Source organism: Amblyomma mixtum, chromosome 2 (genome assembly GCF_055824585.1).
Source record: "Amblyomma mixtum isolate Tamu chromosome 2, ASM5582458v1, whole genome shotgun sequence".
Taxonomy (NCBI): domain Eukaryota; kingdom Metazoa; phylum Arthropoda; class Arachnida; order Ixodida; family Ixodidae; genus Amblyomma; species Amblyomma mixtum.
Genome location: NC_143013.1, coordinates 148,729,299 through 149,017,656, shown reverse-complemented (window position 1 = coordinate 149,017,656; position 288,358 = coordinate 148,729,299). Strand labels below are relative to the sequence as shown.

At 50.1% G+C, this 288,358-nt stretch overlaps 3 protein-coding genes and 1 non-coding gene across 7 annotated transcripts; 1 reads left to right on the top strand and 3 right to left on the bottom strand.

The window, feature by feature from the left end:
- Nucleotides 1-51,581: 51,581 nt before the first annotated feature.
- LOC149361229 (neprilysin-2-like) lies at nt 51,582-53,972 on the bottom strand. The gene has a single exon (XM_089568025.1). It carries the CDS (start codon nt 53,970-53,972, stop codon nt 51,582-51,584), a length of 2,391 nt encoding a protein of 796 aa, XP_089424151.1.
- Nucleotides 53,973-65,757: 11,785 nt separating this feature from the next.
- On the bottom strand, nt 65,758-262,263 carry LOC149361226 (uncharacterized). 4 transcript variants are annotated; one of them, XM_089572636.1, is made up of 15 exons: nt 261,760-262,263; nt 182,075-182,172; nt 138,084-138,227; nt 129,710-129,950; nt 128,847-128,995; nt 125,344-125,577; nt 119,354-119,432; nt 110,061-110,224; nt 105,242-105,429; nt 102,897-103,059; nt 96,130-96,725; nt 83,698-84,042; nt 76,190-76,664; nt 73,542-73,734; nt 65,758-68,790 (listed from the first exon to the last, which is right to left on the bottom strand). In XM_089572636.1, exons 3-14 carry the CDS (start codon nt 138,180-138,182, stop codon nt 73,567-73,569), a joined length of 2,901 nt encoding a protein of 966 aa, XP_089428762.1. In that variant the 5' UTR covers nt 138,183-138,227; nt 182,075-182,172; nt 261,760-262,263; the 3' UTR covers nt 65,758-68,790; nt 73,542-73,566. The 4 variants fall into 4 exon arrangements, with proteins under 4 accessions (XP_089428762.1, XP_089428761.1, XP_089428764.1 ...); XM_089572635.1 differs by having other exon boundaries at nt 73,546-73,734; XM_089572638.1 differs by lacking the exon at nt 125,344-125,577 and having other exon boundaries at nt 73,546-73,734.
- LOC149361228 (uncharacterized) lies at nt 164,727-166,765 on the bottom strand. The gene has a single exon (XM_089569472.1). It carries the CDS (start codon nt 166,405-166,407, stop codon nt 165,496-165,498), a length of 912 nt encoding a protein of 303 aa, XP_089425598.1. The 5' UTR covers nt 166,408-166,765; the 3' UTR covers nt 164,727-165,495.
- TRNAT-GGU (transfer RNA threonine (anticodon GGU)) lies at nt 216,347-216,420 on the top strand. Its single transcript has one exon. It is a non-coding gene; the product is annotated as a tRNA-Thr (tRNA).
- Nucleotides 262,264-288,358: the final 26,095 nt, after the last annotated feature.

Genomic DNA, 288,358 nt, shown 5'->3' with positions numbered 1-288,358 from the left:
TAAAATTTAGCACCTGGCAACCCTGGCGGCGGCTCAGACCCATCGAGCAGCAGACAATGGAGCTTCGTGGGGGCTGTTTTGTGCGCGTGAAAGCGTGCGGCGTATTTGTTCGTGCGGGCAGACCGAAATTTTTTTCGTCTCTCTTGCCCTTCGACGCAGAACTCATCCTGTTTATGACGGCGGCAAGGTGAGAAATGTTTATTTGTGGAAGTACGCTGTATTGCATGCAATTTAGGCGGCCGCGCCGGCCGCCGTTGCCTGTCTGCAGTTCGTGAAGCGGCGCGCTCGCTCTGTGGCCAGCCGGCTGTTGTTCACGGCATTCTTGCAGTTTGTGACAACGTCAAGGAAGGAATGTTTTGTTTTTGCAAAAGTACGCTACATTTCAAGCACTTTATGCAAAATTACGCTGCATTTCGAGCACTCTAGCTTAGTACGCCGGCGCAGTTGTGAAGGGCGCGCGCACGCTGTGTCATGCTACGCCATGGCGGGAGCGGCGGGAGGAATGATGCTGCATGAGGCAGCCTCGCCGGTCGGTGCATAGAAACAAAAAAAAAACCTGCCCACTGCCTGTGGCCCCACGCGCTGTGCCTAGCGGTTAGTTTTGCTTGGTTTCGCGCTTTCTCGGGACGTCACGTTTTTGTAAGGCCCCCGACAATATGTAACTTCTTATGGGTGACATTTGTCGGTGTAAGGTTAAAATGAACTTTTTTGAAAGTGGGCGAACGGCGAAGACGACCGTTCCCGCGCAGCAAGTACGGGACCGTAGTTTTCAAGACTGGTGGAAAAAAAAGATGACGCACGAAAAGCTCAAAAACCTTACTCTTGTAGTACGTATGTATGTATGTACGTGTGAAAGAGTCCGTTATCTGCGCTCGTGGAAACGCACATTTCGCCCGTGCATTGACAACACAGGGATGCGCTTTTGAAAACCGGCAAAAAAAGGCAACGCGTCGGACTTTCTAAACTCTAAAGAACTTGAAAACCAAGAACTGTTGCGCCGATAGTTTAATTTTCTATGCTTCTATACGTTGCACCCGTGTATTTCTCAGTGCTCCTAACGCATTGTGTACTTCTGGTTCGTAGTCCGTGTTGTGGCCGTCTTTGTACGAAATATTCTCGAACAAACCGCGTACTCTGCTGTCCACCTAGGTTTTAGAAGGTAGACAATAACGTCGGGGAATGTAGAAATGCTTGCAAAAAGCTGATTGGTATCTGCCGTGTAGTAGGGTATGTGTATTGTACTTTGCGCAACGACGTTCAGCACGCGAGTTTCGCAAAAACATTTGACTCCGCTCGTAATTTCGTTCCCTCGCCGCTTTCGCACCTTTTCACTGTTTACAGAGTTACAATATAAGGAGACTGAGAATGACCATACTTGCGAATTTTTCAGGTGATGCCGCCCGTCGGCAACACCTGCTGTGTGCCGTGGTGCCGCAACAGGATCACCTTGAGCAGGAGGCCAGGAACCATCTTCCGCATCCAACGGCTTTGTTTATGTTGCACAAAATAAATGTTCTCATTTCACACAAAACCTGGTGTCTTTTGTGGAGTGCCAATATTTGGCAAAGGCTATGATGCAGCTGCATTCATGGCTGGTCAAAAGCACTCGAAATCTATTTAATTATACGCTGCCAACGGCGCAGCGGGGCGCGGCGTATGCTAGCATTCAAACCGCGCGCCCCTGAAACCGGAACCGGAAGTCGTCCCAGGCAGCGAGGCGCAGCGCATGCAGCCATTCAAACTGCGCGCGCCTGAAACCGAAACCGGATGTTATGAGACTCCGCCCGCTTGGTGCGCTGCAGTCAAATGGGCCGCTGGGCCCTATGGGAGTGTCCGCTCTTTACCAATATCTTTCTCTATGAGGAAACTTCGAGATAACAGGTTAAGATCATCTAGAGTAATCTGGAAACACGTAGATGCCGCTCTTCATGGCTGTGATCAATCGAGATTATTCCGGTCGCTTCTCGTGTCACAAACAAAAATGATAACACCCCTTTCCTGCGGCCTTGCGCGAACGAACGGGCACCAAAATGATACGTGGCAATATTCATAGGTGGTGGCGAGTCCTCATACCAATACCAACGCAGTGGCGCAGCGGTTAAGCGATGCGCATTGCAGTGACAGGTGGCTGTTGCTGTCACAGCCACCCGTAGGGACTGTGCGAACCATGATGCTCTTCCTGAGAAACTTCGCGCAGCTGGCGCGACGTTCCTCCTTACTTACCCAAGCTTGTTCCCACTGGCTGCAGCTTGCGCGGTGATCCTCCAAACTTAGTCAAGCTCACCAGAGTTACTTTTTGGACAGAAAGTGCGTAGACGCTTTGTGTACATGCCAAGCATGAGGCCACCCTTACAAAAAAGTTCTACACAGTCCATAGAGTGTCTATAGACTTTTGTCTATAAAGTCTATAGACTGTCTATAGACCAATTCTAGAGAAGTCTATAGACAATACAACTTCCATAGACAGTCCAGAGACAATCTATAGATTTATGGCCATACAATTCTAGCAGGCTTTTGCCTATAGACAGTATAGAAAGCCGCCGCGGTGGCTCAGTGGCTATGGTGCTCGGCTGCTGGCCCGAAAGACGCGGGTTCGATCCCGGTCGCGGCGGCTGAATTTCTTTGGAGGAGAAATTCGAGGCCCGTGTACTGTGCGATGTCAGTGCACGTTAAAGAACCCCAGGTGGTCGAAATTTCTGGAGCCCTCCACTACGGCGTCTCTCATAGCCTTAGTCGCTTTGGGACGTTAAACCCCATAAACCAACCAAACCAACCAACCAGACAGTATAGACTGAATTGACAAAAAGCAATATTTATAAGAAGTCAATAGAGTCAATAAGAACTCTATACACCATTTTTATAAGGGCAGTAATCCTTACGCCTTAAAAAAATAGCTTTAAAAGTTTCAGTAGGCCTAATTTTTTTTTCACGGCTCCTTAATCTCAACTAAAACAACAAGCCAAAAAGAGATATCAGCTCTGGTTTGTCTTTCTTTGCTGCGTCCTTAATTTCTTGAGATGTTGCCTCTTTTAAAAGTAATACCAACTCGCCAACTTCGGTATATTGCTACAGCTTATGAAGCTCTCCCACAGAGTGGCGAAGGAGTTTCATTACCAGAAAAAAAAAAACATTGAAGGGCTCTCATCTGCCTCTGCTCATAGTAACTGCCTTTGAAACGCTTCGCAGTGCACACAGTGCACAGCTAGATCTGCATGCTCACCTACTAGTGACGCGTTGTCAGTACCGCGGTACATACTAATCTGCGCAGCGCCGGGAGCCCTAGGCCTAACCACGATAGCCGTTGCATTCCTCGCTGACCTGCGGAAGCAAAAAACAGAACTTTAGATGCCATACCACATCACTGCGGAATTCGCAAATCTGTTAGCACAATGCACATTGAAAGATAGTAATAGCAGACATTCTCATTTTAGCGGCAGCAGTAGGCATTAGGAAATTTGGGTTCAGGATGTGTCTGCTCTTCTGTATCCATATAACAGCTACAAAAAGAATGGTGCGAGATATCAGCGCTCGTTTGTCTTACTTTGCCACGTCCTCAATTCCTTGAGATGTTTCCAGTTTTAAAACGCAATCTCAACTCTAGTGAAAGAACGGTGGGAAGTTACAGGGGGTCGCTATTCGAGAGGGACGCCTGACGAGCCGTAAAACTTATTCTGTTTACATGAAGTTATTCTGCGATCAGGGCAAAACTAGTCACAGAAAACAGCATATTTTTCAATCAGGTATTCTTCAAGGAACTCGCATGGCAGTGGCGCCAGGTCTGTTCTCAGCAGGGTAAGTTTTGGTGACAATTCTGCAAATTCGAAAAACGTCAATCGTGCTTTAAAAGACGGAAGCCCTAGCTTGTGATTCAGTCAGGTTGTCAGTCTAAGCCACCAGAAAAACTTACGTAACAATAAATTAAGCACAACTAAAAAAGTTTCATGAAAAAAGCATATTGGGCAGAAAAAATCACACCTTCATATCACTGAACAAGGGAAGAAGGGGTATTCAGCTTGAATTTAATGTACTATCGGTGACGAAAGTAACTGACCCCCCTCAACATTCCGAACTGTGTCGCACTGCATGCGGTCGCCGCCTGACTATGCACTCCTGCTGTCAAGAGCCGCATAGTACACCTGGCGATGCATTTCTGGAACTGTAGTCTATGAGCTGGCCGTTTTCGATAGTGAATTTCGTGTCCATTCGGTCCTCTGTCAACGATCACTCAGATACATCCGCTGCTTTCCAACATCTGTGGGAAGCAAACCTGCCGTTGAGTGGTTGGGTACAGGACCTTATCATTGGCTTCAATATAGACCGAATTGTAAGGTGTTCTGCAGTGCTCTAGCGGTCAACAGCAGGTGAGTGTACCTGGCCACTAGTTGTCATTGCCTGCGATATGCAGCCAATGCTGAGGTCCGGTGTTCAACCACCCCAATAGCTGGGTGGCTTCCCACAGACGCTTGAAAGCCGTGGGTATATCTGAGTGACCAATGACAGAGGACCAAATGGACGCAAAATGGACAGCGGAAAATGAACAATTCACTGTATACGGCCGCAGTCTCCAGACCGGCGCACTGCTCCAGTCTCGCCACCAAGTAGTGTTAGGTGGCGCTCTCAAGCAGTGTGGCATAAACCCTCCCAATAAACTAAAAGTAATGTCAACAAAGTAATGTCAACGGCACTCCCAAGAACGCCGCTCTCTCCTTCCTTGCGCGACCCCTACTCGTTCGGCCTTCCAATTGGTCGAACGCCGTCACGTGCATTCGCGCGCTTTTTTCTTCTTTGTTTGGTTGCTCCCTCCTCACACGCGGTGCCAAACAGAGCAGGAGGTGCCTTCGAGGGCCACTTTTTTGAGCACCCGAGACCACTTTTTGCTCAGTTTTGCACCTCACTCAGGCTGTTTTTCTCAGCGCCGTGTTCACGATGCTGTGTTGCTGCGCTGATTTCACATTTGAACCCCACCCCTTTACGGACGAGCAGTTTGAGCTGCTCATTTTTTAGAGCTGCGGCGCAAAAAAACTGAAGCCCAATTGCCGCCCCATCGCTCTTCTCCCATCGGAAACAGCCTAAGCCGAGTAAAGTTTCACAAAACTTGAGAACATGCAGCACAGCTGTACTGCCTATTGAAGCCTTTGATTTCCGACGTACCTAAATGTCAACACACCAAAGGGTTAGTGTTCGACGTGATGCAAGAACATCTACCTGGGGCCATTTCTGCTACCAAACACTGTCAGGTAGCATGAACAAAAGGAATATTGCCTCCAGATCTGATATCATTTGGGACCAGTAATGTTACCGCTTGCTACTTAGCTTTTTGTAAGTATCAGGAGGCATGGCAAGAGTTGCGCGCACATTCATTCAATTACGCACTACTCGAAAACGAAAAACCATTTTCACTAATACCTAATAACTATTTTCACATGCTAACACCCTCGATTTTACACTTAGCGAATTCCTGCGCGGCTCTGTCAGTGGCTGGGCATTAGTCTCACTTTAGCTCTGCACCTCTAAAGGAGCATTTTTGGAGCACCTCTGAAGGCCCATGGGTGTCGGTGTGTGGCGACACCGTGGACTCCAAAAGTGGGTGGGAGGGGGCAAAGCCGCATGTTGGATCATACTTTGTAATCTCTCATTTTGTTAAGATACTGTATAAAGTGTCAAGTACGCCAGCTCTCGCTACTGCGCGCAACACATGCAAGCGCAGATATGATCCGCAGTAGCTGCTTGCACACGCCTGTAAAACGACTGCCGCTTTGCTTTTCCAGACACCCCACCGCTCCATAAAAAGAAAAAAGGCACGCATGACATTGCGTAACATGCTCCGACATGTGGCTGATAAAAGAGCGACGCCTTGCTAGCGGAGTACTTCGCTTTGGCCTCATCATCGACGGGCCGCTTCCTCAGCTATATCGGTAGCTCGCAAGCCAGTGACACCAGCACGAAAACTTGGTGGACCAATCGCTTTCGCACGACTGTCATGAAGTTGAAGCCGCGCTGCGCACTTTGGTCGGTAACCGACGGGTGAGTAAAGCAAGGAGCCGAAGGCGGTAGATGAACCAGCGCCGACGTCACGCGCAGCATGGCACAGTGTCTGACAGTTAACAACGCCAACAGCGAAGCGTAACGAAGTTTAGACATTCTCACTTGGTGCTTCGGTAGCCAATTATAACATAACATGAAGAAATTGTGACAAACATACCAGCTCAAAAGCTCGCGCTATACCTTGCGCCAGTGCTTTCTCCGGAGAGCGTCTGCTAGCTCCGCACCGCGTAGGAGGAGCCACAGTCGAAACAAGAGAGGAGGAGCGGCGACGCAGAAGAGGGAGAGAAGAGATGACGCTACTTTTAGTTCATTGAGAGGCTTTACTACGGCACAGTTGGGAACTTGGAGGGAAGGACAGTTACTTGTGCCCCGACAGTACATTCCATGGAGAAGCTACACGTTGTTCAAAAAGAACTCTAGTTCCGGCTAGTTGGTTTATGATTCAGGAGGAAAACGGCGCAAAAAAAAACGTGGACAAAAGGGAGACAAACACGACAGGACCAGCGCCATCCTGTCGTGTTTGTCTCCCTTTTGTCCACGTTTTCCTCGCGCCGTTTTCCTCCAACACTTTGTGTTTGTGCAACATCTGTGTTCTGTCAGCACGGCGTGTCAGTCTTCATAAGCTTACTCACCGGTTGTAGTAAGTGGCTACGAATCCTCCCCCGAGTCCACACCGGTGGGGCATGGCCACGCACACGCACAGAATGGTGGCCACCGCGGCGTCGCCTATGGTGCCACCCTTGCCGAACATCTTCCTGCGCGTCCGGATTCAAGCGACTGCATCCGTGGCCACAGTTTCTTCAACACTGTTTGGACGCACTTCAGGTGAGTGGGGACCGATGAAAATGGGATGTGCCAATCACGATTAAAACGAGAAGCCCTTAACAAATGTCTGAAAAACCACGGTATTAACATTCAAGCGAGGTCAGATCGACACATGAAACTGTACAAAATCAACACCATGTGCTGAAATCTTTTTGCTAGGACAGTGTTCCCACCAGAAGCAGCACTTTTGTGTTCCTAAGTTTTATTAAAAGCAATTTTCTTCCAACTCAGCGTGTTTGTTCTGTTCTAGTATCGCGGGTACTTCTTCCCAATGCGTCTCTTGCTGTATCGACTGCTTATGTAAAAAAGCGACGCTCCCTTTGGCCATTTACTCCATTGATTGGAAAAACTGACCAATTTGCGCAGAATTTTCAATATGGTGGCGGTAAAAACATTATATTAACCTTCTCTATGTCATTTCAAGTTGGATTCAATACTTCTCTCTCCTTGTTTCGTTGCCTGAAAACTCACCCAAAGAAATCAGCCAGATTTTCTTTTGCTTCTTTCTCGAGAATAAGCACTGACAGAATCCGCATATTTATTTTATAAGGCTTAGGTCACCTAGCCATCGCTTCAAGCCAAGTACGTCTCACGGAAACTGAGAAATAGCGTCGCAAACATCAACCTGCTTGAACTTAGCAAAACTGCTTGAACTTAGGCGCAGGTATTAGCTGCGCGCACTTTCCTAAGCTGCCTATGCATTCCGAACGGTGCAATCAGTGTCCAATGTCTTCAGAAACTGTAGTTTACTGATGGCTGTTTCGTCATTTATCCCGCACTAAAAAGAAGCTCATTCGCGTTGTGGTCCCAGGCAACCTGCGGATATAGCACCCAGAATAGGTGCTAGGGAAGGGCGTCAAGTATATAGGCATATTCGCCACGCCATGTACGCACTACAAACATCATGGCAAAATTTAAAATGGTCGTTCAGGATATGTGGCCTTTGCCAAACTGTCAACGGTATGAAACGCCTACTGATGGACAGACAGTTCGAGTACCAATGTCTCCCCTCTCGCAACAAGCGGAAGGCCGGTGTGCGCCTACCTGGTGACGTTGTTGCAGTGGCGGGCGCCGGAGATGGCGATCCAGTCGCGGAAGACGCCCATCTTGGTGGGCGAGACGAAGCGTGGTTGGCGGCTGGGCACACCCGGCTTCCGACTGAGCAGCATAGCCAGCGCCACGGTGGCCATGATGAGGACAGTCATGAGGACCAGGAAGAACACGAGCACCGCTGCGGAGGCCTTGTTGCGGCTGTGCTGAGTGTCCTCAGAGCGGAGCGAGAACCGGTAACTGTGGTAGCTGCGCATTGCCAGGTTCCGTTGAAGCAGGCCCGGAAGCCATAGTGGGGAAAAAGATCCTTCTCCTAACCGCTTCTCTTAGTATGATGAACTTGGATTGTCCCGACTGGTTGTACAATCAGGTGGCTTTGGTGATACAGGCCGCAGGCATCATCCGCGTGAACAGTGTCTTGCAATAAAGCCTCTCTTAGAGGACTAGCACTTGTTTTGCAAGGCGGCAAAAAAGAGTGCGAGGTCAACTGCCTCCCTCGATACCAAACATCCCATTATATATCGATTGACATATCCCGCTGTGGTTTACTTGATCAGAATAGCGCGAGGTGGATCTGCAAAAGCGACAACGAGTACAAGTAATTCCTGTCGCCTTTGATCGGATTAGGACAAGGGGCTGGCGAAAGGGCTCTGGCACACGTGTTGAACACTTTTTCCCTTTTTTGATACCTGTGTTAACGCGTGCTTTATTTTAAATTCTCTTTCACTTTCCAATAATGCGTGATACTGTCTTCGATTGAATCTTCCCACCGTTATGGCCATAATGACGAAAACAACAAGAATCCCCGAAGATAAGCGGTCATTCACAGACACGCGTAGTCAGTCGCAACGCCACCGCCAGCCACCCTACCGCAGCCTCCTGCAGTCCAGCCCCAGTCACACGGACTAGAGCCACCGTATAAGTGTACGCTGTGCATAGGAGCATAGTTGCGCGAAGGGCCGCGATGTTGATATTCAGAAGGAGCCGGTCGGGAGGGAAATAATAATAATATAATGTCTTTTATGGAGTACGAAAGTACATTTATGACCGGGTGCCGCGGTTTTGGTGCTCGGCTGCTGACCTGAAAGACGCAGGTTCGATCCCGGATGCGGTGGTCCAATTTCGATGGAGGCGAAATTCCAGAGGCCCGTGTACTGGTCGAAATTTATGCAGCCCTTCACTACGGCGTCTCTCATACCCTGAGTCGCTTTGGGACGTTAAACACCCAAAAGCCACATTTACGAGCCTGGATATACAAATGCGCACCTGTAGTAGCCGCTGTGGGGGCCTCCACTGTGCGACGGCCAGTGCCCTCTTGGGTGCACGGGCGTCGCCGCTTTGGAGGCGGACGTGGCGCCCGAGTGCTCGACCGGCGAGGAAATCCCCCGCGCAGTGGTGCTGGGCCCGGAGTGCGCGGCTGTCGGCGCGGGGCGATCAGGTGAAACCGGCGGGGCCGCCGCGCTGCTCGAATGCTGCTGCTTGGTCGATGGCCGTCGACCCCCCCTCTTCTGTTTCCCCATCGGTGAAAACCTTTCCCGCCTGTTGCGGCTACTATTTTCAACAGTTTCAACGGCACCCGTAGAACCTGCAATGATCGCGCACGCCTTTCAGTTTCTTCTTCGTCTTCTCAGCACGCGATCGGTCACGATGATGATGAACGAGATGAAATGGCATGCAGTCGCTCAAATCTGTTTTGCACGACATCCGTGCAATTACAACGCAGACAACAATTTATAACAGAGGGGAATAATCGTGAAGTTAAAAACACTCACTGTATTTTAAGATTTGACATATGTTCCAAGTTTCTCAGGCCTAAAATTACGAGTGCGGAGATAAGGTAGCCGCGCCTGGCCCAGCACTGCGTTAACTGGAGAAGTATGGAAGAAGCATTTGTCCTAGAGTGAATGTAGTCAGGCTGATGATGGTGATGATAAAAATTAGGGCTAACTTTGACCAGATACAGCCGTTCCCGCGAATGGGCAATCTTTAGTCAATCTGTGCATGCTTTTTCGGCGTCATGTTGTCCATATCAAATCGCTGCACACTTGTATATCGGGGTATTTATCGGCCGATCGCCAAGGTGTTTTTACCTTTGAAACTCAGGTTTCATGAGGCATGTTTGACGCGCTCCATCAATTCTGGAATCAGATGAGGTCAGACATTCCACACATTTGTTTTTGACGAAGTTTTTATTTTCTGTATTTCTACACAAGAAAAAAATGTGCGGGAACAACAAGTGAAGCTTACACCGGTTTAGGTCCAAATCACGTGGACTCGGCGTGTCTATTGTGTTGAACTCTCGAGCGGCGCTCCACCCTTTAAAGTGACATCTTTCCGAAGCAGCTGCGTTTTGGAGACAACTCCGATTGGGGACGAGCACTCTACCCGGAAAACGTGGTCACCTCTGCAGTTTAGCTTTTTAAAGTCGGGTGCGCACTGCTGGAGTGCTGCACTGAAGGGTACCGCAGATTGTACTATCGGGCAGAAGTTTCCAGGGCGCTGTAACGTTGATTTGGAGACATAAAAGCTGGTCTATCAACAACCGCCTGGTTTCGACATTGCCTGTGAGACAACGTTACGTGCATTCAACGTCGTCATGTGAGGTCTTGAACTACCGGCCGATAGGAGATTATGCACTTTGCTCACCTGTCGTCGAGACTTGTCGCCATTGAGTGCAATCTGATTTCTCACATGAATGATCACATTGAAAAAGGACCATAAGGACATTATCCGCAACTATAAAAAATTTTAACATAAAGTAAAGCGCAAGGTAATATCCGAAGCTGAACAACTATCATACCTAATAGTACCATGTTTTAGAAAATGTCGCAATACAAAGAACAAATTATAACACATTGTGGAAAATTACAGTCTTTTCAAACATGTTTGAAACAGTAAATCTATCTACTCATGTCCTGGCTCTGACTAATATCTATGCCGTCCACTTTTTCATGTTAGCTGTTTTGAAACAGAATTTGTTCCGTGTTTAGGCATAGCATATTCTGGAGCTGAAGGGTTTTGCTTCAAATATGTACTGTTGAGGTATATTCTATTTCCCTTTACTTTCGCATATGCACTTTGCCAAGTTCTTCTTTGTTAGGTTCAGGAAAGACAAGTTTCTGAACAAGCACGTCGCGCATTTTGGGCACTAACGATGACAGCCGGAATTTAATTCAGTGCTGAATTTTGAAAAAGAGCTGTGAGTGACGGATGAGGTTATTACGAGTAGTAAACTTTGGCTGCGCATCGAATGGCTAACATACGCAAGGAAAAATGCGATGATCTACATTAACATGGGATATGGAGAAGGAGGACTGAATGCGATGAATGAAAGGGTTCTTCGGTTCTAAACCTAGACGTCTAATGAATAGCAGCCTTTCAAAGGCAGTTTATTGCTGTTAAGTAGCAGCCCTGGATCCTGCCATCCACAGAGGCATCGATGAAGTCATGGGGCAGGTGGGAACCTTGATCGAAAATGCGATCGCGAAGAGACGAAGGCTCATAATTTTACGATGGGCAACAAATATGGATGCGTCGGTTCCTGCCTAGTAGTTCAAAATTCATGGAATTAAGCAGCCACTCTGCCAGTAAGGAGTGCGAAGGAGCTTAAGTCATGAGTGCTTGTGTAGAATGTGAATGGCTGGCCTCTAGCCTATCCAGCGTTTCGTCGTTGTCCTAATAATTCTTCTGTTGTGCTCAGCTGACTTGTAAAGTCCTATTCGGGGTGAAAAGGCAAAGGCAAGTATGACCCCCATAGTCTCCAGATTCACAGCTTCGAGCCGATTCCGTTCAACCAGTGCACGTTAAACAACCCCGAGTGGTCGAAACTTCCGATGCTCTTCACTACGGCGTCCCTCCTGCCCTGAGTCGCTTTGGGACGTTCAACCCCATAAACCATAAACCAGGTTGAATGCTGTAACTGGGCCTGATAAATGAGGCGTGATTGCACAATCCCCTAACTAGAAGCCACGCGATATGTGAATAGGCTCCACTAAATTTGAAAGCAATACTTTGAATCAGTCCTGTTGTCTGAGTCACTTGTTTTTTAGCCTGAGCTAGTCCCCGAGTGGTCGATCGTCAAATACAGAATTAAAAATGTCGTAATTTCTTGAGGTGGCGTTGCAGCCAGTTTACGGCGCCCCAAGTTATTGGCGAGTGACGTACGTGAACGTAATTTTTCTCACATATAGCTGCATGAAAACCGACCGATGAAGCATAGGTGGTAGTAATATCTAAGACTGAATACAAATTCTCCACTACTTAACGTCATAGACATTACGTAAGCGGCATGCAGGGAGGATAGAAGATACGTTTAATATTACTAATGACAATACCGAGGCATGCAGTGAGGATAGAAGATGCGTCTAATAATACTGATGACAATACCGAACCTCACGCGCGAAATGTGGCACAGCGGTCTACGTTTTGAATGAAATAGTATAAATGTTGCAAATTACGCGCAAACACGAGGGAAAGTTTGACTCGCGGTTACGAAATACAGGGCGCAAGTACACATGCGGCTCGGTCATCCCCTTAAGGCTTACCACATCTTTTTATTGCGGAAGGGCATAACATCAATACGCTATGCTCTAAACGTCAATTCTGATCAATTTGTGGTCTAACTCGTGCGACGCCTAGATAGGACCACTTCAGGAATGCATACATGCTGTTTAATGTTTTGATTTTATCCATAAACAAGATTCAGCACATGGAAGGTTGCCACTAAGAAGTACTTGTTAGCTCTTTTCGTTACCTCACTTGCAAGCAACCGCGTGGCAGCAACGAGGAAGCGTGTACGACATGTCTGCTAAGAAATCTCGCCTGTTCTCGGTGCAGCCATATGCCTTTAATTCATGTACTTTCTATGTACTATGTCACCCGTTACAGACGAGGACGGTCAAACGGTACATGCAAGGAACGAAGAGACTCTAACTTTCGCACAAGCTCATTTGTCGACATTTTCTGCATGCGACGAGTCAAGCGCACACAAAGAACACCAGACACGAAAAGAACCAATGCGGACACTACAAGCACGAGCAAGCTTGGGCCAGAGCACGTGCGAGGGAGGCTTCTAATGCGTGCTCAAGCGCCACAGAGAGCGCACCACCAAGAGAGACCACGGCTTGGAGGTGAGTGTGGACTGGGTAGCACGACACGTCGGCAACGAGGCTGCGCACGCAGCCTCGGCTCACTCGGTCCTACCCGCACCGAATGACCTCGACCCGGCCGCACGTGTCAGCACTGCAAGACGACGTGCCCTCGCGGCGCAGAGCCCTGTCAATCCCAAGTCCTTGCCTCCTGGGTTTCCCGGCGGAGCCCAAGTCCTAATCCATAAGGTCCGCACGGGATACGCTCTCACCGCAAATGTGATTGCTGAATGAATGTCCTGACACTCTGGCACCAAGAGCTTCCCGCTGCCGAGAGAGACGTTCCAAACCACTTTGCGAGACAGACGGACAGCAGAATGTTGAAGACGCGTATGAATACGCCGCCGAACATGCGGCCAGAGTAACGTGTAGAACGAGCAACATGGCCGCCCGGCCAACGGTGCAACACATCATGTGCGTCTGCCCTGACCATAGAGTTTCTTACTACTACCTAGAGGGAAAGCTGGCGGCGCTGCACTTCAGCCACCATGGACGCCCAAAGCATCATGGGGCGGTGAGCTACTTGTTGCGGGACAATCGTAGTTTTTCGGGAATACATAGTGACACTACTAACACGTTTCATTCCGAAAACGCTGTTTGTGTGTACGCAGACGACTTTCGCGCGAATGCAGTGTGCAAAAACCATAGTAGTGAAACCGCAACGACACACAACGCCAATAAACAGTTTCACTTTTCTAAAATGTCATTAAAAAACCTTTTGAAGTATTTAAGCAACTAAATTTTTTTTGAAAACATATTTCCTTTTAAAAACGCGCCTGTTAATTACGAAATATTAGTTTTTATAGTGTTCACTACTTGGCCAATAGGAGAGCGAGTCGTCTCTTATTTTGGGCAAACTTTGCACTTAAATGCTTTTCGGCTCGTTTGTTGCAATCATTAGACAAGATATTGAATATTAGGACGTTTGTAGTTATCAAACAACTTTATTTTTCTATTATTTTTTGGCCAAAAGTTGCAGTTCCGCAACAAGTAGCTCACCGCCCCATGATGCTTTGAGCGCCCATGGTGGCTGAAGTGGTCTCGAGGGGTCGCCATGCAAACTCCCATAGACGGGCTGCCAGCTTTCCCTCTAGGTAATAGTAAGAAACTCTATGGTCCTGACCACCACGACGTCAGGAGAAAACACCTTTAAAGACAACGCTTTGGCCCGACCCACGCTGCTCTCCCTCTGGAAGTTTGTACGTGAAGCAGGAATTGGCCTCCAAATAAAATATCCTTGTCCGTACTCCCCCTGCCCCGTGAATAGGCCTTTGTGCCACCTCCATTTAATAAGGCCCCAAAATGTAATATCCTTGTCCGTACTCTCCCTGCCCCGTGAATAGGCCTTTGTGCCACCTCTATTTAATAAGGCCTCCAAATGTTATATCCTTGTCCGTACTCACCCTGCACCGTGAATAGACCTTTGTGCCACCCCTATTTAATAAGGCCTCCAAAAGTAATATTCTTGTCCGTACTCCCCCTGCCCCATCAATAGGCCTTTTACCACCTCTATTTAGTAAGGACTTTTTAACTCTAGTCAGAAATAGAAAGTGCGCGTTATGAAAGGATAAATGCTTCAGCGTTTCAATGAAGTCTCGGTCTCTATGTTGGTCATCTCGTGAGGATATTGTGAATGTTTCAATATAATATTTCCTGCGGTCTGTTTATATATATCTCTCCTTTGCTCATCGTGCTTCGCTGCGCAAGAAAGCATCCCAGTTTTAGCAACGCTGCTGTTATTGTCCCACTAATTTCAAGCTTTAACATGAGCAAGTGGAATTTGAATAAGGATAGATCCCTTGAGAACGCCTGTCTTCCCTTGAACACAACAAGGCATTTCTTGATTAACTTTAACATGCTGATTACGGTCGAATCAGTAACTGTGTATTAAATGTCGAATAATTCCGCGTCCTCATATGTATCCAGTTGAGATAAAAGAATGGTTTGAGGCAAAGAATGGAATGCTTTCTTTAAGTCAAGAAATAAAGCAAGTGCTTAAAAACTATGCTTGTAATTATCCATTATATCTTGCCTGATGTCTAGTAATGCTAGTTTCGACAACCGTTTCTTTCAAAACCAGTATTGCATGGCATTTATTACATTAGAATTTTTAAAAATTTCCATTTCATTATTCGAAGCACTATCCTTGGATAGCCTTGGATAGGACCAGTAATGCCGATACAGGTTGGTAGATGTTAACTGTTTATTCACTCACCTTTACAAATCGCGCAAACACGCGCAATTTTTAAACGACGAGAGAAAACTGCAGCTTCAAACATTCTGTTGATAGTATATTATACAATTGGGAATCTTATCTCAGACATATTGTAGTTACATTTTTTATGTCGTCGTAACCAGCATCAACGTCGTTTATTATTTTTGTTATCATTTGTTCTACTTCATGTGGAGTAACTGGTGTTAGATTTATAGTTTACAACATCAGGCCTTTGTAGTACGAGTTCTGCCGCGTGATCTATATTTATGCGGATGTTTTCACAGATAATCACGAGGCTTCCTTCCCGCTTTCCTAACGTGACGGTGTTGTAATGCTTACAACGGAGCTTATATTTTCGAAGCTGATGTATTTACCCCGGGCACAATTATTTCTTGGATTGTTTGTAATTCTTGCGAGCAGTTCTTCGTAATAGGAGAGCCTTGCTTTCCCAGTCTCGCTCTTGACTTCATTTCTGTATTGCTTGAAAGCGGCGAACGTGTTGAAGTGACGATATTTTACAAAAGCGTAACACGCATTGCTTTTCTTTATTACCTGTTTTTAAAAAACAAGGGAAGTAATACACGGTTTACTAATTTTTCGTTTCTAGGTGTATTTTCACGTAAAAGAAATGCTTCATCATAACATAAGAGCAATTTCTCAAGAAACATGCTGTACGCTCTGTTTGAATAGCATTCGTATAGTACAGGACTCCAGTCGGTGGCTTGACAAGAAAGCGAAACTTCTGTAGAGCCCGGTCCTGATAGCACAATAACTTTTTTTTTTCCTTGCGCTTTACGGTTTCTGTGTGAGCGCGGGTTGAAACAGAAACAGAAACTCGGAAGATGATTGCTTATCTCTAGTGTATTGCACTCCAGCGGCACTGTCAGGCTTATTCGAGACACAAATGTCAAGCAACCTTGATGTTTGTGCTGCTAATCTTGTAGCTTTCTTGATCACATTTGGGAGCTGTAATAGAGGGAATAAATACGTTCTCCCCGCTTAACCCCAACTGACACTGTTCAGAAACGCCGAACCCCGCCTCGTGATCGCGAGCGCTACAGAATGCAGGCCGACAACGGCGGGCCTTGCCCTCGGGGGGAACAAAGCAGCGACACTCTGGTTGGTTTATGGTTTGGTTCATGCGGTTTACCGCCAAAAGCGACTCAGGGTATGAGAGACGACGTAGAGAAGGGCTCCGGAAATTTCGACCACCTAGGGTTCTCTAACGTGCACTGACATCGCACAGTACACGGACCTCCAGAATTTCGCCTCCTTCGAAATTCGGCCGCCGCGGCCGGGATCGATCCCACGTCTTTCGGGTCAGCAGCCGAGCGCCGTAACCACTGAGCCACGTGAAAGTTACGTGAAACACCCTGTATATGTAGACGCCAACATCCAGGGCTGTGAAAAAACTGACTGTCCCTTCAAGACTGCACCTAATAAGACGACCAGGTTTCAATTCGCGGAGCCTCCTTCTTCATTCTGTGCTCAGATGGTTGCTTTCCAAGACGCGCTTCGCTCTGCGGCCGCCGTTTCTTTGCTTTCTACAGCACTCATTGCCATCCGCACCGAAGCCCTTCAAGCAACGTCTGCTCCGACGCGTCAGTCGTAGCCCCAGAAATCTGCCAGAACAATCGAATGGTACCACGTGACATGTTGAGTTACAAAGCTCTGCACGCTGTGCAATCTGTTTCGCGATCCTACCTTCGTCAATAACTCGGTCACTGAGCATAGATGATGCTACCCTCCTTCTCAAAAGAAAGGAACGCCTCCGGCGCCGGACAGTGCTCTCATCCCTCCGTTTGCGATAACCCTCCCCCGTGGTCTTACCCGTGCAGAGGAGGTTGCGCTTCGGAGGATCCGGATCGGGGAACACTCACTCCTGCTGTCACCCGGACGTGGCCTCACTTTCGCCACTTACATCATCGCCCAGAATGTCCTGTCTTCAACTCTTAAAGTATTGAGGCCGATATTCACCACTTCTTGTGGGTTTGCCCAGCGCTGAAGCCAACGAGAATTCGGCACCTGGCAGCTGCGGGTATGCCGCCGAACAACCCGTCCTCACACATCACGTGGATGCAGGGACCGCATCACAGCTGCCTCCTCGCCTTCATTAGGCCGGCCCACATTTTTTCACACATTCTTCTTCTTCTTCTCCACATGAAAATGGCATATACCCACGCGGGGGGATTGGCCAAGGTACGGTGGTGAATGCCAAGGAGGTATATGTGGGGAAAAAAAAACAAGTAGAATAGTAGAATGATTGAAATCACATCCAACACCCGCTCTTCTTTTTCTTTCGCTTTACCTTCACTACTCCCTTTATGCCGTGAGGCAAGAGACAACGTAAGCAAAAAAAAAGTCTATTAGGAAAGATTAAGTGTGCCAAATTTTTATTTCTTTCACGCCCAAACGTACTGCGTTCATCTCTTCAGGGGCTCAATAAAAAACCGGACCAGTTTTTGTTGCACTGGCGCTTCCTCCTTGGTCCTTTATTACCGGCATTAATAGAAATCTTCAGAATTGTGGAGAAAAACTACGTGATTGCTCTCTTGCGCTGCCTTCTCTTAGCGCTGTCAATCGCGTTGCAACTCTAGGGATTGATTTACTACTGACACGCCAAAAATTAAGCCAAAGCGAAGTAAACACCGAAGAAACGCGCAGAATGGCTTCCTAGTAGCCATAGTAGGATAAAACTATAAATTACGAGGGTCTATACGTCTACAGTATGGATGATCCAAACACATCCGCGGACAGTACTGACGCTCTTTTTTCGAAAACTACGAACAGCAGCGTGCGGCTCCATGACGAAAAATGCCAGTTCCAAATTTGTCACTTTTGTGCCTCCCACAACCCGTTCCCACCCCAAGAAACGCACTCGGATGTAGACACATAGCTGCTTCTTTCAATACACCTGGTGCCGCTATTTATTAAGGCACACTGATCGCCAAGAAGGCCAGCAGTGACCCTGTTTAATATCCATTGAGGTCTGCCTCCCAAAAGCCTTTCGCACAAAAGAGACAAGACATTACGCCTTGTTTCACTGGCGGCGTCACCGCAGGAACGAGCGGGTGCCGTTCTGTAGGGCACCGTCGTCTCCTACTGGATTGCCAGCAGTGACCACTTCATCGATCACATCTGCGCGCCCCAGAGCGGTGGACATTGTGGTGGTGGACGTAGGCGTGGCCCCCTCCGTGCTGTGCAGCCTGGTCTCGTTGATGATCTCCTGCAGCAGCCGGCTGACGAGCTCCACGCGTCGCACGGTGTGCACGGCCAGCGTTCCAGCGATCAGCGCCGACAGCACGAACAGCGACACGGCGCAGACGCCGAGGCACACCCGCGAAAGGCTCCAGCCGGAACCGCGTCCGCCACTGGCCTCCACCTGCACGGAACAGAGGAGGGGGCGCGCAGTGTAGGAATACACTTCTTAATACCTGCAGAGTCAAATTCGACTTAACATGTGTTTGCTGTAAGTACACAGACCAGGCGGTAGGTTGCTACGGAGAAATAATTTACGGATCATGAATAGCTGCTTCCGCCAACGAGAAAACAGGAAGTGGACGTGGAAAAGCCCCAATGGTGAGACTAAAAATGTGATAGACTTCATACTATGAGCTCACCCTGGCATCGTTGAGGATGTGGAAATCCTCGAAAAGGTTCGTTGTAGCGACTAAAGAATGGCAAGGTCTCGTACTGGCATAGGTTTGCAGAGGAAACGGAGGAAACTAATGAAGCAGAAGGCCATTACTAGATAGCGCTAAGAGGGAAATTAGAGAAGTTCAGGATTTCACTAAAGAGTGAATTATCGCTTTAACTGATGAAGACGACCGTAATATTAAAACAACGAACAATAATCTCACAGCTATCGTTACGGAGTGCGCCTTTGAAGTGGCCGGTAGGACGGTTCGACAGGATACCGTCAAGCTATCTCAGGAGACTGCAGACCTTATTAAGAAACGCCACAGCATGGGAACGTCTAACTCCACAAAGAGAACAGAACTAGCAGAGCTATTGAAGTTAATAAGTAAGCCCAAAGTAGCCAACATAAGGAAGTTTAACATGGAGAAAATCGAGCATGCTCTAAAGAACGATGGTAGCCCAAAAGCAGTGAAGAGAAAATTAGGCATAGGTAAAAACCAGAGGTATGCACTAAGAGACAAAAAGGGCAGTGTCGTTAGCAACATAGATAATATAGCTAAAGTAGCCGGAGAGTTCTACACAAATCTATACCGTAGCCAATGTAATCAGAACGTTATTGAGAGAGGCAGTAGATCACAGCAGTGCGACATCCCGCCAGTAACGAAGGAGAAAGCAAAGAAAGCCTTAGGAGCAATGAAAAGGAGGAAAGCAGCTCGTGAGGATCAGATAACAGCAGATTTGTTGAAGGACGGAGGAGAGATTGTGGTAGAAAAACTAGCCTCCCTGTATACGCAATACCTTGTGACCTTGAGCATACCAGAAGCTTGGAAGAACACTAATATTATCTTAATCCATAAGAAATGAGAAGTCAGGGACTTGAAGAATTGCAGACCGATCAGCTCACTGTCCGTTGCCTACAGGGTATTTACTAACCTAATCGCTAATAGAGTCAGGACAACCTTAGACTTCATTCAACCAAATAATCAGGCAGCCGGACTTTCGTAAAGGATACTCGACAATAGACCTTTCACACCATCCATCAGTTGAGAGAGAATTGCGCAGAATATAACCAACCCCTATGTATACAGGGTGTCCACGCTAACTTTAGCCAAGGGTTAAAAAATAAAATATTTGAGGCAGGCCAGGGAAAGTACTCACATATACCAACCGGCTTGCGCATCATAGGCAATCTTTTGTTTTGCAATTAATTAATTAGCAATTAAGACAATTTTTCTAAACGCGTAAATATTGACTTTAGACAGCAAATGCGAATAGCAAAGTTCTAGAGCACCTTCAGAAACGCCCATTCCATTGATTTGCGATAAAGAAAGCCTCACGTGTCTTTTTCCCGAGCTCCAAAGAAAGCCCGCGAAATACAAAAAAAAAGTCACGTGACTAGCGCACTCGCGCGCCACGATTGCGCTGCTCTTAAAGGCCGATTCACACGACGGTCCGTTCGCCCGCGGCCCGCGCACTACGTGTGCATGCGTAAGCACACTGAGAGGCGCGCTGACCGGGCCGCGGGCCGTCAGCGCGCCTCTCAATGTGGTGACGCATGCACACGTAGTGCGCGGGCCGCGGGCGAACGGACCGTCGTGTGAATCGGCCTTAACCGTGGCTTGAGTGAATGAAATCAGCTTCCGGCAAGGCGCGACCACCTCAATCCTCCGGCAGGCCGATATGTCACCGGTGGTTACGGCGCCCACGCGAGCCAGTCTGCAAGCCTGACGGTGCAAGTTGCAGCGAACGCGCCGGGCATGAGCTATGAAATGGCCAAAGGTGACAAACACAAACGCGGCGAGTTTTATTCGCCACTGAGAGGCAAAAGAAGATAAGCTTATCTTCTTTAACTTGACTTGCACCGTCACGCTTGCAGACCGGCTCGCGCGGGCGTCACAACCACGGTTGATATATTGGCCTGCCGGAGAATTGAGGTCGTCGCGCCTTGCCAGCAGCTGATTTCGTTCACTCAAGCGACGGTTGAGAGCAGCACAATCGTGGCGCGCGAATGCGCTAGTCACGTGACTTTTTTTTGTATTTCGCGGGCTTTATTTGGAGCTTGGAAAAAAGATACACGTGAGGCTTTCTTTATCACAAATCAATGGAATGGGGGTTTCTGAAGATGCTCTCCAACTTTGCTATCCACATTTGCTCTCTAAAGTCAATATTTACGAGTTTAGAAAAATTATCTTAATTGCTAATTAATTAATAGGAAAACAAAAAATTGCATATGATGCGCAAGCTGGTTGGTAGACGTATGCAAGTGGTTTCCCTGGCCTACCTCAAATATTTTATTTTTTAACCCTTTGCTAAAGTTAGCGTGGACACCCTGTATGTAGCCTTCATTGATTATGAGAAAGCATTTGACTCAGTCGAACCCTCAGCTGCCATGCAGGCAAGGCAGAATATGGGTGTGGAAAAGTGTTGTGTGAAAATATTAGAAGATATTTATAACGGTTGCGCAGCTACCATAGTCCTCCATAAAGCCAGCAATAAAATTCCAATAAGGAAAGGTGTCGGGCAGGGAGACACGATCCCGCCAGTGCTATTCACCGCCTATTTGCAGGAGGTATTCCGGGGCCTGAAATGGGAACAGTTGGGGATAAGAGCCAATGTAGAATACCTAAGTAATCTGCGATTCGCTGAAGACATTGCCTTGCTAAGTCCCTCAGAGCATGAACTGCAAAGCAAAAATTAGCATGCAGAAAGCCAAAGTAATGTTCAACCGTCTAGCAAGAAACAGCAGTTCGCAGCTGGTAGCGACATGCTGGAAATAGCAAGAGAATATGTCTACTTAGGGCAGGTAGTGACCGCTGATTCGGATCAGGAGAGGGAAATAACTAGAAGAATAAGAGTGGGGTGGAGCGCATATGGCAGGTTCTCTGAGATAATGAATGGCTAACGTGGAGGCTAACAAAAAGGGTTCTTAAGTATAGAAAACGCATCGAGTATGGAAAGAAAAATGATAGGTGCAACGTTAAGAGATCGGAAGCGGGCGGAGTGGGTGAGGAAACAAACGCGGGTTAATGACATCCTCGTCGAAATCGAGAGGAAGAAGTGGGCTTGCTTGGGCAGGACATGTAATGTGAAGGCGAGATAACCGCTGGTCCTTAAGGGTAACGGAGTGCATTCGAAGAGGTGGCAGTTAAGCTTAGCGGTGGGCGGCAGAAAGTTAGGTGGGCGGATGAGATTAGAGAGATATAGCATATCGTTACCGTGTTTACGTTACCGTTTACCGGGCTCGGTTACCGTTTACCGGGCTCGGCTGGCGACATCTGCGCATGCGCGCCCATTACCGGGCCGGTAACACTTTACGGAAACTCTTTAGCGTTGCGGAGAGAGTTAGCGTTCGCTTGTAAACAAACATGGCGGCGCCCTGCTCGCCCGATTCGGAATATATGCATGTCACCGCTGGATTCTTTGATGCGACAGCTCACTCAAATGGTAGCGGTTCGCTTTTATTTCGCATACTCTCACCCATACGTCGAGGTTTAAGTGACAACTAGCCCATGTTGTTGAGATAATTCTGTGATTTTCGAGCACTTAAGCCTAACTATCCGCGTCGCAAATTTTCCTTCCTCCAAGCGCGTAGCCAAGGAAGCAACACTAAAGCAACACTAAAGACCATAGACTACTCGCCCAGTCTGTCGTGTTCTTAAGTGCATTGTTCGAGTCAGTCAATGATGCCCGGCATAACGAGCTTAGTGAAGCAGCTCTGCGGTGAGCCAGCTCATAGGGCGTGTTTATGACTTTTCCAGCATCAATCGCTTGCAACACTACGACTGCTTGCCGCGTCAGTGCAGTGCGCTCACTGGTATTCACATGTCCAGACCACGAGTGAAAGTTTTGCTTAAACAACTCGTTAATGGTTTATATTGTTTAACGTCCCAGAGCGACTCAGGCTATTGCGAACGCTGTAGTGAAAGGCTTCGGAAATTTAGACCACCTGGGGTCCTTAAACGTGCACTAATATCGCACAGCAGACGGACCTCTAGCACTCCACCTCCATCGAAATTCGACCTACGCGGCCGAAATCGAACCCGCTTCTTTCGAGCCAACAGCCGAGCGCCATAACCACTGAACCACCGCGATGGCCAAAGCTACTCGTTAGTGTTCGCGCCCTTGTATAAAAGCTCCACCATGGTACAGCAGGATCACTTGGCCCAGTCGAGCTTCGCAACGCTGTTTCTTTCAAAACAGAACTAAAAAAAAACAGTAACTTGCCATCGTCATTCCGATTCTATTGATCACACCATCGCCGTCCCCGGAGCAATTGATTGTTTAGGCTAAAATCAAGTGAAGCGCGTAGCAAAAAGCGTACCCGATAGTCGGCTGGCACCCCCGGCGTAGGGCACTGAGCTGGAGCCCGGGCCGCTGCTTGCCGTTGGAGCAGCACCGGAGCCTCTTTTTCGACTAATGGCGACTCCGCCGTAGAAATCGGCTCATTCGTAGCCGGCTTCTTGTCCGGTGCTAGCGATAATCTGAAGGCGCTCGCCTGCAAGCGTCCGGAGAAAAGCGACACCGTTAGACACAACCACGCACAATAAAGAACAGCAGGCGGATTATTACGTTAAGAGCCCGGGAAAGAATTGACATTGTTTACCGGGGAACAACTCCTCGTAATATAAACTCTGCAGCGGTACAGTGAACATTTCTCTCAACGCTCGCTTTCACGTGTTGGTGATATTGAGTTTTCTTTGCCTCTGTGGCTATTGCGACGGTTTCTGAGGAAGATATGTACATGGGCCGACAATTGAATTCCACAAAACTCGGTGTACGAACGTCAAGGGAATTGCAGAACCGGCGGTGGCCAAAGGAGAAGTACCGTCAAATAAAGCACTGCAGCGTCAGGTACATGCTATCCTGGCTGTTTCGCACTGAAAACATCGCACTGCCCTTGGATAGCACTGCCCTTGGAAGGAAAAGTGCACTGGTTGGGAAGAAGAAGACGCGCACATCTAGTCGAAAACTCATCCCTTGAGATAGGAATCAGAACTACCGAGCGGGATATATCGAAGCTAGATGACCATCCAATGCAGCTAAGAACCTGAGCGCTTTGAGTTTCTCGGAGGTTTAACCGAAGCTGGCGCATTTCGCGCTTCCCTTCACGTTACAACGGCACCGCACCAATAGCGCACAGGAGAAAGCATTTGCTGCTACCTTTTCAAATCTCACGCAGCGCTTGCCGGCGCGGGCAGGGCGATAAGGTATACTTAAGACAGCACACATAGAAAAGGGAACAATATTCGACTGCGTTCAGGGCTATCCACGAGCATAGTGGGTAAGAATTGGCATGTGGCGGCACATTCCAAGTGGTCGACGGCAAACCTACGGGCGGGTGTCTGTTGCTACGGCCGCGTGTCTCATATCACAAGTAACGAGACTCGCTAGAGGTTAGCGTGGCGAATGCGTCGTCCAGGCAACACTTCGTACGTACCACAGTCGACGACGGGGAAGCATCGACGCCTTCCTCTTCTCCGTGCGAGGACCGCGACCCTGGTGATACGCTACTCTCAATCGGCGCGATGTCCGCCACAAACAACGAACTGTCCCGTGTCTTCCTGACGGGAGCTTCATCCGCGGTCGTCGCGTCCGCGTACGACCCCTCCATGATGCAATCAACAGCGTTTTTTTCGTCTTCTCCGTTGTTGACACTGATCATGCCAGTGACAAGTTACAATAATTATAAAAAATTTTGTTCCTGTCCTAGTAGTTTGGGCATTGAATGATGTTCACTGACATGAAAGGGATAATCCAGAATGGGAGGATGAGCGCTGGGATACGAAGACCTGATTAATATATGAAAAAGAATGAGACGCATACGATTGAACGCAGTCAGGCTCCACGCAGCATTCACAGCACGCTCATTTTCCCATCGGGCCTCTCTGGTCCTCGCACACCGCCTTCTTCTCCTTCTTCTTCTTCACCATATGAAACTGGCACATACCCACGCGAGGGGATTGGCCAAGTTACGGTGGTGAATACCAAGGAAAAAAAAAAGGGGGGGGGGGGGACTAAGTAAAATAGCAGAATGTTTCTAATGGGTGCGTTTGTTCTTGTTGTTGTTGTGTCCTCAATATAAGGGTGTGTGCCCACTGCAGGGATTGGCCAAGACACAGGCGGCGACTGACAGGTGCTGAAAAGGTTAAACAATGAAATAAATAAAAATATAACGGTACTAATGCTAATATTAATAATAGGGAAATAAAATAATAAGTAAAAAGAATTGAGGTTTGTAAATTGAAATAAACTAAGCAAATACTGTGAGATCGGTGACTGAAAGAGGGAACGGGGCTAAACGTGCCATGTTTAGGAAGCTTTCGTTGCAGAGAAATATTGATCATGAGAAAGACCTTAGGACGGCAGCCTTTTAGTGTCTGAAAGGAAAGTTTGAATGGTGGAGTGGACATTCCAGTTACTGTGCCCAAGGGAGGAAGCACCAAGAGACAGAACAACTCACGCTGACAGACTTAGACCTAGCTGTCGTAACGGATGCTCTAGCAGGCGGCTCCGTAAAAAGGGGAAACGGCGGCAGGCCAACAAGAAGTGATCTATCGTTTCGGGTTCAGCGCAGAGCGGGCACAATGGGGAGGCCGCTAGACGAGACCTATAAAGGTAAAAGCTTAAGTGAGGCACGCGACAACGTAGGCGCATGAAGGAAACCTCAAGCTTGCGTGATCGCCATCCTTTTGCTTTAAAGAAGATGCCGGAATTCGGAAGAGGAGGTCAATGCTAATGCTGCAAACTCTTGAAAGAGCAGATACCTGCGAAACCTGGCCGCAGTATTATATGCGCTGGGCGGAAGCAGAGATACGACTGGGCCTTGAAGAGATGCCTTCGCCAGGGTGTCAGCAACATCATTCAAATGGATTCCTCTATGCCCAGACACCCATACCAGCCGTAATGAATACACGTGGGGTGGAATCAAGCATTTGAGTAAGTGTAGAGCCTGAGATGTTGTAGGCGCGTTCAGAGAGGAATACAACGATAATGAATCCGTCATAATTATGACAGAAGACAAAGAGCTGTTTAGCTTGCGCAACGCTAGGACTACTGGTAGAAATTCGGCCAAATAAATGGGAGATGGAGAAAATGCCAATATCGGCCTTTTCTTCACACTGTGAGGCATCTGTCGCTATGAGCACATGAGAGTTAAAGCGCAGCAAGTAATCCTGTAATAAACCGCTGTGCAAATGGAAAGGCATTAATTAGGTGCTTTTGTTTTCTTTTGTACTTACAGACTTTTGTCCTTAATCAGCTTCCTCTTTCGTGAGGCTGCCACGCGTTGATCTTATCAAGCGGTACTGGACAGCTTGTCTGTTCACATTGTTACCTTATTTTGTTTAGTATTCTTTTCCTTTCAGTGAGAATAATAACAATAATAATAATAATTTATTTCGATGATCATACATTGATGAAGGAAGCGGGAATAAAAGCGATTAATTATTGCCCTAGGTCACAAACGGCACTCCTGCCTTACAGTAGTGCTCATTCGAAGATAAACAAAAGAGCAATAGCCATGAATTGCCTCAATTCCGCTTTGGAAAAGTCATGTCCACATAAAATGTGTGAAAGTGTTCAATTGCAATCTGACCGATTGCGTATGTCCGACTTTCCTCCAGATTCATTGTCAGCTGTTGCAGAGACGCTGCTACAAAAGAAAAAAACACACCAAAGAGACCGATACGCAAAATGAGAGGTTAGCAACTCAAGTAATTCCGTACCTTCACAGAGTTTCTCATAATATTAAGAAAGTTGCAAGCAGATACGATGTAAACCTGCTCCTCTCCGCCCCAAGCAAGCTATCAAACAAAAATTTGTCCTATCATGGTTAATAAAAAAAGCCGGTTTGCACTATCAACCACCAACTAGGCTTCACCCGTTGCACTATAGTGTACAGCATTCCGCTAACTTGCAACAGAGTGTACATTGGTCAGACTGGACGCTGTTTTAATGAGAGAGCCAGGGAGCATTACAATATGGGGAAAGAAGGGAAGAGCGGTTATCTTTCTATCCACTGCCGGGACTGTCAGTGTAAACCCGTTTTTCGGAACAGTAAGTTTCTTGATCGTGGAAAGGATCGGATGGAAAGAGAGGTTGTTGAGGCATGTCACATCAGAAACGCAGGTGGTCAGTGCGTCAGCACCACTTTCTTGTCTCTTCTTGATAATGAACTGGCGTTTTTGGACCATTGCGGTTGATTGCCAAGTGGCGATAGTAGCGCTGTACATAAGCTTTGGTCTTCTCAATAAAATTCAGTTGGAAGTGCAGCATACGTCCTTTCGTACTTGTGTCTATTTCGTCCCCGTTTTGTCGTGCTGCTACGCTTTTTCAAGATGAATAAATACCAACTGGTCCAAAATTCGGTGCTTTTGCACAGCGTTTGTTCAATCTTCTCGTGGCTGTCAGGGTAGCCTAGTCGTCTCAGTAAGGCCCTGCCCGTGGTCGTATCCGTGGTCGTATCCGTGGTGCCGTGGTCGTGTGTAGAAGTCATTCTTTCTGAGCGATGAGAAGTGCTGCCTGATGGTATGTGTTGGTAGCTGCGACACCCATTAATTTACGCGTAGATGTTCTGAGAGGCAGACCCAGCGCCGTCTTGCTACCCTTCCGAAGCATAGCCTCTACCTGCTCGACCTCTGGAGATGTAAGAACTTAGTACGGTACGCAGTACGTGACTGTACGATAACTAGAACTCGTATCAGTCTAGCGTGCACTCCCCCTTGAAACCTCTTCTGTAGGCTACTCGGGTGATCATCCGAGTCACATGGGCTGTAGGGTAGGGAAGGAGCGTGAGCGTGTGGTCCACTCTGTGGTTGGATTGTAGCCACATGCCCAGGATCCGTAGTGTTGCTACTTCTGGAATCTCCTGCCCGTCAAGAATACTGAGTCGGAAGCACGGTAGTCGGAAGATCTCCTCGTCATATCTACATGAGTGGATGCATATCACTTAGGACTTTTCTGGTGAGCAAGAGAGACCGCATTCCCTGGTGTACTGGCTAATGCAGGTCCCGGCTTCTTGGAGTTCGTCGTTTTTTTTCTCAAGCGATTCCTCGTTTGACCACAGCGTGATATCGTCAGCGTACATGGCATGGCTGATGCCATTGATGCGGTCGATTCTTGCAGCCCTGACATAGCTATCTTGAAGAGCGGAGGGAGATCACGGAGCCATGCGGGGTGCCTTTATTGGGAATTGTTACTTTGTCCAACTTCAGTGCTCCTACTCCAATGGTTGCTGATCGGTCCGTTAGGAGAGAGAGACTTTAATGAATACCGGAGAGGTCTGCCTGGTTATTAGAGTAGCATGCTGCTCCAGGTGAGGGTGAAAGAAGAGCGTGAAAAGAGAAAAAATAAAATGTGAAAGGTGACATCAAGCATGCTGTCACAAAGTCGTGCCTGCCTTGTACGTATTTCACTTTTGCAGCAGAAATAGGCAAGGCGCCACAGTTTTTCACGAAAGGATCACAATGCGGCGGCGACGATTTTGCACCCCTCGAGGGGGCAGTTGACCGCTCGCGACGCTGGAGGGTCAAGGCTACTCCACCTCCTCCCAAGGATTATTGCCGGCAAGCGAGCGCTTGGCCGATGTGGGGACGGGAAGTGGCCGGTTGAATGCCCCCGCACCCTTCCCGACCTTGGCATGTTAGCATCGCTTCTCGTTAGGGCTGTAGCTTTCCCTCGCGTCCGCTTCAGTTTCTTCGTGTTTCTTCTCTCCCCTTTTCAACATCTGTAAATCGTTGGTGCACTGGGCCTTGAGTATTCGTTTGCTTTTGTTTGTTGGGTTGTTTTTCTCACGAGCACGCGATGGCGGGAAAACCGCTAGCAGGGCAGTTGGTTTGGAGTTTTCGGTGGGTGCGGACATGTGTGAGGTTAGCCAGGGAAGTGGTCGGCAAACGAGCCTAGGCGGGTGTATGACGCGTAGAGTCCGGCGACGGCGGCCCCGAAGACGCGTGGAAGACGCGTGGCCCAAGTTCGCCCGTATCCGCAACCCCCATCAGCCCCGCGCGCCTCCGCAGCCCGACGCTCCCCGCGACCGGACCTTGCCGCCCCGCAGCTAAGCCACCGTTTCTCCCCATTCACTTTACTCTTTTCTTTGTCCTGTCGCTCTTTCTCGTCGTAACCTTTTGTACAGTATTGTTTTGTTGTTGTAGCGTGGTTGTAAAGTTCTTGCCCTGGTGTTTTCTTGTTAATAGTTGTTTGTGTTCTGATTCTGTGTTTATTCGCGTCGCGCCTGTGTATTGCCGCTATTTTGTTGGGCCGTGTTTTGTAACTTTTTGTTGTGGTTCCTTTCGCAAGTATAAAGGTGTTTGGTAAAGAACTTGTCTACGCCTCATGCCTCCGGTCAACGGCTAATCAGGCATGGCCCCTATCGCGGGTAAGCAGTCGAACCTCATCTTTTGCACGCGGGGTGGAGAAGTTTGTCGCTCCTCCCCCTCCGAACTTACGGAGAGTGCAGTGGTGGGCAGGTTGGCGCGATTAATTATAGTTAACGGCGCCAACCAAACATTAAGCCGCCCACAATATCGTGACACATGCTCAAAACTCAAGCACTCGCAAACACACATGATTGTTAAAGGGTGTCCACCAAACACGTGTTCCCAAGAAAAATTAATAATGCTTTTGTCCCCCGCGCAGCCCAAGCTTCATCACTCCAGGGTCCAGGAGTATGCTCCAGGTGCACAGGGTCCGTCCTCGCCATCGCTGCGAGAAAAGGGTATGGGTAGGAGCAAGAAGGTGCCACCATGCGCCGACCTCCCTGCTCCACCAGCACGATCGTTGCCTGCGAGACTGCAGTGAGCGGGTCACCATTGCAGCACAACACGGTGATGCAACTCACAGGCCTCGGTGTGTAATCTGTTCCAGTCGTCCTCGATCTGCTCCTGAAGGCTTCTTGAGTTTATCGACTGTAGTGCAGCGCGAGAGTCACTGAAGATAACCCACGCTCACGCTGTTGGCGGTTGTTGTAGAAAGTAAGTAAATGCTGCTCGCAGGGCAGCCAGCTCGTTAGCACTAGCCGAGACGCGGTGACTGAGTATCGATGAAATTGCGGTGCGTGTTGACGGAAGCCAGACGCCAATCGCTGATGAGATGGATATGACAGAGCCATCAGTGTAGATGTGGCCGTGCGCACTGTATCAACCATAAATGTTCTCAAGAGCAAAGTATTGAAGTGCAGGTTCCGTGGTGTTTTTTTTTCTTTTAATGCCAGGGACCCTGGTCTTGATTTTCCATGCTGCGTACCTCCAAGGTGTGGAGGAGGTTGTGACAGGGCGCTAGTACTGAGATGGGAGAAGGTCAGAAACTTCCTCTATGCTGTACTCTGTGAGTGGGTGGTTATGTACACGAGCCACAAACCACACTTGGGCACGAAGCAGCTCCTGGGTTAACATTAATGATACAGATAGACGTCTGCTCTCTGCTAGAGTACCCACTGTGGAGATGTTTTTAGGGAGGCCGAGGCAGATTCGCAAGGCTTTAGCTTGCATAGCTTCTAGGAATTTGATATTTATTTGCGAGATAGCCTGAAGAGCTGGGAGACTGTAGCGCAGAAGGCCTTCAAAGAGCGCTCCATACAGCCACAGCAATGAAGAAGTAGAACAGCCTCTTCTGATGGTGGAGAGCATACGAAAGTTTTAGGTGCAAGAGCAAAGCTTGATTTTAAGCTGTTGTACATGTGGGGTCCACGACAGTGACTTGCCAAATGTCATCCCTAGAAATTTATTGCTTGTGACGCATGGTATTGGGGTACCAGCAACTTTCAGCACGTAACGGAAAAGATCGCGCTTCGAAAATGCAATTCCTGAGCTTTTATCTAGCGACTAGGCGACATCACTACTTTTACTTTTACCTGGCGACATCACTACTTACCCTAAGTAGACGTATTCCCTTACCACTTCGAGCACTTCGCTACCGATTGCAAACTGGTGTTCCCTTCCAAGACTGTTCATTATTACTTTTGTTTTGTACATATCACTTTTTAGACCTACAGTACTCCTCTGCCGGTTTAACTCATTGATCATCTTTTGCAGTTGATCTCCTAGGCGACTGACTTAGAAGGCAATGTCATCAGCGAATCGCAGATTACTTAGGTATTCTCCATTAAGTCTTATCCCCACCTGTTACCAATCCAGCCCTCGGAATACCTCCTGTAGACAGGCGGCGAAGAACCATTCGCGAGATCGTGTCTCCCTGCCTGACAGCCCTTCTTATTTTAATTTGGTTGCTGGCTTTGTGAAGTACTATGGTAGCTGTGCACCCGCTATAGCTATCTTCCAGTATTTTTACACAAGGCTCTTCAACATATTGATTCCGCAGTGCCTGCATGACTGCTGACGTTTCAACTGAGTCAAATGCTTTGTCGTAGTCTATAAAGGCTATATATAGGGGTTATTTATGCTCTGCGCATTTCTGTATCACCTGATTGATTCGTGAATATGGTCTACTGTCGACTACCCTTTACGAAAGACTGCCTGGTCATTTGGTTGATTGAAGTCTAAGGCTGTCCTGGCTCTATTCGCGATGACCTTAGTAAATACCTTATAGGCAACGGACAGTAAGCTGATCGGTCTGTAATTTTTCAACTCGTTGACCTCTCTTTTCTTATTGATTAGGATGATATTACCTAAGTTTCTGGTACTCTCGACGTCATAAGGCATTGCGTATACAGGGTAGCTAGTTTTTCTAGCTCGATCTCCTCTCCATCCTTCAAAAGATCTGCTTTTACTTGATCCTCGCCACCTGCTTTCCCCCTTTTCAGTGGTCCTAAACCTTTCTTCACTTCCTTTTTCGTTACTGGCGGGATCTCTCAGTGATGTGCGCTACTGCCTCTTTCGCTAACAACCTGATTTCCTTATCTGTTGTATAGATGTGTGTACAACTCATCAGCCACTTTAACTACCGTATCCATATTGCTAATTACATTGCCTGTTTTGTTCTCTTAACGAACACATCTGGCTCTCGCCTATGCCTAGTTTACTCTTCACCGCTTTTAAAGGGGCACCGCGATGATTTGCTCTGTACCAGTTAAGGTGGCGGTCCCACTCTGACGATGAGCGGGAACCATTTTTGGTGATATTTGTACGTCGACTGTACCTCGCTCGTTCGTTTCATAAATATGGTTCAGATATCTCCGAAAAGCTACTTTTCTCTGCTTTCAAAAGATGCATTTTGTTTAACGGTAGCTGCAAATTTGTTTCAACTGTAAAAGAAAACGCAAAGATGAAAACTGGCAGTTGAGCTCAACTTGTCTCAGGAAATGCAAAATTGTGAAAAACCTCTTGCACCTAGAGAAATATCTTTCGAGATACTTTGAGACCGGATGCTAATCAACATATTTAAGCATTTAGAAGTACGTGTATAGATTAGTTTATTAGCCACACATGTTTGAAAAGCATAGAAAACAGAACAATGTAATCTGCAATAACTATTGGGATATGCATTGCATTGCGGCGCCTTTTTGTACAGTTTGAGATCGTCTAATCGCCCTTCCATTCTGAAAATTTCATCCGTCTGCCTCGTTTAGTTTAAAAGTTATTTCTGATCAAAATTAGCGTTTTTTCGAAATAGTTAAAAACGGAATGCAAAATTGTTCAGGTAACCAGCGCGTGGCAGTTTTGAGATTTTGCGTGAAGAAACTTAATACTTCGCTCTACGCGGCTAAGCATCGCCTTTACTCTACGGCTTTTGGGGAATGCGCAATGTCTAGTTGATTTTAGCTACCTTTTTTGTTCTCCTCATGAAGGACACAAGCTCTTGAAACGTTCCGCGGCTTCTTTTTTTCTGGCAAATATACTCTTAAAATGTCGGTCTCTCATTCCTTTAATCAACTTGTAACAATTGCCAAGAACAAAGTCCACAGAATACAAACAATAATAGCAATAACGCAGCGACATGCGATAAATGTAGATAAATTTAGTAAGTAGCGCCATCTACACACATGCACGTGTACTAAATAATCACAGTTCAAAAAAATAACGAGTGTGGCGCTGCTAAACATTTACAATCAGGAGGTGTTCACGAGAGGGAACGATACCTCTACGATGTTCGCACGTTTCCCTCGATTTTGCCCTATGTAGTGTGTGTCGAACTTCCAAGCAGATTTCCGCCATATTGCTTTGCTGGATTGTTTTGTAGCGTAAAGCTAGTAAAGCCACACTGCGCCGCCTGTTATGCGCAGCGCGAGAACCGCGTGACGTCACGAGAGGCGCAGGTCCGCCGGTGCGAGCTCCTCGCTGCCGGCGCCGCCGGCGTGCGCTCCTCTCCGACGCGTGACCTCGTGTTTACGACAGTTGCGCCGCGCGCTACTGCGCATGCGCGAGGAGGGTGCGCGGAGAAATGACGGTCGCGCTCAACATGTAAGCTCTGGTAAGCTAAGGAGAGTCGAGCCGCTGCCAAACGGCGCAGAAGACTGGAAAATGTAAATTCTTCCGATCCCGAGGTTGTCGCCTGGCAGTTTGCCGTCGAGCAGCCAAGGCGAAACGTGCGGCCGAAACACCGGATCACTTGACGCTACGTATATCCAGGCATAGCAGAGCTAAGCCACTGCCAATTTTTTTCACCTGACGCTACGAAACGCATTCTGGGCGTCGTATTATTTTTCGAGGACAGCTTTGGCATTGCTAAAGCGACAGGAAAGGGAAGAGACAGGCTTTCGCTTCGTGCTGCCGGTTGTTCGTTGTTCCGGCTAGCGCTGTGGAGGGGAAGTTGGAGAGCGCTCGATTCGCCTGCACTCAATGCACCAGTTCGGCAAAGTTCTGCGGCAGCGGCGGTGCGGCGGGTGTGTACCGCTAGTTCCGGCACTTTGAGCGCAGTTTGGCACTGTCTGCTTCCAAAACGGATGGTCGAGTGCAGGCCTGGTCGTCGCTTGCCTTTGCGATGCCAATGAATTGGAGCCAGCTGTTTACAGCCTACATCAGCGGCAGCCAACCTCTCGTATCTCATGAAGAAATGTGCAAACCGCACATCACAATAACATGTTGCCATGAACCAGCCTCGATCCGTTTCTTTGGAGAACTCGAGCAGCGTTCTAGCTTGTCGACGAGTGAAAGTTACTTGAGTCTCCGCCGTTTATTACAACCCGCAAACCATCATCTGCTTCCATGGCGGCTGCAGCTGCACTATTTCAGCACTAACCATGGAGCAGGTGCAGTTTTCCTGAACTAGACTCGCACTTCTTTCAAACGAATGCCGTGGTTCAGAGGGCGCCATGTTCCACCGCTGAAATGAATCCATGTGGTATATAAGTCGGGTACAACTCAAGAACGAAGCAGCACATGCCCCTCAAAGGAGACCGCCCAGCCAAGCGCGTCGACCGAACAGTTTTCTGTTCGGTCACCACAGGTGCGCCGCGACAGCAGTGGAGACTGAAGCTGCCACGACCGTCTGTTGCCGAATATGACCCCACCTGTAGCATTCAGCGCTTTTGCGAAAAAGACGCTCTCGCGCGGATCTATGCGAAAGATGAGCAGCCCAGCCCTCTCCCCCCCCCCCCTCCCCCTTTAGTGGCCAGTGCAGCTGAGACAATTAACGGGGGCACCACACCTACTAGTACCTTCGCCTTTCTCCCTGTCTTTTCCCCTGCTCCTGCTCAGGTGCTCCTAGAGACGATGGCGGATGCCGGGGCAGCAAAATCTCTTCCTTTCTTTTTGCGTTATTATTCTTTTAGCCTTATCCCGAACAAAGGACATCCACCGTCGGCGACACGGGGACAAAGCGCCGACTCCTTCGTTCTCTTTCGCAGACTTGGCTGCATGCACAGCCACACAAATCGACGTGATTGGCTGGAGAGCTCCGTCTGAGTTGCGTGTGCCGCTTCGTTATTTTGTTGTAACCGACTATAGTGCTGAGAAGTCCCCTTTTCGGCAACTGGCACAAAGGACCGCTCCCTCCCCTTGCTGCGCGCCCCTCCTGCAGGCGGGGTAGACTAGCGCCGCAGGAAAAGGAATTCTCGGAAAATGATTACAAGCACGTTATAAGCGGTGTTTACATGACGGGCTGTGTGGAGGATTTGAGCTGAAAACCGGTTACTGGGTTCATGTAAAGGAGTCGGGTCCGGGAGTCGAGGGAGCGAGTCCAGTCAACTCCGCTGCAGGGGGTGGGTTGACTCACTCGACCCCAACAGCAGACAGCACGTAAACCGGTCTGAGTAGGGTTAGTGGAAGGAGGGGTGATAAATGCGAACCTGTTATTCGCTTGCGCCGTAGCGCCTGCGAGGCAGCCGTGCATGCCGCAATCTTCCCGGCTGCCACTGCCCTTTCCCGCTGCGCCGTTCGACGCTTGGTGCCGCTGCTGTTGAACCGGTCGCGACTCGCTAAAATCGAGTTCATGTAAACATGCAGTCAAGTTGGGCTGACCTTGCTCAACTCGATCTCCTGGCTCGACCCGCCGAAGTCGGGTTCATGTAAACGAGGCTATAGTTTCCTGACAATAGACGGTGTGAAAATAGCAGCTGTTCCTACAGTTTCCAGGTACGCGCGCGTGGACACGCACGCATACACACACACATACGCGGGCGCACTTTTTCAATCTTTGACCCAACCAAATCGAGGCAAATCGACGCAAGGTTAGAAAGATATACATTTCAACACGCGATGAAAAATTCTGGAGGGAATAAGCAACCTAATGATGCAAACTGGATACAAGAAAGACGTACGTCTAAAATGAATAAGAGCACGCAGTTGAGGGTCCAAACGAGAGAGGGGAGGGGGTCGCCCTAAGTGCCTACAGAACTAGCGACCCCTTTTTTTTGGCAGCATTCCTGCACACCTCGCCCCCCCCCCCCCCCCCCGTTCTTCTTCGTACAATGTCTATAAAAAAGTCTCGAGTCCGCCTCGTGAATGGTATGCATCTGTATACTGCATTTTTGTGAGCCTTGGCAAAATTCCGTCGAAGTTGATCGGAATTGGTTGCAAGGTGCCGCCGCATGTACGACGAATATTTGCTTCTGAGGTAAACACATTCCGACACCCTGCGGTGCTAACCCTCTCAATAGCAATTTCACGTCTCTTGCGCAATGTCGATTCATCTCAAGGGTAAACAGAAATTGACAATTGCCCACTTCTCTCTGCCTTTTTCTTTACCAACCATAGTTTATAAGGTTGGACAGGCATACGCTGAGCGTTAACTAAATTGTATAGCTGTCTTTGTTATAGTTTTCTTATCATAGATGCAATATCATTTGATAAAAAAATATTTTTTTTTCAGCGCTATAGTTAGCAGGTTACACTCTAGACCAGGAGTGTTCCGACTACTACTAATATTACTATGCATCAACAATGACGAAGTGATTGAACGCGCAAAGACGAGGGCAGAAGGAAGGACACAAGAAAGGCACCGATTCCCACCGGATCGGGAGTCGGGAGTCCGGTTCGGATCCCACCGGCGGCAGTGGTTGTTTTTTCTTCTGCTTTTCTAATCAATTAGCTTTAAGCGATGACATGTTCAGTAATATTCTAAATTGATCAACACCACAAAATAAATAAATTAATGTAATAAAGAAATCCCCTGTGCCCCTTGGTTTCTGTGGCTGTTGGCTTCTTTCATATTTATAACGGGCCCCTCATTCCCCTTCCCTTGTTTGCTTAATTGCTTAGCGAGGGCCTCGGTTCTGGCAGCCTTGACTCCATAGGAAGCATAAGAGGGTTCTCACGCAGCTTCCACCCTCTCCGTTCGATGACGTTCTACGTCACTACCTGCGGTTACCCAGGACGTTCTACGTCCGCCGCTTATGAACGTGGGTGGCGCTGATGAACACTCTCAAGGTTAGGTTACTTGTAAACATAAATACCCCCGAAAGCAGAAGATTTGACAGCCGTCGCCGTAGCTCAGAGGTAGAGCACCGGACGCGTAATTCGGAGGTCGTGGGTTCGGATCCCACCGGCGGCAGTGGTTGTTTTTTCTTCTGCTTTTCTAATCAATTAGCTTTAAGCGATGACATGTTCAGTAATATTCTAAATTGATCAACACCACAAAATAAATAAATTAATGTAATAAAGAAATCCCCTGTGCCCCTTGGTTTCTGTGGCTGTTGGCTTCTTTCATATTTATAACGGGCCCCTCATTCCCCTTCCCTTGTTTGCTTAATTGCTTAGCGAGGGCCTCGGTTCTGGCAGCCTTGACTCCATAGGAAGCATAAGAGGGTTCTCACGCAGCTTCCACCCTCTCCGTTCGATGACGTTCTACGTCACTACCTGCGGTTACCCAGGACGTTCTACGTCCGCCGCTTATGAACGTGGGTGGCGCTGATGAACACTCTCAAGGTTAGGTTACTTGTAAACATAAATACCCCCGAAAGCAGAAGATTTGACAGCCGTCGCCGTAGCTCAGAGGTAGAGCACCGGACGCGTAATTCGGAGGTCGTGGGTTCGGATCCCACCGGCGGCAGTGGTTGTTTTTTCTTCTGCTTTTCTAATCAATTAGCTTTAAGCGATGACATGTTCAGTAATATTCTAAATTGATCAACACCACAAAATAAATAAATTAATGTAATAAAGAAATCCCCTGTGCCCCTTGGTTTCTGTGGCTGTTGGCTTCTTTCATATTTATAACGGGCCCCTCATTCCCCTTCCCTTGTTTGCTTAATTGCTTAGCGAGGGCCTCGGTTCTGGCAGCCTTGACTCCATAGGAAGCATAAGAGGGTTCTCACGCAGCTTCCACCCTCTCCGTTCGATGACGTTCTACGTCACTACCTGCGGTTACCCAGGACGTTCTACGTCCGCCGCTTATGAACGTGGGTGGCGCTGATGAACACTCTCAAGGTTAGGTTACTTGTAAACATAAATACCCCCGAAAGCAGAAGATTTGACAGCCGTCGCCGTAGCTCAGAGGTAGAGCACCGGACGCGTAATTCGGAGGTCGTGGGTTCGGATCCCACCGGCGGCAGTGGTTGTTTTTTCTTCTGCTTTTCTAATCAATTAGCTTTAAGCGATGACATGTTCAGTAATATTCTAAATTGATCAACACCACAAAATAAATAAATTAATGTAATAAAGAAATCCCCTGTGCCCCTTGGTTTCTGTGGCTGTTGGCTTCTTTCATATTTATAACGGGCCCCTCATTCCCCTTCCCTTGTTTGCTTAATTGCTTAGCGAGGGCCTCGGTTCTGGCAGCCTTGACTCCATAGGAAGCATAAGAGGGTTCTCACGCAGCTTCCACCCTCTCCGTTCGATGACGTTCTACGTCACTACCTGCGGTTACCCAGGACGTTCTACGTCCGCCGCTTATGAACGTGGGTGGCGCTGATGAACACTCTCAAGGTTAGGTTACTTGTAAACATAAATACCCCCGAAAGCAGAAGATTTGACAGCCGTCGCCGTAGCTCAGAGGTAGAGCACCGGACGCGTAATTCGGAGGTCGTGGGTTCGGATCCCACCGGCGGCAGTGGTTGTTTTTTCTTCTGCTTTTCTAATCAATTAGCTTTAAGCGATGACATGTTCAGTAATATTCTAAATTGATCAACACCACAAAATAAATAAATTAATGTAATAAAGAAATCCCCTGTGCCCCTTGGTTTCTGTGGCTGTTGGCTTCTTTCAGATTTCAACTATAAGGTTCATTGAAAAAAAAAAAACGCTAGAAATATATACATGGGACATAAACATAATTAATTTTCTTTATTTCACACCTTCCTTATTTTTGGCGTCCGCTTCCTCTTTTCGCTCACTTACTAATTTGCTCTGTGCAATTATGTCGACAGTTATCACTAACTCTCCCAAGTTTCCACTGTGTCGACGTTGTGCCTTTTGCGATGCGGGCTGGGCAGCATTATTTTTTTCTTTTTCTTTGCTCCCACTAATATATGTCATGACATTGAAAACAGGAAAGTCTGTAGTCGCGTAAAACTCAAGAACGAAACGGCACATTCCCTCAAAGGAGGCCCTCCAGATAGTAACATCGACGGTACAGCTTTCTGCGGCTATTTAGCCAAGGCTAAACAAGATAGAGAAGGAAACGGTCCTCTGTTCCCGTGCTGGCATCCTTATCCCGAACAAGGATCACCTCACCTCTGACGCCGTTTGGACAAAGACGGTACCCTCTTTGCCCCGGCTCGCCCCACTCTCTTTGGCTTTGGCAAGGGACAGGCAGAGAAAGAAGCATGCGGAACCATCCCAGCCAACACCTCCCCCCACGCACGACGAGGACTAGCAGCCGGGCTTGCCATGGTTCGTTTGTAATCCTCTGAAGGCAGGCGCAGCAACAAAAGAACCCTCACGCAGCACAGGTGCACGGGTCAAGAAAGGACCGGACACGTATCTCAACATCTCAACCAAAACCAGTCTCGGGTCGCTGGGGGCAAGACGGGTAGACACTTTCTCAGTGATGGATCAGTGTCGTAGCCTGGTGGCAGAATATGAACTACTCGCAAGATGGCGGCAGTGGAACCGCCACCTTGCGCCATAGGGCACTATGGGGGTACAACAAATATGAAGTACTAAGAGGTATTTGGAAAGGAATAATGGTGCCGGGACTTACTTTCGGCAATGCGGTTCTGTGCTTAAGGGCAGAAGTTCAGTCGAGATTAGACGTAAATCAGAGAGCTGTTGGAAGATTAGCACTAGGTGCCCACGGCAAAACCACAAACGAGGCAGTACAAGGGGATATGGGCTGGGCATCGTTCGAGGCACGGGAAGCTAAGAGTAAAATACTATATGAAGAACGCCTGAGGAAATTGGACGATAACAGATGGGCAGCTAAGGTATTTAAATATTTATACAGAAAGAACGTTGACTCACAGTGGCGGAAAAGAACTAGAAAACTAACCAGTAAGTATGCCGGTCATGAGGACGGAGAAAGAAAGAGCATTAAACGACAGGTTAAAAACGCGGAAGTTAAAAATTGGATGAATTCAATGGAAAAGAAACATAGTGTAGAACTATATCGATTCTGGAAAAGGCAGATCAGGAAAGAATTTTTCTATGATAACTCAAGAGGCAGTGCCCTACTTTTTGAAGCTAGATCAGGGTGTCTTAGAACGCGCAGCTACAAAAAGAAATTTAACGAAGAAGATGACACATGTGCAGTGTGTGGTAGATCTGTGGAAACAATTGAACACCTCATAATCAAATGTGATGGTATCCATCCGGATGTCGATGCAGGCACAGTCACTCTTTCTGAGGCCCTAGGGTTTAAAGATAACAATGGTCATGTAAATAAATCTGCAGTGGAAGTCAGCAAAAAGCGATTGGAGGATTGGTGGCTGAAAAGCAGAGATGTGGCATAAGGTTAGAATAGTAGGAAACCGTAGGCAAAGTTGATGGAGAATCTTAATGAGAATTGCCAACACAGTAAACAAAAAAAAATTAAATAAAGAAAAGCTGAGCATGGTGGCAATTGCCACCACCCCGTTTCAAAGGGGGCGCTCCTATCCATCCATCCATCCATCCATCCTTAATAATATTAAGGTGGCGGTTCCACTGCCGCCATCTTGCGAGTAGTTCATATTCTGCCACCAGGCTACGACACTGATCCATCACTGAGAAAGTGTCTACCCGTCTTGCCCCCAGCGACCCGAGACTGGTTTTGGTTGAGATGTTGAAATACGTGTCCGGTCCTTTCTTGACCCGTGCACCTGTGCTGCGTGAGGGTTCTTTTGTTGCTGCGCCTGCCTTCAGAGGATTACAAACGAACCATGGCAAGCCCGGCTGCTAGTCCTCGTCGTGCGTGGGGGGAGGTGTTGGCTGGGATGGTTCCGCATGCTTCTTTCTCTGCCTGTCCCTTGCCAAAGCCAAAGAGAGTGGGGCGAGCCGGGGCAAAGAGGGTACCGTCTTTGTCCAAACGGCGTCAGAGGTGAGGTGATCCTTGTTCGGGATAAGGATGCCAGCACGGGAACAGAGGACCGTTTCCTTCTCTATCTTGTTTAGCCTTGGCTAAATAGCCGCAGAAAGCTGTACCGTCGATGTTACTATCTGGAGGGCCTCCTTTGAGGGAATGTGCCGTTTCGTTCTTGAGTTTTACGCGACTACAGACTTTCCTGTTTTCAATGTCATGACATATATTAGTGGGAGCAAAGAAAAAGAAAAAAATAATGCTGCCCAGCCCGCATCGCAAAAGGCACAACGTCGACACAGTGGAAACTTGGGAGAGTTAGTGATAACTGTCGACATAATTGCACAGAGCAAATTAGTAAGTGAGCGAAAAGAGGAAGCGGACGCCAAAAATAAGGAAGGTGTGAAATAAAGAAAATTAATTATGTTTATGTCCCATGTATATATTTCTAGCGTTTTTTTTTTTCAATGAACCTTATAGTTGAAATCGGTGCCTTTCTTGTGTCCTTCCTTCTGCCCTCGTCTTTGCGCGTTCAATCACTTCGTCATTGTTGATGCATAGTAATATTAGTAGTAGTCGGAACACTCCTGGTCTAGAGTGTAACCTGCTAACTATAGCGCTGAAAAAAAAATATTTTTTTATCAAATGATATTGCATCTATGATAAGAAAACTATAACAAAGACAGCTATACAATTTAGTTAACGCTCAGCGTATGCCTGTCCAACCTTATAAACTATGGTTGGTAAAGAAAAAGGCAGAGAGAAGTGGGCAATTGTCAATTTCTGTTTACCCTTGAGATGAATCGACATTGCGCAAGAGACGTGAAATTGCTATTGAGAGGGTTAGCACCGCAGGGTGTCGGAATGTGTTTACCTCAGAAGCAAATATTCGTCGTACATGCGGCGGCACCTTGCAACCAATTCCGATCAACTTCGACGGAATTTTGCCAAGGCTCACAAAAATGCAGTATACAGATGCATACCATTCACGAGGCGGACTCGAGACTTTTTTATAGACATTGTACGAAGAAGAACGGGGGGGGGGGGGGGGGGGGGGGGGCGAGGTGTGCAGGAATGCTGCCAAAAAAAAGGGGTCGCTAGTTCTGTAGGCACTTAGGGCGACCCCCTCCCCTCTCTCGTTTGGACCCTCAACTGCGTGCTCTTATTCATTTTAGACGTACGTCTTTCTTGTATCCAGTTTGCATCATTAGGTTGCTTATTCCCTCCAGAATTTTTCAGCGCGTGTTGAAATGTATATCTTTCTAACCTTGCGTCGATTTGCCTCGATTTGGTTGGGTCAAAGATTGAAAAAGTGCGCCCGCGTATGTGTGTGTGTATGCGTGCGTGTCCACGCGCGCGTACCTGGAAACTGTAGGAACAGCTGCTATTTTCACACCGTCTATTGTCAGGAAACTATAGCCTCGTTTACATGAACCCGACTTCGGCGGGTCGAGCCAGGAGATCGAGTTGAGCAAGGTCAGCCCAACTTGACTGCATGTTTACATGAACTCGATTTTAGCGAGTCGCGACCGGTTCAACAGCAGCGGCACCAAGCGTCGAACGGCGCAGCGGGAAAGGGCAGTGGCAGCCGGGAAGATTGCGGCATGCACGGCTGCCTCGCAGGCGCTACGGCGCAAGCGAATAACAGGTTCGCATTTATCACCCCTCCTTCCACTAACCCTACTCAGACCGGTTTACGTGCTGTCTGCTGTTGGGGTCGAGTGAGTCAACCCACCCCCTGCAGCGGAGTTGACTGGACTCGCTCCCTCGACTCCCGGACCCGACTCCTTTACATGAACCCAGTAACCGGTTTTCAGCTCAAATCCTCCACACAGCCCGTCATGTAAACACCGCTTATAACGTGCTTGTAATCATTTTCCGAGAATTCCTTTTCCTGCGGCGCTAGTCTACCCCGCCTGCAGGAGGGGCGCGCAGCAAGGGGAGGGAGCGGTCCTTTGTGCCAGTTGCCGAAAAGGGGACTTCTCAGCACTATAGTCGGTTACAACAAAATAACGAAGCGGCACACGCAACTCAGACGGAGCTCTCCAGCCAATCACGTCGATTTGTGTGGCTGTGCATGCAGCCAAGTCTGCGAAAGAGAACGAAGGAGTCGGCGCTTTGTCCCCGTGTCGCCGACGGTGGATGTCCTTTGTTCGGGATAAGGCTAAAAGAATAATAACGCAAAAAGAAAGGAAGAGATTTTGCTGCCCCGGCATCCGCCATCGTCTCTAGGAGCACCTGAGCAGGAGCAGGGGAAAAGACAGGGAGAAAGGCGAAGGTACTAGTAGGTGTGGTGCCCCCGTTAATTGTCTCAGCTGCACTGGCCACTAAAGGGGGAGGGGGGGGGGGAGAGGGCTGGGCTGCTCATCTTTCGCATAGATCCGCGCGAGAGCGTCTTTTTCGCAAAAGCGCTGAATGCTACAGGTGGGGTCATATTCGGCAACAGACGGTCGTGGCAGCTTCAGTCTCCACTGCTGTCGCGGCGCACCTGTGGTGACCGAACAGAAAACTGTTCGGTCGACGCGCTTGGCTGGGCGGTCTCCTTTGAGGGGCATGTGCTGCTTCGTTCTTGAGTTGTACCCGACTTATATACCACATGGATTCATTTCAGCGGTGGAACATGGCGCCCTCTGAACCACGGCATTCGTTTGAAAGAAGTGCGAGTCTAGTTCAGGAAAACTGCACCTGCTCCATGGTTAGTGCTGAAATAGTGCAGCTGCAGCCGCCATGGAAGCAGATGATGGTTTGCGGGTTGTAATAAACGGCGGAGACTCAAGTAACTTTCACTCGTCGACAAGCTAGAACGCTGCTCGAGTTCTCCAAAGAAACGGATCGAGGCTGGTTCATGGCAACATGTTATTGTGATGTGCGGTTTGCACATTTCTTCATGAGATACGAGAGGTTGGCTGCCGCTGATGTAGGCTGTAAACAGCTGGCTCCAATTCATTGGCATCGCAAAGGCAAGCGACGACCAGGCCTGCACTCGACCATCCGTTTTGGAAGCAGACAGTGCCAAACTGCGCTCAAAGTGCCGGAACTAGCGGTACACACCCGCCGCACCGCCGCTGCCGCAGAACTTTGCCGAACTGGTGCATTGAGTGCAGGCGAATCGAGCGCTCTCCAACTTCCCCTCCACAGCGCTAGCCGGAACAACGAACAACCGGCAGCACGAAGCGAAAGCCTGTCTCTTCCCTTTCCTGTCGCTTTAGCAATGCCAAAGCTGTCCTCGAAAAATAATACGACGCCCAGAATGCGTTTCGTAGCGTCAGGTGAAAAAAATTGGCAGTGGCTTAGCTCTGCTATGCCTGGATATACGTAGCGTCAAGTGATCCGGTGTTTCGGCCGCACGTTTCGCCTTGGCTGCTCGACGGCAAACTGCCAGGCGACAACCTCGGGATCGGAAGAATTTACATTTTCCAGTCTTCTGCGCCGTTTGGCAGCGGCTCGACTCTCCTTAGCTTACCAGAGCTTACATGTTGAGCGCGACCGTCATTTCTCCGCGCACCCTCCTCGCGCATGCGCAGTAGCGCGCGGCGCAACTGTCGTAAACACGAGGTCACGCGTCGGAGAGGAGCGCACGCCGGCGGCGCCGGCAGCGAGGAGCTCGCACCGGCGGACCTGCGCCTCTCGTGACGTCACGCGGTTCTCGCGCTGCGCATAACAGGCGGCGCAGTGTGGCTTTACTAGCTTTACGCTACAAAACAATCCAGCAAAGCAATATGGCGGAAATCTGCTTGGAAGTTCGACACACACTACATAGGGCAAAATCGAGGGAAACGTGCGAACATCGTAGAGGTATCGTTCCCTCTCGTGAACACCTCCTGATTGTAAATGTTTAGCAGCGCCACACTCGTTATTTTTTTGAACTGTGATTATTTAGTACACGTGCATGTGTGTAGATGGCGCTACTTACTAAATTTATCTACATTTATCGCATGTCGCTGCGTTATTGCTATTATTGTTTGTATTCTGTGGACTTTGTTCTTGGCAATTGTTACAAGTTGATTAAAGGAATGAGAGACCGACATTTTAAGAGTATATTTGCCAGAAAAAAAGAAGCCGCGGAACGTTTCAAGAGCTTGTGTCCTTCATGAGGAGAACAAAAAAGGTAGCTAAAATCAACTAGACATTGCGCATTCCCCAAAAGCCGTAGAGTAAAGGCGATGCTTAGCCGCGTAGAGCGAAGTATTAAGTTTCTTCACGCAAAATCTCAAAACTGCCACGCGCTGGTTACCTGAACAATTTTGCATTCCGTTTTTAACTATTTCGAAAAAACGCTAATTTTGATCAGAAATAACTTTTAAACTAAACGAGGCAGACGGATGAAATTTTCAGAATGGAAGGGCGATTAGACGATCTCAAACTGTACAAAAAGGCGCCGCAATGCAATGCATATCCCAATAGTTATTGCAGATTACATTGTTCTGTTTTCTATGCTTTTCAAACATGTGTGGCTAATAAACTAATCTATACACGTACTTCTAAATGCTTAAATATGTTGATTAGCATCCGGTCTCAAAGTATCTCGAAAGATATTTCTCTAGGTGCAAGAGGTTTTTCACAATTTTGCATTTCCTGAGACAAGTTGAGCTCAACTGCCAGTTTTCATCTTTGCGTTTTCTTTTACAGTTGAAACAAATTTGCAGCTACCGTTAAACAAAATGCATCTTTTGAAAGCAGAGAAAAGTAGCTTTTCGGAGATATCTGAACCATATTTATGAAGCGAACGAGCGAGGTACAGTCGACGTACAAATATCACCAAAAATGGTTCCCGCTCATCGTCAGAGTGGGACCGCCACCTTAAATAGATTCATCATGCGTTCCAGAGACCAGAGCAAAAAGAATTATTGAAATCGGAGCATGCAAGCGAAAGTTATTCCACTCTGAAAATTCGAAATGAAAAGCTCAGACGAAAACGCATTTCACTCTCCCATTTCACTCACCCAGTACCGAAATTGGGCGCTACCAATCAGAACCGCGCCTAGCGCACACGCAGCGGAAGCGTGCACGCAGTTGTTGCTTTGTCGGGGCTGTAGACAGCCGCGCATTTTGACGGCGTCTTCCCCCCGTGTATGCGACGCTGTAGTCAGGGCAGGGGTGACTAACGACAAAGGAAGCTCCCCGAAGTTTCTTTTTTTGTCGGACTGTAAGGCTGTCAGCGGTAGCCCCCCTCCCCGCCAAACTCGACTCCCGTCTCGTGTCCGGCCTTTCTCTTCACAATTTTGGGCAAGGTGTGTCGACTGGCTTTTTTTTCGCTGCCGTCTTGGTATGGTCACGGCCGGTCTAGACGCGCGCGCTTTCTGGTCTGAGCCAACATTTTTTGAACAGCGCTGGCCGCCATGAAGGTTTGAAACGGAATGGAATGTGTCGCCCCTAGCTGTATTCTTGTTAGTTTTCGTTCGCTTTCCCTGCTTCTTTCCAGTTTTTTTGGCATGCGAAAAAGCTTTCAGTACTCAGAGACATAATGGTTGGTTGGTTTATGGGGTTTAACGTCCCAAAGCGACTAAGGCTATGAGAGACGCCGTAGTGGAGGGCTCCGGAAATTTCGACCACCTGGGGTTCTTTAACGTGCATAATAATTTGGATCCATTTCACAAGTATGAACGAACAATATGCAAACTGGACGCCCAACCAATGAGAAAGGCAGCGCCCTATCTGGATGCCACCTCATTTCCGCTGCCGCAAATGGCCGCCGCGTTGCGACACCATCGGCTCGAAACAAGCATTTCTAGCGAAGATTAAAATATCACATACTATGATTTCGGTGATCTCATTGCGCGTTCAGGACTCACAATGTCCCTCACTCTGCATACGAAGAATAAAGAACCCATGCTTTATGTACGTCGCAGGGCACCTTTAAGCTATCTCCGTTCTTTAGAGCATGGCCAATTCTCTCCATATTAAACTACCTCATGGCGGCTACCTTGTGCTTATTGATTAACTTTGATAGCTCGGCCAGTTATATTCTGTCTATGGAGATAGTCCCTTTTATGCTTTGTCCATTCTTAATTAGATCTTAATTAGATTAGGCAGTTACTTTTTGTTCTAATAATGTCGTACCAACTAGCCCCTCACCGCACTCTTCTAGACTTAATTAGATCTTTCGTTTTCTGAGATAGCTTGCCGGTGTCCTGTTGAACCAACTTACCTCCTACTTCTACTGCGCATTCCGTAATGATTGCTGGGAGATTATCGTTCATTGCTTGAACATTAAGGTCATCGCCCTAAGTCAAAGTCGAATATTTGTTCTGCAACGATATCCTGAATTCTTCTACTCTGCCTCTAACCACAAACTTGTTCATATAGGCTTCCGCTTCACTAGTTTCTTCCGTTCCCTCTTCAAGTCTGGACTAAATCAGGACTTTACCATCCTATGGTCGCTACAACGCACCTTACCGAGGACCTCTACATCCTGCGCGATGTCGGGGTGAGCGCATAGCATGAAGTCTGCTTCATGGCTCTCACCATTGGAGCTCTTCCATGTTCATTTCCTGTCTTCTCGTTTGCGGAAGAAAGTATTCATGATACGTAAATTATTTCTCTATGCGAACTCTGCAAATAACTGTCCCCTGCTATTTCTAGTGCCTATGACATGGTCGCGTTATGCCTGGTCTCCAGCCTGCTTCTTGCCTACCTTGGCATTGAAGTCGCCCATCAGTACACTGTACTGTGTTGTTACTTTGCTCATAGCCGATTCCACGTCCTCACAGAAGCTGCCTACGATCTGTTCATCACAGCGAGATGTAGGCGCGTAGGGCTGTAACACCTTCAGTTTGAACCTCCTATAAAGCCTAATTACTAATTACTATAGAATTTCTCGATGTTTCCAGCTATATCCTAATTGATGAGGAATCCCACACCTGGTTCTTGTCTCTCCGCTAATTCACGCTAATGCACCCTAATCCATTCTTTTACCTGGTTTAAATTTTCACCTTTGCTCTTGTTTTTTTATGTCTCCATCCTTGAAGCCGTCTTTTCCATCCGTCATACGAAGATTTTATCGCCTTTTGATTTCTCTACTCCTGGTGTCTGCTTGGTCACCTGCGTTGTCACTTCGCGTATTTTTCCATCTCATCTTTACTCACGATGATTGTTAAGTTCCTTACCCGCTTTTTTAAATCGTTTTCTTGACATGAAGTTTCCGGGGACATGCTCACTAATTGCTCTCCAGGGTATCAACCCTTTCGCAACGTAAAAAGTTTTATCACTGTGATCGAGATTTTGTCATCCCTTGTGTGAATGACAGTGATGGTTATGCGCGTGGGTTCGACGATTACATAGCGTGTGCTTTTTAGTCTTGAACAAAGAGTTGGAAGTCCGCGCCTGTGTTGTCGTTTACGTTCCTCTTTCTCCTGTCCTGTCCCCTTTGCGCAGTCCTACCTTTTACCTAGACACCTGCAGGCGTACAGAGCGAAGACTTCGCACTGCATGTTTGGCGAACAAAGTTCGTTATATAGCCAAACAAAGAAGTGCGCACGCAAAAATCAAATTCTCGAAGTTTTATAGATTACGGGACCGCAGAAAGAATTCCACTCGCACTTGTGCGCACTGCAGCCTCTGACGGGACTGAAACCCTCTACGTCGTCTGCAATGCCGATCTCTTCCAGGGAAGGTGATAATAAAACTTTTCTGACCCAGCAATCACGACTTCCGGAAAAAAAAGAGAGTCTGATTTGCTTTCCAAAGGATTTAACATTGGTGAAATCGGATGTACAGCCGCACCTCCTTTAATGCAGAGTAAGAAGACCAAATTTGCCTCTTGAGTACAAAAAAACAACGAAGAAATGCGTGTAAAATCGCCGCCACATTAAGGTAACTGTTTGTGCTAACAACATATTACCCTTTTCTTTCACTGCCTTGTTTACATTCGTCAATGGTCTAGTCTTTTATTTAATGGAGCCATGAGCACGACCGGTCACTTCGCAACGTTTTTATTGGGCTCCTGCCTCAGCCATGCAAAGCTGATATTTAAGATGGTGCTATGACCAAACACCGTTTGAAAAAATTCAGGGGGCACTTTGACTGTCTAAAGTGGGTAGAGGCGGAAGCGTTTTCCGCACCACCTTCGCTGTTTCTGTGGCACTGGTGGCGTCACATATAATTGAGTACTAATTATTAAGTGATGACAAATCACTAATTAATGGTTAATTACTGATTAATGTCTGAATACTAATCAACTGCTAATTAATGACGCTTAAGCTTCGCCTTTAGGAGTGGAACGCGACAGCGCGTTGTAGCGCTGCCAGGGAGTCCACGGAACGCCACCACCCGTTCGGCGCGATGCCTTGCCCTTTGAACGCAACGCTTTTTGAGGAAAGGAAATGCCGCAGTAATTCTCTGTCATCTCGGTGGACACCTGAACCGCACCGTAGAGGAAGGGAGGAAGTGGGAGTGAAAGAAGATAGATAAAGAGGAGCCGTAATGAAGAAAATGAAAATTGTATTTGAAGAAAGGAAATTACGCAGTAACTGTCTCACAAAATCCAGGGGGGGGGGGGGCACTTTTTTGGCCTAAAGTGTGGTCACTGATGTGTGGTAAAGATGTTAAGCTTCGCCCCTAAGAGTGGAACGTGACAGCGCCTTGCAACGCTGCCAAGGAGTCCATAGAACGCCATCGCCCATTCGGTTGTACGCCTCGCTCGTCGGTAAATTGGTTTTTGAGGAAAGGAAATGTATCTGTCTCTCATTTGTCGGTGGACACCTAAACCTCGCCGGAAGGGAATGGATGAGGATGAGAGTGAGTGAAGACACCGTATTCACTAGACGCGCCTTTGTTCATTCCAAACCATCGAGCTGGCATGGCGGAGTTTTGCAAATGCACCGGGGCGCAAATAAATTGGGAGAAGAGTTATGGATTCTGGCATGGTGACGGGAGGAAACGCCAGACTATTACTCCCGACTTCGGTGGGCCACAACTCCGACGACGTATCTTGGAGTACCGCTCTTTTGCCGCATAGTAGTACCAGTATTCACAGAATTCAGAGATTAGGAAATTAGTGATAACAAGTAAAGGGATTATCTGAATTCTGATTGTTAACTTTTCAACTTTACCAATAGGCGCCTTATTGCAATAACAGATTTGTAGCGGGCCGCTAGTAATGGTCATGTTAGATTCTTTGATTTATAAAACGATTACCCTCGCTGCTGTGGCTCAACAAATTGGGGCCGTACCTCGCGTCAATCTAAAGCCGCGCGTCTGCGGAGAGTGCAAAAACGACGTCCATCAAATCGCGTCACTATCTGGCACATGCACCACGTGATAATCTGCTGCGATTCTCTCCCTTTTTGCTGCTACGCTGCTCAGCGCGGACCGGACAGAAATTGTCACGTTGTACGTGCCCTACGAAGTGACGCGATTTGAGGGACTCGCTTTGCGCTGTCCACAGGAGCGCGGATTTCAAACAACTCGAGAAATGGCCCAAAAAGTTGGAGGACGCTTAAGCTTTGCCTTTTAGAGTGGAACGCGACAGCATGTTGCAGCGGTGTCAGGGAGTCCGCGGAACGCCATCGCCCGTTTGACGCGACGTCTAGCCCTTGGGACAAGTCGCTCGGAATCTCTAGGAGGCCTCTCAACAAACCCCATGCCATGAACACCAGCATAGCTTCCGCGCCTAACGAACGGGCAGCAAGCCGCAAGCTTCGTGGTGAACGCGCCTTGGACGTGCGCTGCGTTGTTCACTGCTCACCGCGTAATTCCTGCGTCCCCGCACGGCCCCACTGCGCCCGAACGAGACGAGCGGGAGGCGCTATTCGTGAGGCGGAGGCGCGCGACATTATCACTCCCTAAGAGGCGCTGCCATCGCGCGCTACCTGTTCGGGCTTAGGCGTACTACATTGCGAGGAGGGGGTTTCAGTGGGCACCGCCTGATTACTAATATACACCACAGTACATGTCCCTAAAACACCCCTTTAAGACAACAACGTATTCACCAGACGCGCCTTTGTTCCTTCCAAACCATCAAAAGGAAAAAAAAGAGCTGGCATGGCGGAGTGGTGAGCGTGCTCGTCTCGCACTCCGGAGGCCCTGGTTCGATTCCCCAACTCGACCAATTTCCAGCTCGGTTTTATTTACTAATGCTTCTGGGAGTTTTCGCTCACGGCCAACGCCGGCGACGATGACAGCGTCATTTCTGCGACACGGAGTCCTTAACGCTGTCGCGCTTACACGTGGAGTCAATGAGGTGAGGGTAATCGAGTTTTAGAAATTCTAAACACTTATACGGCTCTCGCTAAAGGCCGGATACAAATCTCTAATTGCAGCTAGGCGCTTATCGGTGAGATTTAAAAAGTTAAATATAGGTAATCAGTTTACTAGTTATTATGATTCACCTGGTTTTCTAACGTCCGACAATCCTTGTATTCCTTAGCCGCGGAAAGCGTCTTTACCTGAATAAAACCCATTTTTAATAATTAGTGGCGCTCTTCATCGCAACAAACAGTAAATGGGGCTCTATGTTGACTGCAAAAGGGGTGTGGGCGTCAGCAACAGATGCCATAATAAAAAAACAGGAGTCGAAATAATCACTAAACTGTCAACAACATTTGAAATTAAGGCGGCAGTGTTTAACTTATTGGCGAACATTATTTAAACCATGAGAGAAGCCAAGATTATTTAAGATATCAGTTTCATTGCGAATATTCGCGTGCTGCAACGTGCAAATTCAGATAAATTCCTGAGTACGACACAAATTGATCACGTGGGTCCATGCATAGTCACGTAATAAATTTTGTCCTACACCCATTTTATGCGTTCCGGGTACCCCTATACAGCAGCAGAGAGTCCATGTTATCGTCTGTCCACATCACACGTGGAACATCAGTCATTGCTATAATTTCTTATTCTAGATAAACGACAGGCCGGCACTGGTATATTGAATGTCAAGCGAGACGGCTGGTTTTTTTTTACTTCCACACGTTGCATCTTTTAGCCGGGCTCATGCGGGAGCCAGGTTTACACCCGAAGGCGTCCGCAAAAGCGGGCAAGTTCATAAGTGGCACGTTAACGCGCCACGGAGCAGGCGTAATGTGGAACTTCCGCTGCTGCTGCCACAGCTCGTCGTCCCTGAAGTCGCAGTGGGCAGTCGCGAAGTTGTAGAAATACATCTGGTCCGGCGTCAGTGAGTCGCGCGCATCCCGCATATCGCTGGGTGCAGTCACGTCTGCTCCAGTGTATCTTGTCGCCGCATCTCTGTACAGCCGGAACAAAGGGTATGCCATGGCATTGTCCAGAAAGTCCAGTTCCAGGGTTCTCATCCTAGCTCCTTCGACAAGGGACGGCTGGTGCTGGGATTCGATGCACGTGCTGATGTTTTCGTACGCCTCCAAGCTTCCTATGTTCCACCAGAGGCGGGAGCGAAGCTCGGCGTCCACCGAAGAGCCACTCCTGGCGAGCGCCTCTAAAAGACCGCGTATTATGTCAGCCGCCACTACACCGTACGTGACAGGGTGGATGAGGTTGCTGAGCTGACTAAGAAACGCCACCGTTGCGTGCGGAACCACCAAAAGGTTGCCGGTGTGCTGGAGCTCATAACCGGGTCGGAAAGTTGTAAGAGAGTATCGGTTATCGTATGCCCGCGACGCTTCGCTGCCCCAGACGTCCCAGTATGCCGCCGAAGCCACAGAGTACAGGTGGAAAGCTATGCGCGGGAGTGGATGCTCCACCCACATGTGGTCGGCGTGCTTCCCGCTGTCACTTGCCAATGAAGATGGGAGTGTCATATTGAGCTGCACTGAATTGCGCCGGTAGAGTTCGTACTCCACCAGGTTGCACTGGGCTCCGAACTCGAAGCGCATGGCACGCAGTTTTCGAGACGCCGTGTCCTTGTCGAAGGCGTCCAACCAGGAGCGGCCAGAATCGACCAAGCCGGCGACCAGATGCATGGATGCGTTGAACAACTGTCCCAATTGTATGTCCATGTGGCTTCTCGGTGTGGTGGCAAACTCCTTGCCCAGCGTAAGCTTGGCAACAATGCCAGTACCGTATCTAAACAATTTTTCCATTAGCGTCAGGCAAGCTGCCTGCCGCTCGCCGAGGTCTGGGACGTCGTAGTTGTGAGTGAACTGGAGCAAGTACTCCGCGTCCTGTCCCAGTGCAGGCGCGAGTTCGACTATGGCCTTGTAAGCCATGTAGTTCGTGACAATGGCATCCCAGGCACCTCCAAGCACGGAGCCTAAATTTCGGAGAAATATTGCGTCGCTCACAACGACCTTGGTGTCGTTTCCGATGCTTCCATTGGCATTCGCGAAGAGGAAGTTGAAGTAGGTTGGCCAGTCCCAGGTATCAGAGAAATATAGTTCGTCGAGCGACACGTACTTCTCTCGGGGAGGCATCATGAGCTCTTCATCCGAGGCCAGCATGAAGCTCTCCAATCTCTTTTCTAGCCGCATTATCTTTCTTGCCGCTGAACGGGTGTTCGCCATGGTGCAGAGACTAAGTGTCTTGGCCACGAAGTCAGCGTACATCGAATCGGCTGAATCGACAAAGTTTGTGAGAAAGCGCCGGTACAGCGTCTCCGGAGCCGACAGCACAATGTCGAAACCACCAGCTCCAGTCGATTCTCTTCGACGCAGTACCCTGACCCTGAACAACGGATGCAAGGACATATGTCTGTCTCCGGAGGCTACCACATGCGCCAGCTGTCCTCGAGCCAGTTCCTGTATAGGCAGTGCACCGGGCAGCCCGATCACCTCGAAGATGTCTCCGAGCTCAACCGAGATGTTCGCCCTGGGGCCCGTGTCATTGCGGCAGGCATCGTAGACCGACATCATCCGCGACAAGAAGTTGTCTCCAGTTGGCTCGCCCTTCAGCTGGACATAATAGAGGAAGAACTGGTCAATGTCCATCATCAGCTGCGTGGTGGCAAGTTGTGCGAACGGCCTGGTCGACGCGCTGCCCATTCGGAACCAGCGCTCGGTGTTGCAAGCGTGGGCGTAAAAGTCGTCGCACGGGTCCTTGGTCGCGTCGGCAGCTCGGAGGATGTAGTCCTTGTTCCACTGGCAAAGCTGCGACCGGCACACGTCCTCGGCCAAGATGGACTCGGCGAGCTGCACGCGTCTCTCAGGACCGCGCTGGTGGGTGCCCCGCGTGACGGGCTCAGCGTGCATCCTGGCAGTGTAGACCATGCCGCTGAGTCCGAGTAGCATGGCGCAACCGGCGGTGGACAGCAGCACGACGGCGAACGCGGGCACTCTGGCCACGGGGCTTGGTGCGTAGTCCGAGGCGCTGACCGGCCACGACAAGCGCGCCTCACCCAAGCCTCGCCGCCCCTGATGTCGTTCTTCGTGGCGGCGCATGCAGAAGGCCAGGGTAATGGAGGCTGGACAACAGACGGCGAAGGGCAGCCAAAGTGGCGAAGAAGGTGCGCACTAATAAGACCTCTGGCAATCAAAACCCTGCGGCAAGCTCAAAGTCTTCTTCTTCTTCACGTCAGTAGACATGGCACATACCCACGCGGGGGGATTGGCCAATGTACAGTCGTGAATGCCAAAAAAATATTTGTGTGAGAAAAAAAACTAAGTAGAATAGTAGAATGTCTAAGACTAGAAAAATATTTTAATTCTTGAAAATTAAAAAAATTAATCAAATTAGAAATGCCAGGAATAAAATAAAATACTTTTTGGACATCCGGTGGAGTTTTTATGGAGTTAACACGGTAAGCGACCAGTTGCAATAATGTAATTATGAAGGTAGCCGCAAATAGTGCTTAACGAGAATCCTGTGGCGCTCGCAACAAACGACAGAAGAACTGGTAGAGACAAAGGGAGTCCTAACCTCGAAAGAAGGACCTCCAAATACTATTTCTTCTGAAGTGCGAACCGCCAGCAAGAGAGGAGAAAATGGTCTATTGTTTCAACTTTTCCACATGAGTTACAAAGATTTCTCGTAGCGAACCCGCATTTGCGTAAGTACGAATTGAGGTGGGGGATTCTGCATCGCAAAAGCGTCGTGGACACTTCACGCAGCCTTGGCTCACACGATCGGACATTCCATGGGAACCTTAAATGTTGAAAACCCACTGTATTCAGCAACGGATCACCCAAGCTGGCTGATATGTGTTGGAACCGCTGGAAACGGGAAGTCTCGAACAGAGCGAGGTGAGGTACGGGATAGATTACAGGGGCAGTGAGAGCTAGCCTTGCCAAAAAATCAGCCACCTCGTTGAAATAGATACCCGAATTACCAGGTACCCAGACAAAGCGAACCACCCTCACTGTGCGCGGAACAATAAACCTAAGGGAACGATTCAATAGAGAGGAGCCGGAAGTTAGGGGAGAGACTAAAACTGAAAGGCAGTCTACAAGGATAAGCACCCGTGCTACGTGCTTCGGAATTTTGAGAAGAGCAAAACCAATAGACAAAAAAGAAAAAAAAATGCCGACGATTACGTTAATTCCTAATGCGAAATTTGAGCGCAGCTCATCAGCCGTTTTGAGCTTTTCTATAGATTGAGGCAAAGAATTCGAGCAACAAATGTATGTACAATTACAGAAACTTATTTTTCACGCATATTCCTTCTCCACTAACACTTCTTGATTGTCATGAAGGAAGCTTTGGGGACGGAGAAATAGATGGATATATGCTAGACCTGCTGCACCAATGCCTGGTTCTCAAAGACGAGGTCTGCACAAGTATTTCGCGAGGTTGTCACAGCTGTCGGAGCCGTTACGAGCGAGAGGAACAGGATGTTCTGCCGCGTAAATGGTAAGAAATTCCCGCTTTTATTATATCTACATTAAAGTCCCCACCCACCCTGCCACCCTGGCAGGTGGCAGGGTTTCTGGCACAAAGTTATCAATGCCAAAGCATGCAGCGCACATCTGTCACTACCGCCACGTAGCTTAAAGCACGATTAGGGTGTCCACTGTTCCAAAAGGGTAGTTATGCGCCTTCCCTCTGGTTCAGGTGTCCACCGAGATGTGTGGGACAGATACTGCGCATTTCTTTTCCACAAAAACCACTTTATAAATTTTACCCGCTGTTTTCCAGCCCCCTCACCCCCTCCCCTCTATTGGTTTCGCAGCTTTTGGAGACAGATACTTCCCTCAAAAAAATACCAAACAGACTTTGAAATTTCTAGAGTGTGCTTGGCAAAAGCCTTATGGTCAGCCCACTGCTGACCATTGCTATGATGTATCTCCCGGCACAGCTGGCGGCTGTCGGCGGTGTTATGCATGCGCTGTACGCCGATGACATCACCATCTGGGCCACTACGGGAAACATAGGAGAAATGGAGGAATGCCTGCAAGCAGCGGCGAGCATAGTTGACCACTATGCCACGTACTGCGGCCTCCAGTGCTCCCCGTCCAAGTCTGAATTTGTGCATATTCGATCTTATCCGAAATGCAAAATCTCCGTTCAGCTTTCTCTCGCAAGCGGCCCCATCTGTCAAGCGAAGGAGCTACGAATACTCGGTCTCTTCATTAATCAACATCGTAAGGCAGACACAACTCTTGCCAAACTCCGCAAAGTCGGCGACCAGGTGGGCCGAATGGTTCGCCGCGTTTCCAACAAGCGAGGAGGGTTGCGAAGTAAGGATGCGATGCGGCTCGCGCATGCCTTCGTAACAAGTCGAGTACTGTACTCGACTCCTTACCTCCGCTTACGGAAACATGACGAAGATCACTTGGAGATTGTACTCCGCAAAATTTTCAAGAGAGCCCTCGACCTCCCGATATCCACTTCCAACGCGCGACTCCTCGCATTGGGGGTGGTGAACACCTATCGAGAACTCCGCGAGGCGCATCTCATTAACCAATACACGCGTCTCGCCCAGACCGTGTCCGGTCGCTGCCCCTTGGACCGGTTACATATCAGACATGATCACCATTCGAGTGCCAGAACTGTGGAGAAGCGCCTTCTACGTTCGACCCCTTCCTACTAAGATGAACAAGGAGGACCATAATGGCCGGCGCCAGGCGCGGGGGCCAGACGCGGAATGCCCTGCACCGCCACTATGGCTCAAAGAAACACGTCTTCTACGTCGACATTGCAGGCCCCTACCGCTCCAGGGGGGAATGGTACACGGCTGCAGTCATACACGAGGGAAAACAGGTGGACGGCCTCTCGTTCAGAGCGCCCAACTCAACGCATGCGGAGGAGGTGGCGATCGCCCTCGCAGCCTCCCATCCCGACTCTAAATTCTTCCTCACAGACTCTCGCGGAGCCTGTCGTAACTTTGAGTTCGGTTGGATCACTCCACTCACTCACCAAATTTCACACCGCAGTACTCGCGACGGCGATCCAACTCATCGCTCAATCATATGGGTCCCCGGCCACCAAGGCATGCCAGGTAACGAAGCCGCCCATGAGGCAGCCCGCGCACTCACTCACCGGGCACCAGGCGTCCCTTGGGAGGAGCTTAACCCAGATCACAGCCCTCTCCTTTCTGTTAAAGAAATTACTGAGCACTATTGTGCCGATACCCGCCGCGGTGGCTCAGTGGTAAGGCGCTCGTCTACCGAGCCGGAGTACCCGGGTTCGAACCCGACCGCGGCGGCCGCGTTTCGATGGAGGCGAAACGCAGGCGCCCGTGTGCTGTGCGATGTCAGTGCACGTTAAAGATCCCCAGGTGGTCGAAATTATTCCGGAGACCTCCACTACGGCACCTCTTTCTTTCTTCTTTCACTCCCACCTTCCTCCCTTCCCTCACGGCGCGGTTCAGGTGTCCGCCGAGATATGTGAGACAGATACTGCGCCATTTCCTTTCCTCAAAAACCAATTTACCGAACACCGGCGATATCCAATTCCTATGAAAGGACTGGGTAAAGCTGGCGAACGAATTCTCCTCAGGCTCTTTACAAACACCCTCCTGTGCCCGGCGGTTCTCAAGCACTTTAATTCTTCTTTTGACGGCCGCTGCTCATTCTGTGGGGAGGTGGCTGACACCTTCCACATGGTTTGGGCATGCAGAAAAAATCCTTCTCTCCCCCCAATCACCCCTTCCCCTACCCGAGAGGACTGGGAGGCGGCCCTGCTCAGCTGCCAGGAACTATCGGCCAACAGGCCCTGGTTCGGCGGACTTGTGTAGCGGTCTCGACCAACGGCATCCCGGAATGAGGGACTCCGCCTAGTATTGTAAGGGGTGAGACCCATTAGGGGCCTCTCCCCGAGCACCTCTCTGTACATTACTTAATAAATGCTTTTCTCCTCCTCCTCCCCGAACTGCTTGGCGCGGAATCACTGGGCCGCTTCGGAGCCATGCGTCTCTCACTGGACTGCAACAAGACGTCTGGCGAAGGAGCGGCGGTGTAGCTGCCACCGCCGACGCGCGCGCGCTCGTTCTACTGCTACTGTGTGACGTCACGGTTGCTATTCACAGCTGCGCCCCCCACTGGCGCGCCGGTTGCTAAGGAGGGGAGGAGGTTGCGCTTTTACTTTCTCCTTTCCAAGCTCCTCCTCCATTGCTTTCGCAGCTTAAAGGGCGCTGGTTACAACGGACAACGGCGACGCCGCGAAACGCAGAAACGGGCGCCTATAAGAGCAGCACTCTAAAACTGTAAAGAATACAGGAGTATAATCAGGGATACAAACGGAATAGCTGAAAGCCGATCCTGCGAATATATTCCAATTGCCGCCTTCTCACAGCTTCCGGAGGCATCAGTGGAGAGAACAATATGATGACAAAAATTCTCTAAGTGTTCAGCAAGAAGCGCATTTAGGATATTTACGGGCATGAGCTTCGCATGGCGTAAAAAGATATGGTCGTGATAGAAGACGCGTCAGCCTGCGTGTCAGCAACTCGTTGCAAGGAGGTCAGATCGACCTGAGAAGGGGCTAACACAAAAACAGGTGTGGGTGGGACATAAAAATAGGAGTACACGGGGGGCCGGGTGAAAGGATCTTAGGATAATACGCACGGTGAGTAGTTGGAAGCGAGAATATAATCGGGGATACGGGATTCCAGATAAACGACAGCATTTGAAGCTGATTTTGGGAGCCCGTGGCATAGCCGTAGGTGTCACAAAATTCGACGCATTTTTTTAAATAAAGAAACAAAACAGCACCACGCGCACGGCATCTCGCCAGCGCGGCCGTAAAACGGGGGAAAGGGAACACCTTGGGGAGCGTCTAGCCTGTGTGCGTGGTTTCCCCCTCCACCACCGCTCACCGACACGGCGGGCGCATAGGGAATGAGTCATCCATGCGGCCGATTTCTCTCGAACGTACGAGTCGCTTCTACTGCTAACCGGAGGGGGGGGGGGAAAGGGGGTAGCCTTGCGTGCGCTAAGACATGTCCCCCTCCTCTGCACTCGGACGTCGGCGACGGCGCCATGCCAGAACTAGCCCGAACCTTCGAGAAGGGACCCCCGACCTCTGACCAATGAGGACGCGCCGCCGGCGCGAGAAAGGAAGGGGGACTGCACTGCCGACACTGTGTATGTGCGCGCCTACTTTGGCGCGTAGAACAAACAGACGCGGACCAAGCCTATAAAGAAGTGCGTTGACCGCTATCAGCTAGTCCGGACCGCCGTTTAAGCTTCGGAGAAGCGCGCCCGTTCGACTCCCGGGAAAATACCACTTGGCCAGCATCGGACCAACGAGGCAACGTTCCCCAGTCTGCGGGATGGCATCGTCGTGGACTTCTGGTCGTCGGACTGTCGCAGGGCCCGGTGAACAAATTGTGTTTTATTTGTTTACCTCTCTCTCGGCTAAGTGCACGGTAGGTGCAAATTCCTTTTGTATTATAGTCTCTATCGAGTTTAAGTTTGCACGAGTTGCATTGTTTGGTTAATCACTTTGTATGTGTTTGTACTAGTGATTGTGAAATCCTCTCTATCGTCTCAATGCTGTAAAAAGTTTGTTTTGTTTGTGAACCTTTGGCTCCGACCCATTCTCTGGCTTGCGACCGGCGAAAGCTGGGCACCAAACGACCAAAAACCTCTTGTCACTTGGTAGCTGGTCTCCGCTGAGCTTGCCACGCTGAGTCGAGGACATCTCCTTTGAGTCCGAGACCGCTGCCCCCACACGCTCTACAGGTGTCTGGGAGCTTCACGCTTAAAAGTGCGTCGAAGTTGGGTTTCAGTAGGGCACGCCTTTACAGTAAGGCTAAGGGTTGTAGCTTGTAGTATGCACTACCAGAGAACAGGACGCAACAGAACTCCAAAATTGGTCTCATATAAGCCTTATAAGGAAACAGTAAGGTGTCGCAATGCATGCCAAAGTGTTTATTCGCTACTCCTGTCAACCGGCCCACAGCACGTTCCCCTTTAATAATTTTATTCTTAATATGCTGGCGCCAATCCAAACTTGGGTCGTAATTAACACCTATAGGTTTTTCAAATGACTCCACCTGCGGAATTGGGGTGGAGTGGTAGACTAGCGAAATGTACGAAGGGGTGTCTGGGCGAAATACCAGCACGCCACACTTGCTGACATTAAGTGATGAATTAATTTGGTCCAACCAATCATCAAGAGCAGTCAGGTATACCTGCAAGGACTGATAAAGAGCATGAATATTCTTTGCTGAGGCGAAAAAACGCTATATCGTCTGCGTATACAAAAACTATAATGTCAGGATGAATGGGGATGTCCCGAACTAATATGTTAAAAAGCAGCGGTGACAAAAAAAATCCTTGCGGCACACCTCTGGATCGAACATAGGTATTAGAACAGAAAGATCCGTCTGTACAGAAGAACAATCTGTCTTTTAAAAATTCCAAAATCCAGGCATAAATGTAGTGCGGTGGCTGTAGCTGTGCAAGTTTGTTAAGAAGGACCGTGTGCTCCCCGCTGTCATAGGCCTTAGCAGCATCAAGTGTCACCAAGGCCGAAACTTCCCTCTTGCGCCTTGAAAGTCTGATTCGGCTTCCTAGATCCGCATGCGCGACCATATATGGAACAACCGCGATGAAAGCCAATCTGTGCAGAGCTGAGGCCATTTATGGTATTAACATGCTTTGTGAGGCGACTGCGTATTACTCTTTCGATCAACTTGACTAAATTTGAGGTTAAAGCAATTGGCCGTATATTGTAAATTGAAATCCATTCTCTGCATTCTTCAAAAGCAATATTATTTTCGCAATCTTCCAACTGTGAGGAATCCATGTTTTTTTTCCAATAACGCGTTTACGATATCCAGAAGGTGAGTGGTGAAGTCTTGCGCTAAAATCTTCAACATACCCACAGTAACCCCGTCAGATCCCGGGGCGGCAGACTGCATTGGCAGGAGCTCCGACAAATCGGCCTCCGGATAGTCCGAGTGGGGGCGAATGGGTGTAAAAGTTCATTTTCTGCGTCTGGAAACGCACAGCCAGCCCCTGAGCGATACGTTCAAGGTTTTGCTTAGCCTCCTGAGGGGACAAGACTATTGAAGCCAGAGAGTTCTTATTGTGCGCCATGAATCTATAAAGTCACGAGCATCGTGTTCTCAAACTTGTCGCTCTGCATTGGGGCGCCAGCTGACGAAGAACTCCTAATGTCGAGACCGGGCCCGTGCGCTGGTTTCATAACCCGGGTCGTCACATACCTTGATGATAATGTTGATTCTCCTGATATAGCACAAAAGCCGTAAGTACTGAAAGCCTCACCTTGTCTCTGAAGCTCGGTTAAGCAGGAAAAAAAGAACTTGTTTTCATTTCAAACCTACTCACACAAGGCATGAAGAAACAGGCGCTTCTAGGCGCATATGCGCGTATGGACTGTAGCCGAGCTACCGGGCTGCAACCAGATCAACACACAAAGTAGCCCCTCGCTGAGACTTTTGCCACGTTTAAGCGGCTCGTGGCACATTCGTTCGAGCCGGCGGCGGGTGCACACGCCGGCGGCAGGCATCGGTCCCAACAGGCCCTCTGTTATCCTTGGACGGTCGTCGACAATTCGATGTGCCTCAGTTTCTGTGGTCCTACAGCAGATCTCCTTCTGCACCCCAACACAGCAGTGGTTTGGTCAGTAGACTCTCTACGCCATAGGTGACACTGAAACCATAGATGACATCATTGCTGGCATCAGCGCGTGTAGTGCCCGCTCCTCGAACTCTTCTCACCTGACCTCCAGCCGCATGGTGACTCCTGCACGCACATCGTGTGCCTGCCTCTTTCGCTTCTGTTGTTGTTGTAGCCTACGACAGAATGGCACATACCCACTCTGGGGGATCGGCCAAGAATCGGGTGGTAAAGGTTGGTAGTCACCTGTACGTAGTAAAGGCAAAAGGAAAGCATGCGGGAGAGGAACACCGGGGGAGTCTACCACAAGAAGGGCACGGAGAGGATGAAACAATAAAAATTAAAAAAAAACAAATAATAATAATTAATAATAATAATCATAAATATATATATATATATGTATAAAGGAGTTTGGATTGGAGAGAGAGTGAAAGAGAAGAGAGGTTTGTTTGTGGAGGAGAGAATAACTCCTCCACATCCCTCCCTTACCCACTCCCAACAGGTCCTCTGAAGACGCCTCCAGACCCGCTCTTTCTCATCCCCTCAGCTGCTATCTCACTACTGTGGCAACTTCCCTGCATGCACCCGGTGCGGCGACCCTCACGCCACACTCTCCCACGTCCTTTTCGGCTGCCCTACTGATCCTCCCCCGCAGGGACAGCCCGTGTTATCAAGTTAGGAGGACTGGGAGGTTGTGCTCGTCTCCGGACCCGCCATCGCAGCTTGCTGCGGTGCTTCGGGGTGCCGACGTCATGAACAAACACCATATGAACGTTCAGACGTAGAGGGGGACCGTGCGGTGGTCCAGGGACCCAAGGGGGGTCTAAGCACACTTGCCATAATGAAGTTTTTCTCTCTCTTTTATCCCTTCCCTTATGGTGCGGTTCGGGTAAAATATATTTCGCCAAATATTTTCCTTAAGAAAACCAAATATAAATTTTTAACGTGACAGCATTTTAGGTTATCCTCTTGCGAAAACCACCCGGTTTCTTTGTAACAAAATTCCCTGATAGGTCAGTGGGGAGACGACGTCATCAGGGTCACATGAACTCACAGGAACAATACTTAGCACCGCCAAATTTAGAAGTTCAGAAAAGGTACAAAAATTTTGCAGTAGGCGGGGAGCAGACAATTTTAAATTCCAATGGATCTCGAAAATTTTCCATTTGGCTCACCCTCAAGATCATCCCCAAACTATCGCAGTCGGCCCGTCCTAAAACTTTGGCACTCAATTTGTCAACCCCCAGTATATCAGAGTTGACCTAAAATAAAAATTGGTTTTTGAGGAAAGGAAGTATCTGTCACATTTTGGCGAGCCATGCAAATGGAAGTGCTGTAGTGGAGGGCTCCAGAATAATTTCGACCACCTGGCGATCTTTAACCTGCACTGACATCACACAGGACAAGGGGCCTTTAGCGTTCCGCCTCCATCGAAGCGTGGCTGCCGCCATCAGGTTCGAACCCAGGAACTCCAGCTCAGTAGATGAGCACCCTAACCACTGAGCCACCGCGTGGCGGGTAGAGTTGACCTACCTCCATAAAATTTTGCAGTAGGCCCACCGTCAAAATTTGGGAATCATACCACCTACACCTCTTTCCCCATTTAGACCACCTACGAAATTTGGCAGCTGGACCACCCCAAAATTTCACTTAGCTCACCCTCAAAATCTGGCACTTGGCCCCTCCCCCAAATTTCGGTGTTGGTCCAGCTACAAAAAAATTGGTAGTTTGCCCACCCAAAAACTTGGCACTTCACCCACCCCAAAAAGGTGCTGGTAGGCCCACCCACATTGAATGGATTTGCAATTTTGGTATGAAAAAGTAGCACGATGTAAAAATGGTGGGAAATAATGGCTTCAAGCGGTTTTTATTGGCAAACCTTGGTATAAGTGGGGAGATGAGCATCCATTTGCTAGGAGTTCATGGATAGGGAGGCTGCATGTCAGGGTCTTTCTTAAGTGATTCTTCGTGTCTGTGCCTGCATGAAATAGTGATAGTGAAGATTGCAAAATATATTAGCAGAAGAGAGATCAGAATCACTACATGGCAGTGCGGTTCAGATCTCCACCTGCAAAGTGAGCCAGTTATAAGCCTTTCCTTTCCACAAAGCCAAGGGATGGATTAGACTGAATAATACCCGTCACATAGCCAGTTTCAATGGCCATCGAGTCGAGAGCCTTGAGATTGTCAATTGCTATCGAACTCGAGTTATACTGATCAATTCGCGCTACAAGGAACATACACAAGAAAACACAAACGGATGAAGCGCGTAAAGTGCGCTTGTGTTTTCGTGTGCACGTCCCTTGTAGCGCGACTTGATCAGTATGAAGCACCAACTAGCCCCCGCTCTTGCATTGTTCAAAAGAGTTGTCTCTGTGTTGCACGGCAGATTTTAATGTCCATTGAAACGGTCCTTGTGTCTCACACCAGGCTTGCGTTTTGCCACAATTGCTACTTTCGGTTTGCGCAAATAACAAACATTTTTACAAATAAAATCTAAATATGGAAATACACTTTTTTGTAGTCATGGGACATTTTTAATTATTATTAAAGGCCAGTCATGGAAGACACTGTCCTTTGTATACTTTGCCGTCAGTTTCTTAATGCTCTGGCAACAGAGACACCGCTGACGTTTCAGTCTCCTGCAATGAATAATATAAAATTAATGCGCTCTAAACCTGAAAAATTAATGTACAGACTAATATATCACTGCTTGCATTAAAGTTTGAGAATAATGTTTGTTCATGCTTTTGTAGTGTGAACGCATCGTGGCTCAGTGTGTGTATTGGCAGCGCTTGAAGCAAAGCTAGCAACCCTGGGCAACGCTCAAAGGCCCTCGAAATCTCGAGAGAGACTTCCGTCCTGCTCCGTTGACTCAATACACTATTGACTCGATGGAACTGCCTGTGTAGCAGCGTTCAATGGCCTCTGAGTCGATAGACTATCAGTTCGAGGGCCTCAGAAACGCCCGTGTGACAGGGGTACGACTGGGGACAAGACTTATTTGCTTTGTGCAAGCAGGCTCTGCTTTTCAGAAATCAACGGCAGCTATCACTAAGCAGCCTGTTTTTTGTTGAACTCCACTTGGGTCATCTAATCAACTCTGGGCTTCAAGAATCAAGCTATCAAAAATTAAAAACTGCTCAGAGAATCACCGTACAGCCCTGGAATGAAAATGTGAGTGGCAGATGCCTCCTGCGCCCCTGACACTGCCCACAGATACTTCTCAAGACAACACTCTTAAAGGGATACTGAACCAAACTTTTGGAGCTGCTCTTTTGCACGTAAACAAGAGCTTGACTGCTAAAATTGATAAATATGACAAGCATTTTAGCGAAAAAGGCGGACAACACGCTTTTTTTTCGCAATTTATTGCCGTATCGTTGCACCTGGTGGCCGCCTGTGGAAGCTGCGACTAGACGTCATAACACCCGCGCGCCCACCGTTCCCGCAGAAGCACGATTGCCATCGCTACTCGCGGCTTTTCCATGTCTGTCGTCTGCTCACGGCATACACAGATATGTCAGAATGTTAATCGATGCTGTCTACATACCATAACCGTATGCACGCTTACGTCCGCTAAATGCAGCTACTTTTTCCGGATCTTGTGCCATTTCTAGCATTCTCGCTTTTAAAACAGAAGCGCGACGATGTTCAGACTAGTGGCGCCATCTGGAGGTTAGGAGGGGAAGCATTGTTGTCAACAAACCGACACCCCTTTTAGCCTAAAGGGGGCAGAATCGTCCCTCTAAATAAAAAAATAAAGCAAATTTATTACTCGTAAGTTTTCTTATGTGCAACAGGAGATGAAGCGAAAGACCGGTGGCCCATTTATGGCCAGTGAACGCGCTGAAGAAGCAAGTAACAACGACGCAACCAGTCCGAAGCGAGGTTTCATGCATCGAAGGGCGCCGCCATATTTGTCGCCGCGGGAGGGTGCCATGACATCACGCTTTCCACCTTGCGCCGAGCGGGAGGGCTTGGCGCGCGCTCATGAAACATCGAAAATAAAACCATCCCCTGAAATATATGCGCAGTGACGACTAGATTTCGGTGTAATCACATTCCGAGAATCTATATTCAGCCTTTTTGTTCAATTTTCAGATTTTGCTTCAGTATCCCTTTAACTGCTTATGCTCACGCAGTGGATGCTCACGATTAATGCAGCCGGGGACGGGAAAATAGGCAAGACACAGTGGGTGATTTGTCATATTTATTTACAAGAACCAGAGCTCAGCTTCAACATGCAGCCTCATACTTTGGCACTAATTAAAAAAAAAAGAAGCCTAACTGCTTCAACGTCAATTTCATCCATTAAGCACACATTTGAAATAATACAGTTGGCCCAGATGAGGCGGCGAGGGCATTCCACCTGCAGGGCTTTTGTGCTGCAGCAGCTGCAAACAGTGGGAGACAACCAACAGCAGCCGCCCCCCCCCCCATCATCAACCACACACTCACACGGTCGGGTAGGCCTTCACTACTAACGCTGCACGAAAAGGGTCTAGGTGGCGCCTGTTGCCATCTGTTATGCTGTGCGTTCAGCTTGCGCAGGCGGTCACGTCTTGCACTGGAACGCTGACAGTGCTGCTGAAGCAGCTAGCCATGAGTGAAGCCATGACCTTGAGTGCCCTCACTCCCTACTTGCTTGTGGTTCATTAAAGAAATCTCTCATCTCTCTAGCGCAATACCAGCATTTGTGAGCAAAGTTTAGTCTCATATACAGGTAGCCATGCGCAACACAGGACAGCGGCTATAGCAACAGTCCTGTGGGTTCTTTGGTATAGTTGGAGGAGGACGGTAAAGCCCAGCCGAGACCAAATGGCCAAAGGAGTCCAGCATTTCAAGACACCCAAGTGAAGAGGGTTCCACTGCAGACTGTCTTAGGAATGCCGGATGTACAAAATACCTTCCTTTTTTTGTCTGCCAACTAGTACTGAAGTCCTAGTGGGCTGCCCCAACATCAGCTATGCAAACAGCTTCACAAGAGGAGTGCCAAGCCATGTTTGTGGCTCATCCACTTGCTTAAAGCAACAGCCTTGCATTTTTCCTCCTCAATCTTTCTTTGGCAAGCGGGCCTAATAATGTGCGAATGACGTCACCGACCTGAGTACCACATGTTTGCCACAGCACGGGTTCAGAGGCGATTTACATTAACGATGCATAAACATCGCACTACTATAGGGCATTTTACTGCTCCCATTTTCTCATCATGTTTAGGAAAATACTTAATCCAGTTATTCATAATTAATTTGTACGCAAAAAAAACTTCCCTAAAAGCACTAAAGTGTCCAGAAAGCATCAGGAGATGCTGACAACCCTGAACGTACTAGAACTCGGAAAGTCTTTACAGATAGTCCATGCGCTGTGGAGTATACAGAGTAACCAGAGGTGGGAAAGAGTCCCATGAACGAAGGACATCATGAAATGGGGACGTGATCACCCGCAAGGCCAATCATTTTGGGCCCAAAAAATGATGTAAGTACAACTGCGAGGACATGACGCAGTTGCCACAAGGGAAAACAATTATTCACTTATTCAAGTCACTGCAACAATCAACTTTGCTTGCTTGGGTTGTTTCGACTCCAGAGTGACGCTCACACGACACGAAAAGCCAAGAATAAAAAAAAATGCTGCAGGAGCCAAGTCACTAGTCTTTATACATCTTTTGAAAAAAATCATAAAAATGGCGGACACATCACAATCAACTGTCGCAAAGTCGCGTCACACTTGTCAATACGGGCACGCACCTCGAAAGGAATGTGCCCGACGAAAATGGCAGTTCCAACGACATAACGGGAGGGAAACGTGACCACACAACAAACGATCGAAGACGCACGCAACAGCTACTAAATGCCAGTCCTCTTTATAAAACACTAACACGACAGTTGCCAGTCAGAGCTCTCCTTCCAGATCATCAAACAGCAGTGTCAGCTGCTCCCCGATTCTCAAGGCATGAAACTTGAATGGTCGCATTAGTGGCACGGCTGGAGAGGTACAAGTCATCGACTCTAGCAACAGCTGCTCACTACACTAAGGTCTGCACAGGCTAAATGAAAACGAAAGAGGAATGGCACAGAAGGATGACAGCAACAGATATTGAAGCTGCGGCCTAGAAGCGCAAAGACTGCATCGTATCAACAAGGGGGGCGAATTCCGCAAGACGAGAGCCACTGCATTTAGTGAACTGGAAGAGGAGCTGAGCATGGCGACAACCCCAAACAGACAAATCCTGAACAGCACATTCAAACCGCAACCAACATGTCACTTTGCCGCACATTTGTTCAGAGCATGCTCAGATGTTTACAGTTTGTTTCGCATCACTACTGCACAGACCACAAAAGCAAACGCACATGCAACACTGTGTTGGCCACACCACTTGTGACCCTCCACAGCAGGAAGTAGTCCTCAATTTTGTGCACACTCATGCATGCGGCGTGACATGCCATGCCCCATGCAGGTGGGAAGGTCAAAACATGGAGACAAGGCGACAGAGATGGGAAGATGAAATACACGAGCTAGAACTGAAAATTGGACTAAGTATCTCCAAAAAGAGAGACGAGGGAGCCTCGAGAACACAGCAGTGGTGCTTGGTTCCGTAAGAGTGTGTGCGGAATGTAGTGGGAAGAGTTGTAAAGCAATAAATTAGGACCTCTTGGACTGCTTCGCCTCGTGTTATCCCCTTTGCGAGCACACATTTGCTTTCACTACATTAGCCCGCGTTTGCCTTTAGACCGACACATGCAAACATGGTTGTCGAACACAGAGATTCATTCGTAAATAAGCGCATCTTTGTGCATACATAGATACACCTAAGAAGTTGGGCTGCATCGAAAATGAAGCAGCCAAAGATTAGGAAAAGCAATACTTTTTCACGGAACTACATGAAAGAGTGGTGTATTTAAAACTGCAGCTAAGCAAGACAAGATGCAAAACACGCATTTACATGTCAAGCATTGAAGGAAATAAAAAAAAAGCATAGAAAGCTGTGGTGTTACCAGCTCGCTTGTGCAACCACACTTGAATAACTGTTGATCAGTCAGTGGCACAAAAGAGACAATGTGGGCGGCAGTTCTCAGCAGCAGTCAGGGTGCACTGCTGCAGAGCTGGATGCTTATGCGCGGACACGGTTTCAGCGCAAGTGCCCAGCAGTCTGAGGTGCACTGCAGGCAGCCGCGCTGAAGTTTGGCTGGAACAAGACAGCTGCCCCTTGGCTCACGGAACGCATGACCTGCACAAAATGAACAATGCACTCGGCTCAAGGAACAGTGCACGGCACGGCATGTAGAAAAAGAAGACATGTAAAGAGACACCAAGGAAAAAAGGCCGCCACCCTCTGGAAGATGTAGTGAAGTAACGTGCCTTAGCAGTTTGGTTTACTAGAATTCACCATATACTGAATCGCAACGTCATCATTAGCACGCGGCAGGGGGTTGTTTCTACAATGCTACAGCAGATGACACTACAAGTCTCAATGCGAGATGTGCTGTTTTCTAGTTCCTGCAACAGATGGCGCTGTGATCTCGGGGTGGTAGCAGACCCCACAAAATCTCGAAACTTGATGAGCAAGAGCTAACGCTCTTAAAATTAAAGTCTGTCGATATAAACAGATTCACCATCATCCCCACTATCAGCCCACCAAGTCCATCGCAGGACAAAGGCCTCTACCACGTCTCTCCAATCAACCTTGTTCTGTGCCAGCAGCGGCCATCTGCAAACTTATTAAAGGACTACAGACACCTAATTTCATTTTTATTCCATGTTTCCTTCTTTAAAATGATGCGACATTAGAATACATAGATCACCGCTTGGTTTTCATGTAAGAGAGATAAATAATTTGTAACTGAATTTCTTCTCATCCTGTTTCGGTTTTATCAACCAAACGATGGCTGTGATGTGCAGTTGAACTTTAGGCCATGTGAGGAACAAGAAAACTATAAAGGCTGATATAGTTTTAACTAACTACAGCATATAAACCAGCGTGCTAGAATTACATCAAATGATGTATCAGCACTTATATTGCCATTTTTTTTGTGTGTATCAGTCCAACAACATGTCGCAGCCATTGCTCTGTTGATGAAACTGAAACAGCATCAAGAAGAAATTCCATTATAAATTATTCAGCGGTCGTAGGCAAATACCACGGGGTGCCCCACCTGAGTTTTTGCCGCCCCGTGCTATGCTTGCCTACTCTTGGTATCCAGTCCGTTGCCCTTAACAACCATTGGTTGTCTTCTCTTGCCTTGCCCAAGCCCATTTCTTCTTGATTTCGAAAAAAAAATCAAGAAGTGGGCTTACCATCGTTACACCTATTATTTTCTATAGCTCGCTGCATTTTCTCTTTAAAGAGACACTGAGGATGAACTCCCTCTGATTACTGCTGCCAATAAAAACTGAGTCTCTGGCTTCTTCGGTGTACGCTGATGTTTATCCAGCTGCAAAAGATGCATCTATGGATGAGAATATTCAAGTTAAAAATCTTTCCGACACTTGTCCACTCAAATTCATGATGGCCTTATGGAAAACAGTGGGCTCCCACTGTTTTCAGGCAAGTGGTGGTGCAGATTAGCCTCGGTGTTCTGTACCCGAAAATCGGTGTTGGTACACACATTTCACTTGTGAAATTAGACAGTGCTTAACTTTTCCAGCTTATTAAGGCCCAATTTTCTATGAAAGGAGTCTCTTTGCGATTTGAATGTGTTGCCGTATCTCTACTGGCCAACTTCTATCTGTTCACAGCATCCCTTTAAGGAGGCCGCGGCTTTCAAACCACGACATTCTTGAAAAAAACTCAATTTTAGAAAAAGAACAGATTTTGTAAGTCTTACTAAATATATGACAAAAAACATTCCACAGAAACAGCCTACAAACGACCTTAAAGAATGTTTCTGTGACCGTTGGTAGTAAAAAAAACTGGCTGAAATATCCATGGAAATGCCAGTTTTCTAAATGTTTTTCGATCGGATCGCTCTGCTGGCAGAAGGCATAGCACGACACTCCGCTTGATAGATTTTCATGAGGTTCGTTGCAATGTATTTCCTGATATATTCTTTATGCAGTGACGTTGGTAAATTCTTAAATTTACTTAATTTTTGTACATAAGTACGCTGACTTGACAGTAATGCATGCATTCAGTAAGCATGGATATAGTGTTCTGCGTAGAAAAAAAACTCGTCAATAAACATATTTGGAGAATGTCCCTGCATAAACCATTCACTACCTTAGTTAAAATTTAACAGCAACTCTAGACTTCTGCCATGTTTTGTTGTCACGCCAGGCTTTCTGCAAGTTTGGCAAAGCAACGAAGCATATAGAAATTTTAAATGTCAAAACCACACAAGGTATAGTAGTGAAATTTTGTATTTAATCATTTAGTGCACTTCCCAATAAGTGTGCCAAACTTCTTCACTCTATGCCAAAAAATAAAAACACTCACCTCTGAAAACTTAAAAGCCCAACCCTTTTTTGTTAGCCTCTATGTTCCTGCCTCACAGGCGAGTACCAGTAAGATACAGCTGTTGTATACTTTCCTCTTGAGAGATACCGATAAGCTGCCATTAACCATTAACCCTGGTCTTACAAAGAGGCTACTTTCACAGAAAAACAAGCTTTCAAAAAGCTAAACAAAGTGAAAAAATTAGATACAGGTGTCGATATAAACAGCCATTTTCACAAGCAAACTGTGGCGACAAGAGTTGCTTTGGCTGTGGACATACAAGACGACAGAGGGAAAAGAGTTTTGCCAGTCTCCGATTGTCGTGTACTTCCCTCCGCAATGAGATCCTGCTGTGTGAATTATGTACGCAGCAAAGTTGTGCAGATTTATTTCCTAGTTTCTCTTCCATTTCAGAGATTCAAATAATGGATGCAATATGACTCGAAGTTATACTCTGTGGCCGACAGACTTGGAATTAACAAGGTTTTCTTGTGTGCACTGCTCAGCAGTTTCAAGGTATGCCACTTATGTGTTCTTCAAAAAAAAAAAAAGCTTCAGTTACGAGTTGCGACCATGCTGCTACTTTCTTTGCAATCTGTGCTAAGCTCTCTTTCAACCTTCCCAATCCACGCCGCATACAGGACAACCTGTCTCGAACTGTGGAACTTGCCACTGATGGTCAGAGCCAATACCTTCCATGGCCGTACAGCCATGATCACCGGGAAGAATGGATACCATATTCATTCAAACCTACGCGAACAGTACCCTAAGAAGATGAGATACGAAACTCTTGGTCATCTTAGGTTTGAAGACGTAAATATGATTCGCAAAGCATGATGACGACTCATCAAAACTGGAGGAATAGCACGCAAGTCGTGCCGTCACAGCCCTTTACCAGAAGACAGGCTGTGTTGACAGGCGACAGATGACCGTTAACAGTACTGCGAAGTTGTCCCAGCGGTCTCTAACGGGCGCCTGCTAGCATTCACTATCACCAGCAGTGAACTGGATGTGAAAAGAAAGGGGAGTGTTCATTATGCGAGACGGAAAAAAAATTCACTTTTTCCCAGCCAACAAGGACGTTCATTATGTGAGTGCATCCAATACACAAGTAAATACGGTACTGTTCAAGTGGTGTCCAGACTAGGGAGCTTGTTCAGCAGTTGCGCAAGGTTTCAATCAACCAAGCACCAAAATAATGGCACCACGCAGGCAGTGTCGCCAAAGCATTTCCTTCAAACGGAAAGTTGTTTTCACAGCAGAGCAGTTGTCAAACCTCCAAGCCAGGCGAGGCTTTTGTGTGAACGAAAAGAGGGCTTGTTCACACACACTCGTTTAGAAAGTGGTGCATTTCGAATGCACTTCTCGGAACCGAACACTGCGCACATTAGGAGGACAGCTACAACGAAGCCTGCAATGATAATGATGCTAATGATAATGAACATAGTAGCGCTGCCAGACGAGGGATGAAGGAAGGACGAGACACACAGTGTGCTGATCGTTCGTGTTTCCTAAATGTTGTCATTCTCAATTTTTTTCAGCCAGCTGACATTTGAGAAAATATATTATATATATTTCTTTCGACTTTTAAAGGGGCCCTAAATGAAAATATAAATATCAAACTAACCAAAGATAAAGAGATTAGGTGTTCGTCGAGGACACTACCAACGGCATCATTGGCATTTTCAGAAATAGAGTGTTTTTTGAACACACAAAGCCATCGAAGGAAAAAAAAACAGAGTGCTTTGAAGCTTTGCCACAATCGCTGAAGCTGCGTAGACTTTCTGCAAAAAAGGTTGTCGGAAATTCAGGGAATTAACATACATGCTCAACCGACATATCTGTGGGGTGTGGGACATACAGTAGTCCCTCGTTATAACGAAGTCAGCGAGACGGCGAAAAAATTCGTTATAAGCGATTATTCGATATACACTCGCTCTTCTGCCACCCTTTGATTGGGGGCACTGCTTCGAGCGGAGCTCCGACGCGAGCGCAGAACGTTCTTTATTCGACACGCCGCCTGGGAGAGGAGGCGAGTGGTGAAGGGAGTAGAGGGGAGGAGTAGCGCGGGAGGCGTGCGCAGTGCATTCTGGGTGGGCGGCTTCGGCGCGCTCGGCGCGAAATAGAGACATGCTCCACGGTGCGGCCAGAGTGCACCGAAGCCGCCGGACACGTCTGCGGTCATAGCCGTGCCGCGCGAGCGCGCGCTACGTCGGAGTATAAATGCGCCTGAACACAGAACACGTTTGATCGCGGCACCGAACAATCAAAACACGCCTGCCACGAGCTAGACAAACAACGGAAACGGAGCCAGAAAAATTGTGACCTAGCGGCACCTGGTTGTTGCTTTGTCAACTAAAGCTAGCCTCCGAGACTGGTAGTCGACTGCGCAGATCGCTGAGGCACAAATTATCCAGCAAATTTTGCATGGAAACTGTTGGGACTGCCGAAAACCTTCAAATTATGCGGGATTTCGAATAAACCGAGTTCGAATTAACGAGGTTTTACTGTAGATACGGTACTGAGCATTGCAGCAAAGCCCACACCTACGGCCTCTGTGGTGGAGAGGTACTACAGTGCAGTAGGCGTCTTCCGGTTGATGAGGCTGCCACCAGATGGCGGACTCTGGGCAGTCGCGGATGTGGCTTCCTCTCCTGCGGCACCTCCACCACGGAGGTTGTGCAGCAGCTGCATGAGCGCGGGGCAGCCGGACACCACATCGAGCTCCGCCTCCAGCGTCTGAAAATGTCAGCAGCAAAGCACCAGGGCGGTGAGAAATGTTGTTCGTTCTCAGGGAATACACTACAGAAAGAAAGCAGGGCAGGACAAAGAAGAGTAGACAAAAAGCCAATGTCATTGTGTTACGAAACTCCATCATGCAGAACGCGAGAAGATGCCGGAACATACAAACTTGGTGTGTGCGAATATCTAATATTTCGGATATTTGGTAGGATACTATATTAGAGTATTTGGTACTAAATTCGATCCGAAAATCTGTTACTTTAAAAAAGCCAAAAGCTGGCTGCTGCAATTTTTGACAGTCTTATTGTGGGGATACGGTGGCCGCAGCTGGCAAAGGACAGCGTTAATTGGAGAGACACGGGAGAGGACTTTGCCCTGAAGTGGGCGTGGTCAGGCTGATGATGATCTGTTACACAGCACAAGAGCAGTATACCATACATACTCTCTTAATAAAACCACTTTTCTTTTTCTCAGAAAACTTGAGATTAATTTAGGGAGAGGTTTCATTATGGGAAAAAAATGATGGCCGATTTGTGTAGTTAGTTCAAATATGAATTAGGTGTGCTAGCAATTCGGTTTTCACTTCGCTTCCAATGTCCAGATCTAGTAATCATGGATGGCAGTTGTTTGGATAGCGATAATAAGTTAATGTCCACATTGGGTCATTCTCTCTACATTCATAGATCCCTGGAAGTCCTCATGCCGCACCTAGTGCAATTGTGCACTGGTCAAGCAATGTGCAACTGCCCTTCATGGCAGGTGCTACCATCGGTGGGACTTGAATTACATGGGACGGGTTGCGAACCAGGTTGCTTATCCCAACCGGGCTGCTCACCTTCCCATCAAGTGGTGGGCAACCTGCCCGGGCAGGTTGCCCATATATATGATGCCTGCGAGCAGCCTGCCACAAAGCAGGCCTCAGAAACAGAGACAAACAGACACACAGCGCCTAAATGCAGGCAATGCTTGTTATAAGTGCAAGCACACTAAAAAGTAAGTTTGGACAGATCTTTTTGTAAGAGTCAAAATTTCATACCGTAAACCCTTTGTTCGCTGTCTGCTCGCCCATCCGCTCACTCGCCTGTCCACCGTCTGCTCGCCTGCCCGTCTGCTCGCCTGCCCACCTGCTCACTCGCCCGCCCGCCATCTACTCGCTCGTTCACCCGTCCCCTCATTGCACTGGCGCCCGTCTGCCCACTTGCCCGTGCGCTCACTCTCTTCCGCCCGCCGTCCGCTCAATTGCCCACCCGCTCACTCTCGCCTGCCCACCATCTGCTCGCCCGTCCGCTCACTCACCCGCCTGCCAAATGCTCATCCTTCTGCCCACTTGCCCGTGCGCCCACTCTCGCCCGTCTACCGTCTGCTCGCTCGCCCACTCGTCCGTTTGCTCACTTGCCCGTCTGCTCACTTTCCTGCCCGCCTGTCTATCCATCCATCTTTCAATAAAAGCGCACGACCTACAAGTTGCACCCCCCCCCCCTCGCTCAAGTTCGTCTGCGGCGCGTGTTAAGTGTCATCCGCTTTAAAATGTGCTTGCTGTACCGCGGCGCGCTCTAACGATTTTGCGATAGTCAGCGGCGGCGGCCAATCATGGCAAGAGAGAGCGAACATGCTGATAACTATTTCTATCAGGAAGTTTCTATTAGGAAGTTGTGTTGCACAAACATTTGCACTGTGATCATTATACTGTTTATGTATGTGCATGTGTGTGCCCCTTGCTGTTGTGTTCGAGTGGTGCTTAGGGCCCAGTCAGGCGGATTGATTTTCGCCTTTTGCCCTCTGCACCAAGGCACTGTGTTGTCTAAATTTTCTTGAATAATAACAATCCCTGATAGTCAGGAGCGCTTTTCTTTACGTGAGGTTAAAAAAAGTTAATTCTGATTGACAAAAGGGGGGTGGGGGAGTGCATTCAAAACGTGAGTACATATGTATGCTTGATTTGATAGTGCACATTTCAGCAATTAAACTGGATGATGCTCCTTGATTAATCAAGTTCAGAATGTGACATATCAATAGTAGATGACTTTTTGAGGCAAGCAAAGCAATGGGTTAGAACTTGCTGTCACAATGCTGGCATAGTTTTCTTTTTGACACCCAGAGAGAACCATGAAGGCACATGGCAATCTGATTAAGGTCAAATGTTCAATGCAAGGGCTTTTTGGAAGAATTAACTGTAGGCACTGAAAAGCCTATTTATGGGATATGATGTGCTTTCCAAATGAAAAAAAAACAAGCTTTAGAAAACCCAAGTTGTCTGGAGACTACAAGCATAGCTCAGTGGTTCTGGAGAATGTCGAAAAACTCAACCCGGCTCTGCTCCAAATTGCAAAGACGGCAGTTGCTATGACTCGGCAGTGCTCCTTCGTGAAACAGGATGTGGTTTCTTCCACACTTTATGTACTGCAGCTCAAATAGCTGAGGCCTCTCCTGTCTTTTTTGTGGCTCTACGCACCTCGATGACGCGCTCCAGCATGGTGTCGAGCTTGTCGATGTCGTCGGTGGCCCGTTGGTAGTTGTCCTCGTAGGCCTTGCGGAATCGGCCAAACTTGGCGGCCAGGGCACGCAACTGCTCCTCCCTGAGGAGTAGCTCCTCACGCAGCCGCTCCACCTCCTGACGCAGCTGCAGCTTGGCGCAGATGGCATCCGCTTCCGAGGAGAAGCCCCGCCGTGACAGCTCCTCCTGCAGCTGGCGACCCTGCTCCTGGTTGACGGCAGAGAGGCAGCGGTTCTTCTCCTTCAGGTCCCCCATCTGCTGGAAGAGGAGCTCCACCTCCCGGGCGTGGCCGTCCTGGAGGGAGGCCATCTGCTGCTCGAGGCGCTGTGCCCGCTCGCACGCCTGGTCCCGCTGGCGGCGCAGCTCCCCAGCTTCCAGGCCACACTGGGCCTTCTGGCAACACACCGTGTCCAGGTTCTGCTTCAGCTCCTCACTGCATCAGTCAAGGACACTCCTGTTCATGACCCCTCTGGGGACCCTCTGTTCAAAACACAGCATAACCTCTACTCCCACGCATACAGCAGAGAAAAGTGCTGCGCAGGGATCTACAGAATAGTGGTGCAGGCACAAGCAGGTACCTGCTAACAATGGCGCTACCTGTCTGTGCAGAGTACAGGCCACAGGCACTCCTCTGCAGTTTTTCATGGAGACAGACAACCCCACCTTTCTTAGCTCATTCTGGACAACCACTGGTACACTGTGTGCTGTCCTGCACCCTCCCAGTCCTTAGTCTTTTCACCAGGTCTCGTTCCATGCAACTGTTCTCATTTCATCCATGTTGAATACAGCATTTGTTGACTACACAGTAGGTAGCCCAGACTTCCCTGTCACCAAGGAAAGTTGTACCTTGATATATAAAACTCAGATGTAACGAACTGTTGGCACTACAAAACTCTGTATCGAACCACTGCACTGATGCCCCAGTGCAGTGGTGTTTGCTCTTCCACTAGCCCTAGTCTAAAAAGTTGCGTTGCCCTCTCCCTATCACCGCCATGAATCACCAACTAGCCCTATCAGCACGCTTGCATCTTACAAATTTACCTAATAGCCCTGCTTCACGGGTGTTTCGAATGCCTTCCAATCGAATGTCATTCAACTCAACTGCCAAACTCACGCTGCTACACGAAGTTTGTCATCGGCACTTGGTTCAGATGACATTTGAGTCAACGGAGCTCCGCGGAGACATTCTAGATTCTGGAATGCCTTCGTAACACGAACACAGCCCGAACTAAACAATAGCCGTCGCCGCCGTTGCTTCGCCCCGCCCACAGCCACCTCACTGCTTCCGGCTCTGTGGTTGCTCATTTCGATACCCGCTGCTCGCTTTTTTCTGCTGTTTTTTTAACAAATACAGTCAAATCCCTTTACAACGAACACCACATTAACGAACATTTCAGATTAACGAACTTTTAAGAAATCCCACGCCGACTGCTTATAGTTTCAAATGTAAAAATATTTCACTACTACGAACTTCAGAATAACGAACATTTCAGAATAACGATCGTTATTTAATTTCCATGTCATCTTAACAACACCTCAGTACTACGAACTAATATCCCAAAATGCGAGGATTCTTAGATTTCAGTGTATCCGTCACGGCAGCCGGAGCTCCAAGCTAGCAGACGACGCAGCGCGAAGAGCAGGCGCCTTGCAACTTGCTTCCCGCAAAAACCTGAAACGGCGCGGGAGGAGAAACATGCGGGCGGAGACTTTTTTTTTTCCTTCTCCGTTGCGGTACGCATCGCGTTTTTCTTGCTTGTTTTTTCAGTTGTTCGCGTGCTGTCACCCGTGTCAGGCCTGTCCATCTTGTTTTTCTTCTGGTTTTTATTGTGTTCGAAGTGCGTGCGGGCGATCGCGTTGCCATGAGCTCAACAACTACAACCACGCGGAAGAAGCGAAAGCAGTTTTCTTTGAGTGAGAAAGTAGGCATTCTTCGCGAGATAGAAGACGGGAAGAAGCAATCCGTCGTGGCTAAAGAACGTGGAGTGGCGCGGTCGACGATCGCCACGATTCTCAAAGATAAAGAGAAAATCTTTAGGCACCAGCAAGAATCTCAGCTTACCCCATCAAGGAAGCGACTGCGGCTTGGCGATTTCCAGAATATTGACGCAGCAGTGCTGACTTGGTTTAAAGACGTGAGAGCACAGAATGTGCCCGTGTCAGGCCCAATGCTGCAGGAGAAGGCGCGGCAGTTCGCTGCAATTCTTGAGGTTACCGGCTTCGAAGCGTCTTCTGGCTGGCTCCACCGTTTTCGCCAACGAAACGGCGTAACCTGGCAGTCTGTGTCTGGCGAGGAGAAGGCAGCAGATGAAGCAGCAGCAGCCACGTGGAGGGAGGAAAGCTTCCACGAACTGGTCAAGTCTTACGCAGCAGCTAATGTTTTTAATGCAGACGAGACTGCCTGCTTTTATCAGCTGCTCCCGGACAAGACAATGCATTTTAAAGGAGAACAGTGCAGAGGCGGCAAAAAGTCGAAGCTTCGCGTCACCGTGCTGTATTGCTGCAATGCAGATGGCACTGAAAAGTTGAAGCCTCTGGTGATCGGGAGGTTTTCGAAGCCGCGCTGCATGAAAAATGTAGTGTCGCTGCCGTGCCATTATAGGGCGAATCAGCGTGCGTGGATGACCCGCGAGCTCTTTTCCGAGTGGCTGCTGACGGTAAACGAGAAGATGAGGAAGGAGGGGAGGCACATTTTGATGATTGTCGACAATTGCTCGGCGCACATTGTCAACATACGGCTCACGAATGTGCGTCTCGAGTATCTGCCGCCGAACTGCACGTCAGTACTTCAGCCACTGGACCAAGGAATAATAAGGAGCGTGAAGTCGCACTTCCGGAAGCGCCTTGTTCAGCAGCTGCTCATCAACCTGCGCCTGCAGCGCTCGACAGCCATCAACGTCCTACAGGCTGCGGAAATGCTGACAGGCGCATGGTGGAGCGTCACGTCCACCACCATCCAAAACTGCTGGAAGAAGGCCGGCCTGACGATCACAGATGGCCAACCACAAACCGATGAACCGGCAGTGGAGGACAGTTCGAGCGAGCTTTGGAGCGAGGTGGCCGAGCAGCTAGCCGTCGATCCTTCAGTCACATTTGACGACTATGTCCAGTGTGACGAGGCGACGTGGACCTCAGCGGAGCTTACCACTGGTGACATACTGCAGAGCGTCCAGGGCACGGCGACTCAAGATGAGGAATGCAGCGACGACATGGACGATGACGTTACGGCAGCACCCGAAGACCGCGACGAGTCCGTGTCGGCCACAGATGCGTTGGACTACTTGCGAAAACTCCGCATATTTATAGCCAAAAGCGGCACAGCGACCGAAAGCGTGCATAAGAATGCGGACGGTCTGGAATCATTCGTTCTGCAGAGTCTCTGCTGCACCCGTCAGAAGACGATCACGGACTATTTCAAATAAATGTGCCTTGTCCGACGATCACGTGTGCATTGTGTGAGAAACGAGTTCAAGGAGGTACCGTTTCAAAGGTAGGACGTTTGCGTTACTGTAATGCTATTGTTATGGCTAATTTTTGGGCTTTCACTATAACGACCTTTCAGAATAACGAACGTTTTCCCGCGGTCCCCTGAAGTTCGTTGTAACGGGGTTTGACTGTAGATCGTGTTCTGTCTAAGTTAGTGCTCGAAGAAAATAGTAAACCAATGAACATTTACCGCGTGAGCATGAAATTTCCCAAGGAATGCGCCAATGCGGATGACTGCACTCTTACTGTTGTTTACATCGCTGTGTACGAACAGCTAGAGCTTGTTTTCATAACATAAAACATTAGTTATGTTAAATAATCTCTTCTCTTTTGCTCTGTTTGTACCCATGCTTGATTGCGCAGTGCAACAATCTGTGGGAAGCGCCGATGCGATCACTCGCCTGAGAACACTTGACAGCCAGGTTGCTGACATCACATAGAACCGGTGCTCCTCGCTAATTGTCCCGGCTTCCTCCGAAATGACCAGTAGTTTATTTTAAACTACTTTATCAAAAACTATGTTTGGTGACCGTTCACATTAACTGAAATGGCCTAACTCATTATCCACAAGCTAGCGACGACGACTGCCGCTGGCCATAAAGCACTACTCGGCAATCTGGTTCACACCGGCGCTTCCAGTTCGTCGTATGCGCACCCTGCGATGTAAGCAACGGTTGATTTCAGGTCACTGTTGTCAAAACTACACTCGTTGACCATTTGCATTCGCTGAAACTTGTGAATTCACCCTTCACAACCGCCGCAATCACAGACAAAACCTTGCGGTCTTGCTCGGCCTAATTGTCGAGGAAGGAGAGAGAGCCATCGTCCACTAAAATTAATTTGGCAAGGGCTTATTGCTAGTGAGCGTTCAAGCACGTACATGTGAAGTACAGATGCTTGTTTTGCATATTTTCAATACGGATAATGTAGAAGCGCACATATATTCATACCGTCGCCTCATCAGCGTGTTTTCGCTCAGCCGCCGACCTGCCGAGGACATGAAGGCTGGCCGTCCGCTGACCGGATTCGTCGGCGTTGGCCTAAATAACTTTTCCCACTACAATCATGCTGTTGACCGTGCTGGTGTCGTCGTAGGACTAGAGTGACTGCAGTGACCACCGCGGTCATCGTCGTTGCACACTGAAAACAAGCCGAGGCTTTTGAATGCGTTTGGAAAGTGTCATGTAGCACCGCAGGAGTCTGTCAGGTCTGAATGCCATTCCAAGTCTCTGACGCTATTCGACTTTGATGTTATTCAGACATACCCGTGTAGCACAGGTGTAAGAAACACATGCAACCACTACCTAATAAAGTAGGCTCCCTTTAAGAATAACTTGAAGGGACCAGAAAATCTGTGTCTTACCAGAAGTTTGTTCAAAAGTATCTACTGGCGGGCTAGTTGGTCTGAATCGTTAATATTTTAAAACTGCGCGAACAAAAACAAGGACCGAGCAAGAACACAGTAACACACACAAGTGCAGACTTCCAACTTTTATTTGAAAAGATTGCCGCAGTCTTTTTATACCCTCTGTAGATACCATCACCACACCCCAACCCATCCGTAACATTTGAAACACGTGCGCTTATCTCCTCTGACTGTCCCAAACATTCCACGATAATGGACAGGCGCCTTAGCAGCACACAAGTGACTCAGAAACACATGCAAATTTTTACCTCAATAATGGACAGGCTAAGGCGCCTGTCCATTATCATGGAATGTTTGGGACAGTCAGAGGAGATAAGCGCACGTGTTTCAAATGTTACGGATGGGTTGGGGTGTGGTGATGGTATCTACAGAGGGTATAAAAAGACTGCGGCAATCTTTTCAAATAAAAGCTGGAAGTCTGCGCTTGTGTGTGTTACTGTGTTCTTGCTAAGTCCTTGTTTTTGTTCGCGCAGTTTTAAAATATGAACGACCAGAAGTTTGTCTTAACATAAGTGCCCCCCCAAAAAAAAGAAGTGGGACCATACTAGGTGCGTTGATATACTGTATGAAAACAATGAATAGAAGAGCATTTCAAAGAGAGGATAATTGCAAATAGAGCATTCATTGCCTTATGCATGAAGTGAGCTGAACACAGAGCATGAAACAAGCTCATGTTATCCTACTTGAAAATGGAATTCGTGTAGTTTAGTTTTTTTTTTTTGTCATCTCCTTCGCACTGCATCCAACAAGGGCTGCTATTCGTGCGTATGTTTCTGGTTTTTGCTTTCCATCCTGCTTGGACTGCTTCAAAGGTGCCCAGCAGGGTAGCCGCACGTCCCTCTCGTATCTCGCTCTTTATGAAGCACAGCCGTTACCACCACGAGTAGACACACCATGTGCCTTTCCGTCCATTGCAGGCAATGCATGCAATGCCGACATGTGGTCATCTCTGAGCTGCGATAACATGTATTGTGATGTTGCATCAGTTAAAAAACCCAGGCTTAGCTTGGTTAAGCCAAGAATGCGTTGCATATTGCGCGGTCTTTTTGCGCGAGGTATTGCTTGGCGGCACTCCATTTTCTCAGCAGCTTTTCCTCCGTGACGTATGGATAGATGGATGGATGGATAGGAGCGCCCCCTTTGAAACGGGGCGGTGGCAACCGCCACCATGCTCAGGCGTCTTTTCTTTCTTTCTTTTTTGTTTTTTTTTCTTTTTTTCCCACGTGGTTTGGTGGCTGCCCGGCCGCGCCCAAGGGCTGAACTGAGTGATTGCAATATGCTACGCATAAAAATGCAACCCGCCGTGAAGTTTTTAAGCCCCAAGTCAATTAGCGGGCGCACACTGCACATACGATTCTTTTAGTCTGTGGGAGGAAATGCAAGGCACGTGTAGTGCGCGTGATGCCGAGATCTGATCAAGTCAGATCTCTACGCCAGCGCAGGGGAGACCAGCCTTTTCTGCACTGGCAAGAAAGCTTCCTTACAAGACAGCTTCCCCACAGTTTTGCTCGAATGTGCACGGAAGGCATCCAGTGGGAGTGCGCTTTCTTGCATAGAAGCACTTTGTATTTTTTTCTTTCCTCGACAGCGCCCTGCGGACGCCCCGTGAGTGTCGTTAAACTGGGTCACCATGGTTCATGGTCACCGAGAAAGTTCGCCTTAACTGAAGGACCCACAAAACAGTTTGTCTTAAGAGGATTTTTGTTGCACAGAGTCCCATGGAAAACCAAACCAAATGTCTCACATTGTCTATCTTATCTCAGAATTCATTTTAACCAAGTTCTTCTCAACGGGGTCTACTGCATATCAAATGCAGTTAGACATCAAATGGATATATCAAATTCGCCAGCGCTAGGCCGTGCCCACACTGACGGCAAAAAGCAGACCTCAGCGCACTACACTACACGAACAGGTTGATCGGTATTGCAAGTATTCGCACCATGGTTCACACCTCTATCTCATATGTGCCAACAGCACCATGGAAAACACAGACGCATGGAAGGTTGGTAGGCATACTGGCTTGCTGATAGGTACATGTTAAACCTGCGAAGCTACGGAGATGGTATAAGCGCTGCGCTTATCAGATGTGGTTACTTTCGGGCTGACGCACTTATTTTCTATGTGACACCCTTGCTATGTGGGGAAGCCATCTATAGTGAGCACTTGGTTCATCGCTGTTGTGCTGAAGGTGATATGTGGGTAAGCCAACACAACTAAAGTTAGGAACTCTATCCCACTCGGCATCCGGCATTGGCACCTTGAAAACAGCGCTGAAAATTCTAAACAGTCGAACCTCGTTTTTTTATAAGTGCCCCTTCAGTTCACTGTTTTTTTGCTTACTAAACTGCACATCTTTTGCCAGCGTTTTTTGATAAAAACTGGTTGTTTTCATTAAAAAAAAAAAAAAACAAGAGCTCTGACGTTGGCGTTTTCCTATTCCGCCCTGACCAAAATGCGACCATAGCTGAACCCGCAGTGTAGCACTCAGCAGCAGAACGCTAAAGCCATTGCCCCACCACTGAGGGTTGCAAAACATAAACGACGAGCCACTCACATCTGCTCGTGGTCGGTGCGCAGCCGTTCCTGGACGCGCGCCTGCATTAGCGAGTGGATGCGCACCAGCTTGCCCGACAGGGATGCCAGCTCGGCAACAGCCCGTTCATGACTGCTGCCGCTGCCGGCCGTGACACCAACGCTGCCGGTCAGCTTGCCACCGTCGGTCGCCGTCACCGTGCGAAAGGGCGGCACTGTGCCCACGGGCTTGCCGACGACCGATGACTGGGCCGCGTCATCGTCACTGGACCCCTGCTGCTGGCTTCCAGATGGCGCGCTGCCGAGGACACCATTTTCAGAAGGACCGGCACCACCGAGGACGCCGTTGGCGAGGCACTGGTTGGGCCTGTCAGAGGAGAATGCCTTCGTTTTTGGATGGTGCACACACTAGTCACGTGGCCTATCACTACACACCGGACCATGACTATGTTCTCATAATCTGTTGACGCCGGTGTGGAAGTTACAAGGCATACCCAAGTATTCAGAGACAGCAGTAGTACGATAGTGTGGGTGATCAACCCCCGAGTATTACTGGGCACAAAAAAATCCCAAGTATGCGTGAAAAGCGACATTGGTGTACGAGTGCCATGCTTTTTAGCGATCACCCGTTTCACTAGCCCAAGTCACCGCGCATTGTGTATCACACTCTCACCTTGACAAGTGAGGTCTTGAGCCACCATCTAATAACCAAGCTACTGGCTTCAGTTTCTGATGAGTCCTTGAGACTTTTGTTCTCCAAAAGCAAAGCATAGCCTCATTAATATGTTCCTGAAACTCAAAATCAAAAGCAATTAAAATGTCTACGTCATAGCGCTCCTCTATTTTTCTTCTAGTTAATAAGTTCCTGGACAATACGCTCCCCTGGTAACTATGCTTACGATTTTACCAAATTCTGATTCGTATGATGGGCTTAAGCGACAAATGTAGCTTTGGCAACATACGAGTGAGCCAAGAGCTGTGACTGCCAATGTCGCTTCTCCACGGAGCACTACTGTAGTGGGGTGAAACATTTGAAAGTGCTGACAGAGACAACAGAAATACCTCGGCTGCTTTCGCCTTTGCAGTCTGCCGTCGAAGGACTGGATAGGCTGCGACCTTTCTTCAGCGCTAAGAACAACACAAATGTGGATAAAAACCTCGCTTACCCGGACCTCGATAACTCAGAAGTTCGGTTAACTCGGACACGCACCACGGTCCCGGCAAAAATGTGTGTAGTTCAATGGTGTTAAACGCTTGTTAACTCGGCAGCATTTAGCCGCGTACCGGTTAGCTCGGGCAACCCCGGCGAGAGCTATCGAAACGTCCATACTCGGCGGCCCGAATGTTCAAACACCCCTAACCGACGACGAAGCCGGCGCAGCCGAGGAGAGCCACGCAAACCGAAACAAGACGAGAAACGGTCGCAGGACGCGAGAGATACGATGATGATAGTGAGAGAGCGATCAGTGGCCAGGTGGCGCTAGCCACCACCCAGCGCACTGGTCGAGCATTCAGCCATCCAGCAACCACTAAAGGTTGCAAAGGACGACGGGACGGCTTGCTAAGCTTACTTTGTCACCGGATCTACGCGCGTGCTGCCCACCCCATTCGACCCATGCTACGCCTGCGCTGCAGCTGTGTTCTTTTGCGAGTGTGCGAAAAGCCGTGTTGTGTGCGGACTTGTGCTCGTTGCGTTCAAGGCCTCTTTTCAAGGCCTCGAAGAACAATACGATCACGTTCAAGGGTGACCCGTGCGTTGGAGGCAAGAGGAGCAAAGAAAGGATAACTGTGCTCCTCGCCACAAATATGTTGGGCATGGAGCGCCTACCACTTCTGGTGATAGGCAAAGCAAATCACCCTAGGTGCTTTAAGAACGTTCGCCGCCTGCCTGTAGAATACAAAGCTACAGTAAAACCTCATTAATACGTACCCGCTTACCAAGTAGTTGCGGTTAAAATGTAGTTGTGTGAATTCCCCGCGTAGCCACCATTGAAACCAATGTATTGGCTGACTGCTTAAAACATAGTAGCCCATGAACTGCCTACCGCTTAATGCGTACTTGCTGTCGCGGTTTGGCTGGCGCCATGCTATTACGCAAAACGTTTTCCGCCTTTCCGAAGAGCATTGTCAACGTGCAAACCGCTGGCGATTCAACACTGCGGCCATTTCGGCCATGTCCTGACAAGCGCGGCGATGTCCATGTCAATGGGGAGCCCGAGAAGCGTAGGCCGCTTCTGCGTTCTTGCGCGCGAATGCATCGTCGCCAGCCCTATCGCAGTAACCATCACCGTCACCCCCCACTCTACCCATGTCATGTGATCTCGCTACACCTCGAGGAAACCTCGCAGCGCGCGTGACGTGTTGTGGATGTGTTGCAGTTAGGCAAAGCGCGTCTTTGTTCCGTGTGCACGCGAACGGTGGGCACCATGCCGAAGCCTACGCGACCGAAGTATCGCGTGCTAACAGTTAAGGAGAAGTTGGACATTATTCGTTCAATTGAAAATGGAACTACGAAAAGTGCACAAGCGCGTGTGTGGGAAAGTCCCCGTTAACAACGGTCTGCGGCATTTGGAATGCTCGGGAGAAGTTGAAAAGCGGGAACCTATCGAATATGCAGAGGTGCTGCTTGAGGGGATCAGCTTTTCCGGAAGTGGAAGAAGCTTTAGTGCTGTGGTTGAAAAAAGCAAGGTCAGAAAAACCTGCCTGCCACCGGACCTCTCCTCGCCGAAAAAGCGGAAGTGTTTGCGGCCCAGCTCAACTGCAAAGACTTTTCGTGCAGTAACGGTTGGTTGGCCCGTTTTAAAGCACGCTACAGCATAAGTTCGAGGGTGGTGTGCGGAGAGGCAGCACACGTGGACAAAGAGGGTGCCGAAGAATGGCAGAATGGGTTACTTCAACAAGAGCTGACCAGCTACACCGCAGAAGACGTTTTCAACTTGGACGAGTCGGCGCTTTTTTACCGACTTCTGCCCAACAGGACGCTGGCGTTCAAGGGGGAACACTGCACCGGTGGCAAGCTTTCATAAGAAAGAGTATCAGTTGCTTTTGCGGTCAACATGACCGGGAGCCAGAAGCTGCCACTCCTCGTCATTGGAAGATACGCCAATCCAAGGTGCTTCAAAGGCGGTCGATTGCCCTCGGGCGTTATTTACAGGAGCAACCAGAAAGCCTGGATGACTGCCAAACTTTTTGAAGAGTACATCCGGCTTTTGGATCGGCGTTTCATGGCAGAAAAAAGAAAAATCCTGCTCGTGCTTGACAACGCGTCCTGCCATTCGGAGTTTACAAACTTGGGCGCAATCAAGCTCTTCTTGCCACCCAACACCACGGCACTTCCGCAGCCTCTCGACCAAGGCATCATTCGTTCGGCCAAGCACCACTACAGGAAGAACCTCCTACGCAGAATGCTCCTGGCGATGGAAAGCGAGAAGATGTACTTAATTGATCTGCTAGGTGCGGTGCACCTCCTAGCGTTTCGTGGCAGCAGGTTGATTTTGTGACAATACAGAACTGCTTCGCGCGCGCAAAATTCATAGTAAGCGCAAGCGATTCCGAAGTCTGCGATCCCGCCGATGACTGCGACACCCTACTAACGGAGGTGTTGGAACGACAGGGTGGTGCGGAGGCTGTGAACTTCGAAATGCTCTGTGAGGTCGACAGCGAGGTTGCAACCACTCCAGGCTGGTCGGACAGCGAGATTGTCGCCGCAGTTGCACCACCCCAAGGCGGTGAGGAAGACGCTGAGAATGAGGACAGCGGCGACGTTCATGCTGCGTACATTTGTTTCCCGTTTTCTTGGTACATTCGATAATCTGGAATTCGGTTAACTGGGACATTTTTCCCAGTCCTGTGAGATCAGGGTTAACGATGTTTTACTGTATATGCCTATAATCACCAGACATGCTCTTCAGTGATGACCAGCCTTTATGTGAACTGAAAGTGTCGAGAATAGCTTTTGTACGTGAGTCACATGTTTCAAAATCTTGGTTGTTCTTTCAGAACATGTATCAATGAGTCTCTACTGTACTCCATATTTGCACTGATCAGTCGTATCTTCAGGCACTCTACCATCTGATGTTAATGAAGCTAATTACTCTTCGGAAACGTTTAGACAGGACAGGCATTTGTCGTGCTGTGGACACAACCAGGCGACAGTGCTGGTGGTTGTTGTTGTTGTTAGTGGCTATTTATTAATAAAAACAAAGAGAACAAAAGGGAAGGAAAAGATGTTGCCAGCTGCTGCCATCAAAACCTGAAGTACCTGAGCTGCAGCTAGCGTGAGTAAACGGACAGAGAGAGGGAAAGAAAGGGGGAAAGGATAGTAAGAAAGGATAGGGGAAGGGTGGCAGTATACACAATACAGTAGAACCCCGCTGTTACGTTCCTCACTGCTGCGTTTTCCCGGCTGTTATGTCGTTTTCTTCGGGTCCCGGCATAGCTTCCATAGGATCCAATGTATTGGCAACCCCGCTGTTACATCGTAGCCGAGGAAACAATCCCGCATGATACGTCGCAACCGGGCACCCCGAACCCGGCCGGGCAATGCGCGCCAACCGCCATTTTGATTTTTGACGAGTCTTGGCCAGGCTTGGCTATGGAACTGGCTGCAAGAAGCCGCACGCGAGTTGAGAGGCCGCTACTAGATGGCTATCTGCCTCGCGATCTTTATTGTGGGAGGTGGTGACGAGGAGGCGCGCGGCTACGGTCGCTTATCTGTTTTTCTCAGCCAGCGTCCGCTTCGGCGGACGCAGTTGTTGCGATGCGCGTCTTTTCTTTTCTTTCACTATTTCTTTTATGCGAAGCATATTACTAGAGCTACACTACAGCCCGTCGAGCGCGGCGGTGGAGCTACCATTGACCTTGAGCGTGACTACGTGACGCCACGTGACAACATGATGTCACAGCAGAGGAGAGACGGGCTGCCGGCTCGCGAGGTCGGCTGCGGCGGTGGAGGCTCCACATCAGAGGCGCTGCAGCTGACCACGTGACAACATGACATCACAGCAGAGCAGAGATGGGCTGCCGGCTCGCGAGGTCGGCCGCGGCGGTGGAGGCTCCACATCAGAGGCGCTGCAGCTGACCATGTGACAACATGACGTCACAGCAGAGGAGAGATGGGCTGCCGGCTCGCGAGGTCGGCCGCGGCGGTGGAGGCTCCACATCAGAGGCGCTGCAGCTGACCACGTGACAACATGACATCACAGCAGAGGAGAGATGGGCTGCCGGCTCGCGAGGTCGGCCGCGGCGGTGGAGGCTCCACATCAGAGGCGCTGCAGCTGACCACGTGACAACATGACATCACAGCAGAGGAGAGATGGGCTGCCGGCTCGCGAGGTCGGCTGCGGCGGTGGAGGCTCCACATCAGAGGCGCTGCAGCTGACCACGTGACAACATGACATCACAGCAGAGGAGAGATGGGCTGCTGGCTCGCGAGGTCGGCCGCGGCGGTGGAGGCTCCACATCAGAGGCGCTGCAGCTGACCACGTGACAACATGACGTCACAGCAGAGGAGAGATGGGCTGCCGGCTCGCGAGGTCGGCCGCGGCGGTGGAGGCTCCACATCAGAGGCGCTGCAGCTGACCACGTGACAACATGACGTCACAGCAGAGGAGAGATGGGCTGCCGGCTCGCGCGGTCGGCCGCGGCGGTGGAGGCTCCACGTCAGAGGCGCTGCAGCTGACCATGTGACAACATGACATCACAGCAGAGGAGAGATGGGCTGCCGGCTCGCGAGGTCGGCCGCGGCGGTGGAGGCTCCACATCAGAGGCGCTGCAGCTGACCACGTGACAACATGACATCACAACAGAGGAGAGATGGGCTGCCGGCCCGCGAGGTCGGCCGCGGCGGTGGAGGCTCCACATCAGAGGCGCTGCAGCTGACCACGTGACAACATGACATCACAGCAGAGGAGAGATGGGCTGCCGGCTCGCGCGGTCGGCCGCGGCGGTGGAGGCTCCACATCAGAGGCGCGGCGGCTGACCACGTGACAACATGACGTCACAGCAGAGGAGAGATGGGCTGCCGGCTCGCGCGGTCGGCCGCGGCGGTGGAGGCTCCACATCAGAGGCGCGGCGGCTGACCACGTGACAACATGACGTCACAGCAGAGGAGAGATGGGCTGCCGGCTCGCGAGGTTGGCCGCAGCGGTGGAGTCTCCACATCAGAGGCGCTGCAGCTGACCACGTGACAACATGACGTCACAGCAGAGGAGAGATGGGCTGCCGGCTCGCGCGGTCGGCCGCGGCGGTGGAGGCTCCACATCAGAGGCGCGGCGGCTGACCACGTGACAACATGACGTCACAGCAGAGGAGAGATGGGCTGCCGGCTCGCGCGGTCGGCCGCGGTGGTGGAGGCTCCACATCAGAGGTGCTGCAGCTGACCACGTGACGCTAGAGCAGCGGTATAAAGCTGAGCTTGCCTCGCTCTCCGGGCACTTACGAGGCGGCCAGGTGTTGGGATGCCGCCTAGAAGCAGGGCTGATTTGAACGAGAAGCGAAAGCTTCAGCGTGCCACAGAGACCGATGAAGAGCGGGATGAACGTCTGGCTAAGCGGCGTGCTCAATACGTGGCTCGGCGACAACGTTCTACAACAACTGAAGAACAAAGCGAGGAACTTTACCAAGCCTAGCCATCAATATGCTTTGCATCTGACTAGGCTTAACCTTAGCTAAGCCTCAGCCATTTTTTTATCTTTTAACTCTCCTCTATCTGCAAGTGGCAGCAGTGGTGGCTCGGCTGGAGCCAGTTGGCAGGCCCGTGCAATTTCCTTTTCATCCTTCTCTCAGTCACAACAACATCTTTATCGTGCTTTGATGGCGTGATAGCGTCGCATAAGCGGAAAGCGCTTCCCCTTGAGGAAAAGCTGGATGTACTAAACGCAGTCGACAGGCAGCGCGGCGAGCAGCCTACGAACATTTCAGTGCTTGACGCTGTGCACAACATCGCTTCAGCGTGGACTGCAGTGAGCGCGTCAGCTGCACAGCACTGCTGCACGCGGTGTGGCCTTCGCATAGAAGTGGAAACTGCCATGGAAGATGAAGAGTAGTAAGCAGCCTCTCGTGATCAAGAGCTAACTGAGGCTATGCATTGCGCTGGGTGCCACGGGAATCGCATGAGGCGACTACGTCGCCATGGATGCTGCTGTCGTGACGTCGGAATGTCAAAGCATTGCCGAGATCGTTGCGAACTCGGTTGTAAGCGAAGCCGCTGACTACGATGACGACGAGCCGCATGATTCCTGCGAGTTGGCAGATCCGATTTTTGGAGAAGTCGTCGCGGCTCTGCACCTCCTCCGCAAGTATGTGCGTCGCATCACAATGCGGCCTTCCAGGCTATACATAGCTTGCACGTGACGCCACTTCCGCCTCCATCAAGCGCTTGCGACCATGGGCCGTCTCCGCCCGTCCATCCTGCGACGCCTGACCACACCTCGAACGCTTTGGATTATTTTCTCAGCTTTCGGGCGCGATGCCTACTCCACAGATGAGTGAACCATTCAGTGCAGGCTACTGCTCTGAACTTATTCGATCGGTGCGCGTACGCTACGCACACAAAGTGAAAATTTGCGACGATAGAGATCCGTACATGCTGCGAACGGGAGTCGACGCAGTGATGGGCGTTGATGTGTTCCCTGAAGTGACCCAGGGGGATATCGTGTACTCTTTCCAGCTTTGTGAAATTGGAAGAAATGAAAGCCTTCTAATCAATGGAGGCACACAACGATTTCTACAGCAGGTGGGTGAGAAGCCTGTATGCGATGCGCATACGAGACAAAAAGCTCGGCCAAGGCACGCCGCTTTCTCTGCCGTCATTGCTCGCTGCGGTCGTGGCGATCCGAACCGGCTTGCCTAGTGCTGTAGCTATAGGATGCAGCGACGCGCAACCCAGTCTGGGTTTGTGTTGTCAGACAAATTGGATGGGGTCAATCAAAACAGCAACATTCACTTCAGGGTGTAACCATTGCTTCCCACGTTTTCGCAAACATTTAGTTGACGACACATGCCTCTTACCTGTCACAAAGTGCGCTCCGCACACATGTAAATTTGATTTATCGGGGTCCAAATTGTCGCGCTTAATGCGAGCCAGCCACTGCTCGTGCAGATTCGTACTGAGTCACGGAGCGCTCGCACTTGCATGCCTGCGATTATCTTAAGAATGCAGATGAAGTTCGTATTAATCGGCTTCTTGTTTTGCCTGGACCTGTTGGTACGGTTGGAGCAGCCAAGGGTGGCACACGAAACCATAATGTATCTACGGATGGACGGGAACCAACACGATGCGAGCTAACATAGGCAGCGGTAAGCTAGAGGCAGTCTGGCGGTGGTTCGGCAGCATGGCCGACTAGCAGCCGACGGCCACCGGATGTGACGTCAGTGCAAGCTATGTATTAAGAAACGCGTTGTTCTTTCCAGCGAGCGAAAGAAACTGCAATCCACCATTCTCGATTTTTTGAAGTCCTAGGGTCAATTTGCGGAAATAAATTGTTTCAAGTCAAAGCTGCACTGTTTTCATTAATTTTCGGTGCTTTCCTCACTGTTGCGTTTTCCCGGCTGTTACGTTTTTTTTCCCCGGTCCGGTGAAAAACGTATCGACGGGGTTCTACTGTATATATACAAATACAAACTATGGAAATACATGTAGGGTGCTCCGCTGCACATGGCTGCCAAGAGTTATTGGCACGCATGCGTGCATGCCGATGGTGATGAATTAGTTTTCAAGCCCTCAATACTCTCTCCTGCAAATAGGTTACCCACAGCACAGGAACACACACCATGGGCACTGAATACCCTTCCGGCAAGATTGCCGGCAGCTCTAGCTTTAACTTCCACGAGAGAATAAACAGCAGGAGAGACCATATGAGGAGTAACCGAAGAAGCCCACTTAAAGGGTAAGCCTCCCTGTCCATGCTGTCAATTTGGGCCAGAAAACTTTGTCGGTTCTGGTCAGGCCCTCAATTCTGGCATGGCTGACCTCTCTCACTGCCGAGAGAACCTGTAAGAAGAATGCCTGCAAACGATGACAACACAAGCTTCCCAGGTTTTCCTTCCCTCCCTGGTAGAAAGCAGCGACTATGAAGCCATTCCCCGCATGGCCGTTGCTCCTCCCAGGTCCACTTGAATCATCATCATCAGCCTGACTACACCCACTGCAGGGCAAAGGCTTCTCCCATGCCTCTCCAATTAACCCTGTCCATCGCCAGTTGTGGCCACTGTATCCCCGCAAACCTCTTAATCTCATCCGCCCACCAAACTTTATGCTCTCCCCTGCTATTCACCTTCTCTTGGAATGCACTTCGTTACCTTTAAACACAAGGAGTTATCTTGCCTTCACATTACATGCCGTGCCCAAGCCCATTTCTTCCTCGTGATTTCGACTAGGATGTCATAACCCACGTTTGTTCTCTCACCCACTCCGACCGCTTCCGATCTCTTAACGCTTCACCAAAAATTTTTCTTTCCATAGCTCGCTGCATTGTCCTTAACTTAAGCTGAACCCTCTTTGTTAGCCTCCAGGTTTCTGCCCCACAGGCGAGTACCGGTAAGATACAGCCATTGTAGACTCTTCACTTGAGGGATATGGATCGAATTCCAAACCTATTCGATTCGTATTTGAAATTCCCAATATGCGTACACGCCTAATACAGTCGACGACCGAAAATTCGGACGCCTGATTTTTCGGTCATGCTTGATTATTCGGACTTTTTCGCGGCACCGCGACATGGCCCATAGAGCCAATGTGTAAGAGCACTTGAAATTTCGGACGCACCGCAACTGACCACTCGATTTTTCGGACCTCGTTCGCACTCGCCGCCAGTACCCAAGCCGCCATATAATGTGTACAGTGGAACCTCATTAATTCAGACTGCAGGAGATATGGAAAACTTGATCAAACAAAACGAAATTCAAGCTTAAAGGGAGCCTCTTGCGACGCTGAAATTCTGCGCGAGTCGGCACATTGTGCTCGCGTGTTTTCGAATTCGTACTGTCCTTGAATGTCTTCCGCCGCACGAACTTGAACCGTAGTCTGAGTTCACGGAACTCATCTGTGCCGAGTCTTTAGTCCCGAACACGGAACGCGAATACGATCGCGGAGGCTACGCGCACGCCGTGGCCTCCGCGATCGAAGCGCGCTTCGGGCGCGCCGCCGGATCTTATCGCGGCTGCGATCTGCTCCGGCGCTGCGCCGTTCGCGGAGGCCACGCGCGCGCACCGGAGCTTCCAAGTGCCGTCATGGATGGCGCCGTGATCATTATCAACATTTTTCTCGGTCGCGATTTTCCGCTGTTCACATCGGCATCAGTATCGCCAGCTCCAGCCTTTCGTGGCGTGTCAGCATGCGTGTTAGCGCGTTCGCCGTGATAGTGGCTTTCGCGTGCTGCCGCCGAGCTTCACAGTTTTAGCGCGATGGGCAAGCACCTCAAGCTACACGGCTGGGAGTTAGCTCTCGAACGCGGTCGGTAAGCGTGCGGCGGGCGGGAAATTCGACGTGGCCGCGAAGTGCGTCCGATGATGGTGCAAACAAAAACACAAGCTGCAAAAAGCGCGCTTTCCGAGTCAAGCCGTGCGAGTTTCCTGAACTGGAAGAAGAGCTGCTCCTCTATGTGATGGAATTTTGGAACAATGGCTACGCGTTGACAGCGGACATGCTGCGCGGCTTTTTTTGGCATGAGCGTGCACCAGAGCGCAGCACCAGCTCAGGAGTCTAAATCCTTCGCGAGTGACGATTGAACGTAGAATAAATGCCGCTCATTCCCTGGTTGGTGTGTTTTTACTTAAAAAAAATTTTTTTTTCGCATATCGCGTGCATGGGCCGCACCCCGAAAATTGGCCCTCGAATCTGGAAAAAAAAAGTGCGGCCCTTAGACGCGTTTATACGGTATTTCGCGCGGTGAAATATAGTCATGAGGAGCTTTAGAATGTGTGCAATACAATTGGCCGCTTTCTCCGGCATAGTGGTAATAAGTTCGTGATTTTTTTCGTTGAAAATTTGATTTTCCGGACTGCCCGATTTTTTGGTCGTTTTCGCGGTCCCTAGAGAGTCCGAAAAATCGGTCGTCGACTGTAATAAGCAAATAAATATATACTGATTAGATTATTGGGCCAGGTGACTTTCCACTTCTACTGCAAGTAAAAATTGGACAGCATGATACCGTATAAACGCGTGTAAGGGCCGCACTTTTTTTTCCAGATTCGGGAGCCAATTTTCGGGGTGCGGCCCATACACGCGATTTAGAAAAAAAAAAAAAATTTTAAGCAAAAACACAGCAATCAGGGAATGAACGGCATTTATTCTGGTGCACGCTCATCCCAAAAAAGCCGCGCAGCATGTCCGCTGTCAACGCGTAGCCGTTGTTCGCATTTCCATCACTTGCAGAGCAGTTCGGGGAAACTCACACGGCTCGCCTCGGAAAGCGCGTTTTTTGCAGCTTGTGTTTCTCAATGCACCCTTTTGATTGCACGGTCATCGGACGCATTTCTCGGCCACGTCGAGTTCCCTGGCCGCCGTCGAGTTCCCTGCCCGCCACACGCTTGCCGCGTTCGAGAGCTAACTCCCAGCCGTGTAGCTGATAAGGTGCTTAGTCGGCGGCAGCACGCGAAAGCCACAACTACAGCGAACGCGCTAATCCGCCATAAAAGGCTGGAGCTGGCGATACTGATGCTGATTAGATAGAGGGAAGTCGCGGGGGGGGGGGGGGGGGGGGGGGAATTGACGATGATGATGGCTGCGGCCTCGGGCGCCATCCCTGGACGGTTTTTGGAAGCTCTTGTGCGCGTGCTTGGCCTCCGCGATCAAGCGCTCCGTGATCGAGCGCACCGCTGTTCGCAGCCGGAGCCGATCGCGGAGGCCACGGCGCGTGCATTTAGAAGGCTATTCCCGCCTGGGTCATGGAAAGTTCGGGTGCGGCCCTTATACGGATTTATTTTTTTTTAAACATTGCCTTCGGGAAAACGGGGTGCGGCCCATACAAGGGTGCGGCCCTTACACGCGTTTATACGGTATATTTGAGTAAATGTGGTAACCATCGTAAAGGCACACTGCAAGCAACTCCAAGTGATTAGACTGTTCCCAGAAAAAACGATGCTCTGGCTCTCCACTACGCTGACCTTTGTCCAGCAGCAAAAGATGCATTCATCAGCGAGAAAACTTACTTTGTGCCAGTTGAAATCTTAGCGCCCTTAGTAGTCTCTGGGATCCCCACCTGAAATCCAGTGTCGCTGCACGCAGTTTACCTCAGCCAGAGTGCTGAAGTAACCGGAACGCAAAGATTAGTCAGTGGTGGCGACATCTACATTTCTTTTTTTGCCCTCTTTTCCAACTTAGGAGGCTTTGTTTACATTGAAAGCAGTCCCTTTTGTGATTATGATGCGGCACCCTATCCAGACAGGCCGACTTCTATTTGTCCACGGTATCCGTTTAGGTGGGCCGGCCCCTGAAATAATGCGAGTGCCTCACCTGAATATTGCTGCGCTGTCGTCGATGTGGAAGCCGTTGGGTCTGGACGCGATGGCCGCTCCCAGCACTCGATGAGCTTCATTGCTGTCGGGTTCTTCCGCTGCGGAGACTGCAGTCGGAAACTGCTCCGCAGCCGTTCTCTCCCTCAGCCTGCCACCACCACCCTCACCACCGTTGGCGGCCACCACACCGTTGCACTCCACGAAGGTGTGCTCCACAACACACGAGTTCCTCCTCTCGGCCAGTTTCTCGCCAACCTCACCATTGACGGCCGAATGGTGCTCGACGACGAGAGGGGCGCTGGCGAGTCGGTCTCTGCCGTCATCCGGCTGCCCCGGCATCCGAGCACCGGCGGCCGCCTGCAGGATGGCCTGCACGAGGGAGCTGTGCTCGGGGGAGACGTTGGGTGGGAGCTCGTCGACGGGCGTGCCGTAGCTCGAGTCCGGCTCGGAGTCACCGTTGGCGAACGTGGCTGCACCGTCCAGCGGTGCCAGCGGCACGACGAGTCCAGCGCGGTCCTTGCGCGGTGGGAGGGCAACGGAAGGCGAGTGCTCGTCGCCCGACCCTTCCAGGTCGTCCATGATTTCGTCCAGAACCTGCATTGAGCACAAGGAAAAAACGGAGGTTGCAAAACGCGAGAGATAATTCGGGATCAAGAGAGTTTTGGTAGAAGCGAAGCACCAAACTTTTCAAAGTACTTGTCGTGTGCTGCAAAAACTCAAGCTTACTGTCCGACTAGATTTTGACCGGCAAACTCCACTGCTCAGAGAACTTAATTACGGTACAATCTCGATAAATGGAAATCGGTTGAACGGAACAAATGGAACAAAAGCCACTCAACTGGTTGCTTTTGTAATGAGGCAATGCAAAAAAAAATCACGTTAACTGGAACTCAGATTTTCCGAACACCACATAAACAGAACTCAAAACAGACCGGAAACCGCAACTAGTTGGGCAAGTGCAGATCGCAGTAGGCCTCACTGTCCCCTAGTTTCTGTCACCAGTTGTTTCTGGTTTTCTGACTTTTCTCGCACAATGCACCCGCATTGCCTGCATCGCATCGCTTGCTTAGTTCTATTATACCCCTGTCACACGGGCACTGTAAAGGTACTTTGAACTAAAGCTCCATTACTCCAAGGGAGAACGCGTGCTGCCACACGGACTCGCCTAAGGACACCTAGTTCAAAGGAACTTCGAATCAAGGCAGCTCGAGTTTGTCCTTTGAGGCTGCAAGGGAGTACTCTCTCTCCCAGCAAGTTAACAGCAAAAATAAATGGGGATAAGAAACGATCGATATTCTTTTCTTTAATTTGCTTCGTAAAGTTATTGGTCTTTTGAAATATAAGGTTATTTGTTTTGTGGCGGTTTCACCACGCCATACTCTCGTCCTGGATTTACAAGCGCCACGGTAACTACGACGCCATTGCGGCCATGTTGTTTGTTGTTTTCAGCAAGTACGGACAGTGGCGGACAGCAGCTAGTGATAGATCTTGACGGAGATCGCCGAACACAAGGCACAGAGAAAAACGTGAACAGAATCGCAACGATCGCAAGGCCAAAGAAAACAGAGGAAAAGAAGCAAAGGGAAGAGCCGAAGAACCAAGCCGAGCCAATTGGGCTCAGTGTGGCCAGCGCTGTGATGTTATGCTCTGTGCTTGGCAGATCATGTCATTATTGCAGTTAAAATTGCGTTGATTGAGCGTAATATTGATATAAAACAAGTTTTTTTTATGAAAATACGTTACACTGTTATATTCTCATGTGCACTGAAGTCTGCAATTTTAATCCAGTTTTTCACCGATGAGGGCGCTAAAATCGTTTTCCAAAGGTCGTTCCGCGACCGTGTAGCACGGGCAAACTCCCTTGAAGTAGTGCTCCTTTGGTATCGTAATGGAGCTTTACTTCAAAGTACCTTTACAGTGCCCGTGTGACAGGGGTATTAGGCTTAATCCTTTGTGGAGTTGAGTGCTGTATGTGACATTTGCGAAGCTGCTAAGCATTTCCGATGGCAGCGCAGAAACAACCACACAATGCGCTTGCATTGCAAAGGAAAATGGAAATCTTCAACGACTTCAAGAGTGGTCGCTTTACCAAAACAGTGCTTGCGATGAAGTACGCTCTCCCCAAGAGCACCCTGACAAGAATACTTCAGGACAAGAAGAAGCTGCGGCAGGAGGCCTTTGAGCAGGATAAGAAAAGACTGTGAGTGGTCAGCCGTGAAGATTTGGAAAACTGTCGGCAGATAAGGGCAGGGCAAGATAACCGCTGGTCCTTAAGGGTAATGGAGTGGATTCCAAGAGAAGGCAAGCGTAGCAGGGGGCGGCAGAAAGTTAGGTGGGCGGATGAGATTAAAGGTGCAGTGAAGAGGAATCTGAACTCGTCTTTTTGCCGCGGGAACTCGATCTACACGTTCCGAGCATTCTTAGAAACTTCGATTTACTGCCCAGTGTGGCCGATTTCCCTAATTAAATCGGATTAACGTCCTGCCTTTTTTTTTTTTTTAGTTCTCCGAGTACGGTGGGCAGAGTCGACCAACGCGTGGAGTGCCTTGCAGCCAGCTCCGTGGCGGCTTGCCGCTCTGCCATTGGCGGAGTAATGCGTAGTAATCCGTAGTAGCAAATAGTCCACGTGCATTTTTATTCCTGCAGGCTTATTTTGTGGTTATATTACCTGCGAATGAAACCATTTATTCATGGAAACCTAAAAAACAAAATAAAGCGAAAGCAAAGCCTCCACAGGGCTGGCTGAAAGGCACTCCACGCGTTGGCTGACTCCGCCCGCCGTACGCAGAGAATTAAAAAACAAAAAGGCAGGAGCTGGACGTTAATCCGATTTAATTAGGGGAATTGGCCACACAGGACAATAAGTCGCAGTTTCTAAGAATGCTCGGAACGTGTAGATCGAGTTCCCGCGCGGCAAAAAGACGAGTTCAGATTCCTCTTCCCTGCCCCTTTAAGCAAGAAGTGGACAGGGTTATTTGGAGAGACATGGGAGAGGCCTCTGCCCCGCAGTGGGCGAACAGCCGCAGCACTGTTACGTTTCCAATGTGTTCTATGGTAAAATAAACCGCGTATAACAATGCTGTCACACTAGATGGTCGGTTAAAACAATTAAATGTAGTCATTTGGAGCCAACCCTAGAAGAAAAAAAAAAACGGAAACGCTGTGACCAAGCCAGCCAAGCCACGCTTACGGCTGGTCCTGCTGGTCCTGCAAGCCCATCAGATTTCCCCGTGGAGCACAGCAATGGAGGACAGTCCATCAGGAAGCGTGGCACAAATGCCGCAGAAGAGGAAGCGAACAACAATGCCGTTGGAAGTGAAGTGGAGCATTGGGAGAGAGCACAAAGGCGGCGAAGAAGTGCGCAACTTGGTACGCAAGTACGGCCTGTCACTGCCAACGGTTTCGATTATTATCCGCAATGCACTCAAGATGACTGAAAACCAATGCCATGATAGAGCTGGCCATGCTATGAATGACGGCTGGAAAAGGATTTAGCATGGTGACTACAAAGACGTGGAAGACGCACTGTATCAATGGTTCCTTAGCACACGTGCGATGAACTTGCTGATTAGTGACCTGATTTTAGCAGAGAAGGCGAAGCACTTCACGTATCTCCTTCAAAACACCGATTTCTAGCCTGGTGGTGGCTGGATTCAGTGGTTCGAGGAGAGGCACGGGATCGTCTACAAGGCAGTCGTGTGCGAGGCAGGGTCGCTTGATGTTGACGCTAGTCCGAAGTGATTGGAAGAAACACAGCTGTGCATCCACGAAGCATATGTGGACCGGGACTCATACAATGGTGACGAGACCAGACTATTCTTCCAAATCCTTCCGTCGAAGAAGTATGCACTCAAAGGTGATCCCCCTAAGAGCAACAAGCGGAGTAAATTGTGGGTGACCGTTTTCTTTTGTGTGAATATGGATAGCAGCGACAAGAGCGCCGCCTGCGTCAACGGAAAATCTAGGAATCTCTGCTGTTTCCACAGTTCCGCGAGGATTTGGTTCGCTACTATCATAACAAGAAAGCCTGGATGATGCGTGAACTTTTCCGCGAGTGGCTGTAAGTTCAACCACAGCGCAAAGGCAGGAAGGTGGCGTCGGTTCTCAACAACTTTACAGCACACCAAAGAGCCGAGCTGCCGCACGCGGAAATTTTTTTCCTCCCTCCGAACACGACTGCAGGCTTGCAACCCATGGATACAGGCGTGACTCTGTGCTTCAAGGCACTGCATCGCCGTTGTGTGTTGAACAGGCTTGCTCTTAACCTGGATATGGCAGTCCGAGAATGCCAACCTATGGCAGACTAAGATTTCCTTCCTGATGGCTGTTCAATTCATTTCTGGAGCAGAAGTCAGCTCCTCCACCACAATGAACTGCTTCCGAAAAGCAGGCTTCGCCGGGGATACCAGTGATGTGGAGGGTCGCAAAGCTCCTGCCGATGCAGTGATTACAGAACTTTGGTCTCCGATGTGCAGTGATGACGGTGATGTGGAGGTGCTTGAAGAATTCTTGCATGCCGACGATGCAGTCGCGACAAAGAACTGACTGACGAGGCGATCGTTGCAGCAGCCATCGGCGCGGAAGACGATGAAAACCGAGATGATGAAGACGAACCAGAACCAGTGCAAGTTGTGTCTGATCAGGAGGCCTTAAAAATGATCGAGTCCCTGCGGGACTTCATTTTTGCAAAAAAAAAAAAAACCTTTCACTCGGATATGTTCAGCAGTTGGATGCCCCGCAGAAAGGCATCAGCAAGATTGCTGTGAGGCTGTGGCTAGAGTTCCGTCTAGACGGAACTACAATTTGCGCTCAAGTTCCGTCCAGACGGAACTGCATGAAGCGATGGGGTTCCGTCCAGACGGAACTTTATCTGACACCATACAGTTCCGTCCAGCATTATCTGCCACAAGTGTTATGTCAAAACGGAATTAAAGCTGGCGTTAGGGATTGGGAAACCAGTTTGCTTGCAGACTTTTGCATGTCCATTTAAAAAAGTCACAAACCTGTTCCTCCTAATGTGTGACAGGATATTCTGCTGCATCATTTTATTTCCAAGCAGTCAGTGAGAAATGGCAATAGTACGAGCTTTGGCTTGGGTTTGTTGGTGCGTTTGCATAATGCTTGTTGATCGTTTGTGTACGTCTTAAACTTTTTCGTGCTGCGTCATCTTGCAGCACAAACAGCGACAGGGTTTCACATCACTTCGCGAAGAGTTTCTGCACTCTTCTTCTAAAGGTGTCATTTTCCCGATCCTGCATGCATGCACGGAAGTTATACCTTCGAGGATGTAACTAAACGCAGTACGCGGACAGATATTTTGGTGCCATATACATGCGTAGAGAGACCATCTGAATTCAGCTTTGTCAACTGGTTGTTCCAAAGGCAAAAAATGCAGCGTACGCCATGACGCTTCACACAGTTTTAGCTACACGTACGGGACGCAAACTGTGTAGATCTGCCATAGAACCTAAAAAATGCGCTAGCATGTTGTGCCGCGCCATCTAGTACAGATAAAGAAAACTAATTTTGTTTAGTAACCACCGCGCGCTCGATTCAGGTGGCCGTGGTTTAGTCGAGCTGCTTGGAGCGTAGCTAGGCCAAGCCACAGTGCGGGCGGCAAATACTTTCCCCCTTTCTTCTGACAAACGGTGAGCGATTTCATTCCACCAAACAGTATGTTGCATGTTACCTTCAAAGGGATTGCATTCCTTCATGTCCCGCAGCATATTTAAATCATCGCTTTTCGAGAAGCGAAGGCACCGCTGGTGTCCCACTCATGTTGACGACGTGTCTGTATGGAGCCAAAACGTACACCGTTTTGCTTTTCCCGCTGACTGTTCCGAGGGTCTCGCGATATCTCGCGAGACCGTCGGCACACTCGTTGCTATGACGACCACAAACGCTTCTTCGTCTGGCTTAGGAGCTGCTGGAACGGATTTCTATCTGGTAAACAAAAGCTAGTTCTCACCTAAAACTTCATGCGAGAGCAAGAATGGACGAACTGAAGGCAAATACAGCAGTTTACAGCACGATACCACGTCGAGGGATTAGCGACGAAGCTGTTATCGTTGCAAAGCGGGCGGGCAGGGCGCCACCATCTTGCCAACGCCACGTACGCAAGCAACGTGAAGACCGCAACGCAAAGATTCACATACGTCCGTGCAACCCACGCAGACACTTCACGTTCTGCGCATGCACACTGGTGACACGTAAGCGCTCTACTTACGTGAAGCTTCTACGTACATGAAACTAAAACTGTCTATTGTAGGGACGGAACTCTAGCTGCAGTAAATATTCCGTCTGGACGGAACTGCAGCAGCAGCAAATGTTCCGTCTGGATGGAACACTAGACACTCCGTTACTGTGAAGCAGTCAAAGCTCACCGATTACGGGTTTGTTTGAGCAAAGAAGCAAGAAGTGCAAGCTACTTTGCCCTCATTAAATGCTCTTAAGCTTTCATGTGTTCTGCATAATCCCGTTATAACAATTATATTTGTGTGGCACTTCAGTATTGTTATAAGTGGGTTTGACTGTCGTACCTAATGAAGCTTACTCTTCAACATGACAATCAACTGCAAATTAGATTTAAGGACAGGAGAGTTTCAGTTAATGAGGCTCCACTACGCTATGCAGCCGGTGATGGTGCACAGCTTAACCCGCAGAATGCCCTTCGTGCAGCTATCTCTGCACAAAAAAAAAAGAAAGAGAAAAGGGCCACTTGAGGGGTGTGGCAGTGGACCGTGCCGAGCCAAAGGAAGGGCGCACCTCCGAGTCCAGCTGCAGATGGGATGCGGCGAACAGGACGCTGGTCTTGAGGAAGGCCTGCAGCTTGGCCGACAGCTGTGCCAGGGCCTGCCCACTGCTGGCCCCAGCCTCCACCGTGGGCCGCTGGGACTCCAGCTGAGACTCCAGCTGGGAGAGGCGCAGGCTGAAGAAACAAAGCCCACTCACATGAATGCAAAAGAGACGGGCAGGCGGAGTTCACGGTAACACCAGCAGCAGTGGTTATCACCACCAGCAGGCTAACTACGCCCACTGTCCAGACAGTGGGCATAGTTAGCCAGCCTAACTATGTCTCTCAAATTAACCATTCTACACCAGCTGTGGCCACTTTGCCCCCGCAAACTTCCTGATGTCGTCCACCCACCTGACTTTCTTCCCACACCGCTAGACTTGCTTGTTCATGGAATTCACTCCGTTACCCTCAATGGCCATCAGTTATATTGCTTTGACCATACATGCCCTGGTCGTTGCTTCTTGATTTCCGCTAGGATATCCATCCACTCAGCTGTCAGCTGTCTTCCTTGCTTTTAACCTTGCTTCTGTCATTTCACTTTCAATAGCTCACTGCACTGTCTTTATAGCGGAAGCCAACAGTCCCACACAGGAACAGGCTTCAAAATGCATGCACAGAGGAGCTTCCGGGCACTGCCCACGAATGGCTCACAGGGGTGTGGATTGTCATCATCATGATCATCATGGTTGCCAACTTCTACCCTCCTCAGAGATCTCCCACTACCCATATCAGCATCGGCATCACCAACTTCAGCTTTTAGTGACTTTAAACTAAAAGTGCGTTGTCTTTTGTGTGCTGTCATGACGAGCATCTCCGTTTCCCTTCCCTTGCATGCACTGTCTTCAGTTTGATTTCAAGCCTTCTTGTGAGCCACAAAGTATCGCCCCAAGGCAGCACTGGTGCAATACAACTGTCGTGCACTTTCTTCTTAAAGGTTACCACTAAGTGGGAAATCGTGACCTGTCAAATGCTGTCTACCCCATTTTCCAAGTTACTTCCCCCTCTTGGTCCACTCCTGACGTCCCTGCTTGTTCTAGACAGATGTATGCCCTAGCCACTCTTAAAAGTCTTGCTGCCTATCGTATCTCTCCCCCAGAGCTTCCCCCATTCGAAATGTTTCATTTCGAGCTGGAGTGGCTGCCAATGCTTCAGCTTACGCACCATCCTTCCTTGCCACTGCAGGAATGCTGCCATCATAACCACTGTATTCTAACAGTTTTTCCTCACATCCGTTTCCAGCCAGCAACGAAATTTCGTTACATTGAAAGTGCTGAAAAATAACTTCGTTATATTGAAGCTAAAAATACATGGTGCCCTATGGACACGAAGTTATGAAAACTGGAATCATTCGTTACATCGAAGATTTCATTACATTGAAGTTCGTAACATCGATGTTTAACTGTACCTGTGGTCAGCTGCGCACCACTTTTGCTCCCTGCAGTACACAGGCATGCACACACACGCAGCGACCATTTCCTACAATGGCAAGTCATATTCTGGTGAACATAGCAATAAAAATACAGCAAGACAGCAATGAGGAAAACTAAACATTCGCCATTCTCAATGCCTACTCTTGAGCACTGGATGAAAGCTCAGAGCAGTTTCTTGGTTCGTCCTCAGTGTAAGAGGTGCACTGAAGAGGAATCTGAACTCGTCTTTTTGCCACGGGAACTCGACCAACACGTTACCAGCATTCTTAGAAACTTCCATTTATTGCCCTGTGCAGCCTATTTCCCTAATTAAATCGGATCAACCTCCGGCTCCCGGCTTTTTTTTTTTTAATTTCCCGCATATGGTGGAAGTAGTCGACCAACGCACGGAGTGCCTTTCAGGCAGTCGCATGGCGATTTTGCTTTCGTTTTTTATTTTGTTTCTTTTAGGTTTCTGTGAATAAATAGGTCTAGTCAGAGACTACATAGCTGCAAATTAGGCCCATAGAAAAAAAAAAAAACATGTGGACTCTTTGCTTTCGCCAATCACTACATATCGCTCCGCCAATGGCAGAGCGGCAAGCCGGCAGGGGTCTGGGTGAAAGGTTGGTCGACTCCTCCCACAGTCTGTGGGGAATTAAAAAAAAAAAAAAGGAGGGAGCCGGGGAGGTTTAATTGCATTTAAATTAGAGAAATCGGCCGCACAGGGCAATAATTCGAGGTTTGCAGGGACGCTGGGAACGTGTAGATCAAGTCGCGGCGGCAAAAATATGAGTTCAGATTCTTCTTCAGTGCAGTTGTAATGTCCGTCGCTAGTCGTGCACTATGCTCGTCAAGAGAGAGCCCACTGGAGCGAAACGCGGCAGACAGAAGGGGTCACCCACTTCTTCTGCTGGCACTTGGCGAACAGCTTGGCGCAGCGCTGGTACAGGACCCGGGAGGTCTCCAGGGCCGCCTCGAGCAGCCCTCGCAGGCGCCTCATCTCAGCCTCCGACTCCACCTGAGCCTCGGCCAGGGTGGCTCGCTCCGCCTGCAGGAACTCACAGCCTTCGCGCGCCTCTCCCAGCTGAACCTGCACGCGCACACCTCACACATCACTGCACATCGGAACAAACACACGGCTCTTCAACAGCACCACACCCATTACCAGTAAGGGTGAGCGAAGATCATCATTTATCATCATTTATTTTCTCTTAACCCTTTTAGGCGCTCTGTACACAATTGTGTAAGCGGCAAACTTACATCTTTTTCTGAGAAACTGGAGCACTTAACAGTGATTTCAGTATTTCAGTCAAATTGAGCACCCTTCTTGTTGCAAATAAGTTGCTTTTTTGTACCACGTAGCGAATGCAGTAAGTAATATTTCGCATAAGAGTGAGCTAGGTAGAGCTTTGTCCGCCGTTTTTGTGCAGAGAGATTTTGCCGCGAGTGAAAACGTCGATTGTTTTTGCTCAGTTTCGAGCGTAATGTGAATCTTCGAAACACAAAGCAATTCCATGATCCCTAGGCTCTTTACCTGACACACAAGAACATTTCGATGTTACTATTTCTAACAAATCTGACACTTTGTACGGAATTCTCCACATCATTGTAAAAATTTACCTGCTGGTCTTTCACGTTTGAAAACTAACAAATTCCCTTTCTTGAGGCCTGAATATACTACTTAGGCGAAACAATGATTTATTTCAGTCAAAACAAAAAAAAATGGCGCCTGAAAGGGTTAAGGACCCCTAGGCCGGGCATTACATAAGGGGGGAGCAAAAAAAAAATGAAATCACAAACAATAGGAACTTTTGGAATACAGTCGAACCCGGATATATCGAATTCGAAGGGGATCGGAAAATAGTTCGATATAGCGAAAATTCGATATACAGATATAGGCTAAAACTGCACTCCCGATCATAACAAATTGTGGCTTACCGTTTGGAACAGCCGCGAATCACATAGTATGGGCGCGCAATGTGAAAGCGCTTTATTTCGCGGAAAAAAAATCACTAATTTTAGGCTGCTTTTTCCCCTGGGAAACGAAGTTCAAAACACTGGCCTCGATCTTCTCGAGACTGTCCAGGTGCGAGAGCACAGTGCCTTCCATTTCGCCGCAACAGCGCCGAATCAGGCTAACGCTGACGCCAGTTCAGTGGCTGCGCACGGACGCGTTTCTTCGACAACACAGTTGCCCTCGTCATCGCTGGAGTCGGCGTCTTGAACGCCAGCTACCGCTTGAACTTCGCTGTCAGCGTTAAAGTCCTCAACAGTCACTTCGGACGGAACGGCGCCGAGAAAATTGGACAAGTCGCGAAACGCGTCGTCCAAGCACTCATCGTCATCTAAATCTTCCGGACATTCATCTCCGGCCACTTGCCAAAACAGCTGGCTACTGGGGCCTGCTTCACGTCGCGCGTTGAAACACAGGCATATACACAAAAAAAAAACACGCGAGGCGCAGATGGAGCGATAAGAGCGAAGCCTATGCGAGCGGCAGTCAACCCGGCAGCGAAGGAACGACAGAGGGAAAAGAAAGAGCAGGGAGAAAGATCGGCGCTCTGGGCTTCGTTTTTTTTTTTTTTTCTGAGCTCTCTCTTTTCCCCAGACCCACGATGTGCCCACGAGCGACCGTTTTCTCTCTCTCTCTTTCCCCAAGAAGCGTGGTCGCCGAGCGTCTCCATGCGGCGCTCTCTTCGCTGATCTCCAATGGCCTTGACGGAACACACGCCGGCGGTACAGGAGGAGAGGAGGAGCGGGAAAGCTCGCGCCGGTGGGGCGCAAAAACGGGGAACAAAAAAAAAAAAAGGGCCCTGCGCCTGCTGACTGCGGAAATGTTCTCCGCTGAGGCGGCTGAGGACCGGACAGGAATGTCTTTGGGGAAAGCGCACCTTCCAGGGGCGCGGCGCGGCGTTCGATATATCCAATGTCCGGCGAAAATGGAATTCGATATACAACGCAACTGTCCTATACTTTTACATAGTATTTTCAAGGGGGTAATCTGTGTGTTCGATATAGCCAATAATTCGAAATATGCGGGTTCGATATATCCGGGTTCGACTGTATAACATTAAAGAAGGCAAAATAATTGTTAAAAGAGCATTACAAAATGAAAAAGGGAACAGTCACAGGTACACTGTGGACATCACGGTATATCAAGAGGTGGAAAACGGGAACACTGATTTGCAGACAAGGGTTCAACAATTTGAGAAAAAAAAAAAATGTAACATGTGCATGTGGTCCTCACAAGTGTCAAGCATTACACTGTAAGTGCACTAAGAAAAAAGATAAGATAAAAGCGGGGTTCTGAATTTATTTCGATCGCGCTCAGTCGCAACTGCTTCAGGCAGCTCATTCCACTGTTCAATGGCGGATGGCAGGAAGGATTCTTGAAAGGCATTGGTACATTCAAAACTTCAATTCAACGTCTACTGTGGTTCCGCCATTCGAAGTACCCAAACCTCCCCTCAAGTCAAAATTTCCTGGCTACCTGAACCCACTGCCGAACATCACCGAGGCGACTCCAAATGACGCACGCAAGTTGTAGCATCTGACGTCTGTCAAATTCTTCCCCTTGGTTTCTGCCCACAGAGTCGACATCCCGCGTCCAACAAAAGCGCAAGTGCACGAATGCTGGGGTTAATATAAAATCAGTGCACTGACGATCACCGACAGCTGCTGTGCTGCTACAGCTGCTCGCTCACGGATCGCCAAGCAACAAGAAGCACCACACGGCACATCCGGGTTAGTAACACAAAGCCACTGGCAGAGAACGCAAGCTAGTGCAAGATCTTCGACCATCTTCAGTCCCTACGAGAAGGCACGCGGTGTGCATGGAAACAGGACTGCAGGAGAACGGGAGTACAGGCAAAGCTGCAGCCAGCGTGTGTGTGTTGTTCTCCAGTGACCCCTTTCATTCCACACAATTCTTGCCTATTATCAGAATCTATAAACTGCGCAACTTAAGCCACTGAGGACAAGAAGATTATGCCTGGATAGCGCGCGACTTTCTGTTTTTATTTGATTAGCATGGAATCAGGGACAAGTCTGAATGGCACCACAGGTGTCGCTCATCATTGGCTTGCTGAGTTCAACCACGACATACCAAAAAAAAAATACGAGCTCATGGTCATGCTTGGCAACATAGTGATGCACCAAGTGTTGCCTTCCATGACTGTGGTAATAATGCTGTGGCCGCCATCGAATGCGAAGTGCAAGATCCATCCACTGGATGTGAACGCTTAAACCACGCCTTAAATTTGAAAATAGTGAGCTTTTTTTTTTTCAACTCTCTGCTTTCCACCTTAAGGTGCCCTTAACTTAGGTTTATTGACTGACCTTTTTTGCGGAAACCTGAGTGCGCACTTTTATAATGAATACAGCGAACGAATTTCCACGCAAAATGAGAGTTAAAACGAGGTTGGACTGTATGCAGCATCAGGCTCCCGTTCAAAGGAGAAACCAAGATTGGTGACAACAGTCACGACGTCACTCGCTGAGCTGTGAAACGAAAACGATTGAAACAAGTTAAATTGTGATTATGAGAACGCAACGCGACTCAAACATCATTACAACCCACGAGAATGCTGAAGTAAATCAGTTGTGTTGAAAGAAAATTGGGGTAACTACCCATGACCCTTCGGTAGCAAGTCAGACAGGCTACCCCCCAGGCCACTCAGGCACTTTAGTGCGACTTGGTTGAAGAGAGACCTTGAGTGTCTAGTGGCGTTTCACATGAGGTCCGTTCGATTATCCTGCACTCCCTGCACGAGTTCTGTGAAGTACCGCGGCAGTGCCGCAAGCGTGCAGCGCCAGTTCATTCAGTTCAGGTGCAGCTTGGCACTGGCTGCTTCCAAAACGAATGGTCGAGTGCAGGCCTGGTCGTCTGCTAGCCTAGGCGTCGCCACCAAATTGCAGCCAGTAGCGTGGCGCCCATATATCAACGGCCGCCAACGTCCCGAGCCGCATGACGAATCTTCAAACAGTACATCGCAGCGAAGCACTGCCATGCATCAGCCTCGATGCAGCCTCGCGGCAGCTAAGCGAACCGCACGTCTGTTCTTTTACTGAACACTATCGACTGAGCTGTGCGCGCGCCGACTTACATGTTAAGCGATTGCTGCCACAACGTGCATCATGCTGCGTGCCCGTCTTTACCTTTTAGTTAACATAACTGGCTTCGACTACTGTTATAGTACTATTAGTCCAAAGGAAAGACGCCGGTACAGGTCCGTCAAAGAGCACGGTGGTCGAGAGATGCAAGGTACGTGCCAGCGAGGGCCACCGTTCCCACCTCCGTCGCCGCCTTCTCGGGTGGCAAGTCACGTTCCATAAGAGTCGGACCCGTGCGGGGCACCGTTCTCATCGACGAGTGGAATAATTTGAGTATCTCCGCCGTTTATCGCAAAGCGCAAGCCATCGTCGCGCAAGCCGTCGTCTGCTTCCATGGCGGCTGCAGCTGCACCGTTTCGGCACCGACCGCTGAGGAGGTGCACAGTTTTGCTGAACTAGACCTGCACAACGTCTGCACTTTTTTGAAACGAATGGCGTCGTGCAGACGGCGCCATTTTGCACCGCTTAAACGAATGGCAAAGTGCAGCACCGCGAGAACCAGTTCACGTAGTGCAGGTGAATCGAACGGACCTATGGTGTACTATGCCGCCCGATGTATGCTAATTCATCAAAGCAGGTTCCCTTGCGGATGAATGTCGCACTGCCCACCTGCAGGTCGTGGAGGCGTGCACGCAGGCCCTCGTGGGTGGCCCGCTGTGCCTCCATCTGCAGCTGGTAGTCATGCAGGGCATCCCGGCAGGCCGCCACCTCCCTCTCGCTCTGCGCCAGGGCCTCTGCAAGCCGGTCGCAGCGGCCTCGTGCACGGGACAGCTCTGTGAATGCAGGAGAGAAGAGAGACAGAACTGAAGTTCTTTGGCTGCCAAAGATGTCCTCAAGATGTCAGCAAAGGTGTGGCAAAGACGTTGCAAGAAGAAGCAAGAGGTCATCAAGACAGCTTGAAACGTCTTGACCATGCACTGCTGGAACATGTTGTGCAGCAGCACTGAAAGCAGGGCAGTGCGTCAAACTGCCTAACCTTCTCCATTAAGGGGAGACAGAACTGAAGTTCTTTTGCTGGCAAAGATGTCCTCAAGATGTCAGCAAAGGTGTGGCAAAGACGTTGCAAGAAGAAGCAAGAGGCACAATTCTGCACCTTTGAGCAAATTTTCATTTAAATCCAGCGTGTATTTGTGCCATAATGTCGACTTTAAAAAGTGTACTTTCCAAAAGCGCCCTTTAAATTGGGGACAAACAGCGCTAATTTCAACTGCGTGCCGTGCGAAAACAAAAAGCCGCACCTATGCCATCTTGGTATTGTTTGAAAGCTCGCATGTCTCGCTTCCCACCCTCTCTCGGCCAGCCACCATGTGCCAGCACAGTAAAATAAAACAAGCGCGAAGTTTTCTTCAACGAGCGTTCTTATTGGCCAGTAAAGGCACGTGACCCGAATCGCAACATCTGATAGGCTTAGGCCGGTTGCCCTGGCATGAGAGCTGCGCATGCCGCCATTTTGAGAGAGTCCCCACTACGGGACGGAACTATGCCTGGGGGACTGAAGAAGCACCATCCGGTGTACATGTTTGGCCGGAGACGAAGGAAAACAAAGAAGAAAGTCGGAAAAGCGCCGACGAGGAGCAACTGCAAACGAGGAGTCACCCAATAGCCACGGAGAAGCAAACAATGCTTCGCTGGACGACGCATCGCTGAACAGAGCGCCCATCCCTTTTGCGGATTGTCAACCGCCTGATAGCCGTGGAGAAGCAGAAAATATTTCGCTGGACAGTGCACCTAACGTGCCTGCGGACGCCAGACTCGCCGACCGCTGCACGGAGAGGCAACCGCCCGGCTGCCGCGGAGAACCAGACAGTTCGTAGCTGGAAGTTGCATTGCTGGACAGCGCACCCAACGTGTCTGCAGTCTCCGGCTGAGTGAGAATTGACTCGAAAACTGACAGCGACGTAAGGCAGGCAAGCGTTCGTGAAAAGGCTACACTCGAGCGGCTTGTGTCGATGGCAGCAACAACGCGAAAGATGGAGCCATTCACGGAACGCAGCGGCGCAACAGCATCGGTCACAGGCAGACGTAAGGCAACGTTGACTGCCATCGACATGCGTGCGATAAACTCCCTCCTTGACATTTTGCGCTGCCAGACTTGTCAAGGACGCGTGGAGATGCTGACAGGAGATCGCGAATACGGACCCGCAGTGAAACAGATGCTCATCTGCGAGTGGTGCGGAGAGATAGTGTCTGAGTGGAGCTCGCAACGGGTACAGGGAGAAAAGAAATTGAACCCATTTGAAATTAATATCCTTGCCGAGCGTGCGATGCTCAAAACACGCAGTGGCCAGACAGCCATGAATGACACTTTTGCAGCGATGGGCCTGTCTGGCTGAGGTCTCCACAACACGACGTTTCAGCGGCATTTGAAAAAAACTCTGAACCCTGGTGCGACGCGTGCAGATGAGGCTGTTATGGTGCAGTGCGCAGAAAAAGTGGTTGCATTTTATGAAAACTTGTGTTTTGGACACAAAGGCAACATTGCTGTGTGCTTTGATGGCACCTGGAGAACGCGGGGGCCATTCTTCGCATATAGGAGTAGTTGCAGTGGCGGAGCTATTTACTGGCTACATCCTGGACTACGTCGTGCTGTCGAACCTGACTCTGATGAGTATGATGAGTGCATGAATTCCCATCAGTGCCAGAGGAACACTGATTGCAAATCTGGTCAAATGGAAGCTGAAGCTGCATTGATCTTGTTTCAGTGGTCTTAAGAATGCAACAAAGTAAAGTACACAACCATGCTGTGTGATGGTGACAGCCGCACTTTTAATGCTATCAAGGATGCAAAGGTGTACGGCTTCGCAGGTGTAGAAAAAGAAGACTACATCAATCACATACAAAAACATATGGGTGCAGCGCTTCAAAACCTGCTCCAGAAGCACAAAAGTGAAGGCATGCGTGGACTTGGCAGGAAGGGGAGGCTCACAGCAGACCGCATCAACAGGCTGAGTGCCTATTATGGTCGAGCACTCAAGTCTCACTGTGGTGATGTTGACGCCATGCAGAGAGCGGTAACGGCAACTTACCACCATGTTACGTCAACCGACAGCTGTTGTGCCCACAGCCTGTGTGCCCAAGTGCCAAGGATTCTAGGTGCCGCCATAATGTGGCAACAGCAAAAGGTGAGCCACAACCAAAGCACAAGTATAACTTGCCAGTGGATGTGGCAAAGGCGCTTTTGCCTGTCTATGAGCGCTTGGCAGATAGAAAGCTGCTGGAGAGGTGCAAGCGAGGGAGAACCCAAAACTCCAATGAATCGTTCCACTCGGTCATCTGGAGTATGATTTCCAAAGAGCAGCATTTCTCCCTTGTTGCTGTGGAAGCAGCCATTGCAGAAGCAGTGCTATGCTTCAGTGCTGGAAATGAATATGCAGCAACAGCCATTCTTCAACAAATGAATGTGAATGTAACAGACTCCGGCTCAAAAAGAGCCAAAGAAAAAGACTTGCGTCGCGCCACTGCTTGCAGGAAGAAACGGACATTATCACTGGGCCTCCAGACGATGGCAAAAAAAAGAAGCACCCAGATTATTCCCCAGGCGCATTCTTGTAATTTGAGGAGCTTTTGTTTTCATAAAGGCGCTTGAAACCGTTTTTCTTCGTTTTCTCAAACACACTAGCAGTTTTGGAGTGGACATATCTCTGCTTGTAGTTGTGCTAGCACATTAATTTTTTTATTTCCTGAAAACAGAAATTCTTACTGTTAAGACTAATTTCACAGCACATATTGGTTAGTAACATTTTTAAAAAAGATACTTTCTATAAGACAGGTACGGGAACTTTTGCTGCAATGGGTTTGGCAACCCCTAGCATTGGACCTAATTGGCCTAGGAGACTCATTCTTGTTTTACTACATTCTTTAGATGCTAAATGTTAATTCGGTATGCTAAATTTTGTCATGGCATCACTTGTTTAGGAAATTATGCAACTCCAAATGAGAAACATAAAATTGTAAATATTTTGAAAACTATTTGGTGTATGGAAAAAATACATGCAGATTTAGAATCAGCGCATAAAACTTCATAAACTCTTTCGTTACCACGCCACTGTGCTTCGATCACCGGTGATCGAAAAATTCGAAGCGCTACGGCAGCGCGACCGCGGCCGCTACGGACTTGCTGAGTCATTCGGTTTATTGTTCACACATTAAACTTCAACTTCCTGTTTAGTTTATATTTTTGCCAAAAAGCGGCAATTTTTGAGACGTGCTTGAAGTTGGGTGTGCGGCGTCGGGCGCTCCGAACAAGCTGTCATCATCGGGAATGGAGCTCGCTCGAAAAAACCCCGTTCCACTCAATTCCGCTGCGTTTGCACCACATATTTTTGATGTATCGATTAGCACGGACCCTGACGACGATGCTGTATCGTCAGGTATTGTTTCGAAGCCCAAACTGGGCAACGAGAGCCCAGAACGCTCGCCTGTGCGTTCAGATTCCTCGTTCCGGTCTGTTTGTGCGAACCGAAGCTCCCCATTGTAGCCGTTACGGTGATGTGGCGCCATCTAAGTTGTTCTCCAGAGACTACAGTTTCAGTTTCTGCGTAGAGAGCAATTTTCCCACGACGCGTGAATTTTTTAAACGCCCTTGAAGCGGAGGGTACGGCGCGGACGCTCCGTGCATGGCGTCGGGCACGCAGACGGTGCGCGCTCGGAAAAACCTTGCTGCGCGCAATTCTACTGCGTTGACTGCAATTATTATCTATGCTACGAGTAGTAGAGTCTCTGGTGACAATGTTGCATTGTCGGATTTTGGTTCAGACGCTGTAACTGCGCAAACCAATCCCGGAACGTTGGCCTGATAGTTTCGCTTTCTTTTTCCTGTCCGCTTGTGCGGGCGCATCTGGTTTGTTGTTCAGACGGTTAGTTCCATTTTCGGCCTAGTTCGTAATTTCCCCGCCAGTCGTGCATTTTTGAAGTGCCCTTGGAGCATAGGCTTATTGCGACATAATACGCGGTGAGGATGGCGTCGCGTCGAGGTCGGGCCCTTCGCGCGCTCGGAAGAGTCCCGCTGCACGTGATTCTCTAGCTTCTGCAGCTGATTTTCAAGATCCTCCGAGCAGCAGTGACTCGGACAAAGATGTTGTAACGTCGGATTTCGATTCTGCAGCTACATCGCAGCTATACTTATCGCATACTATATATCGCAATATCACACCTATACTTGTTGTGTTTTATATTTTTTTTTTGAATTTTAGACGTAAATTAAATAATTTTTGATTTGTATTTTTGAAACCACGCTTACCAAGCTTTCGTTCGGCACATAACATTACACTGCCAATTTTTTTTTTGTTGGACTGTAAAAATCATATAAAGGGCACTCTCAAACGAGCCTTTTCAAGAGGCATGAAGAAAAAAAATTCTAGCTGGAAAACTATTCAAGTTATAATTTTCAAACTTTAATGCCATGTTTTAGAAAGAATTTGAATTGTTTTGTAGTTTCTAGAATTTTTTTAGTACAAGTGTTTGGAAAGTTATTGTCATATAAACACAAAACTTTTCTTCTTTTTTACTTTTTGTTGTGTTTACTGATTTTTTTCACAGCATTTCAAGCAGAATATGTGTTCAAATAAATTTCATTATAAAGCGCATTCTATCTGAATTATTGTTATGCATTTTATATAATTTTATCTATCACAACTTTTCTTTAAAAAAATTTTGTCTGAGACATGTGAAAAATGGTCGTTTTTCCCGTGGTAAGGAAAGAGTTAAACATGGTAGTTTCATTGCAATCGATCCAAAAATTAAAATAATTGTTTAAACAGGGGTGTCCCCTCTTAAGAAAGTTGCACACTTAAAAACAGGCAGCATTGGGTGCTTAAGAGTGCACATTTTGAATTCACTGCAACATACTTCCTGCTCTCGATATACAGCAGGACCTCTTCAATATGCTCCCACTTTGTCTGACATCCCAGTGAATGCAGTAAAAAATAAGGAGCAATAAGAATGACTCAGCCATTCGAGTTTTTCTTGCGAATAATATGTACTTGGCTAACATGATTTCGTGGCAACAATGATCAAAGTCTCGACAAATTCGATTGCACAATACGTTTAGCCACCAACCGCAGATGTGCAAAGGGGAAGCCGAACATGGGGGCACGCAAAGAGCTCAAGCGCAGCGGCAGTCACATGCTGCAGTGGTGCCTAAATGTGGTGCCTAAAATGTGGTGCCTAAATGTGGTGCCTAAATGTGGCGCCTAAATGTGGCACCTAAATGTGGCGCCTGTGGTGCCTAAATGCAAAGGGGCAAAGCATTAAAAAAAATGACAACAATCCATTAATATTGGGTTTACGCAAACATTCAATAATTTCACATACAGTGGAGACTACTTACAATGTAACCGCTTATCGTCCATGACCGGATATAATGTGGCTTTTGTCAGCCACCAGTCTGCCTCTCATAGAACTAACATAAAGCCATACCACTTATTATGCGGTTGCGCGAAGCAAAATACCGGTTACATTGCGGTTTTGAAATCCACTCGATGACAGCACAGAACAGCAAGTGCACTTCCCTGCGCAGCACAACACACCACATCATGTGTTAAGGGCACGACACAAGTGCAAATACCGTGTGCGCGTGCCATTCGCTTCCTGTCTCAGCCTCCATGCATTGCTTCTGTCTTGCACAAGATTACCTCACAGCTAGCAACACTTTTCTCCTCTGTCCTTCTTGCGCTTTCCTCCTTACCATGCAACCGGCAAAACCATGGTTTCCTTGCCATGACCCCCCTTACCTTCACTCGCACTCATTTCACTCCCTCCACTCTTTTCGTAAAAGAGCAAGCAGGAATGCTCCTTGTGGTTGTGTCGTTGTTCTTTGTCCGTGGTAAGTTTAGCGTGTTGTTATCAGTGGTGCCTCTTTGATTGCGCACAGTTGGTCTCTGGCCAATTCAAACCGGTCAAAACGCCGCCGCTGGTGGCCCAGTGGTTACAGCGCTCGACTGCTGGCCCGAAAGACGTGGGTTCGATCCCAGCCACGGCGGTTGAATTTCTTTGGAGAAATTCTAGAGGCCCGTTACTGTGCGATGTCAGTGCATGTTAAAGAACCCCAGGTGGTCGAAATTTCCGGAGCCCTCCACTACGGCGTCTCTCATAGCCTTAGTCGCTTTGGGATGTTAAACCCCATAAACCAAACCAAACCAAGTCGGTCAAACCGGTCGACAACCAGCCTTTGCACCTGCACTAGTTCGGGCGTGGATGGCGCGACTGCAGAGGCTATCCGACCCCCCTTGCGGAACATGCGCAGATAAGATCATATGCAGTTCCGTGGCAGCAGTCACACTAATTTCTGCGGTCGTGCTATGTGCGGTATGCAAAAACCAATACAAGCGTGCGGCAGACTTAGCGCATTGCTTTTTGTTCAGAGATAAAAAATCACTTTTGAAAGTGAAGCTACCCATGTAGCGTGCATTCTGACCTGGAAAGGATATGGTTTCGGTTATAGTGCGCTACACAAGGCACATGGAGATGGGTGCCCATTTCCGGCAAATGATGCACAGGGCTGGGCACGGCTGGGCAAAAAATAAAACCTTAACGGCGTACAAGCAGAATGGAAAAACCACATGACACGTGACAGAAATCAAGGCAATATAGCTTCCAGAACATGAAGAAAACGGCTTAGAATAGACAGAGGTCCAACTGCAAAGTTACCCGAGACGCAAAACAATGGAAAGAGAAAAAAAAGCTGTCTGTGTGAGGAGAGATGCGCACTTGGTCTTCATTCTCTCCTGCAGCAATCCACGCCAGCAATGTTCTGGCACAAGTCTATGCAGGGTTTCTTAGTACTATGGTCACTAGACCTGCCATGTACAGCACAATGTAGTTGAGCTATTAGTGATTGGTCGCCGCAGTTGTGCTTTTGTAGCGGCAATGCCTCCTATATTATTTTAGTGTCCAGTAGAAGAAAAAAAAAATATAGAGCAGCACCAAAACAGGGTTTTCCGCCGCTCATCATGTGCTTGCCCAAACCATCAGCACGCGAGGTAATGTCTGTAGTAAAAGCTCGTTAATACAACCCCCCTTAATTCACAAATCTGCATCACTTTAATTGCCAGTGCAATCCCAGCCAACGCCTGTGCCAGTCTATGGCATCGGGCATTCGCCGATTGGGATGTATGGGTCTCATGCCACTTATTTGAACAGGTTCCGGAAGGAAAGCCGCATGCAGGTACAGTAAAAACTCGTTTATTCGAACTTCACGAGACTGGGAAAAAAGTTTGAATTATCCGATGTTCGAATTATTGAATGGCTTCAAAAAAACTGAAAAGAACCATTTGCATTACGGTATATGTACCCTATTTACTCGCATAATGAACCCACTCACCAATTTTTACCTAAGAATTTGGAAAAAAAAAAAAAAAGTACTCCCTCCGTTTGTTTTACACCCTCCCAGCCCACAACATCACAGTCCACAACACATTTCTTGGCAGTGCGCCGTGACGCTGTGATCAGACCAGAGTGTTTTTTACCTTTTGACGTTAGCTCCAGCAGGGGGGGAAGTGAACTTGGCAGAGTGCCAGTGCTTGTCAGTATGTCTGCCTTATCGTGCCATGGACCACTGGGGTGGACGCCGTCTATACTGCCACTCAATCATTGGAACGCGCAATAGAACACCTTTTGCAGCGAACGATGCTAAAAGCCCTAAAAGCTGGCGTCATGATCATGGCTGACCGCGTACTTCCGTTCGCAACTGATGGGTGGAAGGATGGACGACACTCGCAAAGAAAAAAAAGTTTTCCGCACGTAATTTCTAGTGCCCGTCAGAAGTCATAGCCTTTCATGGGTGTTGGCTGGGACCGCACCGACAGTACTTATCTATATTTCCAAATTAACAGGGCTCGAATTGAGTATTTAGTTGCAAGTTCCAGAGGTTGCGCAGAAAAGAGGGTAGGCAGCCGCCAGCACAGCCGCCAAGCCCTTATCCGCCAGTGCTGCCGGACGCCGTGCCGGTGATGGCACCGTTTAGGCTTTACCCACTCTTCCACGGTTTTACCTGGTTCCATCTTCTGTCCTCGTTTAGGACATGCACAGCCTCTATCTACATGGTGTTTTTTTTTGTTTTGTTTTTCTGGCCACATGCTGTGTGCCAAGCCGCCCAGATGCAGTGGCACATAGTTCAAATTATCCGTAGCAGAACCAACTCGCTTTCGAATTAATGGGCTTTTTTAGCTTTGCCGGACCAAGTAGTGTAGTTCGAATTATCCGAAAATTCGAATGAACAAGCTTTCACTTATCACCGGCATGGCAAGCAATTGTCAAAATAGCCTTCCTGGCACCTGAATTTTCATGCTGCAAAGTTCCGCACACCTGTTACGTGCGCACAAAGGCAGGCGCCTTTGTGCAGGTACCATACTGAGTATGGTACAGAACCAAAAGCAGATGATCTGCTATACCAAAAGCACCCGATCACTCCGCAGCTTTTTAGGAAAAAAAATTTACCACAACGAAAGTGGTTCTTGTCAGTTTTTTCGGGGTCACTTGATAATCCGAACATTTTTTTCTGCTCCCCTGAAGTCCGAATCAACAAGCTTTTATTCTACACGCATTAAAACTGAGCATGTCAATCCACTCGACACAATGTCATGACGGGATAACTTTTAGATAAGGACTTCTCTTGTCACTGAAAATGTCACGTGGACATGGACTTTACCTAATTCGATGTGGGTTCAGACATGGCACAGATCCAGAGACTGATGCCCTAAAAATTCATCAATCCAGATAGACCTGTTGCATCCAGTGGAGTCAGCTGCGCTTAACCCTGTACACCTCCTCATCCGACTCAGACAGGGTGACTGAAGGGGGGCAACAACAGCACTTTTGCACCGATGCATTCGCAATCTAGGCACACATTTGGTGCATCCATGTGCGTGGATGCTGAGCCAGTCGTGTCCACTGCGTGCACCCACCAGTGTCCCTCTTCTCGAGCTGGGACAGCAGGTCCACCACCACCTCTGCCGAGTCGTCACCACTGTCCCTGCCCAGAACCTGCACACAAGGGTTGCACACACACACACGCATCAAGAGCAGGGCGATTACCCCATTCGATGCACGCCCCACCCTTTGCACCAGTCAATTCACCGCAGTCTCAGTTAGGCAAGCTGATTCCAAGGTTATCCTGCACAACAGAAGGTTTAACATTTGCCCCACCACATAAGCCACAAACATTCCGAAGGCTGCCCAATCATTACTGCCTCATCTTCTATGATTTGCGGACGCATTTCTTTCGCTAAATATTTGATTCCAAATGAAACCTAGCAACGTATTCACGAATGGTTATTCGTTCGGAGATTACAATATCAATGCAATTCAGCATGTGCACACTGGATGCATCAAGAGATTGAGACTCCAGGAAAAAAAAAATTACCAGGCTTAGCTTGGTTAAGCCAAGAATGCGTTGCATATTGCGCGGTCTTTTTGCGCGAAGTATTGCTTGGTGGCACTCGATTTTCTCAGCACCTTTTCCTCCGTGACGTATGGATGGATGGATGGATGGATGGATGGATGGATAGGAGCGCCCCCTTTGAAACGGGGTGGTGGCAACCGCCACCATGCTCAGCCGTTCTATTTCTTCTCATCTTTTTTTTCTTTCTTTTTTTTTTCTTTTTTCCTCTCTTTTTTTGTTTTCTTTTTTTTATGTTGTTTGGTGATACGGGTCATCACCAAACAACGTGGCGTCACGTCACGCGGTTTGGTGGCTGCCCGGCCGCGCCCAAGGGCTGAACTGAGTGATTGCAATATGCTACGCGTAAAAACTTGTGAGAGCTTCCCATCAGCACCAATCTGAGACTGTGCAGCCTTACAGAACACTCGCGGTGGTCAAAGTAGGAAACAGTGTTGTGCAAGTCGCCTCAGAAATGCTGAAAAAAATCCAGCACTGTGGGGGGTCTTTCTTATCACGAGGACTTCCACACTGACTGCGCACACAAGAACGAGCATGCTTCTGCCACCTGCGTTGAGCAAGATTGTGGTGCTGCTGCTTGAGACTGAACCTAACACGCACACTGTGCTGAATGGAGTGCACCACTCGTATCCGCGCTGAGCGGTGCAGTCTCCCAATGATTACCGTATATACTCGTGTAAAGGCCGCACTTTTTATCCGCGGTTCTCACGGGGTGCGGCCCTTACGTGGAACCGGCGTTCTTCCGCTAAAAATTTCTGCTTCAGCACAGCCCCGATTACGCATCCGTTATTTACGTGGCCATACCCATTTTTATGACGAATTATCGAAGACACGACGAATCCTTTGAATACACAATGCATTAAAATTGTAGATAGTGCTCGCGCGATCTGCGCTACTACCACCCGCAGCAAGACAGGTTGTTAGCGGTTGCTTGATCACCGTATTACTTTACTGGAAAAGTTCACCTGATCCCAAGTTAAGATCCACGTAAGGTGCGGCACTTGTGACGGCTTGGAGCGGTGCGTCACCACCCAAAAACGCACCACTCGCGTTTTCTTGCACGGTGAGCCACACCCAACAGGCCTGCACCTCATCCTCACTTTTGCACAGCATAATGTTTTGTCAATCTTTTCTGGTGCAAACGCCGAGCGAGCTAGCGTCGATGACGGACCGCGTGTGTGGGGCTCCAGGCCGAGCATGGCGCACAGGATGACGCGTTCGTGGTTGTAACGATTTTTACGCGGCCAAAATTATCGCGCATTTCATTTCATTTATTGATCCCTTAAAGGCCCGAAGGCATTACATAAGGGGGGGCATATTGGTTTCCAACGGCGATGATGGGAACATGCATAACAATAAAAAGAACAAACATACAAACAAACATAAAAGGGGTTGCAGTCATATCAGGGTTTCCCAGCAGGTGATACATCATTTAATAAAGATATGTCAAGCAATACTCGCTACAAAGAGCGCAGAAGTGATCAAGATTTATGTGAGGTGAATTTTTATTTTCTCGCGGAATGTTTTGTGATCAGTGGATGCAGCGATGTCGTTAGGCAGTGAATTCCATAGTGCTATTGCGTTGGGGAAAAATGAGTTGTTGTAAGCTGACGTGTGGCCACTGATGCATGCTATCGGGTTACCGTGACTAAGCCGGGAGGACGTTCGTAGTGCGGCGGTTAATAGAGCGTGCCGTGATCTTGTGTTATGATAAAATGTATGAAGTAAGCATAGGCGGGAAACGACGCGGCGTGATTCCAGTGTTGAGAGACAGAGGGACTGCTTGAGGGCGGTGACACTGGCTTCTCTTGAGTAACATGAAGTGATGAACCGAGCTGCACGATTTTGGATTGATTCCAATTCGATGGTGAGATACGATTGCCATGGGTGCCAGATGGATGATGCATACTCTAATTTTGGCCGCACAAATGTTTCATACGCGAGTTGTTTTATGTTAGGGGATGCAGATTTCAGATTCCTTCTCAGGTAGCCAAGTGTGCGTGAAGTGTCGGAGCAAATGGTTCTAATGTGGGTGACCCAAGAAAGTGTTGATGTGAGATGTACACCTAGATATTTGTAAGATTTTGCAACGGTTATAGGGGCTGATGAAATGCTGTAAGTGTGATTCGTCAAGGTGTGTTTGTGAGTGAAGGACAACGATTTGCACTTAGTAAGATTTAAAGGCATCTGCCACTTTTCACACCATGATGCAATAACGTCAAGGTCCTGTTGCAAAGTGAGGTTATCGGTTGGGCTACTTATTGCATTATAGATGACACAATCATCCACAAAGAGTCGCAATTTGCATTGAATATTAGAGGGCAGGTCGTTGATGTATATTAAGAAGAGTAATGGTGATAACCCGGCCCCTTGAGGGACACCAGATGTTACATCTGGTGTCCCTCCAACAGTTTTTGGCTCACTTTTTTTTTTCGAATTGCTGGCAGCCCTTACACAGGGGTGGCCCTTACACGAGTATATACGGTATTTTGGCTTGGGAGATGGAGGCCCTGAGGTGCGTCTCTGGTGGCTGATGGTAGCGGGTGCCTTGCAGCTGCCCACAGCATGGTCTGAGACCAACACTCTGTGGCGTTGGCCTCGAGCACTCATGTCAAAGGGCCACAGAGGACAACTCTGCCCAATTATCGTTCTCAGTAAAAATTGTCTGTCTCTTTCTCGGCATGCTAATGTTTGTCCTGCAGCAAGAGATGCATTTACTGCCAAGACAAATAGAGTTAAAAATCTTCCTCGCGGTCCATTCAAACTCTGTCCTTATCGAAAACGATCGGTCCCCACAGTTCTTAAGGGGGGGATGCAGCTTTGAAATCCCCAAAAACGGCCAAAAATTTGCTCTTCTGAAAATTGTTGTATACGACTGTATGCCTTCATTTTTCAAGCTGTCCCGAAGTTGCATTGCTGAAATCGAATGGGATGTAGTCTAAAAAAAGTGGTTTGTAACCGTGGTAGCTTTGGATCGCGGGAAGTGCTCAAAATGTGGGCGATTTTTTCCATTAAGGTTTTCTGTCTGGACAAACTCCCTGCGGAACAGACGTCTTCCTGACCATTTTATCTAGTTTGACTCAATTTGCTTTGTTGCACACCTTGGACCAAAGTGTAGGTGAAGACGTTCTTCATTTTTCCAATTTGTGAGCTTTAAATTTCTTTCATGAAATCTTCTTCAACCGCTAGATACATCAGTGGACACTGCAGTGTAATAATTCAAAATGCAAATCTGTTGAGCTGCGCACAGAAAAATTTGCCGACGACAACGCTTCTCGGTACTGCAATATTTCAGCGCAGCTGCTGCGGTACTTGAACTTTGTGCGACTGCATACAGAACAGGCAGTGCCATATGGAGGTGGCCCTGGATTTCAAGTACAGTGCACAGTGGTCCGTTGCCACTGAGCCTCTCCTCGGGCTAACGGGCGATGGCGCACGCTACCCTCACACCACCTCTCATCGGGTTGGCACCATGCAAAGCCTGTCTTCAGGCTGCTGCTGTAACCTCCTCCTCTGCCGCTCAACCCACGAGCAGGCGCTTAACCCTTTCAGACGGCATTTTTTTTTTGACTGAAATCAATTATTTTTTCACCTAAGTAGTATATTCAGGACTCAAGAAAGGGGATTTGTTAGTTTCCGAACATGAAAGACCAGCAGGTAAGTTTTTACAACGGTGTGCAGAATTGCTTACAAAGTATCAGATTTTCTAATAACATTGAATTGTTCTCATGTGTCAAGTAAACACCCTAGGGATTGTGGAATCGCTTTGTGCTTCGAAGATTCACATTACACTCGAAACTGAGCAAAAACAATCGATGTTTTCACTCGCGGCAAAATCTGTCTGCACAAAAACGGCGCACAAAGTGCTACCTAGCTCACGCTTATGTGAAATATTATTTACTGCATTCACTACATGGTACCAAAAAAGCAACTTATTTGCAACGAGAAAGGTGCTCAATTTGGCTGAAATAATGGAATCACTGTTAAGTGCTCCAGTTTCTCACAAAAAAAATGTAAGTTTGCCGCTTACACAACTGTCTACAATACGCCTGGAAAGGTTAAGAGCTGTGCTCTAAAAAAAAAAAGAAAGAAAAAATTCGAAACACGTCTTGACCTGTAGCATGCCAGTAGGAACGCAAGGAGTGTCGAACCAGACTTGTGCCACATTTTCTTAACTCTGCAGAGCCTTTTCACAAGACCCAAAGGAAAAATATAGACTAGAAAACAATTTTCTAGAGATATATCAACTGTATAACACAGAAATGTTGTGGAAGTAGTCACTAAATTATTTCTAATATGCGTAAAAAATTACACGTAGATATAGCAATAAATAGAAAAAAAAAACATTTTTCCTGAAAGCCACATCTCCCCCAGGCAAACACAAGTGCAGCATAGCCTCTGGGTTAAAATCTGACTCACAAAATCAGCCGGTAGTGGTGATGTCTGTACTGGGCTGTTTGGTCATTTCTAGTTTGCAAAAGCTGCATTTTGAGAAGGAGTGGTCTCTTTGCAATTAGAACACGGTACCCCATGAATACAGGCCAACTTCGACTTGTCACGCGCAGCCGTTGGGCCGGTGCAAAGCTCAAAAAAGTGAAACCGAAACTATGCGCCCGGATCACATTTTGGCGACAGCGGCCCACCAAGCATTGTCCTGCCTGCTGTTGCGGGCAGGCTTGCAAGATGCAATTAATGCTTGAGGACGGCAACCCGTACAATCGTTTTGTTTGCCAGTTACACTGCGACACGGGTCCTTATCAACAGCCCATCCGAATTAACCAATGGGAGCCCAGCTGCGTACTCCAAATTAACACGAGTCTAACGCCACATACTTATGCGGCCATCAGCCGTGACCACGCCAGCATTCAGAATTACTGGCGGTTTAATTAACCAGGCTTTACTCTACTCTGCTACTGCTTCTGGCAGTTCCAGCAGAACCACAGTGATGTACAGTCTTCGTCGAAAGTAACCAGTCTCCATGGTTTGCTTCTCATTCGTATAACAGAGCCCTCACGGCTTACCTGAAGATCAAAAAGTTCTTCAAAGGTGAGAACAAGGGTTCTCCTTACCGTACAGAGATTCAGAGCTTGAGGGCTGGCATAATAGCTTTAATATACGACTGAGAAGAAAAATGGGCAGCCTGGTTACTTTTAACAAAGACTGTACAGCGCGAATGTGATGCCAGAAGAATGGTGCACAGAATGTGATTTCTGTTTCAGTGGGCCGTCAGCTGCACTGATACTGAGCAACTGATGACTCACTGAAAGAAAGGCTGGTCGAAAGAACTGAAGTGCCTGCTTGGGCTTGTTGGTCAGTGACCATGGTTAAAGAATGCAGCGCGAAAAGACAGGGACAAACGAAGAAGTGGACAGGACTGGTGGGTCAGCGCCAGTCCTGTCCACTTCTTCGTTTGTCCTCGTCTTTTCGCACTGCATTCTTTAACCATGGTCGAAAGTGGCTGGTTCGTCACGCGATGGCGGAGGGCGGCAGACCCACCAGGAGGTCCCAGTAGGCGCGCTGTGCCCTGCGCAGCTCCTGCTGCAGCCTCTGGGCCTCCAGGTGCAGGCCCAGCAGGAGGGGGGACTCGCGCACGCACGGGGGCAGCTCTCCGTCGGGGGAGTCTGCCTCGTCCTCCGGGATGGGCGCCAGGGGACCCGCCTTCCCCCCCGGAGGCTGCTCCTGGCGACACTCCCGCTCCACCAGGTGGGCACGCAGCCGGCCGTACTTCACCTGCACCACCACTCCCATTTTCACAATCAGCGGCTTCCTGTTCGCGCCTGTGTACTCTTGTTTGTGCTTGTACGTCCATAATGCCTTGTTTTTCTGCAGGCTAGAATAAGCCTTTAGCTGAACTTTGTTATTTGATGTAGTGTCTCATGTATAAGTCTTGGTCTCTGTTTCTTATTTACACTCATCGTACATTTACGATGCAAATTCTCCTCAAGCGCTTCGGTCTTTTTTTTGCTGAGTGTGTATGTATTTTGCTCTGTATGATGCTTACTTTCATGCCTACTTTTCTTTGATTTCGTTTTATGACCTAATCAACGATACTGTTTTGTACCGGCCCGTCGGACTTTTGTAATTTACATGTTTGTTTGTCATATAGTAGGGGGCTGACGCCCTGTCAGGCAACATTGTGCCTTTAGCCTCAGCCCCTTCTTAGGCAAATGTCTAAGCAAGAAATAAAAGAAAGAAAGAAGGAAACAAAGAAAGAACATGTTCTGTGCCAGTGAGCCATGTGCCTCACAAAATCAACCCAAGGCAGATCCAACACCAGTTGGCGTATCGAACAGCTCCTGCTGCAGTCTCCACCCTTTAGAAGAGAGAGAGACAGATGCAGAGAAGGGAGAAAGGCAGGGATGTTAACCAGAACCTTTAGGAGCTTGATGGTTACTGCCAATAGCATGGTGCACACTGGGTGAGATGTCTCTCATGTAAGCCAGGCCTGTCAAACAAGGGTTTCCTCAGACAACCACCAAACAGTGCCAGAAAGCCTGCCCCAAGTAACTTCGTTCCCCCTACAGTTGCTCGAGGCAAAGGGAAAAAAGATGATGATGAATGGGTATATTTATTGGCACAAGTGTATCCGAGACCAAAGAGGGCCAGAAACTCACAGTGGATGATCTCAGGAACACAGAGATTTGTGGCAAAATATAGGCATTAAACAGCCACAAATGACTTCCAATAAACAGCAAAAGCCAGCCAAAATCGCCTGGAAAAATTCAACAACTTCAAAGTAGTGCACTGTGTAGACAGCATAACATTACAGCTGCTGCACCCAACCTTGTCCCTTGCAACAAGGGCATTTTTCTGAGCAAGGACCATTAACGCAACATGCACTTTTGCACCAATTTGTTACTTCTGTGCAGCCCTGAAAGAGGTTATGAATGCCGGAATGTGGAACTGAGCCTACCTAATTCGGCAAAGCATCATTTGGAAAATTTTGTAAACCTTTCCTCGTTTTCATGAAACATATGCCTATTACAGGCATGCCTCGTTAATATGGACACTTTGGTACCTCAGCAAAAGTGTCAGGAAGTATGTTTGAAAAAACCATCACGAAAAAAGAACGAGACAGGAAGAACAGGGAAAACACATAGCACTCCAAACAAAAAAAAAGCGTTAGAGGGCACTGTGGAAACCGCATTGGAGTAATGCGGAAGCATTGACGCCTCCTCGCCACCTCTAATTGGTCTTCTTTCCCTCTATCCCTCCATCGAATCACATAATTAACCTTAAACCACAGTTAATGCACCTTATGCCATAATTAATTCTGATTTAATTCACAATTAATCCATTTAATTCACACTTAATTCGCAATTGTTACACAATTAATCAGCTAATTTCGCTTAATTTACATAAATCATAATTTTGACACAACTCACAATTAATATGTTTAATTGACATTTAATTCTCGAATTCTGAATCGATTCATTTAATTCACAATTAATTCACAAGTGATTTACTCTAACTCACCTTTAATTCATTCCAATGTATCATAAGTCACATTATACCACCATTAATCCACCTTAATTTATAATTATTCACCTTAATTCACCCAAATGCCCCTTAATTCATCTTCATTTACTACTGGCGTCTCTATAATTTGTTATTATAAATTATATTTCGATTAACTCCAAAGCCCCCATCGTTTCAGCTTGGTATTCATTTCGGACATTCAAATTTCGCGCCGCGCGTTGGCTCCGCCCACTTTTCCGGTCATGTGGAGCAATCACGTGGTAGATCACACGATGCGTCACGTGGCACCGCACTTGCGTCAATTCAAATTTCGCGCCACTCCCGGTACGGTCACGCCCACTTTTGGTCACTTTTCTGGCTCTGATTAATTAACTAATGATCCGATCGGCACCAAACTTTTTGCGCCGCATCCTCACGCTATCCTCCTCCTATTATAATCACTTTTGAGATGATACCTCTTTACAGTTTCCCACAATCGCTGCGGACACGGTTTCGATGATAGAAAGCTGCTGACATAGCCTATAGTCGGATACACTTTTTGCCGCGGGAACTCAATCTACACGTTCCGAGCATTCTTAGAAACTTCGATTTATTGCCCTGTGTGGCTGATTTTCCTAATTAAATCGAATTAACGTCCGGCTCCCGCCTTTTTTTTTTGAATTCTCCCTCGTACGGTGGGCGGAGTCGACCAACGCGTGAGTGCCTTTCAGCCAGTCCCGCAGCGGCTTGCCGCTCTGCCATCGGCGGAGTAATACGTAGTAGTCCGTAGAAGCAAACAGCCCGCGCGTATTTTTACTTCTGCGGGCTTATTTTGCGGCTATATTATCTGCGAATGAAACTATTTATTCATGAAAACCTAAAAAACAAAATGAAGCGAAAGCAAAGCCTCCACGGAGCTGGCTGCAAGGCACTCCACGCGTTGGTCGACTCCGCCCACCGTACGAGGGAGAATTAAAAAAAAAAAGGCGGGAGCCGAACGTTAATTCGATTTAATTAGGAAAATCAGCCACACAGGGCAATAAATCGAAGTTTCTAAGAATGCTCAGAACGTGTAGATCGAGTTCCCGCGGCAAAAAGACGAGTTCAGATTCCTTTTCAGTGCACCTTTAAGTCCGCAGTGAAGCTCCACCCACGTTCAGCCTCCGCGCACAGAATTCCTCCACGACGAAAAAGTAGTCCGCTGCTTAAACGTTTCTTGTTACCCAAAGAAGAAGCTTATCCCAAGAAAAAAAAATTATGAGCGCTAGAATTCTGATACGTGGATTGTTTGGTATAGTCAAACATAAAAAGCTGATTTCGTTTACTGTTGCGATTTGGCAGCGGAGTAATACAAGACGCCGCGGACCGCGGCCCAACTTTAGCAACTGCTGTTTCTTGAAGTTGTATCCTACTATAGTAATGCTTCCGCATTAATAATGCCGGGCGATCCTTTTAATCCAGATGCATCTGAGGGTCCAGTGGAGACTTCCACTTGGTCACTGTGCAAGCAGGCAGGCAAGCAAACAGGCGTCCCCACCCACCTGCAGCCGGTCATGTTCCTGGACAAGGCGGGCAAAGTGGTCCCTCAGGGAGGAGGACACCCCCGTGGCCTCCTCCTCCTCCTCCTCCCCTCTGTCCGGGCTGCTTCGGCCAATGGGAGGAGCACTGCTCGCCGCTGGAGTGGCCGGGGCTGTGGCGCACAACAGGGCGAAACTGCTGCTCACCACACAGGGCGCGACAAAAGAAGCATGCCAACCTGCCTAAAATTCCGCACGATAACGCAAAAAAAAAAATAGTGCAGGCTTAGCAATCCCCTCCAGCAGGCAAACAGACTGTTCTCACACTGGAGCAAATCGCTTGTCTTCAATTTCAAAAATATTTCCACTGCCCAATTTTCAAGAATGGTGCAGCATACAGAATTCCAGCAATTTCCCCAATTCAGGCAATGTTTTAAGCCTAACCATGGGCATCTTTTACTGCCAAACAAGACAGTAAAGGGAAAGAAAATGTCTCCAGATGAAACAACGCTGCGCCTGCGAAAATTGCGTGCCACCAGGTGAAAGAAGAGCGAACAAGTCAGACAGTTAGGCACCGACCACATGACTTCGCAGCAATAGTGACAAATTATAAGGCCTTCAAAGAACCACACAAGAAAATTGCACTAGCACTGACATTTCTCCGACTTCCTGTCCTAGCAATACACATTTCTTGCTCAGCTTATGCAGCGACCCTGAGCTGCAGAGCTTCCGTGTCAGGCCCTGGAGCTACAATCCAAAGTGCCCGTTTCCAGCTACCTATATGATGTGACTCATAAACTGCGCCTAGGCCTCACAGGAAAGTTTAACTGTGTACATAAGGGAGCACTGACATAAGGGAGCACTGACTGATCAACCATCACACACACCTGTGGAAGCAGGTCTCGGCTCCGTCCGAGGCCGGCTGCGGCTGGGCAGTGGAGGAGGGAGCTTGCGCGTGGACTGTGGCTCGGGCTGTGGCTTGCGCGCCGGCTGCGGCTCGGGCTGTGGCTGCAGGGAGCCATGGTACGAGGCACTCATGGCTGCAGACCCTGGACCACCGATCACTCGCATGCTGCCATGGCGCCGTAGTTGGCAGCCGGACTCTGGCTGTGCCGAGTCATCCTTGGACTGTTGCATGCAGGGAAAGACAGCAACTCCTCTAATGCTGGCTGTCAAGCATGAGAAGCAAAGCTGGCTCACATGTGAAAAAAAGTTACAAAATAATGCCATTAGATAGGTTATTAAGGCACATGATAAAATGGGGAAAATTTAAAGCTTCAAGCAGCACGAGTGTTGCACATCGCCAGTGCAGACGTTATGTGCATGGCACTTCAGACAGTACAGACAACCACAAATATCATCATCATCAGCCTGACTACGCCCACTGCAGGGCAAAGGCCTCTCCCATGTGTCTCCAATTAACCCTGTCCTTCGCCAGTTGTGGCAACTGTATCCCCGCAAACATCTTGATCTCATTCACCCACCTGACTTCCTGCTGCCCCCTGCTACGCTTCTCTTCTCTTGGTATCCACTCCATTACTAAAGCCTAATGTTACTAACGTTACTAATGTCAATGTCTAAAATAAATCATTCTTAGACATCAGGAAGATGCAGCGATGCCTACAATTACTGACATACTGAAAAATGTCCATTTATTAATCTTTTGAGATCATCCAGTGCAGTGCCACTTCTCAACACCCAGAGTGTACAGTGGATGTTTGCAGGTGACGGACCAAAAGTTTTTATGCAATACTAACCTCGAGGACAATTTTGGCAGGAATATGTAAGGTTTTCTACTCTAGTCTATGAGCAGCCTCCAATGGCAAGGCAATACCCTCACTTCCCATGGTGCAATTATTGTAAAGACGCTCTAAAATGCTCCCCAATCTTAAACACACCAGTCTGTTCCAAAACACCCAAAAATATCCCCAGTACACATCTTACAACTTGCTACATTTGCAGTACTGTGAGGTAGCTATAAGCAGGAGCAACACAGCTACCCAGAATATTATTTATTTGTGAAAGCGAAAAAAAACACATCATCTTTTAGGAACTCAAAGTATCACCGTCATCATACAGCTTACACCCACTGGTTGACAAAAGGTGTCACCCATTCGTCTCCACGCATTAACTGCGCCCTGTGCCACTTGTGCCCCCCTGCAAAATTCCCGTCTATCAATTGGCTCTCTGACCCACCAACTACCGTATATTGCCGATTATAAGTCGACCCCCCAACTCGCGACCCTCTTTGGGCAAAGAAAGTTAGACTCTGAATTTAGGTTGACGCTGCCGCACCCTGCGGTACTAGCTTGCCCAAAAAGTTTTTCAGAAGATATAGTCATAAAGAAACATTATTCGTTCACGAGATATCTCTGATTAAATCTCTATTTAATTCAAGTTTTTTTAAGCAGATCCACTTTCGCACCGTGTGACAACTATTATGGAATTACGAGCGCACGGGGCATGATATTATACGCGACCCGGTCGAAATTACTTTTGGCCCCGCATTAGGCCGACTTTCCGATTATAAGTCAAGCACCCAAATTTGGAAGGACATTCAAAAAAAAAAAAGCGTCGACTTATGAGCGGCAATATACGGTATATTGATACAGCTCAGAAGTGGGCGAAGAAGTGCTCCGTCATCTTGCTTGTGACGAGGAAGAAGAAGCGTTTCGCCTTCTTGCTGGTGACCGCTCGGCAGACTGGAACAGTTCTTGTGTATCTAACGGTGTGCCGTGTAATATTCGTGACAATATTATGTACTGTCTCTTGTAGTGTAGTTGCATTTCAGTGCAATCAGTTTTCAATGGCATTTGGGCGCCTCGTGGGCCCCACAGTGCGGCGAAGCTGGTGTGCAAGGGCTAAGCAGGCTACGTCTCATCGTAAACAGTGCATTTCCTGCGGTGCCCCAAAACCGGCGCTCTGTCCTCAGAAGTGATGAGGGAGAGTGGAAGAGATGTTCCCGCCTGCGTTGCAGCCAAAGCTACAGCTCGTTGTTCGTTACATGAGCTATCTTGTTACGTTTTGCCAAAAAAGTGCACTATGCTCCATGCCCTACCAATGGCTATCTCTGACATCACTCCATTAGCAAGAAGGTACAGTTAACATTAAATGAAATGCAAACAAGACCGTGAAAACGGAAGTAGCAAAACGAGAAGATTTTAGCAGACGAAGAATGAATAGTAATGCACTTAATTTTCACATGGGTGTTGCGAAGACCGCTGCCTGGAAGTTTCAATGAACCCCGCCTATATTTCTTCTGCAGAACCTAATACTTTTGTGTTCTTGTGTTCAAATTTCAATTATCCTGTTCGGGTTTCATACATACCTGCGGTACATATCCCTTACAAAAAAAGTTTTCGACAGTCTATAGAGTGTCTATAGACTTCTGTCTATAAAATCTAGAGACTGTCTATAGACAAAAGTCTATAGGCAATACAAATGCCAAAGACAATCTATAGATTTATGGCCATGCACTTTTAGTAGACTTCTGTCTAGACTATGAATAGACAAAAAGCGATATCTATAGGAAGTAAATAGAGTCCATACGAAGTCTATAGACCATCTATAGACCATTTTTATAAGGGATGGCCCCCTAACAGTGTCTGATAACAACAATCTGTAAGGTAAGGATTACATCAAACTGTCATATATGAGTTATGTTATTAAATTACTGTACCCAAGTTGTCAGTCTGCAACTAAGAAAAAAGTTTACAAGAATTACTACCAATCCCCGTGCCTGCTCTATTATGCCTGGCAGGCCTTATAACATGGAGGAAAAAAAACTGAGGAGGGAGTGTCCGGCGACAACCTTGAAGCTTAGTCTTAACAAGTAAAGATATAGTAAAAAAAGTTTGTCCGCCCCCCCCTCCCCCCCCCCCCCCCCCTGATCACGTCCACGTGATAGCGTGCGGTAAAATCTAGCCCCGCTGCACGCGCGGATTAGCGCGGCAGACTGGCTGTAGATCAATCTCCTAGCTGTAGACGCTCCGCGCCACAATCCGCGCATGCGCGTGCACTAGAACATACCAGAATCAAAACATAAATGACTGTCTCGGAGAGCGAAAAACTCAAGGAGAAAATGGCTTCGTAAACACTCGGCTTGCGAACGCTGGCCGCGTGACGTCACGCTCCCTCCTTAGTTTTTGTTCCTCCAGTATATAATAAATATTCAATAACGAGCCAAGCAGGACACGCGAGCAATCTACACCTCTTTCAATGCATGGAAACGCGTATTTTTATTTTAAACCACCTGTATTAATTTTCTAAAGTACTCGGTTAGCTTTGCAACCAATAATGTGACATGCATGTCATGAAGATGGGGCTTTCCAGCTCCCAGCCCATACCAGGTCCACGCCGGAGACCAGTTATTCGTGTTGCGGGCGAAAATTTCGTATTTGCACAGCCCTCAGCGAAGGCTAGGGGAGGGCATCAATCATGCCAGCGGTTTGTGTGGCCCGCAGATCACGCCGCCAGCCAAGGATCAGGCCGACCTAATGCAAATGCGCGAACCTTCCCGCCGCTCTTCGCTCGAATCCGGCGCCGACTGACGACGCGCACTGTTCGGGGTTCGATGTTTGCAGAAATCTATAATGCAGAGCACGCGCGAAGCGACAGCCCGGACGCTAGGGAGACAACGCGAGGGAAAGAGCACCCAACTCACTCACCCCCCCCTTATTTTTTTTTTTCCGCTCCTTCGGGAAGCGGGCGGCGTCAAGCGCGGTCGCGCAGTCGTTCTCCCGTGCTCCCTGCTATGTTCCGCCGCTACAGAGGCCTTCTTTCGTGATAACTCGCCGCTGGATTTGAGAATAACAGATTCCGCGGCAGAAAAAAAAAAAGCTAGATGAGAGGCTCTACAATGTCCGAACGGCACACTGAAGATTTCGGTGCTTTTGTAATCTAAAAACGCCACTGATATCCATTTCTTTTTTTTCTACGACCCCAGCGATACAACAGTAGCGAGGAAGAGACCAACTCATTTCTCGGTCTCAATCTATCTTCTCACTCTTGCGCGACTTCGAGTTAACGACAATAAGAAGCAGATCAAAGCTAACGTCACATCTTTAGCGGCCTTACTGACGCAGCACAGTACGCCACGTAGCAGCCGTTCGCTACGAGCTCATGCGCTCAGTTCCTTTTCGGCGCGAAGGACAACCCTGTTTGAAGAGCAACTGTTGCTTTACTTTTCCCAGGACAGCTATCACGTACGATACAGCATTCGACTCCATTGTTTAGCAAGGGTTAGCTCCAGCCTTTGTTCACATTTATCAGCAGCAAAGTTTTCGTTTGTTCGCTGTTTGGGACTTTTTCGCGTTCCGCTTGCGCCAGTTTTTAGCAGCTTTTCTCAATAAATTCGCCCGTAACTGCAGTACTCGTAACACGCATCTTGAGATGGCAGTCAATATATTTTAACTATCGATCAATATTTACGACGAACCGTTTCATTCGTAACGCGCACCTTCGCTTTAGCTCTCGCGCCCTAATCGGAACTCACTCACACCTGTGTGAACAGACATCGACGTTTTGGTTTGGTTAGGTTAGGTTAGGTTTATGGGGTTTAACGTCCCAAAGCGACTAATACCCCTGCCACACGGCAAATTTAATGTCATTCCCATCGAATGACATTCGTTCAAAACGACATTAGTTTGCTGCCACACGAGAAAATCTAATGTCATTCGATGAAAACGACATTAGGTATCGAATGAGTTCCCTGAACACATTCGCCTGCGACGTCCGAGCTAATGTGTTCCCTCGACACCAGAGACTTGGTGAGAATATACACCGAAAAACACAATTACAAAAACGTCACAAGCACTGTAATATTTCCGCGTCCCTACGATTGTGCTGTCGTTCATTTATGTATATAAAAATGCCAAATAGAATTGGAAAAAAATAAAACTCACTCTCGCTACCAGCCTTGCGTGGTTAACATTCACAACATGGCGACGCCCAGCTCGCCCGCTTCGGACCGAATACTGCGTCGCCGCTGCATTTTTCGACGCGATAGCTTGCTCTAAACGGTTGTATTCGCTTTTATTTTGTGCATTCTCATCCCTCCGTAACAATATAGGTTTGAAATATCAGTCGCTTTTGAGATAAATTTCAGAATTTCTTGATGCTAGGCTTAACTACGTACGGCGTACACTGTCGTCATAGCAACGACCCCGAGCGAAGTATTTCTCCAACTTTGCACTAGAATCTACATTTTCATTTCATCCAATTGATTTACAAAAAAAAAAACAAAGCCTTCGAATGCATTCATTACTGTCGTTAATAAAAGAAAAAAACGTTTTTTCGGCACTCAGTTCAGGAGGTTTGACTTGCTATCGTCTAGATGGCGCCACAGTATGTTATGCTTCTCGCGCGCTACGCTAGTCACACCCAACCACCGTGCTCCCTACTAAAACTGTTGTGAGGACGTGCGGCAGTGCGCGCAAGGTGCGCCCGTAGCATGCGCAAAGCTTTTGCGGACGCACAGCTAATACTGTCTAATTTCACCATAGAGAGCATTTCACAATATGACGTCCGCCATTTGCCTGCCGCCGCTGGCTGAGGTTTGGCTTGGCTTGGACTTGTGGTGGATAACAGTGATCAACACGTTATTGAAGTCAACGTTTTTAGATCCCTCGCACAGCGCGCCTATCTAAATACGTTGATTAAAATGAGGATGAAGATTTTAGAATCGGTTTCCATTAGCAAAGCAATACTTTTTGCAACGTATTGAAGCATACATCGAAATTTTTGTATGCTGTACTCTCTTTCCATCGCAATCGCCATCATTTGCAAATGACATTAGTTTTTGCCGTGTAGCAGCGCGCAGAAAAAATGACATTAAGTCGAACAAATGTAATTCGATGAGAATGACATTAAATTTGCCGTGTGGCAGGGGTATAAGGCTATGAGAGACGCCGTAGTGGAGGACTCAGGAAATTTCGACCACCTGGGGTTCTTTAACGTGCGCTGACATCGCACAGTACACGGGCCTCTGGAATTTCTCCTCCAAAGAAATTCAACCGCCGCGGCTGGGATCGAACCCGCGTCTTTCGGGTCAGCAGCCGAGCACCATAACCACTGAGCCACCGCGGCGGCTTTGTGTGACTGTGACCACTGCACAAAGGCACACGCAGGGAAATGTTTATTTTTTATTTGTTGTATTAATCATGGAAAAATAATGGTGCAATCATTATACGGCTGAAATAATATTGATTAGGAAGAAGGAAAACTGACCACATGCCTCCGCTGGGATCCCAACCCACGACCTCCGAATTAGGCGTCCGGTGCTCTACCAACTGAGATACGGCGGCGGCTCTTCTTCTGCTTTCGGGGGTATTTATGTGTAGTGTAACCGAACCTTGAAAGTGTTCACCAGCGCCACCCTCGTCCAAGCAGCGCGAGAACTCTCTTACACTACATATGGCGTCAAGGCTGCCAGCACCGACGCCCTCGTTAAGCTAATAGCAGACAAGGGAAGGAGAATGAGGAGCTCGTTAGGACATACATATGAAAAAAGCAGTCACAGTCACAGAAACCAAGGAAAGCATAGGGGGACGTTATCTACCTTTGTTTTAATTGCGTTAATCAATGAAAATTAAATTGTGCAGTTATTGTATACATATACCTGACTGGTAATTAATTTGAAACCAGAAGAAAAAACAACCACATGCCTCCGGTGGGATACGAACCAACGACCTCCGAATTTCGCGTACGATGCTCTACAGTTCAGCAGCTACGGCGGCGGCTGTCCAATGACTGCTTTGGCGGTATTTATGTTGCGTGTGACACAGCTTTGAGGGTGTTCACCAGCGCCAACCTTGTCCATAGCCACGTACGCAGTACGTCCTGTATAGACTTACATAGTACGAAGACGTAAGCAGTACCTCTCAACCCTATTTATCCTTTCTTCCTATCCTTTCTTTGTTTCATCCTCCCTATCTCTATTTCGCCCGCTGCCGATTATTACTATTTTCAGCAACAAACCACACCTGCTACCGCCAATGCCGCCAATACTGTTTGCATCGTCAGTGCCATCAACTTAGAATGACAACAGCGTTCACCGTGTGAAAGTGCACAGGGAAAATGACACTAAATTAGGCAAAAAATCGCTCGCTGCAAATGGCCTTAAATTTGCGCTGTGGTAGCGGAATCATTAGTTTTACAGAGGACATAATGTGTGAGGAAAAAAAATTAACGGCGCAGTAGTTGTCATCGTAAAAGATCAATTCGTCTGCTTACTTACAGTATTTACAGGTGTGATAGAGAAAAAGCAAAACAGTTACAGCCCCGAAGTGTAAAAGATCAATCTGGAATACTATCAAAATATTCGTACTGGAAGGAACTTCGCTAAAAGCAGAGAAAAAGTTCACAGTTCAAAACAAAGATTAAGGTGAACGGGAACCAACGCAAGCGCGTGCCGACCAGGGCCGCCCGCGCAGCTGTTGGAAGAAGGGAAGGCACTCCCCATCACGCTCGCCACAGGGTGTGCCTCCCATTTCGAAAAAGAGCACAATGCATGCGAAACTGCACGCCAGCCTACGGTGCGTGCAACAGGTGCGTGTTCTGACTGGTACAACGAGTGCTCTTGCGCTACTGCTATAATACCCATACGATGCATACACGGCTTGCGTCCGAATACTGCACGAACGCGAGTAGACATTCCAATCGATCTACAGCGTCTAATGTACGTTGGCACCTTGGCGGATTAGGAGTGAAATGTATACAAGGTCCGCTCCCTACATGCCCTCTTCCTGAAAAAAATAGCTGATGTTTAACTCTGGTTAGACCGTGCAATTAAGTTGTGCAAGCAGCGTGGAGCCTGGTGGAGCGCGGCTGAAACAGTTGCTACGGCAACGGCGCTCTATCTGTTTGACCTCGCTGCGGCTAGAGGTCCGTGCATTCACTAGATGCGCCTTTATTCATGATCAAACCCTGAGCCTTCGTGGCGGAATGGTAGCGTTTCCGCCTCAAATGCCGAAGGCCCTGGTTCGATTCCCTGCCTCCACACAGTTTTTTTTTTTTTTTTTCAAGTAGTAGCGGTCCTGCCACCTGGTAGAGCGCGGCTGAAACGGTTGCTATGGGAACGGCGCTCCATCTGTTCGACCTCGCTGCGGCTAGAGGTTGACCTCGGCCACCGCCGGGAGCTACGCGACGGCTCGAAACCTGGCGCAGTATATCTTACGCAATGAAATTCTAGCGCTCCAGCTTCTCAGCCAAAGTACCCATTCAACGAACCGTCGGCGCACGCATGAGGGGCACAGCACTGACCTGCGGCTGGACGGTGGGCCTGGGCAGGCGCAGGCTCTTGGAGCGCGCCAGGGTGGAGCGGCCGGGGGGCCGCGCAGAGGACGACGAAGAGCCCGACATGGTGGGGCCCGCTGCTTCACGGGGGACCCATAATGGCGCCGCCTCCTGCAACAGCCCAGCACGGGGACATCAGCGACTCCCCTGTATTCTGCCACTTTAGTGTCAAGGGCCAGCCCAGCAAGGACCTGGCTTTCCTTTTCATCATTCTAGTTTATTCTCGTCTTCTGCTCTGTGAAATTATTTTTTGGAGCTATATGGTTTGGTTCATGATGGGAGTTTAACGTCCCAAAGCGGCTCAGGCTATGAGGGACGCCGCAGTGAAGGTGTCCGGAAATTTCGACCCCCTGGGGTTCTTTAACGTCCACTGACATCGCACAGTACACGGGCCTCTGGAATTTCGCCTTCATCGAAATTCGGCCGCCGCGGCCGGGATCGAACCCGCCTCTTTCGGGTGAGCAGCCGAGCGCCGTAACCACTGAGCCACCGCGGTGGCACTTTTTGAGCTATATGTGCCCTTTGTTCCTTTACTTGGTCGCAACCCGTCTCACCTGAGTGGCACCGGCCGGGACGCTTTACTTTTTGTCCTTCTCGACTATAAGTTCCACCAGACTCAAACAAAAGTCGCCACATGTCTGCCCAGCAGCTTCAGCCTCAGACACGGTGCTCGAGAGGCCAGAGTCGTCCAGTGAGTTCATTGCTGTAAGCATTGGGCGCCTGGTCACTCGATTCACTCGTAAGCAAAGCTTCAGATCTATAGGCCTACAGTAACAGCCCGCCTACCTACCGGAAACGAAACATCTATGTTTGCACTTTACAACTCCAGCCTGCTCTACAATTCAAATTCTTTATTTATATTCCAAAGCATAAAAAGATGTGTCCAACAGTGTCTGGACCCGTAGCAGTCACGGGTCCAAGAAATTAAATAGGATCATACAGAGACTCCAACACATTTTCAACTTGGAACAGCGGGGAGAGATACATATACATGAATACAAGTGTAGAAATGCAAAGAAAAACACATCACAAGGAACAATTGCATAACATGACAAACCATCGTACATGTCCAAAAAATAATAAAAAGAACCGAATGCACACAGCAGGTTGACGCCAAAAGCGTGTTTTCGGTGTTCCGGCTTTTCGCGCGACTGCAAAATCTGCAATGGTCGGCAAAGAAATGACAAACCTTGCTTGAGACGCTGGGAGTACAGTAAAAATTCTCTCACTAATTCGGAAAACGGCCCAGCTAAAATACGCACGTGGGTAGTGGAGAGGGGCTGACAAAATTAGGAAGGCCTTTGTGGAGACATATACTTCAATTCAATAAAAGAAAAAAAAAACGAGCAAGATGAGTTTCAAAGTGCTTCGTAATGTACCGGATCCTGCAAACGCCTCTCTCAAAGTGACTCAAAAGTTGCTTCTTAGCTGAGCGGCAAATTGTATTGAGTGAAAATCATCACCGCGCTTCATTGCAGCAACAACATTACTGGAACACTGTCTCAGCTAAGTTCGAAATCAGCGTGGTTCGAACCCACAGAACGTCATTAATTGTACCGTGCTTCCAGGAGTCTCGAGCTTCGCGTGCCTGCCTGACATTACAATCACTCATCGTTGTTTTTATTATTATTGCCAGTATGAAGACATCGACTTCAGCGTATTTTACTGAGTACACCTTGTTTTGGACTTCTCGCAGCTGCTGTGATCTTCTTTCAGCCGAAAAGACTGCGGATGTGGGCTACTTTAGTGGCTACCGCGGTGCCTACATTCCCGGGCCATCAATGGCTAGGTTACGGTTCACATGCAGTACAAGGCTGCGCGGCCGGCAACCCTCTTTCCGGAGCAAAGGCCGGAAACCTCTTCGAATCGCCGGTCGACGTACACAGCATTCTCCGGTGGTAATAGATTCACTCGGGATAGTTGGAGCTTGTATTCAGGAATGTTCTCCTCTGCTTTCAACTTTTTTTTTTTTTTTCGGAGGAAGCAATCACGTGTAGCGCGTGTCGAACACACCGTGTCGGTCGAGGCCCACCACCGCGCGGAGAAGCGCAGACCGGCTGGAGAAGAGCGAAGCGCGTGTTTCTTTTTTTTTTTTTTTTTAATACGGCGGGCTCCCCCAAAGAGCGAATGAGGCAAGGACCGGTCGGCGGCCCTGATCCAGAAGCCCAGAACCCGCGAAAGAGAGCAGCGCACGGAGAAAAGGCGAGGAAGGGCGGATATTGCAGAGACCGGGCGGGCGGAAGCGTCGCGCAACGATACCAAAGACGATACCACCGCCACTGGCGGCGCGCCGTACGGGAGCCGCTCCCGCGCTGGCCGACGGCGCGACGCCGCGCTCGACCGCCACCGGGTTTCTTTGTGGTCGTCGTCGTTCGTTTGCTTTCTAAAAGAGCCGTCGTTTGCTTGTTCTCGGAGGGGGCGTTTATGTCTCCTAGCGCCAACCTTGGGGAGGCTGCCGGTCAAACCCGGAGCTTATTTTTGTTTTCGCCGCGCCCCGGGAGAACTCGCTCACCAGGGAGCGGCGCGGCCGCCGAGACCGATAGATAGAGCGGCTTCTCGCTCTGGGCCCCATCCTCCGCCGCTTATCTCCCAACAGGCGCGGATCCGTACAGCACACGCGGGACAGACGGAGGAGCAGGCCAGACGAGGTGCGGGGGTCATCCAGCCCCGCGAGACAAAGCTCTCCGCAGGGCGCTCCAGTTTTTCGCGAGCGATGGTGTGTGTGTGTGTGTGTGTGTGTGGGGGGGGGGGGGGGGGGGCACGATGGTAGGTCCCAGCTTTCTTGGTTCTCTCCGCAGCAGCGTCGTGATAACAGTGATCGTGGAGCGACACCCCCTACGCAGAGATGCCTTCGCCGCAATTTTCCCCGCGACCCTTTTCGTAAGAATCCGTCGTCACCACAGAGGAGCGTGCGGCGGTTGCGTGGTGCCCCCAAACTCTCTCGGATTACGCCACGAACGCGGCTGGAGCAGCGGGAAAGTATACTGGCCCTCGGCAGAGTCGCGACGGCTAGAAGATGAGTCTTCCACGACGACCGGCGGCGAAATATTGCAGCCAGCTAAGCCGAAGTCCTGACCCATCGACGAAGCCCGGAGAGGGTGAAAAGTCCAGCTCATGTGTACCCGCGCCCGCAAATACGACCCCCCCCCCACACACACACACAGCTGACGGTCTTTCTTCCTCTACAGTAAACCAGTTTTATTCTTTCAGATTGCGCGTTCCTCCAAACACGTTAACGTAGCAAATGGTAGAACTTGTCGGTCCGGCGACGGGCCCGATCGTGGCTTTCGGACACACCTTCGTGCATCTCTTAATTGTGAAGGCTCCGTCGTTTACGGGACGATTTACGTTTACAGGTACACTGCCCTAATAAGTGTGCATCCATCAACTGGCTTACAAGGGCATGGATCGCTGCACAGCCGAGGAATAATTGCACGAGCCTGTTTCACGTCCGAATTCGGCCTGATATAAGCGCACCGGATCGATTTTTTACGCGTCGCTTTGGCACGCGCGTATCGCATGGCCGATTCTGACGAACGCTTTGTGCTCTGGCAACACTGCAATCGTGCTCCGAACCGCTTCTGGTTTGAAGAGTATAACAAGCCAGCACAGCGGCGCGAGCACAACGTGGGGACCTTGCTCAACAAAATGGGTTCTGGCGCACAGTTTTGTGCGCCGCTTCGATTAGGGAGGTACAGCCCGTAATACGCAAAAAAAAAAACAAAAAAAATTGCAGAGAGGAAAACATCCATAAGTAGAGAAAAATTCTGATGGCAGAGAAGCAGAGACTCGCGCTTAGAAGCACTCCCGCTTTCGACAGCTTTTGTTATCAAAAACTGCAAACCTATTGCGCAGAGGTGCGTGAAAATTTCAGAAAAAAAAAAAAATCTACATGCGACTCACTGCGCGCTCAATTACTCCAGTTCATTTCTTAGGCCCATTTTGTTGGCACGCAGAATGACTTCTGGTAACTTTGAAGGTCTTCATTACGTTAAAAAAAATAAAGAAGTTGAAACCATGACCACCAATATCCCGCGCTGTTTTCCGCGCTAACTCAACTAGTAAACAATACAAATACCACCGACATGTCTTTCACGGATAAGGAAATATTGGGTAATGTTCAAGAATACAGAGAACAACACAAACTTCGGACAACGATTGAAAAGATATTTGACATTATTTGTACTCTGTTCAGGTATTATACTTAATATCACTATTCACAAGCATTTTGCTGTTAATAGCATAATTCTGCTGGTATAGCAGATAAAGTGCTTCTTAACTTAACTTAACAAATAACAATAACGAAATAACAATTACTTAACGCAATAACTTATACAGCTGAAGCTTCCGAATGATGTGGTTTGTGCACCTGATTTCGAAAGTGCTGTTGAAGCGATAGTCTGATGTATTTTTTTTTTTCCAGGTCTCATGTGTTTACCAGCACTGTGCCATCACTCATACTAGTTGTAAACTCATTTAGTCTTCTTTTAATATGCTGCGTTATCCTTGCTGACATGTTTTCCAATATCTTCTTTGCATGTATTATTGTATATAGTAATAACCCCCCTACAATAATGCCTCATGGGCGCTGTAGGTACTTTCAATAAATAAACAAACAGTTCTGCAAGGCTCGCCACGCATGGTAGCAGTGAGAAAAGCGTGCTTCTACTGAGAAGCGTATTAAACGTGGGCAGTTGCTTTCAGCGGGGCAGTTAAATTAATGAAAGATGTAGTAGTATGTGAAGTGCAATAACTTAACAAATAATAACAATTTTAACGAAATAACAATAACTTAACGCACCACGTAGCTTATACAGCTGAGGCTTATACACTTGAAAGCGCGTTACACATATGCGCGGGCATTGATACTTATGCACCAGAAAAAGCAGGACGAAGTGTCTTCATGGCCAGGCTACAATGTTTCAATGCCTTGTACGGGTCCGGGTACGGGTACACGGAGGCCAGTCCATAAACTATGCCGTCTGCGACTGTGCTTACTGTGAACAGGGCCGCTGCACCTGTTCGCAACCCCGGAATGCGCCGACTACAGCGACCAACCTCCCTTCAGGTGCACTGAAAGCACCACCAAGGGGGATGCACGCATTCCCCGCGAATGCACGGCTCGGCTAAGTAGCTGGTTTGGTTTGGTTTATTGGGGTTTAACGTCCCAAAGCAACTCAGGCTATGAGAGACGCCGTAGTGAAGGGCTCCTGAAATTTCGACCACCTGGGGTTCTTTAACGTGCACTGACATCGCACAGCACACGGGCCTCTAGAATTTCGCCTTCAAGAAATTCAGCCGCCGCGGCCGGGATCGAACCCGCGTCTTTCGGGTCAGCAGCCGAGCTCCGTAACCACTGAGCCACCGCGGCGGGGCGCTAAGTAGCGTGCGCGAGTTCCAGCAAGGCTTTGTTTTACCTCCAGTACGCAGCTGTCTTGCCACAGAAAAATTGAAATTTAGAAAGCCGACACTGACAAACGCGTCCTATACCAACTGGATAGATAGACACCGGAGCCCCCCGGCCTCCAACTGCTCGCCACAGATAAGATATTGGACAAACACTTCAATTTTAGGACGTTATCAACGCGCAGTACAGTGCAGCGAAGATAGTTGTCTTCACAGCCAGGCGTGAAGCATTCAGTTTAAGCAAGCTAAGCAAGTTATGTTGAAACACACGTCGTTCATTGACTGGGCCCTCCCGGGCCCGTTCATGAGAGTGAGTAAAAGAACTTCACGCAATTTTTTTTTTTTTTTGCTACAGCAGTCGATCAGTCCCTGTGGGGACACGTTTATAAAGCTGTCCATTTCAATTTAAGTTTTGTACGCACTAACACAAATACACTCTTCATCAGTGAAAAATGAAAATATAAACAAAACGTGAATAACACTAAGTATTTCAATAAAACATGAAATTTACAATGTAATGGTTTGGTTTGGTTTACGGGGTTTAACGTCCCAAAGCGACCGAGGCTATGAGAGACGCCGTAGTGGAGGGCTCCGGAAATTTCGACCACCTGGGGTTCTTTAACGTGCACTGACATCGCACAGTACACGGACCTCTAGAATTTCTCCTCCAAAGAAATTCTAGCCGCCGCGGCCGGGATCGAACCCGCGTCTTTTGGGTCAGCAGCCGAGCACCATAACCGCTGAGCCACCGCGGCGGCTACACGTAATCAACTAACAAACTCGTAGCCTTGCGCATAAAAAAAAAAATCCCCTATTTTTAGACTTTTCGACGCGAAACTAGTCGCAGGGCCGTTATCAGGGACTGGTAGATTAGGTTTGGTTTGGTTTATGGGGTTCAACGTCCCAAAGCGACTGAGGCTATGAGAGACGCCGTAGTGAAGGGCTCCGGAAATTTCGACCACCTGGGGTTCTTTAACGTAGATTAAAAGCGTCGATCATTAAATACCTTGGTATTGGTCTTATCTAAAATCACCCAAATGAAACGCTATTGATTTGTGCTGGTTTGCATTCTGCATCTCGTTAGGCGCTCCATTTTAAGTTAAGGCGACGACCCCATTACAGCCGTGTCCAGCGCGGATTATTCAGCACCACCAAAAAGAAGGCGTCGACCACACAGCGCACTAGCGCCGCCTATCGGGCGATGCTGTCCTCCTCCGAGGCTGCAGCGCAGCGCTGTCCGCATCAGAGGCCGCGATCTTCACCTTCTCCGTGAAATAGCACGGAGCCGATTCTCTTACTTTTCGTGCTTCTTATTAGGTGCAGCGCTAAGCGCAGTGGAAGCTTGCAGACGCATTTGCGGTCCCCGCTAGCGCTTTATCGCTTTGCAGCGAAGGTTGAAATATTCGCCCGATATTTCGAGCAGGTGACAAAAAAGCGGGAAATCGAGAGCACGCCAGCCGAAAGCCTTTCGAGGTCCCCCCGCTTCCATCGGCAGCCAAGTTTGTTCACAAATAGCGAAGCCGTCTACGCAGAGCGGGCGCACATTACGCGCCGCGGCGCCCGTTTCTGGGAGGAAACGGCGGCGACACTACATACTTCTTCGAGGTCGTCAGCTCGACATTCATTCGAGGACAGCGCCACACGGACGCCCCCGCCTTCCACGCGCGGCACGACGCCTTTGTTGCGCTTGTCTGCTTCTGGCGAGGGGCAAAGAAAGAAATGCGGACTCCATCGGCGAAACCATGCAAATGAGGAGGGTATACGGGCGTCGGCAGCAGCTGTGACTGCGATGTATGTCAGTTACTATTAGCGCCGATTCTAGGGCGAACTTTACGCGAAGTGTCGTGTAATGCTTACAGTCGAAACTATAAACGACATTCCATATTAGCCAGGACTTTCGCCACGATCATTAAGCATTCGATTCACGCGAGTTCCTTGCAGGTGACCTAGAGCTGGCAAAATAGTTTTTTTATGGGCGCAAGGGCAGATTTGGCCAAGGAGTGCCACGGCACAAGGTATTTTTTCACACCGCGGGGGTCAAATACCCATTTCCCACGCATTTCTCCCCAAAGAAGCTGAGCTCCAGGCTGGGGGAAAGCTTGTATCTATTGTATGACCGTCGGGTACCCGGCGGCACTGGGGTCGAACCCCGCACCTTTCGCATGCGAGGCGGAAGCTTGGCCACTGCTGCGGTCCGGATCGTTTGGAGCTACGCCACTGCCACCAGGTGTTTAGTAGGCCGCCAGAATTGGACGCAAATGCGCCAATTGTTTCAAAGGGCTCATTACAAAGACTACATACGAAAGCGACATTTAAACGCCTCGTTTCTCTCTAATCAGAGCGAGGGTGTGATACGAAAAGAAAAGCGCTGTACTCTCTCTCCTGCCGAACGAAATAGATGCGGCGGGCAGGGAGAAAGAGTGCACATGCACCATAGCCAGAAGAAAGGAATGAAGGCCATTTCTCTGACGCAGTCGAATGGCTGGGCCTTTCGCGGATACCTCATATCGTTTCCGCTGAATCGATATGCGGGGATAGGATAGGAAATTTGCGAGGATAAGAACCTTCTTGCGTCGCAACTGTGTTCTATAGGACTCAAGAAGACAGCAGACGCCGCAATCGACCTCATCCAAAACGTTCTGCATTCTTTATTATCCCCTGTTCACGATTTCGCGTGCATCGCGCCTGCAACGTTTCGTCTTCTTCGCTACAGTCCTCAGCTGGCAGGGAACTGCATTGATTGCGGGGGTACAGGAGAGGCCTTTGCCCCGCAGTCGCCGTATAGTTGGGCTGATGACGGTGACACGTCAAAGCCACCCTCGCCCAGTCTTGGTCACAAATATCCCGCCTCAAAACCGCACTATTTCGTAGCCCAACTGATTCACTGCACCAGCCCAGCTTCGCATCGCAGCGGTGTCGTCTCAGCACCCGCCCCTCGCATGCGGGAGGTGCGGGGGTTCGATTCCCAGTGCCGCCGGGTACCCACCCGTGATACAATGGGTACAAGCTTTCCCCTGGTCTGGTGCTTGGGTTAGTTAGGGTGCAATGCTTGAAAAATGGGTCTCTGACCCCCACCTTGAGTCAAAGAAAAAAACCTTGTGTGATGGTGCTCTTTGACAACATGTTGCGCTATAAATCCTGACTTAATTAACCAATACCCTATATTATGGATACTGCACGCAGTAGCCCCACTATACGTAAATACAAAATGCTAATTAAAACGATGTTCACAAACGAACTTTAAAGATGACAACTAAACGTATGCCTATCACTTGTATGTTTTGTAAATATTGCTGCGGTCGAATTGTGGTTGAAATATGCTGTTTGTAGTTCCGCCGAAAGCCAGCGTTTTCTAAGGATGTCTTAATATATCGTGTCAAAAATAATGAATATGTGTTCTATCATGTAATGCTTTTGTTGATTTTTGCAGCCTGTAGTGCCGCCTGTTAGGCAATGTATGCCTTTTGCCACGTCACCCTGGACAACCTCTCCGTTGTCTGAAATAAATTCAGAATGAAGAAATGAATGAATGAAAAATCCATCATCGTCATCAACACCAGCTTCGCACGCACCAGGAAGCTCTCGTTAAAACTCGCCGAAGCTGCCCTGGCGTGAAACACTGACCATTCTCTCTATCTCACAAAACGCACCCTGGAATCAGAGTCGCTGAAAAGACCGACCACTCGGTACCGACAGAGGACTGGAATGTATGGACGAGCCAGATGGACGGCTGGTTGGTTGGTTTATGGGGTTTAACGTCCCAAAGCGACTAAGGCTATGAGAGAAGCCAGATGGACGGCGACGGGCCACGTCAGCCACGATTAAAGCGAGGTTTACATGGCTGCGACAGGGTCGCAACGAGACCGCGTTCTCTGGTGCATACAGCGTGTCAATGGGTCGCATCGCTAGGGGGTTGCAGCGCCGTCGCTTGGTCAGCAGGATGATGTAATCAAAGGTTTATTTTACACTCCATACAAAGAAATGCAGGGCGCAGGGACAAAAAAAGCTTTTCAGAAGACAGCTTGACAGGGCCTCTGCGCCCTTACAAATTGCTGGCGTACAGTGCGACAAAAAGCATCGCTAAGGACTCAAAACAACACGACATAATTACCACAATCAAAACGAAATTAGGTACACAAAAAGAAGTGCTACAAAGATTTAGTTGTTTTGACCTTGAGGAGTGATCGGTTGCAGACAAATTTATTCAAAATTTAGAAGGTACGCCTCAAGTTCGGTCGGTTTCATGCTGTATACATTTACATCTTTTGAGATTAACTCATTTAGAAGCAGCTGCTTATACGATTTTCCATGCTGTTCCAGCGCAACGGCGCGACGGCAGCTCCGAAAAATTCACGTAAACTCGATGTCGCGTCGCAGCAAAGCGAGCGAGGAGTTGGGGGCCCCGAAAAAACAGTGGTAAAAAAAAAAAAAGTAGGGAGACACTGAAGCTCCGCCTCTTAGGGTGCTTCCTCTTGCCGACGCAGACACGGACGCTGTTTCCTCTCTCACATTCCCAGTCATTACGTGAAAGACCGCACGACATACATATAAACCCCCGCTTTAATCCAGCCGTACAAACGTGCCTGCTTGGTGGCCTGTCTGACTCGCAGCCCATGCGCCGCTGCTGTGGCTGGCGTCATCCATAGGAGCCTCTTGTAACAACCAGGCCCACCACCAGGCCCACACCATGTGATAGGTGTCAGAAGACACCGCACTACAGTGCGGGCAGCTGCCGTTACAGGAGGGGTCAAAGTGCTTTAATGCTGCCGGGCAGCGTATTCGCCAACTGCAGCCTGTACAGCCACAAGGCTTGAAACCACGGTGAATTGATCACGGTGACTGAAGATTGTCACTACGTCTTACCTAAAAGGTATAATAAATCCTCTTAAACGGCGTTATATGCCACTAAGCATCACGATTTGCGACCTAAAAGGGAAAAAATGAAAAAAAAATGAAATTAATAAAAAGAATAAAACTACAGTACAGAGAGCGGAGTCGAACTGCCGACCTTCCATACGCAACACGAGCCTCTAATCCACTGCGCCATAGCAGCGATGTCAAGCCGTCGTTCTGAATGAATATTTATAGCCAGCCTTAATGTGGCTGCTACCTGCCGGTGGGCGGCGCTGTCATCGCTGGCTGTACCGGCTGCATTTGGCGAACACGCTGCCGGGCACAGTAATGTACTGGTGAGAAGGCGGAGAAGGAGCCGCTCATCCGCCTTCTTCAGGCCTTTACGTGGGTTAGGGTAAAGGCGATGACTACCTTGATAGTAGGTTATAATATCTTTGAAGGTATAGACCAGATTAGGATCGGGTTCCTGATCGGATGGGGAGGAGAAAACAGCCCGGTGAGAGAGCCCGCGGGCGGCTGCGTCTGCTGCCTCGTTTCCTGCAAGCCCCTGATGAGCAGGGGCCCATATAAGGTAACGGTGTGCGGGGTCCGTATCCCGTATGCAATTTTGGTATATTCGATAGGCTAGGAAGGGAGTGCAGCCCTGTTCGACGTTCCGACAGGCCCCTCGCGAGTCGGTGATTATGTATTTTGAATTGGAATGTGAGGCCGCGAGAGCAATCGCGACCTCTTCTACGTACATGTGTTGCACTGCGGGCTCTGAAATTGAGGCCGTTAACTGTGTTGCAGTTGTGAACTACAGCGACCCTGCACCATCCCCCGTGGTGAAGGCCGGAGGCGTCCACGTGGTATACACCTGTTTTGTTGCCATAATGTCGGGCAAGGGCTTCCGCTCGTGCCAGGCGCCAACCATTATGGTCTTCGTGTGACATGTTTGCTGGAAGAGGCCGCACGTGGAGGGCACGTCTCCGCAGTTCTGGGATGTGAAACCTGTCTTCCATGGGAGTAGTGTGTTGGATATGGAGTCGAGCAAGGAGGCGGCGACCCGGCCCCGTTTGCGACAAGCGCGTGTACTGGTTTGTAAGATGTGCGTCTCCCGGAGCTCCCGGAAAGTATTCACCACCCCAAGGGCCATAAGCCGGCTGTTTGAAGTAGTGATGGGGAGGTCAAGAGCAAGCTGAATAATTCTGCGATGGATGACCTCAAGGGAATCCGCCTCTTGTTTCCGTAGGCGGAGATGAGAAGTCGAATAGAGAATTCCACTGGTTACTAAAGCGTTTACCAGCCGCAAGGCATCCTTACTTCGTAACCCCCTACGTTTGCTGGAAACCCGGCGGACCATGCGGCCAACCTAGTCCTCCAACTTACGGAGTTTCGCCAATGTAGTGTCTGGCCGTCTGTGTTTGAGGATTTAGAGTCCAAATACCCGTATCTCCTCAGTTTCGCGAATGGGACCATTCTCAAGAGAAAGAGAGATTTTAGTTGTGACCGCAGCGGCGGGCGCAGCGGTCTACTACCATCGCCGCTGTTTGCATGCTGGTTTCAATGTCCCCTATGCTGTCCTGCGTGGCCCACAGGGTGATGTCATCGGCGTACAGGGCGTGCTGCACAGCGGCGAAACCACTCAGCTGGGCCGGCAGGTGCATCATGGCCAGACTGAAGAGCAGCAGGTAAAGTACCCCGCGTACCTACTTGGTAAGCGGGGCTCTTTATCTATATCTCTTTATGCTCTCTATCTTGAATTCGAATGTAGGATTGACGATCCGTTAGAAATTGGCATATGTATCGGAATGTGTTGAGGCCAAAGTGGGTCTGGCTTAGATTAGCGAGTACGATCTCGTGTGTTACATTGTCAAATGCCCCTTTAAGATCCAAAGCGAGTACTGCCCGGTCATTATGAGGGCATTCGAGGGGGTCAAGGAGTTCCCGATTGAGTTGCAGGAGGACATCCCGTGCGGATCTGTGTGGGCGGAATCCCAACATGGCGCTCGCAAACACGTTTGTGTTCAAGATATGCAGATAACCGATCGCGCACCATCGTCTCCATTAGTTTGCCCACACAGGAGGTGAGAGAGATGGGGTGAAGGTTATCTGTGTCAAATGGTTTTCCTGCTTTAGGGATAAAAGTGACCAGAGCGGCTTTCCATTCGATTGGCAGAGGGGTGTCCCCGCGCCAAATCGCATTGACGTATTCCAGGAGGGACTAGTATGCCAAGTCGGGCAGGTTCGTCAAAAGCTTGACGGTGACCTTATCCTTTCCTGGCTCAGTGCCCCGTTTCATTTTGGCGAGAGCCGGCCGCAGATCATGGCGCTGTAAAGGTTGATCCAGCTCCGTGTTCTCTCTGCCTGCATAAAAGTACGCAGGTCCACGGGGGTCTTGAGCTGTACACAGATACTGGTCCCGAAGTTTCTTGTGCGCTGTGCGATGTCGGCGCACTTTAAAGATCCCAGGTGGTCGAAATTATTCCGGAGCCCTCCACTACGGCACCTCTTTCCGCCTTTGTTTCTCTCACTACCTGGGAACCTTCCTCGGCGAGGTTCGGGTGTTCGCCGAGATGTGCGACAATTACTGCGCCGTTTCCTTGCCTCAAAAACGATTTCCCTCCTTTCCTGTCTTAGCCATGAAAGGCGCTACAGTCGCGGCCGAAAGAGGCGTTGCATGGCCTCTCTCTGTTCTCCACGCGGCCCGTTTTCCCACACGTTCTTGCCCACGTGGCATGGGCTTTAAAATGCGCCGCTAGCGCCACACCGGAGCACATTAAGTACGCCCGTCGTAGCACTGTCCGCCACGTCGCTCGCAGAACACCAGCACATGAGTTTCGCGCGGTCGCGCGGCTCCGTCCGCTCGGCGGCAGAGCGAACCCCCGTCCTTGGCCTCCGCCGAGCAGTGGGTCACGGCGCCAACGACGGGGCACGGTCAACTGCGGACCAAGGGCACGCTTCTTGCACTACCGTACAGGCACGGCGATTCGCGCCCGCCGAGTCCCCAAGGCCGGGCGCCGCACGGAATCGACGGACGCGGGATCCGCGCGGACATGCGCTGCGTCACGATCCGGCGACGGACACGAAGGGCGTCTCCCCGACGAAGAACGCGCACGACGACCGTCGCGCTGCACGCGCCAACGAGTGGCGTGCAAAGTCGCATGCTACGCGCTCGCGAATGTACCGCGCAGGCACTTCGGAGACATTAGACGAGCGGAGGGAAAACAAACAGAAAGCAACGGTTCCACACGCACGCGTAATGCGACCAGAAACGCGTCAACGAGAGAGCGGCGAAGAACGAGAAAAACATCCGCAGGCGAGCACGAACGACCTCGTCCGGTTGTCCGAGGCGACACACCGTCCCGAAAATCGGATGTTCTGCTCTCAGCTTAAAAGTGTTTCATGGAACTGCGTAAGGTATGCGAGAGCGAGCTTTCACAACCAAGGCCTTCCTTACAACAGAGGAGTTTTCACGAATCTGTCGCTTACGTTTCCAGGCCCGTGAAGAGTAGATTGGAAGGACGCGCTTCCCTTGGCGAAACGGCAGCGAACCCTGCGGTCTTCAGCCTCCAAGCCCACATACGTGGGTCGCCTCTCTTGAGCATCCAGGAGAAGAGCAGCACGGATCACATATTAAAACGATGTAGGCTGTCACGGGAGAAGCCGTGAGACGAAACTAAACTCGAGGGGCACAACATGTAAAGCGGCCTGAAACAGCGTAGAAGGGAAGAGCGACGGAGCCTGAGGAGGCAGAGAGCCACGTACGGTACGTAGGACTTAACAGCCACAAGCGGCACACATGGGCTACGGGGAACGCATAATTAGTCGACGGCTCCACATTCACACCACCCGGGGCTCTTTAAGAGTGCGCTCACATAGCACACGGGCCTGTTTTGCCTTTCACCTCCCATTGAAATGCGCCCCCGCGGCCGCAATCCGCTCTTCCTCGACACTGCGTGTTCGGCAGCAGAGCGCCGTAGCCAATGTGCCACGACAGCGGGCTGAGGTGCGGAGCTGAGTTTACGAAACGTATACACGGCCGCGACTAGCACAGGGCAGAGCGTGCTGGAGGTGGTCAACGGGACAGGCACTCGTCCTGCAGCGAGCCTGCCTGGTAGGCACAACGCAAGCGCCGACCGCCACATCGGTATAGGCGCTCGTGCTGTGTGCTCAGCGCAGTCGTTGGGTAACACGCGGTCATCTTCAAGTCGTGGAGCCATTTAAAGTGCCCGCCCTACTCCTCAAACCATCCCTTAAAAGAGCGAACCAAGGGCCCGTCAAACGGCCCCGCCATAGGGAAGCGCACCTGAAGTTTGCTCCCACTGCACCAGCGCCACTTCTCCCCTGCCGGTCATTTTGGCGTTTCCGTCCGGGCACTTCGCCGGCGGAGCGCGTTGAGCCAGCAGCCTGTCGACTGGTATGCGCGTGCTGCTCGCGCGGCTGGCACCCTCTCTTTCATTGTGAGCACGCGCCGTCCTGCTCGCGGGCGCACAAAAGAGGTGTTGTGGCTCGCTTTGAGTCATGGTTTGGGATTCCGCGACGTTCTAAGAGTGTAGAAACTTGTTGTGCCAGCGGCTGTCACAGTAGTTCTCTGAACATCAACGGCCAAGGACTGCCCGTGGAATTCTATAGATTTCCTGGACATGTCCTACATTCTTGGGGAAAAAAAATTAATATTGAAAAATTGTAACGTACAGTAATAGAAATATTGAAGATAATGGTCTTAAAAATTTTTCATTGCTCTTATCGAGCAGTTGACGATAGGAAAAACGTTAATACGAAAAAAAAATGCAAGCCTATCAATGGGAGATTGCTATACTGAAATCTTCCAGTATATGAAAAAAAAAAACAATGCGTTCATACTCTTTTCTATTCAAAAGTGTTTGTCCGGAATTGTATGAAATGGATGAGAACGAGAAACGGCAGGCCTCGATAACTGCTGTGGGCAGGGTGAAGTAAGATTTTTTCTGTTGCTAAACACGTTTGGTATGTTGGACGCGTAATATTCTGAGCAGTTTTTGCTCTAATTCACTAAGCATGCAGTGTTTAGTAAAGCTCGCGCTAACGAAACTAATTTTTTTGCCATTTTTTTATTTTGGAGGCTGACAACAACAGCTAGCGGCGTTATGCAGACGCATGTGAGGTAAGGTCAGTGATCGCCTCAATGATCAGACTTGTGACGCCTGGCTCAATTTTGGATGCTGCTTTACATGTAAAAAAATTCTGAACATAAAAATAATCAAAATGTTTGCTTGCATATGAATGAGCGTTTGCATATGAGCGATGGCTCTGCAAATTAATTGTTTTGGGGATGCGCGTGCGCTGTAATTGGCACTAAAATAAATATACCAACCGCTTATCTCTGTTGTAGCGTTTGACCAAACTAGAGCATTTTTTCTCTTAGCCGTATATAGCAAGCAGCTGGTAGGAGCTTTTCGTGCGTGTTTTCGTTTTTCTCTTCAGCCTCGCATGTCTCCTTAAGGCCACTTTATTTTAAGTTAAAATAAAAATTATTTCCATTATTATTCAGCGAAACACGTAAAAAAATCCTTATTATTTGGCCAACAAACCTGCATGCACCGAACTGCTCAGCCACCCAACGATATTAGGTATCTTGCGAAGATGGCTGCGCCAAAAAAAAAAATGGTATTTACCTCGAATTCCATGTCTTCAATGATCTCGTCATTTACTTGCGATACACATTTCGCCGTTACGGTACCGGCTTTTTCGTCAACCATCTGCTTCACGGAGTGGGTCTGATCCACTAGCAGTTTTTTTTTTTTTCAAGTTTGCGCGGCGAAAAAAAAATCACTCTCCACTATTTCTTTTAACCTACATCTCAGAGCGTACTGCTGCGACAGAAAGAAATGCGAACAGCGCGGTGCCTAGGCGCTCCGCTGTTGGAATTTTTTTTCGTCACTCTTATACTTGGCTCGCAACACACATACGCTAGAGACATCCGTGATACAATAACGTACCCCTCTAGCGTCTTTTTGTTACTACCGAGATAAAAACGCATTAAAGATAAATTCCGACTACGCAGCGCGTGGGCGCCGTGCTCTTCGCATTTCTTTCTAGCGCCCCTGTACATTTTTCTAATCCTCTGAAGCTCGTCAGCGTTCAAGCAGAGGGGAAAAAGCCAAAAAAGCTCGCGACTGCACAAAGAGATTTGCAGGCTAGCCAACACGTGCAAAGTACGTGCAGAACTCGCTTTTTTTCGGGAGAAAGCGCGCTGCTCGCGCAGCTACTCAATGGGAGGGGTGACCAGTTTGCCCGGACAAAAATGCGGAGCCGGCCGGAGAGGGCGCATTTCACTGGCGTCCGCAGCGCCCTCCTGCGAAGCTGCGGTCCCAGTTATTTTTGCACCCGAACGGTACCGAAAGCCCGGTCCCCTGGGCACCACGAATCCGGTTCTTCCCTAAATCGCGACCTGGGCATCAGCGCCCGCAGACGGATTAAGCCAAGAGAGCAGAGGCTGACAGAGAAGACGCGAAGAGCATCGGAGTGGAGGCGGAAGAGCGGCGGCAGCGGACAGAAATGGAAGAACAGTGACAGGGAGGCAGCAACCGCGCCGCAGGAAGAAGAGCCTCTCCTCCAGAGCGAAGAGCGGCCCCGAAAATTGAGGCGAAAATAACTGCTGCCTGGGCGCAGCCTTCTGCCTCGTGAGACTGATAAGATCTCTTCGCAAGAGGGGACAGCGTATGTCCGGGCCCCGCCGCGTTACACGCCTTCTATGGGCGAAAACCAAGCCACGTCGCTACAGATGCAGGGAGCGTGAAGGGGACGCCGTTTTTCTGCCCCACAACACTCCCACGGCGGCGGCGACTGGGAGTTGCGGCAATAAATAGCGCTGATAGCAGCAGCTGATCCAATGTGCGCCGCAGGGCAGTGAGAGGCGAAGGGGAGGCGCGTGGCTTCAGTGTCCGCAACGATCCCCTCCTCGAAGTCTAGCGTTTATTTCCCGCTTCGAACGGGGCATACTGTTCCGCAAAGTGCAGTGCATCGTCACTGTTTTCTCGGTGAAGATGGCAGGCCTTGGGAACAGGCAGCAGCGGACTAGAGCGAATCGAGGTTAGTCTAGAGCAACGTTCCATAAAGTCGACTGAACGAGTGTGTGCATAAAACTGCGATGAGGCGTGGAGGCATGATAATGAGCATGAAAGATTTAGCGTTGGGGGAAGTAGTGCACACAGTCGCCAGCTGTTCAGTAGGCACATGCCTCCATGCGGCGGTACCATGACGTCGGATTTCAGAAGACGGGGCAAAGTCGCAGCGACGAACACCTAGACCCCAACTGTAGACTGCAACACTACTTAACCCAGGTAGTGCGCGGATACCCCCGCCGCTGTGGCCCAACAAATTTTGGCTATTGCGACGAGTTACGTGCTCTGAAGAGGTTGCTTTGCCTGCAAGCTTCTCGAAAGCGCGAGTATTTTGGCGCGATGTAGGCAAAACTTGTTGGGCCACAGAGCCGAAGGTAACCGCGTTTTCGAAATTCTAGAAACTGATACGGATATTACTTGCGGTGAGCTACACGACTCTAAATAATTAAGGAGCCTCATAGTAAGAGTTAAAAAGTTAACTATTCAATATTAATTAACCATCCTGTCAGTTAGCACGCCATCGCTGTATTCTGATCCACTTCAACGGTGACAATGCTACGCCGAAAGAAGCGCTCTTCTAACTGAAAAGGCCTATTTTTAAGAATTGCGTAAAATCTTGGGTTAAACACCTTGTATATAAAATCGGCTGTGTATTAAAACCATTCTTTTAACTCAAGAGCCTATTTTTAAAAATTGTGTAAAGTCCTATAGGTGAAACACCCTGTTTACAAAATGACCTCACTGCGCCTGTACTACGTATCAGAGTTTGTCGGCACTGAGCTAAAACTCGACGGTGTAGCCAGCAATACCGGAAGTACAATTCTCAAGCACCTCGCAAGTGAGCCCTGCTTGTGACGTGGCTCGACCTCGCCCACTGTTTCCGCACCCGAAGGGAGGCCCAGGGTGTGTGGCCAGAGGTCATTACCGGACTGCTTCTGCGCAGCTTCTAGGGAACCGCTCCTTATTTCCTGACGCCAGCTGTAACGGGGAGTTCGGTGCAAACATTGCGTAAGTACGCCCAGCAGGATCATACCACCCGCCTTGCGATAGCCCGGATACCCCTCGTATTTCGTACCGTTTAGTTTCCCCTTACTCTCTTACGGTCCTCGTTCATTGCTGTCTCCCGCCCCAAGGACCAATTCAGCAGAAATCGGCGACCAATTACAGAGGACCAAAGGAGAGGAAACGGTAATGAGAAGATACAAAATGCAGCTCCATAAATTACTATTTTCTGAATAAAGCGTCCTCACTCACTCGCCTGGCAATTTAATTTTTTTGTCTGTTTCAAAAGCCGCGTAGCACGTCCTTTCGCGGAGCGAAGTTGGAGGTGACAAGTTATGGATTCCAATCATAGCTGGGCCGCCTCGGAAACACGACGTGCACAGGGCTTCACTTGAACGGTTGCTCGCAATCCACGTCGACACGCCCGATGAGAGCTTAAAACAAGTCTTTTTGCCGCGGGAACTCGATCTACGCGTTCCCAGCATTCTTAGAAACATCGCTTTATTGCTCTGTGCGGCCGATTCCTCTAATTAAATCGGATTAACGTCCGGCTCCCGCCTTTTTTTTTTAATTCTCCGCGTACGGTGGGAGGAGTCGACCAGCGCATGGAGTGCCTTTCAGGCAGTCGACTTTGCTTTCACTTTTATTTTGTTTCTTTTAGGTTTCCGCGAATAAATAGGTCTAGTCAGAGACTACACAGCTGCAAATCAGGCCCACGGAAATAAAAATACGCGTGGACTCTTTGCTTTCGCCGATCACTACGTGTCACTCAGCCGATAGCAGAGCGGCAAGCCACCAAGGGACAGGGTGAAGGGTTGGTCGACTCCTCCCACCGTTTGCAGGGAATTCAAAAAAAAAAGTCGGAGCCCGACGTTAATCCGATTTAAATTAGGGAAATCGGCCGCACAGGGTAATAATTAGAGGTTTCCAAGAACGCTCGGAACGTGTAGATCGAGTTCCCGCGGTAAGAATACGAGTTCAGATTCCTCTTCAGTCCACCTTTAACCTCGCCCGTCTCCTCTTGTTTCGGAGCTTTCTGAAAGATAGAAACAGTTCAGATGGTCACGTTGCTTAAAGGGACACTGAGTCCATTAACTCCACGCAGTTATTGTCCTCCCGAGTAAAAACTGGTTGTGTGGCTCTTTCTGGCCGTGTTGCGGTCTGTCCAGTAGAAGAAGACGCATTCGTCGGCGAGAAAGTTCGATTTGAAATTCTTCCCGCGACTGCATTCAAACGCGTGACGTCCTTACCGAAAGGGACGACGGGCTGCCACCGTTTTTGGAAGTGAATGGCGGTGCAGCGTAGACTCCGAGATCCGAGAAGAAACTCGATGTCGACGCACATATTTTGCCTCCGAAATCGACCGGTGATGGCGCCACCTGTATACTTCATTTTCTTTTTTTTTTTTGCGTTTTCTAGCTTACAACAGCTCCGCTCTCAGGGAGAGTGGTCTCTTCGTGATCAGAACGCGGTAGACCCTTTAAGGCTTCGACAGTCGTGGACGGGACGGAAGGGCGCAGCAGTAGTCCCCGCACTAGACACGCCACACGGTCGAGTGCCCCCACTCGATCACGGCGCGAATTAAGAGCCTGGTGCAGACACGAGAGAGGAATACCGCGTGAGCAGCACGATCGATGCCGCCGGTTGCGATGAACGACGCAAGACACGTACACCTTCCCAGAATTATCCCACAGACCCCATCCACTCACCGTACCTGTATAACCGGCTGGTCAAGAAACGGCACTAAGGTCTGGGTGTCCACATAACGAGGTATACTGACCGCGAACAAACTGCAACGACGAACGCGCGGACGCGGTGCCTTCGGCGGGGACAAACACGGATGGTTATTTTTTTTACGCTACACAAGCCGCATCAAAGTATTCTTAGGTGGACGAGTCTTAAAAAAAAGGTCGCTCCCGGAACCGTCGACCGCCAAGACGCGATTACGGGGTGTCCACGAGGTGCGGGGCCCGCTATCGGACACGTGATCTCTGCGTGAGAACCGCTCGGCCCCGGTTCACACGGGTTCGCGTGCGGCCGACCATCACTGCAGCCTCCTCTGGTTTAACCCCCAGCCCGCTGTTCCAATGACAGTAAGAAGCACGGCCAACGAGCCAAGCCAGGAGAACAGGGCGGCCTCCCTACATAGATGCCATCGCAGCGCTCCGGTGGCGCGAGGTCGCTTAATCGGCGACCGAGGAAAGTTTGTGCCCGAACAATGGCGTCGCCCCCTCGGAGCAGGCGGCGAAATGAGCTTCGTTTGCATACGCACTCCGTTAAAACTGTACGTGGCCGTCGGCTGGTGGAAACGAGCTCGCATACGAATAGCGCCCTGGGCGGTAAGTTATGCAAGCGTCCCGCTGACCCACGCCGCCAAATTAGCTCCGGAATAGCGGTATCACTCAGAAACCGCGGTACGGGTGTGACTGAATGACCAGACCATATATCTGGCCAGTGGACTGCCGATTTGCTACTGTCAATGCATGGCGAAGTGTACAGAGGGCAAAACGCATGTCTAGAGCAGCCGAACTGTGTGTTCCGCAGCTCCCAAAGCCGCTGCCACTAGGAAGGAAATAAATGACGGTGAAATCCTACGAGTTTAACTGAACATGCTTACACCCAGACCATTTTTAACCTAATGTTATCGCTAGATATCGCGTGTTCAGCCCGAAACACGCAGAGAAAGTATTATAGGGAAGGGTTTCGCCCTCTGTACTGTCCGGGGACAGAGTGCCACTTCGTCCTTCGGTCAGACTTCATCGCAGGCGGCGCCTGTTGTCCATCCAGGCCGGAAAGGAGGTGACCGCTCCTATCCAGAGGCATGTCAGTTTGCTCCAGTCATTCCACTGCACTCCTGCTAGCAGAAAGAACACCGAACGAGCCGCAAATTACGCAGCCGCGATCGGGTGGCATACACGACCTTTGGTAAGCGCCCCTCAGAAATTCCTAGAAACCGACGGCCCAGTTCAGGTCAGCAGCCCGATGAATTCAAGACAGCAGTAGTAATGAGAGCCGAGTTCACCACACTTCTCCGCCGCCGCGGTGGCTCAGTGGTTATGGCGCTCGGCTGCTGACACGAAAGACGAGGGTTCGATCCAGGCCATGGCGGTCGAGTTTCGATAAAGGCAAAATTCTAGAGGCCCGTGTGCTGTGCGATATCAGTGCAGGTTAGAGAACCCCATGTGGTCGAAATTTCCGGAGCCCTTCACTACGGCGTCCCTCATAGCCTGAGTTGCTTCGGGACGTTAAACTCCAATAAACCAAACCAAACACTTCTTCGAAAAAGAAAAAAAAAAAACAATAAAAATGTGAACTTACAGGGGTGGGGAAATGCAATACTGGCCCCGTTGACAGTTATACGTTTGTGGCTGTCCTCGCGTTTCCGCTGCTCGTGGAATGCAGCCCCACAGCGCCGTGGCTAAACCAATCAGTGTAGAGGGCGTTGGCGGGGCGAAACAAGGTCGCGGGTACAATGTCTTGCCGCGGTGTAGGCGCGGGTCTCATTTCGTGCTCGTTTATTATGCTTGCGCAGCACTGTACACACCTCAAGGGACGTCCACAGCACAAACACAGGCCGACCAATTCCACGTGCTGTTTCGGAACGCATGTTAGCGCTCCGGAACAGAACGTTATTGTCTACCTTGGAAAGTACATGCCACGAAAAACAAGAGGCGAGGGTCTCGATACACAATAAGGAATACAACGCACTTCGCTACTGGCTGGCTGAGACTGCCACGCCATAGTGCGATGTTGAAACAAGTTAAAAGGAAGCGAACTGCAGTTTCCCGCTTGACTACTACTCGGACAAGAACAAGAGAAAGTTTGGATGGAAAGTCAATGTCCTTTCGGGAAAACAGAAGGAAAAAAAAACCAGAGCAAAGGGGGACTTCGAAGCGCGATGCGGAAAACGGCGGCGTAGACGGGCCGGCTCGCGCAAGCGTGCCCGATGGCCACCGTGTGTGACGCCGTGAGGCAGCTGCGACAGACAAGACGAGGCGAGAGCGCACGGGTGTCCGAGGGAGAGATCGGCGGTGAGCTTCGAAAGGAGGGTGAAGAGAGAGTGGGCGGAAGACGAGAGGCTATCAGCAGAGGGGGTAAGGTCAGTGCCACAGACCGCGCTTTTAACTGCGGGGACAATTGCGTGTTTGTGTTGTGTTCGGTTTAATGGCACATAGGCATCTACGGCCACCATGCGCCAAGCACAAGGCATAGGAAATGTTTTCTGTGGGATTTAATAAAAACGTGGAAAGTGCACAGTGGTGTGAAGGGCCTAAAAAGTTTAACTACCTAGTAATAACGGAGAAGACGAGATCTGAGAGTGGCTAATGGTAAAAGCTATATAAAAAAAAAAGGTCAGGCAGCCTCAGCGGCCATTCTTGGCTGGGCAAGGATGTCGAGGATCCCAACCAATCCTACGGGGACAATTGTAGGCAGTAAAACGCGAGCAGGGGATTCTCTGCTGCATCGATCAGCAATGCACGTTCGTCTGCCTTCATTTGCCGAGCCACTGCTCAAAAAATGCAAAGGCAGCTTTCGACCAAATTGCGGGCACTGCGGCTGCGCCAAGTCTTCGGAAACTTGCAGTTCGAGGCAGCACCGCCGAGCTACTGCACGAGCTGAGCGGTAAGCAGGCACAGCTGCAACGCGATGAAACTTTCCAATATTCGTGCAGATCACTGTTGTATGCAGATGGCGCGACAATCTACGAACACCCAGAGTTACTGTTCGGTACCACAGTTGCGCGTTTGTACGCCATAACGCTTCCCTAGGCATCCAAATTATGAGGGAAAGCCGCAACTCTAGCACGCAGGAGGCGGACTTGGTGCACTGGTTAGAGCAAGTGCAGGCTAAGTTAGTACGCTTGATTCTGGCTGTCGAAGTTGCTTTAATCTAGGCATATTTGTGTTGCTTCCAATGACACAGCTTGCTAGTAACGCTTCGGCTGCACCAAGGCCTATCTCAAAGAGTCACGAAAATACGCGCCGTGTGGTCGACGGGTGGCGGCATCTGTTGAAAGCGCCACAAATCACAAACGTTCTCCTTTTAACAATCGGCGAGCGTTTGTGATCAAACTGCGTGTGTGTTGTGCCAACTTTCGTGGGTTCCGCTACCGGCATGCGCGAACACCACGCTGCGCCTGAAGACGACGAAGTTGGCCCGCTCTCTTGGTGCTGGCTACGCCTGAATAGCTGCAAAATCCGTCTCAGCGGCTCAGTCTCCCCGAGGACACAGAATAAACGCACCCCTACACGCACTATTGATAAGAAAACGGTTTTCAGTGAGCATGTGCGCTGGAACAGAGAAGAAATGCCGCAAAGCACGAGAACGGCAGGAGTACGAATGAACGGTCAGCAATGGTCCAGTGCTAAACGATGCGAATGAGTTGGCTTCTCTGCAATGCGTGGATGCTTCTGAACCACGCGATCACGTTTAGCCAATAGAGGCGCGAGCCACGCAGGCAAAACAAACGCGCAACTCTAGGCACTTACACAGTAACACAACGAACACCTTTTCGAAGAAATGCACGTGCCATAATTCGGAGAGGGAAGCCCGCGAGGAGCTCTGCGAGAGGAATGGCACTGTGTTGTAGGGCGTAAGCTGCTCGGAGATCCTCAGGGAAGACAAGACGTCTGTTCTGTTCAACCGTTTATTCTCTGAGTAACGGAGCTGCGGCGGGGAGCGCGGGAGGCGCGCCCCGCCGCTGCGAGAGGGAAAAGGGAGGAGAAGGAAAGAGCGCGCCAGATGTGGGGGCGCGCGGGGTGCGGTCGGGTTCCTTTGAAGGGACGCCGCAGACTTCGACCGCAACGGCGTCCACCTCACGTTGCCGGAGGCATAGGGAAGAAGCACGCGTAAGTTGTGCCGGCGAGGGCTGGCGCCATGGCTGGCGCACTACACGGCTCCCCCCCGAGAGAGGAAGCCAAGGCGACGAACGATTTACTTCTTTGGGCAGCTGGGATGCCAGTGGACGCGACGAGCCGGTGGTGCTTGCTGTCGGTCGGAAATGAATGGGGCTGTCGCAAGTGCAGGCGCCGAAACGCAAGAGACTGGGGCCTCGATGTACGCTGGCTTGAGTCGTTCGAGCGCCACTGCATCTCGTGTTCCGTTCAAGTCTACCAGGAAAGTGGAAGGACGGCGCTCAAGGACGCGGAAGGGGCCGAGATAATGTGGTTGGAGGGAACCACGCACAGGGCCGTAACGCACGAAAACATGGGTTGCTGTGTTTAAGTCTGGAGTCACGTACACAGTGCGTTGGTGTTCTCGCGTCGGCTGTGGTTGAAGGTGGCGGAGGATATGCCGGAGCCTGTCGACGTATTCACTTGCTGTGGACGGGACGGCGGGTTTCGCGCTTTCCAAGAAATCGGCTGGAAGACGAAGGGAGGTTCCATAAACAAGCTCGGCACAGGCGCACGAAAGGTCCTCTTTGAAGGCAGATCGGATTCCGAGCAGCGTGAGCGGAAGAGCTTCGAGCCACTTGACGGGGGGTCCGTGCGCCGTAAGTGCTGCTTTGAGGTGCCGATGGAAACGCTCTACGAGTCCGTTTGTTTGTGGATGGTAAGATGCAGTCCGTAGCCGTGCTGCTCCGAGCAGTTTGAGGAGTTCTGTGAAAAGCGATGACTCGAACTGGCGACCGCGGTCCGTGACGATGGTTGTGGGGCAGCCGAACCGCGCTACCCAAGTAGAGACGAAGGCCGCGGCGACAGTGGCTGCTGTGATGTCGGCGATTGGTGTAGCCTCAGGCCATCGGGTGAAGCGATCGATGCATGTCAATAAATACCGGTAACCTTGGCAGTGGGGTAGGGGGCCAAGGATGTCGATATGGACTACTGCGAAGCGTTCGTCGGGCTGCAGGAAACGCTGCGTTGGGGGCACAGGGTACCGGTGTACTTTCGCACGTTGGCAGGGTGCACACGCGCGGACCCAGTCGCGAATGTCGGTGTTCATGCGGGTCCAGACAAAGCGGGATTTGATCAGCTTTTGAGTTGCACGAATTCCAGGATGGGAAAGGGTGTGCAAGGATTCGAAGATTTTCTTGCGGAAATGGATGGGCAAAACGGGCCTTGGCGTACCTGTGGAGGTATCACAAACGATTGGCACGTCTTCAATGAGGACTGTCTCGAGCTTCAGGGATGTTTGCGCTGTACGTAGGCGGGACAGCTCGGGGTCGCTTGCTTGCGCTGCAGACAGTTCATGTATGTCGAAGGGAAAGGAGGACGAAGTCGATGTTTCGGAACGACTGCGTGTGACGGCATCGACGCGACTGAGGGCGTCAGCCGGGGTGTTGTCGGCACCACTGATGTGTCGGATGTCAGTCGAAAACTCTGATATGAAGGAAAGTTGTCTCACTTCCCGTGGCGTATATAGGGATGCAGGACGGCCAATTGAGTAAGTAAGAGGCTTGTGATCCGTGAAAACGGTAAATGCTCTGCCCTCAAGCAAGTGGCGGAAATGACGCACTGCCAGGTATATGGCGAGAAGTTCGCGGCCAAAAACACTGTATCGTGTCTGGGCAGGAGTCATGCGTTTTGAGAAGAATGCGAGGGGTTGCCACACGCCACTGACCTGCTGCTGAAGGACAGCTCCGAGCGCAGTGTTGGAAGCGTCTGTCATGAGTGCCAGCGGATAATCGGGGTTTGGGTGGGCGAGTAGAGTGGCGTCGGCCAGAGCGCGCTTGATGGCATTGAAGGCATCGTCCGCCGTGGTGTCCCAGTGTAGCGTTTTCGCCGAGTGCTTGCCGCACAGCATGCGGTCAAGTGGTTCAAGCAGGGTGGCGCAGTTTCTGATAAATCGGCGGTAAAAATTTACGAGGCCAAGAAACTGGCGGAGCTTCGTGCTTGAAGTGGGCTTGGGAAACTCGGTGATTGCTTTCACTTTTTCGGGAAGCGGGCGGATGCCGTTGTTGTCCAGGTGATGGCCGAGGAATACGAGAGCTGGTTGCCCAAACTCACTCTTTTCGGTGTTGACAACAATGCCGTTAGCCGAAAGACGCTCGAAAAGTTGGCGGAGATGGTGCAGGTGTTCTTCAATACATGAACTTGCCACAATAATATCATCCACGTAGGCGAACACGAAGGGAAGGCCACGTACGACGGAGTCGATGAAACGCTGGGAAGTCTGCGCAGCGTTGCGAAGTCCAAATGGCATCCTTAAGAATTCAAACAGTCCGAATGGTGTCGTGATCGCTGTTTTGGGGATATCTTCTTCTGTTACAGGGATTTGATGATATGCCCGAACAAGATCGATTTTCGAAAAGATGGTTGCACCGTGCAGAGAAGACGTGAAATCTTGTATGTTGGGCAATGGGTATCGGTCCGGGACGGTCTTGGTGTTCAGAAAACGATAGCCTTCACATGGTCTCCAGTCTCCTGACTTCTTCGGGACAAGATGGAGTGGAGATGCCCAGCTGCTGGATGAAGGTCTAATAATGCCAAGTTCCAGCATATGCTCGAATTCTGCACGGGCCACCTTGAGTTTGTCCGGAGCCAGGCGTCGTGGGCGAGAGAAAACAGGTGGTCCCGATGTTATGATGTGGTGCTGAACGTCGTGGCAGACGGGTTGAGTCCAATCCGGGGGTGACGTTAGCTTTGGAAATTCATTAATCAGGGCTGCAAACGGCTCTTTGGCAACTGTAGCACATGAGGGTGCTACATCGGTAGTTGCGCGCGCTGCTATGCCGTGAATGAAGAGTTTCGTTGCGGAGTCAATGAGGCGCTTCCGCTTGACGTCGATGAGGAGCTCGTGCTTCGTTAGAAAGTCGGCACCAATTATCGCAGAACCAACGTCGGCGACTAGAAATACCCACCGGAAGACCCTTCGAAGCCCGAGGTTGAGCGTCACAGAGCGCTGTTTGTAAACAGGTATGCGCGTTCCGTTCACTGCTTGCAGGTACGAAATTGCAGCGGAAGCACGCTCTGCTTTTGTGGCTGGGAGAACGCTCACCTGGGCCCCGGTGTCGATAAGGAATTTCTGTCCGGTGGTTCTGTCGTAGACGTGGAAAAGGCGACACTCTTCTCGGCACAGACCGCTCGTCGCCGCTAGTGGTCGGCCGGCCGGTTTTCCGTCCAGCTGCAAGGCAGGAGGCAGTGGCGGGCGTTGGCGCCGAAGCGACGATGGTAATAGCAGATGCGTGGGCCTGTGGATGGACTTCGCTCACGCTGTCCGCGCTGTCCAGGCGTTGAGGAACGGTGACGTTGGCGTCCACGGCGTAGAGGCGGCTCTGAGTGCGTGGTTGCCGCAATCAGTTTTTCGAGCTGGAAGCAGAGGCGGTCAATATCGGAAGGCGTAGCGGTGCTGGATGCAATATGCGACGGCTGAGGAGTGCTGATGGGGACGGCCAACGGCGACGACTGTGTGGGCGTGCTGACGGCAGCGACGGTCAAGTGCGGGGTGGCCACTTCCATCACCTTATCGGCTAGCGCGGCGAGTGATGTTAAGTCCATGGTTGTGGCTGTGGCAAGCACCATTTGGACGTTGGACGGCAGGCGCTGCAGAAAAAGTTCACGCAGCACTGCATTGTCCTTGGCCTGCGCACTGCTACCGAGAAGCTGCGTCATCCGCCGCAAGAGCTGACTGGGTCGCCGGTCACCGAGCTCCTCCGCGGAGAGAAGCTGCTGTATTTTCGTCCTTTCGGACGCGGCCGTTCGTTGCAGTAGGGCTGCCTTGAGGTCATCATATGGATGTGCCGGAGGATTGGTGCTGAAGGAGGTGAGTATGTCGGACACCTCCTCTGCAGCTGTTGATGGCAGTGCGCCGACCACGTGATGAAATTTCTGCTTCTGTGAAGAAATTCTCGAAAGCTGGAATTGCGATTCCACTTGCAGGAACCACACGGCTGGGTTGCGTTCCCAGTACGGTGGGAGACGCACTGTGACTGCAGAGACGATTTCGCTGGGCACATCTGGCGTTGTCTGGTTGAGGTTGGGCGTAAGTGGCTGATTTTGTTCCATTTCAGCTGCGTGAGTGGACGTCCTGTCTTCAGCGTGGAGAAAGGCTTGGCACTACGTTTCTTAGATGCGTCAAAAACCGGGTCACCAATTGTGGGGCGTAAGCTGCTCGGAGATCCTCAGGGAAGACAAGACGTCTGTTCTGTTCAACCGTTTATTCTCTGAGTAACGGAGCTGCGGCGGGGAGCGCGGGAGGCGCGCCCCGCCGCTGCGAGAGGGAAAAGGGAGGAGAAGGAAAGAGCGCGCCAGATGTGGGGGCGCGCGGGGTGCGGTCGGGTTCCTTTGAAGGGACGCCGCAGACTTCGACCGCAACGGCGTCCACCTCACGTTGCCGGAGGCATAGGGAAGAAGCACGCGTAAGTTGTGCCGGCGAGGGCTGGCGCCATGGCTGGCGCACTACAGTGTAGACCTGGCGCAGAGTCGCCGCTTCCGAGTTGTGGCGCTGCGTATCGACAGATGGAGCTGAACGCCACCAAAAGGCGGCCGTCCTTGGGGCTCAGAGTCAGCTGCACTGAGGCCAGGCCGCAGGCTGCCTCCGAACTTCTCGTGGATGGAAAATTGGCCCGTGCCAGTGAACTCAACCTGAACGTATTCCCTTTGAATGTCCTGCCATCATTCTCCCCAAAATGTTATGCTGAAAATAAAATATTTACACAACCAGAAATTAACGGCAAAGATTCCAGTTAATGCAATAGAAAAAGTAACAGGGTTCAAAAAAGCTACAGCTTGAAGATACGAGGATTTGAACCAGTACCATGTTAGCGTTGGTTTGGGCCAGTTCATAGTAACGAAAACCCGCTGCGACAGCTGAAAAGGGCACAGAGAATTAATGTGTTACTTAACACATTACTTGTGTTAACATGTGTTACTTAATACATGTTACTTAACACATGTTACTTAACATGTGTTACTTAACAAATGGTGTTACTTACCATTTAATGTTTTACTTAACACATCTGACTCTGTATAGAGACACCCAATGGCGCTTCGCCCTGTTACCTACCTATGTGTCTTGTCTGTTTTTTTGCGCCTTAAAACTATTTAATTATGAACCCAACGGCGTGTCAGAACGAAACACGAACAAAAAAAAAACATCCGTAAAAAGGCCATCAGGGCCAGAAAAAAAAATACACCTAAATCGAGACGGAAAAGACGAAACAGCGACCTAAGGCCCACAGTGATGTGCGCATTGTTGCGCGCACGCGACGGAAGCTGGTATGCATTCCCTACCACGATGGTAAACAGTCTACTCAAACTGAAACACGTCTTATAATAATAATAATAATAATAATAATAATAATAATAATAATAATAATGGTTTTATTTGTGCCTAATGAATACATGCAGCGGGAGACCCGCAGTAAAAGCTGTCACAAGCGACAGCTTGACAAAGCCGGAGGCCTCCCTATACACTTGACAGGCGCAATGAAACGGCATCTCACATAAAGAAACAAAAAAAAAAACAGAACAAACATGAAAACATCTGCAATTACAATCACTCATAATAACTACCATAAAATTATACAGAAAATGTGTTAGAATGAAGCTAGAAAGCACTTAAAAAAGCAATGGAACATTCATGTGCGATGGCAATGAGTTTAGCGAAAATAACAGATAAACTAAGCACATTTTTGCTTCAAATAAAATTCATATCAAAGTGAATACAGACAAGCGGTACAGTCAGGGTAAAACAACAACGTGACAGAGTAAACAGGAATAGCAAGCGAAGTGTCCTAGTACATGCTGAAATACCGAGTCGGAAAGCGAAAGGAAGCCACACACTAGCGGTGCGCTGACTATTTCTGTCGCTCGCGTCAGGAACGCTTAAGAAATGGCGGCGAACTGAGAGCTGCGCCTGTTACGCTGGAATCCCTTCGGCAACGCGCGAGAAGCCACTGCGCAGACAAGAGCTGGTAAATCATATTACGCGACGTATACGCTGGCGGCAAAAATACGACGACGGGAAGACAAATCGGGCAGCACCGCGACGCTGACGAGGCGAACGCCAACCCGTATCTGGCAACGCGGTGAGCGCATTCCCGGCGAGTGAGATGCCCTCCCAACAGCTGCTGCAGAAAAAGAAGGGAAACACGTGGAACCGCAACTACCACGCGTGGGGGGAGGGAAGGGGGGGGGGGGGGGTCGATCCGGTCGTACAAGCTCATCTCGGAGAGAGAGTGGCGCTGCAGCTGCGACGGCTGAAACAACAGCACAGCCGCGCAATGATTACACGACATATACTGCGCGTACTACAGCGTATACGCATCAGAGATTGGTCGGCGTCCGGCAGAGTGCACAGCTGCACGCGGCAACCACGAAGATTGGGAGGGCGACAAAGCCAGCCATCGAGGCACGGAGAACGGCAGCTGCCGATGATGAGCTTTCGCTGCTGAGCCTCGCCAGGGCGGCGCCACAAAGCTCCCTCCGCGGCCGGGGATGACTCCGGAAACAAATCTCATTAGGTACAGCCTTTGTCAAAAGTTTGGAGCCCAGGGGGTTTGCTTCGGAAGCACTGTCTGGTTCGTAATGCATCACCAGCGCTCCAAATTTGCTGAAGGTAAAAAGATTTCTGGTCCTGCCTCCTCCAATCGGTAGGACTACCACGAATGTTACAGGAGTTCCACTGCGAGGCTTAGAAGCAAATCCCCTGGGCTCTAAACTTTTGACAAAGACTATACGTTGACCGAATGCTTGACTCCGGCGTCACACTGACTTCTTTCGCCTTCTCCCACGGAGAGAAAATCTGCCAAGAGATGATTTGTGACAGGACCACACCGCGTATAATATCGAGGGCGCCCAGTTCACGTGCCGCCAATGGATCGGACCCGCCGCTGAAATGCTGTTGCGTGCGAAGGAGACAGTACATCAGTATATCAGTTTTTACAACGGGCGGACCCCATCGGTTAGGGGCACAGAGGAACAGCGGAGCGCCAGTTTGCATGGGCAGAATGATAACGCCCCTGGGGTTAGTGTTCTGTGCATGCGCACTGGCGTTCCCTTATTCCCTAACCGGTGCCCCCCCCCCCCCCCCCCCCTCACCATTCTAAAACTCTCTCCTCACAAATTCTAATGTTTTCACCTTAGGCAATGAAGCAAAGACATTGGACAAGACAGCAGTAACGTCCTTCATCGCTCCGAAACTACCACTATCAGTGTCACTATCACTACCACTGCTGTCTTGTCCAATGTCTTTGCTTCATTGCCCAAGATCACCCGTTTGCTGCTGACGTTATGCGAGACCATGGTGACGTCATTGGGGTTTTCGGACCACTGCTGCTGGACAACAACGCCGGATTTCGTCGCCGATGGGGCATATAATGCTTGCGCATTAAAATGACGACGGTCGTTAGTGACAGTGATAAAGACCTTTACCGTAAATGCCTTCAGGGTAAAAGCCTTTAGGTCGAAGGCACTCCGTCAGGTCAAAGGCCTTTAGGTTGAAATGACTTTAGGTCAAGCAGGCAAAAGGTAAAGGCCTTAAGGTCAACGGCCTCTATGAGGTCAAAGGATGCTTTCGCCTTCGCAGCAAGTACGAACCTTAAGTGACCGCCGTAACTTTTCTTGTTTTATGTTACTGCGAACACTTACGGCTACAGGAATGCGCGGAATATGCTTGCAAAGCTGCAAGGAGCGCCCTCTTGAAGAGAATAGTCAGGCTCAGTTAACGGGGAGAAATTAACAGAGAAAAATATGCTTCTTCCATTTTTTTTTTTCCTTTTTGGAAGTCAAAGAAATAAACGGTTGAAATAGGACCGCCCACTTTATCAGGAAGTGCAGCACTTTCGCATTCGTTTTTCTCTTTTTTTTTTCAGTTCCAAGATCTTTCCGTACTCGTTTCGCAAAAGTGATCCCCTACGGTGGAACGGGTGTTCTTGCCTGGCTCGCACTCTCCGAAGAGCAGGGGCAGCAAGATGGCGACTGTCCCGCGTTAAGTCGAAGGCACATACGACTGCCGCTTTAGTGAAGCCGCGGCCGTTTGGAAGGGACGAAGCGGGCAACTGCTCCTGACGTCACGTTTGTACACCTCAGCAGATAGGTCGACTCGCGCGGGCAGCAGTTCAGTGGACGTAGTAAAGAAAGTCCGCGGCTTAAGCGCAGCGATTGGTTCAGAAAACAGACGCGTTCCTGGTGTGAACTGATGGCGAAATTTCTTCACGCGGTTGTGGCTGTTGGCGGCCGCTGATAAAGGCGCCGCACAGCTGGCCGCGATTTGGTGGCCACAGTATATGGTGAGTCGACGAACAGGCCCGCGCAAGATTGCTTGTTTTGGAAGCAGCTGATGCCAAGGTATACGCGTGAACTGCCTGAACTTGCAAGGTACACACACGGTATACTGCCTCGAAAAAGTTTACGGAACTGGCAAGTCGAGTGCGACTAAATCGAAAAGACCTGCTATTACCTGTTTAAGTACTGTGTAAGGGGACAGGAGAAGGCGCGATTTCCATTTGGCTGACGCGGCAAACAGTGAAAAAAATAATAATAAACTCGCAGAAACAATGGCTGCAGGCACTATTTCTGCCCGCTATCGACCCCCGCCTAAAGACAGGGAAGCCTTCAGCGGAGTATAGTATAATTAGAGGCGGCGGTGTCAATGCCTTTTGCCCCAACACTGCCCGTGCACCGTTTTGAAACACGACAGCCGCGGGCCCCGGCACGACCGTATGATCGCCGATCAAGCACGGTGAGGGATTGCACGCAGGGGGCGCCCAGAGGCAGCCCGCAGACACAGGCGCACGCTGTGTGCGCGCGAACAAAGGCTCGCTCTTGTGGGCCCCGAAAATCGCAGGCACACGTGCCTTCTCAGCAGGGCCTGCCTTGCGCATCAGCGCTCGCTATGCGATGCATTAGCAAGGCGGCTTACCCCCACGGCGATCCGCTCCCTCCTACCCACCGAGCATGGATCGCTGTGTTCGCAAACACGCGCCGTCCATTCTGCTCGTGGAAAGAAAACCAGATCCAGCCGTCGATGGCGCATAAACGTCCCTCCCAATAAAGCTGGAACGCAGCGCAGGGAAAAGTTTCGCACCGTTCGTCGGCGGAGAGATCCTCTTCCCCGAGCTATAAACTGAGCGCCCACTGCAAGGCTCAGCTCAATTACCGGACACAATCGCACAGTGGCCCGTTCCCCAAAGGGCACGCTGTTCCAACAGGTGCACGCTTTCCGCTCCTAAATTGAGACTTTTAGCCCAACGTGTCCATCCTGAAGCTGTCGCGCATACTGCGAGCCGCCAGTGGGCATGCGCAGATAGCCCTGAGGCGCCCCCACATACCCTGCCCCTGGCACCTCGCGGCCGCATGCGCGGAAAGCGGTGGCGCCAGGCGGTATACACGCCGCGATAAAATTCTCCGATTTGTAGCATGCACCGCGGCGACAATGTGCAGCTCGCAGCTGCCCTGCACACCAGCTGCTGTAATGTAACTGCCTCCGCAAACGCCCATCGTGCTGCTGTACGAATTTAAAAGGACTTCATTTCTCGCCGAGGGCAGAGGAGACTCTTACCCCTAGCCGCCCTTAGCAAAACGACATAACTCAGACTAACATTCCGCGCGCAGTGAACATACACATCGGTGGTTGGCGACGGCGCTTGAAAACGCCGTAGTCATCAGGGTACTCGTATGTGTCCAGACTGAACTCATCATCGTCAGCCTAACTATGTCCACTGCAGGACAAAGGCCTCTCCCATGTCTCCCCAATTAACCTTGTCCTTCGCCAGCTGAGGCCACCTTATACCTGTAAACTTTTTTATCTCATCCGCCCATCTAACTTTCTGCCGCCCCCTGCTACGTTTGCCTTCTCTTGGAATCCACTCCGTTACCCTTAAGGACTAGCGGTTATCTTGCCTTCGCACTACATGCCCTGCCCAAGCCCACTTCTTCCTCTTGATTTCGAATAGGATGTCATTAACTCGCGCTTGTTCTCATACCCACTCCGCCCGCTTCCAGTCTCTTAACGTTACTCCTATCACTGTTCTTGCCATAGCTCACTGCGTTGTCCCTAACTTAAGCTGAACCCTATTTGTTAGCCTCCACGTTTCTACCCTGTAGGTGAGTACCGGTAAAATACAGCTGTTGAATACTTTTATCTCGAGGGATATTGGCAAACTGCCACTCATGATCTATTTGAGGGAACCTTCCAAATGCGCTCCGTCGAATTCTTTTGCTTGTAGTTATTTCGCTCTCGTGATTCGGATCTGCGGTCAGTATACATGCCCTAGTTAGACATATTCCCTTACCAGTTGCAGCGCCGCCACCAACTGTAAACTGCTGTTCTAATGCGGGACTACAGAGCATCACTTTGGTTTTCTGCATGTTAATGTTTAGACCCACCGTTCTGCTCTGCCTGTCTAACTCATTGATCATGCTTTACACCTCATCGCCTGAGTGACTCAGCAAGACAATGTCATCAGCGAACAGCAGATTACCAAGGTAATCTCCGTTAACTCGAATCCCCAACTCCTCCCAATTCAGGCTCCGGAACACCTCCTGTAAACAGGCGGTGAATAGCACTGGCGAGACCGTGTCTCCCTGCCTGACACCCTTCCCTGACTTTATAGTAACCTGACTGAAGTAAGAGCGCTCAAAACGAAAAAAAAGGCGGGAAAGGCAGGGAACCTGCCGGAGATCTTCGGCGACGACAGGTACGGGCCGCGGAGTTTTTATGGCGCGTGCACGGGGTACGTGCACGGGAAAGCAGTCTAACATTCCTTTCCCAACTCTCTGCCGCCCACAATTTTGGAAGGAATGAAACTATGATCCTTAAACGTCTATCGGCTGAACATGGTAAGACAATGCGCAATCTACAAGACTTTACCACAGTGTGCGCACCAAGGGGTAAGTAATTTACTTTTCAGGGCATTAGGGCGTCTGTTTGGAACTACCACGTACTCGTCGTGGCAATGTTTCTGATCGGGCCCCGCCAGCGACACATACCGAGAGCACACGTCGGCAAACGGGACGAGGTCCGAACAAGTCAACCGGGGGACAATCTCAAGCTGGTGAAGTCGACCGTTCCTCCTGCTTCACGCACCAGGCGTAGGAACTAGGGCGCGTCTTTCTTCGACCCCGCAATAGGCGGCAAAGCGAAGAAAGTCGGTTTACTTTATCCTCGCAAAAGACATCCTCCACACCACCAGGCCCGCACATAAAAAAAAAAGAAAGGATGCATTCGAGCCGGGGATGAAATACGAGCTCGCCGCGGTCTCGGAACGGGCGAGAGAGGGGAATTTCGGAGAACCCTGGGCGCGCGCGCCGAGCACACCGCGGTTCCAGGCAGGAGTGAGACGACACGGCCGTCGCGGACGGAACTTGATGAACAGCTGCGGTCTGGCTGGGTGCGCGGCTGGTTCCACGAAGTCCCCGCCTTGTGGATGGTCTCGTCCCCTAGCGAGCCTCCCCTAACACACCAACTCATGCCGCGTGCGCTTGAGCCAGTTCAGGCAAATTACCGCTTGGGTGGAGTTCGAACAGTACGAAACGTTCCACATAACACGCACGACAGAAAGGAGCGAGAAGGTATTCTAAGATGTCAAAACGCTGAGCAAAAGATAATGATAAGGGGGCGGGGGACGCACGGCACAGACCAACAGCAGCCTTGAAACTTTTACTCGGAGCGGTTCACAAATGTATGAGCGGTCCGAGTGGTGCGGACATCGATGCGTGGAAAGAACAGCTCTTACTTATTTCGACAACACGAGGGGAAAGAGAATAAATGGCCACGAATTAATAGAAAAAAAATGTAATAACGCGTCCGAACACACGCACGACTCGGGATTGGCAGAAAGGTGCGCAGGTGACGGAAGGAAATCCAGAGAGAAGGGCAGCTCTGCACGCAAGCCAAGGATGACCGAAGGTCACCAGAGGGAAGGACATTGCCTGCAGTGGACAAAGTCGATTGCTGCTGAATAGAGACTGCTGTGTAAGTGGTGCACCTATGCTATATAGACCCCGTAAGAGAGCGAACACAAAGCACACCCGCTTGCGAAATGCCCTCCATCACCATCATCATCAGCCTGACTACGCCCGCTGCAGGGCAAAGGCCTCTCCCATGTCTCTCCAATTAACCCTGTCCTTCGCCAGTTGCGGCCACCCTATTCCCACAAACTTCGTAATCTCATCCGCCCACCTAACTTTCTGCCGCCCCCTGCTACGTTTGCCTTCTCTTGGAATCCACTCCGTTACTCTTAAGGACCAGCGGTTATCTTGCCTTCGCATTACATGCCCTGCCCAAGCCCACTTCTTCCTCTTGATTTCCACTAGGATGTCATTATCTCGCGTTTGTTCCCTCCCCCACTCCGCCCGCTTCCGATCTTTTAACGTTACACCTATCATTTTCCTTTCCATAGCTCGCTGCGTAGTTCTTAACTTAAGCTGAACCCTCTTTCTTAGCCTCCACGTTTCTGCCCCATAGGTGAGTACCGGTAACATACACCTGTTGTATACTTTTCTCTTGAGGGATATCCGTAAACTGCCATTCATGATCTGACAGAACCTGCCATATGCACTCCACCCCATTCTTACTCTTCTGGTTATTTCCCTCTCATGATCCGGATCAGCAGTCACTACATGCCCTAAGTAGAGATATTCCCTTTCTACTTCCAGCGCCTCGCTACCAATTGCGAACTGCTGTTCCCTTGCTGGACTGTTGAAAATTACTTTGGTTTTCTGCATGTTAATTTTTAGCCTCACCGTTCGGCTCTGCCTGTCTAACTCGTTGATCATGCTTTGCAGTTGATCTCCTATATGACTCAGCAAGGCAATGTCATCAGCGAATGGCAGATTTGTTAGGTATTCTCCATTAACTCTTACCCCCAACTGTTTCCACTGCAGGTCCCGGAAATGCCCTCCGGCACGGACTTACTGCACGGCTACAGCGGGAAAACTTCACGGCGCATGCGCAGGTAGTCTTTCAGGAGAAACCGTTGTGGGCATGTCCGACCCAGCTGCCACCGCAACCCGACCCGAATCCCCGAGTCGTCTACACATCTGCCGGCTTCCACACTAATCCACGGTCCAATTCTCTTCGAAGCTTTATAACAAACAATCCTTGAAGCCGCACTCGGAGTGGGCGGTTGCACGAACGCCAATTTCCTTCACTAATCTTCCGTCTTCCGAGGCTTTCGGTTACCGCAGTGTCGACATGCAGTGCCGGTCGATACAGTGCCACAGAGCGGTGGTCTTGAAGACGCCGAGTGCACAGTCCCGCAATCAACATGAGCCGAGCCAGTTGACTGCGCAACCCTCAACGCGGCAGGGACGCTCATTTCGATGCCGCTGTCGCCTCCCCTTAGCTCAAGCTACAGGTTACCCTCACCGCGAACTAGGTGGTGCCGCAACCAGTGCTATCATCTTCAGCCTCGCTCTCTCGTCCGTGCCAGAGCACGGCGGTCGACGAGGCCTTTTATCCGTACGCATCGTGCAATCGCCCGCGAACGCGCGTCGCTCCGGCGAGGCAATCTTCGGGGCATGCGCTAACAACGGGCGCGCACCGCCGTGAGGGCTGAGTGCGCTACGGTGCCCCGCCATTATTCCCCGCGTCGGCTGCGCCACATGCACGCTGGCGGCAGATATGTGGGTCGGCATCGAAATTCCAGGCTACGGAGGCACGGCGATGCTTCGACCGAACAACTCCGCGAGCCAAGAGGCTCGGAGAGGAAAGACTGCAGACCGCGACGGAGCTCTGCCCCGCGACCACGTCCCGGGGAACACTGAGGGCAAGGGGGCTACGAGCGCCCTACGAGGAAAGAATCGTCCAGGAATGTCGCGGCAAGCACTGCGACCGTCAGACCGAGGCACGACTGTGCAGTCAGTAGAAGCGAAGACCTTTCAGCACGACAGCAGACTCGAGCTGGCGACCTCACCTCGGCGACAGCACGTACTACTCGAGGGGCTCGAGCCTTCGACAGCCAACACGATCCGAAGTCTTTGTCGAGAGGAATTGCCGAGCCTCACCTGAAAACGAAACTTCCGAAACCTCCGGAGGGCATAGTAACAAAGAGCTATAAAACACGATACTCAGTGACAAGAACGATACAAGTGTCACGCCTTAGCCCCCTAACGACAACTAGTGCCGAAGCTGGAGCCCTCGCTCGGAATAAGCAGGCATCGATTCGGCGAACGAATCTCACTTTCACTATCTGCCGTTCCGGCATGACAGCGATGATGCCGGCTACACTCGCCGCGCAAGTGGATCGCTGCGCTCGCCCCGGACGGCTTCACTGCACTACAGCACTCTCGCGTGTTCGCGGTCTCTGCAGCCACGCGGTGGGGGGCAAGGGCGCCCGCTAAGTGCCACAATAAAGGAGTCTGGGACGCAGCCGAGGTCGTGGGGTCAAAGTCGGTCCCCTCGAAACGAGACGGCACAACGCTGTCGCAGACGAACAAGGACGCCGGTGACGTCACAGGGCTAGCAAGGTCGCGCAGACCGGCGTCAGTATAGGTGCGCACCGTCCCACACTTCCCAAGCTCAGCGCCGCTTTCTCTCGCTGGGCATTCCAGCTGAGCCCCACGCGCGTATATATAGCGCGTATAATGGGCCCCGAAAATCGGCCCCGTTCGGAGGCCCCGTCGTCAAGAAAAGGCGCGCGTATACGCACTGTCGTACTGCGCACACCGGCGCCGCTGCTCGGGCCGGGAGCGTTTTTCTCGGCCCGCGAGTTTGCTTAAGGCCCATTCACACTTGCGAGTCGCAGAGGTCGCGCGACTGTTTTGGTCGAAAAGCGACAGTCGCAAACAGTCGCCTTGGTCGAAAAGCGACAGTCGCGGGCCAGTCGCTCGCTGCTCGATTTTTCAGCCTCGCGACTGCGAGTCGCAAACCGCTGAACCAATCAGCGAGCGAGCCAAGCTTCCGGCAACGACACCGCTCGCGGGCGCGCCGGGCGACGACCTGCGCTGCTCCCAGCTGGCTGCCCTAGTCGTCGCTAAGCCTAGCCGGTTTCATATCGATATCGCGGCTGAGGGCGCTTCGGATCCTGGCCAGCGCTTGTAATTAAGATGCTGCTTTCGTTACCGCTTTATTGTGGACCTCGTATTATAATCATATCAAACATGCTCGACTTCCGCGACGCCTTCAGCAGCGGGGCTAGCAGACAACAGTCGAGCTGCATGGAGCAGCAGCAGCAGCAAAGCGGCTATGGGAAGAAATTTGCTTGTGTCGCAGTTATCACTTCTACCAGCAACTCGGTAGTGGCCAGCGATCTTCAAAAATGATTCATTTTTTACATTCCTGTACCCAAGGGCTTGGTATGAACGCGAACAAGCAATATCTGCGCATTTTTGTGACGCCGCGGCCGCCGGCGTACTGCAGGCTGGTAGGCCGGCCCTACAGAGAAGCGCACCTCTGTCATCGTGACGCTTGTACGACCTCGGTGCACATCAAAACCGTCACGACAACCTAATCTTCGCTCGGGTAGTTGTATTACATTGCGAATAGCAGTTTAGACTATCGAGCGCGAGTACAGGAGGCGCGGCCAAAACAGGCGAAACTCTCGAAAGCGCGCGAACAACGTCATTCCCGAGAGTTTTCGCTTCAAACGAGAATCTAACGAGAAGGCGACCCGCTGGTCGCGCTTGCAAGTGTGAACAACGGTGTTGTCGAGCTGCTGCTTGGTCGCAAGCGACTGCGAGTCGCACGCCCTTTGCGACTCGCAAGTGTGAATGAGCCTTAAGGCCCGTTCACACTTGCGAGTCGCAGAGGTCGCGCGACTGTTTTGGTCGAAAAGCGACAGTCGCAAACGGTCGCCTTGGTCGAAAAGCGACAGTCGCGGGCCAGTCGCTCGGTGCTCGATTTTTCAGCCTCGCGACTGCGAGTCGCAAACCTCTGAACCAATCAGCGAGCGAGCCAAGCTTCCGGCAACGACACCGCTCGCGGGCGCGCCGGGCGACGACCTGCGCTGCTCCCAGCGGGCTGCCGTAGTCGTCGCTAAGCCTAGCCGGTTTCATATCGATGTCGCAACTGAGGGCGCTTCGGATCCTGGCCAGCGCTAGTAATTAAGATGCTGCTTTCGTCACCACTTTATCGTGGACCTTGTATCATAATAATATCAAGACATGCTCGACTTCCGCGACGCCTTCAGCAGCGGAGCTAGCAGACAACAGTCGAGCCGCATGGAGCAGCAGCAGCAAAGCGGCTCTGGGAAGAAATTTGCTTTTGTCGCTGTTATCCCTTCTACCAGCAACTCGGTACTGGCCAGCGATCTTCAAAAATGATTCATTTTTTACATTCCTGTACCCAAGGGCTTGGTATGAACGCGAACAAGCAATTTTGCGCATTTTTGTGACGCCGCGGCGGCCGGCGTACTGCAGGCTGGTAGGCCGGCCCTACAGAGAAGCGCGCCTCTGTCATCGTGACGCTTGTACGACCTCGGTGCACATCAAAACCGTCACGACAACCTAATCTTCGCTCGGGTAGTTGTATTACATTGCGAATAGCAGTTTAGACTATCGAGCGCGAGTACAGGAGGCGCGGCCACAGCAGACGAAACTCTCGAAAGCGCGCGAGCAACGTCATTCCCGAGAGTTTTCGCTTCAAACGAGAATCTAACGAGAAGGCGACCCGCTGGTCGCGCTTGCAAGTGTGAACAACGGTGTTGTCGAGCTGCTGCTTGGTCGCAAGCGACTGCGAGTCGCACGCCCTTTGCGACTCGCAAGTGTGAATGAGCCCTTAGCCCTGTTTCAGGGCGAACGCGGTTCTTGGCCGCCTGAGAGAGAGGACGTGACGACCAGAAGAAAGCAGCGACCGCGATGCACAAAGCCCCACCACCCCCTCTCCCCTTCCCGCCCCAACACCTGCTTTGTGCTGCGTGCGACGCATAGAAGTGGCTGTCGGATGTCCCACTCGAGACGTGAACTGATGCAGTCGTACCTGAAGTACGGGTCACGGAGAGCGTGACCTTTTGGTTCCCTTCGACCTGCACCACACCCAATTAGGAAGCCCAGACAGCATGCACTAAAGCCACACTGTCCGCCATTGTGGCCAACGTGGAGCAAGCCAAAGGCAGAGTGGCATGTCGGATCGACTTATTGCCAACTGTGCCGGCCTACACTACTCAAGATGCGAGCTGCACCACGGCCGGTCTTGACGCGCGCGCTCTCTCGCTCTCTCTTATGGAGAGAGGAGAGAGCGCGCGCGTCAAGACCGGCCGTGGCTGCACGTAGGCCAAAAGTGCGCCCGTCCAATCACATGAGTGCGGCCTACGGCTCAGCAGCACTCGAGCACTGATGCCAGGAGCAGAGTCCACGTAAAAGGTTTTTCAAAGTAGAGAACTTTAGCAGAGCGCGTTTACTGTCCGCCCCGCTCGCAGTTCCTACCGCTGCCACAGCAGCAGCGGCGCGCAAGAGTAGATACAGTTTTAACGCTGCGTTTCCTCACGGTCTTCATGTCGCCTCTTAGCGCCTCCTAGTGGTGGCATCTGGACTTGCCAGAAAATAGTTACAAGTACGCCTCTCGGATTTATGTGTGAATAAATAGATAATAGCCCTTTACATTTGCTGTATGCGTTTTGGTAACAGTGGTGCTTTGGTTTTAGCAGTGAAGTTTTCGTATTTCGAAAAACTGAAAAGTCTGCCACTGCGAGAGCCAAGCCAAGACCACGCAAGCCATCCCTCGCAGCGTGCGCGTGTACGCCCGTGTAGCGATGTCCAGCCTGTGCATTCGTCCTCCGTGCGTGCGAGCGTCGACCGCGATCGCGTTCGCAAGTTGTCCGACACCGCCTGTTCGCCACGCCGTAAAGTGTTACCCGCTCAGCTAAAACTCACCACTAAAGCGTTTTTCAATCGGTGGGGGCGTGCGGGGTTTCTTGGACGCGCGACGAATCTCCACACAGGAGCTTCCAGCATTGAAACCCCGTCTGATCGCCACTGAACTCTACACATCTTGCTCGACACCCATCCGCAACAGTAGCCGCGTGCAATGGGCGAAGGGTCACTGTCCCTCCGGACTTGATGCTGTACGTGTAAACAGTAGCGCATCGGCTCCTCGGGATACGCTAGGAAAATGCGATACGCTGCTGTCGCATTCATGTAAACGCGGTTACAGTCCGCCCCTCTACAGATATGCGCGAACGCTGGGCGGCAGCGTGGGGCCCGGGACACACGCCTGCGTCGAGAGTGTCGGACACGCCCCGGGCCATCGACTGCCGCACAGGAGTCAATGAAGCCGCTCTGCGCGAGATGCCGACGGCGCATCCTCGTTCTGCTCCTCACTGGCGGAGTGACAAACGCGTCACGGACGGACGAACGCCTTCCTGCGCGCCCACCGCCGTCCACCACCGGTTTCGTCACGGTCGCCACGTGGACAGCGCCCCCCCCCCCCCCCCCCCCCCCCATGCTCCGCCAGCGCCTGCGAACACGATGGTCACTTTGTCGCATGCCCGCGTCGTCAGTGGGCGCCCCTGAGCAAATCGCCGAAAGGAAACGGCGAATGGCCGCGAGAAACGGACGAGTATCAGCGGAAGCGCAATTCACGGAACATTCCAACGCAAAGAGCGAAACGCGGCGAGTTCTGCGTCCCGCAGGTGCTCTCTTACCGCTCGTGTAAGCCCCTGAAAGCGCTTCTACCTGCTGCATAACCACTCGCGGTCCATTACGGTGTCACGAAGACATCTGAGAAGCCTCCATTTGGTATGAAACCGGTTCAGACAGAGCCGCGTTGCTGAATGGCTTTACAAGCCCTGTTCCATAAGCCATTTTAGTAACCCTGTGGACCTCTACAGAGGTGCCGGCACGAACCTGCCTCTACACGTCTGGAGACCGCCACAAGCGCCGCACGACGAACGCAGAGGTGATGATACTACATATTAGTAAACTGCTACGATTCTCAAAGCAATCTTTCCGCCTCCCAGACTGGCCACTACCATTTAGTACGAGGTACAACTACTCAATCGAACTTCAGCAAATACCATTTTAAAGCAAAAAAAGGCCGTACGCATTAATACAAATTTATCGCACACAAAACACACCAGCAACCTCTTTCAGAAACGCAGTGCTCTGAGAACTCCAAAGGCTTGTAGGTATCACCTTTTACAGTGTCTGCAAAGATATCACTCTTTAGAGCCCGTTTAAAGAAAGGCGCTTCCCTTATAAAAATGGTCTATAGACAGTCTATAGACTTCTTATTGACTCTATTGACTTCCTATAGATATTGCGTTTTGTCTATTCATTCTCTATAGACTGTCTATGGACAAAAGTCTACTAAAAGTGTATGGCCATAAACCTATAGATTGTCTATAGACTGTCTACGGCATACTGCCTATGTCTAGGATTTGTCTACAGGCAGTCTACAGACTTTATAGAGACAGAAGACTACAGACACTCTATATACTGTCTAAAACTTTTTTGGTAAGGGAGAGACGGCAACATGAAACTGGCTAAGTCCTGGCCTGCAGAGAACCGCGGTTTCGTGCTACGCCAAACATATCGAAAGCCGCAAAACTACCTCCTGTGGAACAAACTGTGCGCTTCAGATGCTTCGTCCCAGCTCATCAAAACCTCAGAACGGTTCGGAAAATGCAGCGGTTAGCACTGACATTTTAGCGCAGAATTCAAATCCCTCCAGCATTTTCACCTGTAGCCGGTGTTTTATAGTCAAGTGCTGCCATGCTATATACTTTACGCTACTCCCGTAACTTTCCGGCCACGCTCTGTGAGCTAAGCGGTGCAATGCAAGAAGGCCTACCTTGTGTCACTGCCGCAGAGGTTGTGCGTGCCTGCACTCCAGTGCAGGTGCCTCCAGGGCTCCTCAAGCTGCCCCCATGCGGCTTTTTCCTCGGCCCCCTGCACATAAACGTGGAGAGATACGAATGAAGTGAATGAACAAGAGCGAACTCTGCTCTCGAAACCCGAATACGCATCGCACATATGGCAGTAAAAACGGGGTAAGCCACAAACTATTGCAGCACCATTTATGAAGTGGAGGGCGCAAAAGGACAGCGTACTCTTTTTACTACTTTCTGTTCAGAGTGTTTCATATTGTCTACGATAGGTCATGCAAACAGCCGGACTTTCGTTTTAACCGACGTAAGGATCATTCGCACTTTCTTCGACCGCGTACAAATTAGATTTGGTTTATTGGGGTCTAACGTCCCAAAGCAACTCAGGCTATGAGGGACGCCGTAGTGAAGGGCTCCGGAAATTCCGACCACCTGGGGTTCTTTAACGTGCACTGACATCGCACGGTACGCGGGCCTCTAGACTTTCGCCTCCATCGAAATTCGGCCGCCGCGGCCGGGATCGAACCCGCGTCTTTTGGGTCAGCAGCCAAGCACCATAACCACTGAGCCACCGCGACGGGGCGTACAAATTGGGGATCGGAACCAGTACACATTGTCTCCCCCCAACGCTGAATAAATGTCATTCAGCTGCAGAAAGATGGCGTCAGCTGCTTAACAATGCTTAACCGCAATATCTGGTTTTATTGCTCAGTGTGCTCGCATTTTGTGCAGTTGAAAGGAACGATCCGCCTTCTGCTTTGGCCGATGATTTTAAAGGAAGCAAGACCTACTGAAGTACAGAGCTCCACAGACGGCACTGCTCCAGTGCGCACGTCCTATAGTTACGCCTTTTGTCGGTAGGATAGAAACGCTACCCGCGGCGTGGCGCTAATATATATACCTGTTGGGGAAAATGGCTACCTTCATTATTTTACTTTAAAGAAGACATTTTTATCGTTTGCCCATGTGATCATCATAGATCATCATCATCTTAGCAAAGATAAATATCTTTGCTAAGTGCGATGGTGCCTACGAAATGAAAGGGTGCAGAAGAAAGCCGCTTTTTTTTTTTGCCGTTTAAGAGCGGAAACAATTGCCTTATGGTTGTTTTCATTTGCCGATAATGAGAGAGCAGAGAAACACAAAGTGAGCGAGCTAAAAAGCACGCATGAAATAGCAAACGATGATGATGATCGTAGCAGACGAACAGGTCAACCGAGCGCCCTCAACGGCCAAAAAGCAAACGAAAGTTGGCGCAAGCTGCTCCATGGGACCCCGCCATGTGTGCAGGTCTGCAGTTCATATAGGTTTTGGTTTGCAGCGGAATGATGACGCGGAAGTCGTCTCGCATGGGACTAATTTTCGCGGCCGATCAGGTGAATTCCATCGCAGGGCTCATCCTCTGCCAAATGATGCAGCGTGGGAAGAAATTCTGAAGGGAATTTGGAGCCCTTGCTTAGCTTTCAAGACAAGAGCAGAGTGTTACTATTATTCGTTTCGTAAAGCTACGCGAGAAACATGCAGGGAACGCGATTTGAAGAGGCATAACGCTGGTCTGTTCCAGTAAATCGGAGAAACCAAAATCACCACCGCCTAAAGCGAGAAATTTTACAAAGGGAAACCGTGCGGAACCTTATTTTTCAGCCAAATAAGTGGAAGAAATACATGGCTCAGGTGACCCCCCCCCAACCTGTCCCGAGTCCCTGTGGCCAAGTCCAACAGTAACCCATCGATAAATGCTGAACAACTGGGCCCAGCAGTTCCCAAAGTGACGCAATGCTACGCACGCCGGCAGGGGTCAAAAGCTCTGTCGTTGCTTCTCTCCCGGACACACTTGAACACAACAAGCAGCGCATTCGCAGGGTCTCGCGCCAAGGCGCAAATCGACGGCAACCCGCGTCTTCGTCGTAAACCGCAGACAACGGCTGGCCCACATACATCGAAGGCCGTTACATGGCGACGTTCCAGATGCTCGCGCGTATACGCTGCGATCATAGCAATCAACCTCGGTTAGCAGCCAGGCGTCGGCACTTCTCTGCCTCTGCTCCAGCGCGATGCTCTCTATACCCGCTGTTCCCCGCCGCGGCAGCACTGCGGCCATTGTGGGGCGAACATTCCAGGGACCCCGGTCAGAAAAGCAAGGCGGGCGTGTGTAGTGAACAATGGCCGTCTCGGGTTAGGGGGGGGGGGGGGGGGATGCCCAGCAAGACTGCCCCGTTATACGCTGTTCCCAACTCGGTCAGGCTGGCGGCGGCATGCACACACACTCCACACTCGCCGCAACGTATTATCGCCGCCAACGAGCGCCTCGCGTACAAAGTGGTCGCTCTCGCCTTCGCTGCCCCTCCATTGAAGAAGTGGCGATGGCCGACCTTGCGATCCGACGCTGCAGTGGCTAGAGACGCTTCGCACTCCAGCGCGCCTCTCCGACCGCAGCAGCAGTCAGGAACGCCGCCGCCTTTTTCCGGAGAGCGCGCGGGGCGCAATTCTCTCGCACTCGAGCACAATGGGGGTAAGGATGGAGGGCTGCAGAGACAGGGCCATCAAAGGCAGTGCGGCGCTTTTTGCTGGAAGCCCGCGAGGCGCTATTTGTGCGCCCGGGTCGTCGCCACAGAGCGTCGGCGAAACGGGGCCGACAGCCGAGTGCTCAGACCGCGGCGCGTCGGGCGCGGATTTGACAGACCACGCACGCGCCGAGAGCTCCCCCTCTTAAAAGGGAGACGCGCTCCGCCGCTGAATAGAGACGCCGCCGAGCGCGAAGAGGCAAAATAAATTACGGACGCAAAGCGAGTGTACTGCGAGGCGGAGGCAAAGCGCTCACTCCCCGTTCACTCCAGAACTGAAGAGGTCCGCGGTCTCCACGCGTATATACGCTGAAGGGCGCAATTTTTAAGCCGAAAGCCGTTAATGCCTCATACGGTCGTTAGCAGCCGTGTCGGCAGATTCGTCCGCGTTTCGGGGTCACTACGGAAAAAGAAACTGCGTCGAGGCTGGCAATCGAACGAGGGCCTTTGGCATTTGAAGCGGAGACGCTACCACTCCGCCACGAAGGCTCAGGGTTTGAGCATGAATAAAGGCGCATCTAGTGAATGCATCGGTTCATAAATAAAATAAAAGGTGTCGAAAAATAAAAGTAAGAAAAGAATAAATAAAAAATTAAACATAACAAGACAAAAATAAAAATAACAAAAATAAAATGTGATAAATAAAAAAATCTCTGCCTCTCCCGTAACCGAGAGTAAAGTAAGCATGAAATGTTTACGGGCCTAATGTCATCTCGGTGGACACCCGAACCGCGCCGTACAGGAAGGGAGGAACGCCACCACCCGTTCAGCGCGATGCCTTGCGGTTTGAACGCAAGGTTTTTTGAGGAAAGGAAATGGCGCAGTAATTCTCTGCCATCTCGGTGGACACCCGAACCGCACCGTAAAGGAAGGGAGGAACGCCACCACCCGTTCGGCGCGATGCCTTGCCCTTTGAACGCAGCGCTTCTCCCCCGGGCCCCTGTGCGCCTTCGCGGCTTTGCTAAGATGACAACGAAGTGTATCGTGGCATTTATGTGCTTTTTGCACGCGTTATTAGAAATCGGACATTATAATTCCGTGCATTATCAAACGCACAACTCGACTGATATCTTGATAAACATTGAGAAGGCACTGGCAGCAGTTATTTTTTGTGACTCGTTTGGAGACCAACCGGCGCTTGCATGCCGGTCGCGTAGGAGGGCTTAGAGAGTCTCGTTAAGTCTCGTGAAGTCTCGTACGGTGCCCGGATGTTCTCGTTTCAGAGCCCGGATGACTGGAATTTAGTGTATTTCAGTGCCCGGATGACGGCTCTCGGTCTCGGCGTGACGTCACCACACTGCCGACAACGGGAGCTAAAAGCATTTCATGCTTAAAACACCAGGAAACCCTTTCGCCTCGCAGCACTGTAGAGAACCAAAGTGTCCCCTAAATTTTATTATCGCATGCGCGAATCTGTTGAAACTGAGATGGAGAGACGGACCTTTTTCTCCCTGCTTTTAGGAGGAGGAAACTGCGCAGTCGGTAAGGGATTGCAAAACAAAGTTTCGCAGTCACAGAAACCTAGAAGCAAGGAATCAAGTGACCGGCATTTCCGAGGAACACTACTGAAGCATCGAAGATTACTCTAGAGAGGTGTATAGCTCCTCGGAGCAATCTGAAAGACCTTGTGGCAGGTCGGAGTCGACCGAGGCTTCTTTAGAACCTCCGGGGAAAAAAATGAAAGAAAGAAAGAACCGCAAAACCAAAAGCCGACGCGGCTCGCACAGATAATGAAGCATTACGTAATGGCCTGATACCCCAATTTCGCAATGCAATGCATCCGTGCGCGATTGGAACGTTTTCCAGCAGCCAAACACGCCACACTGCGTACAATATACAGTGCAGTCGTGGCTCGTGTGCAATACGAGAGGGAACAAAACTTCTAATACAAAATTGCAAATTTGCTGGTCATTTCTCCGGTATAAATCGAAGAATTGCTTTTGGATATTATACGCCTATACGAAAGCTCGCTAGGAAACAGAAAAAAAAAACTGGTTGGAACACATAACTATCGAGTAATCCATAAAAAAAATGCTACAACTTCGTTCCTCTCATATTGATAACAACAGTACGTGCGCATGGACCCCTGTGCTGAAAATACTGCCCGTTCTTTTCCGCGAGCAGCAAACGGCTTTTATGTCTCCAATGCATCAGTTACTAAGCTGCTGCTGCTGATACCGCGGACTGCCGCATAACGGCTGCATTTACAACTCGCCGGTCCCCGGGTGTTTAACTACACTCTACAGTCTCAATAGCACGATCAGGGCGCTTCCTTCATGCCTCCTTTATAAAAATGGTCTATAGACACTCTAACTTCTAATTGACTCTATTTACTTCCTATAGATATTGCTTTTTGTCTACTCATAGTCTATAGACAAAAGACTACTAAAGGTTTGGTTTATTGGGGTTTAACGTCCCAAAGCGACTGAGGCTATGAGGGACGCCGTAGTGAAGGGCTCCGGAAATTTCGACCACCTGGGCTTCTTTAACGTGCACTGACATCGCACAGTACACGGGCCTCTAGAATTTGTATGGCCATAAATCTAGAGATTGTCTATAGACTGTCTATGGCATTTGTATTGCCTATAGACGGTTCTCAAGGATTTGTCTATAGACAGTGTATAGACTTTATAGACAGAAGTCTATAGACACTCTACAGACTGTCTAAAACTTTTTTTATTGGGGCTGATGCAAAGGAACAGGCAAAAAGCAAATGTCTTGTCTGCAAAAAAAAGAGAGAGAGAGAAAACGAGGCAAGCACCAGTACTGCACGTACGCAACGCTGGCCGTCGGGAGGAGATCGATTGAGTCGCTTCCGTGAGCGACGGCGCTTAGCGCTACGCCGGCCCACGCGATCGGCTGACGCCAGAATTGCCCGGGAGGCACAGACAGAGTGAAAAGAATGAGAAAGAAAGGCAGGGATGAGCGAGCAGCCGCGTCTGATAGCACAGTGTACCGCGCAGCTGCGCCCGACGTTCCGCTAAGTGAAACCGGATCTGGAAAAGTAGTTTCGCAATGTTCACAGGGGGCGACTGATTACGTAAATAAGGCAGGACTGCCCGAATAAGACGGAGACAGGAGACATGGAAACGAATACGCCACCCTTATTCGCGCAGTCACCCCTTTTTAATGTAACGAACCAACCAGGCCGCAAGAACGTTCACTGCGATTATGCAATAATCGTGGCGTCGAATCGTATCAACAAGGACGACCTATGCGAACCTAAAGTGTGCCCTATTTGCCGATATTGGTGCGCCCGAGTTCCCTTACTCATTTCTTCGCGTAAAAACAAGAACGTGAGACAAGGCGGAAAAAAGGCCAAGTGTCGAATCCTAAATTCCTGGTGGATGCTATACACAGAGTGAGTTGAATTGAGTTGTTTGATGCTACAGGTGGAATTAGCCTTGCTTATTCTGCCGGCAATTGCTCCACCGGTGCGTCACTTTTGTCAGTTATGTCCTAAAACCGGTCAGATCTGCCCTGCTATGCACATAGTCGCTTATAATAGAACATCACTCCCGTAGTCACCATCTACGCACACATTCACTCACAGCACAACAGTATCCACTCCAGAAGTCACCATCTATACACATATTCAGTCACAGTATGCACACACTCACCCACAGAATAACATAGACCACTCCAGAAGGCACCATCTACACACACACACACATTAAGTCACAGAAAACAACACAGCGTCCTTCGGCCGCAATGCCACCCATCGCAACGGGGTGTGGAACACGTTTTTCGACTGCCGTTCCATCGCATCGCATCCTCCCTGACCCAACAGCTCGGCGCTAAGCGCACCGTGAACTCGCCATAGAGAAAGGCGGCGGACAGGGCACGGTCTCTCTCTCCGCCACTGCGAAAACGTCCGCTTGGTCTCGTTACGCGGGCTCAGCCCGGTAGCTTGCAAACCTGAGAAGTGTATGAATGGGTACACAAAACTTGCGTCACACTGAGGGCAACCAGAGAGCGCGCAAGTACTCAGACTGATTTGGCTTCCAAAGTTTGGGCGCTATAGCCACGGGTAGTGCGGTTACAAAGCGACTCTATCGGAGGAAGACGGAAGAAAAAACGCTACCAATGCACCTGTCTCCTGCTTACTTGCATATCCGCCGTGCATTGAGACAAAGAACGCTTACCGGCCGCGGCTAATTACACATACGGCTTGGGCGCTTTGGACGAGGGGGGTGGCGGACACCGCCGAGCTCGTGGTGTCCTGGCTCCGAATTATTCTTGGAGGTGGCTCTAGGCAACTGAGCGGCGGATGTTTAACCATTTGTTTACCTTGAAAAACAGGGCCGCATTAGGGGCTCCTGCAGACCTTTCACCGAGCGTTGTCCCTGCATCTATGCGACCAATCTTTGTAAAGCCGGCTCAAACATGCAGATTCACACTTTCACCCCTGTCGTTAAATCCCTAAGGCGCAGAAATAATAAGCTATATACTCCTGGAAGGATTGTGAGAAGGTAGGGAAACGTGTTCTCACGTTTCACAGCCACTTTCTCGCACACACTGACCCAGCTTGCAGCGTCGAGTGCAGCCACTGAATGTTTTCGTCGTGGCCCAACGTCGGAGTTTGAAAGCGGGAACGCTGCAAGCACGACACGGTTAACAGGGGAGGACGGCGAGGGCAACCAAACCGTGGCACGGGCGTATTCTGGACCAGCGACCGAATCGTGTTTAACGGCGATCGAGAAGTAAACTCTTACCGCGTACAATCATGGTTTATTGGTTTGTGGGGGGGTTTAACGGCCCAAAGCGACTCAGGCTATGAATGACGCCGTGTAGTGGAGGGCTCCGGAAATTTCGACCACCTGGGGTTCTTTAACGTGCACTGACATCGCACAGTGCGCGGGTCCCTAAAACTTCGCCTCCGCTGAAATTCAACCGTCGCGGCCGGGATCGAACCCGCGTCTTTCGGATCAGCAGCCGAGCACCACACCCTTACAAAAAAGTTTTAGACAGTCTATAGAGTGTCTCTAGACTTCTGTCTATAAGGTCTATAGACTGTCTATAGAGAACAGTCTATAGGCAATACAAAAGCCATAGGCAGTCTATAGAGAATCTATAGATTTATGGCCATACACTTTTAGTAGACTTTTGTCCAAAGGCAGTCTATAGACTATGAATACACAAAAAGCAATATCTGTAAGAAGTCAACAGAGTCAATAAGATGTCTACAGACTGTCTATAGACCATTTTTATAAGGGTAACCACTGAGCCACCGCGGCGGCCGACTACGCAAAATCAATCAATGCGAGGTGGTGGCTGCCGCAAATGAATACGACGGGGGAAACAGCGAAGCCAAGCCACTTCAAGTCGAACGATGCGCGACCGCACACTTCCAACGTGGCAGCGGTGCAGAGGTAGTGCACAGGACCACGGCGCAGCGACGCCAAGAAGTCCGGACGCCACGCCCGAGCAGCAGCAGCAGCAGCAGCCCCCTCCGAAAAACCGCGCAGCCGCAGGGGCAGACTGCTGCCCGCCTCTTCGATCGGGGCGCAGATGCTGGGCACGCGACGGCCACAGAACGGACGATTTCCCTGGAAAAGCCGAGCGAATGGAAAGAAAGAAAGAAAAAAAAGGTGGGGGCAGACCGCGCAAGTCACGGATCCCCAGGACAGAGACAGCGCAGTGCCTACGCGCGTGTATAGCCGGCGCACCCCAATGAATGGGCAGCTTGGCACTGCGCTGTCGCGTGCTTGTATACGCCTCATGGTCCACATGATCCCCTCCCCCCCCCACATTAACAAAGTGTTAATAAGGAGAAGAGGAAACCAAGAAACGGGCACCCCTGCCGATCGTGTGGGGTAGTGAAACACCGGAGAAAAAAACTCAGGGGGCGCTTTGTTGACGTAAAGTGCGGTGAGGCGGAAGCCTCAAGCGCGGTGTAGCTGCTTGTGTCACTGATGTGTGGTTAAAGGGACACTGAGGAGAAACTGAAGTTGGCTTGTATCGACAGAATACCAGCTCCTGATTACAAAAACGCCATTCATACTGGCAAAAAAGCTCTTGTAACGTAGAAAAGAGCAAGAACCAAAATACAGGTATCGCCGCCACAGGCCAAACTCGCAAGTACTCCTGCGCTCTCCGCTAGGAGCGCGAACGCTGAAGAGATTAGGCTCGACTCACGTCGCTAGAAAGCAGTAGCTGTGCCAACCACCAGCGGCTTAACATTATTGCTTCGCGATCTCGCGCCGTCCGTGTGCGACGGCGGTGCACATGAACGGCGGCCTGACTGGATTGCTTTGGATTGCATTGGATTGTATAACAGATGCTCTCTTTTCTTTCCTTGCTACTTTCATTTCCGGAACTAATCCGGTTTATTTTATACTTACTTATCTTTTCATCTTTCTCTCTACCCGCGGTACTTTTGTGGAGCGGGCGAGGTCTCATTAACCTCGCACTACCTTCTGTATAACAGATGCATCGCCACAAGTCTAACCACAAGCACCACCACCAGCTACACTACCAGCTGAACCATGGCGTAGGTACGGATATTGCTTTCGCAATTACCGGGCTTAACCAAGCTAAGCCACAGCGAATTTTTTTAAACTTCGAATCCAAATTTCTTACAAATAAATGCATCTTTCGCTGCCGGCCAAGTGGCAACAAAGCCATGAAATGCCGAACTATCGGATTTTGCTATAAAAAAAAATATTAATAGTGCTCTCCTCACTGTCCCTTTAAGAGGTTAAGCTTCGCCTGTAAGAGTAGAACGCAACAGCGTATTGCAACGCTGCCAGGGAGCCCACAGAACACCATCGCCCGTTCGGCTCTACGCCTTGCTCGTCGGTAAATTGGTTTTTGAGGAAAGGAAATGTATCTCTCTCGCATATCTCGGTGGACACCTGAACCTCGCCGTAAGGGAAGGGAGGAAGGTGGGAGATCGAGCTGGCATGGCGGAGTGGTTAGCGTGTTCGTCTCGCAGTCCGGAGACCCTGGCTCAACTTCCCAACACGACCAATTTCCTACTCGGTTTTATTTCTTGATCTGGTCTGACTAGAAAGGATAATTAGGCTAATTGGTTACTTAAGCAATTAACTAAACTCATTCCCACTTACTTGGAGCATCAATATACGATCCCTTTAATTGTTTGCATGGTTACTAGCCAAAGTACAATTGGCCCAGTTTGAAATTCGCGCACTGTGACGTCACGACCATACCGACCAATGGAAAAGCGCGACATTTCTGTCGACAACTCCTGCTTACAGCGATGAGTCATTAAAGGCTTCCGCTTTAATGTTGAGCTAAAGCAGGTTTATGCAGGCGGACACCAAAAGCCACGTAGTTACCTAAAAGTGCGTTTCCTTTCCTTCCGTGACTTGCGCACAGGTTGACGAAGACGACGACGATCAAAGCACAGCGCGAGAGTGTGTCGCAGTTTAACACGAGGCGTGATCGGCTGCGGTGATAGCACAGTGCCCTCGCGCAGTGACCAGCGAAGCTGATATCTGTTCGCACCGCCGCGAATTAGAAACAAAGTCGCGGAAATATTTATCTCTCCAGGTCGGCCAAAATCATCCTCATTCAAAGCCTCGAGCATTTCCCTCCATTTCCCGCATCACGTGACTAACTTCAGAGGCTTCACCCCATGCACACCGGCACATTCCACGTCATGAGGCCAACAGCGCTAATTCGCACCAAAAAGCCGAGCATAGTGGCACCTGCCACCGCCCCGCCTCAAAGCGGACGCTCGATTCTATCTTCCATCCATCCATTTGCAAATAACAACCGTCGACAGATACTTGGCTCCCGGCAAGCGAGATCCCGTTTCGAACTTCGACATACGCGAGGCTAAAAGATAACGTTCATAGCCTTGGAAGCGCCACCTACAGATCCATCGTATAGCCACATGTAGAACGAGTGGTGTAATCATTGATCAACAACAATGTTTATTGCCGTTCGCGACGCGTATTTATAGGCTAGAAGTGAGAGGGAAAGGTGTTGGGCGAAGCTGAGAGGAAGACACGAGCGGCTGGCCGGCTAAATGATAAGGCACTTGGGGGATAACTGCCGGCAGTTAGCACAATCACTTATCAGGGTGCACTCAGCCTAATCCCGCAGGCGCAAGCTCTGTGTACTACCTCCGGTGGATCGGAGGCACTCGTGCGTCCAGATATGCTCGGGAGGGTGTCGTCGCGAAAGAGCTGCGGGTCCTAATGAAAGACCCTGCTCGCAGTCGCGACGCTTTTCCCGGGAGCCTTTGTTTTGCTTGCTTTAAGGGCCTTTGCGCCAACTGCGGGCTATGTGCACGCGGTGGTCCTGTCATCGCATCCCAGTCGCGTTGCGGGGTTCCTCTCCTCCCTCCCTTCCCCCTCCGGCCGACGACGACAGCAACGACAACAACACACAAGCACTTTGTCCCGGAATATTCTAATTAACAGCTAGCGCTGAAAGGAATTGCGGCACTCCCCGACTCGCCGTCAAGGATATGCTATCCTAACGTCGGAGGAAGGCTCGAAAAACAAGGATGGTCAATGTTTTTATTCAGGCGATTGCATTAAAACACGTCACCGGGTAAAATATGTGCCGTCGGTCTAACGTTCGCCCATTCCTTGGTGGGAAAAGACGTCACGTCCGGTCTGGTGACGTCACTTCAGGTAAAGGCATCGACAGCTACTAATGCTGTCGCAGTGCCAACACATATAAGGTAACTAGGCATCCCCGCTAACTTCGAAGCCTGTTTTGATGAAACCTGCACAGCGTCATTTGTGGCAACGTAAAAGCAAGGAGCAAGAAGATCGACAGCCCGGAACAGAGAAGGCGCCGAATTTGCGAGCGCTTCATTAAAACGCCTGTAAAATGTATGCATAACGTATAGCACAATGATAAAAACCCCGTACAACGGACGATTTGTTTTACCTCATCATAGGTCATGAGGGCGTTTTTCGAGCTCGAGCGGTCGGAGAGTGGTTGTGTGACGTTCCCGCCTGTCGGGGATCAGTCACAAAGCAACATAATTGTTGTTGCTGCCTACAGGTTTTGCTGAAGCGAGGAGAACTGAGCCAACACACACCACCTCTGGGCCAACCTTATTTATTCACACTCTGCCTGAAGGTGGAACTCGGGCTTCCGCTCACCACTGTCTCGTATGAGGAGTCGGTCCAGTCCAGCCAACAGGTGCCTCGCTCTCGGCTGCTCAAGCGGAGTGGCGCTCAGCCTGGTGACGGTCCCACGGTTCGGCAAACTGGCCAGGCGACCGCTAACGGGTGCTTCCACTGTCGGATCTTCCCAGGCGTCTCAGCTAGCGGTACTATGACGGGCTGAGGCGTCAGGCTTCTTGGGCGTCTCGGCTGGTGGTCAGTTGGCTACGGACCCCTGAGGTCCGGCTTCGCCAACTGCAGACCAGCGCGATCTGCCTCCGTTCACCTCGCCCGTCTCTGCTTGTCCTCTTCTGTCTCCGATCTCTGAGGATTCTCTTTCTTTCTCTCGGTGTCCTCCTCGCCCAACGGTTTTCCGCCGTCGCTGCTCATGCAGCCGACCAAGCACGCCCGCCGATTTCCCACGAAGCCGCGGCCGTTACGACACGAAGGCCGGCGGCCCCGTTGGTGATGTGTCGAAGGGGATCAGGTGTCCCTCGGAGGGCAACAGTTCCCCTAAACCAGCGTCTCGCCTCCTCTGCTGGGATCCCCTCCTGGTGCTAGCCGCCGGCCTTCCCGCCGCCTCAAGCCGCGGTCTGTCGGGGCCGCTGCTAGTAAGGCCGTCCGCACGCGCGCATGGGCGCGCACACAAACGCACAAACGTGCCTGTCTGCGCGCCGAAGGCGGGAGTTGGGGGCGCACCGCAAAACAGCCCGCAGGGATGTCTGTGGTTGCGCTGGGCTCCCCGCACGGCCTCTCCTCTTTAGCCCTCTGGCTACTTTGCACGTCTTTCTCTTGCGCCCGCCGCACTCCACACAACCGCCTTCGCAGACGGGGGCAGGGCGATCATTTTGAAGCCAGACGCAGTGTCTCTGGTACCAGTCGGTGGAGTGAGTTCTTTTGGGCCATGCCTAGGCCTCCCGTACGCAGCCCTTCACAGTTTCCCGTTTCTTCCTTGTTCTGACACTGAAAGGAAAGGCTCCGTTCGGGGCTTTCTCCGACGCCAGCCTCCCCCATCGGCGACCTTTCCACCCGAACCCGTCCGTGGCACCGCGTGATTGAACGCATGCCTGCTGTGGCTCCCGCCGCCCGGTGACGCACACGTGTTGGCCAGGCAGTCCGGAGAAGATGTACGCCAAATGTGGGTCGCCGGGGCGCACAGTGCGTAGCGTGCACGCTCCTCCGCTCAGCCGACGGACTTCCGGCCCGTCCTTCCGGGGCGAGCTTCCGGCGCGGCTCCCAGTTTCCCACGCCCCTGGGTTATACGCGCATTTCACGCACTTCGGTGGCGCAGCCTCCTCACCGATGGCGTGCAGAGTACGCGACGGCGAACCTCCAGGCAGCGTTTACGCGACGGCGGGCGTGGCTGTGATCCCGCAAATTCGCGGACTGCATTCACCTCTCTATTATACTGCCTGTCTGCGGGACACTGCGACGAATGGCGGGGGCGCGTTCTTTGTCTAAAGCGTGCACTCATAGAAGTCCTTACTACGATGCTATCGCGCCGTACTAATATCGTGTACGGTGCTTTATTTTCGGTTGAAATCCGGTTTTACCCGACTCTTGCATCCCGCCGGCCGAACAGAATTCTCAAATATCGGGCTAACTCCAATTTCTAGCCGAAAATGGGCTTTCTAGAAAACCCAGTTTTCCAGTGCGCAAACCTAAAGAGAATGTATGCGATAATTCGCGTGCATTCTGCTGCTTTTCTCTAGAGGGGCGTGTTCAGTTAACGGATTATTTTAGCCTCTTTTAACGCGTGCTCTTCAACAGGCGGCTTATGTCACGGATAAGTTCAAAAGGTACATTTTAGGAGCGAAAGGTCAGAACAGCGGTACTGAGCAGACGTCTTGTGACCACGTTGTGCCAAGCGCTACCCTAGGACGCTTAAAACGATCGTCTTCCTACAAGGCCCTTGTGCGTTGAAGATGGTCGGTGTGGTGTTGAATGAATGTTTTCGCGGCGTACTGCAGCCGGCCCTTGCACAGATGCGGAAGGAAAAAGTTTCAGCTTGGAATTGTTGCTTAGGAGATAGGGCAACGTCCTTGACGAAATAATAGAAACAGATGAGAAAAAAAACATCTTATTTGATAAACAGTTCTGTGGTGCAATCTGCCATTTACATTTTTTGAAAATAAAATATTGGGCGAGAAAGTGAGCATTTTGTGCCCCGCACAAAAACAACTTGTTCTGGCTGCAAAAGAAGTTCCGAATTCTGGAAGTTTTTGTTCAATAATCCGGTTCGTACGCATGCATATTTCAGCTCAGACAATAACATGCAACTTTACCCCCCCCCCCCCCCCCCCGAATACAGTAAATAAAAACCCGTAAACCAAGGGCGTTATAGTACAGTCGTGCATAGTCCATGCGGGACCGCAAGCGGACCACCGGTGGAATAGTACCCGGTTAAGACAGAACAATGCACCAGACAGACTGACAGCGGCATTTTTTGGAAATCAGGCCGCGGTAAGGATTTCCTAGCTCATTACTTTTTTCCACCGCGACTACTGTAAGAGTAAAGCGCGCCGGGGTCGCCATTTGGAAAAACCCGCAATTCCCGCGTTCAGCTGCTTCAGAACGAACCACGTGATCGTCCAGCAGAGAAAAAACGCAAGCACTAGAGCGGGTGCTTTTTCCGTGATGTGCCACCTCTGCCAGTGTAGCCCGAGCCCGAGGGGTGCTTGCGAATGGGAATGTGTGCGGTACGTGCTGTACACTTCGCACCGCTACCAATTCTTTGCCACGGAGGAAGAAGAAAAAAGGCTGCGTAATTTTTACTGCGTCAGCAATACTACTTCAGGTTTCGCCTCGTCGCGTAACCCCGGTCGGTAGGGGCGGACGACCTTGAGCAGCTGCTGCGCCGAGAAGGTGGCGCGCCGTTGCTTCAGCCGCGCTCCGCCAGATGGCAGCGCCGTTGGCGCACCGCGCGGCAGCGGCGCCGCTGCCGCTCCACGCTGTGCGTATAAATGCACGTTTGCCTTGCCGTGAATGCTTTGCTATGCAGTCCTCTAAGGAGAAGTGGCAGCGACAGGAAGAGGCGAGAAAGCGACAACGTGCACAAGAGGCGTCAGAACAGCGTGAAGAACGTCTTGCGAAGCGTTGTGCTAAGGATGCAGCTCGGCGACAATGTTCTACCTCGCAGAGTGGTCGCACGTCAGCGGTCACCGATGAATCTCAACACCTGACTGCTCAGGAACGCCGCAATAACTATCGAGCTACGCCACAAGCTACTCCAAAAGCGAACACACAAGCGTAGCCATGCAGCCATTGCTAACGCAATTTACCCGGTTTAAGCAGAGCTAAACCACTGCCAATTTTTTTCGCGAGCGGGCGCTCCGCGGTAACATGCAAGCACATCGTCAACAAGGCACAACAATAGAGCCGAAGGCGCCTGCTCCGCTGCACACGTCATCTGCTCTGGTCGCCTGTTTCATGGGCTTTAGAATGGGCGGAATATAGCGACTTTGCGTTCCAGGCACTGACCACTCCCTGACACATGTGGACGTTGGACAGCCTGTCAGCGAGGCTGCCCTCGGTTACAGCGAAGTACGCAACGCCCTTCGGCCCGGAAACATTGCCGATATCTCTGTAAAGGTAACGGATGACAGCAAAGCACGGAACTCAGAGACAGCCATCCCCTCATGTGTAGCTAGTAGAGACCCTGCATTCGGCGTTCAGACGCAACGCAGCTGTCGCGCGCACAGTAGTACATATCAAAGGGCCTGTACACGGGAGACCGCTGCCCGAATATTTGAGCGGCTGTAACAGAAATCCCTTCGACAGTTGGCCTGCGGACGGAACGCTGAAAACAGGGCGCCAGGGCCAGTCCACTGGACAGCAGGTACCGCACAGCTGCGCGAGTGCATTCCGCGAACATTGCGTTGCAGGCACGAGACGCCTGTCCTGGACGAGACGCCTGTCCTGGACGAGACGCCTGTCCCGAACGAGACACCAGCGCGTCGTGGTGGGCACTCCCTCAGCCGCCATAAATCGGCGCACTCGTCATCCCTCGACAGAAAGCTTCGCCCCTGTGCACCTAAATGTACCGGTGGTCCGCGAACAGCCACTGCATCCTCAGACCTCAGACACGAGCGTATAGGCACGGCAGTGCTGTTATTGGCAGATGCTTTCGACTGCAGCCCGCGGGGTCAATTGCCCGAATGATGGCACCCGTTATAGCGAAAGCTCAAATCTGTAGGCATGAGACGGGGCGGTCTTACTACTCATCAAAGCAGAGGAGAAGCTTCGATTAATAGGGGCCGCCGCAAGGGGACCGCTTATACCATTTCACCCGCGCGTAATTTCGTAGGCAGTGGCCCTATTATTAGAGGCGGCAGAGAAGGGGAACCACCGCTCGCTTGCACGCAGCAGCCCGCTAAGGGGCCCTTCATTCCCCGCGCCCACGGGCTCCCGATTCGGCCGAGAGCGGAGCGGCCATTCTTTCTCTCCTTACATCAGTCACTCTTCCGCATGCAAACGGAGCGTGGGAGGAGTGCGCTCTTTTCGCGTGGCATTTCTCCATTGTTCACAAATCACGCCGACGTTGGGTCCGTGTGCGCCGAAAACGGGCCCTACTCTGATGAGGCTTCTCAGCACCGGCCTCTCTTCACGACCCTGCACAGCAATCGCCGACGACGACGCGCACTGTTTCGGACTCCACTTCCGGTAATCGAGGGACGCGGGGAAGCGAACCACGGACGCGATATGGCACCCGAGCCCCGGGCTTAGCCTTCGCCTACCCAGTCTCCACAGCGTACTGCGGCAGCTCCAGTTTTAGCCGCGGAAGTCGTTATGCGCCGGCTTTCAAGGAAGGAAGTGCTGTACGGCGCGCTTTGTCTGAAGCCTTACAGAGGCGTGCCGAAGCGGCCGACGTGTATAGGAGGGAAGGTAAGGGCATGCGGCGCTATTTGTACGCACGCAACGGGCAGGGCTCCGAATAAAAGGCAAAATGTCAGCCAGTGATGGTTGGCTTATGGGGTTTAACGTCCCAAAGCGACTGAGGCTATGAGGGACGCCGTAGTGGAGGGCTCCGGAAATTTCGACCACCTGGGGTTCTTTAACGTGCACTGACATCGCACAGCACACGGGCCTCTAGAATTTCGCCTCCATCGAAATTCAACCGCCGCGGCCGGGATCGAACCCGCGTATTTTGGGTCAGCAGTCGAGCTGTCAGCCAGTGAGAACAGGCGGAAATGAGTCAAGGCGTTTATCAAACTTCACAGAAAGGAGGTTTCGAAAACTTGCGTCGTTTTGGGAGAGAGCCTCAACATTACGCTTCGTTCATAGCGCCAAGTGGCGGACGAGTGCGGAGTGATCCATGAAGTATACAGAGTATAGAGCGAATAAATGCAAATCAAGCGTGGACTGGCATTAAGGACTTTCGCCGCAAATGGCCCAAGAATTACAGGCGGGCTATAAATAGACACCAAGCCATAATGTTCCTCTCAGGCGAGATACAGCATTTCAAGTTATCTTTCCGAACCTCCTTTGTAAATTTGCAACTGTACAGCATTGCAGTTTTGTACAACTCGTGAAGAACAACTTTGCTTTAGACTTGTGCACTCGGAACCCCCAGAGCCGGTTATAAGCTAAGGTCGTTATGGGGTCGCCTCCTCACACTTTCGCAATCACCTCAGGCCGTGGCACTGTTTGCGAATACCACGGCGCTCGATCAGTTGGAAAGAGCGAGCATTCTGGAAGACGAAATGCTCACAAGGTTTCTGCAACGGCTCACACGAGCCCGCTATTTGTATTCGCCCTCGCGCAAAGAAGTTGCACTGAAGAGACACCGCTCCGAGACTGTATGGTACGGGCACATAGCCAGGAATTTTTGCGGGAGGAGCCCAAAGCAATTTCTTGTACCAATAAGGAGAAAGGTGGGGGGGGGGGGGGGGGGTGTTGATGTTCGACGAAACTACTGCCAAAAGACTTTGCCATGGAGAGATAGAGGCGGGGGAAGGGGGGCCGTCCCGAAACTGCACGCCAGCTGTAAAAGACGTCGAGGGCTCTGGATTGAGTTAAACCATCTGTGGTCGTTTAGCACGTCCTGCTGACTTATCGCGCTGTACACGCTTGCGTATAACTTGCAAACGAACTTTTCTGGGTGGGAACGGGAGTTCCAAGCAACGCATTCCAAGCTCGCCAGTATACAGGGCCTTGCACCTAAGACTTTGAGACAGTTCTAAAAAATAGGCTTTTTGAGTTGAGCCCTTTTTCCGGCACAGCACTGTCACTAGTGTAGCACATTAGAATACAGCTAAGACATACTGACTAAAAGGCTGGTTAACTAACACTGAACGCTTAATTTTTTTATCACAGATAGGCCCTTTCATTGTTGAGAGGCGTACAGCTCAGCGTAATTAGCACATGTATCCAATCAATGTTTATAATTTAGAAAACGCGTTTAACCTCGGCGCTCTAGCCCAACAAATTTTGGCTATTTTGACGAGTTACGTACACTGAAGAGGTTGTTTCGCCTGCAAGCCTCTCGAAAGCGCATGCATCTTGGCGTGATGTAGCCAAATTTTGTTGGGCCACAGCGCCGAGGGTAACCGCGTTTTCGAAATTTTAAACACGGATCTTGATGTTACTCACGGTGGGCTGCACGCGTCTGTCAAAAATTACAAGAGCGGAACGGTAGTACTTACAAACTTAACTACTCACGATTAGCTAACCAGCCTGCTAGTTAGCACGTCTCAGCTGTATTCTGGTGTACTACACCGCTACGCCAAAAAAAAGCACTCTTCCAACTGAAAAGAGCTGTTTTGAAAAATTGTGTAAAACATTAGGTCAGAGGAGACAAATGTTAATAGCGCTGCAGCAAGACGTACACACGAAAGACTGACGCAGGACATTCGCTAACGTCATCTGAGTTTATTTACTGCAAAGCCAGCAAAGATATAGAAACTTTGAAGCATGCGCGAAAACAAAAATCGTATCTTGAACGGTTTTGTTGATGTCTTGTTGTACCGGTTCTTGCGCATGCCTCAAAGTTTCTATATCTTTGCTGGCTTTGCAGTAAATAAACTCGGATGAAGTTAGCGCGTGTCCTGCGTCAGTCTTTCGTGTGTACGTCTTGCTGTAGCGCCATTACCATTTCCGTCTCGCATAATGCCCCATCTAGCCCAAACTGACGTTCTTTTAAGCCATCAGGTTAGACACCCTACAGTATACAGCGACGCAGCTGCGAGCACATCGGCAACGGTGCGTCGTCGCAGGGGGCGCGAGCCCTGCACGCACCGGACTTCAGGACAGCGACGACAGCGGGAGGGCGGACGGAACGGAAGCCGATGATCAACGCAGCAATTAGAGACCACACCGTGCACAGCTGAACGTTCGGCCGCGACGTCGCACAAGCCATATCCCCTGCTTCCATCCCTCTCCTGTCGCCGAGCACGCCGCCGAAGCTGAGTCAGAGCCATTCCGGGCTATATGTACTACTCGGAGCCTGTCACTGGCAATGCCGCCGCCCGGTCTGCGAGGCGGGCCCGCGGCCACGGCGCCAGCAGAGGGGGAACCCCGGGGCTAACGAGCCTCGGGCACGTATCTCGAAGCCCGTATAAGGCCAGACGAGGCCCCGAGAACAGCGGCGGCGCAAGGAAGATGAGGATGCATGGCGGGGAATTCCTCTCGTTTTTCCCTTATATAACTCCAGGCAGCTGCCGCCGGCAGTGCGTGCATGCACGCCGCTGTCGCCGTGCCGGAGGAATCTAAAAACGCGTCGCCTGAAATAGAGGTTCCCTCCACGAGTGGCAAGGGGGGGGGGGGGAGACAGCCCGCCGCCCTGCAGTGTGACGCTGCCGTTCGTGGACGGTGTGTCGCTGCACGAGCACTGGAGTGCCGCTCGCGCCGAGCAGACACCGTGGCTGTGGACGACGCAGGCGCCACGCCCGGAGGCCGAGGGACGTTGGTCCGCGCTGCAGAAAATGAGGAGATACCGGAAGAGACGGCGCTTCTCAAAGCCGCCGCTGCTTTAAGCAACCCCCCCCCCCCCCCCGCCCCCTTTGTTTTGCGCGAACAGCGCGTCGTAGTACGTCGAAGCGAAAAAATACCAAGCTCTCCCGCGTGTCCAACATGGTGCATGATGGGATGAGGAGGATGATACAGTCCCCGAGTAGACCGAAACGCGGGGAGTATCCCTGTGGCGGGGGGTGCCATTTTAACGCGATGCCGTTCAGGACCTCGTGAGGTGCACACACCAGCGGCGGAGGCCAATTGCGCAGCTGCTTCGTCAACGCGCGGAACCGGCACCCCCCCTCCCCGAGCGCGGCTGGCGACAAGCGGCGGCGGCCCGACAACGCTATCGCGAAACATAAGCGTCCCCCAAGTTTTTTTTTTTTCTGTTAAGTTCTCAATACTTAAAAACAGTACAAACTGGACGAGACACAAAAGAACCGAAAAGAAGACACGTCACACGCGCTGAGAAGAGCCTACTCTCCAAGAAATTAACGGTAGCAATCTAGAAAAGCTCGTAAAAACTTCTCCTTTGTTACAGTCAATTCCTTACGCGTATAGATTACAGGCTCTTCTTAGCGTGTGTGACGTGTCTTCATTCTTTTGTTTCCCGACTACTTAGCGCTACTCTTCATCGTTATAAATTTGCACCAGCTAGCCCAAATTGTTTGCGTTTCCCCGGTGCCTTTTAGCATCCCCCATTGTGGCGCTTCTCCTCCTCCGCGGTGGTCGCGCCCCCGTGCGACTGCCGCCCCGGAAACGGACGGCGCGGCTCCCCTGCAGCAGCTTCCGGCTCCGCGCGATTTGCGCAATGTATGCGCGAGCCCGCGCAAGGCCGCAGAAGCGGGGACATGTCACAAGCACCGCGCACAATCAGCCCCGTTCATTCGCTCCTTTTCATTGCACACGAGAGCGTGACGCTGCACGAACAGAAAAGCAGACGCCCCTTGTACGGTTCCTCCGGTGACAACGCCGCCTTCCCACTCTCGCTCCACAGGGTGCGCAGAGCAGACAGGTGCACGCGTAGTTACCCAGAAGGAAAGCTAGTGGCGCTGCACTTCAGCCACCATGGACGCTCAAAGCATCATGGGCCGGTGAGCTACTCGGTGCGGGACAGTCGTGCTTTTTCGGGAACACGGAGTGGCACTACTAAAATGTTTCATTCCGAAAACGCTGTTCGTGTGTGCGCAGACGATTTCGGCGCAAACGCAGTGCGCAAAATCCATAGTAGCGAAACCGCAACCACAAAAAACGCCAATAAAAGGTTCGTTTTTTCCGAAATGTCATTAAAAAACCTTTTGAAGTGTTTAAGCAACAATATTTTTTTGAAAACATATTTCCATTTAAAAGTGCGCCTATTAATTATGAAATATTAGCTTTTGTAGTGTTCAATACTTGGCCAATAGGAGAGCGACTCATCTATTATTTTGGGCAAAGTTTGCATTTACATGCTTCTCTGCTCATTTGTTGCAATCATTAGACAGGATATTGAATGTTAGGGCATCCTTGATTATCGAACAGCGTTCATTTTTGCGTTATTTTTTGGCCAAAAGTTGTGGTTCTGCAGTCGGTAGCTACCGGCCCATGATGCTTTGAGCGCCCATGGTGGCTGAAGTGGTCTCGAGGGGCCTCCATGCAAACTCCCGTAGACGGGTTGCCAGCTTCCCTCTAGGTAGTAGAGTAAGAAACTCTATGGGTGCACGTGACCAACGCCCCCTGGGGCCTCTCTACCCGGGACGATTAGAATGACAGGTTTACTTAGATGCATAACAACGGAAGAGGGGAAAGTGCGAGGCAGATAAAAAGACTAGGCAATCTTTCAACGGATTCTAAATTTTTAATTAGATCAATCGCAAGGGTAACGACAGAACCAGTGGCGTGTTCTTGCGGTAAAACGGAGAATGGGTTTCTGGGTTTACGGTCCCAAAGCGACTCAGGCAATGAGGGACGCCGTGTAGTGGAGGGCTCCGGAAATTCCGGCCACCTGGGGTTCTTTAACGTGCACTGACATCGCACAGTAGTACACGGGGCTCAAGAATTTCGCCTTCATCGAAATTCGGCCGCTGGGGCCGGGATCTAACCCGCGTCTTTCGGGGCCAGCAGCCGAGCGCCATAACCTCCTGTACCCGGTTCGTTGCGTGAACAGCGAAACGGCTGCGAAAATGGCGCAAATTATTGTCCGCCTTTCCAAAAAGACAGTTTACCCAAACGACGGATTCGAGTAAAAAAAAAAAAAACAAGTGCTACCCCCTATACACTCTCAGTAAGATGCAAATAAAACTGGACGAATTAGTTAGATCTTGCAGCAAACAATTCGTCCTTTAGAAGTTTAGCATGGGAATTAGTTTCTGAATGAGTAATGGTCGGTCTTTCAAGGGACTAACAGTTATGACAACGCAGTTAGCTCCCAACGAGTAAGTACAGTCCGACTATCAGTCTTTCCCATCCAAAATGACTAAATGCCATAACCATTAGTACCTTCGAAGACCGATCGTTAGTCCCTCAAAAAATTCAGGAGGGCACTTTGTTGACCTAAAGTCCGGTGAGGCGAAAGCTTTAAGCGCGGTGTTGCTGCTTGTGTCACTGATGTGTGGTTAAGATGTTAAGCTTCGCCTCTAAGAGTGGAACGCGACAGCGTCCTGCAACGCTGCCAGGGAGTTCATAGAACGCCATCGCCCGTTCGGTTGTACGCCTTGCTCGACGGTCAATTGGTTTTTGAGGAAAGGAAATGTATCTCATGTATGGAAATGTATGTCCTGTCGTTGCCTTTACTCTTGTCTCTAGTCTTTTGTGCGCTGTTTTTCAACCATGCACCCATACCAACTCGCCCATTAACTTAACGTTCTACTAAGAAATGTATCTGTCTCTCATAACTCGGTGGACACCTAAACCTCGCCGTAACGGGAAGGGAGGAAGATAGGAGTGAACGAAGACACCGTATTCACTAGACGCGCCTTTGTTCATTCCAAACCATCGAGCTGTCATGGCGGAGTGGTAGCGTCCTCGTCTCGCACTTCGGATGCCCTAGTTCGATTCCCGAGCTCGACCAATTTCCTACTCGGTTTTATTTATTTATCTGGTCTGACTGTAAAGGTTAATTAGCCTGATTGGTTAAGTAAGCAATTAACCGAACTCAGTACCACTTACTTGGAGTAACACTATACGATCCCTTCAATTGGTTGCATGGTTAGTAGGCAATGTACAATTGGCCCCGTTTGAAATTCGCGCACTGTGACGTCCCGACCGTTTCGACCGACTGAAAAGCGTGACATTTCTGTCGACAACTGCTGCTTACAACGATGAGACATTAAAGGCTTCCGCCTCAAAATGCCGACCATTACTCGTTCAGGAGGAATTCAATACGATTCCCAGCCCCCGTTCATCCCCGCACGGACCAGTCTTTTGCGGCAAAATGCCAGTGCTACAGTTAGCCCAATTTTACACACCCTTAGCTCATACTGTAACGAGGAGAAATGTGAAACACGCGTGTGCGCCCGCGAGGGGTTAGCGCCGAAGTTGTGGTGCTATCCGGGTACCTCCTCGAGTGCGGCACCGCTGAGCAGCGCGCAGCTGCCAAAACGCGTGGCACAAGAGAAGTCGAGGGCTACGGAGACCGATGAAACAGGCACGCTCTCAGCGCCTGTGCGCAGTGCCAGTGCCCAGGCTGCTTCCTCTGACTGCCGCAGATTTGTTTTGTTTCTTTAGAGCGTTACACACAGTCTTAGCACGAATACAGGGAGCATGCATTATGAAACTAGCGAACTACTGGAACACCGGTCTGTTTTTGGAGTGCACTGTTCCGAAACAGCCCGGGCCGTATACTGGCACCCCTTCCATCCGTGGATAAAGGTGACTCTCAAGAATGCTGCCGGCAGTTGAGCAACACCAACACAGCGGCTTCATTACTCACAGTTAGCCTTCTCCACGGACATTCGCAGACAATTAGGCTGCCCCTTCCTTTATGACGGCCTCGCGACACCCGCACAAAGTACCGGACGAACTAAGATCCCCGACGCCTAACCGCAAAGGCCAGTGCCGGCCGCGCCAACCACGCATCGCGCTGCAAACAAAGACTGTCGCAGGGCAATGGTGGATAACTAGGCGCGTACACCTGCAGGCAGCCTTCGCTCTGCGCCGACCTCGGCTTCATCCCCGAATCAAAGCACCGTCGTGTCATCACCGGCGACACCCCGCGTGCGCGCGCGCGCGGAACCAGGTGAAGGGCGCGCACCACATTGCATTACAATGGGGGGGGGAGGACACACATGATGCGGGACGGCGGCCGTCCTCAAAACGGCGTCACGCTCCGTGGGCGCCGCCGGACAGCCCGCAGCGCACTCGGCCACGCTCACTGGCGGGCGGGAACCGCACGACGGGCAAAGACAGCGCAGTCCGTGGCCAGGACCACGCCCGGCGAGGATTCACACAATTCTCGCTACACCCGCCCACGCTGAGCATTTCAACCCGGCAGTGACCACTAATGCACGGTTGACGCGGCGTCTGCCCACGGTCAAAACTACCCGCCTGCTCAAAAAAATAAAAAATGCAGCGTCCAGCGGAGCAACCTTCCCTGTCTTCTCCACAGGTCCGTTCCAGGCGCCACTGATTTCGTGGGGGAAATTTAAGATTTGATTTTTCTTTCTCAGTGCATTTCCCCGTCACTGACCCCGTCTTTCCTTCCTGGAACGCCGCGGACCACGAAAACATTTACAACAACAGTTTGGTTTGGTTTGGTTGGTTTATTGGGGTTTAACGTCCCAAAGCGACTAAGGCTATGAGAGACGCCGTAGTGAAGGGCTCCGGAAATTTCGACCAGCTGGGGATCTTTAACGTGCATGGACATCGCACAGCACGCGATAAGCGCACTGCAGACTATGACGTTCGGAGAATGCCGATCTCTCGACAGACGCTATTGCAGGGACAGAAAGTGCTTCCCTTCCTCCTCTTGCACTACTACTCTCGGGCACGCAACAATGCGATCCGGAAACGATCACTCTGGGCGAATATCCACCGGTCGATTTTGAGTGGGGTGCCGAATAGGCCCGAGGAGGACCGAACCTGCCACAGAGCGACCCGATTCTCATCCTCTAAGGGACAAAGAAGCATGCCCCGGCAGTGAGCACAGCGGAGGTTGTGACAGGCAACCGAAAGGTGGCCCAGTATTCACCTGGAACATAGCCGTTTTCTGCAGCGCTTCACGATGACTGAGAACAGTGGCACCGAGCAATTAACTCGAGGTGCGTAGCATTTCGCTGGGGTCCGTGAGTGTCGACACGCAACACTAAATAGCCGGAATGAATGCACGTCCGCGTACGTATGCACACCTCTTGGCGGGAACAGCCGGACGCTGCAGCGTCGACGTGGCTGACGGTCTTCGGCCGTTTACGAGGAGGCGCAAGAAACATCCTTTTCACTAACATCTCGGCCAACGAGCGAAGGTACCCACAGAACTTAACGGTCCCCATCCTACTAATCCGACTTACGCGCTGCGTAATAAAAATTGGGACATACGGAACGCGCGGACCTCCCGATTCTGATCGAGCCAGGCAGACTTCAGTGCGCGACTCGCTGGTCGCAAACACGCCACTTTTACGCAGGGTGCATTGTTCCGTACGTGAACACTACCGGCTAGCCCAGGCACACTACGAAAACGAGGCAGCAAACTCAAACCGCCGCGCGAGACTCGTCATCGGCTCGGCCATAACAACTCGAATCGCAGTTGACCCCCCTCCCCTCCCTGCCTCTGCCGTCCCGCAGTACGCGCCCATTCGTCTCCAATAGCATTCGCAATAAGCGAGCCCGTAGCACGCATGGAATTCCGCAGAGAAAGTGTGCCGGGACATCCAGCCCCAAAGCACACGTGGAAACAAAGGGAGAAACCTCAGTAGAGTTGCCAATGGGACTGCTTGGTCTTAAACTAAAACCCTGCACTAAAACCCTGGATGCAGAAGGGCAAGAACAGGGGAGAGAAGATGCCTGTTTTGCCTATCCGCGTCGTTCCTAAGTTCCCCTCGTTTTCCTTTACTTCCACACACAGAGCAGCGCACCACTTAAACGCGAGAAACGCTGCGCCTTCAGGTGGCGCCTGCATTTTTTCGACGGGAGTCCGACTCCTATACGGATATGCGTGCCTGTAAAGCGAGTTTTCCCCCAGAGCTCGTGCGCTGCAGGCAAACGGCACCCATGCACGCGACGCAGTAAGCCACACGTGCCCTATAGTCGAGTAGTCGATTTCTGACGACGAAACTCGTACAAACTGCGAAAAATAAAGACTGCGGCCGGCAAAACGGCCAAAATGCCCACATGACAAGGTCGCTGTGGGCAAGCGATCTTCGCCTGTGTCCTTATAAGTAAGCAGCGTCGTTACTGTTTCCGGCAGAACTTCCAGGAACCGCGCTAAGCCTATGCGGGTGGCTGCGCGCACGACAGCGATGTCACAGGCGGCAGTCCTACGGGGGAGAGCTTCTTAAAGGTGCACTGAAGAGGAATCTGAACTCGTCTTTTTCCCGCGGGAACTCGGTCTGCACGTTCCTAGCATTCTTAGAACCTTCGATTTATTGCCCTGTGTGGCTGATTTTCCTAATTAAATCGAATTAACGTCCGGCTACCGCCTTTTTTTTTTTTTAATTCTACCTCGTACGGTAGGCGGAGTCGACCAACGCGTGGAGTGCCTTGCAGCCAGCTCCGTGGAGGCTTTGCTTTCGCTTTATTTTTTTTTTAGGTTTTCGTGAATAAATAGTTTCATTCGCAGATAATATAGCCGCAAAATAAGCCCACAGAAATAAAAATACGCGCGGACTATTTGCTTCTACGGACTACTACGTATCACTCCGCCGATGGCAGAGCGGCAAGCCGCCGCGGGACTGGCTGAAAGGCACTCCACGCGTTGGTCGACTCCGCCCACCGTACGAGGGAGAATTAAAAAAAAAAGGCGGGAGCCGGACATTAATTCGATTTAATTAGGAAAATCAGCCACACAGGGCAATAAATCTCAGTTTCTAAGAATGCTCGGAACGTGCAGATCGAGTTCCCGCGGCAAAAAGACGAGTTCAGATTCCTCTTCACTGCACCTTTAAGGCCGATTCACACGACGGTCCGTTCGCCCGCGGCCCGCATATCACGTGTTCATGCGTCAGCACAATGAGAGGCGCGCTGGATGCATGGATGGATGGCGGCCGACAGCGCGCCCCTCAGTGTGCTGACGCATGCACACGTAGTGCGCGGGCCGCGGGCGAACGGTCCGTCGTGTGAATCGGCCTTTACTATTACCTGAAGGGCAAGCTGGCGGCGCTGCACTTCGTCCACCATGGAGAGGAGCGGGAATGCCGGGAAGATGAGGCGTCGTATCTGGCTTGGCTACTGTCGGGCACGAAATGTGGATTTCTCCATAAAAGCACAAACCTTCTCTCGACAAACCTCGTGCGAAAGTTTTCATACGGGCCCACCGCTTGTGCTAAATTCACTGTACAAGTGAAAAACACATTATTCATTCGTTTAATCGGCGCGCAGAGGAGAGCATCGCGGCGCAGCTGCCGGTACCGAGGCAGAATCCATGTTTCAAGAACAGCGCTAGCCAAGCCATGTAAGAAAGCTCGTGTTCCCGGCATTCCCGCGGTGAACGAAATGCTCTTCACGAAACTCTCATGGAGGGTGGTACCAGTTTTCCCTCTTGGGAATACTGAGAAACGCTACTCTAGAGCGCATTCTCCTTCATTGCCCAGCGGACTCTCCCCCGTGCAACTCCTGACCACTTGCGAGAAATGGGAGGTCATACTGACCTCGACGGACCCCGCCAGGTAAAAGATCGCCACTGATCGGGCCGCCTCCGTCATGGAACTCATGAACGTTTAGTGCAGAAGGATGTTGCGGGAACACGGGGACCTACGTCCCGAATCTCTACGTCAATAAATCTCTCTCTCTCTAAGGCACCGAATGTGTATTTCTGCCGCAAAGGGCGGCTGGACGCAGAGATGGGGGTGACTTCGTTCAAGCCACGCCGCGTCCCACACCCCGTGTGCCCGGCACGAACAGCGGACCGCGCCTGATAATGTAATATGCGCCCGCTCTTAGAGTTGCTCCCAGCAGCCACGCTGCCGATGATGGGGAGCAATCACGTCCACGAATCGGAGGAAACAGAAGCGAAAAAAAAAAACGGGAGCAAGGAAAGAGGCCACCCAGTCCGGAAGCCCTACTTGGGCACCGGGCAACAGCCACACGAATCGGCGAGAAATGCCGGGCACGTGGCGCATGTCTCACTCTTCGCGGTCTCGCCCGGCCGAAGGCAGAGCTAATACACACAAGGCAAACATACTGTATACAGAAGCCCAGCCGAGGCTGCTTCACACGGCACGAAAACGGCCGTTCTTAGCGCGCCCGCCTGACCCGGCTAGCTGAGTTGCGCACCCCCGCCGAAAGATGGACAGGATGGGGGGGAGGGGGGCGCCGGGCACGACGTCTCGAAGTGCTGCAGGAGCAGCAGCGCGGAAGAGGGGAAGAGAGGGGGAGGGCCACGTTCATCATCGGAGAAACAAACAAAACAAAACAAACACCGACACCACCCACAAAGGCAGCAGTGCTTTCTACTGCGAGGAGTGTTGTTTGCTTTCGGCGGAGACAAAAGCTCGGCGGCGGAGTGCATGCCATCGGTAGTCACGCGCGACCGCCGCCGGGCTGGGCGGACACGGCGCCGCGCAGGGAGCGTGGGGGCGTGGCCGGCCGTCCGCACGTCTCTGCCGCCACGGACAGGTGCAACAGGTGCGCCCCGCTAGGACCCACACCGACGCGGAGCCCCAGCACGAACGCCACCCAGGCATGGGAGACGCCTGCGCGCCGGACTAAGCGTTTCCGCACCGCACGCCTTCCGCAGGTCGCCTCGCTGCGACCACTGCACTCGGGCTCCGCGTGATGAAATTCCTTTTTTTTTCTAAAATTATACTAAAATGAGGCGTTGGCTCCTTTTCTTTTATTTCTAACTGCCTCCAAGCCTGACAGAACGGTGCAAGCGACCAAGTTTATCTGTCACTTTCATGTGTTGTTCTTAAATCCCTGAGAACAGCACTGCAGGTGTCACCGTCACGCGCTTTCCGTATACCCTTGCTGCACTATATCGCCCACTCACAGACAAGCATCGATGACCTCTCTGGCGATTTACTGAGCTTGTTTCGCGGATACGCAAGCACTCTGTGTTTCGCTCTATCTCAGGACCTCAACACGTCGAAGCGACAGATTTCTGCTGTCGTTGGAGACGGAGGGGCCCTTGGGTTGGGTGGGTCGTTCAGCACCGCAGGTCCCGGCTCCGAAGAACGATGTCGAACTTCATTAAGGAGGAAACTGTACAGAAGGCTTATCTTACATACTTACAGTCGAGATGGGAGTGCTCCGGTCACAAACCAACATCCCGTTAGATAGGCCTCGTATTCCCCAGATCCCTGACTGGGGAATAAATTTCGCGGAAAGATGTCCAACCAGGTGTGCAGTTGTGGACACTAGTGGTACCACCAACGGCAGGGGGCGGTGCTGATGCTCTCTCGCAGCTCGGTCGATGGAAAAGGGATAGAGACTGACTCATCAAACACTGATGTGTAAGTATTACCCCTGCGGCAAGTTTTCTGCTACTTGCCTCCTTGGGAGAGGAATTTCCCGCAGCCTACCAGCAGGTGAACGAGCGGTCGAGGACACAGCCGTCCGTCAACAGCAACAGCTTGACCTTTCGCAGCACCACTCCGTCCGGCGAGCCCAGGGCAGACTTTAAGGGTAACGGAGTGGATTCCAAGAGAAGGCAAGCGTAGCAGGGGGCGGCAGAAAGTTAGGTGGGAGGATGAGATTTGCGGGGATACGGTGGTCGCAACTGGCGAGGGACAGGGTTAATGGAGAGACATGGGAGAGGCCTTTGCCCTGCAGTGGGTGTAGTCAGGCTGATGATGATGATGAAAATCGCCGGGACCGGGGCCCAACCCGCGAATACGTGGTCATCTAGCAAAAGCCTGAGCCACTTCGGTCGGTACGAAATGACTCAGCTGTCCACAATTTTGATATCGCTTACAGTATACTGTACCTCTCCTCGTTCAGAGCGACAATATAACGTGATTTGCAAAGCGCCATCGATGACAAGACGGAGCAGACTTTCATGTATTTTGAAACGGAATATAGCATGAAATATAACGGAATTTATTATAGCAAATACAAGCGCTGCCCGCATGTGTCTTTTCTTCTGGAACATGCGGTGCTTGTCAGGCCCTTAGACATCTATTCCATGCAGCTGACGTGACTGTCGATGGGCGCGTCCTTGGCCTTCGCTCGTGTAGGCGCTACCACCAACCGCCTCATGAGCAAGTGTTCATAGCAAAAGCAGGGTGGCGAATAAGTAAAGGCGTGCATCACGTTCTCCAGGTTTATGCCATACTGTCGCCTCGGAAGTTTTCGCTGGGCAACAGCCGCAGCTGGCCGGCGTTCTTAACTTCCGTCTCCCAGAGCCACTCGCATTCTCACTGAGCTATACACCCCACCACTGTGATGACGATAACATACATTGAGACCCAGTTACTAGGAACAGCTGAGTACAGTCGAACATCGCTGTAAAAAAACGGTTTGTAGCGAAATAATGGGCATAACGAAAGCAATGACGATTCTCCTTGGAAGCAAGGCGATAACGAAGCTACGGCTATAAGGAAGTAATGTCCGGGCCCTTAAACTTCGTTATAACGAGGTTCCACTGTAGATGGTCGATTACTGTTCGAGCCGCGCGTAAGCATTGGTCAGAGAACACACACTGCGCCGAACCTTACGACATCGATGCTCCACAGCCCCATGACGGTCGCGGGGGAACATGAGAAGAGCACGACAGCGACAGGCCGAGCTGCAGCTGCTATTGCAGAGACCATTAGTTTTGAGAAACAAGCACAGTGTCCCAGGAAACGCGCTGATAGCTTTCCAAGGCGGGGGCCACTGACTGAGACAACCGAGGCATAAATGGGAAAATAAACGCTCCGAAGATACACACCAGCTATGAGAAATAGTGCAGGGTTGCGGATTAATTTAGGCCACCAGGGGTCCTTTAAGGTTCATCGACATCGCACACAGCACACGGGGGACTTTTTTTTGCATTTTGCCTCCACAGAAACGCACCGGCTCAAACTCAAAATGGAGGCCTCAAAATGCGCACGCAAATATGAGAGTACGTCGGCAATATAATCACCGTTTTCGTTTCAAAACAAGGTCCGTTTTAGGCAACAATTAAGCCAAGTCTGCCGAGAGGACGAAGAACGAAAGCGCCGCAGGCAGGACATTACAGTCCGCGGTACGTGATCGAACCTTGCATCCGCAAGCAGTGTCCCCCCCCCCCCCCCCCCCCCGATGCCTCCTCTTCCTCGAGCAATTATATGTACAGTTCTCGCCAGTTCTGCGCCGAAGCTGGTTTTATGCTCATTCCTGGAGTAATTTTTCAGAGTTCTGCCGCCCCATCTTCGATTTAATTTTTTTTTTCTCTCGCGAAATTTCGAAAGAGAGAAACTTCAGCAACGTACAAAAACTAAAGCTCCACCGCGCTAAGCCGCAGGGCTGTTCTTCGTTTCGACTCGGTCCAGGATTTTTCCGCAGCAGTCTACTTGCCGTGCCTTCATCGCGTGCATAAACTATCGAACACCAATGCCCGAAACAGACGCGACGTTCGCGCGGCGCAGCCGCCACACACATCGCCGCGGCAGCCCGAGCTGCCCGGCCAAGCCCCGCACACTCTGTGGAGAAGGGGGAGTCCCGTACACGGCCCCACGTCGCCGGTGGCAGGCCGCTGCAAAGCGTACACGGGTGCCAGTACCACACGGGACTAATCGCCAATTTAGCCCGCAGACGGTAGTCTGACGAAAGGGCATCGCTTCCAAAGCGCCGCTTCGCTGTTCAGTGGCCGACGACGACGCGGAGGTCTTTCGCCTCGCTTCATTAGGTTAGCCTAAAGGAGGAAAACAAATACAACAACCGGCCCAGACAGCGTTACGCGGTCCGCAGCTTCATTACTCACCATCTGGCACACACAAGAACTCGTTCGCCGCCTATTAGGAGCGTTGTTTCCTCAATCTGCACGGCGCCACACATGGCGAGACAAATTACGCCACAGAACGGGATTTGGCGCTAACGGAGTTCCCTCAGGTCTGACACAACAAAAAGCGAGAACTTGTAGTTCTGCGTGCCAGATGTTCGGTTCACCCGCACTGACGCTCACATCCGACGTCTATAGGCCCGAAGGAGCAAGCAGGCTTACAAGATCAGGCCCACCGGATGAAGCACCGATGAAGCAGTCGGAATACATTATACAGGACTAGGTATAACGGATCAGGAATGTACAACTCCGATCTCCACACGCTGGTCTGCATGCATTCGGGGGGGGGGGGGGGTGGGGGGGGGGGGGAGCCTCGGCAAAGGCAACACGGCGGCGCAGTACACAAAGTCACAGCGCCCGGAGTTGTTGCTTGACAACAGGAAGCACTGCAGACTGCGCACCATTGCCACGCCATGCATACGCACACGACCGCGCGCGGACACAGTCTACGCGTCCGAGCTTCCGAACCCCGTGCGTCACTTGACCCGAACCCATATTTGAACCACGTCCTGTCGTGTCATCGTCATTAGCCTGACTACGTGCAGTGCACGACAAAGGCATCTCCATAGCTCATTAATCCTGTCCTACCTTTCCAACCCTGCTTCTCTGACGTGATGACATAACACTGTATTATTAATCCAGGAATGCATTAAACGCCTACATTTTCGCCTCGCCATGTCCGCGATTTTTTCTCAAACCATCCGTCCGATCCGACGTCCGTCCAGATTACGAAACTCTCGAAAAGAAAGTATGCCCGAATCAACTCTACGCCCCACCGTGCGTGGCACATCAAAACAGCTCGGCTGGTGCCGCAACACACCTGCGCATGTTTCTAGCAGGCATACATTCACTTGAAAAACTCACGTCACCTACGATGTGCGCGGAGAAACGTACGACTTGATGGCGTAAAAGCAGGACGCAGAGGCAAGAAACGAGGGACAGACACGAAGGATGGATGAGCCGAATCGATGACAGATGAAGCAGAAGGGAACAGAAGGCGCAAATTCGACTCATCGGCTCAGACAGCGAACATTTCACGGCCCCTGCTCTGTGCATAACAGCACATTCGAAACGTGCACCGCGGGCACATTGTGCGCATACCCGTTGCCGTCTGCAGGAACTCAAACCTCGACGGCGAGCAAAGCTGCGGATACGACAGTTCGTGGGTGAACTTCTCGGCGCCGCAACGGTCGGCAACCCATTCCAACCGACAGCCAGAAGCGCCAGCTGCAACGACCGCATGTTCGCACAGCACACAGATGTGACTAGCATGACTTACACGCCGTAATTTACGTATCGCATTCCGTTAACTCCTCACCGTCCAAGGCGACACCACGAAAGTCAAGAGGAATTAATCGAGTGCATTAATTAAGGTGGATTTACAGACAACGTCCGGTGCGTATAAAAAGCAACAAAACCCGGAGCAGAAGACTCCCGCAGCCGGGTAATCCAGGCGTAGCACGGCCCACAGACCGCTATTTTTCCTGCATCGCGACGAAATGAAGCTCTAATCAAAGTTGCACAGATACACGCACGCATTTTTACGGTTTTTAGAAGAACCAAGTCACGGTGGCTCAGTGGTCACGGCGCATGGCTGCTGACCCCAAAGACGCGGGTTCGATCCCGGACGCGGCGGCCGAATTTCGATGGAAGCGATGTTTTAAAGGCCCGTGTACTGTGCGATGTCGGTACACGTCAAAGAACCCGAGTTGGTCGAAATTTCCGGAGCCCTTCACTGCGGCGTCCCTCATAGCCTGAGTCGCTTTGGGGGCGTTAAACCCCCATAAACCGATAAACCAACGAGTTAGAAGAAAAAGGTGTAAATGAAAAGGGCTCGCCAAGCGGCTAGTTAAGAGCTACAAAGATTTTTAAGTACGCCCTTAATCAGTGCCGCACCACCTGCTACCCAAGCATTTTTTTTTTGTTTGTTTGCCCCCAACTTTCAGTCATCGTCGGACGCAGGGAGCTGACAGAGGCGCGTTCATTCCATCGGGGCGGTTCCGGAAAGGCGCGGGCCGGAGGACGACGCCCCGGTCGCCTCCGAACGGGGGACGTAAATAAATAAGGCCCAGAGGACGACGCTGCCCATCATCCGAGGGCCGCGAGAAGCCACACCTGTGCGCGCGCGGGGAACGCAGGGAAGTTGCGTGCACCGCGTTGCGGAGGGTCTTCGCGAAAGCCCGCCGAGTGAAGGGGCTCGAAAGCGCGCGCCGCCCGAGGCGCGATCGAGAAGAGAATCACTGCGCACCAAGACGCAGCAAAGACGCAAGCACGACATATACGTATGCAGCGCAGACGTGTGCGTCGCAACTGTACGTCTGATTAAGGGAGTAATTACTCATTGACATCCACCCGAGCGCAGCCATGCGGCTACAGAGGAAAGCTATACAGCTTTGGCTGCACTTGAGTGGATGTCAATGAGTAATTACTCCCGTATTAGAAATCTACTCCACCTTGGGGGATTCCAATAAACATTTGACCAACACTGTTCCCACTTCGAGTTATTGATCAATTCGCTCTCGCCCTACCATAAGCTTGCCGTCCCGGTTAGCTCAGTTGGTAGAGCGACAGCTCCGGTGAAGCGGTGGTCCCGGGTTCGAACCCCGGATCGGGACGAATTTTTCTTTAACTACGAAGTTTCTGAGAAAGCTGTACAGCTTTCCTTTGTAGCCGTATGGCTGCGCTCGGGTGGATGTCAATGAGTAATTACTCCCTTATTAGAAATCTACTCCTACTCGGGGGATTCCCCTAAACATTTGACCAACTGTGCGTCTTACATGTCCAGATGTCGTGTAGTGATCGGTTCTCTTGCAGGACTAGCAGCCAGTGGGACGTCGGGCGCAACCTCACCGTCGTCGAGCAAAACTGAGGCCGTCCACACAGTGACGTCATCGCTCGCCCCAACAGCGTCTCCTGGTCGTGCCGCAACTGAGTGACTCGTTGCCAGGGGTCGCCGCGGGGCAGTGCCCGGGAGGAGAACTTCGCAAGAAGACGCCAGCGGATGCAACGGACGAGTGAAGATCACGAGTTGCTCGCCCGTGAAGCGCACCGAAACCCCCAACGGGCGTAATATATTGACGCGCGAGATCGAAGTGCCGCGATGACGAGACGGCGACGCACAGATCGGAAATCGCGCGACTGCGGGGCCGCAACCGGCGAATGTCAGGCGAAGTACGATGGTGCCGCTCGCGGCATCAGTTCTAAGGCAATGCGTTCTTTCAGTTAGTTAGTTAGTTATATGGGGTTTTATGCCGCATAAGCAACTATGGCTATTATGCGTTCTTTCAGGGTTCTTCAGCATTCTTTCAGGGAGTCTCTCTCGAAGATGCTGCGAATTCATACGTGCCAGCTGTGCGCTTAACCGCGTCGATCATTAGCGACACCGCATGCAGTGAGGTGAAAGGCTATGCGACCAGCTAAAGTGCTCAAAGCCGGTTCATCTTTCATACTCTCCATGTAATCTTCGAGGTTTTTTTTTTGTTTTTGTATTTTCAAATCGCCGGAAGATCATCAATGGCCTCGACCCTCGATTTCGCAGCGCAGGCGATCAATCAACGATGCAGGCCGAAGGGATCGGCGCACCCGTTCGGACGGGCCACTGAGTTCCGGAGAAAGCGGCCCACAGAGGCCATATCCCAAATGAACCTGTCGCGTACGCACATTCAGCGCGGATGAACTTGCGTCTCGTTTCCCTTCGGCTGGCCACACAACTGCGAGCCTCGAGCGCCGAGTGGCGTTTTTTTGAGCGAAGTCCGGAAGAAGCGGCGCAGGTCCCGTACGTAGCGGCTGCGCGCTTCACTCGACACCCAGCACAACGCACTGCGGCGGTCGACTCCCGAAGCAACGCACCGCGGCGACTGCCCCCGTTGCCCCGCGCGATCCGCACGTGCCGCATATAGAATACACACCACGCAGCAGTCGGCGGTGCCCGAAGAGCTTCCGCCTTGCGGACGCAGCCGCTGCACCCAATTAGGGGCCGCGCTAATGTGCGGATGTGCGCGCGCTCCCGCATCATCAGGACGTCGATCGGGGCGCGCCGCCCGACGGGGGCCGACGCAGGCCGCATACGGGGAGGCCAGCCGAAACCGCGCCGACGACAGGCAGGACGCGGAAGACAGGGATAAGCCATTGACACCGCATGCACCGGGAAGGGGCTAAGTTTACCCCGGCCCTGCCGCCTTTGTCCGGCCTGCAGGCCACGGTCAAACTTTCTAAAAATTTTCTTTCTAATTTTTATGCTCCAGCCGCACTTGAAGATTCGGTACGCTCAATGCCTTTTCCCCTGTTTATGTGCTACACTTCTCAAAAATAATGTCACTGTAGGTGACAGCCATGGCAACCGCGAGAAACAAAATGCGATAAGAAAAACTCTACGGGGGCAAAATGTTTCGAAATATGAAGTTATACTTCCAAACCTTTTTTTTTATATCCACTTCAAAGCAATAATACGGATTCACGTCAGACTACTTTGGCATAGTAATAGAAGTCAAGCAAGAGCCCGATTAATGTCAACAGACATGTGGCGGACCAGGACGGCAGGGCCAACCCCGTTTGAAGGTGGCAGAGGCAAAGTGCGAGGACATTGTTAACAGGATCCTCCGTCACGAACACATCGAACAAGTCGGCGCGACAACCGAGTTCTATAGCCGCTGGCGCCAGGGAATCGAACGCGGGCATTTCGCACGGCGGTGCCCGTTTGCTACTCAGCTATACACGCAAGTGTCGCCGCGCGTAGGTCGTAACCTACAGAAAAGTGCGCAGTCACACATAAACGCTCACGGGGTGCGCACGGGGGGGAGTGTTTGTTCACCGCAATGGCTCGACCGCGGGGATGAGTTGAACAGCAACGTGTGTCATCAGCGGCCGGACTTGTGTCAGAGGCCATCTGGCCAGTTCGGCCAATCTTTCTCACACCGTCGTTTGAAATGCTCCAAAGTCAGACAACGCGACCAAAAGGCGCCCGTGATTTGCGGGCCTTGACTTCGCGATGCAACGATTCGCCCACTCCCGCCATTTCTCCTCTGCGCGGGCACAGAGGGCAGCCCCGTCGCAGCGAGAGAACGAGTGCGAAGTTCACGAGCGTCAAATAAAACGCGAACACAACTGAAACCCGAACACGCAAACGAGAAGGTTTCAGCTGATCAGAGAAGGCAGGAACACTGGCGCACGTTTTTCCCTTGGACGGCGCGCAGACTTCTGGGTAGAAGTGTTAATATAGCTCGGGCAGGGGCTAATATTTCTGCGCTCTTGTGTTCGCGCTTCAATTACCGTGTTCGCGTTTCACTTAATTCACGGCGTTCGTGCGTGGCGCCGCCAATCGACACCGGGCCACACTGACCTGGCGGCCACTCCCTGGGACAGCGCATTCCAGGACAACAGCGGGGAAAGGCGAAAATTTAATGCCAGGAGTAACGGGACTTCACGGAGAGTCCAGTGGGCGCCAGAAAACAAAAAAAGGGTGTGGCGTCATCCACTCGCAACAGATACGCAGCGAGACATACCGCTCAAACTCTGTCTGCGCGCCATTTGGGAGTTTACGCACAACCAAGTGGAACCACGAGCAGAGAGGAACGGCTCCCGACGCTCTAAGCACGCCATTTCGCCTGAACGAAGACCCGCAATCGCTTCGAGCGTCGCTATGGAATCCGCACGTATGCACTGCCTGGCGAGCGATCGCTAAGGCCCCGTGAAAAGCAAACAAATCGCGCGGATATTCCAGGCTAGGAAGCCCGTGCAGCCATATTCAGAGTCGCCCGCAATACTACACCAGTTAAGCAAGGCTCACGGGAAGGGATCGTACTCGACTCGAGTTCGAGCAAGCCAGGCGATCTGTCGCAATCTGCGCACGGGCTGCGCGCGCAGTGAGATTTGCCAAGCGATGCTTTGAAGTGAACGATGCCTTTTCACGTGGAATGCGACGCATACGCCTGCTTGCCTAAGATTTCCCTAGCGACATCTATTCGGACAAAACTCGGGATCCCGATGGCAGGTGCTTCTTAGAGGCCTTCCAGCCGATGGCGTCTACAGATCGCCATGACTTGACGCGGCAGTAAGCCACCAGGGATGACACACCGGCAGGTGTAGAGGGATTGGCCTTCACGTCACGAAGGCCTGCAGAAGCCCTCGGTTGGATGGCTTTCTTTGGGGGCTTCCTACGAGGGGGCACATGCCATAAATAAGCCCTCTCGAGTAGCATCGCGCCGTCATGAAACCGTCATACCCGTAACCTAAAATGGCGCGCGTGTCGAGCGGCGAGGATTGCAGCGCTGCTCACTGGAGGAACGTTCTGCTCGGCCGTGGAATGGATACGCTGCTGGCCCGGGACGCGCGATGGATGGTCGTCGGTGGCGGAGGTGCGCACCGGGCGAGCCTCCAGCGCGCCATGCTCGTCTCGTGCCCGGCCACCTGCGTCGCCGCGCCTGTTTACAAGGAGCGCGGGCATACACAGCGATACACGCACATACAAGAGCACGCGTAATACACGAGGAGCACAGCGCGCGTGCCGGCCGGCCAGGACCGACGAGCGGGGAGTGGTCGCGCGGTGGCCCCGACTACTTCCCCGTATGTACTACAAGCACGGCGCCCCTAATCACATGTTCGCTGTCGGTGAGCACCGCAAGGGATGAGAGGACGGAAAACCACTCCGCGGATGCGTGTTCTACCCACGGGTGACCGGCACAGATTCGACCAGAGAGGAATGTGCGTGTACGCCCCCGTGGAAACCCTCGCGCGTGTGGTGTTTTCTGAGAAACAAGCCATTTCCATGCATAACACAGCAAAGTATATGTGATCTCATTCGGCAATGATGTAAGCAATCCTCGCACCAAAAGGTGTTGTCCACTCAACTGACAAGGATGTTGCAGCGCACGCTACGTCGCACTTTTGCCGCTAGAGGAACCAATCGCTTCGCGCGGATCTTGTCTACCGCACAGTGAGGTCGTGCAGAGACAACACAGTTTAGCTATCCTCGAGATATAAAAAAGAACCTAAGCTTGGACGCCTCAAGAGAGGGCACCACGAAATGCCCCCCCCCCCCCCCCCCCCCCCACTTCTTTATCGCCCTGCCCGCTGACCCGAGAGACCCTTCTCCAAACGGCTCCTCATAGCTCCAGCACAGACTGAAATCAAGCTGACATAATTGGCCTTTCGGTACCTGCTCAATATAGGAGAGTACAGCGTGCCAAACTACACTCCATAACTGCAAGGAAGGACACAACCCAGCGCTCTCGCAAGTAAAATCTTCACTGGTTGATTAGGCGGCGGTAAACACCCTAGTGTCCGCTATCACTGCAAAAACAATGCACACGTGTCATGCGTAGGAAACAAAATGCTAACACACCCACCTGTCCACATTCAAAGTCAAGGTAACATGCCTTCCCCACTGCTCCATGCCATTTGCGATGTACAGGTGCGCCGGGATACATGCGACGTTTTTTTCTACGACATTCGCGCGGCAGAAAACGTCGCGGCGGCGCGACGCCCGGCTGGAGATACAAGGGGCGTTGAAGCGGCGGCGAGCCGCCGCGTATCCCTCGACGCGAAAGCAAATGTGATCAACAAGTGGCAAACACCACTGGCTAAGGAGGTCTGTGAGAACAGCGACGCTAACCATTCTGTTAAAATCAGGAAAGTTTCACTTCGACACCACTGTATAAATTTTAGCACGCGCGCTTAAGTATCCATAAAGATTTGCGTGCTCGAATGCATGCCGTCGCGTACCTTTGGACGCCCGCTCAGCCGCGGACACCAGCGGCTGCGGTTTTCTTCGACACATTCGCTTCAGGGAGGGAGCGCAGGCATTCCGATCCAAGATTCGGCCGTGTTCTCCAAAAAAAGCGACGTTTCACGTCTGATGAAGCGTTTATTTTCACGAAAATAACATTTTTTAATAAAGGAGTAATTACTCATTGACGTCCACCCGAGCGCAGCCATACGGCCACAAAGGAAAGCTATACAGCTTTCACAGAAACTTCGTAGTTAAAGAAAAATTCGTCCAGGTCCGGGGTTCGAACCCGGGACCACCGCCACACCGGAGCAGTCGCTCTACCAATTGAGCTAACCGGGACGGCAAGCTTATGGTAGGGCGAGAGCGAATTGATCTATAACTCGAAGTGGGAACAGTGTTGACCAAACCAGTGTTTGGTCAACACTGTTCCCACTTCGAGTTATAGATCAATTCGCTCTCGCCCTACCATAAGCTTGCCGTCCCGGTTAGCTCAATTGGTAGAGCGACTGCTCCGGTGTGGCGGTGGTCCCGGGTTCGAACCCCGGACCTGGACGAATTTTTCTTTAACTACGAAGTTTCTGTGAAAGCTGTATAGCTTTCCATTGTGGCCGTATGGCTGCGCTCGGGTGGACGTCAATGAGTAATTACTCCTTTATTAAAAAATCTACTCCACCTTGGGGGATTCCCCTAAATATTTGGTCAACACTGTTCCCACTTCGAGTTATAGATCAATTCGCTCTCGCCCTACCATAAGCTTGCCGTCCCGGTTAGCTCAATTGGTAGAGCGACTGCTCCGGTGTGGCGGTGGTCCCGGGTTCGAACCCCGGACCTGGACGAATTTTTCTTTAACTACGAAGTTTCTAAGAAAGCTGTATAGCTTTCCTTTGTGGCCGTATGGCTGCGCTCGGGTGGACGTCAATGAGTAATTACTCCTTTATTAAAAAATCTACTCCACCTTGGGGGATTCCCCTAAATATTTGGTCGAAAATAACATTTCTGTGCAAAAACACCTCGTAGCTCGTCGGCCATGGCGGCCATGTTGGCGGCGGCAGGGAGAGGACCGGAAGAGCGGGCTTACTGCGCTGCTATTGGCTCGCTTCAGCCGCCGCTTCCGGTCTCACCGGACGCCGCGCGTCAAAATCTAGCCGGTCCTGATCGGCGGCGGCGGGCGTTTTTCTCGACGCCGGGCGTCAAATCTGCGCCGTCCGGCGAAAATCGACGACTCGCCGCGGTAAAAACGCTCCATGTATTCCGGCCTTAAAAGGGGTGGAGACACCAAATTTGTGGTTGGCGTGTTATTTGTTTCAAACGTTTCTTATTGCTCTAGGAAGCATGATACACACTCGAAGATTCATATATTCACAGCGAATAATTTAATATCGCATTTTTAGGCGAACGATTTTCGGTTTCGGTTTCACAACGCCGATTTGGACGAATAATAAAAATAAATAGAAAAAATAACGAAAGGAACGAAAATAAAAATTGAATGAAAAAGAAAACATGAAAATAAAAAATAAAGAAACAGCAAAAAGAACAGAAACAAACATGGGAAAAAAAGAATAAAATACCAAAAACAAACAGTGCGTCAGGAAACGCTTTCGCCTTGCAGCACTTTAGAGAGCCAAAGAGCCCCCTGAATTTCAACCGGGCCGATTTCCGTCTCCTCCTTCGCCTCCGCACAGGCAGTGTGTGGACGGCCGAACGCCCCCGCCGCTATCGTGGTGTTCCCAGTGCACTGTGCGCGAACTGCGACAGCCATGACGTCAAACGAAGCGAAACTGCAGCTTTTCGCTTGTATATCCAGGCTTAACCAGAGCTAAGCCACTGCCTAATTCTTTTTCTCCATAAAAGAATGGTCGGTGCTTTAAGTGAACGAAGCGGGTTCCGAGAGGAAAGGGGGAGGGGGACATGGGTAGCAGTAGGGGCGTCACAGAGTCAGGTGGGCGGGTGAGATTAGCAAGTTTCAGGAGAGACCAGGCGCCCGCGGGTGGGACATTTCTTCTGCAGCGGCGATGGACAATCAAACGAGCTGGGAGTAAACAGTAGTTTCCATCCCTCACCCACCGCGAGCGCGAAGAGCCTCGCTCAGGCCTAGAAAGAGAGAGAGAACGCGGCCGACGACGCGTCTCGTTCACGCCCCCCGCGGCACGGCTCTTCTTCCACCGCCACCCGTAGGCCGAGCAAGGCACGAGGACTTTAGGCACGACCGCCGACGGACACCGAAGAACGCTGCCCTCCCTCCCCATCTTCCTGGCGCGGAAAAGAAAAAAAAAACAATAGCAACGCTGCCCCGGAACTGCGTACATAGCTGCGCCATCGAAGAAGGACTCGGGGTATCCTTTGTTCGCGAAAACATCTCCCTCTTTCTCTATGTTTTCTCTATCTTCACGCGCGTAAAACAAAACTGGAAAAAAGTCTTGTTGCGAGGTACGGGCTGTGGACTCGGTGAAGGCTAGGAAATGGGTCTTTATTAGAAGAATTTGACCCAAAAGAAAAGAGGGCCCCAGGCCCTTGGAAGGTGCAGACTGGCTCCCCGAGCAGCTGCTCTCTTCCGCTGCTGAAGGAGGACTCCCTTTGTCCGTGGACGGTCGAGTTTTCGAACGCCGTGGTCACGTGACCAAGCCCCGGTCCTCGGAAGAAAGCGTCCTCGGGGGCCGAATCTAGACCACCCCGAGTTCCGATGCGAGAGGAGTGGGGACAGCCGTGACCCTCATAAGCATGTCAAGTTCGAGAGGGGTGCGTCTTCGGGTGAACATGAGCCCCGCGTCCGCGACGAGGCCGCCACCTTGCGGCGCGGAGAGTAGGCTGGAACACTCGCGGCACAAACAGTTTCCGGAGCTCGCAGGCCGACACACCAGCAGTGTCTTGCAACGTAACAGTCTCTTTCTCTATATTTTCTTTATCTTCACGCGCGTAAAACAAAACTGGAAAAAAGTAAACATTTCGACAGAACTGACTGCCTGGTTGGGTTCGACAACTTCTAATAAGCTCTGACACGTCTGCACAGGAAACTTTTTTTTTTTTTAACTTTTGAAGCCGGCTCGCATCTTTCTTCAGGGGTGACTGGTTTCGTTTCTTCTTGTTTATTTACGCGTTAATAAATAGCTAACCTTCTCGTCCCGCCATCGAGTAATGCAATTGTTTGCGAGTCCGAACCATCAATTCATCAATAAATCCAATTTCATCATCATCAAATGTCTCCTCACATCTCCACTTGAAGGGGAAACTCGTTGTACTGACATCGCACAGCACACGGGCCTGTAGAATTTCGCCTCCAGGATCGAAATTCGACCGCCGCGGCCGGGATCGAAATCGCGTCTTTCGGGTCAGCAGCCGAGCGCCGTAACCACTGAGCCGCAGCGGCGGCCCTTCAGGGGTGACTGAGGGTTTTAACACAGAGTGGTGCGCCGCTTTCCTTCTTTCGTCTTCTTGCACCTACAGCGGGTATGCTTAAAGACGCTAGACACAGGCCCCCGTCGCAAATAAAGAAAGAGCCGAGCCGGCTTCGAAACGTTCGCCTTGAAATTTAAAAAAAAAAACTATTGGGTGGAGACGTGTGAGAGCTTGCTATTAAAAAATGTGAACAAACTGTTCCGGCAGGGCGCAAGAGCCTCAGGACGTCTCCTGCGCTCTGAAAGTACAGACATGCCAATTGGAATTTGGGCGTCCTTTTTTTTTATTTTCACCCCTAGTCCAACCATGAACTTGAACAGTGTGACCCTCCCTGAGGCAGATAGGGTAAACGAGTGGCGCCGCGTCGTTGTAACCACCGCGATTTTCACCGCTTCCCTCTCTCACACCTAACTAGCAGCGGAGGGGAAGAGGGGGGGGGGGGGCGCAGCGACGCCACCAGACCTGTGTGGTTGGCTCGGGCGCGTGAGAACAGCACACCCGTACAAGTCGGCGGCGCGCTGCTGATTGCACTTGACTGCGAGCAGCTTGAGAGACAACGATCAAGGCGCAGGCGCCTCAAGACCACACTGCCCACGAGGTGTTCACAGCGAGGCACATTACAAATTACAACTCGCCCAAAATCCCACAGCGTCGTGGTAGTTGTTGACCTTTTGTCTCGGTTAAAAACACGTCCCGTCGCGGGCAAGCGGTCCATGAACGGGAGGTACGACACACACGAAGCCACGGAAGCTACCATGGAGAGTTCAGGCTACAGGATCCAACGGTTACGGAGACTCCCGACGTGAACCAGGGTGGCCTCTTAAAAGAGCTGCAACATTTCCCGCGTCTGTGACCACGTAGCACTGAGAAACACAAGCACGTTCCGTTCCGAACAGCCTCAGCTACGAGCGACGTGTAGTTAAGTATTGAGCAAGCCAGCCCCGCGCAGTCACGAGAGCGAAGCGCCGCCCAGTCAGGCGGGCGGAAGACGAGTGTGTGCGGAAGGCGTGTCCTGCTCCGTCGCCTATCCTCGCCGAACTTCACCGTCCTCACAGCGTTTGCATCACTGCTCCTACCGTGCCCCGAAGAAGCCCAGCGCGCGCACTGCCCGGCAGTCGTGCTATTGGCGGCAAGGCTTACACGCACTATAAGTGCACCCCCCCCCCCCCCCCCCTCCCTTCGACCGCACTTATTTAAGAGTGCTCTTTGAGGAACGTGCAGGATGCGAGCAGCGGTCGTCACGATCGCCCGGAAGCCCCCCACCAGGAAAGCGGAGAAACAATGAATGAGCGGAGGTCCCGAGGGAGGAGATCAATTGGAATCCGCGTTCCGGCAGGCCGAGCACGCCCCGCGGGGGGAGAGGGGGACGCGCCTCTTCGCCTTCTGGCGCAAAAGTGATTCGGCGCAAATTGAAACGGGACAAAAGGCAGGGACAAAGAAAGACGAAAGATGTACGACAACGTGCCGAGGGAGGTGACATTTGGGAGAGAATGAGACGGGCGCTTCTTTTTTTTTTTTTCCGGCGTCCACTAGAATGGCCAGCGTTTAACATTAGCTGCGCGTGTGGTGTTCGTGTTCTCTGAACAGCGTTTACGAAAACGATATGCGCGCTTTGAAGCAAACTGTTAAGGAGCCTCGGGTTACTGTTCGGCGCTTGCGCACTATCATCATCATCAGCCTGACTACACCCACTGCAGGGCAAAGGCCTCTCCCATCTCTCTCCAATTAACCCTGTCCTTTGCCAGTTGCGGCCACCCTATCCCCGCAAACTTCCTAATCTTATCCGCCCACCTAATTTCCTTCTGCCGACCGCTGCTACGTTTGCATTCTCTTGGAATCCACTCTGTTACCCTTAAGGACCAGCGGTTATCTTGCCTCCGCATTCCATGTCGTGCCCAAACCCATTTCTTCCTCTTGATTTCGATACAACGTCATTAACCCGCGTTTGTTCCCTCACCCACTCCGCCCGCTTGCGACCTCTTCACGTTACACCGATCATTTTTCTTTCCATAGCTCGCTGCGTTGTCCTTAACTTAAGCTGAACCCTCTTTGTTAGCCTCCATGTTTCTGCCCCATGGGTGAGTACCGGTAGGATACAGCTGTTGTATACTTTCCTATTGAGGGATACTGCGCACTATAGCGCCCCGCTATTTCCCCACCTCCCTAATCGATAGGGTCCCCCTATTCTAACACCCTCTACTAAGAACTAAGACGACGTAATGCTTCAGTGGTTATGGCACTTGGACCTCGAGGCCTAGGTTGCGAGCTCAAATCCCGCCGCGGCGGCAAAATTAAAAAATAGCGTCAAACACAAAACCACTCGTGTTCTAGGCAATGCACGCTACATAGCGGAGAGCCGTAGAAACCGACGAAGGCGCAACCGACGAAAGCCTCCTGCATAGCGCAGATGCAGCTTCGGAGCGTAAAACCCCGGATACCAGACCACACCAGCATCACGGATGGATTGACGGATTTTCCTGGCACCTGCAGTGGCGACATGCGTCGCGCATGACGCCACTGCAGCGCGCCGCGCTTATTGGTCAGCATGCACTGACGTCGCACATGACGTCACTGCAACGCGCGCCACTCTAAGTGGCCTGAACACAGTGACGACACGCGCACTCAAAGTGGAAAACAAACAATAACTAATAAGTGATACAGGCAAACCCGGATATATCGAACCGGGATATTTAGAATTACTGCCTTTATTGAACACAGATTATCCCCTCCAAAATGCTGTGCAAAAATACAGGAAAGCCGCCGAGCATATCGAACTCCCTCTCTGCCGTTAATTCGATATATCGAACTGCGCTCCCCGCCCCTGCAAGCGGCGTTTGTGCTAACGACGCTCTTCGATCATGTTTCACGCGCGGAGAAGGGTCACCTTCGCGGCCTTGGACACCTGTCGGCCGCAGTGTACAGCGCTGTGAAACCGTGTGACGAGGTGAACTTGGGGGTATAGGTAGGTAACAACTTTACTGCTGAGAGATTTCATGGAGAGGCTGGAGATCAGACAGCCGCCCTCGCACCGCGGCGGCCTCCGAGCTGTGCACCAGTGCTTCCCACTGTTCGGTAGCGGTGACTGTTTGGTGTGTGAAGGGAAGGTGTTTTTTTTTTATTTTTTTTCTTTATTTATTCTAAGAAAAAGTACACAAACAGTTGGTTGAACCCATAGTCTTTACGGCTAGTGAGGGGTACAAATACAAAACAAGCACAATATCACTGCAGACCGTGTAAATAAAAAAAAAACTTCAAGATTAACACACACAATGCAATTCATTCCTACATTTCCATGGAAATTAAATAGTGTTTTAAAGATACCGAAAAGTTGTTTTTTTGTTTAACTTCATTTAGGATTTCATTCCACACATGGGCTCCGCTGTATTCTAGGAGTCTCCGGCCGTACATATTGTTACGCGGCGGCCAGCCGAAGAATGAGACGTGGTGAACCATGGCTATGAGATGATTTAATGGCCGCTGGCCTAGCGCGAGCGCTCCGTCCCGCGCCACTGCCAGCTTCGTCTTCGTCACACTACCCGGGTCCTCCGAGCGATCGCCCCGATCGGTGACGAACAGACGGCGAAATGGCGATGGTCTTGAGTGGGGGGGTTGAACAGGATATAGAAGATGGTGCAGTGCTGGCCGCCACGATGAGAAAGATGAGAGAATGAGTCCCGGTCAACGATGCATTCGGGCCGTAGGGTGCCAGGAGCTGACGGCCGAGGTCTCTGGACGCACCGAACGGCAGAGGCAGGGGGACGGTGTCTTCACGTTTGGGTCAGTGGGGTCTTGGGTCGGTGGGGTCTTGCGTCCGTCGGGTCTTGGGTCGTCGTGTACTGTGGTCCGGGCGGGGGACGGGGCTGGGGTGAGCGTCGAGGTCGGTTCAGGTCGGGCGGGCTGGGGCACGGCCGTGCGGCGCTGACCAGGTACTCACGGCCGACGTCCACGGCAGGCCCAGGACGCCGAAGCTCCGTGACCAGGATGGCGATGAAGGGACCCCAGCACCTCACACCAAATGTTACGCGGCGGCCAGCCGAAGAATGAGACGTGGTGAACCATGGCTATGAGATGATTTAATGGCCGCTGGCCTAGCGCGAGCGCTCCGTCCCGCGCCACTGCCAGCTTCGTCTTCGTCACAATATTGTAACAAGGTGGTAAATTAAATAGATTGTTAGTTGCAGCTCTTGTTTGTTTCATTGGTAATCTAAATAAACTAAGGGGCAGGGGGTTGTTAGGTTTTATTACATTGTTTACTATTTCAGCTATCTTCAGTTTATATGCCACTGATAGGCATTAAACTGACATAAGTTGACATTCCCAAAGAGAGTGGGGCTGGTTGTGAGCAGAATTTTTTCATGTTGGCGTGCATCTATCTGGGGTGCATTCTGGACAGTAGAACCGGATGCGGGTATGCACAGCCGTCTGCAGCCGTCGCAACGCGCTACGTCGCTGGAGTTACGGTCAGCGACTTGCGCGCGGGTGGATGAGGGTCCGCGACGGTAGGTACTCTGATGAAATTGCTCCATAAGTTTGGGGGCTATCCCTGGATCCGGACGCCATCTCTCGCCCAGTAATTTCCCTTGGCCGGCAGGTCAATTCTCCGGGCCGAGGTGAGGGCGCCGACTTTTCCAGCCGCCTGCGTGTATACAAGGTCGTTCAAAAGTTCCCAGGCCACAGGGTCTGCTTTCGAGTGCTAAAGTCGGAAATTTACGAAACCCCCGAAGCCCAAAACCTCTGTAGAGGATAGGAGAAGTACCATTCTCACCTCTGAAAACCTTGATAGCTTTATTGCTATCATAAGTGGCAGAATATGCCTCTGAAAATCAGACCGTGTGGCCTGGGAACTTTTGACTGACCCTGTACATCAACCCCTCCTGAGGCCACGACCGGCCGGACTCGCGTCGCCTCCGCCCGCGGCCGCAGGTACCAGCGAGGCCCACCACGGGGGGGGGGCGCCGAGCAGCGGTAACAACGCTCCACCGGAGCTACTCACGCTGACACGCAAAACGAGAGCGACTGCCGAGTCACGGGGACACACACCGGCTCAGTGGAGCGCAGCTTCCTTTTACCCTAACCACACGCAGCCCTCTAACGTGACCACGCAATTTCACGTGGCTGACCTGACATGCGGCACGCCGTAGTCGCGAAACTAGGTGCAAGTGTTGTTACCGCGCACCGTTACTGCGCACGTGCACCGTTCAGCTACCGCTCATCTGAGAGCCCGTGCTGGTTTTAAAAGACCGCCTGACAGGGGGCTTGTAGGGGTCCCTTTTGGATCGTCTCGATCTGTTCTCGCTTCGGCGAGCGCGGCTTCGGCCGCTTATCTGTTTTTTTTTTCAGCAGCGTCCGCTCCGGCGGACGCAGTTGTTGCTGCGACGCGCGTCTTTTCTTTCCTTTTTCTCTTTCCTCTGCTCTTTCAACTCTCCTCTATCTGCACGTGGCAGCGGTGGTGGCTTGGCTCGAGCCAGTAGGCAGGCCCGTGCAATTTCCTTTTCATCCTCCTCTAAGTCACAACAACAACAACAATCGCGCTCAGTTTGCGTAACCTGCTTGCGGCCCACCGAGTAGCACGAATAAACTTTTCTCCGTGTGTCGTCTACACCGCCCAGGTCGTGCGCTCCAAACATAATTTCGATCACCTGCTGTTCTTCGACGTGCACGGCCATCGCACAACACACGAGAACGTAGGTTTCAGCACCTAACTTGCAACTACAGTGAGAAAAGACGCTGCAGGATTCCCGCTGTCTCTCACGACAAGTGGAGAATGTGCCACCGTGTACTGGACGGTTGCGCTTTCATGCCAATCGCGTAGTTCTTTTCATTCTCCTTCCTCTCGTCTTCTTTTTCTTTTTTCGTCCTCTGTGCATTTCTCCTCTCTGAAGCTGTCGGAAGGCGGACGCACTAAGCAGGAAAGCAAGTCACCAGCTCCGTTCCTCTCCACGATAAGGACGAGGACGCAGCAGCGAAACACAGCGTGTCAAGTTGGGCTGGCACGGTGTTATGGTGTTGCATTGTTGCGATTGCGGCATGTCGTTTGTTAAAGCCCGCGATGTGCACGAAACGAACATTAACAGCCCAGCGTAACAAGAAATGGCATACCACACGCGCAACCGAACTAGCGCTACACAGCCGAAGCATCACAGAGACCGGACTATAGCCCAGAAAGTTGTATACGAGCTAACAGCAGCGCGTAACACGCCCAGACGCGCATAGCTCGACGCAGCCGGGTCCTAACGCACGACTAATAACAAGGACGGCGCCTTTGCTTGCGCATATATCTCATGAATTTAAGAGTTAACTGCGCGAAAGGGTCAGGACACTTACCCTTTCGTGAATGTGTCTCCCTGGTGTCCCAACCCTTTCGCGCAGTTAACTCTTTAATTCAGAAATGAACCAACTAGCCCGGCAAATATATCTCGACCCACCCTTCCAACCAAGGCCTATAGATGCTGCGCTTCCTCGGCTTAGCCGGGCACCTGAACACAAAGGGGAAGGGGGGGGGGGGAGTTTCGCTTGTCCACACAACAGCCGCTGCCGTTGCGCTTTACTCAGCCTCACCCTGATTCCTCGCTCGTCATTCCGCGTAAACAGGCCTTCGAATCAGCCACATTGGCCTCCACCGCCCGTACGTGCTCGGACACCAAATTTAGCGTCCCCAATCTGAGCCGTAATGTGTGCCAGGACCACAACTCGCGCGAGCAAGGCTCAAATAAAGCGCGAAGTCGCTCCCGCGTGACGCTAAATCGGCCATTCGGGGCCGCATGCGGGGACGAAGGCAGGCCTCCCCAGCTACACTCGTCAGCGCACACGGAATCGACAATGACAAGCGCCGATGGCCGCGCTGCGGCACGGGTGCTCCCGTTCCACGCCGGTAGCGGCCCGAAGTGCAGCGCGAGCCCGCTGCCGACGCCACGCTGCCACTGTTCGGCCCGATTACACACGCGAGGGGGGCGCGCGCCAGCGGCTGCGTGTTTGCACAGCGAGAGACAAGACGGAGAGAGCAAACAGGGCTCCCTCGTGTCAGCAGGCGGCTTCGAGAGACACACACAGGCCGCCCGCGCAGGCGGTGAGCATGTGTCGACAAGCCCCTTCCCTACTATGACGGAGCGGGCGGAGCGGCCAGCGCCTCGCTCGGCACACTAGCGACAGTATGTATACCCAGGTACTGCGCAGTACACGGCGGAGCAGTGTACGAAAGGGAGCTGCTTTGTAAGCTTACAATCAACGACAGCTCAAACATGAGTAGCGAAAAGACTTTTTATGTTATTTTTCTTTTCTTTTTCTGGGAAATTTTCACACGGACTGGTAAACAAGCGGGAATAAAATCCGCCTCTTGGGTAGAAACTTGACAGTCGCGTCCTTTTCTGCTTGTTTTTTCCGTGAAGTACGGATTTCCAAATATTCGAAACTTTCGAACAACAGATCGGATACCTTTCAACAGACCTCTCCCGGCCTACGTCATCAGCGCACGTGTTTCTGATCCGACGGGCAAAACACACACTGTACCGAGGGGGCTCTCACAGGGAGAAGAAAGCCGGCTCAGAACCGAAAGTGGACGATTTTTCCCATCGGGCCACACCTTCTTGACGTCACGCTGTTCACATAGCGCATGGTCTAAATTATTACAGACTACTGGAATGGTCCTTAATTTATTCAAATAAGTGTAACTAAAAACGCCGTAATTTGACACTAGCGAAAACGGTCTGTTCCTGTCGCGGCGTTCACAACGCCCACACACAACATCCTAGGCTGCTCGACGCAGCAGGGCCCAGCCAGGCTGAGCTAATCCTGCCACGACGCCCGGGTCTCTGAATGCACGGCGCATTGCTCGACACCCTGACATGTTGGTTGGTTGGTTTATTGGGGTTTAACGTCCCGAAGCAACTCCGGATATGAGGGACGCCGTAGTGGAGGGCTCCGGAAATTTCGACCATCTGGGGTTCTTTAAAGGGTCAGTCTACTGAATTTTATCGACCATATTTTCTTTGCGGCGACCAATAGCTCTTTACTCAAATTACCGTTTAGCCAGCTGTGGTGCCAACAAGTGCGGTAGAACATTTTAAAATAGAATTTATTGATGTGCGAACACATCTGTATGAGATGGTAGTCTCATCTGGCAACCATCTGGATTTCCGCCACGCAGCGACGAATATGGCGGCGCCCGTCGAAGCCGGACCTCTCGCTTCGGACAGAATTCTCGTTGTTGCTGCCTTTTTCAGTGCATTCACTGGCCATAAATTGGGCGCCGGTCCTTCGCTTCGTCTCATCTCACCTATAAGAAAACGTATAAGAGATAAATTTGCTTTATTTTAATAATTAGAGTGACGATTCTGCCACTCCTAGGCTTAAGTGGAGATTCGGTTTGTTTACAGCAATGGTACCCGTCCTGACAACCAGATGGCGCCACTATAGGCTCAGTTTATTTTTGCGTCTCTGCTAGGATACGCTTAAACTAAAAGTGGGCATGTGCTTGCGTTTTGCGTACGTGTAACTATAAATATTCATGTGATTTACAGAAAAAGCGAGCGGTACGCCTTCTACAGTTTACTAGAAGAAAACATGCGTTTCTCTGACATTGGGGCACACAAATGGTACGTAGCATATTCACTTATGCTTCTACAAAAGAAGACTACCACCTTCTTGAACAAAATGAACGTTCGGGGTCGCCACCATGCATTTTTACGCGACTTTTAATGCCGAAATAAAATATCAATTCCTGCCTAAACCGGGAGCAGTTCCCTGGTTATTGATGTTATAGGGTGCCAACTACCAGAATATGCCATTATTCATACACTCATCTCGGTGAGTAGACTGACCCTTTAACGTGCACTGACATCGCACAGTATACGGGCCTCTAGAATTTCGCCCCCATCGAAATCCGGCCGCCGCGGCCGGTATCGAACCCGCGTCTTTCGGGTCAGCAGCCGAGCGCCATAACCACTGAGCCACCACGGCGGGGTCCCTGACATGTTCAAAAGCGGTGCAACAGAGTTCATTCGCCGTTGTCCGCGGTAAGAAACTATACGCATCTTACCCGGTGGCGTATTAAATAGCGAATCTGTGTCAGATCCACCTAGTGAGGATCGATGTTGCGCCTTGTAGAATAGATTGCAAATGAGGAGAATGGAATGGAACGCTTCCGTTCAGCAGAGTAGGCTTACATACTCAACAAGGTTTCCACTGTATGGCATTATGCGCCGAGGACCCGAGGCAAAGGGCGCCATTACACGACGCCCGACGGGGCCACGTGAGCTTCGTGCGTATACAGCACGGCGAAGAACAGCAACGACACTCAGCCGTGTCCTCACCCTTGGCCGCAAAAAACAAGCAGAGTAAGCGAAGTCGAGAATCTCAGACAAACGCATTGGCGGAGACCCAGTCGAAGATGAAAGAAAAACTGATTAACGGGACTCACGAAGCGGGGATGCAATAGTAGCAGTGCCACGATACAGCGCCGCTGTTAACGCATCGCTGTGTTCGTTTCCTCGATCGGCGCTCGTTTGGTTTGGTCTGATTTATTGGGGTTTAAAACGTCCCGAAGCAACTCAGGCTATGAGGGACGCCGGAGTGAAGGGCTCCGGAAATTTCGACCACCTATAGGTTCTTTGACGTGCACAGACATCGCACAGCACAAGGGCCTCTAGAATTTCGCCTTCTAGAGGCCCGTGTAGAAGGCGAGATTCGGTTATTAAGGCGAAAGCCTTTTAATGCCTCATACTGTTGTTAGCAGCCGTGTCGGCAGCCGTGTCCACGTTTCGGCGTCACTGCTTAACACGAAACTGCGCCGAGGCCGGGAATCGAACCAGGGCCTTTGGCATTTGAAGCGGAGGCGCTACCAACCCTCCACGAAAACAGAGGGTTTGAGCATGAATAAAGGCTCATCTAGTGAGTGCATGGATTTCATAAATAAAATAAAAGGAATGAAAAAGTAAAACATAAGAAAAACTTAAAACAATACATATAAGAAATGAAACAAAAGAAAATAAAAAACAGTCCGCCAGGAAAGGCTTTCGCCTTGATGCACTTTAGAGAGCCAAAGTGCCCCCTGAATTTTTTAATATTCAATTCCTATTTGATTTGGTAGCAAAGCTGTACCTTTCGTATTTGATTCGCATTTGAAAAAAAGTATACTATTGGTACGCCCATACACCAACAGTTTCATTTCACACTGCCCAGACAGCCGTGCTTTCCCGGGCCCTTGCATGAGTTGGAAGAGTTGAAATGGCGTTTCTGAGACCACGGCGTGATCGCCAGTTCAGGACGCGAGAAAAACCCTCATCGCCACCAGGAGCCGCAGACAGACAGCAGTCCGTCAGCCAGGTGCAAAAACAGCAGCTGAACAGGCGGCAACGGTGACCCAAATCCTCCAACTCGAGGATTTAGCTGTAGGATACTCGCTGCAGATGCTATACGGCGTAGCGGCAACGCCTCGTAAAACGGGGACACCAACTTTATGTCGCACTAAGCTCCTGCTCCTGCGAAAGCGTATTGTCTTGCTTGCTTTTGTAAGTTTTACACGAAGCCCCTCCTGCTCGGGTCAAAACACTGGCTGGCAGTGTCTGTAAACAAATAAAAATATCACGTTACATGGTTCGGCTTTCTTCCGTGCACTGTAGAACTATGGGCCCTTGAAACTCTGCAAGGTACAACCTCCGTGCAATCTTCGTTCTTAGAAAAACAAAACCAATTCTCGAGCTGTTCTGTAGTTATCCTGGCGTTCGTCCGGCAGAAAATGACACCTTTAATTCGGAGAAAATTGCATTTAAAATTTTTCCCGCTCATTCTATTCAAAGTCGTGACGTCACCACCGTTTTCAAGTGAATGACGGTAGACCCTGGACTCCGAGTTCCACGAAAAAAAAAAAAAAAACGTGTCGAAGCACCGCCGTTTCCTTGGGAAATAGGCCTGTGATGGAGACACGCGTATTTTATTTCTTGCCCTTTCTTTGCCTATAAAACCTCCGTCTTCAGTGAAACTAGCGTCTTCGTCAATCACGCGTACTCAATGAATAAAGGCCAATATCAATTTGTCCTCAGTGTCCTCTTAAAACCGCTCCATGTTTTGGGGATTCCAGTAAGGACTCCAATCCATGTGGCCGGATATAATTCTTAACCAACGATGGGTACATGCTGTCCGGCTGTTCAAGCAAAAGCTCTGCTAGCTGCGTACCCCTTTCGCGCACCTCTGGGTGAGTGGCCCACCGGGAAAATGTGCCAATGTTCAGCTGCCTTATACTCTGCAGTGGTGTGACGCATCGTAAAACTAACCCAGTTTATTCCGATGCGGCAGCGGCAAAAAAAAAAATGCGCGTTTTTACGTTTCCTTTCCCGAGTCGACTCTTCCGAGGAGGAGTAGCGACGCACGCGCTTGCAAATCTGTCTCGCCGACCACGACGCTTGTTTTCCTACTCGTCCTTCTTGCTCACTGAAGCCCTGCATGCGAAGAGCAGCGCCCGCTCGACAGCTTTTGCACCACGGTGCCTGCGTACACCCGCACGCGACAAACCGTCCTGCCAGCCTTTGCGTGGTACTCCCAACTCTCGACACGCGTGCTTTGCTTATTCATTGACTTGTTTGTTTGTTTTTGTTTCCATTTGCTTGTAACAGCGACAGTCGCAAGGCCTGCACACTCAGACACACGCTCCCGCGTTTTAATGAAAAGCCGCAGTGGAGGAGGAAGAATTGCCCACATTTTGAGTCCAAGTAAGGTATACGTCGTAACAGCGAGTCTCCAAAGGAGTTGCCGCAGCTAGCGGTGCACATAGCATCATCCTGCGTACCCCGCAGGGGGTTAGCTATTTATTAAGGCGAAAGCCTTTAATGCCTCATACTGTCGTCAGCAGACGCGTCGGCAGGAGTATCGACAGACGCGTCCGCAGATTCGTCCGCCTTTTGGCGTCACTGCTTAAAAGGCTCAAGGTTCCAGCATGAATAAAGGCGCATCTAGAAAATGCATTGGCTTCATAAATAAAATAAAAGGAGCAAAGTCGAGAAAAGGAAAATAAAAAATAAACGTAAGAAAACAAACAAAAATAAGATGTGAAAATAAAAATAAAAAATAACATTAAGAAAAGGAGCAAAAAAAAACAAAATATGAAAAATAAAAAAGTAAATAAAACAAACAGGGGCCAGGAAAGGCTTTCGCCTTGCAGCACTTTAGAGAGCCGAAGTGCCCCCTGAATTTTTATTTTACTCATCCTACACTCAAGGCCATAGAGGAAGCGGGCCAGCGGTCACTGCGCAAAGCTCCTGATAGCGTAATAACACTACGGGGCCGCATTAGGTGAATGATTACTCATTAGTGGAGGAAAGATACGAGAGTTTTAGCTCTCTGGGGGCATAACATAAGGGGAACTCTTTGAGGCTGAAAACAGCGCTGGTGGGTAGGGGAATGTCGTTCCATTCGATCAAGACTGGGACATTGAATGAATGATTGACGCGAAGCTGGATACTGAGACACGACCGCATTCCGATTTGTAAGGAAGCAGCAGCTCTACACAAACCCACGTGGCACTTGCACGTGCATCTCAATGCGCAAGTCGGATTTTGAGTTTGCGAAAAAAAAAAATGCGCTGCCGCGTAACGAAATGATGCTACTTTGTTTTGTTCGAGACTTAATTACTGGAATTTATCTCGGGCCTCTAAGACGCAAAAATAATCTGCACAAAAGTCACGTCTGCAAAAAAGGATTTTACTAGTCGTCGTTTCAAATGCAACCGTGCACTCCCTCTCATCTCACGTGCACTTTCCGGATAAATTTCGGCCCCTAGATTCCACGAGTGGCGCGCAGCCTGGCACAACCCTTACAAAAAAAGTTTTAAACAGTCTATAGAGTGTCAATAGACTTCTGTCTATAAAGTCTATAGACTGTCTATAGACAAATCCTAGACAACAGTCTATAGACAATCTATAGATTATGGCCATGAACTTTCAGTCGACTTTTGTCTATAGAATGTCTATAGACTATGAATAGACAAAAAGACTGTGAATAGACAAAAAGCAATATCTATACGAAGTCAAGAAAGTCAATAGGAAGTCTATAGACTGTCTATAGACCATATTTATAAGGGAACGCAGCAATTGCAACGTTTAGGCGATGACACCCGCTGCGGCATCCGGCCCACAAAGACGAGGAGCCTCGTCCATCTAATGGCCAAATCCCTCTGTAAAAAAAATTAATGCACGGTAAATGTTTTCAACCACCACCACCTCGCTGGGGCCTCGCGTAGCCGGCAGTTTCAAGTGCAGGGAATCGAACACGCCGGCCGCGTTCGGAGCTCGGCGATCTTGCGTAACCACGACCCAACGCGCGGCGTAGCTGCTCGCGCTCGAGCCACCATCAACGCCCCCTCGCGCGCGTCGGACAGCAGCTGGACGCCTCACAAAGCGCGCCGCAGCTCGAGCCGAGAGCAATCCTTCAGGGCGCCGAGGGAGAGCGTCGCCGGCATCGACACGCCTCCACGCGCGAGAGAGAGCGACGACACGCTCGACCATCCCGCGTCGGTCGATTCGGACGTTCCTCGACGCTCGTTCCCGACCAGCGACGCTCCCCGTACTTTCTTCGCGCCGCCAGTCGTCATCGACAAGTGTGTTATCACGCGGGGTCATTGTTGGCACCTCACTTATTACTGCCCACGGTCAGCCCCCGAGCACTTCTCGCATTTGCGACTGCCGTTCTCACGCTGCCTGCGCACCACTGCAGAAGTGGCGGCTGCGCATGCGCGGGAGGCACGCGGCTCATCCAGCGCACAACTACTACGCCAGCCCGTCTCCGTTAAGCCGGAACTCTGCGTAGACTGCTGATGACGTCCTCACACAGAGGTTTAACGGATTTACAGCACGGCCGCATTTGAGGCCCAGCCCAGCTCAAAAGTCCAAGCTCGAACATTCGCTGCTGCCCGTCAATCGTTTAAAGGCGCCATTTAACTCTAGCACCGTTCAACGTCGACGGGCGTGAACGTCCGAAGTTACCTGGACATTGCACAGCGAGAGAGGCTGGTTTAAGAACGGTCTACAAATGATGTAGTTAAGCTTTCCATCATTCCGCACCAACAAAGAACTATCTGCCGAGATTTCTGCCCTGGGATTCCTTCATTTCAGAGCAGCAGCAACAGACATAAAAAAAAAACGGTTCAAAATTTTCCTCCTATGGGAAAAATTCACACGAAGCAGACATCAAAAAATAAAAATTGGAGGGGGTACTCAAGCCCAGCCTTGAGGGTATCACGCGATGGCGTAGTGCGCTAATTCGCATATATGCAGAAGATCATTGTCTGCGTTGCATTCATTAGTACTGGGAGTCCTCGTACCCCTCCTAGAGCAGTGTTGCAGCGGTTAAGCGATGCGCCACTGCCCTGCGATGGCAGGTGCCCCCAGCGGTGGGCCTTGTGCGACCCAGGTCGCTATTCCCGTGCGACCAATCATCGATTTAACTGCCACCTGCAACCTTGGGCAGTTTGCTCACTGTTCATTGGGCAGGTTGTGATGACACCGCAAGTTCACGTGGCCCAACTGCCTCCTATAGGTTGCTCTCTGCGGACCACGTGCCACAGCCATGCTCGTGAGCTTTCGCTAAGAACGCCGACGACACCGACGCCGGGTTTTCTGGCCAACGCTACCGAGTTAATAACAGAACGGATGTTGAAATATTTTCCCCTCAGCCCACACCATGAACCTCTGCCGAGCGCCCGAAGAGTATGCACTCCCCCAAAAGTAAGCAGTCAAAGGCCGAGCCCTCTATGTACGGGTCCGAGCACGCAACTTCATGCCAGGTCCCGGCCCAGGCCCGGCGCACCAACTCGCCAGCACATTTCTCGGTCAGACCCGGCCCGAGACCGTGCTCCAAGCAGATTACTGGCTGCCTGCCGTCCACGTGCAATGACAGATGCGGACCCCAGGGCACAGCGCAGATGCCAATGCGCGTGCGCGGTAAGCATCCGGTAATTCGGTACGCGTTGTCACGTCTCCCACATGCTAAAGCCAAGCCGCCGCTCTCCCAGCCACCATCCCCGCCTGTGAGTGACGACTCGGGTGCTGGACGCCGAATCCGCCGCACGGCGCGATTCAGTGCTGCTCAGTCACGTGGTGCACCCCAACGAGAGGTCATCCTCGAAGACGCAGAGGTCATTCCAAAGGTCATTCCAACAGGCAAAGCGTGACTGTCATGCAATGAAGAGTGGGGTCGCACTAGCTTCACCGTGCATGGACCACCCAGTATGTGAGTAAGGCCGTTTCACATGCTGCGACCAGAAAGAAAACATTCAGCGCTGTCGGTGATGCCGCGGTGCAATGTGTGCCTCACACATAACTGCGCTTTTGAAAAAAGACTTGGGACAACACAGGGACCACACAAACACTAGGGTGTCGTCCCTGTGTTGTCCCAAGTCTTTTTCAAAAGCGCAATTATGTGTCACCATGTTAACTACCCACTAGCCCAATTTTGAAACCCTTTTATTTTGTGCCCGTTTCACAAGCAAGCGAAGACGCTAGCGATTCCTGACGCCGCGGTGCAAAACCCCGTTTCGAGTCGTCCCGGCGGCCAGCGCAACGAGGTTCCAACAAGTTGGAAATTTTTCGCTCCGACGCGCCGCTCAATCAGCTCAGTCGCTTGCAGGTGAACCCAGCGAAATCCGTCGCAGAGACACGCAGGGCTGCTTGTTGTTTGCACAGGCAATCCACGATTAAAAGCGACAGCAGCGGAACGCGGAATGTGTTGATGTTATAATCAGTGCACTTTTAGATGCAAGGCAATATTTCGTTGCTGCTTCCACCGCAGCAACTCCTATCAGACATAACTTCACCAGCCAATCACGTGACCCCACGTCACACGCCGTCTATAGGCGCTCGCCATTGGTCAGTCGCAGAGCGAGCACACCGACGCTGCGATTGAATAGCAACCGGACGGAAAGCGGTCGCAACTCGTCTGCGGATAAACAGGCGATCTCCCCAGTCGCCGCGCGACGATATTCGCAGCGTCGGGAGGAGAAAATCGCACCATGTGAACTCCTCAGCCGGGAAACGAAAATTACCTGCACCTCCACTAGTGACGTCACTGACTTTCTTGTTTCTCCCCCACTCTCAGACTACACGCGTGCCCGTCGTGAGTCACAATTTAGTCGCTGCGCACTGAAATCGGGCCCAAAGAAACTTCCGCTGCAAACAGGTTGCGCTCGACATTTCTCGCCTCTCACTGGTCGGTCACGAAACCCGCTGCGATTTGGCAACAGCAGGCTTCGCGCCTCCGACAGCTCTGTCGTGATGCGACTCAATGGCAATACGTCTTAATATTACAGAGATAAAATAGAGAAAATAATTACCAGGCGATTATCAAACATGCCGCGGCTTTCAGCGCAAGCTGCAAGCTGGGGGTTAGTGCCTGGCTTACAGAGAGCTGGTTTAAAGACGGATTCTTGCTCAGATTGCAGATGTGCCGTTACAGCTTCCGGAGCCGAGATGCCAGCCTGAAACGCTTTGCTCCCAACCCCACCACAAGTGTTCCTAGGAAATTTTATGGGACACAAAAATTCTCTTTCCATTCAGTTAGGTGCCTGACGATACCTGTACACATTCAAACCACCCGGCGATGTAGCATGGGCATCCCCCGGTTTTTCCCCGGGGGAGTGCGCGATGGCACGTTCACGCACCACGGTGCCATCGGTGTGAAAGGGGGGGGGGGGGGGGGGGGGGGTATCTGCGCATGTCGCACAACACAGCACACCTGTAATGTGGAAACATTCCCCCGTGCTGCCGTTAAACGTCGGGAAACCTGCAGTACGTCCCTTAGACGTCGCTTTCATATCGCCCCCTAGCCACATACCGCGTCGCCCTCCAGCACAACACGAGAAACCAGATACTCTTAGGGAGTGATGTAGTCGAGGGTTTGACGGCATACCGTCCGGTCAGGAATTACGGCTTCATGAGATTCACTGGTCACTGACCATGGTCAAACACAAATGACGTTTCCCGGAGCCTCCCTTCGCGGCTATGGCTCCGGGAGCCACAGCGCTCACGAAACATTTTGTGTTTGACCATGGTCAGTGACCAGTGAATCTCATCAAGACCCCTGGGGAGACTGCCACGCGTCCCGAGAAAAGCACATTAAAGCACAGCAGTCGCAGTGCTGACTGCGCGTCAATCAGAGGTACTCTCTCGTGATTGGGCGGAAAATTAGACAAAGCCCGTGGGGACTTCTTTCACGCACAGCTAAAGATGACGTGCCCTGACCATCGCCTTGGTCAGCAAGACATTTTCGACACCTATAACGAGATAGCCACCAGTTATAGAAGGTTCACTGCGCCCATGGTCGCCATGAAGTGAAATATATTTAGTCCGTCGCTGTACGCTTCAGAGCAGCAAGGAAATGGACCTTTATCATTAGTTAACGTTGACCTCTGCGAAGCCTGCCGCGATCCGCTAATTCGCCCGCACGACCACGCGGACCTAAACAAGTATGCAAGAAACGTACTGCGCGGCTTCAACCACGGCTAGTTCGGAAGCACTCGCTGCCATACTGCGAGGCGAAATTCCCGAGACGGTTCGCTACAGAGCAAGTTCGAGCACAACCGAAACCGAGTGCGTGCTTGCCGGGACCCAAGAGAGCACTGCATACCGCGAGGCGCCTCGAGTACCGCGCTCTTCCGTTTTTCCGGCTCGTTCGGAGTTTCCGCGTTATTTATCTTTTCGCTGTCTTCCCATTCGACTTTCATCGGAGGCATGAAATGGAAAGCGGAAAGCAAGCGGGACCGGCAATCGATGCGGCACCGCGGAACGTCTGCCCGTCGTCCTTCACGCTTGGCGGGCCCAGCTGATTGGTCGCGTCCCCGGCGCGCGACGACGGGGGAGACAATGCGAGGAGAGCTTGCCCAACGTCGTGCGTCTCTTGGCCGCTCCTGGCGACGGGGCAGAAGTGAAACTGGCTGTGGCTTTGGCCGAGGCCTGTACGGGCTCCCGAAACGAAAATGACAGGGAGAGCAACACGACGGGGCCCCGGTGAGGATGGTGCCGTGAGATCCGCGCGGGACTCAAGATACCGTACGCCCAAACCAGGATCAAGGGCCGCCGACGAGACAACAGAAGAAAGGGCCACCCGGCTGTTCCGAGCCCAGACACGATGACGAGGGTACCCGCAACTTCGCCACGCTTACTGATTACTTTTCGTCGAAGTCTGAGCACAATAATGCGGTTGCCGTGCGGCTATAAAAGAGGGCACATCCGCTTGTGACGATGCATGAGATACCATGAGCGGTAGCAGGGCCATCTGTCGCCACGCTGCACACGTGACAGCGAATCGGCCTTGTTAAGATCGGAGAACACGGGCCTGGGAGGGAATTACTACCAGACGTGAGTCGTCGTGAAGCAAAGAAGCGGCGGAAGCAGCGGCGTCAAGTGGCCGAGTCTGCCCTGGGGTCGCCGGAAGGAGTGGTGTTGCGAAAGGTCAAGCCGTTAATTGAAAGACGGCTGTGTCCTCGGCAGAGGTATCGTGTTTCGGACATTCGGCGGGGGAGTACGAGGCCTTCCAATCACCTGCTGGGAGACTGCGGGAAATTCCTTTCACAAGGAGGCAAGGAACGGAAGACTTGCCGCAGTGGTCAAATTGGCACATCAGTGTTTGATGACTCTGTCTCTACCCCTTTCCATCGACCGAGCTGCGAGAGAGCATCAGCACCGCCCCCTGTTGTGGGTGGTACCACCATTGTGTTCACAACTGCACACCTGGTTGGACATCTTTCCCCGAAATTTATTCCCCAGTCAGGGATGGGGAATACAAAGGGTATCTAACCGAATGTCGGTTTTGTAACGAGTTAGTGGACCGAGCAATGCCGAGAGGCGGACCGGCTCGGCGGTCGCCGTCAACGGCTAGGCTCGAAGAAACGGACGATGATGCACGCGCTCCACTGCGCAATGAACAACTGCTCCTAGAGCTGTGTCCTTTTTATTGCCTTGCTGCCTCGCAAGTTCTAAACCGTCGGCACCGGGTGGCGCCACAACACAACATGAAAACGAAACTGTAACAGTCCTCCCCCATTAGTTTGTTCAAGAAGAGAACATTATGGAGAGTAGCGCTGCACTGGCTTGCGGCTTCTCGTGCTTCTTCGCAACTGAGGCGTGCTGCACGCTGACTTGGGAGAGTTCATAGCAGTCTGCTCTGTACCACCAGTCACGTTCGCAGTTGTCTCTTCTGTGCCACTAGTAGCACTCACGGTGAGGTCAGAGTCCACAGAAACAGCCAAGCTGGTGTCACACTCTGTTGATGGGTGGCTGGAAACGCCCTGTGTTCCAGTAGGTTCAGGCCTCCATAGTTCAGGGGTAGGCTCAACGATTTCTTCGACTTGAGGACGTAGGTGGTCGCCGTGCCTATGCCAGAGAGTACCGTCACTGAGACAGACTGTAGCTGCTGACTGACCTGTAGTGCTCGTGACACGTGCGGGTACCCACGGTGGTCCTCGACGAAAGTTCTTTGCGAGTACGTTGTCTCCCACATTCGGCAATGGAGAAGAACGACACCCTTTATCGGCCTGTAGTTTCTGCTTCAACTGTCTCAGCAGCACTGAAGTGTGTAAATTTGGGCGAAGAACATCCAAAGGTGTCTTGAACATCCTTCCCATGAGCATTTCACACGGTGCTCTGCCTGTGACTTCATGTGGCGTGGTTCTGTAGTGAAATAAGAACCGCGAAATCTGGGTTTGGAAAGATCCAGATCCACTCTTCTTGATCTTGTTCTTGACAGTCTGTACGACGCGCTCTGCCGCACCATTCGAAGCTGGATGGTAGGGAGGCACAAGCATGCGACGTATTCCATTACGTGTCAAGAATTCCAAGTACTGTTCACTTGCAAAGGCAGGCCCGTTGTCGGAAACTATGAGATCCGGCAGTCCATGCTGCGCAAATGTTGTTCGCAAAGCATTGATAACAGCATCCGCTGATGTTGACGTCACTGGAAAAACTTCAACCCACTTTGAATAGGCGTCAACAATGACCAGGAATGTATGACCCATGAATGGGCCCCCAAAGTCAACGTGAAGTCTTGACCAGGGCCTCTGTGGAAACGGCCATGGCGTGTGCTGAATGCGTTGCGGTGCACGCAGGTAAGCTTGGCAGGTTTCACAGCTCTTTACACTCTTAGTGATGTCTCCATCAATTCCCGGCCACCAGATGTGGCTTCTGGCAATTGTCTTGCTTTTCTCAATGCCAGGATGCCCTGCATGAAGTATCATTAGGATTTTGGCTTGCAAAGATTTTGGGATAACAACTCGGGAACCCCACAGCAAGCAACCTTCGTGGAGGCTGAGTTCGCTGCTCCTTGCTGTGAATGGATTTCCTTCTGGTCCTGCTGGAAGTTTTTCCCCTCGCAGGACAGCAAGAGCTACGTGGCTCAGGAATGGGTCCTTTTTTGTAGCTTGTGCCACAATGGCAGGTGACAACAGTCCTGGGTATGCTTGTTCAAGCATGAACATTTCAGCAGGTGCAGGTAGATCCACGTTGTTTGCAGGCAACGGCAACCTACTGAGAGCATCCGCATGACCTAAGTCCAGACCAGGCTTGTACACAAGCTTGTACTTGTATGCAGAAAGTTTCAATGCCCATCTGACTAGTCGTGGTGATGCTTGCACTGGAATGGGTTTGTCATCATTCAGTAATCCTAGTAGAGGCTTGTGATCCGTATAAGCAGTGAAATGATTGCCCCACAAGTACTGGTGGAACTTTTCCACACCAAATACAAAGGCTAATGCCTCTTTGTCGAGTTGGCTGTAGTTTTGCTCTGCACGAGACAAACATCTGGAGGCAAAAGCAATGGGCAGTTCTCGACCATCAGATTCTCGGTGTGCCAAAACTGCGCCGATCCCATACGGTGAGGCATCGCAGCTGAGACACAGTTGCTTCCCTGGGTCGAAATGTACTAGGACTGGGGCGGATGTTATTAACTGCTTCACTACATTGAATGAATTTTCTTGCTCTTTTCCCCACACCCATTTCTTCTCGTTCATGAGAAGTAAATGCAAAGGGCGGAGGCGTCCGGAAAGGTTTGGTAGAAAACGCCTGTAGAAGTTCACAAGTCCCAAAAAACTTTGAAGCTCCTTGACGCCCCGGGGTGCAGGTGCATGAAGGATGGCAGATACCTTGCTCAAACTTGGAGACAGGCCTTGTTTGCTTATGATGTGCCCGAGGTATTCAACTTGTCGGACGAAAAAATGACACTTGTCGAACTTCAACTTAAGTCCAACATCACGAAGTCTAGATAGGACAGCACTGAGGTTGCGAAGATGCTCCGAGTCATTCGAGCCAGTGACAAGGATGTCATCGAAATATACTGCAACATGTGGCAGCCCTCGGAAAAGGTTCTCCATCTCCCTTTGGAACAAGGCTGGTGCTGATGACACGCCAAAAGGAAGACGTGTATACTGGAATAATCCCATGTGTGTGGAGATTGTGACATACTTTCTAGATTCTTTGTCAAGAACTATTTGCTGGTAGGCGTCCCTCAAATCCAGCTTCGTGAACTTCTCACCTCCTGACAGCATGGCCCACAGGTCCTCAATTCTTGGAATTGGATACTTTTCCATCACAGCCACTGGATTAATGGTAATCTTGAAATCTCCGCAAATCCTGACACGTCCATCCTTCTTGGCCACTGGAACAATTGGTGCAGCCCAAGCTGAAGAAGTGACTGGCTCCAGGATGCCTTCCCTCTGTAGGCGCTGAAGCTCTTGTGACACCCCATCCTTCAGGGCAAAGGGCAGTGGCCGTGGCTTGAAAAACTTTGGTACAGCATCTTGTGGAACATGGATTGTGGCTTCTGGACCCTTGAAAGTTCCCAGGCTCTGTTCAAACACCTCAGGAAACGCTTGAAGAAGGTCCTCAACATTAGAAACAGCATGAACGTCTGCTTCCACGCGAGCAATCTCAATGCCCAGTGCTCGAATCCAGTTCCGGCCCAGAAGTGTAGGTGAACGTTCTCCAGTCAGGAATAAAGGTAGCACTGCTTTTCTGTCACGAAACTGCACTGTGACATCCGCTCTACCTTGAACTTGTGTGAGCTCACCCGAGTAGCTTCGCAGGAGTACATCAGACGGCATGACAGGTACTGACGGTAGCAGCTCCTGAAGACGATTTTTTTCCATGACAGAAACGCTCGCACCGGTGTCCAGCTCCATACAGAGCGGTTTACCGCAAACGCTGACTGTTACGGTGAAGGGTGGTGACGGCGCGACGGTGTCGACTGGCCACATGTCAAACACGTCGGCAGAAACGTCGTTGTCAACAGTGTTGACTGGATGAGTTCCACACGAAGTTTTGCGAGCCGGAGGCGCGGACGCATTTGCATTTGGCTTTGTGAATTTCCCCTTCCGTGACAAAGCGTGCTTTTTCTTCGAGTTGCACACTCGAGCAATGTGTCCCTGCTTCCTGCAGTAATTGCACGAACTACTGATGTGCTTGCACACGGACGCGAGGTGTTCATCCCCACAGCGGTAGCATGTGACACGCCCCTTTGATGCCGCGACTTGATAAGTGGAAAGCGCACTTCGGCTTGAGCTCGCTATCTCGCCGGCATCTTTCTTCGCAGCTTCCATGGCAAGTGCAGTTTGTACAGCGTCTTCATACGTAAGGTCTGCTTTCTCGAGCAGCCTCGTCTGCACGGTTGTGTCGTTGATGCCGCACACGATGCGGTCCCTCAACATGTTGCTAAGCTCAGTTCCGAAGTTGCAATGTTCAGAGAGGCTTTTGAGCGACGCCACAAAGTTACTGACTGACTCGCCCTCCGCGCGAACACGCGTGTTGAACCTGAAACGCTGCGCGACAGCAGATGGCTTGGGGCAGTAATGGTCACCAAGAACAGAAAGAATTTCTTGCAAGGTTTTGTCTTGCGGTTGGGCGGGCTTCACGAGATCCCGCAAGAGAGCATACGTTTTCTGTCCACAACAACTAAAGAAGACTGACTTCTGTTTTGCTTCTGCGATGTCATTCGCGATGAAAAAAGCTTTAAGGCGATCAACGTAGCAAGGCCACGCATCTCCTCCTCCTCCGTCGAACGCTTCGAGGTTGCCGAACATTGGCATGACGGAATTCTTGCGCGTTGAACTCGTCAGAACAACGAAGAACTCACGTGCGCAGAAGGGGCGTAGGAAAGACGAACTTGAACTTGAATTTTTCTCCTCGTCGCCACTTGTAACGAGTTAGTGGACCGAGCAATGCCGAGAGGCGGACCGGCTCGGCGGTCGCCGTCAACGGCTAGGCTCGAAGAAACGGACGATGATGCACGCGCTCCACTGCGCAATGAACAACTGCTCCTAGAGCTGTGTCCTTTTTATTGCCTTGCTGCCTCGCAAGTTCTAAACCGTCGGCACCGGGTGGCGCCACAACACAACATGAAAACGAAACTGTAACAGGTTTGTTACCGAGAGACTCCCATCTCGACTGTAAATATGTACAATAAACCTGCTGTACAGTTTCCTCCATAACGGAGTTCGACACCGTCCTTCGGAGCCGGGACCTGCGGGGCTGAACAACTCGAGGGCCCCTCGGTCCCCAACCAGCGGTGGGGTTTTGAAGCGCCATCCCCAACAGCCTGCACGACGGCCTCTCTCGGCGGCGCCGCGCGTAGGCGCGTGGCAGAGCAGAGCACTAACTTTGTACGACGCAGCGACGCTGAGGCCGGCATCGACGACGACGACGGTGCGTAGAAATGAGAGCGAACACGCAGCTGCTGCAACGCCCCACACGTGCCACGGCGTCGGCATCCAGCCGCAGCACTCTGTGCGTACGTGATACACCGCCTTAGATGAGCATTAAAGGGTCAGTCTACTGAATTTTATCGACCATATTTTCTTTGCGGCAACCGATAGCTCTTTACTCAAATTACCGTTTAGCCAGCTGTGGTGCCAAGGAGTGCGGTAGAAGATTTTAAAATAGAATTTATTAATGTGGGAACAAATCTGTATGAGATGGTACTCTCATCTGGCAACCATCTGGATTTCCGCCGCGCGGCGACAAACATGGCGGCGCCCGTCGAAGCCGGACCCTCGCTTCGGACTGAATTCTCGTTGTTGCTGCCTTTTTCAGTGCGTTCACTGGCCATAAATGGGGCGCCTGTCTTTCGCCTCGTCTCATCTCGCCTATAAGAAAACATATAAGAGATAAATTTGCTTTATTTTAATAATTAGAGTGACGATTCTGCCGCTCGTAGGCTTAAGTGGAGAGTCGGTTTGTTTACAGCAATGGTTCCCGTCCTGACGACCAGATGGCGCCACTATAGGCTGAGTTTATTTTTGCGTCTCTGCTAGCATACGCTGAACTAAAAGTGGGAACGTGCCTGCGTTCTGCGTACGTGTAACTATAAATATTCATGTGATTTACAGAAAAAGGCGAGCGGTACGCCTTCTACAGTTTACTAGAACAAAACGTGCGTTTCTCTGACATTGGGGCATACAAATGGTACGTAGTATATTCACTTATGCTTCCACAAAAAAAGACTACCACTTTATTGAACAAAATGAACGTTTGGGGTCGCCACCGTGCTTTTTTACGCGACTTTTAACGCCGAAATAAAATATAAATTCCTGCCTAAACCGGGCGCAGACCCCTCGTTATTGATGTTATAGGGTGCCAACTCCCAGAATATGCCATTATTTATACACTCATCTCGGTGAGTAGACTGACCCTTTAAGACATTTGCAAATGGCCTTCGTGGGCCCAGCGATATCGTCACTGGGCTGCGGCATCGGCAGATCTCCGGAGGTATATAAGTGGGCATGCATACGCGACACAATCAAAAATGTACGCGCGATCGATTCGGTCGGCAAAACATTGGTGCAGTTTTCAGTGGAGGTCAATCAGCAGCTAGTACAGAGGACGGCCAATGCCGTTTATTTCCCGAGCCCCGTTGTTCTTGGCGCCGGCTCATTTCGCTGTGAATCACGAACTCGACCAACAACGGATGCGCGACAGCCCAAGTGACTCGATACCGGGTGCCACAGGCCACATTACCATGCACACGTGCTCGAGGCATCAGCGCCGCCGCGCTCGGGTGAAGCCGAAACCGGCTGCGGTGCTAAAAACCGCGCGGGATCCGCGGCGACCCGTTCCCGCCACTTCCCGGTGCAGTCGCGGAAGTCGCCCCCAATCGCGCACGGCACGCACGAAACGAGCCCGCATTCATTAACTATTATTAACGCGCACAGTCCGAAAACCAGCTCTACAGCACGCTCATTGCACACGATGCGGCTGTTTAGCGGGCCGTTTCTTCTTATCAAAGTATAGGGCCACCGCAACCTCGACGTTGGACGCCACGAATACCCGCCGCGGTGGCTCAGTGGTAAGGCGCTCGGGTTCGAACCCGACCGCGGCGGCCGCGTTTCGATGGAGGCGGAACGTGGTGGTGGTGAAAAACATTTATGGGAAATTAAGTTTTTTACAGAAAGGTGATTGGGGTAGGACCCTATTGGCCCTTTCCCCTTACAATACTGGGTGGAGCCCCTATTCCGGTGCCCCATTGGCAAGCAACGCCGCCCGCGTCCGGTGAACCAAAGCCTGTTGGCTTTTTAGGTCTTGACAGCCGAGCAGGGCCGCCTCCCAGTCCTCTCTGGTGGGGTTGAGGTTGGGGGGGATAGATGGGTTTGACTGACACGCCCAAACCATGTGGAAGGTGTCAGCCACCTCCCCACAGAACTGGCACGCGCCATCAAAGGATGTATTGAAATGTTTAAGCACCGCCGGGCACAGTACAGTGTTAGTAAGAATTTTGATGAGGAGGCGCTCGTCAGCGCGATCCAGACCCTTACAAGGGGCCGGGTAGCGCCGGTGCTCCTCCTTGTAGTAATCGGTGATTTGTTTGAATGTAAGGGCCAGATTGTCTGATTGGGAGTACCCTTCCAAGGACAGGGAGATAGCCCGGGGAGAGAGTGCGCGGGCGGCCTGATCGGCCTGTTCGTTTCCCTGGAGTCCCTGGTGACCGGGGGCCCAAATCAGGTTGCGTGGAGTTGGATCTTCGCATCGACAGCTATATTCCAGTATGCGCCAGGCAAGCGGGGGAGCCCAGCCCAACTCGTAGTTCCGACAGGCCCCTCGCGAGTCGGTGATGATGTGTTTTGACTTGGAATTCGTGAGAGCCAGAGCAATGGCAATCTCCTCCGCGTGTGTTGCGTTGTAGGCTTTGAAAGTGAGCCCGTTAACTGTGTTTGTGTTGTGTACGACTGCGGCCGTGTACCACCCCTCATGATGTGGGCCGGCAACGTCCACGTAATACACGTGTTCTTGGTTACCATAGTATCGCGCCAACGCTTCCGCGCGCGCCTGGCGACGACCGCTATGGTCTTCTCTGGACATGTTGCGGGGAAGGGGTCGGACCCGGAGGGCGCGTCTCCAGGGTTCTGGCACTCTCTCCCTTTCCTCGATGTGGTAGTCATGTTTGATGTGTAGCCGGTCCAAGAGGCGGCGACCGGACGTGGTCTGTGCAAGACGCGTGTATTGGTTGACTAAGTGGGCTTCTCGAAGCTCCCTAAATGTGTTCACCACGCCCAAAGCCAGAAGCCTCTGGTTGGACGTGGTGACCGGGAGATCAAGAGCCCGCTTGATGACTTTCCGCAGGATGACCTCCAGTTGGTCATCATCGTGTTTGCGCAGGTGCAAGTAGGGAGTTGAGTAGAGGATTCTACTCATTACGAAAGCATGGGCAAGCCGCAGTGCATCCTTGCTTCGTAATCCGCCCCGCTTGTTGGAGACCCGGCGGACCATGCGGCCTACCTGGTCTCCCACCGTGCGAAGTTTGGCTAGGGTGGTGTCGACTCTGCGTTGGTGGTGTATGAAGAGGCCAAGGACGCGGATCTCCTTGGTCTCCCGGATCGGTCCCGAGGGGAGACTGATGCGAAGCGGTGTTGTGTTCCGATGGGAGGGACGTAAGTGCACAAATTCTGATTTAGCTGGGGCGCACTGGAGTCCGCAGTAAGCCGCGTAGTCGTCGACTAGGGTCGCCGCTGCTTGCAGGCAGGACTCCATGTGGCCCAGGTTACCTTGCGTGGCCCAGATTGTAACGTCATCCGCACAAAGAGCGTGATGTATCGCGGGCAGAGAAGACAATTTGGAGGGAAGACGAAGCATTGCCAAATTGCAGAGCAGGGGAGACAGGACCGCGCCTTGAGGTGTTCCCCTCGAGCCGATGGTGTATGGCCCGTGTTCCGCATCTTGTATGCGTATATAGGCTTGACGGTCTGTAAGAAATTGTCTCATGTAATGGAATGTTTTGTGGCCACAGTTGGTGTTACTGAGGTGGTCCAGAATTACTTCAGGTTTGACGTTGTCGAATGCGCCTTTAAGATCCAAGGCCAGGACCACCTTGTCGTTGTGGGGACATTCTACAGGATCTAAAATGTCGTGGTGGAGCTGCAGAAGTATATCCTGTGCTGACTTGTGAGGACGAAGACCGAACATAGTGTCCGCAAAAATGTGCTGTGTTTCGAGATAATCGGAGAGTCTGTCACGCACCATCGTCTCCATCAGCTTGCCGACACAAGACGCAAGAGGCGCCCGTGTGCTGTGCGATGTCAGCGCACGTTAAAGATCCCCAGGTGGTCTAAATTATTCCGGAGCCCTCCACTAGGGCACCTCTATCTCTCTTTCTACTTTCGCTCCTCCCTTCCTCCTTTCCTTCACGGCGCGGTTCGGGTGTCCATCGAGATATGTAAGACAGATACTGCGCCATTTCCTTTCCTCAGAAACAAATTTACTAATTTACCAATTTTACGCCACGAAGGCAGCAACGTGGCGGCGACGGTCTCCGTTGACGACCGCAGTTCAGTCATCTGCACTGTTTGTGCAGATGACTGAACTGCGTGGGGGAACTTGGATATTTTTTTTTGCGAGCCTTTATCGCTTTCGTTGGCGGACTGCTGACCGCTGAAGCGGAGTCCTGCTGAGCCGTCTTCGAGAGCTCACCAGCACACCGAACGCGTCGTCCAGACCGCGGGCAACCACGCAACACACATCGACGCCGCCACAACGTTCACCGACCGCGAAACGCACGCACAGTCACACGGTACGCGGTACAGAATGGCAGCGCAAACTGCGCACGAGGCGGATACAGTTTTGATAGCGTGCACAGTTTAGCCGCAACTACCACGGCACGTCCCTCTGCCATGCGCTGCAACGGCAGCTGATTGCCGCTGGCGACGCAGCCGGTGCCTCGCGAGCGGGTCGACCAGGAAGGCAACCGAGGAAGTTACGCAGCGCGCGAGTCGTGAGAAGCGTAGTGGGTAAGTGGAGCTCCGAAAAATAAAAAAAAATTAAGTGCTAGGCTCAACAGCACGCAAGCCCTTGCATGGAGCTACAAAGGAGACTCTCGTACCAGAGAGCGGGAAAACCGCTCTACTCTACAGACTGACAGAATGTGAATTCGAGAAGCTTCGATATAAGCGACGCTTTCGTAAAACCGGGAGTAGCCGTCGCGAGAACCGGGACGAACGAGGCGGCGATCAGAATGACGTTAGACCGCGAGGCTTAACTTCCTGGCCCAATTAACGTTTAGACGAGGCACACTTCCGCGGGCGTTCCCGTCGCCGGCAGAGCCGTCAAAAGTAGGCGACTGCCGTCACCACCGTCCCGTCGTCGCACCGCGAACAGCGACCAAGTGCGCACAAGCGGAAGCGGCCGTCGATCCATCACAGCCGCACAGAAACGGCGCCAACGCATCCGGACGGATGCCTCGTCCACCCGCTAACCAGTGGCCTCGGCTATTCGGCCTCCCGCCCTTTCTTTTTTCCGTTTCGCCTCATCCTTCCCGGTGTTATTGCGGGGACAGACGACACCGTCAACCGCCGCTGCCGCGGGTAACCCACTGCACCAGCGGAAGTGCATTCACTCGCCTCCTTCCGGTGGCTTGCGCCGTCAGCGGCTGCGCGAGTGAGCAGTTCACGGCCATTCACGAATGGCAGCACTGATTGTGAGAAGGGAAATAAATATGCGATACGGGTTCACCACAAAAGCCCATCCTGAAAGGCTAGGACGGCCGGACGCTGCCACAATAGCTGTGTGTGGGATAGGATCCATTTGAGGTATTTACGCAATGTCGTCAATCCTGGACGAACAAGTGGCTGCAGCATGCAAGAGAACAACCAGTGTGCATAAAAGGGCGAATTTTGAGGTCGTTTCTGCCCTAAAACGAAAAAGCGCTGTTTCGGATATTACGCAAGTTAACCCGTATCGATAGTCTACGGTATTCAAAACAGACCACTCTCACAGAAAAGGGGAAATTTTATAAGAAAAGACAAAGAAACGGTTTGCAGGTGTCGCCATCCCCGGCCGATTTCGCAAGTAAACTGTTTGCGTCGACACCGAACATATCTTGCGGATCCCGGAGGCCACGCTACACCACCATTTACTTCAAAAACGTAGGCAACGCGTCCTTTTCGGTGAGGATGTCACCAGTTTGAATCGACTGCCGGGAAGATTTTTAGGTCCAATTTTTTTACCATTAAATGCATCTTCTACAGCCGGACAAACATCAACGTACACAGAAAGAGGCAGAGAATCAATTTTTCACTCGTAAAATTAACTGCATGAAATTGCCTTACTTAAGTGTTCCTTCAAGTGTCCTTTAAAAAAATTCTGGAAATTGTGTGATCGAAATTAAAAAAAACTTTTTAGGAACAAACGGACAAGTGCGGCAGCCGTCATATTGAAAAGAATGCTAATTAGCTGTCTAATTAACGAAAATTCAGTATTAACCTTTCCAGTTACCACAGTCTGGTGATTAGGGTCAACGGCGAGTTCGTAGCCACGAACAGAACGATGCCATATAACATTCTGCAATGAAGGAGAAGTCGCTATCACATAGGTAACTGTGCAAACACAAAAATTTGGAGGCGCCATTTAAGCTCCGCGTCAAGGGTATGACGCGATAGCGTGAACGGATTATTGCCCGCATATGCGGGATTGGTCATCCTAGACTTTACCTTCATAGATCCCCAGGGGTCCCCATAACACTCCTGGCGCAGTGATGCGGCGGTTAAGCCATGCGTCACTGCCCTGCGATGACCGGTGCTGCCACCGGTGAGGCTTGTGTGATCCTAGTTGCTCTTACCGAGTAACCACTGAATCATTAATTTAGCTGCAAAATGCCACACCGGTCGGCTCACAATCTGATGGGCAGGTTGTAATGATGTCACAAGGTCACGTGACGCATGTGACGCGTATTGTTCGCTCACAACGCCGACGACCACGCCGGATCTTTTGCAGCCTGAACACTACTGCGTTCACAAGCAGAGACAGAAAGCCGTCCTCTTTGTCACTGCTCGCTCGGTGCAAAAAAAAGCGCAGGTTACGCATTGCGTGGCCGTCGTTTTTGATAACGAAGCAAAGGACGGCGCACGGGACAATGTAATAGAGTACATGGTTCGAATTGGGCGCCGTAGGAATTGCAACACAACACACACTGCATTGGAGCTGAACTTCCTGCGTAGCTGACACGCTCTATTTCGTCAATAATGCTTTGTAGGGGGCTAGTTGGTCGTGCATACTGAGACCGCATACAGTGCATACAGTAAAGGACGGTGGAGGGTACGGTAGAGAACCGTCCGTGGTTTTAACAAAAAAAAAAAGAAAGATTGTTTTTAGCTGGTCAAGTCTAAAATTCATAACTTGCGAGGATAGCTTGTATCTTGCATGGTTTTCGACTGCTCAGCTATCTTGGCTGGTTTTAACACTTTTATGTTTGTTTGTCCCATGATTAGATGTGTATAAATTTACGTGATGTCGAAAATAATCTCAGCTGCAAGTTTGCACTCGTGTCTCGTGTTGTTCCTTTGTGTGTGTTGTTCCCTTGTCTAGAACCTAGCGCTCCCCAGTCTCAGAAGGCTCTATTTCGGTTAAGTGCGAAAAAAAAAGCACACATATTATGCCGCACTACACGGCTTTAAAGAGCGAACCAGTTTAAACGCAGTGAAGTTGAGGCAAGGCGCCGAAGACACCGACGACCACCTCGAACACATCGTAGAAAGTGCAAAGAGCAATCGTGATCGCTCTAGAGCGCTTGGGTCGCGTCTCGCGTGACAAGACGATAAAAAGGCCACGTGCCACAGGCAATAAACAGAGAATGCGGAAAAACGTAAACGGCTTCGGGGCAACAGGCGCTGTTATCTTAGCGCACACTGCTGAGCTCTACATAATCCAAGAACAAAAAACTATTTTCCCGCACAGTGGCCATTTCCTAATATCACTGCACTGCTTCCACTTGACATTTCACACATTCTGGATGATAACTATAGTTTGCAAGAAAACTGCTCATCACTTTCCGCATCTGACAGTTGTTACTGCATATGGAATGCTCTGGAAATTACTCTGTCTTAAAATGAGGCTGATCATTTCTCGTCACTATGTACAGTCAGGCCGGAATGAAATGCGAACAGAGCATGTTGAGAAAACAAAATATTTTACCTGCCTACTTTCAGCTGAAGTGTACAACTAGCCTGATTCATGTGTCTGGGTAAAGGGCCTACTGAAATGCATAATCGAAAATAGGTTGTAAAGGAATATCTCGCTGCAAAGCAGAAATGTATGACATATGCGTGTTCGTGTTTCATTCGGGCCTGACTGTACATGGAGTTTGCTGTGGCGCACAGTTACGATGACTATGTAGAAACAATATTCTAAGCCTAATATAAGTTGCTGTGAATGGCTAACTATGGACATACAAAGCGCAACTGAAGCAGCTGCATTCTAGCTCTTTTGCCAGGAAGGCAGGGTTGAGTAGCAGCTACTGTATATCACAGCTGCAGTTTGACAGGCACTGTGAACACACTGATATGATGCAGCCATACAACCCTGCAAGAAGACCAGTATAACCTTACCGGCATTGGCAAGCAGAACACTCGCAAAACTCCTGCAAAATACAAATGGGGCTGAAGAAATATGAAAAAAGGGAAAAAAAAAGGGGGCAAAGCGAAGTATCCCTTATGCCCTGCCAGGGAGCATCCAAAAATGCTGCTGTTTCTCGCAACCATCATCCATTTTGGCATTTCCTGCATTAAACTTGGGCTTTGTCACGCAGCACAGAATCCCCCCCAAAAAGTCGCATTGCTAAGCACACCCATGACAGCTGTACCCCTTGCCCTGTACAGTGAACTTGCACGCAAGCAGCTACTACAAACTACTTATTTTTCGCAAGCTCAAAGCTTAGTGAATCCAGTTAAAGTCGCAGCCTAAGAATATTTCGCCAGCATTATATTTTGTGAAACAGAACTGAAATAGACCTCTCCATGCGCCCCTGTTGGGGTGAGACAGAGTCTCACACTACTAGGCTGAGCGTATACAAAAAACACAGCAGCAAGGACAAACTGCAGTGGATGTAAAGTTGGATTTAGAGCATGTGTGATGGCTCATTGATGCCACATAACTCACTGAAGAGTATAGTGAACTCAAAGGGCATACAGACGCTGCACAGAATAGATACCATATGTTAGGCATTATGAACCGTCTCCAAGTATGTACTAATTCCACCTGGCAGCGTTAATTTTATTATATACATATTGAACATTGAAAGAACGCACTCTCTTTCAAGTACTTTTTCTTTCAAATTATTAGCCAAAATTATTTCAGGAAATAATATTTTCGAGTTTTACGCGATTCACAAAATACAAGAAAATTAGTTCCCTGCAAAAATTAAGTAATTTACAGCATTTTGATTTCACCCTGCTGGTTTTAATATGACATGCACGTGGTTATTGGATACCTAATCCGCTGTGCTATCCTTTCTCCTTATCCCTCCTATCTTTGTTCTACCTGTCTATCTTCTGCCTTATACCATTCCTTAGCACCAGTTGCACATCAGGTGTTTTTAGCAAATACATGGCAATCTTCATGGCCAGCGCCCATTTTTTTTCATTATTTACAAAAAAAGTCCTTACCACTACCGCTTCTAGCAAAAAAGTTTGGAGCATAATTTCTTTCTTCACAAAATAATTCTGTTTGACGAATGAACAGTCATAATAGCTTGGGGGCAAAAAATGGAAATTGTACATAACAATTGTTTTATAAAATTTTCAAAAGATCCACTATGCCTGTCCAGTCTATGCACCAATAATTACTACTCCAAGCACTTTCTAACTGGGTGCCGTTCATCCAGCTTTCAGGTGAAAACATTTTTCTGAACTACTTTTTTGTTCTGTATGAATGTCTCTTCACATAAAATGTTACCCAGAAATACTTACGCATATGATATGTTATGTAACCAGCTTTAAATATCAGCTTTCAAAGACATGTTTTGTAATAAGGGAGTAATTACTCAGTAGCATCGACCTAAACGCAGCTATGCTGCTTCCACAGAAACTTCAGAGTTGAAGAAAAAATTCGTCCTCATCTGGGGTTCAAACCCAGGACCACAACCTCACAGGGGCAGTCATCTACCAGCTGAGCTAACCAGAACGGCTACCATGTGGTAGGGTGAGAAGAAATTGACCAGTAACTCGAACTAGGGTCCAGCACTGTTCTCAAAGTTACTGATCAGGTCACTCCCACCCTACCATACGGCAACCATCCTGGTCAGCACAGTTAGTAGACTGGCTGCCCCAGTGAGTTCCCGAGTTCAAACCCCTGACCAGAATTTTTTCTTACACTACGAAGTTTCTGTGCAAGTTGTAGCCATATGGCTGCGCTTTGATGGATGTCAATGAGTAATTACTTCCTTATCACAAAATCTACTCCACCTTGGGGTTTTCGCCTGAACACTGGACAGACATGTCTAGTGTCCACACCATCCTTTCAATTATCACTGTTCTAAGCAGCACCCAACAGTGATGCTAAACTGGCTCTTTAATATCAAATATTCAGGGCTAAACTTACATTGCAAAAAATTTAGATGTTAAAATTTGCAACCTAAGTTTCAAATGTAAAGGATATAAAAAAAATGGCCCATTGATTCTGCATTCTAAAGGCCCAAAAAAAGGAAAAGAAAGGAAATGAGTGAGGTTTGTTTAGGAACAGTAGACAAACAAAACTGCAGTTTATGCACATGCTAATATCAAAAGTGCACTTTAACAAGTGCAGAGTTTTTTCCACTTGTCTCATCAGGAAGCACTGCGCCTTGTTATTTCAAATGAATTGTGTTTATAGACAGAGAACTTGACGTTATTAGTCTCATATTGTACTGACACTTTTTAAATAACTGAATTTTTAACAATAGGCAATGTACACACCTAAGGACAACCTGGACAGAGCTCAAAAGCAATAGTGCAGATTTCAGAAAGTTTGACGACCGGACTACTATACATACATACTTGACGCTTACTTTGCTTCCTTCAATAAGATGTCAAAACCATAATGCATTTTAATATAACTTTGCATCCATCCCTAAACAAGTGAACTAAGTTAAAAATTATGACAAGTATGAAACTGGGACCTAAAAGTTAGCATCAAGATCCGATAATATTGTTACGTGACGACCAGCCGAAGAATGAGACAGGTTGACAGATGGTTATGAGACGATTTAATGGCCGCTGGCCTAGCGAGAGCGCTCCAGCCACTGCCAGCTTTGTCTTCTTCGTCACAATATATTTTGACAAAAGATTTTAAGGTTACAAAACAGACTGGAAAATTTTATCATTCTGGAAGAAACTCGTTAATTGACCATGGTCACCTCTGCCAGCAAAAACCTCAGGGTATAGGGGCCTAGCATAATTCTACCTCAAAATAGGCCTTGCAGTAACGGAAGGTGAATTTGAGGAAGGTATGTGAATGATTGCGATCCATATACACACTAACAATACGCACAGCCAAGAGAGCGCAAATATGTATGTCCTCTCCTATGCGTCTGCAGTATTTCTGCCGAAACTGATGCCAATATCAGTGACTGAGCAACTGCTCTCCTTTCATTCATGGCACACACAGCACACGATACTAAAGGGACAATGAGGATGTTTGCAAAAATCGCGTTTGTGGCTCTTTTTCAGTTATTGCTGATGCATGTTTATGCGACTGCACTGCCAAGAAAAATGTTAAAAATTTTCCAACAACTCTATTGAAACTAACGACAATCTATACCAAAAGGACCATATTGAAGTGAATGGCAGTGTAGACCTGGCTCTGGGATCTGTGCCAAAAGAACAACGCAGAAGCACTACAGTTTAAAAGTCCAGAGCCACAGATCAAGCAATGAATTGCAAAACCAAGGCGGCAGTAACCTGGGACTACGAGTGGCACAATGCACGCCTTTCTCACACCTGTTGATTGTGGAGACTACAGCTGTGCTGAAAGCAAAGTGGGTTTGAGCAGCCTCCTAAAAGTGGTACTCACAAAGGTTGTAAAGAAAGGCCGACTTCCATTAGGCTGATACATCACAACAAAGTTGATGATAAATTTCATGGCAAGCCAGGGCATAGTGAGATATTTTTTTTCTTAAGCAGGAATGTCTTGTTCTTTGGATAAGAAGTACGGAGAAAGTTAAATATATTGAGCACAATTCTCTTGAAGAAGCTTTCTGAAAAGACAGCCTTTGATATCCTACAGCTCTCGATTTTTGGGATGGCTGTTTGACCTTCCAGACACTTAATTCATAAATGCAAACAGCTTTGCATACATTAGCATACCTGTTTATGGTACACGATGGGACCCCGCTCTAGAATGTTGTATAAGTGATGTGAAAAAAAATAGCATTTAATAACTGAAGGTACTGTTGGATGACATAACTGAATTGGTGACGATCCATTAACGTTGCAAAGTTGGCAGGAAGGTCGTTTCAAACTTTAATAGATGGGAATGAACAAAATAAGAAAACTGCAACTGATTATGTTGGGTTGGAATAAAGCCAGCCAAGGAATCTTAATATTGGAAAGTTGGAATCCAGAGATAGCCACACAGTTGGTGTAGTGGAAGGCTGCAGTTGCTTTCGAACAATTGAGCCTGTTGGACAAGGAAGATTGCAGGTGCACACTGAATGAAAAGTTATACGAAAGCAACCCTGTTCTGTTTACTTCTGTAAAAAAAATGACCGTCTTTTTCTACGTTCCCCTCACTTACGCTTGCATCAACCGCACATAGACACTGCGCCGTCGCCGCAGATCAAAATTCAGCCCCGAGCGAAACAATCAAGTGCGCGTGCCAGCAAAGTGATAAACGAGCCAACTGAGAACGAAGCCGCAAGAAGTTCGTCGACCGAGAACAGGCCAATGCTCGAGGCAAAGCCGCGATGCGACCGCCGCGGCTGACAGAAAAAAAGCGCTCGCTACCGAAAAAAAAACATAAAAAAGGCCGTAATTGCCGCACTTCAATTCCCGCACGCCACATGTCATTGTCACGCTCCCCTGAGTACCAAATTAAACCACTGCGCGCACACGAGGAAGACGCGAGCGAGTCCGTCGCATCCCGCCGGAGAACGAGGCGACAAAATTGGCCGGGGCTCCTCGGCTGCACTACGCGCAACTGTCTGAGTGCGCGCACGCGTTCGGACCGCGCAGGATGATCTCGTTGCACAGATGAGCACGCGCCAAACCGGAGCGATTAGTAGGCCGTGATCGAGCGCAGAGCGCCGGCAAACGTGGCGCTACGAGTGTAAACACTGCTCGCTCACGACGAAACAGGAACGAAACGCACGGACCTGTTTCGGCGAGCCGTCGTCGTGGGACGCAACACCGACGCGGGATGAGGGGACGACGTAGCATCGTCGGCCGGTACGGCACTGAGAGGGAAAAAGGCACGACCGGCAACGACAGCACAACAAAAACGGGCCCTCGCTCTTAGCGGGCGTGCAAAACGGCTCGCCGCGGCCCGGCACGACGACGGTGCCGCGCGAGGGTGAGATGCGCGCCGTGCATTTTCCCCGAGCTAACAATAGGCCTAGACCGGCACAACACGGCACTCACCGATGGGTCGTCGACGCCCGGCTGCCCTGTGGTCGCAAATCCACAAGGCACGCACGTAATCCGGCCGAGGCGGCGCCTTGTCCACGGTATCCCCGGCGGCCAACACACGGCAGATCACGCGCAAAACACAGGGCCCGCTCTTTTTCCCACAGGAGCACCACCACAGCTATCCGGTCTGGCGCGGCGCCGCTGATCGTGGTGGAGATTTCAAACGTGATCCCGCCAAAGCGTGCAGGCCAATCGGCGGCCGGCCGAAATGTGAACGTCCGCAGCAGCAACAGCAGTGGCGAGCAGCGGTTCTTCGCGAGGACCTTGCCCTGTGGCCGCTACTCCAAGATCGTGGACGAACGTGCAGTTTCGCACGAGCCTCGCAGAAGCAGCGTTGCCCGAAAAACTGAACGGTTACGAGCACGGCTGCAGTCGCTACGCTCACCGGCGACCACTCTGCGGGAGATGCGGCAGGAACGGCAGGCACAGCGCGGGATCATCCGTCCATTGTAAACGGGGGAGAGGAAAACGCGGAACGAAGTATCAAAACCAAACGGTGATCAAAACACAAACGGTGAAAGGCTGGCAAGACGCTCGGCTAGTTGATGTGGCGCCATCTGTAGAGACTGGTGGTGACTGAACGCTACAAAGGGGGCGCAAGCACCGCAGAGCGGCAGGACCATCGAGATCTAGAGAGCGCGCTTTTCGACGTTCTCTTTACCGTCTTTACGATCCCGCAAAGGAACGCATACGCTCACGCGGTTTACTTCAATCAAAATTTTTGTATGGGCTAGTCGGTGGTTCATCTTAAGGAAGGTAACAGCAGCGCAAAAAGACGGGGACACAAGAGACACACAACCAGCGCCAGTCCTGTTGGTTGTGTGTCTCTTGTGTCCCCGTCTTTTTGCGCTGCTGTTACCTTCCTTAAGGTTTACTTCAATTTATTAGGTTCCTTGGTACCCCAACAGAAGCATTTCTTCTGACACGTTCACTTTCATTAATGCAAGGAAAATCCTGTGTCCGATTTCGTTTGCTTTAGTTCACGTCCTGGTGTGATATATTTGATGCTTTTTCTGTGGTGCAACTTTTATTGTGTGTAATTTTTCTTGTGCTCACTCCGCTTGGAGTCATGCGACTCTGCAGTATTGTTAATAAATAAATAAACAAAAATAAACATAACGTTAAGTGTGTTCAAACACCAAATCTTCGCTTACATGTTTCCTTCTTTCCCATGATGCATTAGACATTAGTAAACATGGACCACTACGTTGTATTCCCTACGATCGCTAAGTAAGCTATAACGAAATTTCTTTTTTTCCCACTGTTCAGTTTCACCAATCGAACGATGGCTGTGACGTGTAATACATTTATGTCACATGAAGCATGAAAAAAAACTAATACAATCGCTTATACGTAGTTTTAATGCACTACAACGTTTAAAGTGGCTCTGAAAGGGGCTTTAATGAGGTTGCAGTATGCCTTGGATGCTGTTAAATCACCTGCTTCACGAATATTCTGCAGGAAGTTTTTTTTTTTTTTTAATTAGCTTTGTTGAAGCTGAGTTATCTGTAGTCAATATTTGAATTTCAGCGTCTGCGCGCCTTTCCGTCCCCTCTCGTCACTTTTTGCACGCTGGAAGGTCCGTGTTCCTCCGGCTCCACTTACGGGGGCAGAGCTTCTTGACCCCCCTGAGCTACGCGGTTATTGGACGCGGCCACGGTAGCTGCCTGACGTATGAAAAAATCGAACCAATAGCCACCTCTCCTCTTGAATACGCAGGTGCGAACGACGGATGAAGGTGCGATCATGAAAAAAGTCGCCTGGAAGGACTCGCCAACTTCCGCGCATGATTGTGGGTCCTGTGCTGCGTGTATAAGTGTATTATTAGGCTCAGGTTTTCACGACAACACAATGCAATGATTGAGGGAGTTGATGTGCTGTCTTCGAAGATATATATCAGAGCACCTTTAAACCAGCCTGATTTGAGGTTTATAAAGACAAAAAATGACGTAAGGCGGTTATATTGCAGCCTTTTTTTCATGCCTCACGTGGCCTACACTGGCACAGTCTTCGTTCTGTTGAAACAGAAACAGCATGAGAGAAGAAATTTAATTCTACGTCCGTATAGCGATCGTAGGCGAATGTCACGGGGTGATCCCTGTATGGTAATGTTTTATGCCTCATTACAGAAAAGAAAAAAAATGGACTAAAATGGTGTGTAGTGACGGGAATCGAGCATGATTAGTCGGTTGGACGATTGCTTACTTGACCTTTGCAAATGTAGCCTTCTGCAACGGTCTGAAAAAAGAAGACGGCACTCAGCACCGCACTCGCGCCTGGATCGAAGAGGTCAGAATTCAGCCGCTGCGATCAGATATCAGAGGTGCGTTCTGTCGATTGGCCGTTGATTTTCGTCTGTGCTGGCTGACGAGTCCTTTTCAAGACACATACGTACTTTGTGGACACCAAACGCCATCTTCTGTCTGGGATTTTCAACTCCGAAAAGTGGCGACTTCGAGCCGCCCCACCTCCACTCCTGGTCTGCGCCTGCATACAGACTGTTCCGAAATTATACGCGCGCCATAAAATGCTCCTTACAGCTAAACCGGGCAATTGTTCGAGCTCAAGTTTTGCACAGAAATGGCATTTGTTCGGCAGAACTGATTTATGCTACATTTGTTTGCGGTACTTGCCTGACTCGACCAAAAGAAGTCGGCTATTCGCGTCGTCTGCCGCGACGACGAAACGAAACTAGCCGTTATCTAAGCGATTGTACCGGTGGCATCATCTCGTAGGTCGACCGCGGAGATTAGGCAAAAGAGAGGTGTCTTTTACGGGAGGTTTGAAGACTCTTCAGCAACTGCTTTATCAATGATCACCGAAAGCTTAGTTTGGCCCACGACCGGCTGTCGTGGTTTGGCCAAAACTGCACCAAGTTTGAAGACTTTGGCGATATAGCATCTTCAAACCTCCCGTGAAACAGCCCCACCTCCTTTGCTTAAACTCCACGGCTCCACGGCGGGAGGTTCGAAGATGCTCTAGCACGAAAGACTTCAAACTTGGTGCAGTTTTGGCCACACTAAGCTTTCTTGTGATAATTAATAAAGCTTTGTCTGAACAGACTTCAAGCCTCCCGCAAAAGAACCCCCTCCTCTGCTGAATCTTCACGGCTGACAAACGAGATGGCGCCACCGGTGCAATCTCATAGAGAACAGCCTGTTATGTTTCGTCGCCCCGCAGACGATGCGAGTATACACCTTTCCAACCTGGGCGCTGCCATATTGTTTCCGGCGGCGGAACCGGTTTCTAGCAGTCCAGAGAGGAGGCGTTTCGCCGCTTCCACCGTGCTAGCGGGAGGTGCCCACTGCAGTCCAGGGAACAATATGGCAGCGCCCAGGGAGCCCTTTTTGGAAAGGTCTATAATGGCCTGCAAAGTCGCGCTGCAAATGCACCGTACACTCATCAACAGGGGGCGCAACAAGGACGTTGCAAAAAACTACAAAAATCGGCGTAGTGTTTTGCTGAAATAATTTACCTATTTTATAAAACGTGGCATTAAAATATTCATTTATTTTTGTTGTTTTATAGAGTTTTTATTTATGCTATTGAATTTAATTATATAAGTGTTTCACCCCCAAAGTGACTGTGCTGCAGACGCGCTAAACCGTTTTTGGGCCCAGCCTTCGCCATATTTCTTCATCATGGAGTTTCTTACTATTACCTAGAGGGAAAGCTGGCAAGCCGTCTATGGGAGTTTGCATGGAGACCCCACGTGACCACCTCAGCCACCATGGGCGCTCAAAGCATCATGGGGCGGTGAGCTACTTGTTGCGGAACTGCAACTTTTGGCCAAAAAATAATAAAGAAATATAGCTGTTTGATAACTACAAACGTCCTAACATTCAATATCTTGTCTAATGATTGCAGCAAACGAGCAGAAAAGCATTTAAGTGCAAAGTTTGCCTAAAATAAGAGATGACTAGCTTTCCTATTGGCCAAGTGATGAACGCTAAAAAAACTAATATTTCGTAATTAACAAGCGGACTTTTAAAAGTAAATATGTTTTCAAAAAAATGTTGTTGTTTATATACTTTAAGAGGTTTTTTAATGGTATTTCGGAAGAGTAAAACCTTTTATTGGCGTCGTGTGTCGTCGCGTTTTCACTACTATGGCTTTTGCACACTGCGCTCGCGCGAAAGTCGTCTGCGCACACACAAACAGCGTTTTCGGAATGAAACATCTCAGTAAAGCCACTCCGTGTTCCCGAAAAAAATAAAACTGTTCTGCAACAAGTAGCTCACCGCCCCATGATGCTTTGAGCGTCCATGGTGGCTGAAGGGCAGCGCCGCCAGCTTTCCCTCTAGGTAATAGTAAGAAACTCTATGTTCTTCATCCGCCTTGGTGTAGCTGCCACCGCCGACGCGCGCGCGCTCGTTCTACCCCTACTGTGTGACGTCACGGATGCTATGCACAGATGCGCCACCCGCCGGCGCGCCGGTTGCTAAGGGGGGGAGGAGGTTGCACTTTTATTTTCTCTTTCCAAGCTCCCGCTCCATTGCTTCCACTGCTGGTTACAACGGACAACGGCGACACCGCGAAACGCAGAAACGGGCGCCTGAGATCTGCGTTCTAAAAAAAAAACACTTATGTAAGCTTATGTACTCCAAATGAAGTGAGGTACAATAAGCGCAATAAAGCAAATGACACACTGGACACAGTATGTAGACGAAGGAAAGATGGCAATAGAAAAGTAATGATAAAAGAGATAGCCACGTGAAGTCAGGCTTCGGTGGAGAAAACAAACTTCAATGCACACAAAAGCAAGATCATAATGACAAACAGAATAAAAATATTTCAATGTGTACTTATAGTTGTACAGACTGTAGTCTCATGCTAGTACGTGAATATGTAACAGAGAAACGCAGGCTAGTTGAAGGTTCAAACGAGAGCCTACGTGAAAGCACTCTTGTAAAAAACTGCTGATAGTACTTTAGGACAGTCGGCGAGGCAAAGAAATTTTCGTCGTTGCTTTGTGGTGGTTGGTCGAGGTAAGTGACTGGTAGCTGTGACACGAGCAGGAATAGGTCGAATGCCGTTGGCGTTGACGCGATGGCCGAGAAAATTGAACTCCACTACACCGAACTTTCTTTTGGGGCCATTAACGACAAGATAGAATTCAATTTTATATTTATATTTACTATATTTAGAAATCAATTTTATGTTTATTTGTCAGACCGTAGGCTAGAGTAGGCAGAGTAACCGCTAGGGCTGCGCACACTGTGCAGTGGCAATCGCAAGTCGAATCCAAGGAGGTCGAATCAAGTCCTGCGCCAGGTGGGCCAGCGTTTTGTATTGCAATCCCGGTTCATTCGCGACAGGCGCGCGACGTGACTGATCAGAGAAATCGGCGTGGGCGTCACCATGGGACGCGTGCGGCGGCTTCTTCTGCTGAAGCTTTTGCTTCTGAGAAAGCAAGATGAAGAAAAGAAGACGAAAGGGGAGTATCATACTGCGGCGAGTGCATTCTTGCGTAGTTTTGACGTGTCTCTGCACAGGCCACTCAGGCTGAATGGGGCATGTCTGTGTACAGTCGCGGGTAAAAAAGGTTAGCACAGATGACGGAACACCAGAGCGCCGGAATGACAACGCGTGGCGCTGCGGGTGGCGAAGAGGCTGATAACGAGAGTGCCGGGCCGTTCCCATTCTACAGTAATAGGGGGGTGCAGCGGACTGCCACGGACAGCAAAATTAGTGGCTAAAAGCAGCGCTCTCATCTATTGTTCCCGCGAGTTCCTTTTGACAAACCATCGCGGACAAAAAAACAGTAATAAAAAGAGGCAATCTTTGCTCATGATAGCCGAGCCAAAATAAATGCCGCAAGCACAGTAACGTAGGGTCGGCACTTCAACGCTCGAGCGGTGCACGCTTGATAAAGTTACTTCATGCCGTCCCTGAAAACATGGAAACGGCCCGTTAGGCAGGTCTGCGTACCGCAGCGTCGCGTGGTGCAGGGTTGCCAGGTTTGGCTACTTTGCGCCAAATTGGCTAGTTTTGAGAGCTCTTGGCGACAAAAATTTTAGCTTGGCTACTTGGCTATTTTTTGGCTACTTTCAAAGTGCTATTTAAAACACCATTATCCTGCTGTACCTGCCTTGTTGTCGATAAACGGGGAACAATTTAGCGGGGTTAGGCCAAATGCGAATTAGTTGTGCAGGCACTTCGGTTTTCACTTCGGTTTCGATTCGAGGCTCGATTTTACACGTCAAGCAGGCTTCAGACAAAGATCGACGACTTGATCAGACTTGAGCTCCGTCTTAAGGGCATGACGAGATAGCATTAATGGGTTAATGCCCAGATATATGGAATTGGTCATTCTCTATATTTACTGATCGCTGAGAGTCCTACCACTCCTGGCGCCATGGCAACGCAAACGCAAAATACAACAAACGCAAAACACAAGTACCGACCGAGGTGACAGCGACACAATAACGCTAGAAGCCGGGAAGACACCTTGGCAGGCTCTTTAGACTTTCGCATAACAATCATCCCGCTGGAGCAACCGGAAATGGTGGCCATAGGTTCAGAGCAACAAGTGAACGAGAACTAGAAGAGATGTCCCTTCCTGCACCACTTTTGTATCGCATAAAAATAATCGAAAATTAAAGAAGATTAAGAAGTTTACGGGGATATGGTAGCTGCAGCTGGCAAAAGATAGGATTAATTGGAGAGGCCTTGGACTGCAGTAGGCGTGGTCAGGCTTAAGATGACGATGGTGATACCGCAGAAACCAAAGAAAAAAAAAGAATTAAAATACTTTAATTCTTTTAACACTACCACCATTCGCGGTGCTACTGCGCATCGTTGTTTGGGAGCCCATATTTCTTTCCACTTGACCTGGACAGCGCATCTGCTACAGGCAACCAGCAAAGCAGTGAAGAAGGCATGTTTTCTTTACGAAGTTTTGCGGCTTTCGACTTTTGGAATTAAATACCTTGCTTACGTCACCTTTATTAGGACCATTGTGGAATAAGGAAAAATGTTTGCTGTCCAAACAAAGCAGTAACGTCTACAGGCTCGAAGTGGTTCAAACGATAGCTGTTCAATTTCTATATTATAATCGTTACAAGCTTATACACTAACCCGCTTAACTTTCACAACGTGCATGCCTTCAAAATCTGGCTAATCGAGCGAAGCTGCAGCGTCTGATGTTGTTGTGTTTACTTCTCCAAAACATCTTTATGCTAAAATATTCAGATTTTATAAACTTTAAATTTATTGTGCAGACTGAACAGATGCAGCGAAGTAAAGAATTTTCCTGCACTAATAAATTTATCCCATTTGTTCTCCTACTTTCTGCAGTCCACACCCCAAAGGAATGAACAGCGTTTTTGTATTACTGTGCAGACAACGTTTGATAAATTTCTTGAGCTTACCGAAAAGGCAGTCCTCTCTCTTACTAATTGCTGAAGCTGTTTGCATCTCTGCACCTGGTCCAAGGTATTCTTTATGTTTGCCCTGGCGGTGAACACTAAGAAATGGAATGTTAAGTAAATGTCATTTTCTCTTCATCCACTACTGTAATAAGCCCTCTGTGGTTGGCAGTATGTTGAAAAAGAAATAAGTAAATAAACGTTCGTCGTGCAGCACGAAATTTTGTTTCAAGCTATTTAAACTTCGGGATATTGGAGTCGGAAAGTTGGAAGTCCTCTTTTTAGCATTGTATGTAATTTAGTTATTGAACCTACGGGCGTGCTTGATGCGCGCTGATTGCCCAGACATTAATTTGTTTTTCGCTAACATTGCGACTTCCAAGGAAAACGTATGTACGTTGCCGGATTACAGGACTGCTTAAGTATGCGCCAATGTTCCGCTACACTCGGGAAATAAAAAAGGAATTGCAGAATGGTGGAGATGTGGTAAACATTGTTAGTAGGAACGAAGTACACCTCGAACTGTTACGCAAAATTTCGCTTCTGTTACACTTGTGAAAAGTTTCACATACATGCTTTATTGGCTCTATGAAATTAGGGTCGCCGAAAGCTACCAAGGATAAGGCTCTCCGCACTGCGAGGAGCAGTCCCACATCTGGACATCATTATCTAGCTATGCCTATAAGTGGCGTCCACGAAACTATTTCTTAGCAGCAACAGAGCCACAACGCTGTGAGACAAGCAGTCGCATTATTTATTGCTCGGAAGATAACCTGTTTCACCTCGCCGCTACTGCAGACACTCTGTGAATCGATCCGTCGGTTTTGGTCTGCTCGTGCCATTTTCAGTGGCTCATGAACTTACACAGGTATTGCACTAGTAAAACCTTGCTTCAAAAAATCAGTTTGAGCCAAGAAAGAAGTGCCCAAATGTAAGCAATCATGCCAGCCAAGCCAACGTTACTAGACTAGGAACCTGGCTCTAGTAACTTTGAGCCAAGTTAACCGCGTTTTATTTTCCTTCACTTTGCCTAATGCTTCATGAGCAGACGACAGCCCTGCTCAGATTGCTGTTAAAAACATGCTGTACATTCATGAGCACTATGAAAGGGGACAAATGGTTTGCAGAAAATTGGAGATTTTCTGATTAGTTTTGCATTGAACTTGATAGTGACTTTTAGGTGTTATACGCCAAGAGAAAAACAACTTAGAAAACAGAAGAAACTGTGCTTCCCAGACACAGTTACCGATTAATCAGTACATTAATGCTCGCACGTTGTTCTCTCTTATTTTGTTCACGACTGCACATGTGTGCGCAAGCCGCTGAGAAATGGTTTCTATTGCACGCTGTCTACTAAAAAGGCCATCACTAAGTCGTTATAGTTACGGGTAAAATCATATTTGATATGCTTTTTATTGTTCCATTTGTGCCCGATTCGGTTTCTCAAAAAGCACTGTTTAGGCGCCGCTATTTAGCCGCAAATGTTTTCTCGTCGTGGCCCAAGCAAAAGTTTGTTTCATTTTGCGCATTACGGCTTTCAGAGTGACTTAAACGCCGCAGCGATGGCTCGACCAGCCAACGCTTCGACGGAAACTACTGAAACTTAAGGAAGTAGGAGGAAACTTTCAAATGCAGCATCTCTCTCGGACCTGCGTCTTTCTTTCTTTTGTACGTCCCATGACGCTGCATGGGAGGCTTCACGTGCAGCCCCGGCCCCAGACGGCGCCATGGGGCGCCGGGATGGGAAATTAAAAATTTTTTTGCAACTTACCGCTTTCTTTCAGGGCTTGTGCGCGGCATGAACGCTTGATTAAGCCTTTTCACTTTGCTTAATTCACACATTTTATACGTATTTTAAAACCTTTTCATAGGCCCTGTAAGGACACGTTACTAGGATACGTACCCTTTCTACACCATTTTTTCTTGCTTTTTGGTTTGGTTTATTGGGGTTTAGCGTCCCAAAGCAACTCAGGCTATGAGGGACGCCGTAGTGAAGGGCTCCGGCCATTTCGACCACCTGGGGTTCTTCAGCGTGCACTGACATCGCACAGTACACGAGACTCTAGAATTTCGCCTTCATCGAAATTCGGCCGCCGCAGCCGGGATCAAACCCGCGTCTTACGGGTCAGCAGCCGAGCGCCGTAACCACTGAGCCACCGCGGCGAGGCTTTTCTTGCTTTTTGTAGCCGATTGTTCCGGCGTAAACTTCGCCGCAATTTTGGGATGATGTGCCATAGAAGCTGCCTAGAATTGCAGCCAAAAGCTATTTACACGAAATGAAATCAATCCTTACAAAATGCTGGCAGCCTGAACTTTCAACACAGAAACACTAAAGTATTTTTCTTACCGCATGGGTGATTCGTGAAAGCGCATGTTTGCATTTTACCAAGTCGACATGTGTATGTTTGCACATTTATTAGAATCCGGCCAAAGATAAGAAGTTGCTAAAACACTAGCTCTTCTTTGCATTGGCTATGCGTCCTCTGTGAATAAATAAAAAAACTCTGTGGAGGTCTGAAACTTTACATTCACGAGCGTTTTTATTATGCTGTTGAGTTTTAGACGAGAAACAAACAATAAGCCCAAGATGTCATCTTTCTGCGAAGGAAACGTCGTAGGCGGGCCTCAGGAACATCGGAAAGAAACTCAGATTTAGTCGAGATTTCCAGCCCCTCCAATCCGGGCCCCCTGACTCGGGGAAGGTTCTTGCTTCTGGTAAGCTGGAGTCGCTGAACCTCTCTTCCTCAGCGTTGGATGAAAGGACTGGGTGCTTGCAACATACGTCGAACTCGATGGCGCTGAAGGCACAGAGCGGTTTTCTTTGTACGTGCTTGGCTTGCGACTTCAGGTTGGAGGTATTAGCTGGAAAAGAGAAGGCAGAGATTACATAACGCAAATGTATGTGCCACAAATGCGTCTAAGGCCGAGATATAGGTATACACGAGAGAGAGAGGGAGATAAAGTGACATCACGCACGCGGACAGGCAAAAGTGCCTCTGCAATCGGAACCGCTTTGTGGCTTGCTCTAAAATTTCACACAGAAACGACACTTTGGTGTGAGCTGCGCTGATTACTAATTTTGAGTGGTTTGCTTGCTTACTCCATCCTTGCTTCTTTCCTGCGGTGTGCGGACCCTCGAGAACAAAGCATAATTTTTAACAAATGAGGGAGCAGTGGCTCGGCATGTCATCTGTTTTTAATCTAGATCGTTAACTTTCGGCTAGACATTCCTTCGTTGGCTTTGCTTCAATTTGTCCGCAGAATTCCCCATTCACATTCCTGTTTGAGTGTGAGTGCTAATGAGAGCAGAATTTTTACGCGCTGCTGATACAGCAGCCAGCAGTATCCACGAACGAAAGATGGTTGTGCCGTGTAGTGCGCTGAATGGTGTTGGAAGAGTGAACCTCTGGTGCAGTAACTGACACCACTATACTTCGTCTCACAAAATGTTTGCAGCACCACGATGGCGCGTACTACATGACTGTGTTCCTACGCACCTGTCGCCCCGCCAATAGTGACAGGTGTCTCCATTCATGTGAAAGAAGGCGTACCAGTAGTTAGCTTCTTTCCATCTCTAGCAGGTGGCGCTTGATGCCTTTTTAGCCTAGGGTGCCTGGATGCGCGCCCTCGCCCCCGCTCCGTTCAGGGTGAGGACAACCGCGTCGTCTGCTACGGCGTCCGCCATTGCATAGCCCTCTCTCAGGGAGCGCGCTGCAAGCATACGACTATGGCCCTAGTTGCTCGTCCGCGTGCACGTTTCGTGCTAATAAAATTACATGAAGAGGGGGCAGGACAAAATAATAGACCAAGGAAGCTAACTTTTTAATGGTACAGTTTTGCTCAACCCATGCTGCGACATGATATTGTTCACGAATGCAGCGTTTTGCTTCGAAACACAGTGCAGTAATTGTTCGCTTAGAAAGTATGCGATGTGAATCGCTCTATTCTCGCGGTATGACAGATGCAGTAGTTCACTGATTTTTACTGGCGTGGTGTGAGCTTCTCTTTAGCTTATGCGAGCTCTAGGTGCTGCACCTTCCCAAGGCAAGGCGGGCTGACAAAATTTTATTTTTCTAAACTGTCATTATGGGACATTAAGATATGAACTTCAATTTCTGAAAGAATAAATGGAAGTAACCTAATGAACGAAAACTCTGGCATTTATGTCAGACTTGGGGAATAAATTTAAGCAGCGAATTTCACACTAGCTTCGAATACACAGTTTAAAACAGGCATATTGAACACACCGAGCAAACTTTTGAAGGATTTTATTCGGATGCTGTTATAGTTTTGAAGGCGAAAATGAGCTGTGCAGCATAAAAATGCAAGGTAATACACTACAGAAAACAATTAAAAATGCAGGACGAGATGGTATTGAAGAAAGGAGCAAAAAAAAATACCACTGTTACTAAGGTAATATGAATGGGGATATGCTGTGGCGATGTACAGGGCACTGCAGGACGATTTCAGAGTTCACGGCAGGCTTGCTCCTGCACATGTCTTACTTGCGTTTCCACTGACTGTTCTTGCTCCAACCTTACGAAGGTGTATGCGCAGCCGCAGCCGTGCGTAGCTTGAGATGAGCATCTTCTGGACGGCTTCCTTGTGCTGTTCGCAAGTTTCGAGATTGGGTCTCAACATTTTGTTCAGATCCCTTCGTCGGCTGCCACTTATCACGCTTGACTTTTGCGATCCACAGAAGTCTTCTCTTCGGCTCTGTCGGAAAGTGATACATCTTCCAGCCATTTCTAGAATGGTTGGTGCACAGCGGCACACAGCAGCCAGGCATTCCGTGCTGAACACCACGGCCAGGCGGCCGCGCGAAGTTCACACGTGCTGGCTCCGCGGAGAGTGGGCTAGGCAATGGCGGACAGCGGCTACGAAAACCGGTCGAGGCGGCAACAGGTCCTTCAAAGAATGTCCCCACCCTGAACGGAGCGGGGGCGAGGGCGCGCATCCAGGCACCCTATTTTAGCCTTTCTATGGTTTGTTTTTGGACAGGCGGACGCAGGTTCCAGAGGGACTGGCCCCATTTTTATTGTCGTCACCTCTTCGTGTCAGTTCTCCTGTTGTCACGTGACTGTTATTTTCAATGTTCCGGTCATGCGCATGTAAATTCACTCCAGCGTGGCCACTTCACTAGTAAGCTGGATCGAATGCAGGCCAAGGCAGACGAATTTCCATGGTGGCGAAACGAAAAACATGCCCATGTGTTGCTCGAAAGTCAACGCACAAGCGGTCAAAATTAGTCCGGAGCCCTCCACTACGGCGACAACAGAGACGATGTCGTTCTCATTTTCGTTACTCTCACTGCGACAGTACTGAATGGTCCCGACTTGTGCGTGCGCATTTAAGGAATCACGTTAGCACGTTGAAGGAGCTCGATCCCATTGTACTCGTCACAACTCCATTCTGCACTGCTGGTTGTATCGTCCTCTAGGTTGACAACAATAGCAGGCCCTTGGTAACAACGTCGTCGATGATGTGGTCCAGTTTTCTCATCAGAGCTTCCTTACTGAAAACATGCTGCATGTACTTCTTCCATTTCTCTGCAGTCACTTGTATGATGCCTTGTCAAACCAGATGCTCCACGTTTTGGAGCTTAAGAGTCTTGTTTTGACTGGCCGCAAAACCTTTGACGTCGCTAAAACAAGCTGTATCGGGTTCAGTTGGCACTGGCAGGGTGGCAGGCGCACAACGAGATGGCCAGCAGCTTCAGCGATGCAGTCCACAAGGTATCGGTCCCCACCTGTGTTTGCGTTGTTGACAAGCTTTATGAGAAGAACTGCAGATTGGGCTAGTTGGCGTATATTCACAATGATGGTTCAACAGCGCAAACACACACAGCGCAGGTGTGTGTGTGTCTTGTCTCCTTCTTGGTCTGTGTGTGTTTGGGCTGTTGAACCATCGTTATGAAGCTGCATAAGCTCGGCGTTCACCATGTCTAACTTCACCAAGTTTCTTCAGCATCCTCTGCATTGTCGCTGTGGACACGGTCGGTAGCGTGTCGTCTTTTTCGAAATGGCCCACAACTTGCCGATAGTGGGAATTCCCCCTCTCTGGAGAAAGCTGTGCACCGCCCTTTGCAGCACTCTCAGATCAATATCGTACAACTTCTTCGCCCGCTCGCGACCTCCTCCACCATCACTCTTCTTCGGTGACAGCTTTCCGCCCGCCTTCAACGTCTGCGTTGTCCACTGGTAAAGCGTTCGCTCGCTCACCTGCGTAAGTTTTGCCGTCCTCTTGACGAGCGCATTCATACTTGAACTGCCCCCGTATCCGACGCGAGTCGCGTCAGGAAAATTTAAATCCTACAGCTTCGCCTGCTTGGGAAAACAGCGCACTGTCGGTGTAGGGCACACAGGCGACACAACCGACTCGGCCGACGCCATCTTAGAAAATGGTGACACACAACTATCTCGCAGCAGGCCTCCGCAGAGCTGTGCACATGCAGGTTTTGTCTGATACTATCACCAGGGGCTGAAACACTCCCTACCATTTAAATCTACCGGTCCAAAGAATGCTTTGAACTGCTATGCTTATTGTTTGATTAGTAGTCTTACGCTACTTAAATATATGAGGGACTATTTTTTTGTTCCAACCGCCCTGATTGGACGAGAGAGCTCTGCCTTTCGTAGCACTACAAACATCTTGTGAGGCGAAGGATAGTTAGGGGCATAATATTGCCCACATGTTTCTACGATTGTCAGCAAGTGGTTTAAGCACGGAAGGAAATCCGGCGAAACTTTAGACTTTACTTTCCAGCGACTTGTAAAAGAAAATTTCCAGGAAGTTTTCATGAAGAATTTTTAATCGATGGGCACGCTGTAGTCTAAATATCTAAGTACTGAAAATCGCGCTGAATAAGCAGCCACGCAGAAGTTAGGGACATTTAGCATAGCTTAGCATACGGTTCAGTTTCCTTTCTGCATGCACAGCTGCTTCAAAAAATAATACACGTGTTTGCGACGATCGCTTTTAGTCAACTTAGTGAACCTACCCTGCTTACTGCTGCTACACAAAACACTGTGTGCGCTAACAAGCGATAAGAATTAAAACATGAACTTTAGCTTGATAGCTCGTGCGAGTTTTATTTTGGCGCAGCCCCAGAAATGAGGTGTCAAAACTTTGATGCTTTTTGCGGCTGTTATACCCCTCTCACAAGGCAAGTTTAGTGACACTTTCACGAGGCGTACTTCCCATGAGCGAACGACGCTTTCAGTGGGCGCTGTCACACGGCTAGAAATAAGTGTCATTTGGAAATGATGGCACTGACGATGCATGTCCCTGCACTTTGACAAAATTAATTTGTTTTTCGTGAATATTTAGTCAGTACAATTTTGGTGCAAAGATAATTAGTGGAAGCCAATTTTATACCCAGTTATTTTCTGGTAAAAGCTGGTCCTCTTAAGCGGACTGAAAAAGCATCGCATTCTGGATGATGCGGAAAAGCTCGTTAAAAATTTTTCTTTTCTTTAGCCTGCGCACCTGGCGGTGAGACCACAAATTGTTGCCACATGGAAGCTGATACATTGTTTGTAGAACAAATGGAAGTCCTACATTAGTTGGTAAGCATCATAAATTAAAAACAACAAACAGCAAGAGTAACGCAGAGCCACAAGAACTAATCTAGCATTGCAAATCTTTAGCACAACTAAAAAAGGACATAAAACAGCAGAACGGTGAGTTACATCTTATAAAGAATAACAACAGAACAGACATGAATTTTCTTAATACGCTATAAAATGAAATCGAGTACAATAAAGTACATTGCTTGAGATACAAAGGAAATATTGTTAGTTGGTGTATAGCCACAAAGATGCAGTACAAAGTTGGCACGAATAACCGTACAGTAACAAAAGTGAAATTTTTGGAACGAAGAAACAATTGAAGAATTATTTGCCAGTTATATATTAAGCTCTTGGCTGTAAAAGTAAACAATTGCAATGAAAAACTCTAACTGGAGGATGTAAACGGTTCCGTTCTCCAATTTTGACTGAAAAAAAATGAGCGTTTAAAGCAATCAGTACTGAAATGATACTCGTTAAGTGTATGGGGATGTTTATGACGAGTTGGTCTTGCTTCAGAGAAGGATATATACTTTGCAGTGGCTAGTTTTAAGTGGCGATGAATAAGTTGGTACATGAGCTTAAGTCGCGCGAGTGTAATACGAGTTTTCCGTGTTGGTATTTCATCTTGTTTCATAATTTCAGTTGGTGAATCGGTTATTTTGTACTTGTCAAATATAAACCTGATAGCTTTCTTTTGGAGTGCTTCAAGCATAGTTATATTTGGATTGGTATAAGGGAAACAAACAACGTTAGCTTATTCGAGAACAGATCTAACAAACGGGTTGTAAGCTAACTGTTCAGTTTGAGGAGGGGCTAGTCGCAGGCGTCATCTAATACAGAAGAGTCGTTGTAGGGCTGTTGAGGTAATCCCATCTATGTATGCATTCCATCTCAAGTCATAGGTTGTTAGTAGTCCGAGCTATGCATGCTCAGTGAGTGTAGTGATGAGTACCTCGTTAATAGTTTCCCTACTTAACACGCCTTTCACTGCTGCAGAGGCTTTGTGATTTGATGTCACCCATTTATTTATATATTTATTCAAATACCCTAAGGGCCCACTGGGGGCATTTCATAGGGGGGGGGGGACAAATCAGAGCAAATTTTCAAAGGCAAAAAAGCACTTGAGGTGGTTAATATGTCATGTTGAGAAAGAACATAACGTAAAAACTGTTACAAAAAAATGGACAAATAACAAAGAAAGAGAACATACTAGTTTTTCAAGTAAGTGATATAAAAGCAAATCTGGTTACTGAACGCGCTAGGATTCCGGATATGTTAGCAGTTCCGACTGAAATAAGGAAAACTGGGTTATGGTAGCGATACTGGAGGGCAACTCATTCCATTCTTTTATTGACAAGGTTAAAGGCGAATTCTTGTACTTTTCCGTACGAGCGAAGATGGGTGTTAATACATCATAAAGGATTTTTAGCGCAACGACACAACACAAGAAAGACGACAACACGGGCGCATGTGTTGTCGTCCCGTGTTGTCGTCTTTCTTGTGTTGTGTCGTTGCGCTAAAAATACTTTATGAAGTCTGAAAACCAACTAGCTCAGCCGTTAACCCTCTTAAAGATGGGGTTAACTTTGTAGATATGATCGGTGCAGCGTGAAGTATGAGGTGGCGGTAAGATGTGCGACCGGGCAAATGATGCACTGCTGTGAAAGAGAGTACGAAAAATTACCGACGATTACGTTACTTCCTAATGCGAAATTTGAGCGCAGCAAATAAGCTGTTTCACCTTTTCGATAGTGAGTCAACCCCAGCTGCGGAGTTGGTTTCAGGGACAACGCCGCCGATGCCGACACAAACAATATGATACCCTCGCTTCCGCAGCGCTAAGAACCAGGTCTAGCCGTGGGAAGGTGGTCACGTATTCGTCGACGTGCCGGGGCCTACGTGAAATAACCGGCGCGTCGGCAACTGAAGAGCACCCTATCCGTCACACAAGAACAGGGGGGGGGGGGGAGGGGGGGACCCTTTCCTCCTCTTTCTGCATGGCGGCGACGGTGTTCTATGCAGTCACGTTATCTTGACTCTCTAGCGGCGTCAGCGGCATCCAGCGGTATCAGTCGGTCGTTATCAGTCGGTCGCTGCTAGCGCTGGGGGGATGAAAGGGGGCGGAGATGGTTACGAGGCCGACGACAACGCCGACGACGACGCGAAACCCAGGAACGGACGCCAAAGAGCTGCGCTCTAAAAAAGATAGTCTGGCAAATTTTCTGCGCATTGCGAGGGGCGGCATGCTGATGCTCTTGCTTCAAAGATGAAACGCTTTGAAATCTCGAGTACGATGATAAGATGAATCGCGCGGCTTTATTCTGGACAGCTTCAAGTATATTGGTGAGGGTGGTTTGGTAGGGATGCCAAATGATTGACGGATATTCCAGTGAAGGGTGAACAAGAGAATTGAATGCTTGATGCCTGGTGTCTGTGTCGGCAAGATATAGGCGCCGCTTCAGAAAGCCAAGTTTTCTTTGTGCTTTAGATGTAATATTTTCGATGTGGTCTGTCCATGTTAAGCTAGAATTTAGCAGAATGCTGAGGTATTTAACCGATGAAACCGAGTCTGCTATGCTGTCATTTATTAGGTAAGTGTTTGGGGCGATTTTGAAACAGAAGTGAATTTCAAATGTTTAGTCTTTTCTCTATTTATTTGCATCTGCCATTTGCCAGACCACTCTGTTAGCTTGTTCAGGTCAGATTGCAAAGCTATGACGGCGTTAGGATTAGATATGTCTCTGTAAATTACACAGTCGTCGGCAAAAAGTCGAACTGTCGAATTGATATTTAGTTCTATATCATTAATATATATTAAAAATAAAAGCGGTCCTATTACTGAGCCTTGAGGGACGCCAGATTTGACAAGAGTTAGGCTGGAAATATTGTCATTTAATTTAACCGCTTGAGAACGATTTGTTAAAAATTGTTCAAGCCATCGAGTTGTATTGCCGTCGAGTTCGATGCTGCGTATTTTCAATGTTAGTCGTTTATGAGGTACACGGTCGAAGGCTTTTGAAAAATCAATAAAAATACCATCTACATAATGAGAAAGGTGCAATGAATTATGTAGGTCAGTTACCAACTCATAAAGCTGTGTTTGGCATGAAAGCTTTGGGCGAAAACCATGCTGGTTCTTTGCAAGCAAATTATTTCGATTGAGATGGGCCATAATGTGAGTGTATAGAATATGTCCAAGAAGTTTGCAACGAACTGATGTTAGCGAGATAGGTCGGTAGTTACTGAAGACAGTGTTTTCACCAGATTTATGTATTGGCAGAACATGAGCTGTTTTCTAGTCTTCGGGTATACATCCAGAATCGAGTGATTGTTGGAATATTAGTGAAAGTATCTGTGCTGAGAAATGACTGCTTAGTTTTAAAAGTTTAGCACTGATGCCATCGGGCCCTGGACTGGTCTTGAACGGCAAACGGTCAATGGCGCATTTTACGCCGTGTGCGGTGATGTTAATAGAAGGAAAGTGATACGGGATACTCTGTGGCGGCGGCGTTACGGAATTAATAGGATGCTCATCTGTGAACACCCCAGCGAAGTATGCATTAAATTGCTCGGCACACTGGACTGGTGTTAGCACGTTACCATCTGTACCTAACATGGATGGTACCGACTGATTTTGTTTGGGATTAACTACATTCCAGAACTTTTTCGGGTCTGTTTTTAAGAGATTGGGCAGAGTGCAATTGAAATATTTGTGTTTTGCGTCAATAACTGTTCTTTCGGTTTGTTTCGAGATTTCCTTGTAATTTTGCCAGTCTTCGGGAACATTTGACCGACTCGCTTTCCTGTACGCTCTTTTCTTCCTGTTTATAGATTTCTTGACATCGTGGGTGAACCATGGGTCGCTTATACGTGATGTTAAAGTTCATTTTGGCACACATGAGTCTTCAATATATTTCAGATGATCGCGAAATAAGCACCGGTTCTCGTCAGTCGTGCGGCTCTCGAAGCTTGGTTGGAACTGAGCTAAAAAACCTTCTAGCATGCGATTCATTTTTTCAGTATCAGCGCGCGCATAGTTCAATATTTGCTTTGTTATTTTTCTCCTGTCAGCGCGAGGTAGGGTGAATGAACAATGCATAGTCTTGTGATCACTGATTTCCTCCAGAACTTGAGTGTGTGCAAGATCCGGATTATTTGTCAGGATGAGGTGTAATGTGTGATTACCGCGAGTGGGTTCGTGCACTACCTGGGTGAGATGATGATGCAGAAAACGTAGATGCTCAGCGCGGTTACTGTGGGTGTTGATTGAAGCAGTGTTCCAATCAATGGCTGGATAGTTCAAATCCCCACAGATAATTAAAAAACACCAAGGGAACCTCTTCATGATTTGATCAGTTGCATAATTGAAAAGATAAGTGAAATCGGAACGGCTATCTGCAGGCCGGTAGCATGCACCAATGACGCAATGAACGTGGCAAAAATGAACTGAAACCCAGATTATTTCGAGAACTGATTCAATAGCTAATAGCGATGGCTGGAATTGCTGATTTACCGCGATGAGTACTCCTCCTCCTCTAGACCCGATTCTATCTCGACGGAAGAGTACAAAAGTCGGGGGGAACATCAGCTCACTATTGGAAATGTCGTCGGAAAGCCAGGTTTCGGTGCCAACAAGGATATCTGTGGAACCCGTGTGCATTATTGTTTTTAAGGCGTCAAGTTTATGAAATAAGCTGCGGAAGTTCGCCAAGAGCAAGCAAATCGGAGCGGGTGAGGCAGTTTTCTTTCGCTGTTTTTCAAGCCGTCATTCCATGGTCTTCTCTGGTGGAGCAGAAATTCGGATAACGCGATCAGAGGCCGAATCGTAGCGATAAACCCCGCTCTTCATATGCAACTTGTTGTATCACACCGTATAGCGCTCTTTTTCCTCACGGTGCTCCTTGGCGAAATCAAGCAGCTTTTTTCTTTCGTGTAGCACTTTAGGAGAGAAATCCTCGTCCAACCAGACTTTAGGCGACTCGAGGCCCTTTAATTTGGATGCATTGCTGAGGACGTCCGTTTTGGATTTGAAGGTAAGAAATTTGACGATAATCGGTCGATGGCTATCAGGTCGGCGTGGGCCTAAGCGATGGGCTCTTTCAATATCGCCAGCGTGAATACCAAGATGAGCGTCTAAAAATTCCCAAACAATGCGCTCGGATTCCGCATATCCCTCGTTGTCAGTTTCAGGAAGGCCTTTGATAATCAGATTATTTATTCGCATGCGGTTAATCATGTCTTCTACCACATCTATTAGCTCACTGTTTGTTTTTCGGATGTTCACCTTACATTCCTGTACGGTGTCGGTAACGGCGTCAAAGCAGTTCTTGAGCCCCAATACACTGGTTAGGCTTTCTTCAATAGAGGACACTCGGGCATTGATGTCGATGATTTTCCGACTGATTTCGGTTAAAGTCTCTGTGGTTTCAGCATGGCACTCTTTTAGTAGCGTCAATACGTCATCCACCTTAGGACCGGGATTTGCTTCCACGTCGCCAGCACAGAGTAAGAGCATGGAAAGGCACACAGATAGCAAAAGTGAGGAGGGTCTGGGGCAGAGCTCGCGTAAAAATCTGGCTGCTACACTGAAACGGTCCCTATGGGAGCAGTCATGAAATAGGCAAGCAAAGAAGGAACCGATGCGCGCACGGTACGTGCACACGTCGATACCCATTTGAGCAGAGGTGAAGGCACAACAATTGGGACTAGCGGCCACAGGGTTCAAAAACGTTGAATGAGCAAAGAATGCCTACCTATAACAGCAGAAGGGTGTAGAAAGAGAAGTTTATTTTTTTCGAAACGAACAAAATTACAAAACAAAACAGTTGAACTGAAGTCTGATCTTTCAAGCACATGCGCAGTGACGCAGCACTGAGCACGTCAGTATGGCAGCATGAAAGCCGACACTCGACCGCCGCGCAGGACGATAAAGTATGTCGACCATTTGCGCAAGAACTCAGCCTCGCTCATTGTCAGTGCGTCCACGCATGCTTGCTCAAAGAGGCGCGTGCGGAGGCGCTGCAACATCGGAAACATTGCTCTTTGCGGACGCCCATTTAAGGAAGCCGCTCCACGCTGCCGCCACAAAACGAACATGCCGACACACAAGAGCATATCTGTAAGCAGTTCGCGTGAACTAGTGCGCGCTTCGAGGCGGGTTACGAACATTCGTGACACTAGTACCCAAAAGGTGCGCGCCACTAAACAGTCGAACATTGCGTGCCGCAATGTTTCTAAGAGACCGCACTGCGGGCATCGGGCGGAGGGCGCCACGCCCCACGCCGCAGGCGGTCTCTTGTGGGCTGGACCCGCCAGTCTCGCAGCCAGCCGAAGTCCCTGACATCTGCAGGAAGCGCAGCTGAGGTCAGTTGGCGCCAGCGTACCCGTCTCGTTTTCTGGAGTTGTTCGCGTGTCAGCTCAGCTACCGTTAGTGATTCACACATCCTGGAGGGCGGGGTTTCATCAAAATCCTGATCGGGCACGCTGGCAGACAACGACGCCAGTGTGCGACGCACGTTAACGAAAAATGCCGGCGGCCGCTCGGCTGTAGGGCCAACCACGCGTTGTGTAAAAAACACGTTACGCGCTGTGCCTAGAAAGTATGTGAGGAGTGTTCTCCCGGGATAGTCTGGGTTGTGTACAAGATCTCGTACTCCTCGCAAGGCGAGCACATTGCACATGGTGCGGATACAAGGTATACCAAACCCACCCATGTACGATGGAAGGCGCATGAACATTCGTGACACAAGTTCGGTTTTGCCCGCCCAAACGAAAGAGCCACAGGCCGAGGTTAGCCTGGGAGCAAACGTGCGCGGTGGGTTTGCGACGCGGGCGACAAAAAAACATGCGGCTAGGATTGTGGACTTAACTAAATAGCAGCGTTCTGCCATTGAAAGGCGGAACGTTGACGCCACCGAGAGGCGTTTCTCAGCGTTCGTGCGGAGGTTAGTCCAGGTTTCGCGGGCTACTTCTCCTCTGGCGAGGAATACTACTCCCAGGACTTTCACTCCCTGCACCCACTCCACCTCGCCCGCAAGGTTCGGTGTGAAGGTGGCAAACCTTAGTGCCTTGCTTTTTCCCCTGTTCAATAGGGCCCCTGATATCTCGCTGTACTCGAGAAACAGCCGCGAAAAAGCGGCGTAGCTATCCTCGTCCTTGAGGAAAAGCGACACGTCGTCGGCGTAGGCCGAAACTTTGATTTGGCCCTGGCCAGGGAGAGGGAAGCCGCGTATGGATGGACTGTCGTTAATGCGCCGGATGAGTGGATCCAGGCATAACACGAAGAATGTTGGGGAGAGAGGGCATTCTTGCCTTATGCCCCGGGTGACTGAGAAGGGAGCGCTCTGGTGGCCGTTTACGGAGAGATGAGCGTTCAGGTCTGCGTAAAGTAGGCGCAGCCTGCTGACAATTTGCGGCGGGAATCCGAAGGCTTCGAGGACTCCTAACAAATACGAGTGTTCCACCCGATCGAATGCTTTCGCCTGATCGAGTGAAACAAAACACCCGGTGAAGCCCGTCCTGCTGGCAAATGTGAACAGGTCTCTTGTGAGTGCCAATGCAGAAAACTCAGAGCGGTCAGGCACGCTGCTGGTTTGAGCACGGTGGATTAGGTGAGGCAGGATCGTCCGCATTCTTCTGTTTAGTAAAGATGCGACTATTTTGTAGTCTGTGTTTAAGAGGCTTATGGGCCGCCATGCTTGCGGGTCGGAGGGGTCACCGCCCGCTTTCGGAATGAGTATGATGCGACATTCGCGGAAAGAGTTCGGACGTAACCCATCCGCGAGAAAGCCGTTGACCATTTTCAGCAGTGCTCCTTGGATCTGGTAAAAAAACGTTGAATAAAAACTTGTTGGAATGCCGTCTGGACCGGGGGCAGAGGCTGCATTCATACTCTGCAGGATGGCGTGCAGAAGGGTACAGATTATGCCGATGCCAATCGTGGCCGCGAGTCCCAGGAAAGTGATGCCAGGCCGTCCTTTTTATGGGTTTGTGGTGGCGCTGCGTCCTGTCGTAGCCGCTCTGTGTCCGCTTGTGACGGTGCGGGATGATCGCCCGGTCCTCAGCTGACACGTTTGGAAGCCTGATGAGTAGGCGCGCTTGTTCCTCGGTGCGGTGCAGCGATGAAGCAGCGGCGCTTGACTGGCTTGATGCAATGCACGTTGATCTATAACAGCAGAAGGGTACAGATTATGCCGATGCCAATCGTGGCCGCGAGTCCCCAATAATGAAAACATCGTGGAAATGAAAACATTTCCACGATGCTTCTTGCTATCTATCATCCGCCTCCAAAAGCACTTCGTTGTTTGTTTCAAAATTGCGTGAGGCATGTACAAAACACTTTATTGATGGTAACCTGTGTATAGTGGGCGATTTAAGCATAGATTTATTAAATTCGGAGCGATAAGTTGCTGAAGTTATTTAAAGGCATTTGCCGACCATGGAATCGAGGTCTATCAAGGAAATGACCACAGAAGAGCATATAAAACGTTAAGTTTCAAAGACGTGCCTTCACGGAGTCAGTGTGGGCTCGTTTTATCTGGCATGTACCGATGCGGATCACTATTTTCCAGTCTGCCGTTTGACGAAGACTCCCGAAGAGCCTCCTAACGAAGAAAGGCCTGCAGATATGCACTGTCACTGTCCTTGACCTGAAGCGATTTGACCATTTAGTGTCTTCTTTCGACTGGCAATCGTTTACACATGTATGTAATAGAGACAGGTTATATGATGACTTCGCTTCTACATTGAACAATATGAAACAGTCGTGTGGAAAACGGTAACGCTAAAAAGAAGGAAGGTCACTACTGGTTCATGCTGGATATTTTCTAACTATAAAAGAGAAAAACCATGGGGTCTAGTTGTCGGGAAGCACCCAAAAAACAACTCTCTATGTGCAAGATTCCGCTCAGCTGAAAATAGAGTAACGGCTCTGATTCATTCGTCCAAAAGACGCTATTACGCCAATCGGTTTCGTGACTCGCACAGCATACACAACATTTGGTCGATTGTCAATGAGCTCCGGGGCAATCTGCGCAGATCCGTGTGCAACAGGATTGAACGGAATTTTGGCACCCATTCTTCAACTTTGCCTGATGAATTTAATGAATATTTTTCTTCGGAACAACGCAGGTGTTAAGTTCCTGTGTATTCGCTCTCCCCAAAACCCAATGTGCTGTCTTCGGCTTTCTTACCGAACAAGAGTTCATTAGTACCGTCCCGAGTTCGCACCACAACGACAGCATCGGAATGAATGGTATTACTTAGATGACATCTCCAGAAATGTTATTTCCGTTTAATCATACCTTAGTGGAGCGATACCACAATCGCGGAAACAGGCACATGTCCCCCCTCCCCCTTTCCATCAAAAGCACACAGCCCAAGCGGTTTGCTTACGAGGCCTTCAGTACGTGCATGACTATGCATACTGAGTGGCCCTAATATCTCGAACAATAAATGGCTTCGAGTCCTCAGTAATCCTAAGCTTTAGAGTCCAAGATCGATCGATCAATCAATCAATCAATCAATCAATCAATCAATCAATCAATCAATCAATCAATCAATCAATCAATCAATCAATCAATCAATCAATCAATCAATCAATCAATCAATCAATCAATCAATCAATCAATCAATCAATCAATCTTTATTTTTCCCAGAAAGAACTGGAATGGTCTCCTGGGCTAAAAGCTGGGTGAGCAGCTTGACGAGGCCCAGGAGACCGTTACATGGCAGAACAGTGAAGTAAAGAAAAAAAATAATGTGAATATATAGCAATGTACACCACACGCAAAAAAAACTTGTTGCGGCAACATAATACAGTATGTGATGCATCATATTCGCCAAAATGAGCTAAAAATAGTTAAAAATAGTACAAGTTGACATAAATAACAGTACAAAATTGTAAACAAAGGAAGCACAGTAGAAAAAACTAAGTATAACATCAAATGTGGTTCACAATGTTAAGAAGTACGTGCGCAATTTCTTAGGATTCAGACGAGTTGTGTTTTGGTACATATTAAGCATTGATGGCAGGTTATGTGCTAATGATTGATGTTTATAATATGTGCGGAAGTGGGGGATTTCCCAGACATCTTTACTTCTTGTGTGTATATCTGTGCTACGTAGTGTTAAAAATGCCAGAGATGAGAGTAATTTCTTGACTTCAGTAGAGGAAAAAAAGAATGTTTGGAGTAATTGATATTTGTATAAGTTATCAACCCTTATGATGTTAAAGGAAACAAACGCATCTTTAGTATTGGCTATAGCTTCGATATTTCCAATGTAGCGGATAACCTTCTTTTGTAACAAATGGAGCTTGTCTATGTTTGTCTTCGTTCTTGTGGCCCATACCAACGAACAGTAGTTTAAATAGGAATTGAATAAAGCATTATAGACTTGAAGTTTAGCTTTTACTGGAAGCAGTCTCCGACAACGCGATATCATGCCTGCAACTGAGGATAGTTTTTTCCTAAGATAGTGAGTGTGTGCATCCCAGCTTAAGTTCTGAGAAAAATGTACACCGAGGATTTTATGAACGGCCACAATTTCTATGTTATGGCACTGAAAATTAATAGACATGTATTTCAACAGGCTTATTTCGGGCATGGAATATAATTGCTTTTGTTTTCATTGTATTTATTTTAAATACGTTGAGCTGAGACCATATGGATAACTTTTGGAGGACTTCATTGTATTTTATTATTAGTCGGTCCACATTGTACTCGGGAATAAGTATGGTACTGTCGTCAGCATATATTATAAATTGAACCGTGGCATCTATGTCTACAAGATCATTTATATAAGTATTGAATAATAACGGTCCTAATATGCTACCTTGCGGAACGCCGTGAGTAATTGGTGTGAGGGAGGACATATAACCGTTTACATATACACACTGAGTCCTGTTGCTGAAGTAGGACTCCAGGGGTGGCATTCTCCCGGTGTCGCCTTTTGCGACATGTCGCATTAGGGCGGGGCCTCAAAAAGGGCGTACAGTTGCTCGAAGAAACGCAAAACGCCACCGGCACTTTCGTCGGCGGTGCTTTCATTCACCCCGAGAAGTGACAATTTACCACTGCTGATTCACTAGCAGCAGTAGTTTCGTATCTTTGATAGCAAGAATATTTGCTATCACATGACGTCTAATGTTCAAAAAACATTTGCAAATTTAATATAAACTCGCTTTACTTCATTTAAGTCTATAAAACACCGCGAAAAAGCTCCAAATCTATTTTTGTTTCGTTCCGGATGGTTGCGCTAGGTTTCGGGTGCGTTTCGGGCAGTTGCAGACGGTAGCAGTGTAGCTGGAGGTCCCATTAGGCTTGAGCGCTCCAGATTCGAGAGCGTATCTCAAAAACTAGGCTGAATTGCAGCTTAAACTTTATCGTCGAAGCAAGGTAAGTCATAGCGAAAAGCAACAACACCAGTAGTTGCCGGTAAACCATTCACCTCAAACCATTCGGTTTGAGGTGGGCTCGGTAGCTGTGCCATGTCGCAGCCTCCTCATCCACTGGTTTTCGCTACGCAGGTGCTCGCGCCTGCCTTTGCCTTCATCTTCCCAGCCATCTTCGACACTTCGTGGCTTGTTCTACCAGACCCAGAGCAGCCGTT

Excerpts from the sequence above, each read along its gene's own strand:
- LOC149361229 (XM_089568025.1), bottom strand. The coding sequence starts at position 53,972 with ATGCGCCGCCACGAAGAACGACATCAGGGGCGGCGAGGCTTGGGTGAG.
- LOC149361226 (XM_089572636.1), bottom strand. The coding sequence starts at position 138,182 with ATGTCGGGCTCTTCGTCGTCCTCTGCGCGGCCCCCCGGCCGCTCCACC. Across the intron at positions 128,996-129,709 it reads GCCGAGACCTGCTTCCACAG|CCCCGGCCACTCCAGCGGCG; the intron begins GTGTGTGTGATG and ends TGTGCGCCACAG. Across the intron at positions 96,726-102,896 it reads ATCTGCAGCTGGACTCGGAG|GTTCTGGACGAAATCATGGA; the intron begins GTGCGCCCTTCC and ends TGCTCAATGCAG.
- LOC149361228 (XM_089569472.1), bottom strand. The coding sequence starts at position 166,407 with ATGGAACAAAATCAGCCACTTACGCCCAACCTCAACCAGACAACGCCA.